The sequence below is a fragment of the Corvus moneduloides genome, chromosome 1 (assembly GCF_009650955.1).
Source record: "Corvus moneduloides isolate bCorMon1 chromosome 1, bCorMon1.pri, whole genome shotgun sequence".
NCBI classification, from domain to species: domain Eukaryota; kingdom Metazoa; phylum Chordata; class Aves; order Passeriformes; family Corvidae; genus Corvus; species Corvus moneduloides.
This window is the reverse complement of record NC_045476.1, coordinates 57,208,682-57,497,039: the sequence shown is the minus strand read 5'-3', so window position 1 is coordinate 57,497,039 and position 288,358 is coordinate 57,208,682. Positions and strand designations below refer to the sequence as shown.

Below are 288,358 nucleotides of genomic sequence, written 5' to 3'. Positions count from 1 at the left end.
CAATACATCATTCAGCAGGCAATAATCTAGAGAACCATTGTGCCACTGCCCTAATTTATAAAGGTCAAGACCTGGTGCTATTTGTCCACAGAACAAGTGTTTGCCAAGCAAATTGGTACAGATTGAGTGAGCTGAACTTTAGATGGCACCATTAATTTTGGTATGCATTACTCATCAAACTAATAAAGTAAAATTGCTTTCCCTTTGAGCCTTGAATACCATGGCCATTATTCTTATGCTGAACTTTAAAGAGTCTTTATTCTTCATAGAAATATAAAAGTTATTTTAAAAAATAACTTTTTATCATGCTGCTGCTGAAGGATAGGTCCAAATAAATTTGGATGCCTTTCTAGGTTGGAAATGAAGAAGATTATGGCCCAATGTAGGGAAGAAATACTAATAGCTCATTTTGTACATCATGAAAGACACAACTTGATGGTTACTTAGTGAAACTACTTGACCTTATAAAAATAATCAGGTAGTAAATGTGTCATCACTGCCTCAGTTTCAGGATGTGAAGCCATTATTGTTAATACTGCTTGAAACAGTACAACTTCACTTGGAGTACAATGTCTGGGCCAAAATATCTCTGTCTACACAGACCTTTAATACATGTCCCTTTAAAAGGATCTTTGAAATGCTTTAGCAGCTGATGTAATTCTATGTCTTATAGACACTCCAACTGCTTCTAACCAATACCAGAGACTCAAGCCCAGAAATTGCATTTCTTTAGGGCTATTAAGAATTTTATCTAGGTAAAGTGAAGAAACTTTTGAGTAAAATCCCTAGTCCCCATGTCTTTATCACACAGTCCTTTTTTACACTTGAGACCAAGAGGCAAGAAATGCCTAGTTCATGCATAGCCCTGGTGTGTGTTGTCTGCACAGACATCACACTGACAGCAAATTATTCGATATAGTGTACAGTATTTCTTTAAGGACCCTTAAGTAAAGAATTCCTAAGAACAGTGTTCCAGCTAAAATGTAGAAAAAGTGCTAGAGCACAATGAATTTTCTACAAGGATGTTATTTCATTCACAAATAGTTTTGTTGGCCCAGATTTCCAAGTTTCAAATCTCAATGAAGCAAAATGAAGCTTTGATGCTGAGTTTATGACAGAGTTTTCCTCAAGAAGGTATCACAGCACTCACAAGCCCTTCCTTGTGTCCCACATATCCAGACATCCTTACAGCAACACAACATGGTGTCAACTGCCTTGGACTACAGATGAAAATACTGCTTAAAATTATTTTGAGATCAGGTTTGTTTGAATTTGGCTCTGGGATTCAGTTAATGCCCAGGCAGCTGGGCCTCGGTGCGTAACTGAGAGGGCAAAATGAGGAAAACAAAGTGTGTGATAGCTCATTATTTTTTGTTTGCTTTGATCTTTTGAAATATGAAGTTACCAGCCTGAAGGTTACATGATCCATTAGTTTCTGAGAGATGTTTTGCCATCCCAAAAGAAAATATGTTGGCAAAATAGTGATGGAAATGTACATTATTAATTTTCTGTGCTCTGTGGGTAAGTGGGAGATTCAATTTACCAACTCTTCGCTCTAAGAGGATATGATTTATTTAAAATTCAGATCTGATTTCTAAAATCAAACCAAAAAAACCACCTTTTTTTTTTCAGAATGGGGCTGTGAATCTCAGAACATATTTTATTCAGTTCTACCTAATATGGCTTTTGTTACATGTAATACTGTAACAGAAACAGATTACCCAGAGAGGTGGTAGATGTCCCATCCCTGGAAACATTCAAGGTCAAGCTAGATGGGACCCTAAAGTACCTGATTTACTGAAGATGTAGGTCTCTGCTCAAAGTAGAGGGGTAGGACTGAATGACCTTTAAGGGTCCCTTCCAACCCAAGCTGTTCTATTACTCTAATTATAAAAAGATACATCTTTAGTGATTGTGCAAGGTTTGTAGAGTTTCTTGAGTGTCATCTTGCATTTCAACTCTTCAGTGCACTGAGATTCTCCTGAGTGTACTTACAGCCTGTGGGAGCCAGAGCAACATTTTGCTGAAACTTGTTGGTTTCAATGCCTTTGTAAATTGTTGCTTTAGGATGTATGAATGGACAGGAGTAGACTGTCCCAAGCCTGGAAGCCCTCTGCCTATGTTAGTGCACAAATTTCACACCCTGAAGTGATAAGCTTGGAGATCTGCTTTGTCCCAGGGGTTGCTGGTTTGATTACAAAGTTGTGCTCTCCTGAAAGATACATCAATTTCTAGCTCCAATATATGAGATTATCTCAAATGAACATATATGTAAATACACATATTTATAAAACTATACAAATATGCACATGTGAAAGGGGATGTGAAAAATTGTAAGAGTAGAATAAATTGTAAGATTAAAATACTATTTGTTGAATCACAAATATGATCTAAGAAAACCTTACTATTTTAAAAAGGAGCAGCTGCAGTGTTTTTTCATTAACAGATGCACCCCATACTGGTAGGAGTTTTTCCATCAGGATAATGTGTCAAGAGCAGGGAAGAAACACATTATCTGTACTACCAGTTCTTCCTTAATTCTGTTTGCTATGATTTAATCAAATAAGGAAAGAAAAGCAACTTAAAGCACTGTATGCATGTGGGTAGTTTGTTCCCCAAAAGAAATTTTAGGCATACTTTTCTAGGTTGTGGTTTGTGTATCACATCTTTGAATTCAAATTTAACAGAGGATAAACTGGATTGGACCATGAGGATCATGAGGATCGGATCAACACATTAGTGCTGCTACATAAGTATATAGGGATTTTTGACCTTGGATACCACTAAATGCTGCTCTTTAGATTAAGCCCCCCAGAGTAGATTCTTTGGTTAAAATGCTTCTAGAGGTATTCAGGGGCTGTGAAGTTGCAGGTTTTGGGAGAAAAGTCCTACCATTCAGTTATGTCCAGTCTATATTCATGTTGGTGCAACACGTGTAGACCTGTACAGCAAAGCAGTTGGATGTGAGGAACTGATTGTGCAGTGCGTAGTATTTACGGTTTCATTTCGGGTAGCTGTAGCCTGGTCCCTCAGACTGAATGTCCAGTAGAGGATGGAGCATACTGGATACCCTCCTGGAAAGCATCTTCCAGCTTATTTTCTCAGAAAGAAATCCAATTCATGCAACACAAAAGAGAATTCAGGAAATGGACATTACTGTTGGGGAAGATGAAACAGGAAAACCTTGTAAATATGATTGCCTGACAAAAGATTTTGGGAATATGAAAACTACAGGCAACATCGAAATGAAAGCCACTTTTGAAATACCAGGTCTTAGTTACTGAACAACTAGAAAACAATGGTATGGCCACTGAAGATAATCCCCTCTTGATGGAACAATACCCTCTGCTTGCAGGCAGGTCCAAGGGTCAGAGCAGACCCTACTAGCTCAGCAGAAGGGGTCCAAAGAGTAGTTTTTAGAAGTTAAGATGTAACACTCTATGGTAATATAAGAACTCTTATAGGCTGTATGTAAATGCTATAGGATTTGTATCTTGTATTAGATTGGTTAGTGACAATTAGAATATTCAGTACAGAAGATGATTTATTGTATTGTAACCAGGACTTCAGGCACTCTATTCCTTACTTCCACTTCATTCCTTTCCTTCCTTACTTCCACTCTTGCTCTTACACTCTCTCTCTCTCTCTCACCCACTTACTCTCTTGCTCTCTTGGGCCTGCTCAGAGCTGAGTCTGGCAGCTCTGAGCAGTGCCCTTATACCCACGTCTTTTACAATAAACCGACTGTGTCCCAAGACCTGCCTATAGAGATCTCACCGTCTCCGTCCCGACTGGACCCCGACCCACCAGTAACCTACACATTACTAGGAGATCTGCTTCTGCAGTGCTGTCCTCATTTAAGTAATAATTGTTGGTATATCTGTACTCCTGCTTAGCTCTGTCTTCACGTTGCAAATGGATCTATGTGATAATGGTTGTTTTAATTTTTTTTAATTTTTATTTTCTGTATTCAAAATGCATCAAAGGAGCTGGGCAGGAAGTGGTTCCTGATTCTACAAAGTACTTTGTGACTACACTTTTCCTGTTTCACCACCCAGGATGAGATTGGCAGTTTTTAAGTGTCTTCATGAGAAACTAGGTTAAGGGAGAGAGACTCTCTGAAAACTGTTAACAGCATATTTTCTTCTGAGAAATGTTGGTCTCCTGAGAAGACTTTTACTTCCAATGAGTGAATTTGGCAATTTCAACAAAAAATGCTGTATCAGCTTAACTTTTCATTGCAGGCTAATTATGATGATAAATGAACTTTGTGAACTAAACAGTTTTTTGTTGCAATTCTGAGTTTTACTTTACGATTAAGAACCAAAGCAGTACAAAGCAGCTGGCTTTAGGAGAACCTCATCTCAGTAAATACAGATGTAAAGATGCCAGCTAGTTGCCTCCAGTACTCTTCCTAGCATCATCTGGTGCTATAGAAAGACTTGCGGAGATAAAAATGGAGTCACATGAAATACTAATGTAATTTCAACTTGCTTGCAATAAAACTTGTTACTGAAATCTAGTATGTAATGAAATAATGTTAGTACTGACCTAACTTGTCAGCCATATATTGAATATTTCACATGTAATAATGATTAATTATTCAATAGTCTATAATGATATATAACCATATAGTATTACTGTCACTGATGAGCATGAAGACTCTCATTAAGAAATGGATGTCTCCAACCAGTATTAAATTTATTTGTAAGTTTTCTCCTAAAGAATATATAATGAAATAGAACCAGAAGAGATCATCTGTGCTCTCTGGGTGATCTTTCAGAGATGCCATTTTTACCTGTCTTTGTATTGATCTTTCTCAGTATGTGCAGACTGTTTTATGTTTCGTATATGGAAAGACTGGTGATTCTTTAGCTTGTTATATGTGAGAATCAATAAATGCAGAGCAGAACATATTCAACCAGGAAGGTAATTATATACTGTTAGATGTTGTTGGTTATTTTTTTTTTGCTGTTTTGTTGGTGCTTTTTTCCTCACTAAATTAATGGTGTTAAAGATACCCGCCATTGGAGACAATTTGTTTAGTAGTTTGGTTACTAAGGGGCTTCTCTGTAAATAGAAGTGTTAAGTCACAGGATGAACTGCTCCCTTATAGAGGAAAAGCATTGAAGATTTTATGTTTGGAATTTTATTATTTCTTATTCTTGGTTTTGCTCTTGTCTGTGATTACCATAGAATTTACCAGAGAACCCCTACCGTTAAGGATTACTTCAAAGGAGATGGGAATGCTCCACATATAATGCCCAGAGATGCCCCCTTCCTGGAAATGTTCAAGGCCAGGTTGAATGGGGCTCTGGACAGCCTGGTCTAATGGAAGGGGTCCCTGCCCATTGCAGGGGACTTGGATCTAGGTGACTTTAAGGTCCCTTCCAATCCAAACCCTTCTATGGTTCTGTAACATGTTTGAACTCTCTGTTAAAACTAGGAGTTCATGTTTTTTGGATTGATTATGCTTAAGGTTAAGCAAAACATTTTCTCTATTCCTCTGACATGTTAATGAGTACTTTATTTCAGCAAGGTACTTGTACTGTACAAGTGGTGAAGCGATGATACTCATAAGATTTTCTGTTACAACAACAAATACTTCTTTTAAATATACGTGATATTTAAATAGCGCTGCCTAGAACCTTAATCAAAAAGCAATTTTGCCTTGGCTTTCAAGTGCTTTGCCATGCCCTATTTGAGTATATGAGCTTCTGTATCTGTGCATCTCCTGAGGTCTCCAGTAGGGCACAATGGATTGGTGGTCCCTACTTTTCCTAATGTGCAGATGCCAATCAAAATTGATACATGTCTAGATTAAGAGACATGTATGTACATGCTATCAAACAGGATTATTCTGAGTTGATACCTTTTGATTCAAGAGTTGTTGTCTGCTTTTCAGGACGGATGTCCTGGTGGTGATCTGAAAGAATGTTCTAAAACATAGCCCCCTTGAGTTAGAATATGGCAACTTCTCCTTTTTCAGGAAATATAACAATGGTTGTGGATTTATGGAGGAGGAATTTCAATCCAAAAGTCCCAAGACAGCCACAGACTGCCAAGATGTTGTGTGTGTGCATGTTTGTGTTTTTCTCACAAGTTTCTTCTCTGTGTTGCACTGCAGAAAATGTATTGGTATGCAGTGGAACTGAAAGCATCTGCTTACACATTGTATTTTAAGACAGTTTTGTTGCATGGTCTTGGAATGAACTGATAAGACAAATATTAGAAGTCGCAACATCTTAGATAATTTTGATCAAGAATCCAGGTAAACTAAACAGAAAAGATACAGTTCTGTGAGAGCATCCCATGATTTCTTTTGCTAATGAGACTTGTGTACTCAGACAAATCCAGTGATATGTCTGGGGCCTCCAGATTTTTCTTTGGCAAAGCCCTTTGTAGCAGCACAACCTGAAATCCATCTCAACACAGCAAGGAAAGTTTACAAGGTTGTTATTAAGCACGTTATTGACTCTGAATATCTTTGACACATGTCAAGATAACCAGAGTAACCTTTGGTTACTTGCTTGTTGTCATTGCTGGGCAAGCCTTGTTTAAGAGAAAATATTTTGTATTTTTCTTTGATTTCAGTTGGGTCATGAATGTATCTCCCATCCTTGCTGCCTTCATTAGCACCCGTGCTGTGAAGTGATTACTGTAGGTGAGGAGATTAAAATCTTGCTTGTTAGGTTTCAAATGCACCCTCACACTTCTGAAATATTTTTAATTAAAGCCTCTGAAAACTGTATTTACTCTTTAAATTCAACACTTAGCAGCTGTAGTGAGAAGCAGGCCTCTTCACAGAGCAGCTGAACTACCTGAGAGAAGACAGAGCTTTGAAGAGATTACATATGCCCTAAGAGGTCAATGGCTAATTTGCTTCTGATAGAGCTTTCTAAAGCAGTACAAGCCACTTAGCTGCATTCATTTTAACAGCTCTAATGTGACTAAATCTCCTGTACTGCTGTGGGGATAATCAAACAATGGTTGCAACATCCTATTTCCTTGTTATGGCAGATTTAGTGGAGAAGACATTCACTTCAGACATAAAGTGTGCTGCGGATCAGTTCTTGTATCAAGATGATTAGTTCCTGAAAGTTGTAAAAGAATGGCTCAAAGATGCACTGGCAGATCATGTTAGATTCTTCTTGAAGTGTCTGTATTTAAGCTACCAGCACATGAATGATACTACTTACGCCCTTTACTGAATAGATAAAATTGCTGTCATCTGCAATGGACGCAGAAAAATGTTATCTCTTTTCTAAGTTGAGATAAACTGTATTAGTACAGAATATAGTTTACAGGAATTCTATGTGCTTGTATCAAGGCTGTAAATTAGCTGTTAATTGGCACTATATTGAAATCCTTGCTATAGACAAATCCCGGAGTTCATCTAAAAGAGACAGTCACCTCCACACTCTGCTTCAGTATTACCTTGCCTGGGAAGCAGTTCTCGCATTCCAGAGACGGTGCACTGACAGTGAGGAGAGGCAGGTAAGGGGGGTAGTGGGAACAGTGTCAGACATCAGTCCCCCTCTACCACCCCCACTCCTTTGTGTTTGGGGCAAAGACTTTTAGAGGCATGACAACCTGATTTCTGGTGCTTCAGAAAGTGGAGTGTTTTTCAGTGTATTGTGGAGAAACATGTCTGTTGCCTCTTTGTGCAAATGGCATGAGCCACATAACCTGATAGGTAAATCAGTTCCAGCATGGCATGTGTTGGACTGTTGCCTGGCAGTTCTATGATAGCATGGAAACTACGTGTAAAATTGGAATAAAGAGACAGCTGGTGCAGTTTTTCATGTCTGAGGGAAATCTTTATTGTTGACCAGCATGTATTGCATCTGTCATTTTATTTTTTGACTCAAAATGATAAAAAAAATGCTGCAGCGTGTCTGTAGCTACTCTGCTGTTTTATTTATAACAAACCAAAGAACTTTGTGACATTTCATGTATTAAATACACAAATTAATCTGTTTGCAAAAACTAATTTCCACTTTTTCCTTGATATAGTGGTCTATGTTTTACTCTCTTCATAATACAAACCAAATTCCCTTATAAATCTGCATATTTTTTAAAAATTGCTATAGTTTTATGAAAAAAAAAAAGTTTCCACCAGCTTCCTTAAAATATGCAACTCACAAATTTAAAAAAACCCAAAACAGTCCTCTGAATGGTTATCTGACCTCATTTATATAGAAAAAGGAAGAATTTCCTAATGTAAAATGTACATCATCGGAATTGGCTGTCAGTGACAGAAGTGAACTATAATATATATTTTATATTTGCAGCACTTGGAGCAGTTTTTTGACAGTTGCTACCTCACAGCCATTCAGTTTCATACACTTTCTGGCATACCATTAAAAATCTATCATTTTTAGCAATCTGTCGTCAAAGAAATCAATGGATAAGCTTTGCTGATCCTGCATTTCTCCTGCAGAGCAAGACCATGTAACAGAACAACAACCCAAAGAAAAACCTGTATTTGCAGCATAATTATTAATTCCAAACAGACTATTAGAGCAAAACTGCCAGTTAGACATGAAGCTGGTAGATTGTGCAGTCCAAATTCTGAAATGTTCTTGTTTTGAAGTGCCAGGACTGCATCATATAGGAATTTTTAAAAATCTGTTTAAATAAGATGTTTGTTCTTGCTTCTCTCATTTGAACCAAAGGTATTCTAAGTACTAGCTATGGTCTGTGATTTGTCGGGATGAAGATTCTTTGGAACACAACATTTAAAATCTATGGTTTGGGATGTTATTCTGCAGATTTCTTTTGTTCAGTGGGAGAATAAATTACTGACTTTGTAATAATTTATTACATTTTCTGACATGTAGCCCCTGAAAACATTTTCTGCCCTAAATCTATCCAGTATGAAGGCAAGAATAGTTCAATATGAAAATTCATGTGTGTAAGACGTTAAAGATACAAAAGGAGTAAATGGGGTAATACACTATAAATTAGCAGCAAGTATTCATCTATCAAAAATTTATAGAAAGGAACTGCTTTATACAAAAGGTAATGCTAGGAATACAATCAGCCTCCTTGAAAAAAGGTCTCAGGGCTTTCCCAGAGGAAACATGATGGCTAGTGACTGTGTTTTCCTTAGTGTACTCAATCTGTTATAGCTGACTAATAGTAAATCCTATGTGCTAGAAATCAGAAACCTGTTAGTATCTTTTAACAACCTTTATTCTGGGCTCTTCACGTGTTCTGCTATGAGAAATAGTGTCTCTTAATACTGAAACAAAAACCAAGGAGCAAGGATAAGGCAACAAGTTATAGGTAATACAATAAAGACCATTATTTTTATGAAGGGATGAAGGGCATCTCCTATGAAACTCTGACGCTGCAGAGCTTCCAGGAATTAAAATGGGAAATCTGCTGGGCTTAGTTTCATTTGTGGCAGAGCAGTGGGATATAAAGTATTTAGAGACCTAATGCATCTTGTGCTGGCCTTTAGACAGGCTTATTATATGATGGTAAGTAATAACTCAGCTGATCTTTTCCCTCAGAGACCTCAGGATAAAAAAATGCCTCATTTTGCTTTCCAAAGCAATCCTTATGGAAGGCCAAATATTAGTCAGATTCAACAAAAATCCCACTCATAGCTCCCTACTGTGAGGACCACTTAGAAACCCTTTAGAAGAGGGTTGGCCATTCCTCTTTGGTCAGGCACCAAATTGAAAAAAATTAGACAATTCATGCCCAAGACTCTGGGAACAGGCAAGCTGAGATTTTCGAATATCAGAAAAATGCAAAGAGACCTTTCTGCAGAAAAGTGGTGAAGGGATCCTAAATCTACAGGTTAACTAAAAGAATTGGTAGGATCATTTATTGTGATTCTTTCTGTGTCTCTGTGCTGGTGTTCTCAGTGTGCTCCTGTTGAGGGTCAGTACAGCCAGCTCACACTTCTACAGCAGGGGTGCACGTATGACCTGTATTGACTGTACCCAACTCTGAGACACGTTGTGCTTGGGGCTTCTATTTTAGCTGTATGTGTAAGACCTAAACATACCTTTGGACAAGGCACCAAGGGTCTTATTGCAGATTTGGTTGCCCAAATTTGGGAATTATAATTATCCTGAATTGTATCCATGTAATAACATGGTTTGATTGTCACTTTTAATATTTAAAAGTGAATGAAAGCTGCCATAAAAGGTAAGTGAAATGTCTTTAATATTTTTTAGTTTATGGATTTATTTAAAAATAAAACAACCTAAATTGACATTTCTCAATAAGAAAGTAAATGGCAATCACTTAAGAAGAAATACAAAGCAAGAAAAAACACACATATTTAGCACTGTGATCAAAGACAGGATTTAACTGTGCACATTAGCCAGATGTTACACTATCTATATTTCCATTTACTCCTGCATCTGCAATTTTTTTTCCTGAAAAGTATAAGAAATAGAAAGCTACTTATTCCTCAATAATACTTCTCTATCTCTTTAAGACATAATGTACGATAGATGATCTGCTCCAACACACCAAATTGAAATTAATGAAAGAAATAAATAAGAGAGAAATGTAAAGCTAGGTGAAGGAAGAAAATACAGAAAACAAGAGCATGCAATGTACAAATAAAATTTGGGGAGGATGGTAAGAAGAGTAAAGGAGGAAAGGAGAAATGAGAATAGAAAGCAGAAATTTAGACAAATTTGAGACATAAAAATGACTAGACAAGCAAGAAAAATAGTAAGGAAGTAAGAGAAACATAAAAGCAGTATGCCTCAAAGGTGAGATTTTCAAAGAAAAGGTGTGCAATTAACCAGAGTAATAGAAGTTGGACTACTAGCAGTTTGTTCAGTTTGTTAACTTCTCCCTCATCTTTGTCATGGTAGTTGTTTCATCATAAGAGAAAGAGCTTGTTAGAAAATCTCTGGTTAAAATTTTACTGGTTTTGAAACCTGTTAAGTTGTCAAAACTTTTTTTTTTTCTGTTGAAAGGGATAAAATCTGGCCAAATATTGTTTGGAATTAGGGTAGGAAAGAGAAAAAGAGAGTGTACTGCCCGCAGCCAAAAGGTGAAAGCATGACCTGCTAGCATGTCAAGACCCGACCTTCAGACTGAGAATTTAAAATTGTCTGCCACAAACTGAGTGTGTTTATTAACTGCTGAGCTACTGTTTTTTTGTGAGTTTTTTTTTGTCTGGGAATGGCCTTTTTTTCTTTGTTTTGTTTTGTTCCATTTTGCCTTTTGCGCTGAACATTTGAAAAGTTTGGATTCCACACTGAATTCTCAAATCTGAATTGACTTTTTTCTTTTTTGGATGGATGTATTTGGGTTTTCTTGTGTTAGAAAGAATGACTACTCCCATTGTTTCATCAGTTGTACACAGAGCATCATTGGGTTATGTTTTTAAGTGTGTATTATTCACCCCAATTTAACTCTAGAGGTGCTTTGTTTATGTGCTCTGTTTGGAAGCCATGAGGTGCTTCACACATTGGGCTGGTGTGAAGCACCTTTGGCATTGGTAGCTATGTTTGGAAAACTGTGTTTTCTTTCTCCTTTAAAGATAGCCTCCTGTTTTCAAGTACACTGTATTTGAACGTAATTTTGCCTCCTCTTAGATATCTAACCCTCTTTGTTTCTTATTATCACTCTCTTTTTCTCTCTTGTCCAAAGTGTGTGTTTCAGTTGTTTTGATTTTTTTTCCTACAGCTCATTTATTTTTCTGTAGCCAACACCCTTTCTGTAGGGCTCCATTCTGAATTTAGCAAACCCTCTAGATTAATTCACTGCATTCCTCAGGTGCCTGCAGGACAGGAGACTGTGGAAATGAATGCTCCTCATTATCCTTTTTGTGTGTTTGCCAACCACTGTCTTTGGTCACAAACTTTTTGTCTCATCTTTCTTTTTGTTTGAAAAGACAAGTTATGTGTGTTAGTGTAGATGTCTATATAGGTGGATACACACACACGTAAACACACAAATATGTATACGTGTATATTTGTGAGTTATATCTCTTCCTCAATAATTCTCAGTTAATAGCCTGCTCAGTTAATAGTCTGCAGTATTTACTTTTCTGGAGAGTAAATTGAATGCTTTGAACTTGTTTTGCTTTCACTGGAGTTACTAGAAGGGACACATACATATTTGGCTGGCCTTCAAAACAGTACCAAAACCCTTCTAATTACTGTCATTGTGTCACCACCTATGAGGCAGTACCTTGAAGCAGAGTGGGTGTGCCATGCTTTGTTTTAGCTTAAATGCTATTAAGAGGGAAAGCACAGAAAAAAGTGAGCATGTAAAGACTCCCGAGTACAGCACAAATACCTGGGAGTGTATGAAGTTTCCCAGGGTCAGACTCATTGTTCCCCAAGCAGAACCATTTGTTTATAAATGGAATAATAGGTATTTTTTTGGCAGTCTTCCATCTGAGGAACGTGTAAGAAACAAGTGTCAAGCCAAATGCAAGTGTTACTTGCCTCAAATTAGACTTGAATATGCAGTTACAGAAGGTTGTTTTGAAACACCCTTTGTTGCAATAAAGTATCTTTCAGTCTCAATAGCTCAAAGAGCTGACGATCAGGGTTTTGCAGACTCTGACATGGTTTTTCTGTACATTTCAACAGCATTTTACATTCAACAGCTGGAATGATGAGGTGCTACGTTGACATTGTGTTGATGAAGATTTGTTTTTTTGGGGTGAAAACCACAACCGTGTTTTCTTGAATGATAAATAAAATGTTGTGTAAGTGTTTTACTGTGTTTTTCTAGCTCAGCACAGAGCTTCTTCATTTTCAGAGCTTCTGTTGGCTGTGTGTGGGAGGCTGTCAGGTGGAGAAACCCTACCAACCTTTGTCCTTTTGAACTAGGTTGCAGAGATCTTGCATCAAATCCTAGAGCTCTTGAGTCGTGTGGTTGAGTAAGTAGGTGACATTGTTGCATGGTGAAGTAGAGCTACATGAGCAAAGTAATATCCAGCTTCAGGGAAATGGTCAGGAATTGGATGTACAGTTTTAAGGAAGTGTATTTCTTCTTATTGTCATGCAGGAGGAGGAGGAGTCCAGGCTTACCCTGCCCCAATCACTTGTACAGTTCTAATTTCTTTTATTACTTACGTTCTTAGATTGTCTGGCTTATTTTTTTCCTGGTTTTAGTACCCCACAGAAGAAATGGTTTTGTAAGAATTGATCTTATTGAAATTGAGGTAGGGGCAGGAAGAGACAGTTGAGAAAGATAAAAGGTCGATACACACAAAAGAAAAAGGGAAGTGTATCAGAGGTCCTGAACCATTTCAAGTCTTACCTTGCTTAAGTAAGGTCAGTTGCAATGTAGTTTATAAAGACTCTCACTGAAACTTATAATTAGAGGTTACACAAGGGCAGGTAACATTTCAGAAACAGGTAAGACATCTGAACCAACATGCCTGCTCACTGAAAGGGAGCAGCCTTAGGCTCTCCTGAGATCATTGCTGAGCAACTCCCCAGATTTCGATTAAAGGCCTATCCTTCACCTCTCTGCAGGGCTCTCTTTTAAGAAAAGGATATTTTCTCACTCTTCAAACTTCTGATTTTTTAAAGGTTCTCAAGCTTCTCACATTATATAAAATGTTTTAAAAACTGGCAAAAAAATCACTTCCCCAACTTGGGGAAAAAAACCCATTCTGCATTTGACCTCTACTTGTTGTTCTGCTTATTAGTATTCTAGTTCTCACACCATGTTCTCTCAGTGACAGCACTTACCCCCATCTCAGCTGATGAAATTTAGCTGCATGTTTTTCCTTTACTCTTTTTGACAGCTGCTGTAGAGGCTTTACAGTTGGGGACATTGAAATCACCTGCCACCATGTTGCTTTGCTTTATTTTTTCTTAATTTGTTTTAAATTAAATACTAGAATACTTGATGGGTTTGAGATCTGAGAGTGCTGTGTACAAATTTTAATTTATCATCACAATCACATGTTTTTGGGGGTAAAGTAAATGGCCCATCTGCCCAAGCTGATAAGGCACATCACCTGCAGAAAAAAATATCCTGATTTAACTTAAACTGATTGAAACAGATAAAAATGTCCTTTTCACTCACTTTTGATCTTTTTCTTCTTTCAGTCTTTGGATAAGTGAACCCTTTGGACCTGTTGTTTTGCCTGCTCTCACCACCTTTTTTTTTCCATGAGTGTAACTCTGAATTCCTTCAGCATGGACAGGAGAGGGAGAAGGCAGTCTCATTTGGGGATGACATTTTGGGAGCAGGCTGCTCCACTCGTCTTCAAAGGAGAGTTCCTAGAACTATCTCTTCCAGAGGTTTCTATGTCCCTCAGAGCTCAGACTTGCAATGCTACCCAGAACGTGTATCCATGTTTAACTCTGTGACATGGTTTTTTTTTCTGAAAAAAATCCCATGACAATTCTATATTGACCTGATTTGCTTAACTTAAATGAAAAGAAATGTTTCCATTAAACTTAATGAGCTCTGTGTTAAAATTAGGTTTACTCTAGTTACCTTCATTTTTCCTACACAATAATATTTCAATTTTCTGGTCTTCTTCTGCCTTTTCCTTCCTTCATAAAACTGCAAGTATCCAATTATTTTCCTTTGTTTAAGTCAGAATTTAAGTGAGAATTTTGCTAAGTTTGTGACCCAGGAAATAACAGATCTGAATTCATACATCTCCCCTTTCCAGAGGTGTCATCCAGGGCTGTATAATTGCTACCACGGGGGCAGGCTGAAGTAGTGCCTGCCCTTCAGTAACAGTGCAGTATTTCTCTGTGCATACTTAAATTCACTCTTTTTTCTGGGAAATATCTTTATTTTCCCACCATCTGATGGTCCCAATATGAAATGAGTCTTATGTAGTTTGGATGTAGGCCCAGAAATGTGCATCTGAATAATCGAGCTGCTTTTTAATATGAATATTAATTTTATAGGAAAAATATATGGGGAACAATAAGGAGAGGGGATGTGGAAATGTGTTAATGAAAATCAATGCAGAATGTCTGTATTTGCACAGGAGGTAATTTGCTTCTTGCCGTATTTTCTGGATTTATTCTGGTTTGAATTGAGACCTTGTATTTTTTTTAAGCACTATTTGATGGGTTTATTTAAAAAGACAACTGTGGATTTTAGAGAAGTTCTACCTATGGTGTCAAAACATATTGATGTTTGATACATTGCTATGACCTTGTACTAAAATTTTCTTTGATTTCTCTTCCATGATTTTCATATTATATTTCACTTTGACACAGATTCTGCAGCCTGTGAAAGGTGAGATTTTCCTAGTAGATATGTTCACAGAAGTGACAGTCTCTAGATGATCTTCTTATTTCCAGCTCCCAGGGTAAATTGAGTCTTATTCTTCTTTTATGCTTGTTATGATATCCTAGAACATTAACTCATCTTCTTAAATCTACGCTAACTCAAAACTGGGAAAATTTTGCCACAGGTTTACTAAATGTTGTGATTTAACTCCCAAGATAAAATTGCTTTTAAGTGTCAAGGCTGATCCACGTAGCATACTGTTAATATTTGGAACACACTGCCATAAACAATAACAGCTAAATATTTTAAAATACCATAACCAAATAATTGTGGACTCTTTATAAGAAAGAAAACCTTGGATCCTCATTATAAAAATATGTGCTCACACTCTAGTCAGTGTAGGAATAACCATATGCCATAGCTATCCTTGCACTCTGTTCATTCTCTTCTAGGCATTTTTGCTCAAGTAGAGTCAGGAATTTTCTAATTTGGCTGGAATTTCTAGATACATTACGGGGCTACAGCCATGTAGAAATCCCAATACACCAACTGAATGTGCACAGGGAGGTTTTGTGATGTCCTTCTAACGAACTTGTAATTATGCTTTGTGTAATGCATTTGTACTTCTGCTTTGTGTCAGATCTGCTCTGTGTGCAAATGTTTCTATGTGTGTCAGAGAACTCAGACTTGCAGTTCTACACAGAGCACGTGTCCACATTTAACTTTGTGACATACAAAAGAAAAACCATGATAATTCTATACTGGCCAGAGCTGCTTAACTTAGAGGGAAATGGAAACTCAGCTTATAAGATAAAGATACACTGAACACTGAATCCAGTCTTCCAATGGTTGAAGCGTTATCTGAAATGCTGAGGTCTTGTGATATTTTGCCATTCTTCTTCTTTGAAACAGATATCTTGTTCCAGAATGCTGTATATTGCAGTGACTGATTGAACTAAGTTACTGTGAAATGAGTATATAATTATTCACGCCCCTACTAAGAGTCTAAGAGTGGGATGAGTCTTTGACAGCCTGTTTTTTTTTTTTTTAAATTATGTAACAATACCTAATTATTTCTCAAGCAATCTACTTGTAGTCTAAATTTAGGAACTGTTTCTTAAGCCAGCTGTTCTCAGTAAAATTGAGAACTAGAGCTGATTTAGTGTCTTAGTGAACAAGAGTAAAGATTTCCCAAATGTTAATTTTGTAGTGTTTAAAAATCTAAATTTAATTCCCAAAGAGTTCAGCTTGCTCAGAAATAAGAATAGTAAAACATCTGTAGAGCAGAATGGTAAAACTCAAAATCTAAGGTAGAATAATTTATCAAGGAAGGACAATCGGAGTAAAATTTTGGAAATTTTTCTCTGAAAGAAGTGATTAGATTGTGAAGAAACCGCATTTTTAATTATTATTATGGAAATAATGATCAGTTGCTGAAGATGATTATTCTTTAAAGATACTGCAGTCTTTGCCATTTAAATGGTTCAAGGCACTGCTGAAATTAGTTTTTATGCCAACATGGCTTTCTGTAGTTTACTTTTTCTGGCAACAATAGACTATGAACATATGTGTTGTATAGTACATACACAGTTGAGTTAGTTTATTTGTAAAAGACAGCCTCTTTACAACATTTAGTGTGTTAAATGGATACGTAAGCAGTGATTGCTTTATCCTCCAGAGACCCTGTAGCATGCACAGCTATAGTAGAAAATCCTAAACAAGAATTTTTCATGTGTTCTGCTACTCTCAGTTAACTATCAAGTTAGATTTGGGCAAGGGAGGAGCCCCAGCTGCTCAGGAAGTTCTGTACACCAGTTCCAACTCCTTGTGACAGTTTTGTGACTAATAGGGCATGAGACCATGCTCAAGTTCTCAAACCACAGGTGTGCTGCTTGTAGCAGAAACTGGAATGGTGAGACTCCTGCAGAAATACTCTTGTGTAATGAGCTTGCAAATGGCCATACTTCAGCTAAGAGGGTTGTTTTGCTTTTTAAAAAACCCTTTGTACTCTCTGAATAAGGGGCATAGGATTAGTGGGACACACTTCATGCCTTATTCTGAAGAAAGGGGAAATCATCATCTGTGGAAGTCTAGGAAGAGTCTTACCCCTCCACAGATGTACGTAACAAAGAGAGAGGGGCAGAGTACAGAAACCTCTGTCCTGCAAAAAGTGCACTGTTGTGAGGTGCATTTATTTTACCTATGTATTTATTTTTAATTAGACCAGTTCTATAGAATTCTAAACATCTGCATAGACTTTCTTGATGGCTGGTACTTTCAGGCTTGGATTTGCTTACCAAGCAGAGAAATTAAAAGGAAAACAAAAGCATTTGTAGGCCTATTTTCAAAGGACTTGTACTTAAAAATAAGGAACCTGTCTTTAATATTTTAGCAATGTTTATTTGATAAAGAACACATCATTGAGATTTGCTCCTCTTCTAAGGCTCTTTACTAGTCCTATTTCCCTTTCAACCACAAAACCCATACAAAAAAAATCATATTGCATTATTGCATAGTTTTAACCAACTGTTCAGCATCTGGTACTTCACAGTGATTTTCTTTTGCCTATTGAGGATAACACTGCACCAAGGAAAAGCTCTTTCCCTGCAAGCCATATTTAATCCTGCATTGTTAATAAAGAGATGTTGAGATTATTGTGATCTGTACAGCTGAAGTACATGTATTGAGTTCACCACTCTTGTCAATGCTACTTACCACTACAATAGATATTAGAGATGTGGACTGTACAGACAAGGGCATGGAGGATATATATTGGAAAGAATTTGGAATGGTAATTGCAGATAATCTACAGGAAAACAAAGAATCATCAGGAGTGGGTGTGCAAAGCGGTCGTGATCCAATTCTTATGTACTCATGATATATCCTATAATAATAGCATACAATGCTTTAATCCCTTTTTAGGCCATATGGAGTCATGCTGCTTTGTGTTGAGAGCATGGATCTAGTGTTAAACGTGGTTGGCCTGCTCTACCACATTCTTCCAAAGCAGTAGTTAATGATGTGTGTACTCCTAGGTTTGTTTGTGGTTTGTGTTTTTTACTTTGTTTGTTGGTTTGTTTCTAACGTTATGCCGCCACTCTGGTGTTACTGATTGACATTTTGAAATATATTACTGAATAAGATAATTGACTTTAATTTTCTTTTAAACTGATACCACTAAATGAAAGCTGTCTGCTAGATCAATACCGCATTTCAAAAACAAGTTTAAAATTGTCCCGCACAGGTTTTATCTCTGAGTTTTAGATGCCTACACAGGAGGTGTCTGCAGTTGAACTGACCATCTGATATGTCAATAGGCCCATGCTCACACACAGGCTCAAGGCAGGCACTGGTGCACAGCAGGACACAGCTGCGAGCTCCATCTTAGCAGCAGCCTGAGCACCTTCTTTTATCCTGCACGTCCTTCTAAGGAGGAGCGGCAGCAATGCCCTTGTCTGGCAGCACTGCCAGATGCTTGTGGGAAGGCAGAAGGGGTTCCCTGGTGTTGCCTTTGTACTGCAAGGACATTGTGGACTGTGCTGCAGGCAGCCTGTATCTTAACTTTGTGTCCAGGCAGAGTCACTGTAAACAAAATGCTGGGTGCTGACAATTAAATATACAGTATAAATATCAACTTTGGGGTAGCTTGCAAAATTACCCTTCCTGTGTCTTTTCTGCCTAAACATGAAATCTGCCAATGAAATCCAGGAGAACATTAATTGTGCTCCCTGATCACACCACTGAAAGGCCACTGACTTCAGCACACTTCCAGCATCAGCTTTTATTTTGGCAGTTGTGAAGGATCTATTGTTCATTATTATACCTTTACTCTGCTGAGCAGAATCCTTCTGTTGTAGCGCCAAATAGTCTGCAAACTCTGCATCACCAAGTGGCCATGACATAATGAAGATTTGTTTTTTTTTCTTTCCTGCTTCCATTTGTAGAATAAGTAAATTTCTGTCTGTGAAGGGTAAAATACTGAAAAAGCAACCTTCCTTAACTGCTGTCGTTGGGATACTGTGGAATGCACTTCCATAATTCATCTACTTAATTTTGGCTGGAAAAAATGAGGATTTTTCTTTAATTGAATAGTCACTCTTTCTATGATATACTTCCGTAAGTTTATAATGATGTATTGGCAAAAGAGAATAAATACAATTATAGGTTTGGGTTTTTTGTTTTGTTTTGGGTTTTGTTTTGTTGTTTTTTTTTTTGTTTTGGTTGGTTTTCTGTCTTGTTTTTTTGGTTTATTTTCCTTTTTCTTTCTTTTGCTGCTATCTGAAGTTTATAAGCTTGTGAGGTGGGCATTTTCCCTTCCCCCCGACTTTCTGAGACTCTGCAGTGCAAGAATTTAAGCTCCTTCCTCTCCTTTCTTCCTTTAAAAGAATTTGTTACTATGGTGAAGGAAACCATGTAGCATCTAGAGCTTCAGACTAAATATAGCTATTTTCATAATTCATTTTAAGTATTGCACCAATAATTTGCTGGAGTATTTCATATTACAGCACTTACAATCTATTTGCCCCAAATATATGCACATATACATGTGTAACAAACATCCTAGGAGCTCAGGATGGCAAACCAACCCTGGCTTTAAACCAGGATCCACTTCTCCTGAATCCAGAACTAGCCAGGTCTAAAATAGCATCTTTTCACATTCCTGAAATGATCTTCTGGTAAATGTAAGGGAGAGGAAATATGATTCTAGGCTTTCACAATTTATTAATTTTAGTCACTTTTTTCTTTATTTTCATAATGGGTATATATACATAATCAGCATGACTTACCAGATCAGGATTATTATTTAAAACAGAAGCTCAAAGTGGAAAATAGTGGTATTAAATATTTAAAAATACCAGTAAATTTTAAAGCATAATTGGTACTCCATCGGAAGACAGTGCTGAATTGTAAATCATCATGGTCTGACAACAATTTTTTATTGAAGGTGTCACTCATGCAGCTCCAAATAAAACTGGGAATAGACTGTCTTGTTGACTTCAGTTATATTAGAAGTATTAATATATTAGTACTCCTGATTAATTGTGCTGGGATTGCTTTCTGGTATGCATTGATAAACACTTGCAATAGTATACATAGAATATTTGGATGGATAATCCCTTAAGGTAAAACTATATTCACAAATAAACTAGCAAATAAACTTTTCAGTTAATGGCCACTAAAGATCTTACTGCATTAAACAGAGTATCTGAATAATTCACCCTTTTTCCTAGTATGGATAATGAGTGTACTGTGAGCTCAGAAATATTCTTTCCAGCAGAATGGTCAAGAGTAGGCTCAGGAGGGCTCAGCTGATGTATTTGCACTCTTCATCAAGTACACTGAGAGTATCTGAGGGATCTGTGTCTTGGATGGTATATAATATCACTTAGGAAAGGCTGAAGGAATAATTCATGACTGTGTTACTGCTTTTTGTGCAAAGGCTTTCTGAGAAATTATCCTGTCAAAAATCTGCAGTTGCCTGGCAGTGAATCAGACTTTCAGTTTCTGGACAACTCTGGTGCAAAAGACCCAGCAGGGCACAGTTTTGTGTCAGTGCTGGGTGAGATGGGAGCATCCCCACCTCAGAGGGATGCTGAGTGCACTAGGGGTACCTGTGAGATGGTTGTGAGGGAGAGACTGGGATGTCCAAGCTGGGAGCCCTGGCTGGTGGGATGAGGCACAGCCAGGGACTGAGAGCAGGCTGTGCACCTGGACAAACTGGCAGAGAAAATCCAGTTCTGTTTTACCGGATTAGGATTTTTAGGTGGATGTTCTATTAAATAACTTGTCAGCTCCACTTATCAGCCAGAAACTGGGGTGCACACAATTAGTAACTGTATTTGAGAAGCTGTCCTCATGACCTCTTTCTCATCACACACGAGCAAGATGAATAGGACAGAAGCTGAGTTTAGAGAGGGTCATTTAGTCACCCCAACCATCAGACTATCCCTCGTCTGCTTTCCTTCCTCAGGCACAGCACACTTGCCCCTTCAGTGACAAATGAGTCAAAAGTCCCACACAAATCTCAGCTTCCAGGGCTCTCTGGTCTTGGTTCATACCCAGGCAAGAGGAACTTGAATGAAACCACTCCAATTATGCTGTGTGACCTTAAACTTAAATAGATCTAATGGAAAGGTGACACTGGAAAGGACCAGCCTGCTCACCCTCCCCTGTGACTGATGACCTGCTGTCTATTGATCCCTAGATCTTGCTGATTGTTTTTTTCAGGCTGAATCAGTTCAATGCATAATCAAAGAGAAGACAGTTTTTTTTTTTTTTCCCCAGCAAGGTTAATTGCTTAAATAATCGAATATTTATGGTCCCTTAATTTAATGGAAGTGGCAGGGGGGCATATCCCATCAGAGCAGGAAAAAGAGTTCTGTCAGAACTTCTGGCTTGGGTGTGACCAGGGTGCTCCACAGCCTTCCCACGTGTGCTCTGTTGTGGGTGCATTTGGCAAACACCGAGAAAATAAATAGGTATGATAAAGATGATTTTCAGGAATTTCCTCACTAATCAGGAAAACTTTTGGCAAAGCTATGATGAGCAATTGTGGTGCTAAAAGACAAAAATTGCTTCTATTCAGCATGCTCCAATACTCCTTTTTGTGAGCAATCTTGTTTGCAGAATTCCAATTTAGAAGTTTAGGTGGGCTGTCAGTCACTGTTCATTTGATCGGATGGTTTTTTTTGAGAGATATCTGAAATATGAAGCAGATTTTCTACTTTAGCTTGCTCATGGCGACTTCTGATGTATAACTTTTCTAGTTTGTCCGTATTTAAACCTGGGCTATGTCAACGATGGGTGGGCTAATGGAAGCCACTCAGATACCAAAGCCCAGAAACAAGCCCAGGTTTTATTTTTGGGCAGTAGACAGAGTAGTGCTGTTCAGTGACATAACCTAAGGAAGAAAGAACTAAGAATGACCTGCTTTTTGAAGTACAGAATTTTTCGGTTCTTTTTGTCAATATGACTTGATCTACACCTGTGATTCTTGGTAGTGTAAAAAGAAGAAATAGTTTAAGTTTGCTAAAACCTCCCTAATTTTGATGAAGCTTTTAGGAAAAAAACACATTAATCTTCTTGGCCTTAGAGCACATCAAAACTCTAATTCTGCTAATATTTTTATAACAGTCTTGTGAACGTGAGTCTCAGTGAGCTAACAAAAAAATTGTAGCTGTTTTGCAAGATCTGTACTCTTCTTTTTACTCAATATTGTAAATGTAATGTAAATTATTTGTAAATGTTGTACTGCAGTATTCCCATTTCATTCTTGTCCTAGCTCATTGCTTTTAAATGTTTCATGACTGTATTGTACTTACTGATAATACAAATATACCTAAAATCAAAGTTTAAATTAGTTTTTCCCTTTTCTGTAATATGTGAACCTGGCATCAAACCAGGTTCAATGAAACCAGAACCAAACAATGTTCTAACTCGTTATTCTGTGGCATGCAAAAATGACATGATAAGTGTTCTAGTGCAAGTGGTCTTATGCTTTCATTCAGTCAAACCCATCAGAATTAATGACTGAATCAAGAATAACAACAGAAATAGGAATATGCTAGCAAAGCATATCAAAACAGCTTTTTGTGTAAATATGTTTCTCCATATCAGATGTTGGCAGTATTTTTATGTTTGTAGGTGAGTATCTAAGAAAATGTAATTATAGTAGAATGGTAAAAGTTCCAGACTTTAATCCTAATTTAACTGAAGCAAATGCAAATCTTACAAAGGTCTGTAATCCTTTAAGGCCATCAGTTTTGGGTAATTAGAAACTGCTAAATTTGATCTCTCATAAAAAGTGACCTTTATTTCCCAAACTTAGTGATCTCACAGCATATAAAAAAGTTTGCCTTAACCAACTTAATGTGAATTACAAGAATTACCCTGAATTTTTTGCAGAGTTGTGTATAGGTTACATATACAGGTTGGGTGTACTTTGCTGTTTGAGGAGCAAACTGAGCTGAGTCAGTGTTTCATTTCCATTGTGAAGGGGATGTGTTGCTCTATCTCTCCTCCTGCCTTTTCCTTCAGGCTGACCCCTATGTCCAACTCCCTGGTGGCTCTGGATCTCACTTTGTGAAGCCATTTAACTCAGCAGCTCCATAGGAAACCATCCATGTTTTTGCTGGGTTACTTTTCTACCAGGTTACCAAGCTGATTTAATTCACAAAAAGGATCCATGAAACAGCAGAGAAGATATGAAGGAACAAGAGGAAGTGTGCAGGCAGGAGTGGTGAAAGCTTTGGAGGTGGGAAGCTTTCCTCTTAAGGCTGCAGACTGGAATTGCCTGAGCTGGCAAGTGAAATCTCACCCCTTGGCTGGCACTTGCCAGCCAACACTTTGCTCAGCCACTGTTCCTGATCAGGGCAAATCCTTTAGACCTGTAAATTTTGGAGTGGTTTGTACTGAAATGTATCTTGGGTGGCAGGAGGTGATGACTGAAGGGCAGCTCAGGGAAAGGCTTGTGCCATGCAGATCTCAGTGCATCTCACAGATCTCACAGGGCTGGAGCTCCCTTCTGGGCAGTTTGGCTGGCTGGTGACTGTAAAAGCTGCTGTCTACATTCCTGCGAGATGAAACTTCACAGCTGTGTTTGCTGTTGGGCAGTAGTTCCTGCCTAGAGAGCTTGCAGCTCTTGATATCAGCTTTCATACCCACAGAATTTTTAGAGATTTTTTTTTTTTTCTCTTTTTAATATTGACTAAAGGAAAGCTGCGCTCTTTTGAAGCATTTTGTGTAGGGAGAACAAAAAAATAAGAGGCAGATTCTCTCCAGTGCTGTCAGAAATAGAATCATCCTGTAGTTAAAGAACTCCTGTAGCATGTTTGGATCCCAGAACCCAATGATGTTTGCTTTTTATAATGTTTAAGTCATTGCCTGTATTAGGCAGAAGAACTGAATCTTATTTCCCTATATTTCACATAGGAGCCATAAGTGAAAGGAATATTGTTTAATTCAATGTTAGAAGATGTCTGATGATGTGCTTTTTGGCCAAATAATTCTCCAATGGGACTATAAACCTACCTAGGGCCTAGAGATCTAATATAAAGAGATATGCACCTCCACAAAAAAAGATATTTAAGATGCCATTTTATTCCCATTATCACCATTATTGTTCAGATAATTCCCACCCATGTGTAGCACTAACTTCCTTATTTTCACATTATCATGAAATATAGACCTAAGGAGGAACATTCTGAAGCTGTGTTTACTTTTTCTTTGCAAAAGAGACAAGGTATCTCTGGAAAATGGATACTGTTTTCACATACATCTGAGTAAACAGGTTCTTAGTATAATTTAGAGCCCAGAAAATCCCCACACCTTTACAGTTTTGGGTGAAACGCCTTTCTGTTTTCAGGGTAACAAATATTGCTGCACTTTGAGCCAGATAATTTACCTATTATTTTTTATTGGGATGTCTGAAGGGTTACAATAGGATGAACATATGATTAAGGTACAGTCTGAAAGTGACTGTTCTGCAGCTCTGCCCTGTTTTTCCTTTTTTACTAGTTAATCTGTCCACGAGGTTAAGTTGATTTTTAAATTATTATTATTACTATTCTCACGTGGAAATTTTCAACCAGAAACCCCTACCCACTGTCTGGCTTTCATGGTATTTTAATGCAAACCTTCAATTTCATGAAAAACTGCTAAACTTAGAGTATTTCAGACTAAATATCACAAATATCAGATTTTTTTAAAAAAACCCCTCATTCTACACTGAAAAGTTTTACTGAAAAGCAGCTGAGACATCTTTAGTTAATCCCATTCTTTGTGACTTTAATTTCTAACCTATAAGTCAGAGTAATACTGTCTCAAAAGTCTTCCTGTGTGAGATGTGGCTGCTGGAGTTGTGTGGCCTGAGGCCAGAGGCAGGAGATAGAGTTCTTCTTTTCAGACTAGAGAAATTTGGTAAAAATTTAAGTAAGGTATGAAGCTGTCTAGAATTTCTTATGCAGAACAAGTGGCACCAGAGTCTGCAAATGGTCACATGGAAGCCCATAAGATGGTTGAGAAAGACCGGAAGATGGAATGATCATGTATGTGGCCTTTAGGATGCGAAATTTTGGCAGCTTGAGGAGACACTGTTTTTGCAGTGCAGAACCTCTTGGCTGCAGCCCTGAACAAAAATGTAGATGCGGTTCCTCCAAACCCAGATGAGTGTCCTGGAAGGAACTAAAATATTAGAATGAGGTGCTTCACCCCAAGAATCTGAAATGCAGCCTAGCCTTCAGTGAAGAGACAGAGCCCATTGTAATCAGGCTTCAAGACTTGAAGCTCAGGAAAAAGTTTTGTCTTGAGGTATTTCTCTGGTAGTGGGTTTTGTTGGGTGGTGGGGTGCTTTGGTTTGTGCTTGTTTGCTTGTTTAAGGGTTTTTTTTGTTTGTTTTTTCTTTGGGTTGGTTTGGGGTTGTGTTTTTTTTTTTTTTTTTTTTTTTTTTTTTTTTTTTTTTGTTCTGAAACTGTTTTACCTGGCAAAATGATTGGTGCAGGAGAGAGCTAAAGAATTTCAAATATCCAGCTACCCATGAGCCATCCCAGTATGTTGCTTGGAAATTGTCCTCACAGAGCATGTTTTGAGGCGTAACAGACTGTATCAGGTTTTGAAGTGTTTGAAGATCTTGGGATAGATAAGGAGTAAGAACACTTAGGTGTCGTCATTCCTTCATCTCACTGTTTATTTTCACAATCAGAATTAGTCTTGTTAAAAAGCCTCATTTAGCTTCAAAGTACAGCTATGTCTCCTCCTCACTATAAACATCTTGACATTAGGAATGAACAGACTGTAAGAACTTTTCTGCAGAAGCAAAAAAAATTGCCTCAACAAGACTCAATTCGTAACTATGATTTTCCCCATTTGTGACATTTAAGTGCATCCATCTAAAAGACAAAATGTTTTACAGGTTAATCAAAACTGAAGATGTCTTAATAATTGCTTAGAAAAAATTGAAACAGTTTGGAGTAGAGCTGGGATTCTCCCTGTTCCTCTGTCCCTGGTTTCCAGGAATTCCTGGTAAACCCTGTAACAGGAGCAGAAAGATTACTGTGCAGAAGTGGCTTGGAGAGTTTAGAAGTATAATTTTGTTTTTTCTGACATGTGAGGTGTCCTTAATTTATTTAGTGTCCTTAATACATGCTCTTTCTGTGCTGACTTTTGTGTCCTTTTCATACACTTTTAAAGATTAATGGCCTGTACTGGAGACAGAAGTGAATATGTGAGGACAGATATTCTATTAATTATCTGCATTTCTGTTTCTGACTCAGTAGCCTCACCGAAAAGCTTTGCATTTAATGTTTAATTTATATTGTCACATATTTCCTTTGGAAATGACAGCATAGAAAAGAATTTGGTTTTTTATAGAATACCTAATTTTGTAGTTATTTCAGAAATACATCTAATGACTGGAAAGACAAAGACTTGGCCTTTAAATGCTCTGCGGTATCTCCAATTTAGAATTTTTTATCTGTAGAAGGGCAGAGGAATTGGAAAAATGCACAGAGTTGACACATTCAGTTTACATTTTGACAGCAATGTTACTAGCACTGTTCTAGTTTGTTGTGTTCTAGATGTTGCTTGACCTGTGCAACACTGAAACATTAAATTGTCCCTGTAGATGATAACCTGGTTCACCAACATTTATGGGGGCATAAGGAAATCGCATGAGTAATATGTATGAAGTGCAGATATGATATTCAAATCTCAAACAAATATTTGAATTTGAGGACAAAAATGGACAGTGCAAACAAGGCAGCCTGGCCAGCAAGACTGAGAGAAATCTGGGGGTAAATAGTATCTCATCAGTGGTTCTGTCCTGAAAATAGTAAACTCCCTAGACTCAATCTGATGGCATATATTATATATGAGACACCTTTACTAATCTGAGTATTAGCCGAGGAAGTGAAAGGTCAAAGCTTGATCAGATACTAAACAAAACTTTAAAAAATTGTGTTGACAAGATGAAAAACCATCAAACCCAAGCCAAATAAAATTTTTCCCTCTCTCCTTTACTAGTGTTTTCACTCACTGGCTAAGATGCATCCTGCAATGGCTGTTGGAGGACTGTGAGTGTGGCAGAACAATATATATAAAAATACAGCATGGAAGAGAATGAAGTGGGGGAACCCTAAAATCTTCTTCACCTCTGACTCATTAATTAGGTAGCTGAAGAGCATAGCATCATTCTTATGAAATGAACTCAGGGTTCTTGTATCAGTATTACACCACTGCTGTTTTGTACATATTGTATTTTTTAGGAGTCGGCTCATACAATATGGAGCTTTGTTCCAAACCCAGGAAAACAGGGAGGAGTCAAACACTGTAGTTATTATCTGTCCTCATTTCATTTCTGAACAGAGATCTACAACTGTTGCTGCCATGTCAGCTCCTGCCTTCAGATGTTTCTGTATTTATCTCATTGTGGACAACAGAAGTGACACAGTTAAGGGGAAGTAATGACTTTTTTTGCATGTAAAAATCCAGGTGGAAAGAACCGTCGAATCAAATACTGCTTTCACATGAGCCTGTCACATTTATGAGGCAGAGCACATTTAGGTCTGGCAGGTGACCATGTTGTCTTAATGGCACAGCGCTGGCAGAGTTGCCTGGTAGACAAAGGCATTATTCACATTGCCCTGTAACTTTATTATAACAATGCCATCACAGCTCCATGCTCGTGGCCAGAGTTGCTGTACCACTGCTTCCTTCTCTACTTTTGGGTAAGCATTGTGCCTTCCAGGATAAATGTTAGAAAATAACCTCTCCACTGCTATCAGAAAGATCTTTGCAGGCCCTTTGCCCCTGGGCCTCCCTTGCCCACGGACCTGTTGGAGCAGGAGACTTGTGCATTGACTAGTCAGGAGTGTGGCTCGCTACCTGGGAACCAAAGAAAATCTTCATAGCAGCTCTGAAGATGAAGCACAGGTGTGAGTTTTAGAGTCCAAATTACCTTTTGCATAGTGGCCCCTGGCTACTAGCTTGTGTAGGCAAGTTTGTTGTGCACCAGGAGTAGAAATGAAAAAAGAGCCATACAAAACACAAGGAGCAAAGGAGAACTGATGGTGCAACGTGGTGTGGGCTGCTCCAGCTGTGCAGGCAGATGTGTTTCCAGCAGGGTAACTCTGTACTGGGCATGAATCCTCTGAGGAGTTCAGTAGGTCTGTGCTTGTCTGTGAGTCTCTGTCTTTCCTTCTACCTTGAATAAAGCAATGAGAGCGGAAGGTTTTAGACCAAGAACAGCAAAAGCAACTTTTGGACATCACTGTTCCTAAGTCTGTCTTGCCTGATTCTTCCCTTTGCCAATTGAAACAGGATTTCATAAGTTGCCTTTTGAACAGATCTATTTATTTGCAAAAACATTTTTCTATCAGTTTGCCCTTCAGGCAGGACCACACTGAAAAGAGTAGCTGGTTGGGTCAAAAGGGAAAGTTATACTTCTTGATGAAGTTTGTCTTGGAGTCTTTACTGACAGAAAAACACATACAACAGATTGGCTGTGCCAGCTGGGGATAGGCAGTTTTCTTTTTTTCTTCAAGTGGTCTCTTAGAAAATATCAGCACGTGTTTCCAAAATGCTGCATCTCTGAGGGTAATAGATCTTTTATGAGAAGGGCTCTCAGAGTTAATGTCAGTATTACAGGAAAACATTTCAACACTCTTTTTACATAAAAAGTGATTAGATGTTCTTTATTCCTTCAAGTGTATGTGTTTTCCTCCTGTGTTTTACTTCTACCCTTATATACATGACTCTTCTCTGGTTGTACAGACTTGTAAAATAGATCTTTCAAGTGCTCTGAAAGGCCATTCAAAAAGAATGTTGTAGCATGTGCTGTCTTGCTAGTGGTGGAGTCTGAATAGAGTCTATAAATAACTAAATGCTGTGATGTTTCAGTAATGACTATTTTGTTTTATTCACGCGGCATCTGGATTTTGGATAATATTATGCAGCCCTTATTCAGTCGTGTGATGTAGAATTTCGTTCTCACATGGTTAAAGATGTAGCAATAAAAAGGCAACATTTTGGTTTCTATCCTGAGAGAGAAATACTGCATGTAGGATTAAATTGTACAGCTTTGTTGTGGGTTTTGTGCATTAACTTCAGTTTAGTGATTCGGAACAATCTGGGTCTTAGTGAAAAAAATTCCTTTGAAGCAACTGGCAGTAGTTTTTTAGTCCTCTTGAGCTTGTATTTTGGGGACAATTTGAGAGCTATTTACTGAAAGATACAACCAGGTGAATGAGCAACAATGTATTATAATGGGATAACCTTTTGTTTTTGCTTTGTGTACAATTCTCAAAATTCTTGAGTGGATTGACTGCTTTGTAATTCTTTGTACTAGAGTAAACTTGTACAGACTTGCTGGGATGGCTGTGTGCTATTGTTGGTGCACTTGTGCTTGTGTTAAAGCACCGAATCCCAGAAACAAGCTATTTTAACTTTGCATAATAGTGACCAAAGCTTGTAGTAGAGAACCTTCTAAATTGCAGATGAGTTGAGAGCTAATATTAGCAGACCTTCGAAAAGTGTAGCACTGAATTTTGCCCATAAAATTCGGAACAATGTTCAAAATAAGACAACAGGAATGTGTACAGTACATTAAAATATTTATTGTAAGATATTTAGTGCAGATATAAATGTTTAACACCAAGAGTACACTTATGAGGTTTTCCATGTTTCTGTTAAATTTTAGATATAAGTTATTAGATGGTGGCAAATGAAAAGGGAGCAAAACATCGCGTTCTTTGAAGCTATGACTCAATGTTTAAATTATTCCATGGTGCGCAGAAGCACTCCCCTTTCTGGTCCATAGAACTGAACGTTGCCCAAATTAATTATTTCACATGAGAAATGTCCGCACTGGAAAGATGTTTTTCAGGTGGAGTATGTGCAATACATGCATATGAGAGTCACTCTGGAAACCAGGATTTTCTGCTCATCTTTCAATCTCTCAGAAACAGGTAAGTGACAGAGATGCATTCAGTTGTAGTAAGTCTTCAGGGAAAACTAAAAAAAATTAACCACATTTAGTAAGCATCTCATTTCCAAAGTGTCTCTGCAGATTTAATCTGGTACTGAGAATTCATAATTATTAGTTCCTGTAACAAAATTATCTTTATTGTGCTGTATCAGAGCCCTTACAGTATGTTGCAAAGTGTATGTTGATAAGCAGGTGCTTTTTAAAGATTGTGGAAGTCTAAATAAAGTCTATCATTTCAGGTTGTAAAAATCTGTGTGCTCCATGACAGAGTCTGCATTGCTAATTTATGTTGTGTTACTAAACTTTATCCATCAAACATAAACACGTTATCTTTCTCCAAAAAACGTGCATTTTAATGTGAAGTAGATGAAGAAATTCATTCTGAAGAAGGTGCCACTGGGTGCATGTACCTGCACTATGAACTCTTTGAAATAGAGGGACCACCAACCACAGGCTCTTCACGATCACTCTGAGTGCATCTTCTGGGTGACAGGTGTCACCAGTGCTTTCAAACACCTACAGATTTTGGGCATTCATCAGAAGAATGGATGAATGTCCTTTCGTGAAGCCCAGTGATGTGCTGTGCTTTATTGAGTGCAATGGACCCAGTATGGATGTGCATCATTAACATTCATAATGATGAACCAAAATGCGCAGTTGACAAGATTTGCATTTACCTATATTTGGTTTGATGGAGTAAAAAGCATTTAGAAGATATTTTATTGATCTGAAGGAAAATGAAAGACTTCAGTAAAAGCAATGGCAGTATCTGCATTGCCTTGGAGGGGCTGACACCTGCATGGGTATTTCTCTGTTTTTATACGGATTATTTAAATAAAACTCTCTTTCTGTGACTATTCTAGTTTGAAAATCAATGCTGTGCTGAAGCTATAGTCTGGACTGTGAGAAGCTCCCAAATTGCCCTGGTACCCTGATCAGTACCTTTTTAGCAGGCTGTGTTTATAATGTGATCTGTTGTTTTTTTAATCTAAAACTTGGGGTTGCATTGGTTTTCAACCTGCGTTGTTGAACCATATTTTGAAAGAATAATGTTTTGATATATCTAGCTTCAAAACTAATTTATTTTCATCCTCTTAGCTCAAACTGAGTTTTCTATCATGTGGTGGTACAGTGTGTAGCAAATTTATTGCCGGAGGCAGTTTGAGGCTATCCACAACTTTGTCACTGGGAAAGAGACAGCTGGATTTTCCCTGTGTGTTAGCAGGACTGTGCAAGTTTTGACAGTATTGAGTCTTTCTTACTCACTTTTGCTCGTACCTTCAGGCAAGTAGATTCTCCTCATGGATTAGAATGTTTTAATATGAAATCAAAGTCATTATGAAATGTATTTCTTGTAGAAAGTAGTGGATAGGAGAAACATGTGCACAGCACCAATAAGGCTAATGATGCTTGTAATACCTGGTGATTTATGCGAATCTGTAGCTGCCATCCTATCTCCAGTCCATCTCCACTTACTTTTGAAGGCTTGTTCTAGGACTTAACCGCACTTTTTCTTAAAAGCACAGTCAGATTAAAGAGATTGCAAATTTTTTATAATCTCATCTAATTAAGCAGGAGGATAGTTGAGAAAAAAAAAACCCAACACAGTTCTTCACCAGTTTCTTAAAGCATTATTGAACTTTAGGCAAGAGAATATTGCAGAATTAGGTCACATTCCCAGAACAAAGCCAACATTTTGACATAGTCTGATACTTGTCTCTCTCTTGGGAGCAGATGATTAGTTGTGTTGTGGAGACTGATACACCCGAATCTTCTGACTTATTGGCTCAGCTGCACAGAGTGAGCGGTTGTGACAGATGGGTACTGCTAGAGAGCCAAGCTTTTTGCCATATATTTCCATGGGACAGGAAGGTTTGGGTGATGATCTTCTGTAATGATTCTTTTATGCTTTTGAGTGCCTGTTTTGGAATTGTTCTTTAAAACTCAAGTAGATCACTCTTAGAGATGCTTTGGAAGAACAGCTCAAGAAACCTCCCTTTCCTCCCTCTTTCAAACTGGTGGCATAGCAACAATGAGCAGGACTGGAGCAGGCATTAGGTCCTGAAGTTGCTTGAATCTATGGGAGTGGGAGCAGACTGAATAAATGTTCAAATGATGGGATGCCTCGCTTGACCTAATGTACAGAAAACAGCTGAAATACTAGGAGAGCATGTCCATCACCTCACTACTCCAATATGAAATGTGTAACAGAGGTATTCTGTGGGAGGGTAGAGGCAAATGCACGTGTATGATTACCTGGAGTTTGAATGAAACCTCTGCTTCATTGTCAGCTTGCACATGGCAGTACAGAGGCTTCCCAAAGTGGAACAGACATTGCACACACTATGCTGTAAAGATGAAAGAAGGACAGACCTCTGAAAGTACCTCAGCTCATGCTGTGCCTTTTGCATATAGAAGAGCCTTCTGCTAATTCTGGCATATAATTTAGAAAACATTGCCCTACTTTTCTGTAACCTGGAGCTCAGAATGCTTTCAAACTGTCAGGCTTTCCACATGGAATGGGAGGGCAAGCAGCAATAGTACTCAGAGATCCTCTGTGTTTTGGAAACAAACTGGAGACCTTCAGTAGTATTCAGGGAAGTTTGTGTACCCACAGACAAGCTTGAGAAATGGAAATGCTGCCACTGATTCTGTAGAGAAAGAAAAAAGAGAAAAGAATATATTATGTTTGATTCCAGAGGGGGTCCTTTGAAAGAATATGATTTCCAAGTCTTCTTTTATGGACAGACATTTGTTGGATTTAACTTTTTTGCATCTATCTCTATTCGTGTGTTTTTTCTCATTTTTCTTTCCAGACCCATACAATCCAATTTCCAAGGATTAATACCCAGGATGACCAATGCACATTGCCATATGCTACTGTTTGTTTAAACTTTGAAGAAAATTACACTGTTGTCTTTTACAATGTTTTGTCTACATAGACCAGTATTCTTATTTCCAGTTATTTCTCTTCTCCATATGTAGAAGATGGAAGGATATATTGGAAATGCTTTAACAGATTCATCTCTACATAATGTTGACTTACTTGGTCAAAAAGATCAGTTAGCAGTGTCCAAAAGAAAAGAAGCAGCTTTCAGCTTATCAAGTGGGAGACAGAGAAAGAAATTCACTGTTTTAGGCAGAAAGCTGAAGGCAAGTAAGTGGATATAGTGGAAGATCCTGGAGGATCTGTAGGGGATTCTGACATGGTCACTGAGAACTCCCAAGAATGAGGAGGCCAGGAAAAGTGTGTTGGCATTTTTCTCTTGGGCGCTGATATTTATGGAGTTAGTTAAAGGATGGGGAAATTCTCAGCACTTTTATCAAACATAAACATTTTTGCTACCACTGTTGCATGACCACGGGAATCAGTGTGCAGCAGGAACTCAGTCCTTAAGAAACAATGAGCAAAAGCCATTTGAAAGAGTGGGAAGTGATGTCAGGGAATTGCATTGCTCCTGAAATTGCCTACAGCAACTGCAAGGTCCCTTCTTAAAAAGATAAGAAATTATGACAGTGACATTAAAATGAATACTGGGCTCTGCTCAGCTGAAGGATATGTTCTGAGCCCAGAGCTCTATGTGAAGAAACCCCAATTCATCAACTTGCTGAACAACCTGCTGGCCAAAATATACTTGGGTTTTGTGCCTAAAGGTTTTTATTTTGATGTAAAGTGAATGTTTTGGCAAACAAGCGAGTAGAGCAAATGAATAAAAAGGACTGGCAGATTATATTATGATCCCAGTCCTGCAATTTCAGGGACTTGTAGAGACCCTCAGGAGCTTTGTGGATTTTGAGTAGGATTCATTCAAAAAACCCCAATGTCTCCCCCCAAGAAACACATCCTGGTTTTAGGCAGCCAGATGTTTCATCTTGTCAGTAGAGAGAGACAGCCTTCTCTAGCATTGAAAAGAGTGTTGGACTTCGTTCTACAATAGCCTTAAATAGGGACATGGAGAACCTCTTCAAAAAATGATATTGTCTTCCACTGACAATAGAAGGAGATGATGTGAGTAGCACAGACTAGATAACAAACTTTTACACCATAAACATCAGGCAAGAGGAACACAGCCCTTTGATCCATCTGTTCTCTTTTCCCATTTCTCTAGTGGTGCTTCTGACATTGACCAGAAATAAATTCTGCTCTTAAAAGAATTTACTCAAATGTGTTCAGGGAATGTTACATCCTGATCTTTCATAAACTTCATGTTCTCCACAAGATAGCAGTGGTGCTACTTCTTTGAAGTATTCCATGGAAAGAATTTTGTGTTTTGGGTATTTCTTTTAATAGATTTCATTAGAACTGTCTCTGTTTTTTTGCCATATATTGGTAATGGGAAAGACTAAAACGAAAGTAAGAGATTTGAGTAGAATAAAATCAGAAGCCTTTTGTAGTTTTCTAAGAGAAATGCATTTTGGCACAGGAAAATGGGAAAACAAGAAGCTTGGATTTACTCCACTCATCAGTCAAGCTTCAAAGACTTACAAGGAAGAGAAAAATCTGCATGACTGGCTGTCTGACATAGAAGTAAGATATTAAAGGTTGATGTAATAAAAGTGCTTGGTAAAGCAGCTTAGTACAACTGCACGGCAGAAAGCCTACAAATGGTTGAGATGTTTTCTTAAACTTGCATTCATCTTCATATATTGTGCAATATTTATTATATCAGGCACTATGTGTTAATTTTTCTCCCTTGCAATTCAGTGTACGCATTTGGAAACACTTCAAAGTACCCCAAATTATAGTAGTTCTTCAAGACAACAAGGCTAGTTTGCTTAAAAGTTCATGGTTTTTCTTCTGGAGAAGAAAGCCAAAATGTAGCTCTCTTGCTATATTATTGATGCTTAAGATTGACCATCCTAATGGCTAGGATCTAAGGATCACATTTAATATTCTTTCCTAGCTTCTTTGTACTGTATATTTGTAGCTCATGAATACGTGTGGTGGGTTGACCCTGGCTGGCAGCAAGTCCCTTTGACCAGCTGGGATGGCTGTTCTGGCTGCCTCCCCTCCCAGCCTTTTGCTGCGGGGCACAGTAAAAAAAAAAGAGTGGGTCTTGTTGCTGTGTAAGCTCCATCCAGCCATACCTAAAACATTGATGTATTAGCACTGTGACCAATCTAAAACATGGCACCATGCAGTGTGTGTTGAAGAAAATTAACTCCATGTCAAGCAGTCCTAGCAAAATATACAATCTGAGCTAATGCTACAATCCTTTCATCAGCAATTTATTAGCAGTTAGCAGCAACTCTTTTAGCAGTTAGGAAGAGGTACCTTTACTTTACCCAACTTCACAATATCCTATAGAGCTTTATCAGCAAATTTAGGGAAGTTTAGAGTTACTTTGGTATACATCACTGTCACTCTTCAATTGTTCAAAAGAAGTCTATTATAAAGTCAACTTCTCTCATAGCCCCCAAGTCAGGTATTATATTTTAGATCATGTATCCCCAAACTCTAAAATGTATAAGGATAAATAAACATACAGTTTTTATTCAGTAATAACCTTGATTTGTTTGGTTTAACTGGTTTGTAAAGAATAGCTGAACATTCAACATTGATTAAATCTGCTGGTTCGTAAACAAATTTTATACAGACTTTCCTGCTATTTGTTAAGATTCAGAAAAGGGACATTTATATGCAGTACCTGAAGTGACTTTTAAAAAGGTGAGAAATAAAAAGTACATAAGAACCTTGAAAGAGGCTGTAGCTGCTCCATTTATTTTTTTGTTTTTGACAGGAGCTACTAAAACAAATCACCAATGTCCAAGTGGTAATTATGGTTAGACTTCTTTGTTCTCAGTTAAAAGTGATTTGTCATTAAGCAGAATCAAAGGCTGCCATTTAGGTCAAGTACAGACAAAATATACTTGTATAATAAGCTGTACTCCCTCATATTTTAGGTTGTCTTTCATCATGTTGTGAAATCTAGATTTATAAAGGCACACACATAATAGAGAGTTGGAGTATTAGCATCCTTTGTTCTTAAATTTCAATTATACAATATTGTTTCCTTTCGATTCACTAGAAATAATTAAGTCCACCACGCTGGTGGTCACTCCCCGGACACAGCTAGTGCTGCTACTCACTTCAGAAATACATTTTACAACAAGCTTTAGAGTACTATAAAGAAACAAGAATTGTCAGTCAATCATTATAGCAGGAAAATCCTGGCATAGGAGCAGGCAGAGCTGAATTATGTTTACACAGGTGTACACCTTGATAATGCTGTTTGCTTTGGTTGAATGAGCCCAGGGTTTCATTGGTGGAGAAAAAAGAAAAGGTTAACTCAATGGGGCAAATTCACAATGATTAAATTTGTTCTAGATGATTTCCAAGAAAACTGAGGAACACTGTCGAAAAGTGCAATTTACAAGCTTGAAGTCAATTCCTATTTCATATTACTTTAGAAGCCTAATTATTCATAAAATATTTGCATAAACATGCATATGCCCAACTAAAATAGACTCCCATGGCCTTTGTACTATGTTCTTTGAACTCAAAACTTTGACACTCTGTCTCATTGCTAATTGAAAATAATACTTGAAACTTATATTTCAGATTCTCATATTTCAGAAACAGTTTTAAGTTTTTTGGCTCCAGAGGAACCAAGAATTTACATAGGCACTTATTTGGCTTTTGTACGTATTCATGCAACAGTTTAATAGGGCCCTTGCTTTCTATATTTTTGGGCCCTTAAGAAAACTATGGACAGAACTCATTGTTTCCCCAGATATCTCATAAAAGTTGAATCTACTGTGAATTCTCCCAAGAATGAATATTTGGGAAAAACACAAAATGTACATTTTTAAGAGTCATCACGTGAGTAGTAGTACTGAGATGTATAAAATGTGCAGTTCCCAGTTGGGAAAGTGTTATTTCTAGGCAATTTATCCAAAGAGGGAACATATAATGTTGTTTGAAATGTAAAGTTGATAAGGAAACAACCTCAGCCTCAGTACTGTGTTCCGGGCAGAAACCCCACCCTGACTGTGCTGCCTTTCCCCCTCACCAGCCCACACGTGTGACTACCTCAGGAACACATTTTTGGAAACATGCCTGACCATTCCTGAATTGTACAAAACTTTCAAAGGGGTGGTTAGACAGCAAATGAACACAAAGCAAACAAACATTCCTCAAAAGTGTTGCAGCCAGTAAATGTTCCCAAGGCAACCAAGTCAGTGTGCTCCTGCTTACTGGTAATGTGGTAGGTGTTTGCAAAATGTATGAACTTCTCTGTTTTCTCCATCTGATCGACACAGTATGAAAATATCTCAAACCAAGTCTAATTTGAAGTCTTGTGAAAGTGCTATTATAATGATGTGAAAATTGAGGAAAAAAACCCTCTGGTTATGCAGTATATTCTTTGTTATTTTGACATTTTTTTTTGGAACCAGGCTGCAGTAAAATAATCTTTTTCTGAGCTTTAAAGTGACACTGTTTTAATGTGCTTTCATTGTATATGTGATCATAGATGAGTCATTCAATTTTTCCTCATATTTAAGAGTTGAACTTCATAGTGTTTTGTAATATGCCCTTCATTAATCTTGTGGGGTGAACCTGATTTAAATATGGCATATAATGCTATAATGTCACAGTATTATATTATGCCATTATTTTTCAACTAAAATTCTGAGGAAATAAACAAATGGCTAACAAAATTCAGACAGTAATTTGTCTGTTAAAAGAGGTGGTTCTACTCTTCCCTCTTCCAGGTTGCTTATTTCATCCTTCCTCATGCCAGTACAGCAATCTCCTGTGCATCTGCAGTGGCTCTGCAGTGAACCACACATGGGAGCTGAATCTGCAATAGTTACTATTCCAACATGTTTTCTAGAAGTGTTGGTTCATGTCCCTGGTAAAGCTCAGGTTATGTTGGGGTGGTGGCAGCCCATGCCTGGGCATGGAGGGAGGGCAGCACCAGCCCTCACAGTAGGGCAGAATTCACCCCAGACTGAGCTGCTCCCTAGACTGAGGTGCCATAAAAACCCTTGGGATTTGTTTGAGCCTGCTCTAAAGGAGTTTGGAGTAAGGTATTGATGAGTGCTTGAAAAGCTGTAGTGTGCTATAGAACGCTGCTATACTGGAATGTCTTAGCAAGGCTTGGTTTGCTCTCTTTTTGTAGTCATAAAATAAACAGCTCTAGTAAACTTCACGAGAACTGTGTTATGTGCTTGCAGGAGTTTACTCTATGTGAGAGAAGAATCTCTCTATATATTTAGTTTTTTCTTTTACTGCCCCCTTAAGACCTTTCCTCTGCAGGAGATGAAGCCTTGTGTTTCTGTATGGACTTCCCATTCCTACTACTGGATGCATCTGTCCTCCCTTCTATCTTTGACAAATATTAATCTTAGATTGACCATCTGACTGAAGTACAGCCATGATCACTAGGCAGACTGGCCATCATTTTCCCTGACAGCCATATTTCACACCTAAGATAATGGTTGCCAGGTGCCCAGTTCCAGCTCCGTGTGCCTGGGAGCTGCACCAACATGCACAAGCTGAAGTCTGTTAGGATTGGTGCAAATATATTTGAGTACTGAAAAAAATATTCCTTTCAGAATAGTTTCATGTTTAGGATTTTTTGAGGAAATGAGTAATCTTTTTACTAGTTTTTCTTTGGAAAGAAGGTTTTTTTCAAGAATTTAATCTTATACTGTCCTGAAATTTGTTGATGTCATTAACAGTTACATTTTAGATTCAAATAAATTAATTATAAAGTATCAAAAAGATCAAAGCAACCAATCCAAACCCTATACATAATTTAAATATTCTCTGGAGTTGTAGAACCACTTAACTTTAACTAGTCTAGGTTCTTTTCCTAGGATATTTCAAGCTTTTCTGGGAAGCTCAGTCTACTCCTCTGGAGAAGTAAACATTCACTACTTCTATCAATATATCATTATTTACATTACTTGCATATTTACGAGTCTGGTTTTTGATGACTACAGGGTAATGACTGTATTTGTAAATCAGAGCCATGTATAAACTTTTAATATCCACACCTATGCATGGGGACTGGAAAATACCATTCAAGAAAAGAAGTAATAAAATATTCTTAAGAACTTTCAACATCATTAGATACTTCACCAAGATTTTTTTAACCAGTAGCTTTTAAAATATAGTACATACCCAACACCCAAATCAACTTTTTTCTTGTTAATGAATAGTAATTAGCTCAGGATTCTCAGTAGTTTCTGAAAAGCCAAACAACACTTTTTCCCTCTCAGAGTTGTGAGAATGGGATTTTTTACTGCCAGGGGGTTTTCTTCCTGCAGTATATGATGGTGGTATTTTTTCTCCAGGGGTTGACCAGGATGCCATTTTACTGTGCACAGGCTTGCGTTTTCTTACATAACAAATTATAGTGGCTTTTTAAAATTTAAGTCAAATAGTTGCATCCATGGATAGAAATAATATCAAAATTACTCTACAAAGATTATTTTATACGTTTTGTGAAATGGACCGACTTAAATTCGATGTGTCTTTAATGAAAGAATTTAATGATGGATAACAGTTTGTTCAACTTTCAATGCAATTCAGTTCTTTGGGATAGTGGAAATGGCAAAGTCACGAGTCTCTTTAAATATATCTGCAGTTTCCAATCTGTTGCAGGATATAAGATTCTGTGCATGCATTGAGCTTAGACTTTCAGTAATTTAAATGGTAAATGGGATGTTAGCACTACTGCTTCTTATTAATTCTATGTACTTTTATAAACAGCATGAATATCTGCCATCGATCTGCTAATGAATCCATTCTGTGAGGAAATTGTGGTGTTAAATGTATAAAATTCAGGCTTCTGTTGAAGAAATTACACCATTTACTAATGACCTAAAAGGGAGTGAAATAAAGTCTGTACTGTTCTGCTGATTTTCTCTTAGCCTTTCACACACTCTTAGAGCTACAAGATAGGATAGTGGTTCAAAGAGAAAAGCTGTGCCCCAGCAGTGAGAGCTGTCCATTGGAAGGGCTGTCATTTGCAGCAGTGTAAGTAAAGCTGTGAGAGTAACACAGGGTTTGGAAGCACAGCTGTGAAATAAGTATGGCTGGAATTCAGCAAACTTCTTACTAAAGGCTACTACAGCTGCTGGTGGGTTCCCAAAGATAAAACATGAAAAGAAGCACATGCCTAGGATCTAAATATATGAATAGGATAACTTGTTTTGTTATCTGCCTTTTGGAAAAAGCAAAGAGCCTATAAACATTTTAGCCCACTGGTGCAGGGTAGAATAATGACAGCTGTATAGCAGCACTTTTAGTCTTTACACAGATTTAATGTGTTCTGAGCACAGAGTACTTGTCTGATTGCTCCTGTAAATTGCTGTCTCATCTTGCCTGCTGGGGCAAGCACAGGACAGTACAATGTGAGTAATGAACGGTTTGTGCAGGACAGGTTCTGCATCAAGCTCTGATCAGTGCAGTTCTATGTGGCCTCAGCAAAAGCACTTGGGAACTTGCTGTGCCTGTATAGAGCTGAATACTCTCTGCATGGTGAGTGCTGTGAGGACCTATGTGTTTAAAAGTACTTGGGCTGTGCTTATCTGTATCAGGTAGAGACTCCAGTTAATAAATAACAGTCCAAAAGAGGCCATGCTCTCACCAGACCTTAGGTGCAAAGAATAATCACATATATGGTTACACATACACAATTTTTCAAGATTACAGAACATACCATACATTGGCCATAACAGTGTTTGGTGTTCTTGCTTATACAGTAGCAGTCCTAGGAAAAAGTTTTTTTTTTTTCTTTTTAAAAGCAATCATATCTCCTTTCAAACTGAGGAGCAGTGAACTTTGCAAGTTGCATCTGCACTGCTAGTGCAATTTGCCTACTAAATTTATTACCTGGATGGTGTAGGAGAGTCATGCTGTTTGCTACTGCAGAAAATCCAGAAGCAACCCCTACAGAAATATTTCCATGAAGGATCATCTGGAAGTTAGGTTTTAATCTGCATAAAAACCAGGGCTGTGATTGCTTTATGCTGCCACAAAGTGTGCAATTGCTCATAAGGGACTTCTAGAACCATCTGGATGTGATCTTGTGCTATGTGCTCTAGGATTACCCTGCTTGAGCAGGGAGGTTGGACCAGGTGACACACGATGGTTCCTTCCAACCTAACCCCATTCTGTGATTCTGTGTGCCGATCAAAAGTACCTACTGGTTCAGGTACTTGTGTCCCAGGGGACATACTGCAATACTGTTCTTACTATCTCTTTACATGAGACCAGAAAACAGTCTTTTTGCATCTATATGTGTGCACTTTTAAGTGCCCAGCTCTAGAGTGTTTAAAGAGAGGAGGGAATGAATCACTGTGTTTATGGTACAGCCACCTTTGAATGTATCATTCAATAAGATCGTCACTGAATTATGTAGGCATTTTTAGGCTTCAGGTCGTCATCTGTGCTTACTAGAACCTTCTATTTAGCTTCAAAATAAACTTGCTCTTGGTTAGGACTGCCCTTGTAGAATGTGCTTTCTGGCTTGTAGGTGTAGCCTCTGTCCTAAACTGAAGTCAGTAGCCGACTTTTCTGGGATAGGGTTAGAAATCTATTTATTAGGGCATCCCAGGAAATGCTAGGATGTTACTATCCAAGAGTTTCTAATAGGTAGATAAAGACCACCCTCTACACCTGATTCAAGTAACTGATCATAGGGATTGGTGGTGCAGAAAGGTAGGAAGCCGGAACCTGATATCCTGTTTCCAGGCTGCCCTTGTTGAAAGCAGCATTTATTCTCAGGTACCTCACTGCTGATGTTAGGTCACTTAGTTTTTAAGTCACAGTGCCACTTACACATCTTCAAAATATGGCTTCTGTATATTGAAAATCATGCATTGAGAAACAAATTGATTATGAATTACAGACTGCTTTGGAAAACCCATTTTAAAGTAATGCTATGGATAACCACTGTTAACTACAAGTACAAAAGATTGAAGGCTTCCCTCTATCAGTCATAACAGCTACTAGGTTATTGCAGGCATTTAATCATCTGTGCTCTTAACTTGTTTATATGTCAGGGACCTGCCTTTTAGATAACAGAATTAATACTTGAAATGTGGCTGCCAATTAGAATTTGCTTGATTTCACAGTTACTATTTTTTTTTTTCTTTCTAAAGAATAGAGAAGCAAGAATGACTTACAAAAGTCAATGTCTTTGTCCAGGACACAGCAGGAACAGGCAGCATCATGAAATAGGTGAATTGCCAAGAGTAGAAATGTTCTCTCCTACTGGCTAGAGCAGGGGAAGAGTTTTAGGTTTGTCTCACACATATTACTGCTGTCAGAGAGACCAATAATTACTGTACTCTTGCTTTGAGCAATTCCTGTGGGTTTTTTCCATATAAGGGCTGCAGTTTTTCTCAGCACTCACCAGGAGAATAAAGAGACAAAAGGCATGCAAACATAATTGTTAAATACCCTGCTCATTGGGCTTTTGCCCAGAAACCATGTATCAATGGCTGTAATGACTTCTTCCTGCTATGCCTTTAGCGCTTTGTGTATGAGGCTTCTAATCAATGCATTTTTCCTGATGTGAAATCACCTGAGATCAGTATTATGCCGGACTCTGCTCCAGCCATCAATATCATGGCAAACAAAAACTATGTCCAGCAAGGCTGTTTGTGTCTCTTAGAGATGAAGCAGCTGCTACTTCATGACCGAATGGAATTTATGCACTAAATCATTATTTATGTGAGTTAAAGAATGATAGAGAAAAGCACATCTCAAAACAGTGAATGCTGCTTAAAAAAAAATCAGGAAACTAATTATCTTCCAGTTAAACCAGACTCTGACTTCCTATGGGTTCTAGAAAAAGACTACTACTGGTTCAGCCTATATCTTTCTTAGATTGGATAATGGGTTACTATTCTTCTACAAAGGATCTCAAACTCTCTACCACATGTTTAGTAAATTTTTTTAGGTTTGGCAATTTAGGTCGTCCATTATAGTGTTCTTGTTCATTTGTTGGCTTTGGGGGTTTGTCTGTGGAGAGGCAACAGCCTAGATAGGTGAAATTATTTTTTCCCCCCCCTCAGAAGCCTTTTAATTCAGAAAATATGGAATTTATACATTCAATGGCTTCAGGGAAAATACACTCAATATATTTCTTTGCAGAAGGCAGGTCATATTTCCATCTTGTCCTTGATTTCCTTATAAAGTTGACAAAGTTCTAAGTGTTTTCCTCCCGTTGTACTCCTTACATTTAACAATCCTTTCCACTCTCAAAATTCAGGTTCAGTTTTGGCTCAAGTGTAAGAAATTTCTGATCTGTGTAGATCCTTGAGAATTGTTTGGTTGTTTTTTAAGGTTTGGAACTTTTTAAGGAAAGAAAAAAGAAAGCAGAAATTTACCAGTAACTCGCTCTAAAAAGTTTCTGTTCGAAAAAGATTCTTTTTTTTTCTTTTAATTCTGCAGTCACTGAAGATAAGAAATATGTACTAGAAAATAAGCAAACCAGGTTTGGGGATTTTTTACCCATGTTAATCAAGACTGTGGCACTGAACTTCTTGGCACATCCAGAAATATGGCCAAATTTTGGGAGGAGATTTGGGGGATTTTGCCTACAAGAGCCTTGCAGCAGCAGCAGCCGCTGTGGGACCATGTGCAATGGTTTGGAGTCTGCTGGCCAGAGGAGCATTCTTTCCAGAGCAACAGGGGAATGTTACTTGACTCCCTGCAGTTTGAGAAAGACTGGGTATCTCCTAAATTAGCTAGCCACTGCCTATGTGTTTGTTTATATTTTGGGTTGCTTGTACGGCTGCAGAATAGCTTAGATGGCAAAGATGACAAGTCTTGCATATTTATCATATTTATAGTTAATAACTGTACCAAAGCCATCTGCTGCCACAGTGAGCTACAAAGTCAGAAACAAATGAAGGGTTGAATGCCACGCATGTTTTGCAGCCCATGACTGTGTACAGTTCAATAAGGGAAGAACTACTCCTGGTCAATTTATTTGGGTTAATTGCTACTTGTCTGTGTTCAGACTGGACAAAATCAGAAAGCACGAAGAACTATTATAATAATTTTATATTGTGGTAACATTGGAAAACTCATTCACATACTAACTCCTAGTAAGCTAAACACTATACAGGCAAAGAAAGGAAAAGAAAGTACCTGCCTGAAATAGATATGCTACAGAGGGTGGAAATTTGAAGATGATAGGACAGGAGGAAGAGAGTGATATGACTGCAACACTGTTTGTGGCCAGTGTGAGAAAAATTGGTCTCCAGAAACTACAAGAAATCATAAAAGGAAAAGTTCATTTTTAATCCTCTTGCAAAATTTCACCTTATCCTACACATTTTTGAGTGTTTTTCTGAAGCCAGAAAAACTCCAGCCTTACTAAGTTTATAAGGTCAAAGAAAGATATGTTAAAAATTCATGCTGTGTGTGGGTGAACTCAAGTCAGTTTTGACTGTTGTTGATTTCATCTGGTTTAAAAATGAGATTGTAGAGTTCTCAGATATAATTTAAGTCCTTCGAAATTTTGGAAAAGCATGTTTCTAGGAAAATAGACAAATCTTGTAACTCAGCCACAAGAGACGTTTAATTGAAGTTTTGTGCACGTGCTTTAAGTGGCTGCTCAGTCTGCCTGTGCTTTGAGCTAGCTGTTTGTTTGGCACTTATTTTTTTCCTTTGATTTTCAGCAATATAGTTTAATGAAAAAAGTTTAAAACTTATTTATTTTTGCTTCCTCAAATGTTTGCAAGACTTAGCCTAAGTAATTTTAAACTTGTAAGATTGTTAGGATAATAAGTAGTATTTAACCTGTTGGAAGTGCATGGAAAATTCCTACTGAGGTTGAAACTATTTCAGTAATTATGAAAAATGGAAAAATATTTGGTTTTGGATTGCTATCTTAGTAGTTATATTTTAGTTGTTAGTGTGTAACTACTAAAATTACAGTGTGAGTTCCATTATATTTAATTAATAACTATCATCTGACTTGGCAGTTCTGTATTCTGAAAAATATTCTTAGATCCACAAGTTCTCTACAGCTCTAGTTTTCCTGAATCAATTATAGTAAACAAAACTTGCGGTGATATTCTTTTTCTCAAGGTAGCCTTTGTTAGGGCATCAAGATTAAAAGAAACTAAGAGAATAATTCATGCAGATTATTGCCACATAATTATACGATATGCTTCCAATCAGCTCTGTATAGCTTGCTATGAAAATTTCACAGCATTTAATGCAGCAAAAATAATACACTTTAAAATTAAATATTAGTGAACAATAAATCATCTGGTGTTTACTAATTTGAAAAGTTTCTTCAATCTGCTGTTGATTATGATATTCTGTAGAGCTTGTGCACCCATAAATAAGGGAAAATACATATAACTTTATATGCATACCATGAGACTTCCAAAATTGATACTCTGTATAAGCACTTTATTTCCATTATTTTAAAGTGGAAAAAGCCTAGATGGTAAAGAGGAGTTTATGGGTATTCTACCTGACCCTGTAAGAAATGCATGTGCTATCACAGGACAGTAGCACTTCTTTTAAACTGGTCAAGTTTTCCATTTACAAAAAAGGAATTAGAAGCTGTTCTACAGTATTGTTGGAAAATATGCTGTCTTCGGGCCTGTAAGTATATATTTTAGGCACAGCTTCTTCTGTTTATATATAGTATAGGATGTACAAGATATTCTTGTCCTAAGTACAGAATGACAGAATTGTTTATAAAAGATATTGGAAAGTAACCAGAGAATCAAGCAAAATCCTAATCAAATCTTCACTGTCATGAAAATTGCTCATTTTAAAGCACACACAGAAAGAGATGAGATATCTCAATGTGTTTCATATGTTCCTATTATTTCACTTGTCTGTATGCTAAGAAAAACAGACATTTCATGGGCTGGGTGTCCATACTGGAAATCTTATCCTTATCAGTGCTTGATTAAGCTCTTAGTAGTTTACATTATACTGAATGTACTATATCTGACTATTAAACTCTACCTTTTAAACAGATGATTGTGTTTGAATTATATGAGATGTGTCTATATATAGTTGTTCCAATCAAACTGTAGTTTATCCTTCAAACATTTATTTAATTGAGTGGTTAGGGAAGGGTCAGAATCACATTTTTAAAATAGGTATTTTCAGTGTCAATACCATGAATGAATCTTCTGAAAAAATCCCCAAACAAATAAACACCCCTTTCCCAGCCCCCCAAAAAACCCCAACAAAACCAAACCTCTCTCGATTTGTAGCTCCTGCTTGATCATGGAAAGAGGAGCCCTATTTCAAGAGAACCTGGAAGTATGGAAGACCTGCATCGTCAGGAGCTGGACCATTTAAGGTCAGTCTTGGATATAGATGTGGTAGGTGGGTTTGACTTTGGAAGGCAATGGAGATTTTGCAGCTGGCAAGTAGAACTTTTAAAATGTAGTCAAAATGCCAATCTGGAAAGCAAGCCTCAGACATTTCTGCACGTCTTTAAATACTGTCTACTGTTTCTACTGTCTCTTTAATACCCAGTGAGTTCCAGCCATGCCTTCATCTCCTTTGTTGTCTTTTTCTTCTCTGTACTTAAGTCCAAAAATTGTGTCAAAAGTTCAGTTACCACAGTGGGCTGGAGTTCCCTGCTTGTCATGACTATGTGATCTGATCTTAAATGATATCTGTGTAGGCACAGACCCAGGAGAATAACACAGATATGAAAGGCTAGAAGGGTGGATTTGAATGTCAGCAGGCAATTATCCATGTGACCAAGAGCATTTGCAGCATATGATGACATCTGGCCGGGAGCCTAGACAGTGATACCTTCTAGGCATGGGGGGAAGGTTACTTTAGATTATCTATGCTTTGTTTTTGCTCTATGAAAAAGCCCAATAGAGCAGCCAGGCAGACTGTGAAATGGATTTTGGATGGCAGAACTGTAACATTTCCACATTTGGAAATGTTACAATTGTAAAGACGGCTAAGGTGTTGGAAAATGTTCATCGTTATCTTTGTCATGATAGTGTCCTTTTGATTTTCTGAAGGGCTTGAAAGCAACTTTATGTCAAATAAGCCTCTCTTGTGCTCTTTGGTAAAGACTACCTGCCCTGGAGCCCATGGCTAACTCTATCTGAACATTCATGGCTGCCAACTCCTTGAATCTTTGGGGTATTTCGTGAGCATCCACTGACTGTGCAATCACGTTGTGAGAAATCACTGCTAGAAATAGCATTTCTTTAGTACTGTACTGGCTAGTTTAATGAAACTAGATCAACTGTCACAGAGCAGTGTGTTGATTTCATCTGATGTTAGACAGGCCTTGGGAACAATAAAGTCCAAATCCTACTGCCAGGCTGAGGAGGTATCCTGAAAATAGACCTCCCTGGAATTGTTTGTTGTAACCAGTGAGACTTAACATCAGTGTGTGTGGGGATGAAGGAAAGCAATCAAATGTTTACCCAGAAGACAACCTCTAGGCTTAGTCTTTGAAACCGGGGTGGCTGATTGGTGTGTGCAGGTGTAGCACTTAGTCCCGGTGTGTGTCTCGGGCTGCTGGGTGTAGCTGCAATACACATAAAAGCATTTAAAACATGAGAGCAATGCAGACAGATGAGTGCACTGGGTTTACAAATGTTAAATCACACCACAAACTACTGTCCTTTGTGCACTGCTTGACCCTGTGGGACATTCCAAAGGAAAAGTAAATGGATATGCCTGAGCTGACCTAGTCCACATACTTCCTGCAAGTTAATTATGCTGGGAAAAGAGCAACATACATTGAACATCTTTATTCAAGCCTATATGGTACAGGATAATATAAATTTTTTTTATAATGGAAACAAAATGAATAAGTGCTTGAATGTAAAGATAATCAGAGAAATTATTAGCAGCAGAAATTATTTTTAGTCTAATTTATTTTCCTACTGCCTGCAAGTTAATTATGCTGGGAAAAGAGCAACATATATTGAACATCTTTATTCAAGCCTATATGATACAAGATAATATAAATTTTTTTATAATGGAAACAAAATGAATAAGTGCTTGAATGTAAAGATAATCAGAGAAATTATTAGCAGCAGAAATTATTTTTAGTCTAATTTATTTTTAGCATCAAAGCGAAAGCATGGTCTATAAACCTTTCTAATAATATCACAATGTATGTTTTAGAAATAATAGCAGGTTTCCTACTAACCCTTGCACAATTCTGTATTGTTGTAGTGTGTAAAATTCCCAGTGAACAAAATAAATATACAGTTTTCTGTAGTTGGAAGACCTATAAACATTTTTCTTTTTTTAGTTTACAAGAGGAGGAAGAGATAGGAAACAGATTTGTGGTGCTTTGGTTCAGTCTAATCATTCATTATGGTGAAAAATAAAGATTAAAAAAATCTCAAAGGTATTGACTTGAAATGCCTTCCCTTTTTAACTGGCAATGAAACTATTTGTTCCCTGCAGCTTTACCAAAAGCAAAGATTTAATTCATATGCAGTCACTACTTTGACATATCCCATTCATTCAGGTATTCATACAGTCCTACAATGAGCTGGACACCCTTGTGCTCTCTGTCATGCACCCAGCAGGCAGGATTTCTCCAGCTGTGCATCTGATAGAGACATTTACATTTATTTACACTCTAAATCGTTCTGCGGGACAGGCAGAGCTGTGTGCCCGGTAGTTGCTTGCTCAGGAAGGAACAAACTGCTTTCAGGAGAAGGGCTGTGCAACATGTTGCTTTGCAGCTATAGGGAGGACATCTGAATGTGCTTCCAGGGAGTGAGCAGAGGGATTTTTTATTTAACTTGGAAGCTTCTTAAATACAAAACAACATTATAGAGGTTATTCTGCAGATCTTCCATAAGGAATTTTCAGGACTCTCTTGGTCAATGACTAAATAAAAAAACCATGAACTTTTTGTTATTTAATTTGGCACAGTACACTGTGCCAATAAGCTTCTGCGTGTTATTCTGAACCTAAGTTTCATTTAAGGCCACTAAAATGTCTATATTTCTTAGAAATAGCTTTCCAAGAATTCTGTCAAAACCGAGATTAGATGGTAGTAATTTGTGAGTGAAAATTATTAAAATAAGTTAAAAGTAGCCATTAAGGTCACAGTTAAAAGAAATGAAACATCCGAAAGCATAAGCAAGAGCAGTTTAAATATAAAGCTATTTTTCGAGGGCCTAGTGAACCTTACTGACATAAGGCAGAAAGCATCAAAGCATTGGTATAATCATCAATGCTCACAGTCTGTTTTATGAGCCATCAAACCAGACTCATTCAGGGCTACCAAAGCATGAAGTTTCTGGTAAAGATAATCTGCAAGGTTGTCTTGGCTGGAGTAGGTGTGGTCTTTGTAAACTCTTAGTTTCCAAACCACGTGCAGTGAAGAAAGAGATGCCAATTTAAGCTGTTGCCTCCCCTGGGCTGAATGCTGCTTCTGGCTTAAATAGTTCTTTCTAGGGCCAGGCAATGTTTCCTTCCAAGGGGTGGGATGGGTAGCAGAGGGTTAACTGAATTCTCCTTAAACCTTCCCAGGAAGATTTGTCAGAACTTGTCTGTCCAGACAACAAAGGCTTGTGGGAGAAAGGAGTTAAATAATAATTTGCTCTGTAAGCAAACTTAAATTTACCTGCTTTAAAAAAAAAAGACAGGTTTTGACATTGTGGTTTCAATCTCTGCAATATAGTTTAGGTGTAGCTAATTTCTCTTTACAAGCTTTGCTTGTAAAGCTGATTTATGATAACATACCTTATGTATTTTGATGCTAGAACAAGCACCCCTAAAAACCTGGTATTTTTTCACAGCAGCTTGATATGAGTCTGTACCAAACTCTTGTCACTATTCTATGGTCTCTGGGCTCTAATTCTCTAGAGTCCTTTAGAGTTGCCAGGCTACGTTCCTAGTGCTGTGATCCAGCTGCTAGGTGGTTAACATAACATGATACAAACACAGATGTTTCCCTTTCTTTTGAGAAGAATAGCACTCTTAATTGCAGCTGGAGAACCAGAAATATTGTTCGTTATCGGCAACTCTGAGAGAGGCAGAGAGATTAAAAGAGCTAGAGCTTGTTGCTAAATAATTCTGGCTGAATAATAAATAAATAAATTAGAAGTGTTTAATCCAGCAATACAATTAATTTTATGCAGATATGTTTTTAAACATATTTTATATTCGAATTATTTTTTTCAAACATTGGCATACTAAAAATAAGAGGCTTTATATCTGAGATTGGAACATTGGTCCAAAAATAAGATCTCACAAACAGTGCCAAATCTACTTTGATGCATTGAGACTGGAAATCTCACTGTACACTCTTTTGTTTGTCTTCAGTCAGCCACGGAAGCATGTCTTCTCAGGCTTTATTTTCCTCCATTCTGAGGCAGGTGTGCCCGTCGTCTGAATTACACTGAATCGTGTTATCCTGCTAAGAACCTCAGTGAATTCTCAATGCAGTTTACAGTCAAACATAAGGTTTTCATAACATGCTTTTTTTCTATTGACTTTTTGACCTGGTAGCTGAGAACATAACCTGCATAGAACGAGTTTGTATTTGCATTGTGATTTCAGAGAAAACAGTGCAGATGCAGCCACAGTTGTTGAGGCATGTCTTCTTGCTTCTCTGTGTGGTACAAGACTGTATTTGTTTTTATTATTATTTAAAACATTTTTCTATAACACAGTTTTCTTTTTAACCTTTACTTAAATGTTAAAGAAGCAGTATTTTTACTTCAGTTTGCCTAATGCTGTGAGTCATCCCATGACGAGCTGCTTTAGCTGTGCTGTGAGAGATGCTTACTGTGGTCTGTCCCAGGAAGAGCTGCGCACTGCAGTTTACCTCAGCATGTCTTTATGGTCACTTTATGGTCATGTTTTAAAGTAAGGTTGGGTGTGTGCACTGCTCTCTCAACGTAGCTCTTACAGGACTCTTGTGATGTCAAACTCATGGTAACCTGCTGAACGAAGTCTGGTCTCTTCGTTCTGCTGTGGCATAAAATAAGAGGCACAGTGAACACTTATTTAAAGGATGAGAAAGCTACCCTTTAGCAAACAGCTGTTTAAAATTTTTTTCAGGTTGGTTAGCCATCGATAATAGCTGAGCAACATGATCTAATTTCCAGGTTGGGTCCAACTTTAAATTTGGCTTTGGCTGTGCTTTGAGTGTGGGCCTTCTGCAGAGCTTCCTTCCAGACTAAACTATTCCAGGAGTTTATAAACAATCAAGCTTATTCAATTTTTTGATCAAGTGTAAAAAAATATAAATATTTGGAAGCCCATTTCTTCCTTTGCTGAACTGTTCTTCTGCATTTTTAATAGTCTGTTTGTCCTAGGGCTTTCCTTTCCCATAGTTCTTAGTTAATAAAATATCTGCTAGCTAACCAGAGACACTGCAGATCTGCAGTGCTTCCCATCAGCAAAAGCTGCTGGAAGCCACATTGCTTTCACTCCACCGGGATTTGTTCCCTGTGAGGTCTAGTGCTGTGCGAATAGACACCCTGTTGTAGAACTGCCCTCCTTCTCAGGACTCCTGTTTTCTCTCTCTCAGATCTCTTTACAGAGGCTCCTCTACTAGCTCACCGTAAGCCACTTGAGGTAACAATATACATGTAAGCTTAAACTGTTTAAATATTAGGTAGTGGGTAACCTTTGTTCTCTGAAGCCGAAGCCACGTCCTGGGCCTCACAGGGGCTATTCCTGCAGCAGCTCTGCAGAGCAATGACAGTGCACAGCTGGGGTGGGCAGCTCTTCTCCCAGTGGTCTCCCACCTTCTGCCCCGCTGCAGAGCTTTCAGCTGCAGCTGTTGCAGCTCATTTCCTTGCATGTCTGCCCTTGAGAAGCAGCAGCAGGATCATGCTCAGATCTCTGCTGCTGCTGTTCACACATGAGCTTAAACTACCCACAGAGGTCAATTTGTGTGAAAACTATGAAACAGACTGGCTGAACTGTGGGCAGATAATTTTGCCTTTAGCAGCCTCAAGATGAGAGATGAGACAGCAGTGGATGCAGCAATATCTTCAACCACTGCAGCTATGTGCTTCAGTGGACATGTCCCAGACTCTTGGGATGAAACCAGAGGAAAAAAAAAAGCCTGCACTACTGTAAATTTTTAGGAATTCTGATTTCTGGTCTAAATACAAAATATTAATTTGTAGCTTCTTATCTATAAGACAACACTCCAGAAAACAGATTGCATTGTGTTATAACTATAGCCATTGCTTTCTGCACTATAGACTTGATTAATCCTATCTATAGTAAGAAATAAAACATGGTGTTTGCATCTGTGCATTTCCACAAGTAGATGTAAATCACAAGGTTTTCTGCAAATACTTATATTAACATACTACGAAATGTGAATGAGACCATATCAGGTTTAAGTTGTCTTTTCCTCAAATTATTCTTCCTTCCAGAAGCATCTGGTACTGGATTCAGAAGAGATGTCATTACTGGATTTTCCTTGATAAGGAAGGATTCTACACCCAAGTATTTCAAGACTGTAGCTCTTGAGTCTGGATGTGGATCAGCTTCCTGCTGGAACAAGACTGTCATTGCTCTTTTTGTGCCCTGCTTTCCACAAAGAAAATTCAGACATGGGCAAAACACATTTTTGTCATACCCTAGATATTCCCCACTCTATAATACAAAGTCAGGGAATAAGAGTTGCAGGACATGCCTTTGAGATAAACAAGACATTTGTATCCATCTTCTTGTTCTTCCTTTCTTCACAAGATTTTGCAGTGCAAAACTTGGCGTAAGTTTTACATCAATTGTCCTAGTAGTCAGGGCTTCCAGGTTGGAACATGCTAGCATCTACATGTTATCTCTTGATAGTTGAAAAATACAAGCATTGCAAGCTCTGATTTTTCAGGAAATCTTGTCTTAACAAAGAGATTTGATTCTTCAGACTGAACACAGAAATTCTACACAACATGGCCTGCCAGGGTTTTACTTTGAGTACTCAGCAGATGAGACAGATTCAGGCTAGATATTCGCTGAAGCACAAAAGCAAAACTCAGAGTCACCCATAGGTGTAAACCAAAGGAAATGGCACTTTTCCATGAACAAGACAAATGAGAGAGCAGATCTCCTTATTGCTTCTGCAGTGACTTTAAATCCAAAAGAGCTACAAGACAAAGGTTTATACTCATTCTGGAAAATGTTCCAGAGCAGGGCAACAAATAGTGAGGCTCAGGAGTCCCAGAACAGGCAGCAATATATGAGTCCTGTTTGCAGCATCACTGAGCAGTTGCTCTTGTTGAACTGAGAAAATAGGGCTTCTAGCTCATCTCTTTAAATGGACTTGGCCAGTTGCTTTTGAAATCCTAGTTTTGAGAGGAGCTCTGTAGGTGTTCGTATTTACAATGGACAGAACAAAATCTTCACACTGTTACACAGCATGTTTAATTGATCTAGAAGTTGATTTTAGCCCAGAACCAACTTTTCCATCTCTGATTCACTGCAAAATTGACTGCCAGATTCTTATTCAGAAGACCATAAGTCTGGCAGAATTAAGGTCATACTTCAGCAGTCAGGAAATCATAGATCCTCTGCATACAGAGTGACAACCTTTCTGCTGGGAACCCTGCAGTACTTATGTGCACTTACACCCTTTCTAGAAGCTCATGGACAAAGCAAGAGCTACCTTGTTAAAAATTGTTTTTTTATCATTAGTATTCAGAGTCCAACAAATGAATAATTAGAAGACAATAAATTATTTTAGAATTTGCAGAAGTGGGAACTCTAACAGTCCCTGTGTGACAGAAACATTCCAGAAGAGATGTTTAAATGAACTTTGTTTTGCTTTCCACCATGCAGCTCACCTTCCTCTCTGGTTTACTAACTCTGGCTTCAGAAAATGCATGTTCAGAGGAAGTGGTGCAAAAGTTTAACGCTGCCTCTATTATTATAGTACTGTACATATACAAAAGAACTTTATTAGATGCAGCCACAGTTTTCCATTGGATTGATTCTGTTGAATTGCTGTATTCTGCAATTGTGAAAGTGAACTTGTGTGTTAATGTCTATGTGGTTTTGAACCAGATTTAAGATGCTCAATGGACAGTTCTTGTATGATCACGTTTCCCTCTTCAAAACAGGAAACCTGGAGGCACTTCCAGTATCTTTGTAGACTGCACACTGTATATTACTGAAAAACAAAAGAAGAGGCATATTGTACCACTGCTTTGGAACCACCTCTCCCCTTTCTTGTAGACTTCCTTTTTCAAAGTAACATTACTGAAATGATTTAATTTCAGAGGGCAGATAAATCATGAAGTTTAATCAAATATAGATGATGTAAAACTTTGTCAAGGTTATGGACCAGGCCTTCACAGTGCTTCCTTTGTATTTCACTTGAATTGGTGATTGTCTTCCTGTTCCAATACCATTCTCTTTCCTTCTATTCAGGGGTTTTCTATTACCCTCCAGACTATTGTATGACTGCGCAACTAACACAAAGTCCTTTGTATGGTAGAAATCAGGCACAAAATAAACACACCTTAATCCTGCACTCTCAAAACCTTCCTTCTTTCTGCACGTAAATACAGTTCCTATTAAAAAGAAAGTCAGAAATCTATGACCCCGATGTTGCAGTGCTAGCCAGCTGGCAAACTCTTAAAAAAGTTGGGAGATTTCTTCCATGAAGTCCACTGCCTCTGTGACACAGCTGTACTGCAAACAATTGCTCTGTAATGTGACTGTTCCAGCTTCCTATACTGACAGTCACAGTACTGACTTTAGCCTCTGTAGGAAAGGAAATGATATACAGACATGTGAAATGGGGAGTATGGTCCTCTTAATGACACTAAGCTTTGGAATTTTATTCTTTGCGTTTGTTTACTCAGCCCTTTCCTATTCTTGTATCCTGCATAATAAAATCATTTATTCAAGTGCTGTTTTATGCCTTTTGGTTCTGCACAGCTATGTGAGAGGAAAAAGGAGGAAAGAGCTTTTTCCTTTGTGCAGGCTGCAGTCCTTCCAGCTTCTCCTTCCTGGTGTCAGCACTTCCCAAGGAAAGGCAGGGCTCCCAGTGGCCATCAGCAACTGCTGAGCACATGAAGAAGGAGCTGTGATTTTCACTATTCATTCTGATTTGCACCACTTGGGCTAGTGAGGAACAATATGATCCTACCACACAGAACTGATTAAAACAATAGCCTGGCCTCAGACATATGCAGCTTTTTTGGTAATTTATCTTGTCCTTTCTCTTGGAACAGGTATAATTTTTCTCTCTCCCCATTCCCCCAACTCCTCACATAAATTTCCCACAAATTTATGAACAACTTGTCCATGACTGACATAATTCCACATACTAACAGGTCAGCAAGGAATTAGAATTTGTTTTTGTATAACTTGTCTCATGTTTCATGCTCACTAAAATTATTGGAGTACACAGTGTGATTGCCTTAAGGATTCCTGAGGGTGATTTTCTCACTGCTTACACGATTTGGGTTCAGGGATATTTTTTCCACTACAGCTGCCAGAATTGTCTTGTGATCCTGAAATCATTTGGTCAATTGAGCATTTGTCAAGCAGCCTCTGCCTTGCTAAGGGTCTTCTGCTCTTTGCTGTGTAGTATTTGGAGCAAAGGAGAAAGATGGGAAGCAATCATCATATACGTAGCACTAGCAGAAAGTTGTTAATAGATTACTCAACACCTGCTCTCCTACCAGGGACCTCTGAAGGGGAACATGGGTTTTTATTTTATAATAGTTATCAAATGTTGGCTTTGCTAAAGTCTTTTTTCTGTCTTGGGTTTATTGACGATTTCACTCTTGTAAAGAGTATATGGTAGTCAGATGCTTTGGAGGGAGCTCTAAAATGCTGCGACCCAAACGACCAGAAACAAGTGGTACTTCGTGTATTTGGTCTGCATGTGTTTTTAAAGATTTGCATATGTTCTAAAAATATCAATGTTGTTTTGTAAAAGAAAAGCTTTCTCTGTGTGAAATGCCAGGAAGTTTATTTAGAAGACTTTAGCAGAGGCGCTGCTGTAGATTAGAGTGGTGGAAAATTGTGAACTGATGAAATGGGTGGCAGGGAATTCAAGAAAAATGTATTACTCTGAGAGCAAAGAGTAAATAGAAATGTCTTATTTTAAAAAGCAACTGAAAAGAATTACCAAAACAGATTTTTTAACGGGTTTGGAGGGGTTATATCTTATATATATATAATCTTGAGGTATAAAATGTCTCCTGAGGTTTTGATGGCTGAATGCCCGATCAGAGCCATGTTTTGCTTTTGCTTTGATCTCCGATGCAAGAGAAAATATGTCATATATTCCTGCTATCCACCCAGTCCAGTCCAGAACATCATAGAATTTATCTGGAATGTAAAATCACCTCTTAATTAACTTTTGCACTAGCATACACATTCCTTTCACTTCTTCAAGTATGAATTAACACAGCTCAGACTGGGATTTTCAAAGGAGCTTTGGTGAATTAGTTATCCAAATTCCATAAAAACTAATTCTGAATGATATTTAGTTATTGTGCAGTTGTTTGAAATCAGTTTTACAATTTTATTTTAGTTACGGCCCATTCTGACTATTTAAAATTATTTGGAAAATGAGTTTGGGCAGTAAGAGGCTCTAATTATTTTCTAAATCTCCATTTACATGTTTTTCATTAAGATATGGTTAAGTGTATTTCCTTGCTATATTTCTAAAATTAAAAATAATGTCTTATCCAGAACACTACACATGAACAACAAACTGAATCAGCAGAGGAAAAATATACTTTATAGTTTTTCATTGATACAATAATCTGACTAAGAAATAAGATTAAGGATGATAATTAACTCATAGGGGAAAGTCTAGCTCTTCTGTTAATGCCTTTTAACAAATGAACTTGCAGGTCTGTTTGCCACTGACAGACAATGTAGAATTTAGGATACTTCAAGGTTGTATATGTTAGGTTGGAGTTCCATTGGAATAGAATGAAGTGGGAGATGATGGGAGTGGTTTGGTGGAGACATCAGAAGGAATGCATAATTAGAGGATAGGTTGGTGTCTGTCAGAAGGGAGCAGGATGCTTATGAAACAAGGGTATGTCAACCATAAGAGAGCTAGTCTTAAAAAGATTTTTCAGTGCCTATAGGCTGTTTCAAGTCAGGCTTTGTGGGTTTAGAAAAGCAGTAGGAGGTGGTCATGAAAACCATGATTTAAAAGTTCATGAAAAAAAAGTCTGATTGAAAGTTCAGCATTACTCTTGAGTTCTGTGTTTTTCAGTCTTTCCCCCTGCCCCTCTTTTTCTAGTCATATTTAGTTTCCAGAGAGCACTCTTGTCTCTGAATCAGAAGATGAAGTCTTGTTGTTGAGGTTTATTTTTGTTTGGGGTTTTTCTTGTAGCTTTTTTTTGCAATTTTTTTCTATGGAGTCTCACAATAGAAGTAACTAAGAACAAAATATATGTTCCCAAGATTCAACACTGTTTCATATTAAAAATATAGTAGGAAATATTTTTGTAACACTGACATCAGCTCCAGTATTCTCTTAGCAACTGAGTGAACTGAGACACAGAAAACATGGAAATAAATTACATATACCCAGGTACTAAATCCTGAAGTCTGGATTTCACAGCTGGGCTTGGATCATTCTGGGGAAAAGGGTCTGTTTAAATGGAAGACTTGGGAGCTTTGTTTTGACTCAAGACATGTATTCAGACAGAAATTCCAGACCTTTGAAATTTTGCCAGGCACACTTTAAGGGCAGTTTATTGTGTGTACAATTTATTGTTATTGTTATTTATTATTTGCTTAAATCTGATAGTGTGTTCAGTGCTGTGCAAGACAGATATGCTATCTAGCCTGAACGGTTCATAACGTAAACATCTCCAGGGATTTCAGGGCTTTAATTTAAGGAACAAAATTAAACTAATGTTCTCCATGGCAAAATAATTCATTTGAATTCACACATGCAAAGAGATGATGCCAACATTCTAACTCCATTTAGTTACAAATATCAAATTGGAGAAGTGAATGGTTGAATAGTATTTTGCTTTTCATTAAATCCTCCATTCTGCATAACTTTATCCTTTCTTTATTGATTCCACATCACAGCTCCCCTCCTCTCCAAAAAAAAATAAAACTAAAAAGAAAGGAAAAACAGGTGAGAAAGATTATTACACCACATCCCTTGTTAAAATAACATATCTTCCTGATGAAGGGAAAAAATGATGTAGCAGAAACTATGAACCATTTTCATAATTTATTGCAAAAGTGAACAACGAAAGTTGGAAATTGTATTTAATTCATATGTTCAGTGAAATGTTACATATTCTAAAGGCTTCAGATTTCAAACAACATACATCCCTATAATCATATCAGCAACTATATTCAGATAAACTTCATGGTTTTTCCATATCTAGCACAGCGGCAGGGAATAGAACCAGGACTTGCAAAAATTACATATCCCAGTGCTTCTGTGATGGATGTTTTCTTTTGTAATGCATTGCTGCTGGATAAAAAGGAAATGGAATTTTTATCCAAAAGATGGAACCACCAGATCACATCAGAATCACAAAAAAAAATCCTTCATCATCAGATCCCAAAAGTATGCATGAAGAACAAATACCTTTCTTTTTTTTTCTCCCTGGGCTTACTTGCTATCTTTAATGTTTTCTTCTTGAGAATCAGATCGTAAAATACAGAAAAAAAATGCCACACCATGTAAGAAAGTGGTGTAAAAGGATGCTGTGAGCCCCAATATCTATGGTTACAAACACAAAACATTCTTCCATCATGTGAATAGCAAATATACTCCAGGCTTTATTCCAAGTGAATACCTCTTACCACAGAAAAGGCTAAAGCAGATCACACCCTAATGCTTGGGCAGCGAGAGAAGACTTTCCTCTGAGTTTTTCCTGTTTCATAAAGCACTTAAGATCAAAGTAGAATTGTCTAACCTTAAAAAGAAGAAACTGCCCTTGAAATTCCCCTATCCTGAAATATTGTTAGCTGCAGAACTTCGAGCAGAATATTTTGCCACCAGCATGGAATACTGTCAGAGAGATTAGAAAAACTTTGTTTCTTTTTTTCACTAGACAGGATTTAACTTTGCTATTTTCTTGAATCATGGAGATCAGTCTCTTGATGCTTGTTCTTGAAACCAGAAAAACTTTACAGTCCATGATAAGCATTGACTAGTCTGTGCTAAAACAACTGTTACAGTAGTTGATTTGGCCGTGGTCCGTAACTGAAGATCTCTTAAATGGGTGAAGGCAAGCATCGTAAACAGTGTCATTTTCTTTTAATTGTAGGAAAAACAATGAATATAGGGCTGGGAATTAGGGCTCCTGCCTTGTTTCCAGATCTGCAGTGCTTTTTATGGGCAGCCTAGCAGGAAGGTATTTGCATTTGTTGGGACCAGTGGATAACCAGCCTCTGGAAATGCTAGACCTTGATATTTGGTGAAACTCAGTTTCCTCAGCTATATAATTTAGATCATAATGTGTGTGTGCCTCACAGAATGAGTAATTAATTACTGTTTGCATAACATACAGAGAGGCCCTGGTAAAATATACTTTGAATATGCAACCAAACTGTTCATGCGTGCTTTTTCTTGTTCAGGTGTGTTTTTTTCCTGGATTCCAGCTTTCTAACTAAGAAAGATCCAATATAATAGAAAATTATGGTACTTTTCAAAGTGCACAGGCTCTGAGGAAAAACATAAAAAGCAACACTGGTGATATTAGACCCACATGGCAGCTGACTGGAGAAAGTTTCACTAATGGAGCACTTTGAGATTCTCATATTTTCTGCATTGCAAGCTATTCGTTGGAAGCAGAAGCTTTACTGCACATAAACAAATCTGTATCTTTCCATAGCTGAAGGAGGCCAGAAGCTGAAAACAACAACAAGACAAAGGCACATACCGTAAGAAAAGGGAGGAAAAAAAATCACTAAAACACCCTGAGCCCTGTAGCTAATGGAAGGAGTGCTTGAGATGGCAAAGTGCTTAGCTGCAAGCCCAGGGGCACAGTAGCACTGCAGGATAGAGACTCACTATGCTTGAGTTATAACATATGGATCGTAGCTAATATATTGTTGGCAAAGTGCTCAGGGCCAAATTCACTCTCAGTAGTACAATTTGAGCTGAACAGTGCCCTGAGGACAGAGAGGTGGAAGGGGCAATAGGCCAGCACATTTCTGAAATGTTATGAAAACAGGGGAGTGTTGCTCATGTTGGGAACTGCTCTCAAGAGATGATTACACAAATATAAAAAAAATGAGATGCAGAGCTCTCCTGCTCTCCTAGAGCAAGTAATTAGAAACTGCAAATCATAGCTGGCTCTTTTGGGTGTCTTTGTCCTACAGATCGAAATGCCTTTATAATGCAAGTGTTAAAAGAAATTCAGAAGCCTTTTTCTCCTTTCTGCTCATATAAGGCCTGATCTTCGGTGAATATACAGATTAGGACTGGGTTTAGCAGGTTTTGGATTAAAATCCTTGTACCAGAAAGAATTGCACAGAAGAAATCTTGTAATATAGTGTTCTTCAGCAGAGAAGTGGGCTGTAAAAAACTGTGTTTAAGAGCATTTAATTGGTTTCTGGTAAATATCCAAGTGCTTCTCCTGTTGTCATTCACTCTCACACTGAGTTTCTTTCTCTCTTGTATATTGTGCAGACTTGTTAGTTAGGTAGTACTTGCTTTAACTCTGTTTTATATTGTGTTTTAAAACAGAAAAAACCAGTAATCTGGAAAATTCAATAAAATTTAAGGAAACTTGACAATAACAGATATTTAAATTCTGCAGAAAATATTAATTCATTATTTGTTCCTGCTCTCTTATCAGCTCTTGAAACTTAGATAAATATTTTATTTTGCTATTTAATGATCTGCTAAAGTGCCTGAGAAATGATCTGCCTTTTTTCTACTTACCTCCTACTCGTGATGTATGAATGAAAAAATAGCTTTGTTCCTCATCTGTTGCAGAAAACACATTCTTATCATTTACAAGAACCAAAAGAACAAGAAGAAAGAATAAAAAGTCTGAAGAGAGCATATGAAAATGAGTCAAATGTGTCACATTTGTGATCACAGCACACTGAATAATAACTCACACCACCTTTTTTTCTTTTTTTTAGCAGGGAAATATAACATTGAACTACTCCTTGTACAAGATGGAATCTGGCCTCATACACAGAATATTTCCAGTTTTGCCTTTCATTCCTGCATGAGAACAGCCCTTTCTCCAAACTAGAAGGTGTCCTAGAAGGAACAGTAGGGGTGGTCCAGGGTCACTACCTGGTGAGTCTCACCTGCCTTGAGAGGCTCAGGAAAATGAATGTTATTAAGTTTTTCCAATATGTCTTTTAGTGATGACTTGAGGAGAATTAACACAGGATCAAGTTTCTGGAAAAAGATAATTGTCAGCTTTTAACCTAGCAGTATATAAATACAGCAGTACAGCAAGATCTGGTTTAGAGCTAGTCAGTCAAATACAGGAAAGGGTTCATATTTCTAAAACTGTAGGTAAGAAACCCTTATATTGTTGAGAAAAATATTTTGCCATCGCACACTTAGCATCAAGGATGGTTGTTTTTTCAGAGGATGCAATGAACTTCAAGCTGAACTTGGAGCTGCAATGAGGCTCTGTATTCTTGTCTTAGAGAAGGGTTCAGACATGAGAATTTCTGGCCCTAAAATACATGAAAAAATAAAACAGAACCCACCATTCTGTATGTTTGTTTCAGTTATACTGAAGCAACTATAGTTATACTGAAAGATATCATGGCCATCATCAGTTCAGTCCAATTTAGAAAATGGTCTTTTGTGGTAGCTTAAAAAACATTTACGTCTGATTTGCTGCTCTAACTAGATAAAATGGATTTATGTAAAGCTCATTAAGAACTTCTTCAACTGTTGTTAGGGAAATGAAGTTAGAATCAGAAACAGCATGTCCTAGAAATGGAATTTACCCTTTCACCTGCAGTATTCCTCTGGGCTTTTTATATATAGTTTTATTTGTTCTAAATAAAAAGCAGACTCACTGGCAAAATTTCATGACAAAATTCCAAGAAATTCACCTCTTAAAAAGTGATAGAAAAGAAATCTTGTTATATACATTTCTGTATAAAAGGTATTATTTTGTTTCCCATTTCCTGTTAATCTGGAACAGAACAGCAGGAGAGTATTACAATACATGGTAATGTGGAGAGGACATTCATCTGGATTTCTGGCCAACTATAACAGCAAATTCTCAGAGGAGATCCTATTAGAACCATCATGGGAAGGAAAAAGTCTTGTAACCATTTACTTTTTATTTATATATTTTAAATTTGATTCTGGAAAAGTTCAGACAATTTCAGTTTCCCAGGAAACCTCCTATCTATTGAGATGTTTTATCACTTCTTGCTGTTTTGTCATCATTCATGACAGTGTAAAGTGGGTTAAAATGCTATTAGCTTTGTGGTAGCATGAGCAAATCAAAATATGAGTTTTACACAAGGGCACAGCAATGAAAAAACACACTTCAGGGAAAAAAGCGTTGATGTTTATACAGACTTAGTAGAAACAGAATTCAAAGAAAACTAGCAACAGAACTGTTTAAAGTGGAAAACTCAGAGTAAGTCAGAGAAAGGACAGTGATAGGGATCATATAAGCAGTTTTTTTACCCACCTTTGTGGAAGGTCCTAATTTCCAGCCAGCTCTGTAACTTTCTGAGTGGCAACAAAACTACACGCTGGAAGCTTTGGTTTCTACATCCTCTCTGAGGCTATCTGCACCCAGTTGCACACAGTCCTTTCTGTGACTCTCCTATCTGGCCCACCTGGTAGCCTTGAGCAGATAAGAACTGAAGAGGTGCCTGAGCCCTGGTCCACAGAAATTCATCTCACCCTGATGCTCCTTTAGGGGAGAGAGACATTATGAGTGGACAAAGTATAAAGCAAACAAAAACCTCAAAATAAGCAAATCCAATTATAGTCATCACTAAAGTTCACAGCCCTGGCTAGTCATTGAGTCTTTCTTGCAAAAGAAATTGAGAGTTGAGTTGTGACATCTTTCTCTCCTAAAACATAAAAATTATGTTGAGTTAGTTGCCTCAAATTTGGAAACCCTGTATCTTCTACCAAACTAGGAAAAGTGGTATTCAACATGGTTTCTCATCTTTCAGATAACACTTTTATCCTTTCATTGTAAGATACTGGGCTATCTTATTCAGACCATAGCAATTTTTTCTTTTTCACTGTCCTTGTTCTAAGGTAGAAACAGGGAAATTTACTGTGATAGTCTATCAGTGGCAGAAGGTAAGGAATTCTGGGAATCAGACTCTGAAGGTCAAGAAGTCCAGTTCTAGGTGCAGGAAAGTCTCAGTTGAAAAGTTGATGCCAGCTTTTACATTATAGGTTTTGACTGCATCAAAAAGCAGAAAAGAAATTAAGTGCATCACAAAAATAAAATATCCTCTGTTTGAATTCTTACAAAACTTTCAGTTTTAGATTTAGACATGTGAACATGTAATGCATCTGAGTAGCCAGAGCAGAGGAAACATTTAAAGTAAGGCTGAAGGAAAACTACCAAAGTCAGGAAAAAAATGCAGGTTAAGATTGGATTCATACTTCAAATGTAATAGAAGGATGAATAAAAACTGGTGTAAACTAGAGTTGCTCATTTGATGTAAACAGAGGAAAACAGGGGCATGTGTTGAACTGTGTTGTGAATCCATGCTCTTTGCTTCTTACAGGACAAGGCAGCTGTTATCCCTGTTATCTATTATCCTGTTATCTGAACAGGAGACTATGCAGCTACACTCACACAGACGTAACAAGTGACATGGGAGTGCAGAGTGTATTTGCAACACCATCGGGGCAGGATGCTTTCTATTAGGAGATCTCTTAACTTACTATGTGCAGTGTAGAAAATTATTGGAATTAATTGTTGAGGCTTTTTTCCCCTCTTCTGTATTCTACTGCTATTCATTCTAATTTTGCCAAATCAAACTTTGCCTTGCTTTTGGCTTTTTGCAATTCTGATTGAAAGATATTTTCAAGGAGAATTACTAATACCAACAAGTTTGGCTGAAGTCCTAATGTAATGCTTTTGCTGAAGTCAGTCAGCAGGAAAATCCCTTTAACAGATATTAAATGTCAGCCTAGGAGACAAGTAGTCCCTGCTGAAATCAATATCTGCTAGTGTAGCAGTCATTTGTGGTTATTCATTAAAACAGCAGGCTGCTTTTCCCACTGAATTAAAGACAAAATCCTTACTCCAAGCTGATCTCTCCATACTCCCTGAATTTTTGAAACGTTAAGGCAAGTTTATTAAGAATCAAGATTTTTTGATAAAAAGTTACTTTTACAGGCTGGCTGGTTAGAAAAGTTCATAATAGGTGTATGCCTGTGTAACATGATGAATGCATCAATATCTGACAAAAGGCTTAGCATTACCACATATTAATAAGATATGTTTGGATTGAAAACAAGTGGAAAATGACCATAAAATTCAACTCCGTTGACAAAAATAACAATAACTAAAATCCCAGTGATTTAAAAAAAAATTAAATTATGTATTCTCGAGATACTGATTATATGTCCCAGCCAAAACCAGGGCACGCATGTATTATTTAAATGGAATAAGTGTTATTCCAGTGTTCATTACAATAGGCAGTTTTATGTGCAATAATAAGGTATTATTATTATTAACAATGATAAGTGTAAGGTGAAAAGGTAACGGTTCCTGTTTTCCTTAGCTCATATCAACCCAGGAAGCTGAAAGGGTGAGAGGTTAAATAGAAAGTCGGTGATATTTGTGGGTGAATTAACAGGGACACCCGCACCCCATGTTTGCTTATATTTGTCACCAAATGATTCCAGTTCTCCTAATTCAAATGAGAAAAAACTTTATTTAAGGATGTTGATGAGTGCTTGAGTGGAAGTGGCAGCTCTTTCAAAGGAACACATAATTCAACCTTTATCCAAAAAACAACCAATGAGAGGTAGCAGAAACACTATTAGGAAAAAAGAAAGAGTTTTGAAGTTACAGGTTTCTTAATTAGGACCATAAAATCAGAAGGGTCTTTTAATTAATGAGCTGGACTGGACAGCAAGGGTTTGGTTTTCCATTCTAGAGAGGACCTTGGTTTAAGTGCTTCAAATCATGGAGGCCTCATACGAGGCTTGTAGGACACGGTACCACACTCTGACTTTTCATTTCTTTGGAAAGGGAATTAGTATTTCTCAAACACAAGGAATGTAAGCCATGCTGAAGCTGGGTAAATAGCTTATCTTAAGCAAACAGAAAAGCTATTTTTTTTAGAAAGAGACAGGTAGGAAAAAGGAAATACCAGCACATATATACGTATATATACACACATATATATGGCCTGATTTTGGTAAACTCCAATTAACAGACAGAGACTATCCTTGTACCTGGCTTGTGGGTGAGGTTCTGCAGGAGCGATTACAGCTTTGGTTTTCTTTGATCTTTTGTCATTGTAGTCCCTTCATTTGTATAAAAAGTCCCTAAAAATTGTAGTATTATTTTAATGTTTCATGTTGAAGTGTAACAAGTCCTATATCACTATTGTGTACAGACCTTGAATAAATCCCATGACATATGGTGCCTCAATAAAAGTAGCATAATTTTTCTGAAAATCTTTCTAATGCAAGTAGGAGTCATGGATGTTACACAGTATCAAAATTTAAGCCAATTTTATATAAAACCCTGAATATGTATTTGTAGAATAGTTTGATTTGAAAAGGACCTAAAGGTTACCCAGTTCCAAACCCCCTGCCATGTGCAGGGACACCTTCCACTAGACCAGGTTTCTGAAAGCCCCATTCAACCTGGCCTTGAGCATTTCCAAGGATGGGACATCCACAGCTTCTCTGGACAACCTGTTCCACTGTTTTACTACTCCTCCAGTAAAGAATTTCTTCCTCATATCTAATCTGTCCTCTTTCAATTTAAAGCCACTTTCCTACCAATATATGGTTTTACATTGGTCTGACAAAACTTCCTTAATGGTCAATTTACACCTCTTAACCTTCACATCTAAGAAATATTCATCACTACTAATTAAAAGTATGAAGGCTTATGAGAAATACCCACATATTGAAAGACTGAAGTGAACAGGAGATTCCTATATCAGATTACAAATTTGAGACAAAGTCAATTAAGTCATTGTGTTCATGAGAGGAAGCACTTACTGAAGTGATGACTTGGGTTCCTTGAGTTCGATAAAGATGGGAGTAGGAACCTTTGGGTTCAGGCTTCTTTGCTGGCTGAAATTTGAAACAAAACTCTTAAATAGCAAAATTATGAGAAAATAATTTGATCTGTTTCCCTCCCACATATTTTAGGTTAATTTTGAAGTGAGAGTGACTGTGGTATAACTAATGAGAATTTTATGAAATTATTATGACTGAATGCTTTAAATGATACTTAGAAAAGCAATTAGAAGTCATTGAATGAATGCATGTTATTCAATAGGTGACCTGGCTATGCAATTTGTAGTCTGAGATTAGAAAAGAGCGCTAAAGAGTAAGACCTATCTGCCTGTCACACTTGTCTCATTAGCAGTGATCAATATCTCTTTTCCCTGATTGTAAGTATGAGGGAGTAAAAGAACATCCACACAACAGTCAAGGAAATGATGCATAATTATTGGAGATATTTAAAGAGATAGTTTAAACAAATTCTTCCATTCCTGAGTCAGCTCCGCAAAAAAATTCACTAATAATTCAATGAGATTGATTCTGACTATTGAAATATAGGTAAGGATAGACTTATAACTGGTTTACCAATTATTAAACCAGGATTACCAAAAACAGGACTCCTTGCCCCTTAAAATCCTCCCACCAGAGTATGAGAAATCAGGGCCCAGATATCACCTCCCTCTTGAACAGTTAGTTTCACTAAGAAAGTGCTGTATTCTGCTAATAGACAACATGTTTTGTGTCAAAGGCCATTACAGAGGTATTAACATCTAACAATTTTTTGACTAGTGGAAATATTCCCAATACTGTTACAGTAATCTGAGCACATTGTCAGAGTATAGGAACTGTCATTGTACTGTAAGTATGGGTAAAGAGTGATACTTTTATACAGATTGATTCCTAGAAGAGATATTCTCATATTTATTGTTCCTACAGGAAGAAATTCTCATGGTTTGCCCCTATTATTCATCATCTAACTTTTGTTAAGTCTAGCTGTATTTGCAAGAGCATCATCTAATCATGGGCTATTTTCCTCTAAGGTCAAAAGTAATCCAATGACACTGTGTCATGACAAATTTTAAGAGGTTGTCCAGTTTGGAGAGGATTGTAGTTACTGTTCAGAGCACCAAACCCACCTACTGGCCACATGAAATGGGAAAGATTCATAACAAAACAGAAATCAAAAAGTACAAAAGGAATTTTTGTTCTTCTTTCAGCAGTACCTAGACCCAGCTCTATTTTTCTTTCCAAGATAGACCCCACTCAGGAAGAAAAAGTGAAACATTTATTCACTAGTGGGGCCAAATTTACCTAATGATTGCCAAGCCTTCATCAAACAAAGAATTGCCAGCAGCCATTAGAGGTACAATGAAGAAGAATACAATACTCTTATTGCCTAAATATTTTGTTTTTAAAATAACAAAAAACCCTATACCAAATATTGCCCAGTATGTGACAAGAGTGAAATAACAAAAGGAAGGCAAAGCAGTAAGGGCATACAAGCAGAACTGCGCTGGCAAGAATCTGACCTCAGAACTGATGCTGACATGCACACCTGAAAAGCTGGTGGGTGGTGCATATCTCTTGCTCTCTGTGGTATTTCTCCATGTGTCTGCTGAAGTAAGTTGATTGTTCACAATTATGGAAACAGAAAATATAAAACTGTTCATCTTGTTGGTTAGGGCAAATGCAGGGAATGTCACATTGTTTACCTTCTAGACAATCCTATGAGAAAAGCCTAAATCTGGTTATATTACAACAGCTGACCCCACAGTGGGCAACTAATTTAAGTGCAGGCCAGACAAAGTGTGGGGAATATCTTAATTCTGCTGCTTTTCTCAGTAAAACCTGTGTGCATTGCAAAAATCAATGCTACTGCTGCTGTGCTAACTGCTCAACACCACTTGTTTCTTCCTTGACTATATACAGGTTGTATATATTAGGTACTGCAGTGATTAGGGACAGTAAAACAAAAATCTGGCTTTTAAAACAAATGCATTGTATTGTCTGTGTGTGTACATGTGTATATATGTTGATGTGAATGTATGTATATACATATATCTATATATCTATGTGCACATACAGAATTTTTAAAAAAATGTTTTGGAATTTGCATGTAGAACACCCACCTATACAAAAATAAGAACTGGGAGGTGAATATTCAACTAGATAGATTCCCTCACCCCTCCCAGTTGACTCTCTGATTCACTGAGAGAGATTTAGACAGCAAGAATTAGGACCAATATCAATTTTGAATGATTCACATCACTTCTGGATTTTGCCCCAAGTGTATAAAAATAGAAAATTATGATAGGATTAGATTGCTGCACTTCCCCGTTCATTAGCCATTATTTCTCATTGTATTGTTTGTTTCATTTGTTTGTTTTGTTTTGGCTTCCTGACAAGGCTATTGAAGACTGCCTACAGAGAAGCCACTTACTCAAATTGCTCCTTGTGGAAGGAAGGCAGAGTTTTAGAAATGAAGCTTGGAAAACTAAGCATCAGATTCTGCCTTCTTTTCCATATGGAGAACCTTAATTGACTTTGTTGCCAGTTATGTCAACAGCTGGAGATGAATTCAGTACCCCTGTACAAATTTAAGGTTGTGAATAAATAGATGATGATGGCTTTAACTCAGGATTGTGTGATTATTAATGTTATTTGGGCACAAAACTGGCTTATCTTAATACTCAATACAAATCATATGCCTTGTTCTGTTATAAACAGAGGATTTGAGTGAGCAGGGGGGCAGCAGAGGAAATGAAAATGCAGGGATCCAGCAGAGGAAGCAGCTATGGTGGCTGAGAGAGGACCAACATGAGCTTCAGGGGAATGCCAGTAATGCCATCCCCACCTTACTGCCAAAGTGCTCGAACAAGCAGACTCTTGCAAAATGACAGACAAACAATATTACCTTGTTGAAAGACCATTATTTTCTCCTGTTGATGCTCCGTAAAAGCCTGAAACTGATTCCCAAGGAGTTTTCAATGTCTAAACCAGTTCAGAAAGTTTTCCTGAGCTGCTCTCCTGAGTACACAAATAGCATTTTAGGTTACCAAGTGCTTGGTTAAGTGCCTGTCTTTGAGCTGTGATCAAATTAGACCAAGAGGTTACAAAAAGCTTTGCTTTACAGTTAGCAAAGAGGAATTGGCAACTTAAAGGCAAAAAGGTTCACCTGTTATTGAAAGAGCATTATGACGAGCTGCTGTGTTTTTACAGGGCTCTGCGTGTGGTCTATTAATTTTTCTTGTTATGAAATTGAGTAGCAATTAGTGGAAGCATGCTTTCTGTTTCTCAGAACTATCAAATCTGTCTTCAGAAACTTGACATCTCCATTCCCTTTATTCCAGAAGTAGCATTGGATTATCTCTGGACCCAAATTTCTGGCATAGAAATATCACAGGTGGAAAATGTATACTGGAAAAACAGGTAGCTGACTTCTGAAAGTTGAAGCATATTTGGCGTAGAGAAATATTATGAAAAAGAAATTCTTGTCTCCCTGTGCTAAAGGGCACCTTGTGCTAGGTTAATATCCAATATTTTACCAGAAAACACTGTTACATAGTTAAGAATAGAAATCATACTGTACTTTTGACCACAATTTATATATAGTACATCTGCTTTTATTATAGGATATGGATAATTTTTTTCTCACTGACTCTGACAGACTGAGCTCTATGCATTAGCAGATTTATATAAAAATCTTATTTCTGTCATATATACCTTGCTTACATGCGTACTGATTCTTCTAACTGATATCAGACAGGCTACTTACCTCTGTGTGTTCCTCTGCTTGTTATTAGGTGTAGTTTGAATGAATCCTAAAAGAATTTAGGACATCTAGGTAACTGTGTAGTAATAATTACACGAAGGAATTTATTTTCTTAATAAGGTAATTCTAAATTCATCAAAAAGTTACATAAAATTACAGAAAATGTAGGCTTTATTATTTATGGCTCAAGTAAAGATTTTATAAATGTCTCTCTTTTCAGCACCTTCTTTAAATGCCTTTTTCTATCAGTGGTTATGTGCTAAATTGTTATTTTGCCTGAGGCAGTTTTTCATTAGGAAAAGGACAATAAGTTATGTGGTAACTCAAATTTAAGCAGAGAAATGACTGCTCTTACGTGATGGAGTTTTTAGTGCAAGAACATATGCACCAGGTGTCACTGATCAACAGTGGTTTTCACAACCAAAACCATAGGATTTTTTCTAGGTCTTCAGGATAGTGTTTGGATGTTTATTCATTGCTCTATGGAATCAGATGAGTTGTCTCTATAGTTTAGAGTACTGTCTTGAACAGTGAGGAATAGGCAAGCAAACAAGTAATGGTAGAGAATAACAGAAATGGGGATTCTCCTTAACCTCCACTAGAGATTGTTTTGTGCCCTGCAACATGTGAATTGCTATGCCTGTAATAGATCACCCCCAATGGAAGTCAGTGGCTCTGTGCCATTTCGTTTCAGATGAGAGTCTGCTATTTGGCAGAAGAAATACAATCTCTGTTTTCAGTCCATTTTATTCTTCTTGAGATGTGCTTGTTGCTTTAAACCTTCATCAATTTCTTAGAATCTTATTAAGTGATCCTAAAATCTATCATGGCAATGAATATTAGAGGTTAATTATGTACAAAATGCAATTATTTTAGTAGCCAGACGTAAATGTAATATGCTTTGATACCACTGAAACCTTCCAGGTTGTTGTATTCTATCAAAATGTAACCAGAACTTTCTGACCTACCTTCTGTCTGTATCATACTACATTTTAACTGCTGCTATCATAGCTCATCTTAATTGAGAGTATAAATATGGTCTCTGTTTGTGATTAAATTAGCTGGCTGAGGTAATCTGTGTATATTCAACATTGATGGAAATTAGAGTACTCCTACTCCAGAAAGGTGGCTTTTTTTATTCTTAGCACATAGGGGTGTTCTTTTCTGCTCATTGCTACACTCAAATTCTTGTTTACAGGCACAGTAGAAACATGTCCTTCATATATAGTTAAGAATTTATTGTTATCATGACTGAAAATTTAGCAGCCTAATTCAAGAAATTCTATGTGTAGTCCTAATAGAAAAAGAAAGTAATACTTTTAGGTAAACTTGTTACGTGCACAATTCCTTGTTCCTACCCCATTTCATGTGTTAGCCTCATGTCTCTACTGATGCTCTGGTTGATGGTTTCATGCTGATGCTGTTGATGGGGCATTACAGTGAACTGTCATCATCTTGAGTATTTTGCCATGAGGAATATATATTTGCATAGATAGTTTCTTCTCACTTGTTCTAGGATTGATCAGGAGTGATTTTTATACATTTTCTAGCATGCTTTTATGCCTCTCATTTGTCTTCATTGGTCTGCAGTTCTCCACTACACCTAAATTTACTATATATGGTGATCTTCCTTGTGTTAGACACTGTTTTTTGTTACCCCCTAAAATGAGTTCTGTCCAACTCCAGGTCACATGTCTTTAACTGACTAAGTTTTTTATAGTCAAGGGACCTCCAGTGCCAGCATGTGCCCTCACCTTCAGCATCCTTTTCTTGTGTCCCTCTTCACTTCATCCTGTCTTCACCACTCAAGGACTTTTGTTGTAATAGTCCTGTTTTTCTCTGCACTATGTTATCATGTTAGAGTAGTAGATATCCTATTTTCCATAGGACAACTGCTTGTTATTGATTTGTAAATGAAGGGACATAAAGTTCACTCTACAAAGATAAACAAAAGTACAATGAATTAGCCATAGACTTGTGGTCAGTACAAGAAATTGATGTCACATCTAAACTAAGTAAAATAAAACCAGAGGCAGGTCAAGAAAAGTTCAAACAGAGCAAGTCTGACAAGCCTGAGTCCTGAAGCCTTGTAATTCTTCATGAAGCTTATGGTCTGTTAGCAATGGCAATACAGTGTTGCACTGTTACCTGGTTACATAAGCTTTTATTTATTTCTCTTTTTGTAGCATCTTGCTGGTGACAGGAAATGGAGAGCTGAGCATTCATATAATGATATTATAAGGAATTGGGTCATTATTCTGGGCAGAGAATTCTTAGTAATTCAGTTGCTGAGTAACTGCAAAGCCTTCAGTTGAAGCTCATCACTGGCACAGTCTGTCTCTGATTGCTCTGCATATTAGTATTACTTCTTTCAGGTGCACTAATATAGCACGGCACCACTCATTTTTCTAATAGCACATCATCTTCCCCCACTCTGTGAGTCCCAAATGTCCTTGCTGGAATTACTAAGAGTGACAAAATCAAAAAATAATGACTGAAGTGGTTTCAAAATAGTGAGAAAATCTGTGCTTTCTCAAGGATTTCTTAGTGTAGCACAGATTGACACCAGCCTCCTGAGTGCATTCGGACGGTAAACTGCATGAGAGCACTGCAACATCCATATGATGTGCTTCTTCTTCTGATGCACATGGTGTCCTTGGGGGAAAGTGGACCAGTCTTTCTGTTTGCAAATAGTTCAGAAATCAGCTTGATTGTAAGAGGCATTAATATAATTTTATGTTAAATGCATGAAAGTAGGGGAAGGATGAAAACTTTGGGACTATAATTGAGCCACTTTTGACAGAATCTAAAGGTGGTTAATTCTAACCAGAGAATGTTGTGAGAAATGTACTGCCCAGGCAGCTGCAGTCATGTCTGAAGTGGGAACTGACTTCTGCTGTCACTTTACCTCATTTAACAGTGAGTGCATCTATTTCAAACTTACTGAAAGGAATTATTTCCAGCTTACTGTAGGCAAATTCTGTCTACTTTAACCTAGTTGTGTTAGATATTGTTGAGAATATAGTTACATCTTCCCAGAGGTGGCTGCAAAGTGTGTCTGAGCTCTTCTCTTGCTACATTAATGCCATTGCTGGTGTCTGAGCCAATAAGGTAACGTTAGCTTGTATGGGTTATGACTGCAGGAATTGTGAGGTACTGTGGAGGACAGTGGGAAGGAATTTCAATCCTATTTGTTGCTTACAAAGTTTATTGGCTTCAATTTGGACTCTGTAAGAAAGAGGTGTTTCTAAATGAGTAAGGACAAAAGAGTAAACTTAGGATGTTTTTCTGAATGAAGAAAAAACGTATTTGGATCCATAGAAACATGGAATGGTTTGGGTTGGAAGGGACTTTTAAGGATACGGTTCAACACTCCTGCTGTGCACAGGGACATCTCTCAACCAGATCAGCTTTGTTGAACAGAATCTTCCGAGCCTCCGAGAGCAGATGTTTCACAAGGTGTACAGGCACCATTCCCCAGGGTTTCATCCTTCCGGTGAAAATCTTTCCTTGTGTCCAATCTGAATTTCCCACACTGTGGTTTGCAACCACTGTTTCTTGTTACACTGTTTGGCATCACGAAGAACAGTTGGCTTTCAGGTTGTTGGAAGTACTCATCTACTTCCCACCTACATTGCAGTCAGATTGCCACCAGCTACCTCCTCTCCCACCTCCACAAACTCTCAAACACAGGTGATTTTGACAGCTTTTGATCTCTTCAAGTTTTTCTACATCACTTCTGACTTGGAGACTCAAAACTCTAGAAAGTCCTCAGCTCATAGAGCCATGGGTCATGTCAGAATATTGGATACACTACTATGAAATCTAACTCCACTGTTAACTTGATGGACCACAGGCACCAAACTCATCAAATGCGATGACAGTTTGGTGCCTGTGGTGCATCAAGTTCCAGCTGTCTACCTTTCCAGCTTCTGCAACCTAGGTAAGCATTCTTCTACTCATCAAGACCTGAAATAAAACTGATGTTTGTTTTTTTTTCCCCATATGGCTTCATCTCTGCATGAACCAAATTCTTTGAAAGGAAAAGTTCATATACTTTTTTGTCCTAGTGGATAGGTCAGAGCTCTTCAGTTCCAGTAAATCCATCTCTTATATTTACTTTCTACTTTGAATTGCTTTCTGGATGACATGTTTGGCTTGATATTTATGACCTGTAGGACATCTGAAAACAATATTTATTTCCTGTAGTTCTAGACCGGAGAAAAGATATCTTTAAATGTCTCTAGAACTGTTATATAAACTTTTGGGTTGCCATACAGGATTCCAAATTTTACCTGCAATAACTCAGGAAATAGGCCTGTCTCTTTTGGAGTATAGCTGGATGAAGGGTCTGGTTTAATGAGCAGCAGTTGTACAAAATCAAAACAAGATGTTCTCGTAATAAAGTTTTGGATGGGGAATAGTAAGGAATACATTATAATGCTGCTATACCAATAAATCAACAATCTGATCTCAGCAGTGAAATTGTGATTCTTACTCAGTCTCAGAAAAGATATTGAAGGCCTATGGAGAGGTCAGAGAGAGGTGACAAGAAATGATACAGGGAGAAACACTTTAACCCAAAGGCAGTTTAAAATCTGGCTATGTTTACTTTAGAAAAGCTGCAAATAAAGGTGAACTCAATAGTTGAAGAGTGTTGTAGTTCAGATTTTTATCTTTTATCTTTTCTTATTATACAGAGCAAAAGGAACTGTTGCACTGGCAGCGCTGACTCCTTAAATCAATGTATTTAGCAGTTCAAGGAGGAAATGAACAAGACTATTGGAATAAGTAGTAATAACAAAAATATATTACAATGAACAAAAATCTTCATGATAATTTGATCCTGCTCCAGTAACTGAAGATTAGAACAAGGCAAAATTATCCCTAAGCCCATTCCTCAGTGTTTGAGATGATCTCAGGCCAGATCCAGGTCTCCTTGATCCTCTGGTCTGGAAGCTGAAGAAAATTTTTATAGTGACAATGTGCACACAGTTGTAATACCTCAAAAGATCTTCTATTTAGTTAATACCAGAAACTGTCAATATCTAGTGTAATAATTTATCTGCTCATCCCAACCTTCCTTTTGCATATGCTGTATCTGTTAGGAGATAGAGCAACACACTTGAAGAAATTATGCTTGTTTTCTCAGTTTTTTGTATTATAGATTTTAAAAATGATTTCCAAATCTGGATTTTTAAACAGGAATTTTTAAGCTTCATTTTAAAAAATTCAGTTACATTATAATATTTTTTTGGTGATTTGCCTAGAATATGTTCATATCTTTTTCCTAAGTGATTACATTACTAGGATCCAACAATATATATGAGTAATTTAAATTATTATGCCTCTTGCCTCCTTAAATCTGGTAGTTCTGTACTACAGCTTGTTTCTACAGCTTGTTGCTTCTGCTACTAATTAGAAACTGCAAATCAAAGCCTAATTAAGTACTTCAGCTGTGAAAACTGTGCTATACCAAAGAGTAGGTGGATTAATATGTTTAATATTTGACACAGCTTGTGGAATGAAAAATAGAACAGTGAGAGTATGTTCAAGGAATTGTGAAAATAAGGTTCAGATGGTACAAACTGGAAATCTTTGTTATGCTATTTAGGCAATGCTGATCTGGTTTTTTGCTACCTTCTCCACAGCTTCTTTTTTAGACATACTGGCTTTCACAGTTGACTATATAACTTAAGAGCCAGCTAGTGTTTTTTTTTTTTTGCTCCAGCTACCAGCCCTGTTAGTGTGTAACACACTGAAGTTTTACCAGTGTAGTTTCATATTGGTTAAAAGGGATTTGAGTTAGTCCATCCATGAGGTGCACTCAGTGCAGTCTTAATGTCTGTTGATTTAACCTGAGATGAAAATTACCTAAAAAATGCCAATGAAGTGTGAATTAAATTAGAGAAGGCAAAGTTATCACATTTCTGGTCTTGTGGAGTTGAAATCACACTTTTAATTAAACTGAGATAGGTTTGACTAGAGAGGAAGCCCTTAACTTCAGCTGTAGTATGTACCATCATGCAATCTGTCACAAAGAGCTAATGTGTTGAACACAGTGGCTCCAAGATGAATTTGTAGAAATTTCACTATCAGCTTATGAAAACATGACATATAGGCATTAAGATTTTCTTTGAGGCCTGATTACTAAACCGTTTTCAGTCAAATACACAGATATCTTCTCAGGTAATAGGGACCAAGCAGGAAAGAAAATGGTTCCTGATATTGGAACATCTTTCTGAATTTGAAGAAATTGCTGAAGTTGTTTCCATCTTCCAATTTTCCAGCCTACTCTAAAGCACACAATCTGCAAGATTTAGAACAGCTAACAGTAGTTGAATGCTATACAACCTTTGCACAAATATGCAAAATGTTGAATGGTTTTACTTGTTCCATGAATTTTTTGCTAGCGGATCCCATGAAGTAGCTAGTTTCCCAGCTTTGGCACATTGATTTAACATGTTGTCAGCAAATTCAATACAGACTGTTCCAATTACAAATATGACATTCTCCAATTAGCTCTTTATGAAATGCCTTCCACTTGATAAGTAACCCTGCAAAAAGCAAGAAAGAAGTTATTACCACATTGTGAATCAAAGTGAAAAGTAAAAACTTAAAAAAAAATTATCCTTTATGGTATATGGAAAAATTTTAACCATTCCTGCATTGAACTGTGCATTTCTTCTTCCCCTGTGCATCCAAAATAATGTTGAGCTGAGCATTTGGATACTCTTTTAAATGGGACACATAGACTTAAGATCTACAAATTTAGTCTTCCAGTACCTAATGGACAGTTATAGACAAGATAAAATTAGACTCATCTCAGAGGTCCATGAAAGGACAAGGAACACTGCTACAAAACTGTACTTAAAGAAAGAAAAGCCTGCTCACTGTGGATGGTCAAGAAAAGTAATAGGCTGTGGAATCTACAGCCCTGGACACCTTCAAAACTTGTCTGGGCAAAGCTCTGACTGACTATGAAGTTAGATCAAGTTTCTCAGAAATTATATTAGGTTACTTTGAACAGGAGGTTGCACTACACTACTTCCAGAGGTCCTTTATAATTTAAAATTTATTATGATTCTTGGGATTTTCTGCATGTAGAATCCTGCATTCTTTTCTCCACAGTACTGAAACATCAGTTGATGGGATGCAAGGTGACTTCCATTATCCTCCTGTAAAATGGAGGTGGGGGGTGTCAAAACTTTCCTGTGTGGGGCTTTGAAGAAGGAGGCTTATATCTATCCTCTCCCAGCCGTGTACAAAGAAAAGCATGAGTCTTTCTTTAAAGGGATCTTTTGAATAAGTCCTTTTATTCCAGAAAAGAATTCTAGGCTGTGGATCCCAGGCAGATAAGAATGCTCATGTTCCTCTTTCACATTTCCTACACAGAATTTTTTGGCATCATATGTTCAACTTAGACAGAAAATTTCTCTGGGTATCTACAGTGAGCTAATGGCTCTCCTTGGCAATGGATCCAGACTAAAGTTCAGACACGAGATTCTGCATGATGGAGGAAATTATTATTAGCTCTAGATTCAAGCCATTATGCAGTGTAGCACTGGTAGAAAGAGGGTCAAAAGTGCACAGCAGAACATTTCTTTCTATTTTATTTTTCAGATAGTCTGTGTCTTTGTTTTTAATATATTCTTCTGGCATGGTTTAGGGCTAGTTTCATATTTTAGAATTCATGATCCAGAGTCCTACTCACATGCAAACCTTCTGCAAGTGACTTTTGATACAATTAAATTCTACTGTTTACTTTCTTTGGTTACTTTAGATCCAAATCAAAACTGATGGTATTCTCCCTGTATCAGTGAGTGGATTGGCTGTTTGATCTACTAATTAAAAGATAGTGGTTTCTGAAAACACTTTCTTAAGTATGTTAAATTTCAGAATTTGATAAATTATTTCTTTGACTTGAGTCTATTCCAAGCTTAGTTTGTGGCTTAAGCTTTAGTATCACAAGCAAAATATGCCTATTACCTACCTCAGTCATGAATATATTTTATAAGTGTGAAATGAACTTTTTCCCTTTGGTTTGCTGATGTGAGAGGGCAGGATAGGAAATTCTCACAGCTGGCAGACAAAGAATTACTGTAGTTGCAAAGTGGTTGGGAACACGAATGTTGATTATTTCAATGAAAGAATTTAATTAGGCCTCCTAAGGAACAGGATATTACTGACATCATTGATTGCCAAAATGAGCAAAGTAATACAGCACTTACCATTGCAATATCACTCTCTTAATGATGCCATTATTAGAGTTTGGCTGGCATCCTGAAATGTGTACAATAGCTTGGCAATAGTATAATGATTTGGAAATCACAGATGTAAGGCAACGATGTGAAAGCCAAAGGTTTACTGAAAAGAAGTCCAGATGAAGCATTTTTAGTGCCTCTCAATATCAAAGATCTGTAATGGACTGACTCTTTCTCATTACTGCAACATATAGGATAATTAAAAAAGGAAATAAAAAAATCACTGTGTTTTCTTATTCTCACTTTCCCACAGGCAAGATTTCATTCCTTTTTAGTTTTACCTCTTCCTTTATTAGGAAAGTTCTTCTACCCTAAAATATCTCTATAGACAAAATTTAACAGGTTCTCTGAGCAGTTTCTCTTTTAGTTCCTGCACTGATATTCCATTAAGTCAAAGAAAAAACAGACTCCACAGGATGCTGTTATAGGTCTCCTTATGGATATAGAATTTTCAAAGGTGTTGGATTCACTGGCCCAGATCAGTTCCTGTGCTGCTCTAAATTGCAGTGCCCATGTGATATTCCTAGAAAAGCCAGATTAGGGAAGACTCCTTTCTCACTCTAATACACACCATTCTTCTCCAACACACCTGACAGACAGACTAGTAGTGGAGAGACATGGGTGATAGAGCCATAAAATCTGGTACTATTTGTACCTCTGACAGATAATTTTCCGTTTCTCCCTATAGTCCAATTGAATTCCTTCTGTAGCATTTTAAAACTGCAGTAAAATCTGGTTCATATAATGTGAACTAAGTAGTGCTAGCTTTTAATTTCTGTCTGAATTTGGATAGACAAATGTAATCCTAAGCACTTTTTTTTTCAAATTGTATAAAAATACTTATGGGGAGGATACTGAGAACGGAAATAAAAAGGAGATATTTAGATGAGTGGCATACAATGGAAGAATGAGAAGGGGTTATCCAATCTATATTTGGAGCATATAAATTCTCTCCTCATACTTCTTTTCTGTCTCCTCTGCAGCAGAGATGTGGTTTGGTATGCTGGTATTTGAAACAACTGCCTTTACCAGAACCATTTATAGGGCAGATTGAATTTGGGATATTGTTTTAAGAAAAAAATACTTGAATTGGAATTGCATTTGACATTCACGTGCAGCTAATATTAGTTCTAGTAACTAGGAAATGAGAAATGTTTTGAAAAACTTCTTATGGTATAAATATCCTGAAATACTTTGGATTGCATTTTACATTGACTAGATCCCAGTGATTCTCAAAATTTAATTTTCTTCTAATAATAAATTGCGGTGAATTCTGTCCCAGCCCCTCATTGCTGAATGTCCAGTAATAGCAGCTAACAAAGCTCTTTCAGCTCTATGTGCAGCTTCTTTCAATTCCACATCCCTTCACACATTTTCAGATACTGAGATTACCCAGACTTTGATTCCATTCTTTGCTCTGTTTGAGCCTGCAGCCTCTATTTTAGAAATGGAGCAGAGCTGTTCCTTTCATTTATTTGCCTTATGTAGCATTTCCATTTGTGGCCAGTCAACAAGGCCTTTGCTTCCCCTCTACCCCATTCTGAATCTGAAATGAGTCATCTACTATATAATTCAGATTAAGCTCTTCACAGTATTATGGTGTACCTATAGCAAGTTCCTTGCAAAGCAGTGAAATATTCAAAGCTTACTTTCTGACTATTTATAAACAATTTGCAAACAATTATCCATCTGTTGGCACTGTACAGTCACAGCAAAATTTGTCTGATAATAAGTAATTTCCTAAACTTCATGTAAATAAACTATTTTTGCTGTCAAAACCAGCTACAATGCTCATGCTGAGATGGATATACATAAAAATGACAGAATTTGGGCCACGGTCTCTTTAACCTCTGAACATGCCTAAAATAATGACTAGAAATCTTCATGACTGTAGTTCTTTTTCCATTGGAAGAAGTGGATAGGAATTGTACATTTTCTTAGATCTGAGAGCAGCTGATATGTTATGTGCCAGGGGAAAAGCAGATGCCTGTAAGAGTGTCAGTAGCCAGATTGTTTGCTGCACTGCATTGACGCTGGCTGTTCTGGTGTTTGTATCCCCTCAGGTGGGGTTTATGTAGATTTCCCTTTGTCTGGCAGCTGATTGAGAGGTTTGATCAATAGCACTGCTCTCACCTATCAAATAAGTGTAATCCTGGAAACTATTTTGATAAGGAGCAGGCTCTGAACACCTCAAAGTCTTTTTTAGCTGTTGGGTGACACTGTTTTGCCACAAACAAGTCCAGTCATCTTTAGGGAGGACAAACACTGAGGGTTTTACAAAGACATAATTGAGTTACTATTTGAATTATAGTAGCAATACCTGAAAATACAAAAAGGAAGTGAAAACGTGTCTTGAGCCTAATAATGTAAATAAAGTCTCTAGTAATGCCTTGGATATTTTTCCCCCTTGAGAAAAACATATGGCCTTGAATAATGATATACCTATTGTTTTAATTTTCTAACCAGCAAAGTACCTTGAGTGATCAGTACAATTAATAGTTAAATGCTTCCCTGTAACAAAACCTCTTGCCACAACAGGGTGGACTTTTTGTGACTGCAATTATTGCTGCTTATACCCTGAACTGTAACTATATTTTTGGTGTTGTTATCTGGGAAAGCCATGATAGTATCCACCTACTTCACAACGGTGTAAAAGCTGTGTAGCTGTGCTACTAAGAATAATTTTCAGTCCTCTAATCTTTAATGATTATATCAAATACCTTTGTTGCCTCCGCAGGGCAAATTTTCCTAATTATTTATGGCACTAAACAGGCCAAAAGGCCAAAAGCTTGGCCCTGCCATTGTGAGCATATCTTCCTGCCATGCACAAGTACTGATCAGGTCTTCAGGTGATTGATTTTGAACTCTTGTTGTCTGGGTTCTGAGGTCCTAATCTGCTTCTAGATGGTTCTCCACTGAAGAGAATGTGCAGTAACTCTTATTTTATTGGTGTGAATGATTGTAAGGTAAAGTGAATTTTTTTCCAAATGAATAAAGATACTTATGTTCTAGCTGTAACAAGATGGTTTTTTTGGAGGATGAGTGATTTTTCTTCAGATATGACAAAGCTTAAAGTAAATAAATCTTTATCACACTTTCTTTTGTCAGAATAATATCTTAATGACTGAATGGGGAAAAGGAAATATGATATGACTATTATTTGATGTATCAAAGAGCTGCTGGTTTAAAGCGATGTCTGGGGAAATCTTGTTATATGGCAAGTTTATGACTAGATTTTTATTCAGTTGGATTTTGAAACCAGAATGAATGAGCAGTATTACAATCACTTGAAGGAAGGTACAAGTCCATATCATTCATGGCTCTGTCTTCTGAGGCGATATAACATGGTGATGTCACAAATGCCTCACCTGGAGGCCGGAAATCCACTAACTGACAATTGATCAGAAGTTCTAAAATATAAATAACAGATCAGAACCTTTTTTTCTGTAAGGAAAATGATATATTTAACTTTTATTATTATGGAATAAATTCTGACCACTACTGCTGTTTGCATTATTTAATGGTGTAAACATGCCTAAATAAGCAATCATATATGCCCCTCATTAGTCTTTTGCTAATGGTAAATTATATTCAGTAATACCAACAACTTGATTTTTCTTTTGCTTTAATTTACATAATAGGTCTAGAATTACCTTTTAAGAATGTCTTTAAAATTTTATATTCTCTAGTAAAGTATCTGAGAAAGATTTCAGATGTGTCGGCTTGAACATAGGTTTACATTTGAATTTTTTGAATATTTATACTTTGCTTGTCTCAATAGAATACACATTTTATAAGTTAGCCTAATAACTATGAGGATAATTTGTATATTCCTTGCCATGAAAATTAATAAACTAATTTACAAAACTAGGAGAAGATTGAAAATATTCTGTCAAGATCTAATAAATATCTTTATTTACATCAGCAGTGTGCAGCTTTTCCTTCCTAAGGTCCAATTATGTTATTTCAAAAAGGTCAAGGGGCCAGAAATCAATATTCAAACTGTTTTTCCAGGTTCAATTAGATTAAGTAAGTTTTGATGAATTTTCTCCCCCAGGCTGCCTTAATACCTGTCGCTGTGAAAAGCAGTGCCTTTGCAGGACCACTGTCCCCAGGGGAAGCTGTTGAGGTCCTGCAGACAGAAAGCAAACTCCCAGATGTTCAAGGAAGTAGTCAGTAGAACACCCTGAGAAACTGTCCTCAGGGATAAGGGAGCACACCAGAGCTTGTAGATCTTTAAGGGTGCTTTCCACAGAACAAAAAAGCTCTTGATCCCCTGGAATAAGAAATCAGGAATGGAGGTCAAGAGATGGACATGGTTCAGTCAAGACATGCTGGACCAACTAAAGGGCAAGAAAGAAACGCACAGGCAGCAGAATCAGGGACAGGTATCCTGTGAAGAGTATGGGGCCACTGCCTGGCTATGTAGAAGGGGTCAGGAAGGCCAAGGCACAGATGGAGCTGAACTTGGCAAGGGCTACAAAGAATAATAACAAGGTCTTCAACAGGTATGTCAGCCCAGAAGACCAACCCTATCCTGGGCCGTATCAAAAGCAGCATGGCCAGCAGGTCGAAGGAGGTGATTCTTCCCCTCTACTTAGCTTTGATGAGACTTCACTGGAGTAATGTTTCAGCTCTGGGGTCTGCAGCACAGGAAAGGCATGGACCTGTTGGAACTGGTCCAGCAGAGTCACAGTACTTACCAGAGGGCTGGGACATGTCTCCTATGAAGAAAGGCTGAGAGAATTGGGGTTGTTCAGCCTAGGGAACAGAAGGTTCTGGGGTGACCTTACTGCAGCCTTTCAGTACTTAAATGGGTCCTATGAGAAAGATTCGAACAAACTTTTTAGTACAGCCTGCTGTGATAGGACAATGGGTGATGGTTTAAAGCTAATAAGGGCAGGTGAAGACAGATATAAGGCAGACTTTTTTTATGCTGAGGCATAAAAAATTATGAGGAGACACTGGAACAGGTTGTCCAAAAGGGTGGTAGATGCTTCATGCCTGGAAACCTTCAAGGTCTGATTGGACTGGGCTCTGAGCAACCTGATAAGATGACCCTTCTCACTGATGGGGAGTGAGGATAGGTGACCTTAATAGGTCCCTTCCAACTCCAAGTATTATATTCTATAATTCTATGTTGAGGTTTTTTTCCCAGTACCTGAATTATTACTCAGAAGTTGGTGTAACTGGAAATGAATAAATTAAGCAAAAAATCCTCTAGTTAAGACTCTTTTGCCAATGACAGGTGTTCAGACTAAGTACATATACCAGCTGTTATACAGTCTGAAAGATTTACCTAAATCTGATTCAATATTCAAATGCCATTTGTGGCTTCTTGCTAATGATAATTGTGCACCAGAAATGAAAATCAGCAGATGGAATATTTTTCCGATGCACAAATAATGATTTGGGGAGGAGGGATTTCAGTCTGAGCCACAGTAATGCTATGTTGATTTTATGCTTTTTGTAAAGGAAATATGAAGCAAATAAACAACATAAAGCAACTTAAAAATTAGAAACTGACACAGCTGTAATTTGTAACCTAAGGAAATTATCTTTTCTTGAAACCATCTGGTCAGAATTAAACCAGACAACTACCAAAAATGTGATAGGTCAATAGCAAGCAAAACAGGCATGCCCATGGAGAAATGTAAGTGGCATGGAGTACAGTCACTCTACACTGTGGATAAGCTTGTCTTTATTGGTAAGCATGTATTATCTTTTCTCCTATGAGAAAATTTATACCAGATCAAATCAGTGGTGATATGTGTGTGTTTACATGCATTCTCACCTGCCATCCTAATCTATATTTTCCAATAAACTAATTTTTGTTTCCCAAGTTTTAGATCATGAAATTGGAAGATAAACAAATCTTCCTGAAAAATATTGTTTTGTCCTCATGCATGATGATCTGGGACAAAGACAGTTCTTTGAAGAGGAGAAATGATAAAAAGTATTTAACTTATTTAAGTCATTCTACCAAAGAGCAGTTAATGAGTTAATGTTATGAATATCCATCTTGACAAACAAAATTGTAAACTTTTTTAATGAATACAGTTTCTGTCTCCCTGGAAAATGATGCTGTAGGGATACTATTTTTGACTTTTCTTTCTATCTTTTCCCTGTTTCTTTGGACTACAACAGCGTTTTATGAATATAAAAGACCCAGAGTTTATGCTTTACTGAGCAGAAGCCAGCAACCTCTTCCTGTCTATACCTCTGCTTCTACTTTTGATGTGTTTTTCCATGCTGTGGAAACTATTGCAGAATTCTTATGCCAGTTCAGTAGAATCGGATTACCAAGAATAAGTTTTTCATTTAATATCCATCATAATCCATTAAGAATTGAATAGTGAATGTTATCTGTCTTTGTGTACCCATTGGATATGTAGGCATGGAATTCAGAGTACAAACAGTTATGTCTGTATGCAAAGTACATATAAGGAACTTTTCCATGTTTCACTTCAGGGGAATGGGAGTCAAGCTCCAATTTAATCACACAGAACCTTGCTTAAAGATAAATGGTCACCAGAGGTAGCTGGGTGCAAGAGACCACTGAGGTTATAGTACTTAACACAGCAAGATCTCTGAAAAGAATCATCAGAAATACAAAAGAAACTTACTTGTGTGCAATTGCAAATATAATTACATATCAGAAGATGAATAGCAGCTGAGAACAGGAACATGGTTCATAAAGTCCTTTTCATAAAAAATGGAAAAGACTACAAATCTGGCTCTCAGGCAGCTCCACTGTCAGTAAGAGGAATGTTTATCCTGAGGTCTCAGACAATGTACTGAATAAAAAATAGTGTGGAAATCTTTAGTTAGCCTGCATAGTGAAGCATTCTTCCTAATAGTTTGCATGCTGGTGCTTCATTTGTAAGAATAGACTGTGGCTTTTTTTTTTCCCCTCCATGTTAAGTTACTACTCTCATCTTACCCAGTACTTCTGAACGATGAATTTTATACTCCCTTGAAATCAAGTCCTGAAAGTTGTCAGCAGGAACATGAGAGCTTGTATAATGCTGGAGTTATTTGGAGATTCAGAGCCAAGGTCTCTGGGGTAACTGTGCATGACATTTCAGATCTGAGTTGACACTTCAGATCTGAGATCTGTCTGCATCCATAAGATCTCAGTGCATCTGAGATCTGTCAGAATTCTTATTTCAGTGGCTCTGTTGAAATTTAATCTCAAAAATCCCTCATCAAAAATTAGGATTATGTGTGATTCCTGATTAAAGTTGGTAGCAACGGGGGATCAGATTGTTAAAAACAATTACAAGGTGTTATCATAACTCTTGATCAACCATGAGAAAGGTTTAGTAATCTAAGATAATTCAAAATACTTAGAGACAAAAAGGAGATCTATATTTGAAAATAAATTATGATAATTTAAGGAATTATTTTACTGATTCATTCTTGAGGAATAAGTGACATTTTATGTAAGATTGTATATAGTTTTGTCTACCTGCTTTCCTTGGATGTTCACAGTCAGTTTTTGACATGTATCACTTAAAAACCTCATGGGAGTTGTAGGATATGTGAACTTAAATGTGAAATACAGTGTTACTTGGCTGAACATTTTATTTGTTAGAAATGAGGGTTGAAATACACTTTTTATAAAGTTTATTCAGAAGTTACATGTAAAATGCCTCTTTGCTAGGATATGATCCAGCATCTCCCATAGAGGATGTACTTTGGGAAATAAAGTTTGCCCTGGAAGATTGTGCATTTAGAGGGAGCTGGGCTTGCCTGCACTGGAAGTCCCTGCCCTGTCTCTTCCATTGCGAATGAGAACAGTTTTCAGGTGCATTCAGTCATGTTCAACATGGAGAAAAAAGATATTCACACAGACTCTGAATCCAGAGTCCATATTGCCCCTGTGCAGGTCTAAATTTCAGGACTTTGTGATATGTTGCATCAGAAAGGGTGGAGAGTGGAGGAGCACACAATTTATCTCTGAAAGGTTTTAGCACTAGAAATCTATACGATGTGAAATTCCTTGTCTGTGCTTTTCTCTTGGAGCCAAATGTGCAGAAGGGTTTTGCATGAAGGATGGGAACAATATTTGTTTCAAGGCATTTCAGCTACTGGACGAATGTGGAATTTAAAAGACCAGAATTAAGTACACAGGCTGATGTTTCCCAAGTAGGGCTTGGTTGTTTCCTGAGGTTGACAGAGCAATGGTGGGTGGTTCCTGGATTTCACAACTCATGTTAACTTCTCTGAGGCTGCTCTGCTCCCGTTCACTGTCCTTTTTGGGCTTCCATGGCAAAGTATAAAATGAAACTGGGATAAAAGCTATAACTCCTTCTTATTAGTTTTATAAGCTAGAAAGATGAAAGCAAAATGGTTCCTGTTCAGAATGATGAACTGAACACCTTTAATCTATGAACCCAAATCTTTTCAGGCTTTTTACCTTCTCACTGCTCATACTTCCATTTGTTCTGTTTATTTAATGTCATTTTAATTTATTTACTACTTTAACCTCTCGACTTCAGGGACTGAATTTTTCTACAGTTTGGAAAGATTCCAGAAAATAATGACAATGAGAACGATCATGTGCTACTGCAATGCAAGAAATGATTGTTCAGGCTAGGAGCAGATTACTGGCTTACTCCTGGTCATGACCCCTCATATTAAGCTTCCATGTTTTGTATCATATTTTAGTCAATAAATAGCATTTTTCTGTTCAAGCCCATTGGAAATTATACACAATTCTGCAAGTATTGATCAAGAGCTCTCTTCTGCTAAATCCTTTGCTTGTAGCAAAGTTAAATATTTCCAGATTATCCATTAGTATTGTGAAGAGATTTTTAGCCCTGAAAAGGATACTCAGCCTTTCTGCTTTATATTGGTTTCACAAGTATTTTTTCCTCCTTTACAAGTTCTTCCACAAGTGTTTTTTTTCTTTTTTTTCCAAACAAACATGCAGAACATAAGGACTATGCTGTGTTTGCAGTGACTGTTTTTAATGTTTTATTACTTTAGCATGTTGTGAATGTATATATTAATTGGAATGTAGTAATTCAGAATTAAAGAGGAAAATTCCTCAAAACTAAAATCCATCAGTGCCTCATCACAAAGTGGCTGACATAGTAGGACAAAAAGAGGCTAACGCTGTGCTCTTTTGTGAGAAGACAGATTATGAGGAAGACATTCATTTCAAGTTTATTTACCCAAATATTAACGGCATTATATGAAAAATATCTGCACATAAAAAATTGAGTTATTTCCTCATTATTGCTTGCTTTGTGCTTTCTCATCGAATATTCTCTTACAACCTTGTAGCAGAAGATACAATGAATCCTTTCGGCTTTCTGTCTCCAGTACTTGTTCACTGACCTCACAATGCAATTGTGTATACTTAATTTTTATACTAATGTATTGAATGAAGTCTTGGTATTGCCAGATGTGAAATGAAATAAGTTCCAGGAAACCTTGTTTCCAGTGGTGAGGTGACAATCGAAAAAGAAAATAAAAATGGATTGTGCAATTGCAAGTATAGTGTGCTCATGGAACAGTGCATAGCCAGCTGTAATGTGATAAGATTAATTTCTGTATATGAAGGGAAGGGTTCTACACAAAAGCATTAATGGACATGTACTCAATATTTAAAGTAAGATGAAGATTGTTCCATGCAATGATGCTTATGTAATCTATCAGGAGCAAGAAGAAAGGTTTAAATGCATCTGTTTGCCCTCTTATGTTTCAGTATGTTGCCAAATTATGCCTGATTCCATTATGTACATTTTCTTCCTTTAAACATGGTTATGTGTTTAGAGTGAAAGGCTGGAAAAGAAAGTAAAACAGAATTCACACATGCTTCATTGATAAATCTCTAGAGGTCTTCTTGGTGCTTCAGAAAGAAATTGTATTGTTGAGTACAGGAAAGTGCTGAAAACAATAAGTGCCTTAAGTTGAAATTTTACATGACTTTGGTGGATTTCCTCTTCCGTTAGTATTTTGTAATTAATGGAATGTGTATTTTAATGGCTTGAGTTCCTGTTGTTGCTGCTTTGAGCCATGTTTTGTTTAAAGTTCAGGTTTCATCTAAACACAAACATAAATATCTAACTTTTCAGAGCTTTAAATTTTAAGGTTCTAAATATCAACATGGGTATTAGAATAATTTTTTTTCAAAAAAAAGCCCCATGGAGAAGACAAAGGGAAATGAGTACAGATTGCATTGGGATGGATTTCATCCTGATACAAGATATTTTCATAAGACATTTTTAACACTAAGAACAGTCATATCCTGGAACAACCTCCCCCAGAGGGGGAGTAGAGTTCCCTCACTGGGTATTTTCAATGTGTATTTGGACAGATAATCTGATTTAAGCTCCATTTCTCATGAAAGGTTGGACCAAATTATCTTTTGAGGTTCCTTCTATCCTGGGACATAACCTAATCTTCTTCTAGATGGAAGTGGCATGAGAAACTGGTCATTACTGGCGACAGGGCCTGGGAGAATTCTGTGGCTGATGGTCTCCCAGGATGGTAAATAAAGACTGGATTTGTCTCTCTCTTGTTTTATGACTGAGGAAGTAGCTAATGTGTAAGGACAAATCCAGCAATGCTGTCTTCTTTTTTTCTGTTAGTCCTTCTCCATACATTCAGAAATCTGGTTTTCGTTAGCAGTATCCAGGGTAATATTTTATGAATATCAGTTATCTTAACTTCCTTCGATTCTTTTATAAGGGAAGAATATCCCCATTTTCCCCCAAATATCAAGATATTTTCCTCTGAAATATAAAGAAACCAAAACATGATGAGGTAAGATGATAAGATACCTGGTAGCTTTAGCACTTAGCATCCCACTCAGATGAATTATCTGGCCTTCAAAAAACTCCTGTAAAATCAACAGGAAACCAAAACCACTAGATTTTTCCCACTAAACTGTAAAGACATTTGCAATGTAGCTAATATGTGACCCTTTCAAAATGTTTGTCTAAAGCCAGACAGAAACAGAGCTCAAATCTCCAGGTTTATAAACCTGAGCCTTAATTCTGAGAGCAGAACCAGAAATATTTGTAATCCTCTCCATCTCTACTGACTGGCTCTCAAAATAAGAGTATAAATTCTTGTATGTGAGAACAGAGTTTAACTTAAGTGATTGGATCCTGTGTTTTTCACATAATTACAGTTTAAAACATGTTGCACTGATTTTTCTTGTGGTGTTTTTATTTGTGGCAGATTGTTGTATCTGTTTATATGATTTATTGTGTTCTATGAAATTTTTGAGCTGATTTTTCATCATCTATATGTAAATAAATTGCACTGCCAAAGTTGGGAATTGACGTCCCAAGGTTTACCTAGAACTCATGACCAGATGTATCCTCAGGTGAGTTGATTAAATTATGGAGATTAAAGATGCCACACTCTCCAGGCAGGATAGGAAGTTCACATTTTAGAATGTACAATGCCTCATATCCTTCATAAAGTCTTGTGGATATTTATCAGCCAAGGAGGGCATCAGTAAGCAAAAAGAGGCTGCCTCTTGTCCATAGATAATGATACATTTTACTATGGGAATGACCAAAAAAGGATTTGAATCTTGAGATATTTCCTCCATTTTTCTTAATGTTTCATACTGTGGCATGAGAAAGTGCCTCCTTTGTACCCTGTAGGCCAACGTGGCCTGACAGAGGTGGTTTTGTGTCAATGGTGAGTGATTGCAATGCTTACCGGGTCATTAATGGTAACATTTTTATTAGAGTGGTGAGTTACAGAGAGTGAGCTGCAGACTGGGGTGTTTCACTGGGAGGTACTAACTTAGATGAAGAGCATTTACCTAAGTACAAAGCTTTGAGGAAAAGTGAATAACATAAACAGGCACTCTTTAAAGCAAACATTCTACTCCATATTATGGCAGTGATTTCAGATGATGGTCTAATTTAGGTGCTCTTCAGAATTTGCTGTGTTTTATAGGAGCTATGAGCAAGGGAGATCTGAATGAAATTCTATGATGGCCTCGATGATAAGGGATGAACCCTTATAAATGGCTTAGTTTCCCTGAAATTTCTGTCATATATTGGGAAAATATATGTGATGCTAGAGAGCACACAGATGAAAACTGATGGAAGAGAGAGGGTGAGCCTGCATGAGTGGAAGGATGCACTTTGCATTATAACTGGTTCTGCCATTTCACCACCACCAAGAGACAAAAGACAAGAAAAAATGCTGTGGTGCTAAGCCTAAGTGTTATACCTTGATTCTTTGCTGCCAAGAGAAATTGAGCCTACATGCACAGTTATACATTAAGCTCTCTTTCTGATTCATGGTTTTTACACCTCTGTGCATGCATACACTGACTCTATCTATACTGGACAGCAATAGCTGCTGCACTTTTCAGGACAGACTAATACAGAGCTTGCATGATCTGACTTTAAATACAGTTAATTCAGTGTTCCTTTAAAAAGCAATGACAACAAGTAGAACTCCAGACCTGTCTTTGGATTTCAGTGAGCTCTATGCACCTCGAAAAAAATCTTCCATCTAGTTGCACAGGTCAAATTTACTTGGTTAAATTTTTGACTCCAAGGTCTTACCCTGAGAATCTTTGTTGCTCATTCCCTGCCCCTTCTGCATCCTAGAACTACTAGACATGGTGAGGGTGTGGATAGCTGTGGCACAGACGAAAGATGCCCAGCACAGACTGGTTAGAATATATGCATCAAAATATTTCCTTCTGTGAATGTGTAACTAGCTTTTAGCATGGAGCATGGTACTGAGCAGAATTTATGTACAGTCTAATTCATCTCTCATACCCTCATTAAGCTTCATTCTTCTATGCCTGTGTGAATGCTCCTGGTTCCCCTCTGTTTCCTTCAGGTGTAGATTCTCTGTTTTACATTTGTTGAGTATCTATGGCTGAGAAGCATATGGAATTTGATGTGGAGTAGGAAAGAATCATTCTGTATGTGCTTTAATGTTTATGAAAAATATATTTGTTTTTGGAGGGACAATATTCTGAAGGCATCAGGTGCCAGATTGACTTGCTGTTACTGCATATTCTTGCACTGTCCCAATACTGCTGCCTATTCTTGTGATCAGCTCTGGAACACTCTTATGAGCACAAATAAATAAGAATAAATCTGCTCGGTTTGTAAACTGGAGAAGAACAAATGGTACTCTCGTACTATTTCAGCCGAATAGCTCCCCTTATACTCTGCCATGCTTCTCTTGTTTTGATGCAATTATTTCACATTGAGGAGTCGGCTTTAGGGAAGAAACCATTCTCTTTCCACTGTACTTCTCCATGCACACAAAACTTTATCACAAAACTTTATGACTGCAAGGTCAGAGGAGCTGTCAGGGAACTGGTTTTTGATTTGGTATTAGTCTCACATTCCACTTTCATATAGACTTCAGCCCTCATTAGGCTCTTTCTTTTTTCCCCAATTGAAGTTGTTTTTATCTCATTTTGCCAACAAATCAATCAATAAAAACCCATCCCTATGAATACAGAATATCCATGGGAGAAAATATTGATCTCTCCTTAGTTCTCCTTAGCTCTTTCTTATTATCCAGTTCTCTAACAGATGCTAAACAGAAACTAATTGGATTAAAAAGACATTTCTCATATTCTGTTTTTCAGTGCTGAAGAATAGAAACTTGTACAGGTATTGAGAGTCCTTATACATTCTGGTCAAGGAGTGCAGTTGCCTGGCAATGATTACTTGCCTTGTAGAAATATTAGTATTTACTGCTGTGTTAATTGCTGTTACTAGTACAGTCCGGAAGACAGGTAGCAGCTACCACAAAGTCACTTGTTAGACAGACTATTATAGAGAGTGAAAGGCAGCCAAATAATTTTAATAGGATTTGTAGCTGTTCCAGAAAATAAAAGATCTCAGAAACAAAAATAGACCACTTAGAATCCTGCTTGTTTTCCATGTTAACACTGCTGTCTGTTGTGCACAAATATCTATTCTAGCATGAGATCATGGTCAGGGTTCCTAACAGTAGCTGCATGACGATGAAGGAATACAGGACAAAATAAAAAGGACTTGAGGTTCACTTGTTAACGTGGAAAGTGGACTACTCCTCTTATGTAAAAAAAGTCCCAAATCGAATCTCAAAAAAGCTAGGCCCATCTCCTTGTCTTATTTACTGCATGGGGACCACACCTTACTTGGGTGTACTGCATGCGTGGGTTGTTACCTGTAGCTGTTATGGTTAAACATCTCCCTCCATTCCAATAGATATACTTTTCCCTTTCTCCTTCTCATAGCTGGATACTAAATAATTCCACCGTGGCAAAGTCCCAATAAGCACTACTGTCTCTGATATTTCAAACTTTGTGGAAGTAGGATAAGATATCTGTCCTCCATGGAGGAAAGGTGTTGGATCACGCACCATCTCAACCCATTTCAGCTGAAATTCTTCCTTCAACTTCCTCTCCAGCAACTGCCTTAAATCAAATACAAACTGCCCTGTTTTCTCCCTCAGAAAACCAGCGATCAGATGAGCATGTTGGGCATAGTCTAATATTACAAGTTGTAATGATATTTGCAATAACACAGTATGCTTGACTTGAGGTTGGAGTTTTTCAGCAATAAACATTACTTTGTGCAACGAACACAAAATCCTTGGCCTGAATTTTATGTGGTAACTGCGATTTATTCACCAGCAGTCATACTGTAGGTAGTGCCTATTGCCGTTAGAAACTGTAAATACTGGGTTAGAACACTTAAAGAAAATACAAAAGCAATAAGGAATATCCAGGGGGTTATTAACCTGGCTACCCATGCAAGTGTGTGTCTAAAGTAGAAACATAAAAAAGTATTTAGTTGTCTGTCTTGAAAGCAAAACACAAGAGGGCAGGTAGTTATCAGCCTAGTGTTTCAGGAAACCTGATTTTCAAACTATTTACAGACACAGCAAAACATGAAATTTATGGACTCCAGAGAAATACAGATCTAGCCCAACCTTTTTTGTTCTCAGTTCCCAAATGTATGCTAAAAGTAGAAATAAACACCTACAATACAATTTCTTGGTGTTAATATCTTTGCAAATGCGGCAATCTTGCTGCATTGTGGCAAGATGTGTCATTTTAGAGCAGTTAACAAAAAAAGAGCACAAAATGTTTATAGGAAATATCTGTTGGTTTCAATTAATTTGTCTGCAAGTGTGCCATTCAAAGGCTGCATGCTTTTCTCATTATACTCTCTCCCTACTTTAGATTCTCTACTCTCTGTGACATAGATTTTATCTTGGTACTTTCCAAAGCAGTATGTATCCACATATCACCACTTCTAGTAATAATTCAGTGATCGCCTACTGAGACTTTTCTTATTTCTGTGATTCATACTGTAGAGTTGTAACATAATTAGTAGTTGGGTTTGAATCATTCTGAACATTGGCTCTGTTATCATAAGGGATTTAAGTTCTTGCATATCTGTGCAGTAAATTGCTTTGTTTTTTATGGAGAAACAGGAAAGGCAAACATTTCTTTGCTCAGGTGTAAAACTAGAGTACGTTCCAAAGTTCCAATAAGTGGAAATACCATTTTTGAAATGTTACATAGCTTAAGAACTTTTCTTCATAAGAGGGGAAAGCTCACAAAATGTCAGTGTTTCCTTATCCAGGAAAAAAAGGTCACAATATATACCAGATACGTAAAAATACTTTTAAGAATAAAAAATAAAAACATTTTAGGGATAACACAGAAAATAACTAAAATAACTGAAAAAAACAGTTTAAGTGAAAATGGCAAGACAAAGTGCTCACAAAAATACATCAATAACGGCAGTACTGAACTTCAGCTTCTTTATCTAATTTTCATTTGTCACTCACAGCAGACTTTGGAGACAAAGTTAGGTATCTCTAGAAATGGGCACGTATCACAGAATTCAGAAAGAGTTGACATCCTCGAGACAAAGAGATTATTTTTTTCCCTTTAAAACTGAGAAGGAAAATTTAAAGTAGAAAACTTAAATCATGTATTTTGTAAATGAGACCACTACTGGCAAATATCCTAGTCTGTATTCTTGATTCCTTGTACATTCTCAGTCCTCTATTTGCATCCTTTGCCCAACATTCAGAAAAGAGTTGAATCATCAAAACTTGTCATAGAATGTGTTGAGTTGAAAGGGACCAATCAGGATCATTCAGTCCAACTCCTGGCCTGTCACAGGACACCCCAAGAGTAACACCCTGTGCCAGAGAGTGTTGTCCAAAAGCTTCATAAACTCAGACAGGTTTGGTGCTGTGACTGCTTCCCTGGGGAGCCTGTGCCAGTGCCCAACCACCCTCTGGGTGAAAAACTTTTTCCTGATAGCCAACCTAAACCTCTCCTGATTCAGCTTCATGCCATTTCCTTGAATCCTGTCACTGATCATGAGAGTGAAGAGATCAGTGTCTGCCCCTCTGCTTCCCCTCATGAGGAAGCAATGAGGTCTTCCCTGTCTCTTCCTCTCCAGGCTGAACTGACCAAGTGACCTCAGCCACTCCTCATACAGCTTCTCCTCCAGACCCTTCACCATCTTCATTGCCTTCCTTTGGACACTCTCTAATAGGTTTGATGTCTTTCTTATGTTGTGGCACCCAAAAATGCCCCCAGCACTCAAGGTGAGGCTGCCCCAGTGCAGAGCAGAGCGGGACAATCCCCTCCTTTGCCCGGCTGGTGATGCTGTGCCTGATGCCCCCCAGGATGTGGTTGGCCCTCCTGGCTGCCAGGGCACTGCTGAGTCATGTTCAAATTTCCTTCAACCAGGACCCCCAGGTTCCTTTCTGTGGCACTTCTCTCCAGCATCTCATTCCCCAATCTGTCTGTACATCCAGGGTTGCCCCATCCCAGGTGCAGAATCTAGCATTTTCCCTTGTAAAACTTCGTACAGTTGGTGATTGCCCATCTTTCTAATTTGTTGAAACCTCTCTGCAGGACCTTCCTGCCTTCCAGGAATTCAACAGCTCCTCCCAATTAAGTATTGTCAGCAAACTATGTGAAATCAGGAACAGAAAAATGTTGTACAAGTTATCTTTGATTTTAAAAATACAAATTATTACAGGAACAACAAATGCCAATATATAAATTAATTCCTCTAGCAGTGATTTCAACCAAGTAAAGGAAATATAGTCAGAAATGTACTTGGTGAATTTGCACAACTGCACACATGAAAGACATAAGTGGCAATAAACATTAGTAAATTGCTTTGTAATATGATTTTTTAAAATCTCAAACTGAAGTTTCTGCAATTACTAATTGAAGGAAATTAACTAGGCATGACCATTAGAAACAAACAAAACCCGTTTTTAAACTGATCTTAAAAGTGAAATAATGATTTTTCTTGTTAAGCTTTGCTGGCTTGTCTCTTGTCAACCTTTCTTTCCTAGAGGCTATTCTCATATTTCATATTGATCTCCAGAAAAGCTGCATATGCTTCGGCAACAAAATCTGATGAGACCCAGAGTTCAGAATATAAAATCAGATTACAAAGAAAGATTGCTCTGTGGTGATTTTGCAGCATACTTCCTACTAGCAAATTGAATAAAACCATGGGGTTATCTTATACACACTGAGCAGGAATGATTTGCAATATGTGATAGTCCTGTTGATTTGAAAATATATTTTGTTCAGTATGCTTCCTTGATTTTGAAGTGGGAAGACTCAGAAAAACTAAAGACAGGCCCAGAGAAAGGAGCTGTGCTAGGTGTCACCACAACCAAATCGTCTTTCAGATGCCTGACACAATAGATTGAAATACCCTTTCTTAGAGTGAATCCTATGTAATTTTCCTGAGTTTGTGTATTACAATTGTGTAAGTGAGGGTAGGTACTAAGACTGCTGAGGGATTGTTAATACCCTGGTTGTGAGAGCCCATTCTTATAAATCTGTAAGTGTTCAGATAGCTCAGAAACCGTAGCAATCACGTTATGTGGAGAGAGGAAAGTTAGGTAGACACTTAAAAAGGAAGCTGCTGCTGAAAGCAAGGGAGGACTCAAAAGAAACAAGAAGAAAACTGTAAAGAAAAATGTCAGAAAGAAGCCTTAAGGGAAAGCTGGTAAACAAGACAGTGTGAGAAGTGACCTACTTTGTATCTGAGATTTGCATGGAAGAGCTTTCACAGTTGTGTTAGCTTTCTTCATGATATTTAGGCAGAGAGAAGATTCATGACTATATGGAATCACCTAGGGAGCTAGAGATACTTGCACAAACCACAAAGATAGTATTTTTCTTACTACTGTGTATAGAGGAAGGCTCCATGCCTGGTTTGCACTGCATACATACGTTTGGACAGGTTTGGTTATGTGAGTCGATTGCCTTCTTTAAGAGGAGAAGAGAAAAGAAAATCAAACAATAAAGAATATTCTATAAGCTACTTAAACACTTGTCTGATTAGAGTACAAGGTAAGAGAAAAGGTAGAAGATTTGTCTTTTGCTTTATTAGAACATGGATATTTCTTTTGTCAGGGAATTAAATTAAGAATGTTCTAAATCGTACCTTTAGCCTGACAAAATGAAATTGAGGGAGCAGGTTTCTGAAACCCCGCTTATAATTGTATCCAAGAGGATGGTCTTGACCTTAGGGCACTCAAAAATGTAAAGTTCATGTTTGCCAGAAATGTATAAGATTTTTGAAAAGTATCCTGAAAAAATGAAAGGACAAAATAGTACATAGGAGAATATTGTACAAAAAACTATATCGAATCTCTGACAGTACCTTTTTAAATACTTCAGAGATATGAGATGCTTATGCTGTTTCAGAAAGAAAAACGTTACTTCAGGAATTGTAAGAATATGTTCCCTATCTGCTCAGGGATGAGTCAATGAAGTCAGCTGTTTCAGCAACAGCCAGAAGGCTGACTTCTCAGAAAGAGGGGGAAAATCAGATTTCTCACTGCAGTTTAGTGCCAGAATTTTAGCAATAAGCTCCCTTTAGCACATCAAAACCAGCAACATTGGTACTGTTCTGTGGGAATTTCCCTGGCCTTATATGTACATAAAATATATGAAATATAGTCTTATTTTTAAATGTGTTGGTAAGCAGTGGAACAAATATATGCTTTGTGTTACCAAGATGAAAAACAATAAGGTCCAGTCTGCCTGACATAAAACCAGGTTAATGAGACTTTCAAGTACTTCTAAATCTAAAGGCTGATAGATTATTTTATTATTTAAAAACATGTATTTGGTGAAGTACTTGCCTGTTAGAAATACATTGTCAAATAGTATATGTGTCTTCCCCCATCCATCATGCTTTATTTTTCCACAGAAACATTTTCTTTGTACAATTGCAAATCATGCAAGGGAGAAAGGAGAAAAATAATCAGTGCTGTCTTCTGAAATGAGACTAATTTCTACCTTTTTAGAGAGAGAGAAAAAATATCATTCTTATTTTTCAAAAAACAGCTAAACTTATCCAGAACAAATATTTTGGTGGCTCATGTATGTGGGCAAGTTGAAAGTCCCGCTGGTTTAAAAAAAATAACACCGAGGAGTATTTTATTTCAGTCTCATGTTTAGGAACTTCTCTCCATTCCTCCCTCCCCAGCCATGCTTTGTAATGTGGCTTGCCTGTTTTCCAAGATATTCACTTCAGCTTAGATTCATCAGTTGAAAATAATGGCGTTTTTTCTCCATACATACATTTTGCTCAACAGAATGATCCTGGCAGTAAGATCAAAGAGATCTTTCACAATGCATCTCTCTTGCTTAGCATGTAACAAGCTCACAGCAACTTCTGAAGGTTAACTATTAGGTCTCCCTAACACAAGTACAAACATGGAGAAAAAGGGGCCTGACAGTGAGATTTTTTTTTTTAATTATTTTTCTCTCTTCTTAATTTCCACTGTGAAAAGGAGCTGCTTACAAAGTTGAAAAAAATTTTTATTTCACCAGAAAGAGGGGATGGTTAAAAATAAGTTTGTATTGAAATCTTTCTTTCATCTCTGCTTTGCCCCCTTTTACTTTGCTGGAGCAACACAAAATAGTTTCTGTTTTGTTAAATCCAGCCCTGAAGTAATTTGAGTTCTCATGTTTCTTATCTGATCAGATAATGCTTGAAGTATTGTTCACTCCATTAAACTTTTGAGTTACCTTTTTTTTTTTTGCCAGTCCTTTATTTTATTTAAATCAAAACAGCATCACTAGTTTTGTTTAAGAGCTGAAGATGTAATTTCCATTGCACTCTGTGAGGTACCCCTGCTATCAGCTATATAAAATCTTATTACTGATCTCATTAAACTAATATAATTAGGAAGGCCTGTGTTATATGTAATCTGAGTGTTGAAGCTATGGAAAAGGACTCTATTAAAATAAATTTTTTGAGCTTATGAAGTTGTCAGAAGCTCAAGTAGTATCCTAGTATGTAATTAGCTATTGAATTCCATGAATTCTGACTTTTTATTGTACTGTATCTTGGAAAGCCTTCGCACCTGTATGAAGTGAATGCCAAGTGTTGTCATCATGAGGCTGTTTTTAACAGTGCATTTTTTTGTATTATTTTGCACTGTAGTATAGCCTAGTACACCAAAAATCTATGTAACTTTTCAGACTTTTGTTCTTCTAAACGACCAGAATTCACAAAGGATAAAATACAGAAACACCTGTGTTTAGCAGCATTTGGTTCTGATAATGATAGTTATTTGCTGACAAGATAATATTCATTATCACTTCCTACTTGAAAATAACAGGACAAGTCTGAACTGCATATAAGAGCTCATACAGTAGTTATAAATGTTCAAGGAAGCCCAGAATTCTCTTGATCCACAATGTTTGCGTTGCTCCCAAAATGATACCTACCAGATCTTTAGTTTGTCTGAACTGGCTCTGTACTGTTGAATTTGTAATTACTTTTGTTGGTGGAATTCTGATCCAGGGTATGCAAGCAGTTAAAAAACCCCTATTTCAAATAGGTTTAAAGTTCCATTGTATGTAATGGCGCAAATTATATGCAAAATTATGATCAAGATCTAAAGACTTCAATCTGTATTGATACCTACTCAAAAGCTCTAGGATGAGCATCCTTAGTGAATGGAAAGAAATCACAAAGGATGAGTGGCTGAGCAGGTGGTATTCAAAGGACTGCTGAAGTCTGACTTCCTGAATTAAAGCAGTCAGCCCTCTGATATCAACCTGGGAGGAGTCCTCTGGCCCTCTGCTGAGCATGGGTACTGATTTTCTGCTGGATTAACTGGGGACTGCAAGACTGGCTCAAGAATCCTAATAATAATTTGGGAGCTTTCTGGTGATGCTTAAGTTACTCTGCCACTCTGTTCTCTATTTATTTATTATGGTTAAGAAATTCTTCTCTGTCATTAGCTCTTTTTTTTTTGTTGTTAGTCTTGGGCAAAAGATCTAACCTAATTACTGTTTGCACATGCTGATTCAGAGACTTTGATAAAATAAATTGCTATGATGGAATTGGCCTAAAGCTCTTCTTACTAGTATGCCAAATGATTTTAGAGAAACAGAAGGTACAGCTACCTAAGCTATTTTTGTGATAACCCACTTATCCTATTACAGCTCTAACTCCCCACACACTCTATTGCAATTTGAAGCAGGGCTTCAATGAAAATCAAAGCATGACCCCTGACTTCAGTTAATCTACATTGGCTTAGATCTGCTAAATAGCAGGTTCAGTATTGACAACTTTTGGACATTTAATGCAAGAAATTCTATGGTTCTGTTACATATACATATATATATTGATACAATTGATGTAAAGAATTCTGTAACTTATTCATGAACATCCATTATTTCCATCCATTCTTTCTCCTTCTGAAATACCTAAGGAAACAAAAGGCAGCTGATGTTGCAGAATCCTCATGGTACTGTCCAGTTAAGACCTCTGGACTTCAAAGCTTTCACAGTAAAGCAAACAAAATGGATATGTTTCCTTTAAATCCAACAGAGGCAGGAATACTTTGTTTAAAAAGCATTTAATCTTGGCAAAAGAGATTAGAAAAGGGAAGCAGATGCAACTGAAATGTCTGTATTGATTCATCAGGCATATCCTAATAACAGGGAACAAAGTGTGCAGCCCAGCATGCCAGTGTTCAGAATTTTGTATTCTTCTAACAGTGACATCTTTGGGAGGCTTGTATTTTAAACTCCCTGAGAGGATGTACTAAACTTACCTCAAAAATATGGGTAACACTGTAGTAGAATAACAAGCAGCTATGCATTCCAACTGTGTTCTGATAACTCCACAGCTTTTCTTCTGACACATTTGATCTATGTGATTGTTTTCAGCAACAATCTATAGAGTCATGCTACATCATTACTTTATTCTTCCTTTTTCCTGTGTGGTGGATGTAGTCTGAAGTGTACTGGCATTCCTAGCAAGGAACCTCAGTCATGAGAAGGAAGGCAGGGGCAAAGGGAGGAAGGATAACTCCTTTTCAAGCTCTGTCTCCCCCAGCAATATGGATGCAAATAGATCTAAGGCTTTGCAGACTTAGCCTTGAGCATGAGCACAACTGCTAAAGGCAGTACAAATAAGCTACTGTGAGTCTTTCAGAGTGAGAGTAACAAACAAGTAATATTTGCATGGAATAATAATATTTTCTCTCTTTTTTTATCTTTTGTAACAGTACATACCTGCCTACAAATGGTAAACATTTTTACCTAATTTTTTTTTGTATTATAGTGAATTGCAAGTTTAAAAATTCATGGAAACCATAGCAGAAGATGACTTCTGATAGGGAAGTTTTGTCACCAATGTAAGAACTGAAGAAAAATAATCAACTATCTTATAGTAAGCAGAACTGGAGTAAAAACCTAAAGGCTCAGAGACAGAGAGGAAAGAACTAGCTAGATACATTTTTTTGAGTGTGATCCAAATATTTCTATGATATTAATTTGAGTCAATGCAATGAAAGAAAAATTTTCTATCTTGCCCATAAATGCTAATTGTCATAGGCCAAGACACCATCACTGCTTTAGCACTGGATTCAATTTAAAGATACTAGGTCATAATAAAGTGTAGCTATAGGGGTTTTCTGTGTTTTAGAGTGAAAAATAAGAAAGTTATTTAATTTTGATGTAGTTGCAATGCGTAGGGATTTTGATCTCCCCTAAGAAACTTTGGCCTCTCCAAAAGCGTCTATCAAATGCTTCAAACTGTGATGTCATTATTTGAATTTGAATTTACTTCAAATGTCTTCCCTTCAGTGATAGAGTAGGTTGACAGAGGGTGTGAATAGACAGATGTTGGTTGAGTGTGAAATGAGTTCAAATATTGGCCAGAGGGTGTGCTGCTCATCTCCTGTTTTATGGATAAACAGTCTCACTGGGTGAGTAATTTAGTTACGCTGTGATCTTTGAGTGATAAGGTTTTTTACCTTACTCATTCATTTCCACACCTTTAATCCTGCATCACACAACTCCACAGATCACAGATTAGTACCTTAAATCACTGCTGTGTAATACACTTCTTCATTTCCCTACACCCAAACTAGCTTCATAAACATACTTTGGGGCAAACAAGGAGTGTCTGGATATATGAGGGAGGCAGGAATGAAGCACTTGTGAAAGGTGGCACAATAAAGCTCTTTGAAGTACTGCTTTCTGGAATAAGATTAAGATTCCTGACTGTTTGAAATAATTTGGCAGATTCACTATCTTTCCTAAAGATACTTTCATGGGACCTTAAATAGTGGAAATTTAATTTATTGAAGTACATTTTTTTTTCTAACAGTTAATGGTAGACTAGGAGCAGGCACACTTAGAAGTAGCCCTTATGTACCATTATATTTCCTTGTCCATGAAAAACTAATTTAGTTTTACTAAAATCAGTGGCAGGACTTGAACCCAACACTGAAAGGTCTTTCAGTATTCCATGACAGTTATTCCAATGCCTTTGTTTCACAGAAGAGTTGTTAGTAATGACTTGAAGTGAATAACAAAATATAGAAGAACCATTACTACTACATACAAGGTTGAACATTGCAACAAGAAGACTTAGACAAAACACTGCTCAGTTCCAGACCATGTTCTTTTTGATCTCTCTGTTAGTAGAAGATAAGTATATGTTAGAGTGTTAGGTTTGTATTTTTCTATTTCCTTGAATATGTTTTAGGATTCTTTAATATGTTTTGTGAATGTGCCTGAGAAAATGATATAGAGGATATTATAGCAATCAGTTTTGTTCTCTTAAGTTGCACTGCCTTTGAAGTTTTTCAGTCTTTTAAATATTTGCATCTTGTTAACTGCAAAGCAAGTTAGACCAGCAGAGAGATTCTGCTGAGAAAATGAAGTATTTTGTTTGTTTTAATTTCTGTGTAAAACAGTGCTGCAGCCTAATTTTGGTATATGGCTTTATGAAAGAAAGACAAAGCAAAACTTTATCAGCCAGTTCTTCCAGAATTCCTGGGTTTTTAAATAGTGTGTCACCCACCTTGTGAGGACAATCCACAATAGTCTTTCACACAGGTTTTTGGCATAGAATATGACTGATTATTTATGATAACTTACAGTAACAGTTGTTAAAGTTGTGGGAAGAAGTACATAAAGACTTCCTGTCATAGGCTCTTGGTGAAAAGAATTCAACTGCAAAAGACTATTAAAAGCAAAACCCTGATTTTTTTTTTCCAAATTCAGTGTTTATATTATGATTCATTTCTAATTGGTATTAGTCTAAACTTCAAGTCTAGCTTTTATTTTTCAGTATCTATCAGAAAATGTCAGCATTCAATAATCTGTAATTTACAGAAGAACACTATAGCCTGCATTAAGTGCCGTCTTTTGAGAATGAGGATGGCATAAACTCTGATCTCCACTGGGTAAATCTGTAAATCTAGGCACACTGGTAAACAGCTGGCATTGTCTATGTTAGGAACAGCTTGTCTTGTCTTATTGTGACAGAAACTTTGTGTCCACAGTGGATACTCTAAGTTGCTTGCATGATATTATATATAAAGTTTATAAAGAGTTTAAGGAACACTGCTGATTCAAATACATATAGCTGAGTCAGGAATTTATTTCTGTCTGTAGGGTTTTTTTGGGGATGTTTCCCATCCATGTAATATAGACATCTATAGCTCAAACACCTTACTGAACCACAAGTACTAATTTCACCTATTCCTTACAGTTCCCTAATAAAACTAAAGTCCATCAAATTTTACACACCTAAATGTTAGAAATTTGATAGAAGTTAATCACATAGGATTCCACTATTGTTGTAGGAGAAACCTGCAGAGGGGGTCTATCCACCTAAAGATGGTCTACATGGTCATTTGGAGTCAGTTGTAGAAGCATCTAAAGAGAATTCAATGTTGCTCTGAAGTAGGCTGGGCTCCTTGATTGACTCTTTTTTGTCTAAATAGGCGATCTAGTCAGAGCGTGCTGTTCCTCCATTTTCTTCCCCCTCTTGGGTGTGCTTTCTGTGGAAACGGAGCACAATACAGACACAGGCCTTATCCTGATAAAGGGCTGGGGCACAGACAGGAGATGCAGCCACTCATGTGTGTTAGGTATTGCCAGTCTCCCTTGTCTGTAATACTGTGGTTTAGACTAGATGCCTGATATTTAAATCTTTGAAGCTTTGTAAGAAGAATATCTTTCCAAATAGCAATCTCTTGGCATCTATTCTTTTGGGCTGTGGTTGGAATCTGGAGTTAGGTTGTATGTTTTTCTCTCTTTGCCTTCCTGTTTGAAGACCTGAGGCCAGCATTCAGATCTCAATATAAACAAAGCTGATTCAGAGCTTGTTAAAGTCAACTCCACCTTTGGGCTCCTGAAACTGGGTAGCTTCGTCTCTGATTCAGCTATCTGATACCTTCTATAATCAGTTCATCGACTTGCTTATGGTCCTTGTTTCTTTAGATTATGCAATGTAAATGTTATGGTGTTTATCTCTTTCATACTTAACTTTTATATATTTAGGTGTCTGGTGGGTTGATTAAGACTGCTCCAAAAAAACACTCACTTCTCAATTGGACATTTACCCCCTTCAGAAACAGCAGTTATGAAAGTCCTCCCAAGCCATGGCTTATAAATTGGAATTGTAGAAATAATAGATCATACCTTTTCCTGACCTGGTTTTTCTGTTTATTCTATCTGTCAGTCCCTTTCTTTCATGTCTCAGATATGAGTATAATTATTTCAGTTTAAAATTCCATCAGTTCCATCAGTTTTAAAATTCCATTCATGAAAGGATATACCTTTTCTTTTATCCCTTGTATTCTGAAGAATAACCATTCTACCATTTTCTTCTCCAATCAATGAGATCTCTTTTTAGCTTTCTCCCTCCACAGTTGACAACATTTTTTTTCGGTTTACCGCTTCCTGTTTATTTCTTCCTAGTTTACACCATAATTGGCACCCTTTTCATGCTTCATTACATTAATTTTCCTTCCTATTTCCATGCTAATTTCCTGAAATGTTCTGACTCTTGGTGTCCAGGCATCCTACTTTGAAGATGTGTAGGCCTATAGGTTTGCTTGTTTTAGTTGCCAAAAAATCATAGAATATCTTCAGTTTGGAAGGACCCATAAAGACCAACAAGTCATAAAGGTGTGCGTCTAGATGGCAAAAGCAAAGCTTTGATACTGAAAGAATAAATCAGAAATTAATATGAACCCTTAAATATGACTATCACAACAATATGGGTTATATATATATATCCAAGCTAAAAGTAAGTTTGTGCGGAAAGTAGATACTTCATATGGTTTAAGATATGTTAATTTAATGAATTTGTGCCTTGCAAGAAAGAAGTATGACTTGTACTATGTTTTGTTTGCTTCTTATGTGGTAAATGGTGAGAAATTTTTTTCTTCCCTTTGTATATCCTCATAATTCAGCTTCAGTGGTGGAATGCATTTGGGCAATGAGAGTTTCCCTTGCACAATCAGGTGAAATTAGAAATAAACCCCAAAAGTTTGAATGACTCTACAGATTGGCTGCTGTGTACTTTTATATATATGTATCTATAAAAATTCTGTGTGGAAAATTGTATGAATACAACAACTTTTTGCAGGTAACAGGAAACTATCCACGCTTGTTGCTGGAGCTGGTCTAAACTTGCCTATTAAGGACAACTCAGAAATTGTGGTTATGTCTGGCACCTTGTGAGTTCAGAGTAAATTCCCTAAACTAGCTTTACCTTCTTACTGTGTTATGTATATCTATGTGAAAGCACAGGAAGTTGATCCATTTTCAGAAAATGAGAATGGTTACTTTGAAACAATCAGCTTCCAAAATCAGTAGCTGTTTCATTGGTTTTATTTAGACACCCATAAAAGGAAAGAAGGATAAAAAAGAATCCTCACACAAATATGGTCTGAGTTTATCCCTCTCTCTCAAAAAGAAATTTAAAAATCAGTTTCAGAACAGCTTTTAAAGGAGAATTTTCCTTGTTTCTCTTTCACTAGACTGTAGGATTAAGTATTTGTTTACATTAAAAAGTGAATTAAAAAGTAACATAAAATGCTGCAAAGTCCTGCTCAGTAGAATTTGCATTATTCAACACAGTAGGTGAGAGCAGCACACAACACCTAGAGATATATTAAGACATTTTTATTTATCAGTTATGTAGGGAGTCTTCTCAAATGTGGGTGTGAATGAGACCAGGGTTATAGCAAAAGAAAAATAATTCTGAACAGGTGAATTATTATTCTGGGTACACATAAAATCTTATTCAGAATCCCAAACCATCTTCTGATATGCTGAATTCCTATAGGAAGAATTCAAAGTATGTATGAGTGGTGCAAGTGTAAGGGTCTGTGTTAATATATAAATACCATCTGTCTCTATCTCCCTCTCTCTCTCTCTCCTTAACCATCCATCCATCCACATGAACACTTGCATGCACGTATTTCCAAATATGTTCATGGCCAAGCGTTGAAATTCAGTGTGCATTTCTGTGAAATCAGACATCATGTGAGTTTATATAGTACAAGGAATTTCTGTATATGGAAGAGCCAAGGCCTGTGTTCTAGAGGGACATTTCCATTGTGATGAACAGTTGTTAACGTATCCTGGGGTCACAAAGCACTTACTTTTTTCACTCCAGAGATCAGCCTGGCTTCTAGGTAGAAAGCTGATCTATACTGCACTTTATCTACTCCATATTGCCTCCAACAGCTCTCCAACATACAACCTGTGGAACAGAGGATTTGATGGAATGGGGAGTCATGCTGAGCTAGTGGCCAGCTGTCTGAGCAGCGTTCTGCTGAATGTAGCTGACATTCTCAATGATAAGATCCTAGGAGCATAAGATTCTCATTAAAAGTGAAAATCAGCAGCAGGTAAGAAATGGTTAAACAGGGAGACTCAAATTTCAACTGCAGTTATTTTGAGAATCCAGTAAATGAAAAAGACTAAACATACAAGGAATTTTGGAAGGATGATGACAAATTTTATTCTTACTATGGTCACATTATACATTAGATTGTGCGTTATGTGATTATATTATGAAACATTATACACTAAAATGTCTGTCAAGAAGACTTCTTTCTCAATGCAGGGTCTCCAGTCTGAAAGTATTTGTGGAAAATACAAATATATTAGAATGTTACATCATTGTTTTTAATACTCAGGTATAATAAATACTCTGTTAATATTCTATACATTTATATTTATAGGATCTAGAAATTGCATCAAGTCTCCATAACTTTATTCCCCATACAAGTCTCATCTGGTTTTTTTATTGAAAGTACATATTTTGTTACCATCATAATAGTACCAAGATAAACCACTTCAAATCCCTTTTAATTTGCATATTCTCTTACAAGTGAAACATATATATTTGTTTTTCTATAACCTGAGCTCAAAATTTTTTCTGGAGTTCAAATTGATCCAATCAAAATATTGATTTGTACCTTTCCTCTACCTGTGCCATTTCGAGGGATAATGTCCCTTATATATGCATAGAAAGTTTGTGGCAAATACAGCAAGTTGTTCCACAGAAAAACTATACTAAGAAAATAGTGGGCATAGTCTCTTGTCTTGCAATGAAATTTAATACCTAAAAGTATAAATTGCATGATCTGTATGACTAGCTGGTTCCATTCTGATTAACATCTAATTGCAGTTCAGATTCCTAATAACACGGACTCTTTTCACCGTGTACCAGTAGGAACAATAAGACACACTTCTCCTGATGGTGTACCTAGTTAGAATTTGACTCTGTGAGAAAGAATAAACAGTGGAGTTAATTTTCTGAATATTGCTGATGATCTTGAGCTATGCTCCAGTGGTTTACTATGCTCAGATCTCTACAAGTGATCAAAGCTTCCCATTCTGTTACTCTGCAGAGAAAGAAAAACATTTTTTTGTAAACTTCTCTTTCCTTTCCCCATATAGTTCTACATTCCTATCTATGTAAACATGGATTTGAAATTTTTCACAGAGTAGAAACATAATCTCTGAATCCTAAACCACAGCTTTGTGAATGTCTGGGATTCACCCATAGAGTTGTTGCTTCTTTTGCAGTACTCTGATGAATGAAATCTGTTGATTCTGCACACTGGACACATGCAGGAGTCATGGGTGAAACTGAACCGTGCCATAAATCAAATCCCTCCTGATGGGAGAGAATTTTCTAAAAGTCCTTGCAAGGAGTTTCAAAGATAAACCAAGACTTTTCCTGGAGTTTCAATGCTGTCGAATAGTTGTTTATTAAGTCTTATCAGAGGAACAGAGCCACTAGCATGACCCAGGTGCAGCATAGAGCACAGAAAGCAGGAGTGAAGACTCTAATTATCAAGTTTTACACAGCCTTTTAAAGATAATTTAACCAATAGTTACTAAAAACATATATTATTTTCACTTTCCTACCAATTAGTCAGTAACACAGGCAGGAACTGCGGAATTCTCTATCCAATCATTCTAAACTACTTTTACTGCAGAACATGGAGTAGTAGAAGAAGGAGAAGAAGGTTTAGAGAACAACAACAATCCTCCATTTTGATATCTTTTACTCTTATCTATTTACTACAAAGAGAAGCCCAAAACCTCTAAATTTTTCACCCTGTGACAATCTTACATAGTAGTCTATCACCTAATTCTCACCACTGTATTTTCTAGTTCTTGTCTGACCGTTGGTAATTTTTTTCCAAGGTTGGAGGTAAAAACGGTGTTGTTCAGGGGGGTAAGAACCCTTAAAAACAGACAGATAAATCCTCTCGGCACTCTGGGTTCCTACACATGGGGAATTATAAGAGGCCAGGCACTCTCTGAGAAGATTCTGGTACACACACACTCATATTAGAGCATTTTAAAGTTAAAAAGGGTTTGAGAAACTCTGAAAGAGTGAGTGCACAGTCTGAATCAAACAATACTGCCTTAGTTTTTTGCTAGATATTCCACATAAATGTAGTGAATAACTGTACTATTATTCCTTAGGAGAAAATTAGACCCTGAGTTATCTGGTTGGCTAGTTAAGCTTTAGTTCTCAATCAGGAGCCACCTAGGCAGTATTGAACATATCTTATTTAGACAGAAAATTTCAGAAAACCATTAGATTGTTAAAGCTATGAAGCCCACAGATAAAACCAACCCTTATGAGTACGTTTGAATTAATGTAATGAAGTTCATTTTTCTTAATTTCAGCTTTCCGGCATGCATGAAATTGATACAATTTATAGAGTGGAGGTTAGAGGAAACAGTCTTTATAATTTCTCTCAAATGTTAGGTTGGGTGCTTGAAATTCAGCACAGCATGATTGCAGTGTGTGAGCTTATAAACAGCTGTTCCCAGCTATCTGTATTTCTTTTCAAGAATCAAAGCAAAAGTATCCTTCAAATCACCAATTTCGCTTAAGGAGATTAAACCTATAGAAAGGAAAGTAATTGTGTGGATGGTTTCCTTCAATTCCTGCGGTGGGAAACTGTAAAATAAACATACCTTTCTAAAATGTTTGAATGAGGGAGCAGGGGTCTCATACACCACCTTACATTCTCAGTGTTAAAATGAACTTCTGCCAGAATGTAGAAATCATAATATTACATCAGAACTGTTTGAAAAAAAGTACAATAACTTTTCAAAAACTGCAAATTCTGAAAAACTAGAATTTTTCATTTCACTGCAAAAACATGGAATATCAAAAATCCTGTCTTCATAGAAAATTTGCGGAACTATGAGAGGAGAAAAAAAGTGTAACTCCTTTTTTTAAAAAAAGAAAGAAAAACAAATAGAAGTTTAGGACGGAATTTTTTAAAAAAGGGAGCTTTGACATGAATAATGTCTATAACAAAATACACAAATTTGAAGTCTAAATTGTGATAGTGGTGAAATCTTTGTGGAATTTCTACATCCTTAATAAACAGTATTAATGTCAAATTATCATCTTTGTTCAATCACTATGTTTTCCATTCAAAGAATATAAAATTCACCTATTATATTCTGTTCTTCCTTATCCATCTAATTTGTTTTACAGTTATTATATTACGCCTTGAAAGAAGTCAAGAAACAAAAAATGGAGTTCTCTCTTTTTGTTGGAGAGAGAAGTTATAACTCTGAATGCATGAAAGAATGCAGGAGAACCTGGCTCACCTTTGAAAAGAAATAGTTTAAATGTTAGTGTTAATATATTAACTCATGGTATAAACTGCTGCATGAAATGGAGTGCTCACTGAAGTATACTGATAAAAATCTCAAGCATCATTTACTCCAACAAGGGACCCGGTCCTGCCAGCATTTCCTTATATTTTCTTATAGCATAGCTGCGCTAAGGTTTCTTTCTGCTTCAGAAATGTTACTTTATATTCCTGTGACTGGAAACAAAATTTCTTTCAGCTGACTTGCTTCATGTGACTATAGCTATATCTGGGGTATTTTTAACCTAATTATAACACAAACTGTCGCTTTGTTCCTCAAGTAAAACTCCTCTGCATTTATTTCTCATGCCAGTGGGAAACCCATACTTTTCCAGTGGATTATCATAAATGCACTCTAAACTGCTCTAATGCTTAATCCAAAGAGTACCTGGATATTTTCCGTCATTATAAACAGCACAGATGCCCGTATTTAGAGCAATGCAGTTCCCATATTTAAAGCATTTTTGGCATTTTCTACTGCAAGAAGCTCTTTTATTCAATTAAAGCATAGATGTGCTTTTAAAATGTGCTTTGCTGCTTTTCTATTTCAGAAAATAAAATAAATATGATTAACTTTGGTTTGTTAACAGGCTGTTGGCCAATTTTCTTTTAAAATACTGATTTGTTGAGAAATTATGCTGTTTTGCTTTGATGCAAGAAAATTAATTTCACTTTGCTTAGTTTTCAGAATTTTCATTATAAAGATCACAAAATATGTTCTATTCTCTGAAAAATCAAGCTACAGCCACGTTAGAGTGGGAGTCCTGAATTACCCTAAGTACGAGTGCTTTTGCGCACAGTTGCCAATATTTGTGATTGTTATTAATTTTATGCATATAATATCCCTTCATTTTCCTTGTGATGTAATCCCATTATAACAATGGAAAATCCTCACTGAAGTTAGTAGCTCTGACTTCATAAGAGTGTTTGAATAGTGGGCTATAAACCAACCTTCCAAAACCAAGTGTACATAAAATATTGGATAGCTGCCCAGACAAATACCGTTCACCCACAAAATAAATAAGGCCGAGCCCTGAAATAAATTACGGTCATGAAAATAAAACATCTTTATTTTAATACAGACCTAGTTTTCTTTATTACCCAGTTTACTAATGTTTAAATGCCTGATATTTCAAAAGAAATGTTTTGTATTCAAATTTGGGGTTATGTCTTATTTAATTGATATATAATATATATTATAATTAATATTACAGAATTACATTTTCATAATAAAGAGAATTTAATGTTTTGTTATTCCCATGGTAAATGCTGTTGCTTGTATAAAATGTACTCACGTGTCTCAGAGCCATATGAAAGTAGGTAGTGTTTTACCTAAGCAAGTTTACAAATTTTCTTTCAATTTTGTGAGTTGAAAAAAAAAAAAAAAAGTAGTAGTTATGCTAGAATTTTAGATATTTTAGTCTGTCTGAGTGGGGTGCATAATGTACTTTCAGAAAACACATGCTTTCAAAGCTTGTTTTTCTGAATTTGGGAATAAGAAGAAGCTCCTCTCATTGTGTCTTCAATTTCTGTAGGAAATAAGTAGTTGATAGGCCAGACCTTCAGTTAACCTAGCTCTGTTAAGATCTGCATTACTATAGTAATTAACCCAGCTGAGGATCCAGCCATCCAGAGAGGATGGAAGGAAATACAGCTGGACCTAACCTTTTTAGCAAAGAAAATACTAACAGTATGTTCAAGTAGGGCATAGTGTCATCAGAGAGTAAGTGGTTTTGTTTCACTGCAGAATATTCTATATGGTTTAATCTAATTTATTTATACCAAACCATTTTCTTCAAGCCTTTGCAATTACCATTTAGCAAGAGATTATACTATTATTATTTATAGATTTTCCCATAAATTTTACTCTATCTTCTTTCTTTTTTCCCCTTTTTTTCTGCTTAGACCATCTTGTCTTTTGCTGTGCCCTGACCCTTTAAACATCATCCACAAGAAGCGGACTGGTCATGTTCCGTGTGGTCTGACTGAAGTCACTGAACTGAATGGAAAAGATACAGTTATTTTAATAGAGCATTGCCTCAGCCAGTCAGGAGACTAAGAATGTGCAACTCATAGAGTCATAGAATGGCTTGGGTTGGAAGGGACCTTAAAGATCCTCTAGTTCCCATTCCTCTGCCATTGCAAGGACACCTTAACTAGACCAGGTTGCTCAAACCCCCATCCAATCTGGCCTTGAACACTTCCAGGAACAGGACATCCACAGCTTTTCTGGGCAACCTCTTTCTGTACCTCATCATGTTCTCAGGAAATAATTTCATACTAATATCTAAATCTCTCCTAATGCACCAAGATCCCTGCTCTTTTAATTTAAAACCTTTTCCCCTTGTCCTATTACAATATTCCTGTGTAAAACATCATTATTCTTTTTCTCCCTTGTAAGTGCCCTTTAAGTACTGAAAGGCCTCAACAAGGTCTCCTGGGAGCCTTCCCTTCTGAGGTTGATGAACTCCAATTCTCTCAGCATGTTCCCATAGCAGAGGTGCTCCTTCCCTCTCACCATCTCTGTGGCACTCCTCTAGACTCACTCCAACAGATCCACATCTTTTTTATGTTGGGGAGCCCACACGTGGATGTAGCACTCCAGGTGAGGTCTCATGAGGGCAGAGTAGAAGGGCAGAATCATCTCCATCAACCTTCTGGCCACGCTGCTTTCGATGCAGTCCAAGACGAGGTTGGTCTTCTGGGCTGTGAGCACATGCTGTTGGCTCATGTTCGCCTATTTGCCCATCAGAACCTGATCTCCCCAAGGCTGTTCTCATTCATCTATTCTCCCAGTCTGTACTCATGTCTGGGATTGCCCTGACCCAGGGGCAGGACTTTATACTTGGCCTTATTGAACCTCATGAGAGGTTATGTTTCCCTTTTTCCTGGAAAGTCACTGGGAACCTCACCTGAAAAGTCACTGCCATGGCTTTTCAGATATGATGGAGAGTGACTTGGAAACAATCAACCAGTTCCTTTAGGAACCTGGGATGCCCGTCATCAGGCCCCGTAGACTTGTGCCCACTCAGTTTCATCAGGTGGTCTTGAACCTGTTCTTTCTTACAATGGGATGTATTTCGCTCCACTCTGACACTGAGTTTTGGAGATGAGATACCAAATGTGCAAGTGTGCTTGAATATTTCTGGGGCTTTGGAAAACAGCAGAAGTCCAAGAGTAATTGGACCAGCTGAATGTTCAACCTCATCATTTAGATTTAGGTCCACCAGCATTGTGCTTTTACAAAACTGCTTCACAAAGAAATAACATTGCGTTGACAGACCTTCAAGAAACTAGCTGGGCTGTTCTTCAAGGTGTGTTAATGAATAGTAAGAGAATAATTGACAGCTGAATTTATTGAATTAATTCATAATCTACAGACATAAATGTCTGTGATAAAGCACTTCAAGGATACTAGGCCTCATGTAAAACCTGGAGAGACATTTTTATATTATATATCCTTTTTTTCTTCTCTGCTCTGATATGGATTTGAGGAACCTGTAGGAGAAGCATTTGGTTTAGGACTGATGTAGTTAGAACTGATCTTTGGGCTCTCTTTGTGAGCAATGAAGTGGTAGAGGACTTCTTGCTTGCTTCAGATTACTACTCACTTGATAAAATTTATGTGTGTTTTGTTTGCCAGTTTTCCTACCTTCAATTTCAAATCACGCTAACGAATCACAGTTTTACTTCAAGATCATAAACCCCACAAATCAAGGCTTTTGCTGTTATATATTTTTGAGTTAAACTAACCACAAATATATGTACTTGGTTTTGACATCTAGAGTACTGAAGAGACCATTTCTGCTCCCAGGATCTCTTAGTTCTGTTGCTGCCATGTCGTTCCTAGAAGTATCATAATAGGTATGTGCCTTTCTTCTTCTAGAAAAAATCATGTCTGGAGCACTTGTTAATCATTCTGATTGAGGGCATCCCAGATAACTGTACACTCACTTGATTTGTATGCCTCTTATAGACAGGCATACTCCATGACTGTGGAGACAGGCAGGCCAACCTCTTCCTCTGGCCAAAGAAAGGTTTTTCAGGAGAGCTAAAGTATTCACTCTAGCCACAACTATGCTTAAAGAGACATTTTGCTTTGCAGAACTCACATCCCTTGAGTTAGACACTCAGGTGCACAGGAGACTAGAGAGTGAGAAGGCTGAAAAGCTAGCCTGTAAAAAAGGCTGTGGAAGGGTAGCCCTCATTTCTTCCAGCAGCTTGGAAAGAACTTGGTTACTTGGAACATGATGAAAAACTCAAACTGTGCAGCCTGACTTGAGCTCTCTCAGTATTTCCTCTCTGATAATGACTGAAAGAGCAGCATGAACTAGAGTTGAGTGGTAACAGCACTGACTAAAGAGAAGGGAGAGCCTTGACAGTATTTTTTGCTTCAGGTATCCCATTTTGGCTGTGGCTAGAATAAAAGTTTTCACGTACAATAGAAGTGATTTTAGTACTAACTGTCTAAATTCTTTGGTCAAAGGAAGGACACTTATAAACAGGTATATTGGGTGAGATGTCTTGGATTTGTATGCTGAATAGTGGCAGCACATGCCATTGTATTTGGCAGACACCTCTCAGTGCTGTCTGGGTCTTGTTGACTGTGTGTACCTGGTACAGAAGAAATTAGAGAGTCTTTGGTGCTAAGGGAGGCCAAAAGAAAAAAAAAAGTTGGCAAAAGTACAGGTGGGGGAAAATAGAATGGAGAAATGCAAAACATGCAAAAGATTTTGGTTTTGTGGAAGTATACTTTGTTCTCTTGAATGAACATACAGTTGTACACGGGTGTATGTATATTCAGTTTTCCTCAATTGTTTTAAAGACAGTGGACTGCAGACCTGGAATCTGAGTCCAGTAATCTGCCCAGCATTCAATAAGCTGCCCAGATCTTTCAGTCAGTAATGAAGTTTCACTCAAGGGTTACACTTGTCTGAAAGTAAAGAGCAAAAGAATTCTGATACAAAACCCCACCTGTACTCATTAGAATTGTGATCTCTGAATTCCACTCAGAATCTCAGGATTTGATGTTCCTTTGTCTCTTCATTGAACAATTATTTTCATTTGGGCTCCTCTTTGATTACTTTTTTTTTAATAGAAACACAACCAAATAAGAGCAGCTGTGTAAATAATATCACTTCTGATTTTATTTGACTTCTGCTAAGTATTCTTCTTCACTGCATAACTTTCTCCCTTTACCAGAAAACACTAAAACCAAAAAACTTCAAAGTATTTTTTGTCATATGATTAAGGTCCAATCTGCCTCTTGACATTTTTCTGACAAAATCAAAACTTAAAGTTATTTTTTCTTCAGAATGTTAAGTAACTGTTCTTGAACCTATTCCAGATCTGAAGGGCTATTCTTAGGAATGTGTTCAATATTTACTTGCATAAGATCTTAACCTTGGCTCTTTTTAAAACTACTTTTTCATAGCTTCATTCCAAAGAAAATAAGTCACTGTCATATACACAAAGGCTTGTTATATAAACCATTTTGGCCAGGTGAGCCAAATGATCTTTTGGAGAGAATAGGGAGTCTGAAATATTTGTTTGATGTTTGTTTTCATACTGAAAAGGAAGGTCACAGAAAGCAGGGACAAGGTCAATTTCTGTTGTTTGGTATAAATTTTCAAACTGGGTTTTCATCACAAGGCAGAACTGGAAAAGGAATAAATGACCTGAATTCAGAGGAAAACATATGTTTGCACTGCCCAGGTACATCAGGTGGCCTTGTGGCTGTATACCTAACTGATGTCTTGAGATCAGAAACAATTTAAAGACAAACATTTATTATTCAGTATTAGAAACATATTTTTTCTGAAAGAAAGAGCGCTGTCAAGTCCAGTATAAATCAATAATCTTTTTCTTTCAGTGTTTCTCAGCATTCTGTCTGAGTGTACTAATACATATGAGTGAAGAAATGGGTCTTCTGTTCAGTATAAACATCCTACAAGATATAAATTTTTGCATACACATAGTGAGGGACTATGTCCCAAAGAGAGACAGACAAAGCAAAAGTCTTCTATAAAGAACTGTGAAGTAAAGGAATTCTATGTCACTCTGAAAATAACAGCTAAATATAATATGTTTTACTAAGTGCTTTACTTTTTCAATTGTGAGACCATGACAGAAGTGGACTTGTTGTCCACTAGAATCCCAGTACAGTAAAATGATATCCGAACAAAATTTCCTAGGTTATGTAAAAACCCACACAGTGCAAATTGTTTTAGTCTCTAGAAACCCTCATCTAACTTATGACAGTATGTACTATATAATCTCCATTATGCATGAGCTGCATAAATGAGATATAGATTGTTTGTAAGAGCAAAAAAAGCTGCTCTGGCTCCAGGCAGAGACAGGTTAAGTTTAGGCAGCCTTATTAATTTAGACATAGTCCTTGACAGAACGGGCTACGTTTTTCCAGGACCAGAAATCCAAAAGTATTTTATGTGGTATTGTGCAGCATAAAGCTGAATCTTAGCAAGTCCTATTAGGTTTAAGTTAGCAATTTGAGCATTTCTGAATCATACTCCCAGGGCTAGAAATGCTGTGGAGGGTATTGGAACACCCCTGTGTCCTTCCATCTGAAGACTATTTGGATTTGGCATGGATTTATCTGTGTGCCACAATTATCGCTACATTACCTTTTAATGTTCTGAGTGTCAGGACATTAGTTTGGATATCTGCAACTAGGCACAGATATTTGGGGCTGCACCTGAGCTAAGAATCCTATTTCGGACCAAAAAAAAGTTGGAAGGATGTGCTGATGTTTTCTTTATAATGATTTTCTGAAATGTAGATGTGGGAAGTGAATTACGAGATTATGAGACGGGGAGTCTGGATTTTTTTCTTGCTGCTCAACATAGAATAAAACAAACTATAAGGCACAAATCTGTGGTATATCCCTTATATACAATAGGTACTTACTGACATTGGCTTTAATGGTTTACATGATCCAGAAATATAGGAAGTTTTTGGGTCCTGCTGTGCTGAAATATAATCTTGATCCTAAACATCTGTTAATATAAATTGATAAGAAAATTTGCAAAAAGACTTTTGATAGAATCCGTCATCATAAGCCTACAAGATTGAAGCCTACATGATTCAGCAATAAGCATTTCTTATCAGTCCTTAGTGGGTGAACTCTAACCTTCACTAAGGTCTTGTGATTTTTGCCTGATGCAGAACCACCTGCTTATGCCTCTAACTCTTACTAACTCTTGCTCTTCCTCTAACATCCTGCTATTCACAGCTAAGTGATGGGCTGAAGGGTGGATTTTTTAACAGCAAAACATTACATGAATAAAATCCAGATCAAAGCAATCTTCATCACTGTTTATTCACTTCTGTGTAGTGGCTTGGTATGGGGTGTATCTCTTGCCTTACCCAAAACCTGAGATTCCCTGGTGGAAAAAGTGGTTGGGATTTTGTTTTCTAAGTTGTTTTGTGGAAAAGAAAGTAAAAATCTGTTTAATGACATTTTAAAAAAATGAAAAAAACAAGTACATCTACTAATTTACTGTCAGAAGTATTGAAGCCACATTAGAGTTAAAATGTTTTAACTAAGAAGGGTAAAGTAAGCAAGACTTTGAATAATTACAAAAAATTGATTTTAAGTGTATGTACTGTAAGATCACCAGTGCATTAACACTCAGTAATGACTGCTGTACCCTGGGGACCGGTGCAAAATTTTTTTCCAGTTGTTTATCTTACATCTGGTTAGTTTACCAGAGGCTAGTAAACATCTAAGCATGATTATGGTTTCCACAAATGAACTCTTCTAATAATCAGTACTAGGATGGGTCTGTAGAGAAGTAAAGAATAATCATATTCTTACTCAGCTTTTCTCTGGCTGTCTCTGCAGTCAATTTCTAACCAATACCATAGGTAGCTCAGTGGATCAATAATGGTATAGGACTATGGAAATGAACATGCTGGGATCATACCATTGGCAGCCCAATTCTTGTAAAGATCAGTAACTATTTTTATGTAGACTTCACAAAAGTGTGCATAAGGACTCAGAAAAGTCAACCTCCATCTGCCAGATGAAAATGCTTAGCAGAGTCCTATACTTCATAAGTTAGGTGTCCTCCCACCTCCTAGAATCCATATCAAGACCCTCAGAATATGAATGGTAGTGACCACCAGGCTGAGCAGGAAAACAGCAATTATGAATACTTCAAAGAAAAAAATCACAGCATAGGTAATCAACTACCAACAACTTACAGACCAGAAAGGTCAATAACATTTTCTTCTGGCCTGTGGCATTGCCTAAAATCAGAAGAAAAACCTTCCAAACAATGCTAGAACTGATAACATAAAGAGTAGTCTTTTAATGAAAGCTTTCAGGTGTGCAGATAATCCCTATGTGCATATGCAGCATCAAATTTTCACAAGTTTTATAAGTTTAACTAATATCTAGCAGGTACACCCAATAGGAGACTGGTTGCCCTGGTAGTCCACCCTTGGGCCTGCCCCTTGGAGTCCCTCCAAGGGTTCTTAGCCCTGTATATTTTTATGTCTTCCAGGTGCTGGTGCAAAACAGGATGTCCTTGTTAGAAGTTCTTTTCCTTGAAAATAAGACTAAACAGAGTAGGTGAGAAAGGGAACTACTGTTCTAAAGCAAGAAAGTGATAGAAAATATGCAACTATATATTAAAAATCTAGAAAGCTACAAATATGTAAAAAAGCTAAAAATCTTTAGACATCAGTGTTGCCTATAGGATAAAGAACTGAGGAGCAAAAAAGTTAGTAGAGCTAAGCTTTTGCATAAAGTAACTGCACATCTGCTTTGAGGTAATTTCAGGCAGAAATGTATTGATTTTTGTCCAGTAGTAAATTGCCTTGAATTGCTTTGCAGGAAAGAATAGGCCAATTTAAAATTTGCATGAGTCTTTCCGTCTGGACATAAATTCCCTATTTTCTCAAGCCATTTTCAGTATTCTCAGATGGTAAGAGCATCTCTCCTGCAAACATATGTTAAGACATTTTGGGTTCTTTCATCACTAATCCATAAAAATATCCTCACATTCCATCTGGAAAATAATTCACATTCCTTTTTCTATTTAAAGCTAAATTAGAAATCATTAGAGGAAGAGAATTAGGGTGGCTGTTGCTGCAAAAAACCCAAAAACCAAATCAATGATGGTGTAATTATTCATAAGTATAGTTCATTATTCAGCCAGCTGCATACACAAGACATCACTGCCATTAAAAGCTGTGAAAAAATCCTTGATTTTTCTCAACACTTCTAGCTCAAACTATTTTTGATAAATCAGTGAAATTTGCATCTCTTATGTCTTACATTTTGATCTTAAAAGGAAACTTCAATTTTATTGGCACCGTAAAGTCATAGCTACGTACTGCATTAAAAATGGGTCTGTTTGGCTTTTTGGTAGAAAAACAAATGTATTAATCGTTATACGAAAAAGTACTGTTTGTTTATAATTGCACCTGTTCTTGCATAATAGGAAATACAGTTTGAGCCATGATTTCCTGGAATTGTTTTCTGACTGGTACAGTTGTTCGCTAAATGTGATACCCTTGCGCTGCCTTTCAAGAGATGTTTTATTTCTTCTACTATATATATTTTTTTTTTAATGCCTGGCACGTTGCTCTTTACATTAGTATCCTAGCTATGTTTCCTGAGCCGCTTCTGAGGATGCCTTTCAGGCCTGGACAGTAGCATTCAGTGTCTTCAAATTAGCATTCCTTGATGAAGTTGACATAACAGTCAAATGCATGTGATTGTGGGCCAAGTTGGAGGTAAAGAAAACAGTGTTCTGCAAATGGTAGGGGCTGCTTGAGAAGATTTTTTTTGGTTCTTTGCCCTCCTTAGACTATTTCACTTACTTTAGTCTTAAGGTTTGCAAATCAGCCTTTGTTCCAGTGCGGATACTGTAACACATGTATCAGACAAGGAGGCCCAGGGAAAAGAAATATATATGGACAGATTCTTGATAGATGTTTCAGAGATGTTTATTTCTCCAACCGCATGGCCGGGGCTCTGCTGAGGAGCTGAGGCAATCACGGGACCCGAGGGTCCTTCTGCCCGCACAGGGGAACACAAAACAACCAATGGGGAACGAGGCTGACCAGGGGCAGGGAAACCCCGTGTCTCCCGCCCAGGGCCCCTCTCCCAGGACCCCATGGCGGGGGGAGGGACCCCAACAAGCCTTGTCATTTCCACCATTTGCTAGAATTGTACCTCTGATGTATTGCCCTTGTTTCCCTCAGCCAGAGAGCTTCAGTTTTAAAAGCTCTCAGGAAATAGTAAAAATTTACGATTGATCTTTCACCAATCAAATTAAAGAAATTGCAATTTACTTTTAACCCATTTCTAAGCTCAGATCCTTTAATGCATTTACCTCCAAATGGGGAAATTGCTCGTGTCCAGGCAGACCCCAGCAAATAGCATTAAAAAGAACAGAGATTTAAATAACAAAGTGGTTTCTTCTGCATAAGTGGTAGGAATAAAACCCCACTTTCAACTACTTTAACAAATCAAATAAACTTTTAATGGCTCTAAAAGATAGCTTAAATGCATCCAATGAGGAAAAAGCCTGGAAAGTGAAATTTCTGACCTATAGAAAACTCTTAAAACTTGGATTTCTTTTTTAGTTTTCACTCCAAATGAAAGCAGAAGTTCATATTTGTAAAATTTCTGGTTGCAAGCAAATTATGTTCTGTAATTGTTGGTTATTTCAGCCTGAAAGTCTGGATCAATGGAGAAAATAATTTAGCTGGAAAATTGAGTATTTTTAGTTGTGATAAAAAACTAAAAAGAAAATCTTTTTTCTTTATGTATTTTTTCTTTATGCATTTAACATTTTTCTTCCCTCTCCATAGAATCCTACAGATTCTGTAGAAGTCTATGAGTTCATGTTGTTAACAAGAACTTATGAACAAATTTAATAAAACCAAACAAAAATGTGAGAAAGAGGAGCAATGAATACAGTGAATGTTAAAAAGACAAAATATATTTTTAAGTGTTATTGCTTGAAGGGACCAAGGCTGACATTTAGCAGTCAGATGAAATAGTATTGCAGAGGCCTGAGGCTCAGACCTCACTAAGCTGATTAAATTATTGTGCGACTGAATGGAAAAATTTTGTCATATCTGGCAATATTAGGGGAAGGATGGCTATGAGGAAATAGCTTTGGTTGCTGTTCCAAAGGAAATCACTTTCAAGCACAAGGTCTAAGAATTTTTAAGAACAGATGGAACAGTTAAGAAGGGAGAGGGAAGCTCAGGAGACAAGTTATCTGTGCTGCAGATATTATGAAATGGTCTACAAGAGAAAAGTGACCTGTTAGCATGGCTCTGCAAAGAAGAGGTATTGATCAGATAATAGCTGGGCAAACATTTTTGAAAGCTCAGAACAGAAGCAAACTGTACAATGCCATAGGCATACCCTTGAATATTACAGGGCCTTTGATGAGTAGGGTAAAATTCTGGCTCAAGTGTTCATCACAGTGTCTGGGGAGGCCACAGGCATGGGTTTTATATATATGCAGGGCTTCATTCTGTGGCAGTTTATGGAAAGTTTTGATGTCCTTCACTTGCACAACTAATATCATACCTACCCTTCCTTTAAAATACACATTAAGTCAAATTTTAATAAAGAAGACATAGAAGCATTGGTGAACAGATAGATCATGCCCTGTTGCAGAGCCAGCTTTAGGCTAAGGCCACGTAAATGTGTCTGGCGTACTAACTCAGCGATTTAAGCAAATTTTCCCCCTGGTAGAAATGATCTCCCTGTCATATGGAACAATCTTCTGTCTGCTTCTCAGTCACTTTCACATGCTTTGAAGACAACAGATTGCTTTTCCATATCCATATATCCTAGAGTTTATTCCTTGTCATTGAGTAGCTGAGGAGATCAGAAACTGGTTAACTCACTATGTAGAGTGTTATTAGTGCAGTATGACCTCAAATGAAGATGAATTATTTTTAGGAAAAAGATTTCAGTTTTGAAATTAGATATGATGAAACTATTTTTTTTTTCTCTCAACATAAATCAGTGCATTTATGTACACCACATATCTTTCCCAGATCCTCAATGACAGTAAGTTAGGTTTGGGAATTTAAAATTAACATTAGCTACTTTTCAGAGCTTTCATTTTATTTAAGCATATTCAGATTTAGGGAACAACAATATGTTTTAAGTTGACATTTCTTATCACTAACATCTATGGACAGGCAAATCCGCATCAGACTGGGAAGTGTTTTGTGGAAGAAAATGACTTCATGTGACACAGCCTATCTTCTTGACAGTCTGTGTTGATGAAAAGGTTTTCCATTAAATGGATTAAAAAATATATATTGTAAAAGCTTTAAGATAAAAAATTGCATACTACTATTACTTCCCAAGTAGTTTACTTGGGAAATTGTGTAATTAATAGATTTTTGGAAAAAAAAAGTCATATTTTAAAATGTGTTCAGATTACTCTGAAGTTAGATTTGAACATATACTAGCATGAAGTCCTGCTGGAAACGTCGCTAAAATGATAGCACTCTGGGAGAAACTTTGTTGTGTTAAGGTTGCAAAAAAGTCATAATTTGCTAACCAAAACCAAGGTGGCTTTACTAATGACAGAGTCATTGGACTGCATCCCAGTAGAGTTGAACTCTCTTCTTGGCTTGCACACTGGCCTGCTGAGTGAGTTAAGGGAAGGTCCTTGACTTCAGTCAATACGACCATTAGTGATTCTATCTCCTTTGAAACAGATTTTGGGCTCTACAGATGAAAAGTGTTATTGTCATTTATCCTTATTTAATATCATGTTAATATTATTCAACTCAGGTGTTTTCTTCTGAGTGAAAGCTTTGCTTTAGGAAGATTCAGTTGAATTCTTCTTCATGAGCTTTTCTGAAATTTTGTTCCTCTCACTGTAGCATAGTCTAATATTTAGGTTTTTGCACATTTATAGGTTTAGGGAGAAACAATAAATACTACATAATTAATTTGTGCTACATTAACTGTCTCTAAGAATGTGTCTGGTATAGGTAATGTTAAACACTGCAGGAATTCATTTAGCTTGTAAAGATATGCATGCTGTTAAACTGACCAAAGTGCTTGCTTAATGAACTTGAACATAGTGCCACCTTTCTTTCCTATGGTTCTATAGAAAGCAAGATCCCTTCTGTGTGGTTTTTGTCTGTGCCTACTGGTGCTCTCCCAGGCAGCATCCAGTTCTGGAGAGAAATGACATTCCAGACATGGTTGTTAATAATCAGTTTGGAAGTTGCTACCATATGCTGGCAAAGACAGACTTGTGCAATTTGGGTGTGGCAAGGTGGTAATGTTTCCTGTTGGGACCAGGGATTAGTTTTCTTTATCATATTTTGCTATTTCTGTCGTAGTTTTATCATAAATCAAACTGCTGAGGGGAAAACATTGAAATAATAATGATTGTAGTAGTAATAGCAGCAAGGGCATGGGTATGTGTGTTTTATACTATCTGTTAAGGGTTTTCCAAGCATAAAATCTAGTATCACTTCAAGCAGAGCCTGTTATATTATCATATTTATATATATTACTCAGATGAAGCCAGAGTTTCTTTCTCTGAAGGCCACACATTGACATTTTCCAAAAGCTAGTCTCAGAAAAGATATATTACATGTCTTAGAAAAGATATATTACACCTCTCAGAAAACAGCAACTCTGATGTTGATGTACCAGGCAGTGATGGCCACAGCTGCTCAAGGACAATGTCATTGTTAGGACATCCCAGATGCATCACAGACGGGCAGTGTGTGCAGCACCTTCTGACCATGACCCACAACATTTGTCTCAGCAAATTGTCTGGCTAATGTACCTCCTTTTATTGCTGGTATTTGGACTGCTCAACTGAACCCAATCAACACCTAACCCAGCTGCTTATGTGTCATAAGTGCATCATGTAACTGCATGGAAATGCTCATGCCATAATTCCGAAAACTCATATCGAAGGTTGTTCAACTAACACAATCTGTATCTGACTCAGGTCAACAATATCATGCTTATGATCCTGAGAGATTCATGTGGATTTTTTTGCTCCTTGGCAAGAGTTTAGAACACTAAATTGCTGTTATAGGCAAAGATAATTATTCTCTTCCTACCAGGAATAATGTTCTTAACAGCAGAACATGTTAAATGAAAAAGTAAAACTGTAGAATCATAGAATTGTTTGGGTTGCAAGGAATCTAAAAGACCTTGACAGTGAGGTGCAGATATATTGCCTAAATTGTAGGTATATTGCCTAAATTATGAGTGTTTAAACTCTGCCTAGTTTTGCTTGTCCTTCACCATGCCACTGGGGCAGTACAATCAACGGGGCAGATGTTGTCTGAAAAGATGTGAATGAGAGTGTTATCTGAACCTCATACACAAGGAGAAATTCAAGAAGTTTCTAATCTGCTGCTAGGGAAACCATAATACCATCTAGAGAACATCTCTCTAAAGAATGTACTTTTAGATAAGGAGTATATCTTAAGGGTATGTTGCCTTTAAATGTCGGGGAATTTTGCAGCATGAACCTTAGCCATTTGTGTGTGATCTCTTGAGAACTATCTCCTGCTCTTCTGGTGAGCAGTGGGTCAGCAGTATCATCACGAAAGGCTGGAACTATGGTGGATTCTCAGTAAATTCAATGTGCCAGAACACATTAAACTGTACACTGAGCTCTGTTCTTCAGCCTCAGTCAATGGCTGTCACTTTGTGGAGGAAGCTGACAATGTTAGGAAGACACCTGTCCTGGGATTTGGCCCTTTTGTAATGATGAAAATATGTTGAAATCTCTAAAAAATTATCCAAATCCTCAAATTATACCTGGACAACATTTTGGCTGGGGAAAGGTTAAACTGTTAGAGAAACAGAAATTCAAACACATTTTGGCTCCATCCACTTTCCAGACTGAACCTGGCATCTCTCATCACAACAAAAGAACAAACTATCTTGTTAAAATGTATGTCTACTTTGGATGTAACCAGAGGGAAGATGATTATTAGAAGGATGGCTCAGCTCAGGAGAAATCTTCATGGATTTGTTTTTTTCTAATGTAAGCACAAGCTGTACCTCAGAAATGTTTGTTTGACTTTGTGAAAACAACAAAGAATTTGCTATTACCTTGGGCAGGGGATTTCATCCTGGATTACATAACGCTTAGGAGTGCCCAAATGAATAATACCCCAAATAACTATTGCAGCAATTTTTGCATCTTTGAAGTAGAATGACTTAGCTCCATGTTGGATGCAGGCTATTAAACTGGTGAGAAATTGCTGATGGTAGAAATACATCTACCAACTGATTTGATTTCTACAAATTGCATCATATTTTTCTGAATGAGACACAAAAAACCCATAAGAACTTTTACACCAGTATTTCACATAAAAGTTTTCTTTGTAAACTGAAAAATGTTTTTTCCAGTAGGAGGGTTTTATTTCCTTGTGGTTTTTTGTTTTTTTTTTTTTTTTTTACTTTTGGTCATACTGTGCATTTCTCCTTTCCCTAGTAAGTCTTTAATGTGATACTGTAGCTAGCAAAGTACAGAGCTGTGGTTTCACACATGCTGAAATTTCAAATTATCTTGTTAGAAATGTGTCTTTAAAGATAATATCAAATAATTCTAGGACTGACAAGAAATTATATCTAAAGAGAAATTCAAATAAAAATACCTCACTTTTACATGTCCTGAATTTGTGTAAAACATTTTATATTCCAAAATAGATGGGGTCAGATCTCCGGATAGTGCCCTTTATATACCAGTGCTGTTGGATTCTCATTAAGAACCATAATTTCAGGCTCAGGGAGATCAGAAAGATTTGAACAACACCCAGGAAAAAAAAACCTAGAGTAGTCATAATGCTGCTGTTAAACATTGTATCACAATATGCCTTCAATTCTTGCACAACCTGCATTTCTGTGGTTTCTCTGACAGTTTAATTTTTGATTTATGGGTTTTAAAATCTCACTTGTAATTTCAAAAGAAATGACAAAATTTGTTGGATGATCAGTTTTGTCATGTTGATTTTATTCTCATAATCAATAAGAAAAAAAAATGAAAGACAGCATTGTAGGTATAAAATATATTGATGCTTTTTTTAACAGCAAAGTCTTCAGCTGTGCCTGATAACATGAATGATATCATAAGGCAGTATCTGTTGCAGAATCTGAAGTTTCAGCAACACATCACGTGCAAAGAGTGCTTATATTAGCATTCAAGGCAACATCTAAGTTCTTGTTGTCTAGTCATTATCAAACAGTTAATTTTTCTAACATCTAAAAATTATTTATAACATCCTAGGAAAGGATAATTTTAGAGAAGTTTGAGACTTTATTAATTTGAATTGTATGGGGTGTGTTTTTCTTTGTTTGGGGTTTTTGCATGTGCAGATTGCATGCAAGAGTGGAGATAATTCTGGAGGAAGCAAATAGGCAATCGAAATTGTCATCGCTGACAGACAATATGGAAAAAAGTGGATTTTTAGAATCACATCCCTGAAATAGTTGAAGAGGACTAGCTCTTGAAAGAACATGTGTGTTTCAAGCTCAAGATAAATAAGGGAGGAAAGCCAATGAAGAATTGATTTGCATTAACCTAAATTAGAAGACTTTGGAGATAAATTTTAAAGGATTCTATGAAAGAAACCTGAAAGACCTAAAATAGAAGAGAAGGATGTTATCATACTGTAATATTATTTTAGTACCTGCATAAGAATTGTAGCACTTATACGTTAAAAGCAAAATTGCATTCATCTTTACACTCCAATAGATTTGATAAAGAAAACAAATTCCAAACTAATATCAAGTATCCTAAAAAAATATTAATAACCTCCTTGTTAGTCATTAGTTGGCCGAGAATGAGATTACTGAAGAAAATTCATTATTTTTTTGCAGGTAGGCTCTGAAAAACAATCTTTCTTCTCCGTATGCGCAACTAGCTTTTTCATTGCAACGTGGTTTCCTTCTGCAAAGCAAAGCAGAATGGAAAAAAGTACTATTCCTCTGTGTAGGGGGTCTCCTTAGATCATTTATGAATGTCAAAGCTTTTATTGCAAACAAATTCACAGAATTTTCCATACAACATTACTTGAATAAGATCTCTTTTTCAATCACTTAAATTCAAACTTGCTCTCTGGCTTTTCTATATTCAGTGTAAGTGGCACTGCAAAAATTACCAGGAATTTCCAACATCCTTCTTACTTTGGCTGTGACAACAACTAATATGTACAGACAATTCAGAACTCTCAAGAACCATGGAAATTTAAACTTACACTGTTGACTAAAATTATTTGAGAGCTATTAGTATTTAGGAGTTGGCCAGACATCAATCGTTTGCTCTTCTTGTGCAGCTCCATCACTCCTGTGACTCAAAAATATCAGATAAAATAATGTGCTGAGGAAGAAGGTGGAGGGAATTCATATTTTTCAAAAGCCAGACAGAAGAGGAAGATTTGTTAGAGCATGCAAAAGCATGCACATTCCTGTCTGCTTGGCATGAGCAAAGGGTAGGAGAAGCCTGATGGTACAATGTAGTGTCATAGAGCTGCCAGTCAGAGCTGTGGATAGATGAAAAAGTGGAAGGGGATGTGAGGTAAGGCAAACCATCTGGGATAGGAGGACGTCAGTATGAGTGTTGCTATGAGCTTTGCTACCAGATGCTGGCTGGGAAATCTGATGTCTAACATGCGAGTTATGCCTGAGAGGATTCAGGGTGAAGTGCGCTTCTGATAATGCCTGAATGGTGTCCTGGCCAATGCTCTAATCAGATGTCTGTAAGAGAAGACAGGGTGAGGACTTTTGACATTTTCACATTTTATAGGTGATTACAGCTTATTTCAAAAGGTGAAAAAGAACACAGTAACTGAACATGTTTGTGTAGTCTTTGCACCATTGACTGGAGCAGATGGCAGAAGTGCTGTGCTACAGAGATAGCAGGAAAAAAGAAAGAACTGGTAGCTCCTGTGAAACAGCAGACATGTTATGTTCTTTGCATCTGGTCCTATGCCCATCACATTGCATTGTGAATATTTTTGCCAAAATCAATTCCACTTTGAATTTTCATTTAAATGTGGTGGTTTCAGTAATTGCCTGAAAAGCTGTCTCACAATAAAAATACATTTTCTGGTCAAGTCCAGAGAAAAATTTGCCTGAGAGCAACTCAGCAGCAATGAGGAAAAGAGTGGATGTTAGGAGCTGGTATTGAACTCCTGGCCTGAATAAAGCAGTTTGGAATAAGAAGCTTCACTTAAGTTAATGCAATCACTTACCCTTAGGCTGGGATTTTCCTAGATTTTGTCAGAAAATTTAAGCAGTCTCAAATTTGGCCTAGTGCAGGATGGAAAGAGTTCTTTAATAATTTCCTACTTTTCTGTAATTTTTATAATCAAGCTACATTTCTGATGAAAATGGATGTGACAAAGGGACATGAGAAGCCTCCCCCTATTTAAAAGATGGGACTCAATCTCCTAACTCCTCTAGCTCCAGTAGAAAGAAGTACCTTGCAGTGATATGCATCCAAAAATAATTTAATTCATAAATTATATGAGCTGTTTTCACCCTCAGTAAGTAGCAGATAGTTCTAGTTCTAGAATCTTCTGAACTGTTTATCTTATTTCATCAGGTTCCAGGCATCTATGTAGATTTACATAATTGTCAGATAAACTTCCATATTTTTATGTGCTTACTCAAACCTCACATTGAACTTTACTCCTTTTCTTTTGTAACTCTACATTGACATCTATACTGAAAAATAAAAAGAAGTTTTGAAAATTCACTTTCTCTTTTCCCACTGTTCAAAATGACAGTATGGTTGTGATGTGACTCACAAGTTACCTGCTGAAAAATTATTTACATTCTCATCTGTGCATTACACTGTTGGGGAAAAACAGGTGATAATACTAAGTGGATCTGACACCAAATGCTCATGTTGCAGATAACAATTTTCAGCAGTTAGACTTCTATGTTCCCATCTTTTCTTCTGCCCCTCACTTACTAATGCCAACAACTATAACATTCTTAGAATACCCTGGGAGGAGTGGCTCCATTTTGAGCAGTTAAGATTGTAAAAAAATGTGCCTGAAGAAAAAATGTTTATAAAAAGCCTTGGAAGACTTTATGAAAGTATTAGGGATCAGTGCTGTTTGTTATCATGCACAAATGGTAATATTTACATCACTTAACCTATGAGCAACCTTTTAATGTAAGGTTGAATACTGCTTTAATATATGCAGTATTCACAAGGTATACGTGAGACAAGAAAGAAATTCTGAATGAAAAAAACTCCAACCCTTGACCTCAGATCTCATTTAACGTTTTCTCAAAGACATTGAATCTTGAATTTAGATATCTGATTTGGAAATAAGGGTTATATAGCTTACAAAAGAAGAAAGCAAACTGCAGTATTAAATTTCTCACCCTACCACTTCGTGTACTGTAATGCAATATAAAACACCACTCTCCATTCCCTCTCTACACTTTTTTTATGGGACATCGAGAGCAAAATGCATCTTGACCAGTTCATGAGGTTGGGTGTTCAATAAATGTTGAAATAAAGTTTTTCCATGTTGTTTCTGAAGGAGTGCAAAGGAATTTTAAACTTTCTTTCTACATCAAAGGTAAAATGGCATTCTGTATTCCAACCAGAAACGGTGACTTATTTTATTACCTGTTCCATTTCATGTGGTTACCATAGAGTATTAATAATTGACTGCATGGACATATTTATACTCATGACAGCATCTCCTATATGCTCTTTACAAAGTGTTGTTTCAGTCTCATTTTGGGCAGTATTTATGCTTCAGGACTTTGTGACCAAGCAAGTCTTCCCTATTGAGACTTAAGACCCTATTCAAAGAAACAGAGGGAATCTTCTGAGTTAATTCTGAAAAATGCGAGTTGGTCTTCTCCATACAGTGAACACTCAGGCTACCCTTATGTAGTCCTAGGCAAATTATATTCAAGTGAATTCTAGGAGGCTGTTGTTTTTCCATTACACTAATTGTAGAATTGATTATTTTTATATTTGTTCTGGAAAAGCTGTTTTATTAGCCCAGACCAGTCCTCTAAAGTAAGAATCAAAATCTTAATCTCATTGGTTCTATATTTCATAGGAAACTTTTTTGGGGGTAAGTTTCAGAGGGTAAAGGTTTTTTGTCTTGTCTCCTTAAATCTTCCACAGGCCTCTTCTTATATAGTTCTTACATAATTGTGATTCTCTTTCACAATCTTTCACTTATAAAACAGTGTTTTAGGATATATGCACTCTCTGCTGACAACTTTACCAGTCTGTCACAATTATACAAAATACATTTTTAGTACCAGGCACGCAAACGCACTTCTGGTTTGGTGGAATTAACCATGCACTTGGAATTAAACCAAACACTTCAGTTCTTTAAGACCTAACATGTTCAGTTCGATTCCAGTAAGACAATGAGAGATCTGAATCATATCTGGCTCTACTGCATGATGACATTAATCTGCTCAAATGGTTAGGTACCATTATTAAAAGATAGGGTTAATGATAATAACATCAGAACTCAGTAATGCTTTTCATGTCCTTGTATCTGATGAGCAGAACAGGTTTGCACTGAATGACTTCACGACAGATTCATCATGTAGCAAAGCTTAAGTTCTGTGAGTGACAGAGAACAGCCTTTTGAAATGTACTAATTTACATATCTTTCCAGTAACATTACTATAGTAAAGAACACAAATACATGGATGATGTCCTTCATGACTTAACATCTGAAATCATTATTTCTCTGCAATATAAACCAAGCTGTTTGCTTTTTTTGGTTTTGATTATAATTTGTCAAATGTGTCAGAACTTAAAATTGCACAAACTCACACCACTTTTACTATGAGATTACTGTGCACAAATGTACTTTCGAGAAGAATTTTCCTTTGATTTGTTTCAAGATTTTTTCTCTGGTTCCTTTTCCTCTTTGGTCTATCAAAAGTATGATGTCCAAACTCTGAGCCAAAAAAAGTTTGCAAAAAATTCATAAAATATCTATTATGGTTCTTTTAGTTCTGTCAGTGGAGGGCACAAGTAGGATAAACTTGAAAGAAAAGTGAATTTTCACTGTTTAGACAGAGTTTAAAATTCACTTAACTTATTGATTATTTCAAAATAAGAAAAGGAAAAATTAAAGATAAAATACAGAAACATTTAGATTTTTACATCATTGACCAGATAAAATAATAAAATTTATCGTTTATGAATTATGCACAAAAAATGCCTCCAGCATATCACAGAATAACATGAAGCCTTTGAAAAACAGCTTTACAACAAAAGTTTATCACTTGTCTGGATTTAATATAAGGATTGTATCTTTGTTATTAGCTAATGCATAATTTTTGTACATGTTAATGACAAATATTTGCCAAAAAAATAATAATTGTATGTGCCCCAAACCTGTTCATTAAAGTTAATGTGAATTCCCTGCTGAATCAGTAAAAATAATGGAAGGGACTGGAATCTGGTAGGAACTTCAGTATCATCTGTTGCCCTATGTCTTTCATTGAAGTGCATTAAAAAAAAAAAAGTAGTAAAAATTTATGAACCTTAGCAGTTTATCATGACATCTAGAAATTACTAATTGAAACCAAGGAAGGCATAGCATGCAACATTTTTTTCTTCTAGGAGGAAATTACTAAGCATTTATTCTCCTTCCAGAGTCTGAAAGAAGACCAGATCTCAGAAATGGCTTTCCATGCTGCTATGAATCTCAGACAAAACAAATTATTCAAGTATCAATATGGAAATTTGGGGATTTGGTTTTCATTCTTTGAATTTTCTAAAATTCAAAAGAAATGTGCCCTATACACAGGCTTATAGAATTACTTCAAGTCTTAACATGTTTGAATGTGTTATGAAATAAATTCTATTTTATATTATCTCAATTATCTTAAAAGTTCATTTACCAAATTTAAAATATAGGGAGAAAATTGCAGGTATCTTTTTCCTTATCTTCATCCAATAAGGGAAAAAAAAAAACTTGCTTCCATTTTAAGAGACCACATTATTAAGAAATTCAAATTATTTAACCTTAGAACACACCTTACAATCTACAGAGAAAAGGAGAAATGAAAGAGCAGAATTTTAGAATTGAGGTGATGTTTTCCATCACTAGCATGTGATTTATTTATAGTCAATTTACATTGTGTGTTGATCTAAGAACCTGATTATTTACACAATTTGGTTGAGTGGTAATTATAGTGCTTCAAAGAGGTGTTGGGTAGTGCTATGAGAAGAAAATCCATGGAGAGTTGCTACATGAGAAGAATCTGGTTTCAGAATGTGGTTTCAGTGATTTGAGCTTCAAATTTTGGAGACTGTTATAATATTCAGGAAAGTGTTGTAAAATGTTTACAGTCTTTCTTGCATTTCCACTTCTGATGGTGTCAGAGATTGAGCTATGTGGCAAAGATGGAAAAAAAAAGCCCTCACATTTTAACTCCTCTTGTCAATCCAGTCTTAACTCTAATAATGTTCTTCCTCCCCTACATTTTATGTGTAGCAAGATGATGATGCAGAACTCTTGCGCTGCATTGGTTGCAGTCTGAAATGTGCCTTTCTAATTATAATGATCTTTCCTGAATTTAGGTTGGTTTTGCCTCTGCACAAGTTAAAAAAAAGTGTGTTACAAGATCTAAAAGTTTTACCTAACCAGCAAAGGCAAACTCTCAGCACACATTCAACAATCACATTCAGTAATGTTGTCCAGCAGTACCATACTTGCAAAGGATGATTGGCCATTGGTTCAACTGGGTATGGCAGTTTTAAATACATTTCACAGAGGAGACCTAGACACAAACTCCTCACTTTGATGATTTTAAAAAAGTAGACTAAGCAAAATTTGAAATTTATTCTAAACTCAGAACTTCATGAATTTATGAGATAATTCTGTAATTTTTTTATCACTTCTGTACATCTTCATCACATTTGGAGTTTTTCTGATATTGAAGAACTGAAGTTGTTTTAAAAAAATATGTCTATTATATAATGCTATATAGATATATTATGTAACATAGATCTATCAAGAACTGAGGTTACAGTATTATAACAGCATCTTTGCATCTTCTCAGTGTCTCTTTTAACTTTATTTTAGGTCTATCAGCAGTGAATAGGAAAAGCTGTTCTGTGGATGTGTGCTTAGATTTATAGCCAAAAGATGAACTGACTACAAGCCTCTGACACCTTTCTCAGATGAGCTGTAATGAAAATTCTTTCAAAAACAATGATTAGCAGGAACACCCAAGATTTGCTGCTCAGTTCATTTCTTCACTTTGAAATCATGAGTTAAGAGATTTCTCCCTCTCAATACCAGAGGATGAACTATATGTAATGTCAATGTCCTTTTAATGGCTGGCCCAGTTTACAACCTGTGAGGCAGAAACAGAGACTTGGTAATTTTCAAGTGCAGGGGGAAATTGATGTGGGGAGAGAGGTGAGTTGTCCTACTTAAACAGTGCTAGACTTGAACTATGTAAGATATTGGTATCTCACCTTTCTCCAAATCCCACAGTAGAATTAAAAGCAAATTCACTCAAATTGTTCATCATGCTGGAATAATCAATTCTCTGAGACGTTAGAAGTAAAGGACTTCACTTTTGCATTTTATATTGTTAGTGTGAATATATATGTATATATAAACAAACACATATCAGTAAAGGTTCCTTGCTACCTTTGCCTTTGGATCTTAGGTACCACAGGAACATTATAGAAATTCAGTAAAAAAAATCATGCTGACTCATTTCCTGAAGGAATGAAGTCATTAAATCTCCTCATCTTAGACTGTGATGTTGGTCCTCTTCATTAACTTTTGACCTAAGATTTGAAGTGAGACTTGCTCCTCTGACATCATAATGATAAGAAACAAGAGTAAAAATTTGAGGAGTACGTGCATTTCATAAAAAATAATGATTCTTTAAAAGAAGGAAAATAATAAGCCTTTCTGTCTTGATGCATGGTGGAAGGAGTATAGAGAGACAAAGGCTGGAAAGGGAAGGGAAGGACTTGATTGCTCTCTGAAATGGTTTTAAAGCTTGTACAAATCAAAACCAATGTATAGCAGACTCATATTGGACATTACAACCAAGTGCTTTAGGATTATATTTCCATAAAGCCCATAGGAGGATTTTCTTTATTTAGAGGTCCATACCAAGCTTGAGAATAAATGCCTACTCTGTCTTACCTGCACAGCCTGAATTTACTTTGGAGCTTAGTTACTAAGCCACTTCATGGTATTTGGAACATCACAGCAGTCAAGCGAAGTGCCAGGAGTCTGGGAAAAAGGAAACTTTGTACCCATCTTTCAAAAGGGTAGAATGGAGGACCCTAGGAGCTGCTGACCTGTCAGCCTCAGCTCTGTGCCTAGGAAGAACATGCCAGGAACAGATCCTCTTAGAACCTCTGCTGGGGCACATGGAGGACAAAGAGCTGATTTGAGACAGCCAGCATGACTTCACCATGGGAATGTTGAACGAGGCACTTTGTGAAGAGGTTTGATCATTCTTTGTCTAACTTATATTGCCAGGAAAAGCAAGTAGCTTTTTTAATTTGCAAGCAAGTGACAATCTTTTTCCCTTAAATGCAGAACTACAGAGCTGAAACAAACTTCTGTACTGTAAATTGACTTCGACACAAAGGCAGATGACTGATTCACACTTATCAGAGCTTTCCACTTATCTTTTTGAGCTTATGAGCTGTCATTGATATTCAAGCTTAATTTGATTTGTTTTTTTTAGTATACAGTCTTCTAATGGAAGACTCCATGATACACAACTGTGTGGGAGTCATTTTTTCTTTGGATGACAGCAGATGTAGGTTGAACTTTGCCTATATGTTATTTACTTGCCATTTTCCTGTAAAAATATGCTGTTTTCTGCTGCTTCTACAGTTACCAAAAAGTACACATTTGGATTAAATTTTCCCATATATGGCATTTGCTACATGAAGAATTTACCTTGAAATGCTTCATTTTATATGGTTCTTCTTTGACATGAAGAAGAGCAAAGGGGATGAGGGAACACATTTTGGTTCTCCCTATTAAAAACAAGAAAAACCATGAAGTCTGATAATGACTTAATATCTTACTCAAGGTTTGCTGGAGTCAGGAGCTTTAGTTTTTGCTGTCCTTGGCTGAGGTATGGTCAGTAACAATTTATTTGCAGACATATCCTGTCGTCTGAATCTGGAGGCTACATCCAGTGTGCAGATCACAGTATATATCTAAAAATAAGTACATAAAATAACACACGTAGGTGAAACTGAGCAAGAACTTCCATTCAAATAATATTTCTGAGTGCTGTGAATGGTCTATTGCAAGATACCACATCAAACACCTTTTGCCTGAGCTATCTATTTCCCACCTCATATCCAGGTACTGAGGTGAAAGATTCAGTTAACCTTAATCCTACTGTTCCTTCCTTTCCGAGCGCTTGAACATTCTTAAATATTTTTTCTTTTTTTGGGTGCCACTGTGAGTTGCACATAATTCACTCTAGAACCAGTACCAATTTATAAGATGCCCTGAAGGCAAGATAACTCCTGATGCTGAGCAACTGTAGACATCATGATATGTTTGATTGTAAGAAAATTTACTACAATTTTTTATAGTTGTAAGAAAGTTGACTACACAAAGGTGTACAAAATTACATACATAAAATCACAGCATATATGCACACATGAGCACAGAGATATACACTAGCAGCTGTAAATTATTTTGATGCACTGAATAAATATAAAACAACTGCTGACAAAGAGAAAATAAAACCCAGGTAACTCAGCCACAAACATTATTGAAATATTTTTCCTCTAGGTTTGGTAAGAAAAATATCAATAATTTTTAAAAGGCCATTAACTTTAACTTGCTTTCTCCTTCAGGCAAGGATTTTATCCTTTTTATTTTTTTCATTATTATTATTTAAAACTGGCAATGTTTCTGGACAAAATGTAGATGTAAAAACTATTACAAATATCATTTCCTCGAAGAGGTTAATATAAAACTCTACCAAAAGTTATTCATCTTGAATAATATTTTACACATACGAAGAGTGCCAGAGATAAGAAATCAATTTTTTTTTAGCTATTAAAGTATAATATATTTTGTTGTAAGTTGCAAAGAAGATGTGCACATGGACAACTGTGAGCAGTCTTGTTTTGCTTTACCTAGACTTGAAACCGGCATGAACAAAGTCAAGTTTTGATCTGCTGGCAGTGTTACTGTGGAGCTGCTCCTGAGCTAATACAGAAAAAAAAAAGCAGTATATGTTAGTTTTTGTTTGGTGATAGGTTAATATGGTTATATACAGGGAGCTGACATATGACAGAATGAACACTTGTACCCTGAACTGATCCATAGTGTCCTGGAGTTCCACTATTATTTCTGCTATGGGGTGTTTAAATGTTGCAAGTTATGATGTTTAATATCCATAGTATGTAAAAATATATGCCATATATTTTTTATAGTTTTTGCCATTTCTTAAATGTTAGATAATCTTGGCTAGAAGAAAATGAACCGGTGAGGTGTAGCAGGTGAGGAGGAAGAGAATACATGCTGTTTAACCTTAGGCCTCTAGTTTGCTTGTCTGACAGAGGAATTTAAAATATGTGGAGAATCCAAGGCGCATTACAGGGCACTAAGTGAAAAGGTTCGTAGTATAAGTATTCTCCATAAGATTTTCTCCCTATTCTTTGAGCCAATGTGAAGCTTTTGTGCAGTGATTGGTGGTGGATTCTTCATAGCGCTCTCAGGTCATTTGCAACAAGCTCAGATTTTGTCAGAATTTCTCAGCCCACGTAGAAATTTGGTGCTTTGGAAGTGTGTTTCAGGAAATAAGTAGACACAATACTCATATTAATGTGTTCTCAAAGGATTTTGTTGCCTTCCCTCTGAGTCCAGGGAATGAGATTACTCTGTTCATTCACACAAAGTAATGCAGTAACACATAAAGGTCATTTGGGAGCTCTACAGCTGCCATTCAACATGTGGGAGGCTATCAGAATATATCCCTGGATTTACTATAAATAGTGGATACAGAACAGGACACTCTTACCACACTACCATCTGAAAAATTTTCTCTTCATTAGGGTTTTTTTTTTTCTTTTTGATTCATTTTATTTACATTTTACAAGAGATAGCAGATTTGATGCAGCACCAGAGAAGCAGTAGCAATTTTCATGCTTGGTTTATTGAACTTGGTCAATTTTCTATAGTCACGTGTTTGTATTTCAAATGCCATTGAGTGCCTACACTTACATTCTGACACACTATTTTTAGTAGCACATTGACTCTATAATTCATTTATTCACCTCATGCACGTATGGAAACAAATTCACAGTGTAATCAGACTTTGAAAGCTTATTCCAACAGTACCTCAATACTTTGAGCTAATCATATTTTAAATGGCTTTTTTTGAACTGTATTGTGTATTTCATTGTGATATAGTTTTGATATGACCTTTCCTTTTTCTAACACATCAGTTTTCTTTCTGTGGTGTGTTAGATACCACCATACCAGAGGTCTATAAAAGCTTATGGAGGAATATTCTTATGGAAGAATATTATTTTATAGGCATGTTTATATTTGCTATACAGTTGTCCAGAGCTCTACTGAGACTTTTCCTTGGAAACTTAAAGAGAAATAGCCTAAAACCTCACTAAAAATTTGTACATCAAGAAAAGACTAATTAAACTACTTGCTCACACTTAACTAATGTGTTTGCAACTTTTTCTTTGCTTGTTTTTATTTTTTGTAAATTATCTCTGTTTGTAAGTCAGAAAGAGGGAAATTCACTTCACAAAATAGAGGTAAAAATATCTGAGTTTTTTATTTAGTCAACAGAGGGAAACAGGCATTGCAGGGTACAATTTTTATCGCAGAGATAATGTCTAAGAGAGGATAGATGAGAAAATAGGTCTAGGAAACATTTTCTTTTACTTACACTGGAAAATAAATTTTTCTTTGAGTTCATTGTAGTTTTGATTATTTTCTTACAACAATTTCAACTTAAAATATAAGTTGAAATCTGTTTCAGGACAAAAAATTTAAAAATATTTATATAAAAACCATTTAGTTAACAATTCAATTAATCTGAGAAGGTTTCATAAACCTTTTTGGTTGGCCTCTGTCTTCAGTTTTTTTATTTGGATAATCAATTTGTGCTCTGCTAATGTGCTCTTGTTGGTTCTGTGAAATTCAGCTCAGAAAGTGAAGGCCAGAGCAGAATAGTTATAAAGATCATTACACTGGGATGCCATATGTTGTCATATGACACTGAGCTGCTGCGCATCTGTACAATTCTTTTCCCTTCAAATTCTATCTGAATCTGTTCTGGGCAGTGCATAATATTATAGTCTGAAATCTGGCATATTTTTCAGAAAACACAGGCAAATATGCTGCCATTCACCTTCTATTCAAGCCAAGAACAACAGCCAGATTTTCACATCTCATTCAACATTTGCCTTTAGTAGCATGATTGCTGTTACTGGAAATAGCTACACTATGTACTTCAGCAGACCATGATAATCCTATCTTGTTTTGTGTGAGGAGAATTATTGGACACACTTATAAACATTAGATATGGTTTACAGAAACTTCATGTTTTTGTAATATCAATGGGATTTATCTTTCACTGGTGTAAATTGTCGCTTTGTTGACCTTCTATCCTATCATTAACTTCTATAAGGTCATATATAATTTTCTACTGAGTATTTTTCTAGGCTGTTTTTCTTCTTTGTTTGCTATTTTTTGCACTAAGTACAGACCACTGTATAAATAGCACTACTGATTAGATAGTATTCCAGTAACAATTTTTATCCAAGATTAAAACCTAAGTGTTCTGAGCAGTAACATAAATTTCTATTTATAGAAAACAGATGACAACCTATAAAAGTGAAGGGTAAACCTTTTTACCCTGCAAAATAAATGAAAAGTTGTACTTGCTATGCTAAGTCCTTACTTTTCATGGCATGTGAGGAATGTCCTCATGATTTGTCAAATACATATGGGGTGATTTGGAAAAAGGCCACCTGCTCTGTGGTAGAATACAAATTGAGACTGCTGTTGTACTCAACAATACACAAGACTAAAAGAATTTGATCCCCCTGAGATCTCCTTGGAAATATGATTGTAGGAAAATTGGATTGCTTTGCTGATATTCATCATTGAAGAGAAAATGTGGTGAAAGGATGATCAAAAGTGAGATCAAGAAAAGATAACTACAGAAAGGAAAAATGGAAAATAAGGAAAATGATTTTATTTAACTAGGTTCTCTTTCTTTGTGTTGTATCTTGTGAAAATGTTCACAGTACTTCTTTATGGAGTGGTTCAGATCCACCGTGTGTAACCATGCGTTGTGGGTATAGAGAGGCCATACCTTGAGAAGGTGCCACTGAGTCTCCCACTGCCACTCTGTTACACTCAATTATTCCTTGAAGCCTGTGGTACAATGCCTGCTTTCTTCTGTAACTCATGGGATGTGGTTATGCTATTTCTCTCGCTTCCCTTCTTTCCATCTTTCTGTGAAGTGTATCAGAGGACTGTGGCCATATTCTCCCTCCAAAGAGTGCAGAACTGTAACTTCCCTCGCATTTTAAGATGGCTGGTGCTCTAAAAAGGGCTAAAAAGACTAATGAACTAAAAAGATCTGTCACTGGTGTGTATTGGGATGGTGTCTGAAGTCCATTGTTCTTCCTATACCACCCCATCTCTTCAGAAATCAGTTGGGAGGCACTTAGACCCTTCGTCTGTATCTCATGCTCAGAGTAAGGCAGCTTTAACTTTTAAATTTACCTCTGTGTATGGTAGTGGCTGTGTGGTAGTCTCCAGCCACAAGCTCAAGGTAGTGGAGATGATTCAGTCAGAGTCAGATCCTTCTCTCATCTCCCCCCATACCTTTTTCTTGGGTGAGTCATCTTTGTCCTCACTGTCTGAGTGAAGTCATTTTTGTCATGAATGAATGGCTAGGCTGCTTAAAGTATTACTATTGGAGGTATTGGCCAAAAGCAGGTTTTAATATGAATTTATGAAAGTGAAACTTTTAACAGAGTTTGATGGCTAGGTTCGCTCTACATATTTATTATGTAGATGAAGCATATATAGGAAAGTCAGATTAGAACCAGTTTAGAATAGTTACACAGAGACTGGGGATGCAAAAAGGTAGAGATAAAAAGGATACAGATAAAAAGATTTGGGTTCAAAAAGGTTTAGCAGAACTTAATAATTGACTAATTTATTATTCTTATAATGATTCAATAGTATTTACTACAATTATGACACTGACTTAATTATAATTTTATAATAAGAGCATTTATATCGCAATCAATTCATATGCATGCACCTATGGAAAAGAGATATATTTATCTATACCTGTATCCATGTACATCAAAATTTCCCTCATGTTCGTGAAAACACATCAAATCCCTTAACTTTTCTCAACAGGCATGGGTTACACCTTGAATGCTATGTGTACAGGGGCCTATAAACCTTGGCTTCATCATTAGCCAGTCTGTCAAGTATAAAAAGCTTGATAGTTCATGAGTTCCAAGAGGCTTCCTACTTAGATAGAGGCACTGGTGGCTGCTGTGGTCCAGGAAAGCTCCAATGGGCCTACCTTAGGATCACCCTTTAAAAGGTTGCAAGATGATTGGCTTTACACATGTGCAAAATTTTTATCCTGGAAATATCCCATCTTGTTAGCCCCTTTCCAAAACATTTGGAAATCATTTCAAAAACCTCAGCAATAACAGTACTGTTCCACTTGGGCTACAATGCAGTTGGGAATGTTCCAAGGTTGTCAGGGGTAACTGATTATCCTTTTGCCACCTTGGCCAGGCAGCTGATGTTCCTGTTACAGTCATTGTTGTTCCCACCTGAGTCATACAAGAGGGCCTGGTATGGTCAGGGATGCCTGGCCACCCAGCTGCTAGAGTAAAGGGACCCTTTAGAGCTCAGCTGGTTCAGTCAAAGCTTGTCAGGAGTTCCTGATGTCATGGAGCAGACCCAAGAAGGAGGCTGCAAAACCACATTCTTGAAAAAAAGAGACATCTTAGAAGTGGGATATTTTTATATATCACAATGTCATGCCTTCTGCATTGGTGGGGAGCTGGCATGAGTGTGGGCAGGTGTGACCCTGGTGGCATAATACCCAGGGACTATGCCAGAGAAGTGTGCCTTAGAAATGCCATCTGGGAATTGTTTGGAAAATTGTAGTTGTGAATCATAAGCATGCCAAAGGCTGTTCCAAAAATTTAATCACATGAGTAACGACCTTTTGGCATCTTGAGCACATGCCCAGGTTGTGTTCAGTTTACTTGTACAGACCTAGCTTCTGCTTGACAAATGTTAGTCTTGTCGTTTTTTCTGAGGTTAGATTTCAACTATGTTAGTCAAGTTTTACCTGGGAGAAAGCTGCTACTCTTTTCCTGATTTCTTGACATAATGCTTTTAAAAACAGCATAGGAAAATGCTACATGAAGTAAGTGGATTGCTCAAGGGGTTTGCTGTAGGAAGTTACACTGGATTCTTTACTGATGTCCTTAACATAAGGGGATAGCAATGGGACGTAGAGGTACAGAATTATTTGGTTTTTAGTATTTCAGATGCTAAGGAAAACCAAGTATGGATGATAATAGAAGATTGGAAAAACAATGGTGGTCATTATCTGCTCTGCAATTTTCTTACAGAAAAATAGATACTGTCCATCTACTGCATTCTTAGAGAGTCGTGGTATGGCAGCAAGACTTCAGCTTAAGAAGGATGAAAAGAAGATTCTTTCATTGCAGATAGATTCACATCCACACAATCTGTCACAGTGAAAACAAGATAACTGCCAAGAAACTTTTTTATTTAGTGATGGTTTTCTGTAGTATTTTCCTTGAAAATATAAAATTATGATTTCTGCCTCTTCCATAGTTGTTTTTGATTTTCGGGATTGTTACCATCTCTGTTTCTTCATGAAGCTTGTGGAAATGAATAACCATGAAGTATTTCACTCCATTCTGAAAGTCTTCCAGTTGGTCAGCTTCAAGTCTTCAATGGGTTTTGCTTAAACATTTTTTGCATGTTCTTCTGTTAGATCTTAGAGAAAATTAATTAAAGCAATTCCAAAACATTTTACATTTTCATTTTAGAAATTAGGTTCCTGCTCCTTCAAGATTGGGGGAGTAAGACATGAATGAAAACATTCAAAAAGGGAGATCAAAGCATAGCAAAGGGTGAGTATGTGGAGTGCCTAGAAGGCACTGTCTCAGAAAAAAAGGTATGTTGCTGTGACCACAAACAGCTGAATCGTCTGAAAGTATGCTAAGCTCTGTGAGCTATTTGGTTTCCTATTAAGTGAATTTATGACAGGTCAAAACACAACAAATTGTTTCCGATTGACCCTCAGTCACAGCACTGTAGCTATTCTTGTGACAATGTTGGTGTGGCTAAAAGAGTATCTCACTATTTCAGATAATGTGTGTCAATAAGTTATATTTTAGAAAGTGTAAGTTAGGTGCACCTTCACTCTGATCAGCTTCTGGCTTTAAGAGATTCTGATTTCACTCATTTGCTGACTGTTGGGAAGGTCATTAAAAAATGTGGGCTGTGTGGAAGCAGTGAATTTTTAATATAACCTTGTTAATATCAAACCTGAGAGAGAAGATTGTTACTGAGTCCAAAATGCTTCCAGCCACAAAATGCGGGAAGGAGAGGCAGGCCTTGGCAGTAGGTAGCTACCACCTGTCTCTATAAACAGGCTGCTGGCAAGGTCACCTTGGTAATGAAAAGGACTGTTCAGCCATCCTTGTGAGAGTCAGGTAGTATTGTCATGTATTAACAGGTTACATTATAGCAAGTAGAGAGCTATTCAGAATTTGCAGTGGGTCTGAATTTTGGCTATAAAAATAACCAGACAAATAGTGGCAATTGGTTCATTTTGTAGTTAAGAAGCATGTCAAATTTATGGAAAATTTGTTATTAGTCTATTACTTTTTTATTTTATTTGGTGCGCTTAAATTTGGCAGCCTGTTTCTCTGAAGGGACTAGTTTTATTTTGGTTTGGCTTTAGGCAATCAGAAATTTGATACTATGTCATACTGAATTCAAAATATTCAAAAGTTTATCAGTGGCTTAGTTGAGTCTGTAAATAATTATGATAGACGATGGATAGCAGATTTTCAGTTCTTTATCCATTCAAGTAATTGAATGTTTTTCTAGTATATGCCAAATGAATTGCACGTTACTGGCTTGACACAAACTTTACATTGAGTTCTCTTGCAATATCTAGTTCAGACTAGAGACTGTGAACTCATGGCCAGAGCATCAGCAGGAGGACAAAGGTCTTCAGTGAAGCCTGGTGAAAGTGACAAGCTCAGCCTCAGGCTCCGGAAATGAGAAACGGAGTGTGTGGGTGATGGTGCTGCCACTCCACAAATGTATGTGAGCTCTCAGATATTCTTGGTCTGTGTCTGTAACAGCATTAGATTTTTTTAATAGGAAAAATTGGAGATAGGGACTGTATGTTGCTAGGATTTGACCTACTGAAGGAAATGTCTTTTGACATTACTTATGGAAAAATATAATGGCTACAAATAGGAGTTACAGAGAGAACACCATTATGGAGGAATATAAAATATAAAGAACTCTCCTAGTGAGTGGGAAGTTATGGTTTTTATGGGAAGTTTGTCATCTCCATCCTCTATCAGCGATCTGGAAATTAAACTGATATTTTACAGTTATGGTCTCACTTCTTCTCTGGCTTTACCCAGTATTTTCTCCTTAACCAAAATGACATGAGTACTCCTGTAAAAATCCACAGGATTTCCAAAACACTCTCACAAAGAGAATGTTCTGTCAGCTTGCGCACACAGCTGGTGCCCTCATTCACTCGTTATGTGCCTTTTATTTTTAAAACCAGTAATAAGCTATCAGAATTAGTGTAAAGTATCATACCATCAGAGACTTTTGTCTAGTAGTAGGGGTGATGAACTATAATCCTTTAAATTGCATTACCTGATACCAAGCATTTTCATTACAGCTGGCTACAGCTTTACAGGGAGGGTACCATGATGTGCTGTCACTGCTGTCATGCTGTTGACTGAAACCCGAATGTTGTGATATACTCAGGTTCTGGGATGCTTAAGGATATAAGTGCTGTATTTCAGATTTACCCTGTTTTCCTCAACCCTGTGTGAGGCCCAGACCTGCTGCATGCCACAGTACATATTCTGAACCAAGAGTTTGCTGAACCATTATTCCTTAGCATAAACAGCATACAGCTGTACACAGTCCTACATCTGTTCTGTCCCATCAAAGCAAAGGCATTCCTGTGTACCATAGTCTCTGTCATGTTTCATGACAGAACGATTTCAAAAATATTTAGAGATCATTTTCTTTTTCTGCTAGTGATATATGTATGCCAGCAAAAGATCAGAGAGAGGATGGAGAACTATTCTTTAGATAGTGGTGAAAAGACTTTTCAACAATTCTTAAAATTTTTTTCAAAAGCCTCTTAGTAATTTCCTTATTCTGACACTGTGACTGACCTCACAAAGGACTATAAAAGATGGTCTGACAGACCTACACATATTATGCTGTTGTACTTATAAATGATACCATGTAAAAGAGCACATAATTCCTGAACACTGGTGTCCGGCACTATTTCTGTGCTTCTGATAAAGCATTCCCTGCACAATGGTGTGTCCATTTGGGTGGAGGGGGTAATTCCAATGTGTCAGTAGCATGAAACAATGTGCAGACTCTGTGAAACTCAGAATATGTGTTGTATGCCGTGGGATGTGGCATGTAGACATATGGGGATGTTTAAGGTATTAAACCCTACTGGATTACTGAGAGAGAAAGAGCTCACACATGGTCTTTTCTCTTCTGTACTGACTACTGGGAACTGTCTTTAGCACATGCAGGCTCAGCTGTGCCTGGGCTTTGTCCAGAGGGAAAGCTTGTTGAGACAGGCCAGTGCAACGCAGGAAAGCAGGCTGCTAAGAGAGCTTTTGATGTGAGAGGGCCCTGATAATCCAACTTGCTCCCTGACCTTTAGTTTTATGTAGTGTCTTGGATGCATTACGAGCAACCAGTTTTCTTCTATCGTGAAAATGTAATGATATGTCTATGTAAAGCCTCATATATTTTAGCTGCATACATGATATTATATCTGCTCAGCTGGTATGATCCAGCATCATAACATGCTATGCAAAAATGTTTCAGGTAACCCTTTCCCTGTATGTCACAAAACTATGCACTGAATGTATTGCTTATTTTTATAGTATTTGGGTATCTTTGACCACCACTGCACTGGGGCACTGGGCCACATAAGCATGTCAAAATGCCCAAGGAAAAGGAAAAAGTATCTTTTCCCCACTTTTGTGCTTTCCTCACATAAGTTGCACCAGTGTTTCAAGATCTGGTTTCTTCGTCTGTGGATCTCTCCTCAGATGCTGTGTCCATGCCACCCTGCCAGGGGCTGTTTATACTTAGCAAAGAGACCATAAGTCCCACAGTTATAACTACGGTGTCTCTGACTGATACATTAAACATTGACCTTTTTGATGTGTGACTAGGCCAAAGAGTCTTAACTGCAAAAAGTGCATTGTGACATTTTAAAAAGTAAATGTCAAACGTGGAACTAATGGAACATACACAGTACAGAAGATCTAAGGCCTTATATTAATTTATCAAGAATAAGGAATAAACGGCACTTCAGTGGTACCTATGGGGTACCTAGGCTACTTGACGTCCTACAAAGTAGAAGAACTGGAAAATTAATCCAGTACTAGTAGACTAGTTATAAATCTAGTATTATGCAATGATAATACTAAAAATTTTATATTAGAAGAAAAGTGTAAAGCTAAAGTTCTTGTACTGTATTCTTGTCACAGAAAATTTTGTGTGTACAAAGGGTCTAACATTTTCTAGTTGTATTAAAACACAGTGGTTTATGAGAACGAGAAAACAGCCATGCCCCATTGTGGTATAGTTTATAAATACCATTGTTTAGTTTAAGCTAGGGCACTGTGGTTATCCCTTAAGGAACATATGGTGTATTAAGCAAAACCAATTACAAAATTCTCAGCTAGATTTGCAGATTCTCTTTCTTTGCTCTTGTCTGAGGTTAGAATTGCAATGTTGCTATTTTTCCAAAGTGGAAGCATATGGTTTTGAAAGCCTCTTATTCTTTTATTTATTATATATTCTCTTTCATTTTCATGCAGGGAAAATTTGCTCTTTTAAAACTCTGGAACTGAAAAGTACTCAACTCTTTCTCACCTGAGAAACAGCCTTGCTAACTAAATGGAGACCCTGCTGTATGATTCATGAGCGTCTGCCTCACTGAATGAAGAAAGTAATTTTTGATACAGGCATTGTGTTCTTCAAAAAAAGAGTCTTTCCTGTGGTTTGGAAGCTTTTTGTACAACTAAGATGATCAGCAGTAAAGTGGGTGACTAATAAGCATTAACATGGTAGCTAACATTTTCTCTATAACTTCCATTCTTTTTCCCCCATTTCCCTCCTTTTTTTAGCCCCAGCCAGCATGAGGAGTGCCTCCCTGAATCTTGTGTAGCTTCTGTATCCATACAGCTATTGAACCCAAAGGCCTTTTAGATGCTTGACAGTATGTTCTTGGATGGAAACCTATGCAGGAAAGGTTAAGAGTTAGATCTTAGGTTTATGGGTAAAGAAATTACCTGGACACTGTGAAAACACATTGAGATATATCAACTTACTTAAAATTAATGTTAAGTGAACCTGAGTCATTGTTCACATGTAGATGCCTCAGGCAACAAAAAAATCAATTTAAAGAAGCATGGGAAGCCCTTGTCTGTTCTGTTCACATTCAACATGGAAGTGATCTGACTCTTTACCCATTATAAAACTCCATTTAAGACACACTCCCTAAAAGATGTTTTCTCTTCACAAGTGAGTCTAGGTAGAATACTGACAGATTTTATTACATTAATTTTCTTTTAATAGGACTCTATGTTATGGTGTTTTGCAAATCAACATATTCAATCTGAAGGAAATCAAGTTCCTTGGGCAGTATCAAAAGTTTTATCAATGGACTTTTGCTAAGACTGTAAGCATAAATCTTTCCTATGAGGAAACTAAAGTAATAGGATTAGAATTTGGACTACATAATCCTATATGGGTTTTTTCTTTAAAAGCCTGTTTGTGTTAACTAGTTCTAATTGAATGACTTTAGGGTGCTCAAAAGCCTCCATGAGGCCAACGTGTTAAGTGGGATGCATTTCCCAAGTAACAAATTTAATGATCTGCTTTGAAAGAGAGGCTAAGAGATAATCAATAGCCCCCTAAGGATGTGTTCAAGCTTAATGGATTTCACCAAGCAGATTATCCTAGTATTTATAGTTCCTCTTCACTAGATGGTTAAAAAAAGTATGTTTTTTAATGGAAGAAGACAAAGAACTCAAGTAATCTTATTTATGAATTACTCATTATAGCAGTTTCAGTCCTCTCAAATGAATATCTCTTTTAACATTTTTATCGTGAATTCCATCATGTGGTTTTAAATAATTGAGAGTAACTTAATCTTATTGGGAATGGAGTGGTATGCCCTGACATATGGTGAGGCTCATGTCATCAGAAAAAAAGTCTTGTCAGTTTTTTCTCTTGATAATAATGGTAGGCACTGCTTAATGATTCCATGTATCTTTTTTCACTATGCACTCTCTCAAAAATCAAGTGAGATCTTCTAGGGGGTTTCATTACTTTTTTCTTTGGAAGGCACTTTCCTGACAGACACTGAACTCTGAAGAGTGTCTGGGCACCTTTGCATCTACAAAATTCCTCAGATACACTCAGCAGTTCTAATATTATACCCATCATTGGTTTATTTTCTTTCCAAATAAAATTTTTGTCTTGACTGCCGTCCATCCACTGAAGTAAACAGTATCTTTGAATGTGCTGCCTGAAAATTGGTTCCTATGAATGTACCAGTAAGAAGGCACTGAGCATCCTATTTATTTGGTATGATACACTTTATTGCTGAAAATTAAGTGCAGAATATGTGGTAATATTCTAGAGAGAGGACAAGGAAGCATCATAATTCAGAATCAGTAATTTGTGTCCCAGTGATTGCACTGCAACTCTACCCCTGTGAAAATCCACAGGTAAAATACCCATCAAGATATTGCTCCAAAGGCATATTCCAACCCCCACAACCCTCATATCATGCCACATTATCTTCAGGAACAATGTGCTTTTTCTATAACAAGCTCAGTGATAATTAATTTTCATTCACTGGGTTGCCCCATCAATGTCAAAATGCCAGATGGGACTGATGGCTTGCAAGTCATAGAGAAAGCCTGTAGGATGGTTTCACTAGGACTGAGAAATATGTCAGCAGACATGACTGGACTCACTATTTTCTTGTCCTACGTTTCTCCCATACTCTCTTTTCCCTTTATATAGCCTTGGGCCTGAGAACCAACAGTACTGCATCTGATGCTGGGAAAGAAAAAGAGAAAAAACCTAACACATATTGCTAAAAAAAAAAGTATTTGTCATAAGCTCACTACTGCAATAGGACAGGTTTAATTTTCTAGTAAATATTTTCAACTTTGCCATGTTAGAATAACTGCGCAGAAAGAGTAAGAGAAGTAAACCATTGATGACATGTAAGTTCATAAACATCTGGTCTAGCTAAACAATTTGGCCAAAGCACTCATCACGAATACTTTGTATTGCTCCAGATAAGGGTTTTAAGGTTTGCTAGGAATTACACAGATGAGGTTTGATGCCATATGGCTTACCTTCTGTGTCAGTGATGAGGGGAAAGATTTATTTTACAGCTGAATGCTATAATCCCTTTTTTCCCTTAAAATGTGTAAAATCAAGACACACCCTGACAACTGTTATGACCCACCACTGAGAAGGTGTAACTGAGGTTTCTGTCAATAGATCCCTTGGGACAGATTAGAGTAAAATGACTCTGAATGACCTTTGTGTATGTGTGTATATACATATATATGTGGCAAGTTTGTTTTAGAGCAATTTGGTTGCAATGGAAAGGAGGCGTGTAGCCATTTTGGTTATTCTATATCACGAAAACATATAAGGAAAAAAAGGAAGACAAAGCAAGGATAACAGTAGAGGAAAGATACTACCAGCCATGAATCCAGAGACAAACTTGATTGTTGCAATGTAGATGTCGACGGTTTCAGTCTTGATCCATCAGACGTGGGGAGAGAGCTTGAAACAGTAAGTTCAATGGGTCAGTGTTTAGTGGAAGGCCCCAGAAATTAGTCTCGGGGTGTTTCAGGAGTCTTTGATAGTTTATGACCATCAAAGACATGACAGCTGTTTCTCATGCCTGTGTAGTTGTGCCAATTGTGCCTTATCAGAAAGGAGGAACACTTTCAGGATTATGTGTGAATGTTTTGATATCTCCCTTGGTGGGGAAAGAGGGGTAGTTTAACACCTCGGCCTTATCAGAAAGGAGATCTTTGGTAGGTTAAAAAGCATTGTCCCACCTCACAGGATCTGCTTCTTATCAGAGGCCTTTTCACTTATCTGGCTCACAACCCAGATGGCTGCTAAACAGCTGTTGGTTTGTTGTGGCCATCCTCTGGTGGGTGCTCACCCCCCTCTGCCCCTCGGCTCTTCTGCAGGTCAGAGATGTGGAAACCCCACACCCAAAATCTCTCTTCGTCCCCTTCAGCTGGGGAGTGCAAACCTGGCCTCAGCAAAACACCTGCTGCTTTTGCAAATGGCTGATTGTTTGAGTCATTAACCATTAACTTTTCAGTCTCTCACAGCTTGGGCTGTGCCCATTGGCCTAGTCTTCTAAGTGAAATTTATGGGTTCCTACAGAGAAAAGACAGCTGAGATCATTCTTAAGTCAAAAGACAAAGTAGTGATGGAGGAAAGTCTACACCCTGCCAGAATTGCAGTCAAAAGGAGTGAATACATTGTTCTGTGCATGCAGATGAAGTCTGCAAGAGCAAGATTTCCCCATGCCGTGTGCTATCTGCCAAGTCCAGGGACAAGGAGGTTCTGGAAGAAGATAGGTGGGGTTGTTTTGACTTCTCAGTATAACTCTTCTGAAGTAAATCTTGTTCCTTACATAAAAGATTCTAATTTGATCACGAATCCTACTTGTATTAAAGTTATCTAAATGAAAAAGGAGAAGAGATTTTGTAAGTGAACTGACTGTATGCATTTAATATAATATAAAGATACCACCAAGGGTCCATGTTGTTTGAACAAAAGAGAACCATCTTACTTTTTAACTGAAGGGGATTGGTTTATATGGAAACAAGATGTTGCTGGAAATGTTGGTACTTGAAAAAAACGGAAAGAAAAAATTTGCTGTGTTTAGGCAATATGTTGACACAGAAACAAAGCACACTCTCCTGCAAAATGATATTTTATTAATAATAATTTTAACTAATATAGTTAAGTTTGAGTTGATTATTCCTGAAACTCAGGACTGCAGTGTTTATGGTCTTTAATTTCAATGAAAATCTCTTTCATTCGAACAGTGAATGAAATAAAAACACAGATCTGGACTAAAATGGTGAACTTCTTACTGATGGTGATATTGAATTTTATATGACCATAGAGAAATTATCACAGATTTTGCTCCCGTTCCTTTTTTTCTATAAGACTCCCTACTGAGTCTTATAGGGACATTGACAGTTCATGAGATGTTCTCATTCTGCTATTGCTTTGTGCATCATAGCTGTGTGAAAGGTAATTAAGAACCAATAGGGACCGCTGCAGCTCTTTCTTGTGCAATAGCTACAGACGCATGCAGAGGGACTGCTACCTGACTGAAGTGCGTGTGGTGGGGAAGGGCACGTGGGCATGGTTTGCATCCCCTTATGTGCTGCAACATATTGAAAATGAAGAAAAAGTTGGAAGTCAAGTATTCTTAGAGATGGTTTTACAGCCTTACAACCCTACTTGTATCATAACTGACTGAATATGTGTATACTTGCCTTAGTAGAGCAGTATCTCATGCCCAGTTATGGGGATACTGTTGTTGTTTTATAGCTTATGATGTGTCACATAAATGGGTTTATCAGGATTATGCACCAAATTCTGATATTAAATAACAACAATAACAACATTATTAACATTAACAGTAATAGCATTGCTGGAATTGCAATGAGTTAGTGGACTTCTAGAATGTCAAATTTTCATTTTTGTCAGTGGGATGAGGAGCTGTATCAGCTATTCTACATTTCCAGATGACATTTGTGAAATCTGGTCCTTTTAGACCATCTCTAAACTGACAGCATGATACTTTATACTGAGTGACCTTGAAAGTGACCTCCCTTATAAACACTAATTCAGTCACTGCTTGGCAATGGCTGTGGGCCCGGGTTTAAAATGAAAACACTAAAACTACTGTATTTTTCACAGTAAAGGAAAATATGACCAGTTTTGACAGTCTAAGAAGAATGATGCAGGCTTGATACGTCTTTATAAATCCTGAAAAAAATGGGGTTGACTATTTGAAGACACCCAAGATGGCTCTCTTATTAGGGAATGGGGAATTAAGGCTTAGTAGATTGTGTACCAGGCAAATGAGCTCAGCACTTCACTAGTTGTTGATTTAGTGGCTCCAATTTGTACTATTTCAGGATCTTCTTGCCATATTCTTTCATTCTAAGGATGGTCCTCAGTGGCTTTTAGAAATGTTATTCTGTTCTGTACAAAGCCTGTGAACAATTTCAAGAAACTATTTCAAGAGACTATTTTGGAGCTCACCATGAATTCAAAGCAAAATCTAGGCTGGAGTAAATACTTTAGTCCAAACTTGCTCAAATCTGGACTATGATGAAATTATGGAAGATGCCACAGTTGCATAGACATGACAACATCTTGAAATTTCACCAACTGAAATCAGTCTACCTGATACATCAGCTTCAGTACTGGGCACTAGGTTGTTCTGATATTTTGGAGTTTAGACACATTGGAGACAAAGTGAACCCAAAACCTGGGAAATGTGATTTTAAAATTGCAACATGATGAAATAGATTTTAGGCTACTTATAATGTTTGAAATTACTGTTACATTTAAGAAACATGACGCTTTTTTTCCTAAATATATTATATTTATTTTAATAAACAGTCATTAGGAAGTGCATCTTGTTAAAAATTGTTCACTCAAATTATCTTGCAAATGTCGTCCTGAATCATTTTATTTGATGGAGATCATAATCTATGTTTCTTACCTGCAGAATTACCATGTATCTTTTGAAGTAGTCTCCTTATTTTATATTCTAGGAATACGTCATGCAGTTTGCTGTAGATAAGAGTCATTATACAAAGATTTATGTGAGTGTAATCCCTTCAAAAATTAGATAAGCTCCATCCCATCTCTTTTACTTGACAGATGCTGGTTTTCAGCAAGACTAAGACCCACTATTTTTCCTGTCTGATTTCTGATGTACGGTGCTGATGAAGTCCCAGAATCCTGAAGCTGCAAATGACTCAGTAAATCAGGTATTCAGGTAATATTAAAGTCTCTTGAGACATTCTCCCATTCATAGTGTTACCTTTTCAGATGATTTTTGAGCAGGGAACACATATTGCCAACAATATGTGCAATCTAATGAGAGGTTTTTAAGTGTAGAGGTCCTGGTTCTGCAATTTCTATACAGGTGGATGACCATGAAGAGTGCCAGTGACACATCTAAGGCTGTCTAGCTGTGTGGACTTGTTGCAGGAATGCGGCCGCATGATGAAGTAAAATCACTCCTAGAACTCCCATTGAGGTTCACGTCAGACTTAGGGCAATGAGCCATATGTCCTCAAGTGCAAAACTTTGAAGTTAGGTCAAAACAGTTTCAGTTTATTCCTTGTCACTGACTTTTAGATTTTCTTCATTAAGAAAGGACTACGGTGCAGTGTTACCATGGTACTTGCAACCAGTAGTTTTAAAAAATTGTGTTTATTCTTCTACTGCTACTTTTTCATGTAAGTTCGAAATTTTGATTTCTGTTCTCTGCCAAGAGCTTTATCCCTTGGGAAATACTAGTCAAATGTAAATGATCTACCAGATTTATTATCTTTCTTAACAGAAGTGCAGTGTGTACTTATGAATAGTGTATCAGAGAGCTGGGACAATGCCTTTATTTAATTATTAGAGTGAATAAAATCTGACTGACATTTTTGATTGATTTTCTACTCCTCTGCACATATAAAAGCAGAGTGAAAAATAAGGCCTTGATATTCAGCAGTATCTATGATATTTAGCATTAATACTTGCAAGAATTACTTTGATGTCAGCCTAATATGCTTTCCAGACACACATATAGACCATCATAGATTTTATCAAAAAGCAATTGCCAGCATAATGGTAAGTACTTCTTCTCCATTGTCAGACGCTTTGAAGACTGTGTATCACTTTTAACAACATATCAGCAATTTTAAAAAATCCAAACAACTGATTCCATTTATTGGTTCTCATTCCACAAAGCTCTCTGAGCATCCACTATGAAGTATATATGCAATCTAAAGAGTTGCTGATAGCATATGGATCTTCTCTAGAGAGCAATCTCTTGTTGAATGTCACAGTTTCTCATCATGGAGACGTTAGAGCCTCTTACCTAAAAATTTTACTGCTTATTGCTGCTCAATTCAGGCATTTGCTCCTCTCTATTATTGTCCCGTGGCATAAAAATTTTTCAAAATATGTCATTATTGGCACACCTGAGGGACTGGATGCCATCCAGATGGACCTGAACGAGCTTGAGAAGAGGGCCCATGGAAACCTCATGAGGTTCAACAACCCCCAGTACCAATACAGGCTGGCAAATGAAGGGTTGAGAGCAGCCCTTCTGAGAAGGACCTGGGGGTCTTGCTGATCAGAGCCAGGACATGACCCAGCCATGTGCACTCACGGCTCAAAGGCCAAACATGCCCTGGGCTGCATCCAGAGCATCGTGGCCAGCAGGGCGAGGGAGGGGATTCTGCCCCTCTGCTCTGCTCTGGTGAGGCCCCACCTGCAGTGCTGCATCCAGCTCTGGGGTTCCAGCACAGGAGGAACATGGACCTGTTACAATGGGTCTAGGAGAGGGCTACAAAAATTATCAGAGGAATGGAACATGTCTCTTATGAGGAAAGGCTGAAAGAGTAGGAGTTGTTCAGCCTGTAGAAGACTCTGGGGTGATCTTATTGCATCCTTTCAGTACTTTTTTGGGTCCTATAAGAAAGATGGGGACAAACAGGCCCCTTTTTAGCAGGGTCTGTTGCAATAGGGGGTAAGGGCTTTAAACTAAAGAGAGCAGATTTAAACACTGAACAGGTTGCCCAGAGAGGTGGTGGATGCCCCATCCCTGGAAACATTCAAGGTCAGGTCAGATGGGGCTCTGAGCAACCTGATGGAGTTGAAGATGTCCCTGCTCACTCCTGGGAGTTTGACCTCTATGACCTTTCAAGCTCTGTTCCAACACAAATTATTCTATAATTCTATGATAATCTTTATGCCAAATAATTATAATATCATAAAGACGTAGTTTATATGTCCTCACTGTGCAACTTAGATTAGGTGCAGGATTGGAACTTCTGTCCCTTGAAGGAATCTTTTCACATTTTTTTGAAATGTGCTTAGGGTTAGTTTTACTTTCACATGTTTAATTATTCAAACAAGTGTTTGGTTCATTTATTTTTACTATGCATCATCTTCGCATCTGAGAAAGAAAGAAATAAACTAAAAAAAAAGCCTGCATAAACTTTATGCAGTTCTGTGGTTGTACTGTCAGACTGCAAAATATGTGCGTTTGACTATGCTATATAGCAAGATATCAGTACTTTTCCACTTTCCCATCCAAAAGGAACAATTACACATATATAGAAAAAGGTGAAAATCGCAGTGGAGCAGTTGTCTGGCCATGTGCAGAGAGACATGTGTGATTGCTTGTTGTAACCCTGGGCTGCATCCTTCTGCTCAGATGACTTACAGAGAAAGCTGATGTTCTACAGGTCCTTGTTTGTGATCATGTCACCCTCCAATGGTCAGGTCTCCAGTGCAGCTTAAATACTGCATTGAATTAAGTGCTAAAACAACTCATTTGTTACCAATTCTCCAGTATCATTTCCCTGTGCATATGCATGAACCATCTAATGTTCACGGCTGCTGTCTGCAACTTGTCAAGTTTCACTAGGAGTGCCGAAGAGCAATGGAAGAAGATATGGAATAGTCTCTGAAGAAGAATATTGCTAACAGTATTTGCAGATCCTTGAAGTATCTGCCTAAAGTGATGGCATATCAGAGTGTGTGACTGAAGATAACACATGCAGGGCAAAGGCCAAAGTGCTAGGCTGTAACAAGGAACTGTGCCCTACTAGCTGAAGTATCCCACAGCACTAGCATTGCATCCCATCTTCTACCTCTCTCTCTGGAGTATGGCATGCCAGACAGCTGCCTGACCAGCTGGGGGTGGTACGTGTGATGACAGACAGGGAGACAGAGAGGGCTGGTTTGTCAATGGGGAAATAGGAGACAGGATTCTGTGCCATAAACCTCATAATCTGTCTGTGAGGTTTGAGGGTGGGTGGGCTTCTACCTCAGAGTCCCAAAGCAGTTTGCTCCCCCCATCCAGTTGTCCTCATGTCATGTTGGTTTATGATAGTGTCTGGTGAACAGTACAAGCATACAGTTGGCACTCCTGCAATACAAGTACATGAATGACCACCTTTTTCAGGTTTCCCATACCCTCTGCGTGTGTATCCTTGGGAAACCTCCACAGAGAAACCTCTCTCAAACTGGTGTAGATACTATATGTTGATTTTTCATCAATATACAGCTATAATCTTGGTCCTGACTGAGATTTGTAGGACAGATTTTACATCAAAAATCTTTTTATTCCATAGAGAAGTCCATATTACTTGAAATGCTGAGATCAGTGACCTTCTAGATTCAGGACATTTTCTGAAAATAGTAGCTTGATCCTTAATGACTTTTAACAAGGGCAACCCAGCTGCGAGTGTTTGTCTACCCAGAAGGAAGAGCCACTGAACCCAGCATTGTCAAGATCAGGCCTTAGATAATTGACCTAAAGGTTTGTGTTGCATTTTGATATTGTTATACTTTTCCTGCTGACTTCCTTGACCTCATTACTCTTTTTTTTTTTATTTTCTTTTTTTGTAAAATCACCAACTGTACAGTTTGGCTTATTTAGTTATAAAGCATAAAGGGGACTAATGATAGAATGGTCAAGTGTTTTGTTCTGTAAAAAAAAAGAACTCACATCTGGAAAGTAGGTAAATGCTCCTCAGGGCGTCTGCAATTATACAGCTGGGAAGCACTGCTGGCCCACGCTCCAACTGCCACAGATGTATGATCGACTAATGAAAAAAGCAAATGCTCCCTCCTCCACTGGTGCCCTCTGGAACAAGAAAAGGATGTTTGAGATAGCATTAAAATGACTACTGTACCTTTAAAGCTTTTCTTATGCTGAAAGCTGATGAGTGTTTGCAATTTCAAAGTATTTTTTGGGTGCCTAACCAGTGAAACTCTTTTAATTCTACATTTAGAAGGCAAAGCCCGCCCAAGCAATTTAATTCTTTCTACAGTATTCCTGAAACTGTTGCAACCTATATGACAGGGGGTGGGTATCAGGAAAAAGTGTTGGGAATTCTGATGTCACAGCTAAGCCTGTTTTGTAGTCTTTGCTTGCAGTTTATTGCAGAGACAAGTCTCCAAAGTCTAAGACGTAAAGACTTTTTTATTTCTTTTTAATTAATTGAGCTTTTGTCGTTATTTGCACAGGAGAAATTCTAAACACATTTTGAGAATGCTGTGGCCTTGTGTACCTTTATATCTCAATGGATGACACTGGGCACTGGTGCCACTTGGTGATACTGGGCACATGAGATAAATGTGATGAGCGAATTGTGTCTAAATGGGCAATCTTCACATGACTCCTGGAGTGACCACTATTACTTCTGTGATGGTTTTTTCTGGGATAGAATTAATTTTCTTCACAGTAGCTGGTATGGGGCTATGCCTTGGATTCCTGGGGATGCCTGAATACTCACATGTCCATGGAAAGTGATGAATGAATTCCTTTTTTTGCTTTGTTTGTGCACATGATTTTTGTTTCATATGTTAAACTGTCTTTACCTCAACGAAAGAGTTTTCTCACTTTTACCCTTCTGATTGTCTCCCCCATCCCACTGGGGAGCAGTGAACAAGCCCGCTGGGGCTTAGTGGCTGACAAGGGTTAAACCACAATAACTGCTTTGTGGTATGTTTTCGGGACATCAAAGAGGGCCAACTACTAAGAAGCATTGCAGCAAAGACTCCAGTCTCAGAAACCACTGAATGCAGAAATGGTCAGCAGCGCTTCAGTGGGTTGCCTTTGTTGCACTATGACATAACACTCAGGAAATCTTGACAAGAAAATTATTGCCAGATATGTTTATTCTTCAAACTAAGCTGGGAATTTTCAGCACTAAAACGGCTTAATTTCCACTCTGCCAATCATCTGCAGTGTGATTCAGCTGTGTGGTAAGACCTGTCTTTAAACTTGCTCACTTAAACCTCAGCTGCTGCAGCAAAGTAGCTGCAAGTTACAGAATGCAAGAGTCAGAACATGCTTGAGAAGCAGTCGGTACTTGGGGAGACAGGAGAAGCACAAAATGGGGTTATATCAGCTGTGCTGTAAGAATGAGCAAAGTATATAGAAAAAGAAAAATACCCAGGCAGTTCAGTGCACATCACAGGCAGTGGCAAAACGGTGTTTTCTAGAAATAAATGTAAGAGGACAGAGACAAAGAGGTAAGGGTTTTTTGTTTTCCAAGATGAATACCTCTGATAAGCTTGGTTATTCCTCATACTAATGCCATTAGATACTTTGATAAGGGTCATTGTCTCCTGAGAATCTTTTTGAGATGAAAACCAGACTTGCATTTCACAAGATGCTCTTATAGAACAAATTTGGTACTGTGGCTCAATGTTTTGTTTTATTCCTTTTCTAATAATGTATTTGGTTTGCTTTTGTGTCCATTTTTGATCATTTGGCTGCCTAAGCTGAGGTTGAAACAGCTGTGTTACTGTGGTGATCTGAATACACCACTATTAGCCTTCTGTGTTGCTAATTTCCTTATATGGAGGAGTTAAAATTCAATATTCTAAATTCTGTTTAGCCCAAAACCTTCTAATTTATACTAGTAAGCAAGGCAAGCCCATATATTTGATTTCAGAGGCTAAAATGAAATGTCCGTAGCTTCTCATAAGGTTTAGCAGCAGGGGCTAAGTCAGGACTTAATGTGAATGTACAGCAACAGCAAAACTACAGACCTTTAGAAAGGGATGAGTTCCAGAGTTCTGAGGTGAGTTATAAGAGGAGGGAATAATTCTCTCTCCAAAATTTTTTATGTATCATTTGTTAATCTTGCAAAGTACTTTCTGAAGGTTTTTGAAGATGTTTTGCAGCAGATCACAGTATCTTTATGTTATGAGGAATTATTTTAAAAAAAGAATTATCTAGTTAAAATTTTAATCAATGCATGTAGGTTTCAAATAACAAGTAGTCTAAGATGAAGGTTTCAAGCACTACTTACTTCTTAAACTGCAGTGGAATTATCCTGTTAATGTTGATAAGTAGCATAGTTTGAATCAGTAGAACTCCATACTGTTGCTAGATTTTATAGTATCAAAAGTTTCATTATTATATTTTTATTCTGTAAAACCAGGATGATTCCTAGCTCTCCACAACCTGGGGACAGGCAGCAGAATTTTTGAAGGTAAATAAAATACAGGTACTTAGTCTCATCAACTGAACATATGACTTTATAAAAACTTTTATTGTTAACCCTAAGTGCTACTACAAAGCTCTTCAAATTCCTAAGAAGATACCTGGTGTGTTCTGGGTGCCTTTATTCTGGATTGATAGAGAGAGTACTTTCTCACACTAGGTGCATGTACTTAATTTTTTTATTCCTTCTTCTATTTTCCTTTTCTTTGGCATTAGAGAAATATGATCCTACTGTAGATACTACAGTTTATGGTTGCCTATTACCCAGAAGATACCCTGCAGTCATATCCAATAAGACAAGTTCCCTGGCATTGGATAGATGTTTGAAAGGATAAGTCTCGCACACCATTGATTCCTTTATGGAAAAGAGGCTGTTCTGGATTGAAGACAAGGATGGATGTCCAGGTCTTAGGGTTCTGATTTAACGGAAGGAGATCTCAAAAGACTGTATTTAACACTCTGCTCTTGTACTATTTTTAAAATTTTTATTAATAGTCAACTGTGCAAGGAAACAGGTGGAGTAAGTGCATATCCTGATGGTTTTCTTGTTTTTTTGGGTAGCCTGACTTATTTATTTCATCCTTTTTGCTATGGTTTAAGCTTAACTAATTGTATGATAGTATTGGTCCCCAAAACATATCGGAGCTTTTAAGGCTCTTCATGGCTTGCACTTGGTCCTTCACAGCATCTGGGGGAAGGTTGATGGCTCTTCTATCTACCTTCACAGATGCAGAGAAGGAGTGAAATAATACAAAGACATATTTTTATGAAAAGAAAAATCTGTGTGAGGATTTGAGTTGTGAAATTAAAGATAACTTTTAATATCTAACAAAATACTTTTCTAGCACTACAAATTGCAAATGTAATGTAATATCATTCTCTGTTTGCTAAATGGAAAGTGTGATACCAGCTTATTGAAGTAACCTCAATATTGCAATTCTTCACTTAGCCTTTAAATAGAACAAAGTGAGTCAGACTCAAACAATTATGCTTGGAACAAAGAGATTTGATTACTCAACCAGAGGCCTCTAGCTTTTAAGTCAATACCGTAATTTTGAATCTGCACTTGCAGTGATCTTTATAAATACTGCTTCATAGTTTAGTCTTCTAAAACTCTTGTCAGGAAACAATTATAAAAGGCCAGCTTCAGGCTTGTTGTAATTAAATGAAGTAAGTGAATCTACACCAATGATGCATTTGGCTCAAGATTACATTGCCATCTAAATGAAAATATTAAGTGTGCAACTGGTTTTAATTATATAACAAGAATAAAATTATGTGTGGACATTTCTAGAAACTATTAAGGGCTTATGACTGCATTAGAAATCCAGAAAGCATCCACTGACAGAGGGTAAACATTCCAGTTGGCACAACTTTCCCCTCAATCATTCCCTACACTGTACAGATTTCCACTCTGGGCATTATGATGGGCAGGGGAGATGCAAGTTTCTATTTTGCAATTGAACTAAGGCTCTCCTCTTCTGCCACCAGTTTCCTTTATGTTCCTACACATATCCAAGAGTTATCACCGTTTTCAGTACTGCAACACTGCAGACTTTGAAATCTGGAACAAGATCAGATTTCAGAACTAGATGACTGCTTCCGAAGGAGAGGGAATGTGATCACTGTCATATCACACATTAGCTACAGATATAATGAGCTTAGAACTTGACCAGGAAATTGGAAGAATAAGGAAACCCTTGACCTCTACATTTCTGATGTTCATAGAAGAAATGCTTATTTTGCTAGGAGAAGGAGAGAAGGCATAGTTAGATGGTATGTTCATAATTTACCTACTAGAGGACACGCATGCAGTGGTTATGATAATTTTTGTAATAAGAACATATGAAATCTACTTGAAAATCCACAGGCTTGTTTGTTTACCTGTCACAACGTAGAATCTCCTGATTTTCACAAATCACATCTTACTAGGCTGGGTGGGTGTGCCAGGGTGACTGCACAAAGCCTTCAGCCAGGATGGTGTCAGCCCATCTGCAGAGCTTGTTGCTGACTCCCTCAGCAGGGTGACTAGTTTTCATCCTGCTTTGAGGTGTCTTTTACCTCAGGCTATTCAGGGTAGCTGAAAGACAAATGATGTGCTTCCAAGAGCAAAAAACCCACAGGTATGCTTAACCACAGCTCCTAAGTTCCTCTGTGAAGCTGTGCCAAAAGGCAAATACAACTGTATGAACTAGAGACCAAGGACACGGAAAGTAGGCTATAGTCAGCAAAGTAACCAGCAGACTGAGTAGATTACAGGAGCTATCCATGGCTGACCAGGAACAAGGAGCAATCGAGTTTTATTAGCTTTCTTAGGGTTTCTGAACTCTAGGAGAATATTTGATGTGGGATATGTTTTTATTCTGTGCATGCTTTTAATTTGAAAACTTACTGTTTCCTCAGGATAATGTAATTATATCTAGTGAGGAATAAAAATTGAAAGCACATGTTGTGTGGGAAAGATTAATCACATGAAAGATTAACAAAGGCCATTACAAATGAGAAAGATAGCTTGACAGGAATTTCTTGGACTAAACAGTTAAATTTTTCTCATGACTCTAGGATATTCACTGTTTTTGGAAATATGATATACAAGATATTGTAACTTCTCTTCAGAGAATGCTTGAAAATATTTTGATTATACCTTACCAGCTAGCCTTATATATATATTTTAACAGGCCATCAGTTTAAAAATTGATCTAAGTCTTAGCATAACCATATCTGATTAATTCAATTCTATGAATAGGTCAAAACCCAAAAAATAAATTAAAATTTTTCTTTGGTAATATAGAAAAATTCCAAGGAAGTACAAGTGGCTATATAGCTATAAATAGGCTTTGAAGTTTTGCTAGCCATGTCAGAAATCAGCATGAGATAACATAGCAACAGGGAAGTTTTGGAGGATGGCTTGTTAGATGAAGTAAGAAGGAAGGAAACATAGAGTTACAGTGGCATATACATGCAAACTTTGTAGAACAGTTATGACAAATGCAGTTATTGTCCTGATCTTGATTGTTCATTTATATACTTAATTTGATTAGGCTTTTTATAAGAAATTTTAATGTGATAGTATTTTTCTTAATGTCTCCAGTTCTTAAAACACAGAAAATTTGTGCCAAACAATGTAGTGAAAAGACAATATAACTGCCCACAAGTTGTATTTTGCCTATGTAAATACATGACTGGATATTGAAGTCCAAATTCTCTTTATTGATCTTATTATTCTAAGCATCAGTAAATAACAAAGATACAAATTTTCCAATAGATGTTAGTATCAATGGCCTTGTCTTCTTTTCTTCTAATTTGCTATATTGCTGTAAAACTCACTTGATGAGACTAGAAACTGGCAGTCTATTTTTATAGATTATTATTTTTTTTCTGCAGAGTGTCAGAGAACCATCTAATATCTATGAAAGATAAGGAAATACTGCTACCCACATTTACATTTGCAGAACTGATACAACATTATTCTTGTAATGCCACCTATCTCAAAAAAAAAGAAAAAAGGCCTGGAACCATCCTGAGCTGCCACTTGCTCCCAAGATGCTGCACATGCTTCCAGTTACCTATGATTTTTGTCATGAGCAGGTGTTCCTCTGAAACAGCTGAACCTCTCTCATCAGATGCCAAAGGCTCATCCTCAAGAGGTCTGAAAGATGGCATGAAATTACAGAGAAGCCTTTCTGATTCAGGTTTTGCCACTAATTCCTTTAAAGAAGCAGATAAAAAAACCTTTTGCATCAGTGTGAACAGCATTTTAGCCTCAAAAAGAAACCCCTTGAAATTGTGTGAACTATAATTGGAAGCCTTTGAAGGACTTCTGATGGAGACTTTGGAAGACTTCAGCACTGTTTTCCCTAGCTCCTGGATTCAATGAGACTCAAGCAAGACTGCTATCAACCTGTTTAGACACTGGCAGTTTGTGCAGCATGTGTAGGAACAGTTGCAGCTACCTGGGGAATTTCAGTCCAAGCAAAGAAGCACACGGGTATTTTAATTGCTTGGACTCATGAGTTGGAGCAATTTACACTGAAAAACTTGGCCAAGTTACCACTTTCTGCCTTGCCATCAGCTCACTGAGTTTCTTCTGAACTCCCATAATTTGCAGTCAGACATGCTAAGGTAAACCCTAACTCATGTTGCATATGGCCTGCAAACACATGGTTTGTTTCAAGAACCTGAATCCTATAATTGTGCAGTAAAGCAGTCAAGTGTATGTTCATCTCCTTGAAGTTAGTGGGAGCTGAGAACAGAATTATGATAAAATATATACCTGAGGGCTTTGCTGAAGCAGAATTCAAGGGGGTTCCTTTTGCATAGTCTTTTTCTGTGAGGCCAAACTCTGCTGTACTGCATTTCAGTAACTCTGTTTTATTGATAAATCTGTGTAATTATTCTCAGCTGTAAATTTTCATAGTTCCAGGATGTGTTGGTTTAAAAAGCAAAAATCAGTAGTTAGCATTGGATTCATAATGAGTAGACTATAGAAGGGGCAAAATGAAGTAAACTATAATTACTTCAATAAGGAGAAAGCAATCCTTGCATCGATATTGTCAGGCCTACTTAATTTGCGCATGAAAAGTGTCTAGAAATTTTATATAGCAGTTTCAGCCTCTTAAAGTTAGGATTTATTAACTTTTTTATTTATTCATAAAATAATTATCTTCATGTTATTTTAAAATATAGCTATGGAGTTGTTTTGTTTTGTCTTGATTTTTACACCCATCAATAGCATAGCAGACAGAAAACAGTTTGGAGACAACACTAACATTTCTAGATGACTAATGTTTTTAAATATCAGATACTGAAATATAAAATACTAGAATATGTTTCTAAAGACTAGAATGACAAAATATAGGTCTCACAATAATGTTAAAGTAATAATTAAGATAGATTCAACACTAATGATTTAACTTGTGGTAGGTACTGACTTGCTGCAGTAGCCTGCTACAGATACACTTGTCTGTCCTCTTTAAGATTCTACGTTCTGTGCATGACCAATGACATCTAGAGCATCTGTACACATACAAACATAGTTAATTGATTAATAATGTGGTTGATCATTTAGTTTCCTTAGTTTCACTAAATTTCAGTCTTAAAAAAGTTTCTCAATTTACAACAACGTTTTTCCAATTTGCTAAGTAAAATAATTTAGATGAAATTCCTTATCTCCTTCATTTGGTGAAATCTGTCAGAAAAAAAATTACATATTTCAATCAATTTTTACTATATGCACACATATATATATATGTAATAGAAAGACAGGTTTAAGTCTTCCATATAGTCTGTAAAGACTGCCTGGTAGAAAATTTAAGCCAGGACAAAAAGGATATTTCTCTAAGAGGCATGCTGAAAAGAGTGCTCATTTAGTACTTGATACAGAGCTCCTCCAAGATCCGTCCAATTAATTAACCTGGGTATGTTTTTTGGCTGCCATCTATGATGATTGTTCCACTTCAGCCTGAACTTAATGGAGTTGTAATGAATCCTTGTTTATAGTTCTTATAATTAACATTCAATTACACACTTTTGCTCATAAGTATTTGGTTAAAAATAGTTTCCTTGGCAATCATGACTTCAGTGGAGACCCATCTTTGGCAGCTTAAACTTAAGACGTTTAACATTTTGGACCATTACTTCCACAGGTGTATTCCATAAAGATGACCTGAGGTCCACTGTGCCAGTTTATGAAATTACTCCTTCTAAGTGGAAGGGAGTGTTTTGAAGACATGGCTACCATATCCTAGTTGACTTGTTCTCAAAGACAATTATCTTCTGTAAACTAAATGAACACTGTTTTCATCTTGTCAATTAATGAACTACAGAGAAAACAATATCTTATTATTATTGGTGATAAAAGAATAGAATCCAGCTGTTAGTGTCTGGCTAGATTTACTTTGAACTGGCAGCAAGAGAAAGTAATGACACTGTAAAGTAAGGCTACTAAAAGTTTTAACTTAATTCAAATATAAATTATCTTAAATTAATGCAGTTTCTTACAAAATGTTGATCTTTATAAGCCCAGTTTTCATCAAGAGATTTGCATTCTTTGGTGATTTTCAGATAGGAGCTTATTGCACTTCTAATTATGGGATTTAACCCACATAAAAAGATGCAACTGTGCCAGAGCTTCACACTCTACTCACATAATCACTGCAGATATTGACATTTTGGAAGTGTAACTGAAGATGAGTGTTTGAGCTTCTGTATTCTGTTTATGCAATGCAAATTTCAAACCACAGTACTGAGTCTGGAATTCCAGGCCACTGAAAGGAAGTCTGAGGATCTGAAAAGAAGTCGTGAGTTAGCAGTGACCATCTGAATTGAGCAGGTTTGCTGTTTCAGCAGTTAGAATGTGGTATCCACCAGGTTAGTCTCAGTCATCCTATCAATTTTTGAAGACACTAAACATTTTATTTGCCAACTCCTCATCAGAGTATGTGTGTACTCTAAAAATCTCCACAACAGGTGCTGTCATGCTGTGACAACCAGAAAGTGAATTTTCCCTGTTTAATATGCTTTCTTACTCTTAAAGCTTGATGAGCAACTTCCTGGCTTTGAATTGTGATGCCATCTCTGGTGCAAGCTGGAGATTGCATTTAGCAAACGGCCACCTAACTGTGAATTCAGGAGAAACCCTGTGTGTAGCCATTGCTGAGAGTTTACATATCTACCAACACTTGTTTAATGCCACGTCTGTCTCCACATGCTCACCTGACCTTGTTTTCACATTCTTAAATTTTATCATTGTAGTGGGTTCAGTTTGTAACTGGGCAGAAACATCAATTTAGTGTAGTGGTTTGGTCCAAAATACTCATTACTGTTTACCTTCTGTGAGATAAGAATTAGGAGAAAAGCAAAGCAGGCACCAAACTTGAAAGAATATAAAGAAGTTTATTAATAGACCTAAAAGAAGGAAAAAAAAATAAAATCATACCACACCTTCAGAACACTTCTCCTCCCCCCACCTTTCTCCCTTCTCCCACTGACAATGCAAAAAGACAACCCTTGATGTTCAGTCTGTTTACCACTTCCATAACAACCTTGTTCAGTTCACTTAGGGAAAGGAGTCTCTCTTGCTCATACTATGGAGACATTATCACAACGAGCCAGCCGCCCGGGTGGGTTCTCTGCTAGCATCATGTGGGAATCCCTTCCCATGACTTGCAGCTTTTCCCACAACTGCTTTTGAGGGTCCAATCTTGAGCTACTGGGATACCATTTTAAGGTTGAGCCATTCAGAAACAAAAGTTCTCTTCACCCATCGGAGCATTTCCATCTCTGAGAATAGAGGCCCTCCTCCTTTCCTGGGAGAAAAAAGTATCTTCATCTCTAAGACTATCTCTTGGGAGTATCTCTAGGAACAGAGGTGTTCTCCTTCCAATTGGAGCAAGAGTCCTCATCCTTCCATCTCCCCCTGTTCAAACTTCTATTCAAATTATGGCTGCTTCAGCATTTGCTTATTCCAGCACAGGTGCTTTTGCTCACATGCACAAGTTGAACGCTCCACCCGCTATGCTTTCATGAAATTACAGCAGGTACTCTGATATATCCATCACCACCATAGCTTTACAACAGAATTTCAGCTTTAAGCATCTCCTCTTTCTCCTCCCTCAGGTTTTCAGCTCTTCACAGCACTAAAAGGGTCTTGCAGCTGGAATTTCGCTTATCACTGCTGGTCACATGATCTTTGCTGGGCAGCGGTGCAGCTTCAGCTGAATCTTCGGCCGCACTGGAGGGGGGGCCGTGCTGTCTGCACGTAGCAGGGCTGTGGGGGGCCGCAGGTGGAACAGGGCTGCACGGCTCCAGGATGGCCGTGGCCCGGCCTGGCCTGAGCAGGACCTGGCCCGGGCCCTGAGGGCCCCGTACGGGCCCTGCAGCCACCTGTCCCAGCTGGAAACGAGACAGAGCTCCCCCAGGCTTTGTCCATTCTTAAATGTTCACCACAGAGGCGGTCAAAATTTTAAGTGGCTTAAAAAATTGTCCGTATTCAAACTGGGCAGCTGATAGGTTCTGTCAGGTCATAGAACATCACTTCCAGGACTATGCTTGCTAACCCATGACAATCATCTTTGTGTAAATCTCCATTTACATCCTTGCACATTGAAAATTTGATCCCACTTTATCACTTAGAAATTGGAGAGAAAACTCAGGGCAGGAAGCCCACAGCACAATTTTAGGTCTTTCCCATCTCATAACATAAAAGAAAAAGCTTATGGCAATTTTCTAATGTTTCGCCTCAGTAGGAAAAGAATTGGAATAGTCATTCAGCAAAAAGAGTCAATACTGGTGTACCAAAGGAAATGCCAACATCCCCCTTGTCACTAAAACAAGAATTAAAATTTAGCAGATGGAAGAAATTACAGCTAAATAATTTAGCGCTCCGTTGTCTTCATGTGAAGGATAGCAATACCAAGGATTTATGGAAGGTTCTGCATAAAGTGCTTGTAAGGAACATTGCTGCAGCCAATGCATCCATAGGAAACAAGTAAAGTGTGATTGGGTGAGAAAGAAAGATAATTACTTGCAAAAGGCAGAAGTCACAACCTTTTTTCTTAAACAGTTGAAAGATATATAACTCTTCTCAGCAAGATAGAATTTTCAACAGATATATATAAATAATGGTTCTAGTCTACCCATTACTTTTCTCCATTCTGCATAGTAAGAGAAATTAGAATCTTGTAAAACAAGTAATGTGGGGTAAATGGCTTTCTGAATTCTATGAGTTTTTTCATTAGTTAAAGGAAAGGTATTCTACTCATTACACACAATACAGAAAATAATCTGTGTTCCTGGCGATTGCTGTATTTTATCTGAACTTTTATGTTTACTAAATAAATATAAGAGAAGCCTTTTTTTTTTTTTCTGCATTAGTTATAAGGCGGAAAGTGTTACAATAGCACTGCTAGTCTGTTTCTCAGGTGACAATTCTTCAAGTTGGTTAGCAGAGAAAACAGTAATTTCTCAATACCAAAAATTAGCAAAGCTGAAAGTAGTTTGGTAAATGTTACATTTAAAAGTTTCCATTAAAATTACATATGATTAGTATCTTTGGAAAATGCTGTCTTCAACATAGAAAGTGAGTTATCTGAAATCATGTAAATGAAATATTTTGTCCTGTAGTGAACAGTACAAAAACTTAATATAAATTATGGAAAATTATCATTAGGAAAAAACAAATGCATCAAGAATCTAAAAGCACTCTAGTACTGGACAAGAGGGGAAATTAGGTGTGTAATTTGATGTTACTAAGGGTTTAAGCTTGTAAAATTATTATTTTAAAAACAACAGGGCGAAGACATGATGACAAGACAAATATGGAAATTATGATTGCCATGGTCATAAGTTCTTGACCATAAAAACTGGCCAAGATGATTTTATGCAATTATAAAGTAAATATATTGATCAGTTAGACAATTAAATAAGACATTAAGGATTTACATTATTGCACATGTTCCAAAGAGTTTACTAATTCAGAGTGCAACAAAGATACTTATATGGATTGATTAAAAATATATGAAGATATTGAGTTCTTTGTAACCATAGTGCCTAAAAAACTTGCTTTGCAGATAGAAGCTACAGTATTTTATAAACTAAAATGCTGAAAGCAGAAAACGATAACGTAAAATGTGTTGTGTTATTGATATTTCACCAGAACACCAGAATTAATTTTTTTTTTTTTTTTTTTTGGAGGGGGAAGGGCATCTTTCACGCTTTTCCTTTTCTCCATAATACTTTTATGATGTCTCAGTGTAGCTGTCTACTGTAAACAGTGTTTCTTAATAAACCATAATCTTACCTCACAAAACAAGCAGCCATAAACAGATCCTTACTGATGTCTGAGAGCTTACACAATGCCACTTCACACAGAGATACTGTGTACCAAAAGCACTATGATGGCATTAGCACTGTAGCATGTGCTTTGCTAATAAAACTATTAACTCTGCCTCCCATTGTGCAAAATGAATTTAAGTGTAGGGCAGTCCTAGTAAATCTATAGAGATCCTCATTCTGGAAGCAACTCATTTGCAGCTATTTCATTTTCTCCTGCGATGTGAGGAGATGCCCAGAACTTAAGGATGGCAAATAATATGTTTAAATGTGCTGAAAGTAGCAGAAGAGATAGGAGGGGAGAGAATGCCTGGAACAGTGAAGCAGGTTAAGACAATACATTTGCTTATGTAATTGCCACCAGCCTTATGACCATGTGGCAGCTACCAGATTTATAATTCTTAGAAGGCAATTCCCTTTTGCGTTTCACTTGCCTAACTATAAGATTAAATTAATGACATGTACATTAAGCATTTTGTTTCATTTACTAATACTTCATAAATAAATTTATCTTGTTAGATGATACGTTTTTGATATTTGTTTTAAACTTTTCCTAGTTTCAAAGAAATTTAAAGAAAAAAAAATAATGCCAACTGCTTTGCACATTTGTTTTTTTCTCCCTAACAGAAAATAGAAGTGAGAGTGTTCATAGAACATAATTGTGATAACAGTAAAAGGCAAGTCAGGGTCTGGTCTTCAAAATACAACTTAATGCAATCAGTAAGAAATGGTGTCCTAAAAGCATTCATGTTCCCTGTGCCTAGGATACATGCAAAAATAGAGCCAAAAAAAGACAGGAACGTAGGAGATATCTACAGATGATGTCTTAAGCAATAATGTCGTACCAACTGTTTAGCCGATAAATGTTTGGTAGCAGCCATGAAATGTGTGGTTTTGAAGTGACTAAGCAGGATGCCAAGGATTCTCTTTGTATTGAATGTTAATGGTGGAAATTTGTTTAGTTTGTTGTCTGACAAGGTTATTCTTTTGCAGATATTTTGGAACATTCCTTCCATGAAGGAAGAACTCCTTTGGTTTGATAATTTAAAACAAAATCTTGCTGAAGGCAACAAGAGATTGGAAAATCTACCACACTTCTTTTTCCTCAGACAAGAGGGGATGAAGTATCTAGTTTTGTTATTTATTCAGATGACCTCTGGCCATTTCCTTTTCCTCTAAAACTTATTGAAAATGTTTCACTATATATTCTTCTTTCTCATTATACTACATAGTGAATAAAAATGATGGATTTTAAAAACAAAGTGGATAAAATGGGGAGCCACATAGGCCAATGAATAACATATCACATGCCTTTTCTGTTGAAGTATTTGGGGGAGTTGGGTTTTGTTGGTTTTTTGTTTTTGTTTTTTTTTTATACGATTGACCTATATCTGAATGGTATTGACTGATTAATCTAATATCTGTATCCATAGATACTTTTGTATTTCTGATTTACCTGACAAATGATTGAACAGAACTCATAAATGTCACAGAGATCTACTAGACTGCATTTTTAATATTCTTCAAGATCTTTTTTTCTGCCCTTAATCAAGTACAGGGAAATAACGTCGGCCTATTCCTCATATGTACTCTACCAAGTATGCACACAATATTGTTTCAACTGTTTGGATTATGTACAACATGTGGGCGAAAACATGATGAACACCAAAATGAATATGGAATGAGTTCAAGTGGTTGAACCAATAAACAAGGCTACTGCAGCATGCAATCAAGTTTATTATGTACATGAACAATAAACCTGGCAAATGGAGTGCTGAGTAAGTAAAGTATTGGGAACCATTTGGTATTGCTTTGTATTTTCTGTTTATGTGTGAAACATATTTCATTACTTGAAATCCTTTCTAGAGTGACCTGCTGTGCTGTCCAACTGGATAAGTGATTTATGTTAATATACCAGAGTAATGACATTTCAAGAGGAAGAAGGAACTCTGTGGCAGTGCTACTTTACTCCCTCCTGGAGCCTCACAAAATGTCATTTGTGTCATGCTGAGTGCTGTTTATTTTAGGGTAAGAGACATTTACAGGTTTGATTCCTAAGGTGCTCTGAGACAGCCCAATAAAAAGGCACAAACAAAAAATAAATATAAGGATTGCATGATTTTAATGCAGCATCGCTGATTTCCAGCAGCAGCAGAACCAACCTGTTTGTATTTCATAAAAGCAAAGGAGGCTGTCTCAGACTACAACACGTTTTTCTATAGTTTAACATGTGGTTTCACCATTAGTTAAAGCAGAATTAATACTGTAACCCTTACTTAGAGGGCCGTCTTGGGTACATGATGTGGCTGCTCTCCATGCATTGGTTCAAGCAATTATGTGTAGTAGGGTTGAACAATAACTCTTCATCAGGAAAAAAGGGTTTCGTTTTCAGTGGGTTCAATGAGCGTATTCAACTTCTTAGGTGGCTGTAGAATCATAGAATGGTTTGGGTTGGAAGGGACCTTAAAGACCACTGTGTTCCAAGGCACCCACCGCAGGCAGGAACACCTTCCGCTAGACCACGTTGTTCAAAGCCCCATCCAACTTGGCCTTGAACACTTCCAGGGGTGAGGTCAGTGTCTGTTCCAGTACTTCACCACCCTCACAGTAAAGAATTTCTTCCTAATATCTAATCTAAATCTACCCTCTTTTAGTTTAAAGCCATATCCTTTATCTTGACACTGCATGCTCCTGTAAAACATCCTGCTCAAGCTCTCTTGTGTGTTCCCTTCAAGTACTGGAAGGCTGTTATAAAGTCTCACTAGAGCCTTCTCATCTCCAGAATATGTTTTTCTGCCCAATAGTTCATACCCTTAGTTACAACTTCCTAACCACTATTGTATCTTTTAGGGGGAAAAGGGTGTTTTGTTTGTTTGCTTTGGTCTGGATTTGTTTTGGTATTCTTTTTATTGATACATTTTCACATTTTCAGTAAGAATTTTTTTTTTTCATGTGTTGCATGGTGGGCTCCCTAGTGATTTCAGCTGGGAAAGGATTAAACTGGAAGAGGCAATAGAGTTGGTTTACATCCAGGAAATAATGCAGTCACAACACTATATATACAGTCAATAAGCCCCTGCATCTCATGAGGTATATATTTTTCTCTCCTTTACAAGTCATACAGAATGCATCAGAAGACTTCCTCTGTTTTTGCTATTTTATATAGAACTGAGTAAAGAATGAAAACACTGTGGAAGAGTTAATGGTCTTTCAGGAACGTTTCATAGAAATAATTTAATAGAGAATGAAACTTATCATCCTGCATCTGTTCACACCTTATTTTAGGTGTAGAAATGTCTATCTCTATTTCTAATATCTCACTGATATTTACTTTTTTTTACTTGTATGAATTCACCTGAAATCTACCTGATCCCTTTATTTCAAAGTGAAATTTGTTTGCTGCATATCTGTCTTTCTGGGACAAATCAGAAAAGCTGTGTTACCAATGTGTTCTCTTTGTGTCTCTATTAATTACTAATTCTTGATTATGAAGGGTTGCTTAGAATGATGTGGAGGTGAAAGCATTAATTCAAAGTATCATAATAAATATAACAATTTGCAGCAGTGCTTGAAGTAAGTGTGATATGCACTGTGTTGAACTGAAAAGAGCTTGAAGGCAAGCATAATAGTTGCAGCAGGCTGAAAGTGAACAGCTAGAAGGGATTACTTAAAATGCTTCAGTGCAAATACTTCATACTTTGGAAGATCCCTGCATGACCCTGACTCTGTGTCTCCCACCTTCCATCCATTCTCATCTCTGTGGTCAGCTTGAAGCATGGTTTCACTGACCCATGCTGTTGTATTCCTAATTTGAAAAAATATGCTTACATTAAAGAGCCTTATTGTTTCACTCTTTATACTAAAAGGAGTAACACCTCCACCTCATTTTTTTTTTCCTCAGTATTCACTGGCTTTTGCCCTTTGACAGCACTACCATTGTGAGTAGTGTGGGTGGAGTGACAGAACTGCTTCTCCAATTTACAAACCTGAGTTGTATTTCACCGCAAGCCTGTAATGAATTTCCACATCCATGCTGTCTTTTAACAGATATGTCTTGTGATTTATTCATGAAAGTTTAATCATGTGTATCCATGTTCTGTTGCAAAATATGTACTGCAGAGTTTTAATAGGATTTGAAAATACTTTGCTGTTCTTACTAGAAGAATACTGCCAGTGCCAGAGTGATGACCATCACCCAGCATTTTGCACTGTATTTGTCAGAGATCATAGGAAGAATTCAGGGAGAAAAGCATTCATCGTTATTTTAATTTTATTGGAGAATAATAGATTTCTCTAAAAAATAGGTAAAAGATGGGTGTCGCCTCTTTACACAGTATTTATTCCTATTTATCAAGGACTCATGGTTAGTACATGTAAGTGGTATTGTGAGAAAAATGTCTATAAGAACATGTTTTGTTTCTTTTAAAGCATTCTTTGTTTTGATTACTTCAGATGGAAATTGTTCTTAAGATGGGAAGGAAAACATGACTTTATGCCACTTTCTACATGTGGTCACAAGAATCTTTGAAATAGTTACAATATTTGAATTACTAGAGTTTAGTCATACTATATGTGTGTAATTGTGGGCATAAACCAAGCATGCATTTTTCCCTGTATGTTATTACATGTCCACTTACTCTCAAAATTAGACTGCTCTGTGATTTCTCAGACACAAAATCCAATCTCTCCGAAGACAGGCGGATAATGTAAATGCTGGGATACCAAAGTGCTGTGATTTGGAAGATATGTCAATGGTTACCAGCAGTTGTGGAAAGGGACTTCCAACTGCAGTGGCCTTCATCACCTCCAAAAAATTGGAAAAAATTTGTACAAATGAGCATAAATGCCTCTGATAACTGTATTCAGTGAGCATGAAAATCTGTCCTTGTAAAATCCATCAAAGGATTACTGATAAACCTGAGCACCAGACCATCTTCATAACAAGTGACAGAAGATAAGCTCCTCCATCAATAAGTTTCATGCAAGTAAATTAGGATTTTGTTGTCAGTCATACTGTGTAGTAACCTGCCTTTTCTACTAATCTTGCTGTATCTTAATGTTTACACCTCTCTCTTGGCATTCATAGTGTCCAGAGATGCACCTTTGAAATTCTGCCTGTTTGTGCTATTTCTACTAATCAGGAGATTGATTTTCATCTCCTTCATAATTCTCAATTTCAGAAATAGCTATTCAGGTAAGTATGTTGATATTTTCTTCATTGCTTCCACAATAGGGGTCAGAGCACATAAATAAACCTGAGCGGGGGTTGCATGTGTAAGTTACATATTCTGCACAATATATACTGTGCAAATACATGTTTATAACCTACCAGCATTGAATTATGCATTTTGCCTAATTTAAAAGGCTGAAGTCTCCTGCACAACCCACTGAAAAATTCTTCTCTATTTAATATACTTCTTGGGAGCAAAGACCATTGAGAAAACAAATATAGGAAATCTGCCCACAGATTTTTCTCATTTAAATTTTTTGTAATTTATATTAACTGTTCCAAGACTTTTCTTTTTTTCTTGAAAAAATAATATATTGGCAGCTAAAACCACATTCATTGCCTGTGAATGTTTCTAAGATCAGCAAACAAAATATTGCTGCAGCTAATTCCCATCTTTTATTTCTATTGGCTGAGAGTGAATATGGGCCCAAATGCATTGCTGACATTTTGAGAATCGAAAGATGTCCCATAATATAGCTGCAGTGCTTAAATGAAAGGAAGAACATTGTGCCTGTGACATTTTCCAATGGCTAGCAGTTGCCTAAGAAGATAATTTTTTCTTTTCTGTGACAGTTCTCAGCCTCTAATCTACAGGCATTGATTTTTGCTGTGGTCAGTTTTTGAATTGCAAAGCATGAGTCAGAAAGTAAGATGGATATGTAGATTTTACAGAAATGTTTGAATTCAACAGTCAGCAGAGACAGGAGGGTTTGCAATGTGAGAGCTTGTTGCCTGCATCTTAGGGTAATCTGGCTTCCATCCCATGCTTAAGCAGTGGTATTGATTGGTGATCAATGGTATTGCCTGGCTATGCAATTACCCTAATGGAACAGTTGTGCTTGTGCTCAGAACAGTTGTGCCTACTAAAAAGAAGAACAAATACACAGGCTTAATGATGGAGCTCATATACCCCTAACCAATCTTCTCATGCCCCACAATATTTTGTGTATTAAGCATTTCCTAACTGGTAGCACATAACCCAATCCCCTCAGTGGCGATGTTAGCAATGTGACTACAGTAAAAAGATGCAGCTGAGCACAGTTGTCTCAACCAGTAAGGCCCTGACTGTGTTGGAGCAGGTGGTCTGATATGGGAGCAGTCTGTTGCTTATGAATGGAAGGACTTTTAGATCCCTCTGCCAAAGAGATACCTAGAGGCACTGCACTGAAGAGCTCTTCTAAATTTACAGATATTTTCTCCTTACCCTTCTAATTCTGAACTTACGGAAGAGATTGTGTCTATGTGCTTCTGATTGGGATATCTCCAGGAGAACAGTATATTTGAGAATAGATTGCATTTTTCATGTATCTCTGTAAACATGGCATAGACTTCTACTATTTATATGAAAAAGGGTACAATCCTGTTGGAAATAATGACTGTGCTTTCAGTATTATTCAGTCATAGCCATAAACAGGAATTTTTAAATGGTGGCCTAAAATTCTATTTAAGAATCTGCTTTTTTGCTTCATTTTTAGTAAATCTTGCCAAAATGAATAAAAAAAATTCCATGACTCTTCACACAACTATTTCTCTCATCAATTTTCCAATTAATAAAATGTCACATCACTTTTTTCTCTTGATTCTCTAAACACTCTCAAGTTCTTCAAAGTCTGCAATGACTTTTATCAATGTTTGTGGTCTTTCTTTCCTAAAATAATTAATCTTAAACCCACTAATATAAAGTCTTCCATTATCTGTGATTTTAATATCCTTTATTTATAAATAAGATGAGGAAGTTAGTATAATTGCATGGAGAATGCAGCCTCAGATTCTGGTGCACTGCAAAAACTTAATGCAAGTAAGTGAGTTTAAATTTTACTTTTCCTCAACGAAGCTAGTATGACCTTTTCTTGCTCCTTTAACTATTTGTCATGTAAAGATTTGTGCTGTCGGTTCTCTTGGGGAATATGATGCCGTTATTTGGATCCAACTAGCTTACATGTCTGGACCTGACATCAAAGATTTTGGCTGAAATTTGCTGTTCATTTAGCTGAACAAATGCTAAGTCACAGCATTAAAAGTAACAGAAGAGGACACCAAGATTGTAACTGCCTTGGGTGTGGAGTGAAGCACATGAGAAAACACGGATAAGTGGAATTGCTGTAGGAAAAATGAGAAGTGGAAAGGTTTGGTTAATTTAGAAGTGTCTCTGTTACAGACTGGAAATACATTGTGCTGGGAAAAAAGTTCTTCTGGAATCTAAGCAGGGTTGTGGGCCTTAATATGTATATAAGCCATATGAATGAGTTTTCAATGTTGTATTTTATTAAATTAAAAGCAATTTGACATTTCTTGCATCACATTTATTAAAACATTAGGCAGATCATCCATAATATAGAATAGCTACATAAAAACAAAAGGAAATGTCTTGAAAATTTTAAACTAGTCTGGTTTAGTCTGGAAAAAAGTAATTTTCAGTGTGAAATGTATGATGAAACCTCAATAAATTAATGAAATATTTAGTATTATGAAGATAAGATTTTCTTTAAAGCAGTGTTGGTTCATTTTTCTCTAGTCCTTCCCTCTGACTTTACTTGATACACCCAGAATATGCTGCTAATGTGGCTTCAAAACCACTTTTTTTTTAGTGCCAAAATGTTCCTTCAGGAAGAGAAAATATTATAAGGACAACATATGAAGAAAACATAGAAATGAATCTTGGAATATACAGCTTTGACTCTCCTTGCTTTGCAGCACCTTCCCACAAAGTGAGTGAGTTTAAATATTGCTTCTTCTCAGTGAAGAGTATGTCTCTTTCTTACTACCTTTAAAATGTAATGCATCATCATAAATTGCAGCTTCATAACACATAGTTTTCTCTTCCCCACCTCTGGTCTTAAATTAGAGACTGATAATCCAAGAAAGGGTATGAAAATAATTTTCATAGCTCTGTTATTTAGATCAAAAAATGTATAAATTAATTACACCTGCTGAGGACATTAATATTGAAATAACCAACTTGAGGAGCTGGATCACTCTTGACTTTATTTGATTTTTTTATAGTCAACTTAGAAATGAAATCACCAGAGTTAAATCTCTTAAAGGTGTCATCCATGATTTCTAAAAAGATGATACACTCAGCTTAAAAGGACATACATGGGACTTTATCCAAGTATATATTTTCATTTTACAGCTGAAAACCATGAGTTTATTTGTTCTGTTCATTCAAATGGTACTTTATTTCAGGTTGCAATAGTATGATTTCTCTGCATGTACTGTTAGCTACACATTCACATCACTTTGCATTGTGTTAACTAGAGATTTTATCTAAAGAATTAGTAACATATATCCTGTGATTATGGAACTGAAATATGGAAATAAGTGTCAAAGTGATAAAACTGCTAAGGTGGAGAAGTTCACCTGATATGGAACAGATGTGCCTTTAAATTATACAAATCACATACAGGAGTGGGTAAAATTGAACTGTCATTTAATTAACAGGTCCTTCAAACCCATGTAAATAAATAAATGTCCTATCTTATCCATCTCTGTTACTCCCTCAGGAGCTTCCACATCAGATACAGTCCTTGTCAGAAGAGTGCATGGGAATGGCGATTATGTCATATAAGACTTGTCTTCTGTCATAACTTGAGATGTTGCATTCTTTTGAGTTTGGAATACAAGGGTGAAAAATGTCAGGAGATGATCCTTTAGTGCCCAGATGTTGTTATAGTTTCTATATTTCTGCTTAGAATTAGAACAAAGCACAAAAAGATAGTGATGTATGTAAGAAACAATCTGTGAGCATAAGGAAACTTGAAAGAGATAGAACGAGAAGCAAAAGATAAAATAATAAATAAAAAAATAAATGAAAATATTTTTTCTGTGAGAAGGAAAGAGTAATGACAAAGGAACCTTACATTCATCTGATCCTATTTCTTTTGATATAAATTTAAGAGATTTGTGGCAGAGATAAAAGTACCATTTCTAGGAGAGAGTTTAGGTAGGAGAATATGTATCCACTGAAACTTCAGATTCAGTGTAAAAGGGAGTAGTCAAGTCCTTTAGCTGAGAGGGTACCATAAGGACAAAGAGAGAAAAATTTGTTAGAGAAATCACCCCGATGTCACCATTTCTGTAGGAAAACTTTCAAAAGCAGACAGGAAGGAAACAGGAATCGTGATTAGAGGTCGGCCATTGACAGGACAGATAACATCTTAGGAGGGAGTCAAAAGTGGACAGAAGCATCAAGAATGTCTCATCAGTCACCATGGCAAAGGAGAGATCAGGAATCTGATGGCAAGTCATGTGCCCTGAAGCACTGAGTGGAAGGATTGTGTGCAAGGGAGGGGATGCTCAACAACACCTGAGAGAGGAGCAGGGAGGAGGACAAGTACTATTTGCTGAAGATCACATAAATTAGGGTCCTTGTTACTAAAAGCAAACTGCTCACATCAGTATGTCCAGACCCATGTTTCTTCAGGCTTGTGCTGAGATCACAAGCTGCCCCACATTCTTGGTTCTGAGACCTCATGACCCAGCAATGCCTTTCGTTTTCTAAGCCAGTGAACACTGTTGGCATTGACAAAATAACAGCTTTGTTCTTCTGGGAGGCAAATGTCAGCTATGTCTGGTTTTGAGGTAAACTACTAGGAAGGCTTACATAATTCAAGTCTTAAATCAGAGAATACATTAATTTTTTAGAATATGCTAGGGATGTAAGCAAATTACCTGTAGTCTGCCTGCTACAGTTTTAACAAGGTGAAGAAAGGATAGTAATATTCTTCTAGCAGGATGCTTAGATTTTTGCTCTCCTATTGAGACTTGTAGTTACCCCTAATAAATGGTAACCAGAAAACAGACCTCATTAGTGAAATTTGGATCTTTTCCACTCCCAGTCCATGTCTTTACTATTTATTTTGAGTACTGTACCAGATTGAGCCCTTTAGGAGGAATTTTACATCCCACTTCTTTTACTGGAAGCAATATTACAAGGAGTTCTTTTATAATAAATGAATCTTAAAGGCGTAGGTACAGAGTTTTGTTAGACTGGAGTTTTTATAGCAGCAGATAAAATTATGCCCACAGTTCTACTACAAACCTCATTTTGGAAGAACTTGTAAATCTCCTACAATAATATTGTCATTTGAGGGTGAACAACAAGGCTGGGGTATCAGAGAGTACTTTTATTCATTAAACTTTTGTATTTAATCTACCTAAAAGGCCCTTTTGCTCCAAAGGTGCCTGCTTAATTAGATAATTACACAGTAAACTTTAATGGTTTCTCTAATTTCATCGAAGATTAATGTGCTGGGAGTTGGAGCTATTCTTTGAATACTGGAGATAATTTCTGCAATCTAGTACAGTGACAAATGGGCAGGCCATAAGGGAGAGATTTGCAATCCTGCTGCATGTATGCTGTGTCTCAAGTGAGTATATTTGTTCCTTTTTTTGCTGAAAAGGTGTTTGTTAAGACAAACTGTAAGTCCAATACCTTTTGTAACAGACTTTGGCCTTTTTGGGATGCAGCACAGCTAAACACAGAGAACTTTTGGGATAGGAGCAAGGATAGCTCATCCTATTCTCTGGATGCAAACAGCAGTTTGTGTTGTACTGTCCTAAGGTGTGTGCTCCCCCTGTGCTCCAGAGAGTACAGAGTACATGGAGTTGTATGCAAGTGTGACCTCCTTTCCCTACTGCTCTAAGACAACATTGTTTGACTAGACTGGTGAATTATATAGTAGTCACTGATGCACTGAGCATGAATAATTCAAGATAGATTGAATTTTAAACTACTGAGAGCACTCTTGGAAGACAGATGAGCAGAGGTGGGGTGCAAGTCAAAGCCTTGGCACCAAGGTACCAAACCTAATGCAAAGGGGATACCAAGCATTTAATTGCTTTTGCCGAGTGTGATGTATGTCTTTAGCATATGGGCAAGAGCAATCAGGAGAAAGCAGACACAGGCAGTATGGAAAAAGGCACATATGGTATACAGAGCAATCCATGCCTCAGCTCAGGGAGGCAAAATACCTCCTGTCTCATGACAGATGTTCAGTGTGTCCCCTCAGTGATGCTTCTCCCAACAGATTTCAGAAAGTGTCCAGTGTTTCAAGGCTAAAGAGGGAGGTAGATGATCTCTTCTTGGCACTGTTCATTTGCCCTTGCCAGATAAAACATTTTCTGTGTTTCTGTCTAAGTGGGGGTCAAAAAATCATTTTTTTCTGCTAAAAAATCAAAAGTTTTGATAGTAGTTACTTCTGACTCTCAATGAAAGGGATGCAACACAATTTTTTTAATTAGTGATATTGTTACCTTCTCATATTCCTGTTTACTTAAATAGTATCAGTTTACTGCACTTTACTTATCTTAAAAAGCATGATGAAGTATGTCAATATATCAAAACCAGAAAGCATCACTAATAGTCCATTAGTGTTTAATAGTTCATTAGTGTTTAAGAGTGCACAGTATGCTAGAGACTAGTAGCATTTGTCCACTTCATCATATTCATTAGCAACCACCAAAATTAAATAAATGAAATAATAAAATCCAGATGTCCCCTAAAGAACACAATAGATTCAAAAGCTAACTCTGTGCATTCACTTTCAGAAAATTTGGAGGGTAGGAGACTTTTAAGCACTGAGATACTTAGTATCTCTCATTTTACTGGAAGTATTGACTTTGGATTTTACTTGCCTCATCTTTCCTCTTTTCTCCGAAAAGACGCAAACAGTCAAACAATCCCCCAACACTAATACAGGAGGCCACAGAGATTGATTGATTGATTTTTTTTTTTTTTTTTTTTTTTTTTTTTTTTTTTTTGGTTTTTGGAACCAGTTAGAATTCTAAAATATTTCAGTAATTTAAAGTCAGCCTGGACATTTTTCCTTCTAGTAATCTTGAACTTCAGAGCTATCTACCTTAGAAGCAAGGATTCTATTTGCTGTTACATGCTTTATGGCCAGGTCTCTAAAGGACCTAATAGCCACACTTACAAGAGGACAAATACATTAATGTCAAATCAATAACGGCAATTTTCTGTGTAGCTTCTTCAAATAAAATATTTTCTCATGGTTGCAAAAAGGAGGCCCATATTTTTACAAAATATCTAATATGCCTTGATTTAAATAACGAAACCTTAAATCAGTTAATATATTCCCACATGTATGTATTTTTAGCACACAATTATAAAATTCCCTTTACTATTAGATACTAATTGGGTTTTTTTAATGTATTGCAACACTTGGCAATCCTGACCTTTCAAATCCTTAGGTTTTAAAGAGGCAGTAGACATAAGGACTGTATTATTTAAACACTGTAGCCTTTGAGGCATCCATACTACAATGGCGTTATATTCTTTGAGATCAAAAGGCCAGCAGTTCTGGAGTAAGCACGTCCCTCGTGGATTAATTATAATGAAATTACTCATTTGGAACACTATGCCAGAGCTTTGCACTATCCAAGATGCAGTAAAAATTTCATGTGAATGTTCTTTACACTGGAAGAAATGCTGCAGTGGCAAAAGATGTTTTATTTATAGCAACCCTGTCTATAGAGGAGAGGGAAGAGCTACTGCACATTTTGAGAGCCAATATTTTTACTGTAGCATGTACTTTTCCTTCAGCTACATTACAGCTTTGATGCTTAAAATAGATGAACATCATAGGAAGAATAAAAATGCACTTAGCTATTATCTTCATTGCCCTCAACTTTGAAATCTGGAAATCCCCCTTTTAAAAGTTGTTAGAGACATTTTTACTTTGAAAAAAATACCTGAAAAGAAAAATGTCTGGGCTTTCTGAAACATATTTCAGAGAATAATGGCATTCTTGAAGATTCATAAATCATTTCCAATCTGGTGAAGTTGTTGGGAATTGCATCAGACCCAAGTGTGCTTATAAAGAGGACTGGTAGGTCTGTAGCTCACATGGAGGCTCCTCATCTTTTTGGCTTGGATCTGTGCTGCTAATATCCAATCCAGCAGAAGTCCAGCTTAGCCTGATTTCTAAGAAGTTGTTTATACAACTCAGCAAAAGTTCAGAACAAAAAACAGAATTTGTTCAAACGAATATACTACTGTATGGATTGAACTGTTTTGAATAGCTAAGGGGACCATAGAACTTGAACTGAATAGACCAAAATTAGCATGCTGGAAATAAGATTTAAAGAATTATCAGAACAAACTACTCCATTTTCCCATCTTTTAAATTCTTTTCTGCCATGACTTGATTTTTGGTTTGAAAAGGTTAATTCCTCTGCAGTCCCTTGGACCATACATCTCCCTGGACTCTTATCCCACTCAGCTGAGGATGACTACCATCAAGCTGGAATTAGGAACCCGGTGATAAACTTTCTAGTCAAAGAAGAAAAGATTTGAAGAACAGCTGATATATGAGAGCTATGCCATGCTTGATATGATGATGTCCTTATTCTCACACTGTTTGTTGATTTTTTTAATGAGGGGAGGATGCATGGTTTCCCTCTTTAACCACAGGGTCTAGGTTAACTAATCAGCACAGCATCTTGCAACAGAGAGCAGTGCAGAGCGAGGGTCAAAGCAATCCTGACATTAGTGCAGATGAACATGACTGTGCTGTTCTGTTCCTCTAGCAGTGAGTTCACCCTAGAGGCCAGAAGCCACACCAGGTCATTGATACCAGAGAGTACCTTCATAATGTTTGAATCTTCTTTTTTTCTATTTAGCAAATTTTCTTATATTTTTTGTCTTATTTTCCTCAAAGGAAATAAAATGACTTTACAACAACCATGCTAGCTTGTCCCAAACTCTCTAGAAATGGTAGGAACTGTTTAAAATCTCACATGGGACTTCTTCCTTAGAAGAACCCTACACAGCTAAACATTAAGGTTAACTAAAAGAAAAAAGAAAAAAAAAAAAAGTTAAATAGGAAGTTGATTTTTAAAAGATCTCTGTAGACAGAGCCTCTGTTAATATAAATGAATTTTCTCTCTGGATTCTTTGGATGTATTTATTCTATCCAGGCTAACACACACAAGATAGATCAGATTTCTGGTCCAGGAATCCTGTAGGGACAGTGAACCATTTTGTTAACATAAACCATTACATTAAAGTGGGTGAAACACTTTTGATTCCCAAACATCTATAGTTTTTATCCCTATCAATGGATTCCATTTAAGAAAATTGGCTTTTCTGAGAGCTAGGAGCAAGAGATGATTGGAGTGAGACTTTACTAAAGACTATGTCTACTAAAACTGGTATTTCTACTGATGAACTTGAAGGGTATCATAAAACAGATTTTTAGATTTGGAAAGATTGAGGTGATGAACATGAGGTAGCAACACAATATTCTAAAGGTGACCCTGCTGCTTGGATGGTTGTGCCAGAATCTCTGACAATGTCTATCACATTTACAAGAATTTAGAGGCTGATGGAGAGAGAGAGGTTGTAAAGTGAGATTTAGATTTCTTAGACTGTTCATTTGAAAAATCAGCATGGACCGTGATTATAGAAATTTGGAGGTTCCAGATGAATGGTGGGTGGGCCATTAGTCTGAATAATTTTTTTAAGTTGGAAATGAAAAATAAATTTCACTTTGACAAGGTTTGAATCTCTGTTTATATTGAATGATAATGGAATACTTCAGGTAAATTAAAAAAACAGTCCTAGAATTATGGATGACCTTCCAGAACTACAAGCATAGGTATACAGTGAGTATGACACAGAAAATATAATTCATATTACAAACATTTCAGAAGAGTTGAGTTTCTATAATTTCAGTGTAAAAACAAGAGAGGTCTATATTCCTTCCAACCTCAGTTATGTCTATCCCATTGTTCTTAGTGATACTTTTACCAATTTCTATCACTTTAAATCATTTCTCTCCCACCAGCCACTTGTCACTTAACCATATGCAGTGCAGTACTTTCCTTCAGTTTCCTTATACTTGTGAGCATGAACTTTACTATATAAGGTATGTTTTATGCACCATCAACTTCAGCAGTTTTGACAGAAATCCTAGCAGATTAACTATGAGTTATGCAGGAATAAAAAATTCCATATAATCATGTAGGATTACTTGAGATGAGCAAACAGATTTGACTTGTTTTAAAGTCCAAATGAACATATTTAGCTGTGACTGTACATTCATGAAACTTTCATCATCTTCCTCCTGGAAGTTCCAATTATTCTTTAGTTTTATTCAAGATTTCTGTGTGGCTTCTAAGACTATGTTAATGCTTCAGTGAACCATCTACTATCATTTTACTTCCAAAGAAGGCAGAAAAATAATTCCAGACTCTGGATTTTCTGATAGTCTAGCAACCTCCTGCTGCATAAATATATTGCCAAATCATTATTAAAGTCTCTTTGGAAAATTGATCTATTGGAAACAGTATTCTGTTACAGAAGTTCATTCTGGTATATCATAATGCCTGTGGTAAAGCCATCAGTGGGTTCTACCAGCAGAAGTCCCCTGCTGGCTTGTTAAATTACAAATTGCCATCTGTTTTCTAGGTAATAAAACTAAAAAACCAACCCAGAACTGTTCTCCATACTGTTCTCTATAACATGCTTAGGAATCAATTTAAATCATTCTAAAGGAACAGTATAATTGTTAAAATTACTGAGGTACAACTAAACTTAGAACAAGATTTATTTGTACACAGTACTCCTGAGAACAAACACATTATCCACTTTCTTTTAAGTGGTGCTAAGCTTGTTTTAAAGCCAAAAGATATCTTATTTTTCCCAGTGCTACCCGCTGTTCCTCCCCATGAAACAGGACATGTCATCCTAGGAGTTGTTATTCAGGAGAGATGGATTAAAAAGTCTATTTCTATGGAATTTTGATAAATGGATTCGGAGAGTCATGCAAAGAGGATTTTAAACCATTGTTTCATGGAGGGCAGTGTAGAAACGCCTCAGAAAGTACTTGTGTTGGCATATTCATGGTGGAGGGCTGCAGCATGAGAAAGAGGGACTTGTTGATGTCCAGACGTAGTAGACTCTTTACCACAGAAGTTTGACTAAGCCTCGCCTGCTGTGCTTCAATCTTAAAAGGAGCTTAAAGTTCTTTAGTCTGATCCATTGTATGGAATGTCTGAGAATTTAACCCTACCCCAGACGAAAGCAGCACAGCACTTGTAAGAATAATTTTTATCTTAAAATTAATTTGTCAATGAAACATAAGCACAAAATGTTCCCATTCCAATTGGCTGTCCCAAAACTGATTAAATATGTCTCAGTATTGTTGGTAAATTTGATATTGTGATACTTTGGAGGAAGAGGATAAAGGAGAAAACAGGCCTGGGAAAGCTAGTGGGAGCTCTGGATTGAGGGTAGGTTCAGGGTTTCAAGGAAGAGAGCTTTTACTCTTTCCCTCAATTATTAGAATAATTTCTTTTCAGGATTCAGTATTCCTCTCTACTTCCCTTAAATCTTCTTTTTCACATAGCAATATTCCTTCTCACCCCTTCCAATTAATGTGCAAGAACAACCCTCCAATTCTCTTTCATTTGCTTCCTAATTTGCTGTAAAGAGAGATAAATTCCATCTATCATTTTACTAGAGAGAGGGGACAAGATAAAAAACAGAAGAAAGAACACTCTGACATATTGCCTTGCTAACAGGTTAAGCAGAAATATGGTTAGGTGGCAGATTATAGGAGAATTAAAGTCAGCTTTTGTACATATAAGCAAAAGCTGCCATGCCCTCCTGTCTTCTCTGTGCTGCTGGATTGATATTTGGGCATAAAAATGATCAGAGTTTAGGAAGTGACTGATGAGTGAGACTCATAATTTGATGGGTGTTGCTTTTGTTTGAGTGAAAAAAAATGGTACCTCAGGACAGCTTGATTCAGCTGCTGATGCTTTTGACTCATGAGCTCTGGGGTGAAGGTGCACGAACAGTAATAGCTGGCTTGGGGTGGGTGCAAATATTTGTTTTACTGCTAATGTCATTTTTGTACAGTAAGTGAAATAAATACCGTGACAAATAACATTTTTAAAAATTATTCTAGAAAAATAATATTTTTCTAGAATAATTGCATGCTTACTACTGGCTATATTGTACAGACAATGCTATCAAGGTATCCCCTTCATAAGCAGAACTATGGCAATAATACAGAGTGTAAGTAGAACAAGAATTTTTGCAAAGGATCTGAGTGTAAGGGAATAATCAGTTTTATGCCGCTAAGCAGCTCCTCTAGCATACTGACATCCCAGCCCCTCTAACCGGTATATTTAGCTGTCATATTCATACATGGAGTTTTTTTATCTCCAGTCAGGGCTTTGCAGAGGGAGTTGAACTGCAGTAGAGCCATACTGACACCAGGAGGTTATCAGCATTACTGGTCGAAGATGGGTGAATGCAGAAGTGTTAAAACGTCTCAGAAAGGCTTTTTTAAAGTTCAGTCAGTAAAAAAAAAAGGACAAAAAGGCCCCCTGGAATGTCCACTTTCACTGCGGATTTTTTTTTCTGATGTTTTATTTTCAGGATAGGTATACTCTTGTTCTTGGGGATTTCAGGCTTTTCAGCTAACCCTGCACAACATATAATCGTGAGAATGAGGACTTTCCTTTGATAGTCACAATAAAGTCCAAAGGTATTGATAGGAAAATCTCTGCAGGAATAAATATGAGGATCCGTTCAAACAAAGGAAAGGTGCATGTCTGAAATTCCAAATAATAAAATATTGCAGAGAGGTGATTCTCCTCACTTCCAGTGCTTTTTTTTCTCCCATTTGTTAAGGTGTGTTGCAACTGTCTAACTTCTAGCACATCTGTTGAGCCATTGTTTCATCTCTCCCTCTTGCAAAAGCAGGAGAGATCAGTTGAAACAATTATGAAATTTGAGTTCTGCACCACTACAATCCCTGTTTTGGAAAAGAAGATGGCAGAGCACATGCCTCTGGGGTGCACACTATCCGAAGTCAGCCCTGTAGAAAATACATGGCATTTGTAGAGGCAACTAGATAACTCTTCAGACCCCTCAAAGACTGAAGCAGCAACCGGCAATCAAGAAAACAAGAATAGAAAATTAAGTGTAGACATTTATGAGATGGATAGAAACCCTTTGGAATTTAGGGAAAAGTTTATACTTCGTCTTAAATTTAGACTTGAACACAACCAAAATATAAGGAAATCATCCTGGATTTCTTTGTTTAGAACCGTAAATGTGAAGCTATGATATCTTCTTTAACATCAAGTCCATCTAACTGTGTCATGATCAGTGATAATCTAGGCAGTGATTCTTAGTGCTTAAGCAGCAGGAAAGATGAAAATACAAATTTCAGGTCATGAAGTTGTATCTCAGCTACCCAGACTTCACAAGATAAATCAAAAAATATATCTTAGTATTACAGATGTTCTTTGTGGGTAGAGGCTACGAGACTTAGTGATATGGTCAAATATTGGTGTGATGCACCGAATCTGAGTTTCAGCTGATTAATGTGTGATACAGGGCTTAGAGTTTTTTTTTCTCAATAATGACTTGGTTGTGTCTTTGAATACTGTTTTGTAAAAACACAATACCTTTTCAGATGTTTCTCACTGCAAAGCATTGTTAGGCAGTATGACCCCATTCTTTTGGGTGGGTAAGTTGAAATGGCTCTGTCACCTGAAGTTAAATTAGGGAATGCAAGTGAATGTCAAATAGCCTTGTTGGTTTTTGTAGGGAATAAATAGGAACTATTAGTACTTGTCAAAGACATGAGGGATAGAGAAGGGGCAGACAATACATGAACTCTGATTTCAGTGAAATGTGGTACGTTTTTGGAGGGGTTACCTGTGTTGAAGTTCAAACTCTGTGCAATTATGTGGCCCTAATTCTAGCACAGCATTATTTTGGAGCATTTGTGCTTCATTAGCAATTCAACCTAGGGATTTAATTCCAAGTGTTAGCCTGAACCTTTCCACTGCAGTGCCACTAGGTGGGGAGGTCGGCTAACAGTTTGGAAAAATCTGTGCGTTTCCCTATGTGGGGATGTTACAGGATTCATGTCCAGGGGCCGGTGAGGGGGGAACAGATCCCACTGACATGGGGCTGGTTGTCCCTAAAGTTTAAGCCCACTCTGAGTGGGAACCCAGTGTGAGTCTGCTGCTTGAGTGGGCTTAAGCTGTGCAAAGTTACTTGAGCTTCAAGTTAATTCTGCCTTTTTTCCCAATGAGTTGTGAGACTTTAAACTCCTTGCATGAATTTAACCATGATTTAGATTGTAGTAGAAAAATGAAAAGGAGACTTTAAGTAAGATTACTTTTCTCTTCTGGTGAAATCTGACATATTTAAAATTGCTACTGTATGATTCCTCTCCATGTTTTCTCTCATTAAAAAAATTACAAATAAACAAGTAGAAGAGTGGGATAATTCCACACGCAAAACTAAATGCTAGCTGCGTTATCTAAACTGCCTGAACTTTTTAATTTTTAGAGACAACCAAACCTTTGATTATTCTCCTCATCCTCAATCCCTCCATCCATCCTTACTTTTTTATTCATCAAAAAGACATTTAGACAACATATTTCAAGTTTCCCAAGTACTTAATGAAAGAAATATTTATTTTCATTTTAAATCATAACTATAATGAGTATCCAAACTACACTTAGAACAAAATTTGAAAAAACATAACACTGCTAAATAGGAAAAAAATGTGAAAAATCATGTTTGGTGTTCAAGGGAGCTAGAATGTCATAAATGTTGGATAATAGGAGAAATATTTATATGACTGGGTGAACAGTGGCACAAAACATAAAATGAAGATTTTTTTTTTCTGCCTAAAAGATTAATCTTCTAAAACATGAGAACCTTGCAAGGAAAGCAACAATATAGCAAAGTACCTGTATTTTGAGAATACATTGTTTTTAAGTATTTCCTTCTAAGTTATAGTTTGTTGTACTTATTTGTCAAACTCACAGGACAAAATCCTAATTGTAAACTTTAATTCCTCTCCTGTCTTACTTAATTCATGCCATTATATATACGTGTAGTACCTTTTCCCATCTCAAGTGAAAAAGCTACAACTTGTTTATGATACTAAACTGCAGTTCTCTGCCAGAAAAGAGCAGAGTGGCATCTAATGTACAAAGTGTTGTGAGAACTGGAGGAAGAGGTGTGTGAATTTTTGTTTGTTTTTTTGTTTACTTGCTCAACCTGTGTTTTATAGATCTTAAAAGTGAATCAAAAAGAAAAAAAATTGTTGGACTTTTGAGTTTTTAATTGGCCAAAAATTCATCATCCACAAACAGGGATTTATATATTAAAATACAGTAATTTTCAAATTCATTAAATAATATACTCTCTGACTAGATATAAAACTGACTGAAAAGAACCAACAAATATCAGAGAAAGAAGCAAGATGAAATTCAAAGCATGTAAACTATTGGGAGAGAAAGGGAAAGCATGAGCTGGGAAAAGCACTGTGTCCTATGGTCTGGCTGACAAGGCGGTGATTGGTCAAAAGTTGGACTTTTTGCTGTTGGAGGTCTTTTCCAACCTAAATGATTCTGTGATTCTGTGATCTCTAGTAAGAAGAAAATGAACAATGGTCAAGCTCATATTGCATAAATACATGGTGTTGAATTTTTTTAAAAAAAATTATCTTTTTAATTTTTGAAGTTGTTTTCTATGAAAAACACAGAGGCAGAAATACATTTCACTGCTGCTGGTAGCTTAAAGAAGAAATGCAGCAAAGCATTTCTGGTCCTGCTGCTGTGGGAGACAGGAATGCTGTTAAACTTTGTTATATGGAAAGCTGTCTAGCCCTGGCTGAAATTCAACCAAAGTGATTTTTATATTTGAGATAAGCTGTGGATAAAAATCAGGCAAAATACCACAGCCTTTCCATGTGTCAGGCATCTCCTCTCAAAACCAGCCTTCCCATCTAACGCTGCTTCCCAAATTTATCTCGGCATAACTAAGTGACACAGTCTTAAATTTGAGTGACTCTTGTGTGTTATGGTGTAAGGACACTCATTTATCTAAGACATGACCAGTTATTTGCATTGGAGTCTGTACATTTTATAAGTGTAAAGACATTTTTCTTGAGTGCTGAATTTCATCGTGTATAACTCTCAGGAAAATTTCAAATTGTAGATGGCAGGTTGGAAATGGAATTCTTGACTTGCATTTCTGTGCTGAAAACAAATGAGCAAACAAAATACTCCTCACAGTTCCGAACCCATGTTGATAAATTATTCTTAAAACTGGAAAATTTAGTGAGTGCTACTGTAAGTTTTCAGGTTTTGGAAGGGAGGGGTAAAATGGTTACATCCATTGTATTTCTTAAGTCTATTTTTTTTGTCTTACATGACTTAAACACTGTATTATATAGATTTCTTAAGTCCAAATGAAAGAAACATCCTTTTGCCTGTCTCCCTTTGAATCAACTGAGCTATATATGCAGGATTTAGATCTCCAGCATTTCTATAGTATCATACTGGAGATCGTATCCTTGCTCCCATGAACCTTTGCAGCCACTGGGTGGAGAACTTGTCTAACAAAATATCTCATTATGACAGAGTGAAAATCAATCCAACTGTACTTTGCTGGCTGGGCAAATTTGTCTAATACAGGTCATATATTAGGCTCTTCTTTTTCAGTGGTCAACGTGGTTCAATTTCCAGCTAGGACATAATTTGCACAATAACCTGAAGTTGAAATTAATACTCAGAAACAAGCTCTACTGGGCTTAAGAAAAATCCATTAAGCTGTCTGCATTAGAGGAAGAAGCTGACCAATGGAGTTGAAGCACATTTGTTATACTGTAAGAAGAAAGTTTCAGACAAATATCACAGGAACCAAGATGACACTCCAATAAGGTAACTTTAGGTTTAATCTCAACTGCAAATAAGAATATTATTATGGTGATTTATTTGTAGTACTATCTTGTCTAACGGAATCAAATGAGATCAGAGCCCCACTGTGCTAAACACTCTGCTCTTGCCTCCAGAAAAAAAAAATGTACCTTCCCAGGGAAGTTTGTTTCTTAAGTAGATAAAAGTAAGAATTATTTGGAAGGCCAAAGAACAAAGCAGAGTGACAGAGTGGTCCAAAATAATAGAACTGGTAAGTGACAAAGCTGAGGACAGGATCCAGGTCTCTGAGCTTTGGTCTTGTCTTCTTTATAGAATCATATAATGGTTTGGATTGGAAGTGACCCTAAACGTCATCTAGTTCCCACCCACCTGCTGTGAGCAGGGTCAAGTTTCACTGGACCAGGTTGCTCAAAGCCCCATCCTTCCTGGCCTGGAATGGTTCCAGGGATGGGGCATTCACAACTTCTCTGAACAACCTGTTCCAGTGCCTCACCACCCTCTTAGTGAAGAATTTCATATTATTATCAAATCTAAGCTACTCTCTTTCAGTTTGAAGCCATTCTCCCTTGTCCTGTCTGGCCTTGTATTCTTGTTGCTCACAGGCTCCATGACACTGTGACTTCACCCTGCCATTTTGTTAAATGAAATCTCAAAATACAGCATGTGGTATTTTCATATCTGATACAATACAGAGATTTCATAAAACAGGGAGAGCTTTGGGGTACTAGTAGACCCTGTTAAGAACCAGATAACCTGAAAATGATTACTTTTTAATATGGGTGATATGAAGCTCTCTGGATGTTAGTTAAAATTATCTCCTTTATATTTCTATCACAAAAATCTTTGTCACAAAAAATACCATATGGTTGAATAGACTAATTTTTTAATACAGGATATTATATATTTATATACTTTGATTCAGAAAGATGGAAATTATTCCGGGATAGATTGCACCAGCTTTACTCCTGTTTAACAGTAACTTCTGTTGCAAATCATCTCCATGGTAAACAAAGGCAAAGTACCATAGAAAGAATTATGGACCTGGTAATAGTAAAAGCAAAAAACATTGAATGGAGTTTGAACAGTAGCAAATTTCATTATTTAATATAGAAAACTTTAAATGGGTTCATGTGGGTGCCTAAGCAATATGTCTTGACCCCCTTGTATATGTGTATGCTCCAAAAGCAGCATTACCCAATTAACCATTTACTTGCTACCTGTCTTGCTGGACAAAGTTCCTCTTCCTAATGATTATTCAAACAACGAATTTGTGTAAGCAGCAAATAGACTGAATATTCAAACTATTTTGTGTCTGAATAAACCAACAAAAAAATCCTAATTGGTTCAGATCAAATAAAAGCGTCTCTGTTTTTCCTCATTCAAACCAGAAACTAAATTATTTCATGTTTTGCTAACCAGGATATTTGTATTAGGATAACCAAAGAGAAAAACATAGTTACAGATATGATGTATTGCTGGTGGAAATAATGTTGCCCTTTTACCTAATAGTCCAAGGAGATTAAAATAATTTTCCCAGAAGCTTGAAACCCAAATTCTTCTTTTTTCTGAGAGAAGTATCCTGTGTGTCGTGCTGTATTCACCCATTTAATATGGCATTCTCTCATATGAAAGGTGTTAAAGTTCCCTAATAAGTACTTAAATATTCTTTGATCCTAGTATAAAATATATGTATTTAAAATCCAGTGGCCAGAATACTGACCTGAGCCTCAGGAAAGCTGTTCTCCATTCACCGGCCTGTGAATTAGTATAATTTAGGAAAACTCCTGATAGGGCATTTAGAGCTCTGTCTTCCACCAAATGGATTTAAATTTGGAGTTTCCCCAAGAAACTGGGGTTTGCTGAAAACTGCCAGTAGATGAGGGCCGTCTTGGAGAAGCAAGGCAGAAATAAATCTCTTCCCACTGTCATCCTGAAATATTCCCTAAGAGTTCAGTTTATGCAACTATACAGAGGTTCTGTCTGCTAAAAAGGCAGAAAGAGTGGTCATAAACTTTCATTACAGAAAAAAAGAGAATAGGTCTGGATTCAGCCATAGCTGTGTGGCTGAGACTCATGAGTTTAAGCATTCTACCTCATCCTTTTAACCCCACTAACAGAGCAAAAGTTGATTTTCCCATGTTTTCCTTGCTGATCTTAAGTTAGCATATCCTGCCCTTCATGCTCAAGGACCTTTATTTTAAGTTTCCTGACTTAAACTAACAAGGAGTAAGAGGAGGGAGGATGCAGGGAGACCTTTCACTTATGGTCCCCTGAAATAAATTTTGGAGGAATGTACCTTTTTCTGTGGAAAACTATGAGGAAAACATCAAGCTTAGTGTTCAAAGCAGGGCAGTAAGAAGGCTGCCCATATTTGCAAGTACTCACACCTGACTTAGGTGCTGAACCAAAGTTAATGACAAGGGGCCTGTGGCCCCTTAGAAATCTATATATTGTTGTTAGCTCCACAGTGGAGTGAGATTTTTTTCAGATTGCGTATTGGACTGTGCAGAAGAAAGAAATGTAATCGACTCCTGGCTTTCTGTGCATGTTCAAACACATTCCCCCTTTCCCTCCCTGACGTATATTGTCACAGTGTAAACATTCTGCTAAATATTTCCTCCACCTGCTTCAAACAATTAAGGAATCATCTCTTAACAGGAAAAATAAATGTACCAAATGTCACAATGCCTCAGGGGGATCGAAAATGATAAAACAAATGTTGTAACATTCTATTTTGATCCAAAGGTAAACAAAAGAAACGATGTGTGTACGTGTGTATACACATAGATTTACTCTATTGGTCATGTAATCCATCACTGAGGCTGTTGGTTAAGGGATAAATTACAGTTCCAACATATTTTCCAAACATTTAAACCTTTCTCATAAAATTATTTTGAACTGAAAAGTATCTCCTGCTCATTCTCAAGCCAGGTCTCGGAAGTGAATTTTCTTGCAAGGTTTCATAAAAAAATATGTTCAGTGGTTTTATTTTCACATAATAACTTTGAAATACATTAGTTGACATTTTCCAGATGCACTTTTGTGCTCAGGAACTCAAAAGAAGCCCTTATTCAGAAGATGGAATAGGTGGCAAAAAAAAGAGGAGAAATTTTTACCTTTAACCCTTCTCATTGTTATATGATAAAAATAGTTTTGTTCTAATGGAAACACTCCAATTTTTTTGAAGCATAAATCTGCTAGTTCTTATTGTCTCCTTTTGATAGGGCTAAATTCTGCAAGAAAGTGTAGATCAGCTCTTTCTAGTAAAGAATATGTTTTTTCCCCCAGGAAATTAGGTCTAGACTAACTAGGCTTTTCACTGGTGCAGGGCATAGGAAGTAGTTCAAAGAGGAAAGAAATGCCTCACTGTTTTCCCTTCAGAGCTTCCAGGAAGTGATCTTTTGAATTAGAGATGAAACAGGAGATTCACGGAGAACTCAAGCTCTGGATCGTGTGTGCGGCTGTCTAAGGAATTCAGATTGCTATTTAGAGATTTAGAAATCTCCTGGAGGCCAAAAAAAACGAGGGCTAGTTCTCAGCATTCCTCAGAACCTTGTGCACAAAGGATATTTGTTACTATTCTTTGTCATAATCAACCTGCTCATTTACTAGACACATATAATTCTTTGTGATATTACACTCTTAGCTGTTTAGAGGGGAACCTGTGTATGTTCTTACTGCTTCCTTGGTGCCTGCTTTTGTGTCCAGGCTTCACACTATCAGCTAACCCTGGAATAGAAAGAAATAATCTGTAACAATCTCTGTGTGGACGTCTCAAGATAATCTCAGCATGAAATAACTGACAAATCATTTGACTTGGAGGCTTCAGATGATTTCTAGATCCATTGTGATTTTGTCAGGCAGCTTAGGATACACTTGAAATAGCTTTGCAAGGGTTAATGCAAGCACTTGAAGCATCTTTTGGAGTATTGACCTGCACCAACCTCCATAATGCTGTGGCTACACTACTGCTCATGGTCCTAATGTGATAGAAAAAGCTAGCTCAGGGAATTCTACGCTCCAGTGCAGTCTGCGCCCTAGACATGTACTGCCCGCTTCTAAAATAAGTGTAAGAGGAATAGCAGGGATTTTGTGAGGATAAATATATGGATGATTGCAAGATCTACAGTTATGCTGAGCCATAAGCCTTCCTAGACAGAATAGAAGGAGATGCAGTCCTGCAGAGTGGGAGTGTCCAATATCGTTGATGCAGTGGCCTTCCTTTTTGGTGCTGCCCCTGGATAATAGCATTAAGCTGCTGACATTTGAATCAATAACTAGTTATCCCTTTCCAGAAAGGAGATAATTCGATAATGGAAATGACAATGAAAGCAAAGGTGGACTCATCCGGCAAAACTGAAGCATTCTTTTCAGTGGCCTTAGCAGAGTTCGCAAACCTCTTTCCTCAGTCTTCAGAGTTTCTGCTCCTGTTCTCAAAAGACAGTTAGCCTTTTCCTGGGTGCTCTGCTTAAACACTGACAGGACTTTTTAGATGTCAGACTTGATTATCTTATCTGCTCAAAGTATTTTATCAATCTGTCTTATTTTCATGAAGAAGGTAAATAAATTAAAACTTGATAATAGGTAGGCTTCTCTACCAAAGAACTTGTCCCCAGTGCCACATGCTGGACTCTGACACTTAACTATTTTGAATCTGTATGCTTAAGAATGAGATCAAAAAAGGGAAAAATAACCACTGGATTTAAAAGTGTCTAGTCAAAAGTTCATGCACCCCCAGCATTGTCTAGTAATCTCACATTGAAATCAATGAAAGTCTCCCTCTGGCTTCATGTAACTTGTACAGCATCCATATGAATCACATAGTCACTCCTGTGTTTACAGTTTGAGTTAAACATAGGGCCAGGAAGGGACTGTTGACACTGGAAAAAAAAGTGCAAATATTGGTGCAACTGAAGACCTATATCTATTAAAGCCAATTAGAAAGGGGAGCAGAACAATGTTGTGAAAGATTTCATTGATACCATTTACAATGGTATCATGTTGCAGCAACAGTTAAAGTAATTTTTCTGGGATTGTTGGCACAGCATCAGATTTTTAATACAGAGTGCTAAAGAGGATGGAAAAACTTAAGTGTCTTGATATTTTAGGATGCATTACTACATGCACTTCAGGCCCTTCCTCACAGGTTTGGCTCATTTTTCTGAAGCTTTAAATAGAGAAAAAATGACTTTCCTATGTTGCCCTGATATTCTATTTTATTCTGTTCTTTCTTTCTGGCATGTATGATATAGTGTAATGACATCACATCCATTAAATCTGCCTCTTGATACTTGTTTAAGGTTAACTGAGGCACAGGGATTCTATTGCATGTGTTTGATGCTATTTAAACTGCAGAGCTCTAATTCATAACGCCTTTAAAACAATGAAAGAATAACCAGTAAATGGGTCACTCAAGTTGATACAGGGCTTCTGCACTAACAATACTCTATATTTTATATATGATCAAAACACTTTTCATTTCCTGAACTCTTCGTATTGCCAGGGAATACAATCCATACTTAGTTTTCTTTTTTATAAGGGCTGATGATTTGATAATAAGTAAATTAAATTTAATATTAATAAATACCCTTGTTAACTACCTGAGAAGTGACACCTACAGTACTTCTCATCATGAATTTTCTCTTAAGCAGGTGATGAACTGGAATAAACATTCCTTATATATATGTATATATATATATACATATATGTACACACACAGAATCATAATCAAGAAATAAAACAATATGAGAAGACTGATTAAGTGTAACACTGTCATAAAATTAACTGCTTTTTTTCCATATCTCTATTTATGGACTAGCCAAACTTGAAAATTGCAACATTGTCCCTGTAACAGGTCCACAAAGAACAAACCAGCTCTTGAATAACATATTTTTAAATATGTTATTACACTTACTAAATCTAATTTGAAAATGTCAGATGGAGGTCATATAATTTATGAGCTTCAGACAGGTAAATGTACTGTGTAAACACTGAGATTGAGATGGTTCCTTTCCAAGCTGTTGTCTTGGAATCTTTTGTACTCGCGTACACATTACTCCCCCAGCCCCAAGCTGGATATGCTCCAGATAAGATTCCTTTTCCTCTTGCGTGCGAGGAAAAAAGGGATAATAACTTTTGACATCTGGAGATGCTGTGTAGTGTTGCCTTTTTGTTTTGTTTCACTTTGGGGGTAGCAGCAGGGTGAGAAAATGAGGTATTTATTTGTGAAATTTTGTTTGTTTAAATTTTTCTTCTTTTTTCCCCCAGAAACTGGCAAGAAAGTAGATTTCTACCAAAATTTTACATGATAACTCTTCATTTCAACTGACTTTTCAGTAAAATTGCAGAATCATTCATTTAAAATTCTTGTCTTACTGAAAAGTAGTCCTAAAAATAATTATTTAATAAAGATCCTTTAATGTCCAGCCTTTTTCTCTTCATGCTTTAACCCTGATTTTATTTTTCTTTTTTTTCTCTCCATTTATTGGCTAAATAAAAATAATAGCCTGCACAATGGGAGTGGAATTAAAATTAAAGATATTATCTATTTTAAAAGAATTTAAAATCCTCCAAAATCATAGGAAAAACATAATTTAATGAAAAATATACAAGTTATTGTTGTGGGTTTTTGTTCCCAGACAGCTTTTTTCTTCAGAAATGGGCATGAATCATGGTAAGGTTTTTAATAGTAGTAATCAGAAGGCTTTGCAACTGAAACCAGTCAAATTATGGCTTCTAAATGTAGACTTTTTTTTGTTAAATGTTCAGTATAGCCATTCGGGGAAACATAATGTTGTTTGCTGCTAACTAGCACAGATTGAAAGTATTTTTCAGTCTCGATGTTGAGTTGTCTAAGAACCTCTGTTTATATTGCATCCTATTTATGCAAGAAAATGAACTTCATTTTGAAGCTAGTATCTTTGAAATAGAGGATAATTTGCACTGCATGGATTCTGTCTGCAATATCAGCTAAGTTTGCAGAGAAAACTAGGGGTAAAAACAGCAATGTTCAAACAATTTCACACAACTATTTCTTTATTATATACTGGTAGAATTCTATGGATTAGTGGTGTGACAATTTACTCAAATGTTATACCAGTGTAAGTCCAAATAACTCTTAGTGGAATTATACCTATTAAATCTCTAAATCAAGTGACCAACATGTTTTTTCAGAAATGCCATTTGTGACTGCTTGCTGCTTTTTAATTTCTGCTAAAAATTATAAAACAAGAATCACATTCAAGAAGCTGGTCCTAAAATGCTCTTACAAAAACCTCTCCCTGGTGAACTTCCAGAGAGATTGAACTCCTCTCAGTCTTAGTGAATGAGATTTGCTTTGTGATTTTTGAAACAAACCCTAGTTTGAAGACAAGCTTAGGAAGACATTAACCGATCTAATGTGACATTGTATGTGTTTGAACAATGCTTTTCTCAAGGAGCACAAAATCTACCAGCCTGGGAATGACTATGTACTATATAAAGGCAGACTTCCATGCTTCAGAGTACAATGTGCAGGTATAAACATCAGGTTCACATCTGCCCATCTATAATGACAATGTCATGGAAGTTTGCTGAATGATTTAAAGGTAGAATTTCCGAATGGAAGAGTGGAATCTAAGAAAAGTTCTTGCACTTCAGGGGTGCATGGCTATATAATGAATTATTTTCCTTATTTTACAGAAAGGTTTTACTGTTTTTGCAGAAGATTCTTGCCCATAACACTACAGTATTGCACAATGGAGACTGCTCTTTCTTTCATTTTTCACAGATTTGCAATGGATTTAAGTACAGCAGTATATTAAATAGAGATGGGTTACAAGCTTAGGCAATACCCAGAAAGTTTAACTATTATTAGCATTCTCCTTGGCACAGCTTTCAAATAGACCATCTAAAACTTTCCCAGTATTAGATGGCAACTTGACAATTGTCAAGAATGGTTTGGAAGATAGTTGGACTGAAGACGGGCCTAGGAAATAGTTTGTACAACACATGTGGGAGAGAAAAGAGTTAAGCTGTATTATCTTATTAACGAGTAGGTTCTGTACCTTAAGTAATTTGTTGAGCTTATGAATGAATGAAGTTTTAAACCTATCCTCTAAATCTTTGAAAAATATCCTATCTGTGGGCCATTCTTTCTTTTGCTTGAGATTGCTCCATACATGAGGTTTTCTCTTTTTTCATAGTTCTAAATCTACAGTCATTTACTTCTGAAATTAAGTCTTTGAATAACCATATTTTAGTCAATGCATATTTGCCTGAACAGCATTAAACAGGATTCAATGAATAGACTGTGAAGTCCTTGGGACACAGTTTTTTTCTTATTTTTATGCTTTCACTTTATTGGGTTGATTTTCTAACAATTTCAGCTCATCCCCGAGAATACAGGTGCTCTCTAAGCCTGAAAATACATTCCTCACTATTCACCCTTGCTCTTGAGTATTTCCGATGCAACCAGATTGAAATGTGCTTCTGATATTCTGAGTGTCCTGGCTTCCTAACATTTTTTAAAAGGGTCATTCACTTTACTGAGAGTTTGCAACTGAATGAAAAATTCACTGTATTTGATTTTTGCATTCTCACACACTAAAAGGAGAATGAAGTACAAAATTATCTTCTTAGAACTTAAAAATTACCATGTCAAGGTTGAATTACAGACATGATGAAGAGATGCATCTTATCCAAATGCAACATATATGTGCTAGTTAATATTAGTATGCCAACAAGAAGCCAGGAAGATTTCCAGAAATCCTCAGCATCTAAATCTTGATGATTTTCAAGACAGGGTTATCTCCTGTCTAGTGATATAATGACAAAACATTTTTAAGAGTCGATAGCTCCCCCCGCAATGGGGGCGGGTGGATGAGCACATTTGGAAATCTAGTTCACTACTGTACTGGAAGAAAAATGGGAGATCAGACATTTTCAAATGCAGGTGTATTTGTTAGAACCCTGGAATAACACAAACCTGTTTCATTTGTGTATATTTCAAACATCTGTGTTGCAGAAAGATTGTGGTGCTCTCGAAAGGCCAAGTATTACATCCAAAACTACAGGTGAAAAACCATGATTGCATTAGCTATCATCAGTGGTCTCATTTGTCACCAATTATTACTTAACTTCATAAATCTTTGAGGATTTTGCAAGTAAAGCTCATGCAGCTTTGAAACTGGTTTTTTGTTGGGGTTTTTTGTTGGTTGTTTTTTTTTAATCTGATTATTCACAGCTTGCTAATTTGTAATTGGACTTTTACAACTCAAAAACCTCCAGATTTTGGAAAAACTAATTTATCTTTTCTTGGTTTAATTGTGGTATTCACACTCAAAACTGTGGAGTGAGATTGCTTCTAGTGGGTTGTATGCAGTGTTCTGGAACTAATAAAATATATTATTGATTGCTTAATGAAAAGCACTGTGTTCATACAAATTTACTGTGGCTGAGGGTGGATACAACAGCTACTTCTTATTCTGTTTGGAGGATCACCTGCCATTTTACTTGGGTGTATTTCTGCATATCAAGTGTGCTTTCAAATTAAGTTATGGTTGCCTACAGGGCACTATGTTGGGTGGCTCCATTAAGGTGCCCTTATACTTTTCCTTCCATGCAGTGCTACCCGTTGCTTTTAATTTAGGTTAAGATCATCAAAATTAATTATGATAGAGTGTATTAAAAGTTGAAATAGCAAATCAAGGAGTTTTATTAAGTGCCCTTTAGATTCCCTTATGTGTTTAGTGGTTTTAGCTTTTTATTTGCTCATCACAGTCTGATTCATCATGATTACTATGAAAAAGATCAGTAAAGCAGAACAAAAATGTCTGACTATGGTGGTAGTAACTACAGGTTTCATTTCCTAGCTGGTTTGATATCCCTACCAGCCAAAATAAATGTATAACTGTTCTAGTAGTGCTGGTGACTACTTGTAGTTGCCCTTTCCCTGTTGAGATGTTTGGTCTGTGCACTTGGCAGCAAAGCACTGGCTGTATTTCAGGCATAAGAAAACGCTACTGGTCCCCCTCCATCATCCTAATGGCAAAAATTCCAGTGTCAGTGGTGAACACCAACAACTATCAGTGCACTGTGATGAATCTTGTGGTGGAGAATGATCTCCCCCATTATCTGCGAGACATGACACACCGTGCCTGCTGCACTGAGTGCTCAGGGCAGGATCTATTGTGATTTTTTGATGCACAGTTGCTGGGGACAGGCAAACACCTATCCAGTGGATCCGTGGGGTGGTCTTGTTTCTGTACAGTGTTGGTTGCTGTCCCCAGGTGTAGACCTTGTGAGGTTCCCCTAGGCACAAGCTCCTGCTGGAATCCTAACCTACTTGGTACCCAGCTGAATCATTAATTCTACCATTCTAGTTCACACCTTATACATCTTTAGCTTCCTATGAAAGCAGAGGAAATTTCGTCACACAAATGCTTGAGGTTGCTCAGTCCTCTGCATCTGCTGCATCTCTATCTGTGTCTTACTACCTGACAGCACAAGCTGGAAGGACTCAGGGTGGGATGCATCTGCAATTGGAGAATAAGGTCTGGCATTCATTAGTGGTATTGTGTGTACAAAGCTCCATGCATAAGAGATTGTAATACCCATGGTGAATTCCAGACCTAGTGACATAATTAACAATATGATCTCAGGCAGATAAACCATCTACGAAACTCAGCCTGGAAAAGATCCTTCATGTGGTTCAGCAAACTGTCATGTATTCATTTTTCTTATGTTGTAAAGCCATAGATTTTTAAGTGAAAAGACGTTGTAGCCATCTATAATCACCTTCAGCCTTAACATATCTATCTCCATTACATTAGCCCAGGTAATACATTCAATACATGTACTATACCCACTGATATGTAGATGAACATACTCTTACTGACCATAGTCTGCTTTCAGAGGATTAATAGTTTAATGACCAACAGAATAGCCCAATACCTGTACTTCAACCGTTCCACTGAAATAAAGCACATAACAATCTCTGCTAAACATGACAGTACTCAAACACATGTCCTGAATGGACTCAGGTCAAATCAGCTCCTCATTTCTAGACGTACCTACTGTCAATGTACCAGGTTATCTACGAATTGTACTCCTCAGGGGAAATCACCACTGCATATAAGATCCCATATGCACTAGCTTCAAAACCATTAATTCCCTCTCAACTCATAGCACAACTTGCATCTTTGTATCTCTGGGTCACATATCAAGGCCAACATACTACAAATCAAAGAATGTCATCCATTAATTTATTAAATCAACCATAATTCTTTTGAGGTAAAAGAGGATGACAAAAAGAGTTTCACATGAATGATACAATTCTGGGTATTTGTAATATCCTTTTTTCCAAAATTTAATTCTCAGTGTTTCAAATCCTCCCTTTTCTCTAGTTAAATTTTATTTGGATTCACTTTTGATCATGTTATACCTTTTCCTGTCAGATGAAACTCTTACTGATTATCAGAAATATTATTTTACATATAATGAGCAAGTTATCTCCAGGGCATTTGTCAAATTAACCAAATAAGCTATGTTTTGTCTGTCTTTCACACAGTGAGGTATATTTTGAAGACTGCATCATTACATCTTTCCAGAACTCCTTCCAATTCCTTGAGATCCTTTTAGAACTACAGATGTTAATTCTGGACACTGAATTCCAGTAATGGTGCCATTAATGGTGCCATTAATGCTGCCTTACCACCTTTATCATGTTCCTGTGCTTGCAAATCAATTAAGGATCATGTTAGCTCACTGAAGGAAATCAGGTTCAACTGCTCATCCACCGTTATAGTCATTTGTTGTCAATCTGGAGACGGAATCATTGCTCTCTACAGTAGCTTTTCTCATCATACAAATAGTCCTTGTTTCTAGATAGAAGTCCTTGCACTTGGCTGCAATAAAACCTATCTTTAGATCTGAACTGACCTCTGCAAGCGATCTGAGTCACTCTGTACAACTGACCTGTTCTCTCTATTATTTACCATTCCACCAATAGGTCACATCCAGTTCTCTGATTAATTGAAAGTAAAAGGAAATAGATTTTTTTTTTTGGTATAAATTAGTTTAATGCATGAGGCCGTGACCCAAAGCCCATTAGACTCACTAAAAGAATTTCTATTGAATTTGGATAGCTTTAGGTTCTGAGTCAGTTGTAATTTTGCTGTTTTAGAAATTGTTCTGATTCCAGGATAGAGTAGAATATATTACAGGCCTTCCTGACAGCTATAGAATTGATTTTTCTTAGCTTGGTATTTTTAAATTTTTTGGGGGTTTTGTTTTTGTTTGGTTGGTGGTTTTTTTTTTTTTTAATTACTTTATTTTATTTTATTTTATTTTATTTTGCCAGCAAATAACAGCTGAACAATCCAGGCAGGATGGGACCAAAAGCTGGTTTCAGAGACCACACTAGACTTAAAAATTATTTTCAGTAGCTTAAGAAGCTAATAGTCTATGCATCAGTTTCTAGAATTATCCATATGCATGGTCTTAATATGTTCCATATTTTCTTAAAATGTAAATCTGTTTGTTCAATTATTTTTCCTCAGCTAGTGTTGCCTGATTTGATTATCTTGAGTCAAAATTCAGGCAGGTTGTCAATTTTGTGGGAAACTACAAAATTTCAGATTTTCATTCAAATATGGGACGTGCTTTTTAAAACACTGAATAATATTCTTTCATATTTTATAATCTTAAAATATTGAATACTGCAAGTTGTCCTTGTTTCAAGCATTTCTAGAAATATAATCAATAATCCATAATAGATGGAAAATCTTTTGATAAAGAAAAGAATAAAAATTTTCGTTCAACTTGTTTCCTGAACCTCAGTTTGTGATAGGAAGCGGAAGGCATTTTATTTGAATCTGTCTTGCCTATATGAGTTGCAAACTAATATTTTTTAATGACTGTTTCTTAGTGTTTTTATAGGTAACATCTAGTGTAGTAAGTTCCTGATGTCAGTTTAGATTAAAGCACCAAGAAAATAACTAATAATAATTCTTCAATCAAAAGTAAGCTGTTACAGAAACATGAAGGGGTTACTTTCAGGTGAACATTCTCCAGCATTGGCTTGAAGCCATCTTCAGCAGTCAACTACAGAAAGATTTATTGGTCAGATGACTTTCATATGTACAACACAAATTAAAATCCCAGTCATGGGAATTTGTTTAACAGTAAAACCCCAGTCCATGTAAACATCTATATTGTTGTGGAGGAAACCTTGTATCTATGTGAACTTAAGAACTGTAGCAACCTGCCCCAGGCCACAAGATATCCCCCCGTTTTTTTCCTAAAATCATAAGTAGGGTGTTCAAAAAGCCTTTAGTATGTTCTTTTACTGATATTAAACACAGTACCTACAATTTTCTCCCTCCCTGGGGCTAGAGACAGAAATTTTCTTGCTAGTTGTTGCCTATGTGCTTTGGCACATTTAGGCTGTATCCTTCAATATCAAAGTAGTTGAGTAAGCTAATTATACTGATCCTAAAAGATTCAGTGCCTGTAGGCTTTCTTCAGTGCATTGTGTATTTATATCAGAAATGAAGCTTGTCTTGTCTGCTTGCTGTGCTGTGCATGGGTTCTTAATCTCCTGCTAAGATCCCAGCTATTGATTTGGGTTGGCTCTCTCTGTAGGTGCCTGGCATGGTGCCTTATTCTCACAAAGCAGTAAATACCTACTCCTGAAAATTGGGACTTTTGCTGGTACTTTTAGATGGCCACCAGAAGGACAGCTTTACTGGTTGACTGAGAGTGCTGCCTTAATATAGAGACCTAAAATCTGGAAATTGCTGATGACATGGAGTAACTTGAGCAATGGCAGTAGATGTTCTGCTCTTTGCTGAAAACTGGGTGAAAAGCACCCTGACATGCAGTTGATAGCTTGCTGGCAGTGGATTTTACTGAAACTTCCTATGTTCTTTTCCTCGAATTGTTTTAAATTTTTTCCAGAAAGATTTACATATCAAGAGATAACTAAGTTTTGCACAGGGTCTTCTATAATAAATTCAGTACGTACGTATCACTGTGTAAGCTCTTTTTCTATTGCACTGATAACTTGCAGCCAGCAGTTAAACTTTTTTTTACATTCCCCAAGTCAGCTATGGAGATACAAATGGAGAGAGGAGGGGAGAGAGAATGACTTGGGTTTTTTTTTTTTTTTTTCTGTGTTTTTTTGATAATGTTTATATGTAAGAAAGGGGTAGTCACAACTCTAGTGACAACATGGGGTACTGTTCAAAAGCTTCCCTGGGCAGTTTCAACAGGTGAAGTGTCATGGCAGAAATAGCCAGCAAGGCAATAAAACTGAGGAAGGAAAACCAGGCAGATTGTCAGAAATGTGTTCCTGGCTGAGTGACAGAGACCCACTCCAACAAGCATACAAACATGTGCATAACTACTTGTGTGAACAGCGTTGCTGAAATTAAGGGAAGGAAAGATCTAAAAAGGAAGGATATTACCACAAGCATTTTTTTTCAGGCTTTCAGCCTTCAGTGTATGGAATAGTTTGGCTTTTACTGCTCAGCTTTACAAAACACTTCAAAAAGTATTGATGTAGCAGAGGGAGGAATATGAGTAATCGAGCAATATAGACTCTTACAGCTCACATTTGTATGACTCATAATATTCAGGCTATGAAAAGTAGGACAAGCTTTAATGCAAGGAATAATGCAAAAATTTGTGTCAGTTTATTTTTTACATCAATAACTTTAAATGACAAAAGATTTCCCTGTTCTCTTCTATATTTTAAGAAGAAAAAGTAATTCACAGCTCCACCTTCACTGCTCTGCTTAGCGAAGACCAAGAACAAACGTCAGGAAAACCTGGAGTGTTTTGCTGCAGGTTGGGAGTAGCCACTAGGAGGGGCTGACTGCCTTGAAGAGAAGGTAGGGATTGATTTACTAAGAATTCCAATTAAAAACGCTAATAAAATAAGTTCAGTACTAAAAGTAGTGCTAAGCTAAGATAAAGTTGAAGTATTTATATATTATTTACAATGGTTACATAATAACTTGTGGGATAAATGCTCTGTTTTATACTAATGTACTTCGAGGCGGCAAAAATATTCACAGGCCCGATTTCAAAACAAAACTCAGAACACTGCTCTCTCCTATAAGATTTGATTCATGTCAGTTCTTAGAAATAAATGTCTTGTATTTTATGCACCATTGTAGGACACAGATAAAATAGCTGATTGAATAATGAAAAAGAAAAGGTCTCTGTTCTGCCTGTGGTTCAAAGTCAGTGTATATAAAGCCAGGTGGCCTTGTTCATAAGCATGGCTCTTGGACAAAACAGCATCCGTTTTTCCATAACAGCCTTTTTTGCTGCATTATAATCTCTTTGTATATTTAATACCATAAATAAAACACTGGCATAGAAGAGAACTATAAATAAAACACTGGCATCGAGGGGATATGACAAAAGTGATCTCTCAACTTGTTTCTTAATATCAGTGCCATAGTTAAAAGAAAAGTCTGTTCAGTGCCATACTGGAAGGGATGAGGAAACAACTGCTGCATTCCCTCCAGCCCCCAGACTGGCAAGCAAAAATAGTAATGCTGGGAAAGTTACAAATGGGATTGTTCAGAGTTATTCCTTTTGATTGAGGCTTCCTTTTTCTCCACCTTCACATAGAACTTACTGCTCATGAAAGATGCCAGAAAGATGATGCTGACCTCCTATTAAGAGATATTTTGGAAAAGGTTGCATATTCCAACCAGAGATCAAGCACCATGACAAACATATGGGGTATTGGTCTTCTACCCTAATTTACAAGACAGTGAGCGAAAACTTGTGTTTGGTCTATAACTATGATCACTGATATTTTGTCTGACAAAGGACAATTCTGGGAAAATGTGTCTTGGACATAATGTTTCTTCTTGTTTAAAAAAGAAGGAGAAAATTTCATTTAGAAAGGTAAATATTAAATATAAACTTTCTTTAATTTAATGAGAGTCTTGAAATCAAAAATATTGCAGCTGCCAAACCATAGCCCAATACATTTGGTGAAACAAGGTTTAGTTTAGAGATCTGGGAAAGTAAGAAAGGAAAGAAGAGAATCCTCGGTTCTCTAAAGGCAAGTTTCAGTGAGAATGGCAATGATCAGTATGAAAAATGGGCTAAGAATATTCTTATTTGGGTGGAGGATGGTAATGATCAGGGTGAAAAGGGACAACATGAGCTGACCATCTGTATTGGACAAAAAGATATATTTTTTTTCCATATTCAAAAGTACACTGCTGTGAGTAGGAATCTTTTTCACACTGATGTAATTAGTATCAGCACAAGAAACCTGTCTCCTGTTTCTCTATAAGCAAGGGAAAAAACTCAAAAGTAATGACAATGTAAGAGAATGGTTCCAAAGCAGCCCTTTGCTCTGTGAGGAGGCAAATTGAATACTGTTTTTAAACAGGAAAGATCTCTGCTTCTACTGAGTTCATACATAAGGTGGTCCTCTGCCTGTCACAGGTTGCCCTGTGACTTCAGTGCTGCCTTCATGGTAGGGTGAGGAAGGCTGGAAACTACTGATTTTCACAGAGGCAAGTTCTTGATTTGCAGGGAAGAAACAACTCCTGCTGTCAGAAGATTCAGTGTATCAATGTAACAAGGGTCTAGACTTCACAAAATGGCCAGTATCTGCATTCAGAACTTTGTGGGAGCTACTTTGAGGCAGCCTGTTACTTCTGAGGAGAGAAACAACACCCAAAACCCATATGGGAACTGGCAGCTCCTGCTTCATTGTCAGCTCAGCTTTGGGGCTGCCTCTCACAAAAACGTCTTTCTGTGCCCAGACCTTGCCAAACTCGGGGTCAATCTAGGGCAATATTCTTCCACACTGAAAATTTAGATACACGGTCTCACAGTACCTATTAAATTAGGATGTTAGAGGAGCTGATATGTGGGATATAGCTGCCACCACTTTGCTGGACCTTCTAAATGTGAAGGTCATTACTCAGGACCTTCTCACTCATACTAAGGTTCAGGATCCACATAGTGTAGCTGCCTCTTGCAGATACATTTCTTTTGCTGCAAGAGATTCCTAATCCTAGTGAGCTAGAAATGCAACAGGAGGTGGCAGCTATGCAGAACTCCTTGTGAGTGGCAAAGGGTCTTAAAACCCTTCATAATACTAATTAGGTCCTAATTAGTTTACTCAGATGTTCCAAATTCCTTCACCACTGGTGATATTGGGAAGCTCAAAGAAAAAGAATGATGATACAGCATGCTATCCTAGATCAACTATTTCACCTACATACTCCAGCTGTCTGAAAGAGTTCTTTATACAGACCCTCAAACAGAAAATCAAAGACAGAAGTCAAGTGTCCAGGCTAAACATTTTGAGAGGAGAAAAGAAGATTGTTCAGTCCTACATAGTGGGACCATATATTCATGTTAAGTTTATTAAACAAAGAGACACATTATGAGCAAAAGTGATGGCTGTCTTACTAGCAAAATAACTCTTTCATTGTGACATCTGAGAGGATGTGTCATTGGTATAAATTGATGCCTGAGAATATACCTACCACTGGGCCCACTAGCTTCCCACCTACTCTGTCATCTGGTCTGGTGCAGAGATAGAGATTTTAGATACTTAAACATAGGTTTAAAGTGCCATTTTATCTCTCTCGTATGTTAGACCTTGAGTTGTATCTGCCATTATTGTGGGGAAGTATCAAAAGTCCTAGATTGTCTAAAATGCTATTTAGCCTCTGTGGAGTCTCCCCTATTAGAAACCCAGTAAAGTGCTTTCTTGGACCGAGTGGTTATTTGTTGGCAAGTGAATATCAATGATTTCAGCTGTGATGGCTGAATAGTTGCCATCTCTGGTTGCCACCACAGGCAATCTGGTATATCCGAAAATAGCTTGGACACCTCAATTACCCATGGCCAAAGTCACTTGGCTTATAGATCATTAGCAGCTTGTGTTAAGCAGCAAGGCTTTGCAAGAAGCTGCTGGGAGATGGGTGTGCATTGTTCTTCACTGGTATGCAACCTTAGTAGCTGCCTTCAGGACTTCTATCTGTACCTGGATGGTGTCCTGTTAAAAAGATTTTTTCTCAACTCATTGTGACAATTTTCCTTGCACAGAGACCACCTGTTTAATATTGTTTTGAATGAACTGTAATTGGAACTTGACAGAATATTAGAGTATAAAAAGTCTCCATCAAAAAGAGAAAGTTGTTCTTTTGGTCTAAGTTTGCTGGGCTTCTTAATATGGATCCGCTTGCTCTTGACAGCAAAGATCCTTCACACTAACACAAAAACCTGAATAAAATCAGAGATTAGTAGCTGTAACAGAAACATGACAACTCTTCATTCCTCCTTGAGTGAGATTTAGTGTTTAAAATGCAGTTGACCTAATTTTGCTTGGAAAATCTCTTATTCTTTTTATCTATGTTTTCATGAAAAAGTTTTTTTCAAAATAAGTCTTTCCCATCCTGGTATAGGAACTTTTCTTTCATCTTCCCATTCCTTTCTGTGAGGGTGCCATGTAACTTGACAAGCTCATTCTGCTAAACCCTTTCACTTTTATTCCACTATGGAAAATAACATGGCTGGGATAAAATCGGGGAATAAACTGTGCTAAATTCCAGTGCCAAGTCAAAATGCATGGTTTTCATTCAAACATCAAATGCATAGTTTCCACTGTGATAAAACCTTCATTTTGCATCTGTTCATACCTGTATAGACAAAAAATGTTAATTGTAGATATCCACAATTTAAAACATTTTTGAATTATGAACTTTTATTTAAAATAATACTTCAAAAAATGTAATCTTGCTTGTGTGAAAGTTTCATATTACGGTTAATGAGTCCAAGTTCTTTGTGGCCTTACATAAGACTCTACTGATTTCAGTGGAGGCTGAAGTACTGCCCCATAAGTACTAGCAATACGAATCCTAAACACTGTTTAGCTTCTTAACTTTAGAATTTTAAAATCTCTTTGAATAAATTCACCAGGCAAGCACATAAAGCTGATGATTTGATAGACTGGGAGGTGCCAACCTTCTCTGAAAATGATCCCTGGTGTTGCAGCCACTATTATACATGAGAAGAGATCTTTTAAGAAGCTGGGTAAACTTGATGCATCCAAAATCATTAAACACCTGTTCCATTAATGACATGGAATTTGTCCTGTGTACACTTGCAGCAGATTCCATCTGACAGTTCATCTGAGAAAATTGGGCCTAAAAAGGAGGGCAGAGGTCCTCAGCTAATGAGCAAGTGGAGGTTCTGATCTATTAGGTTAGATAGAAACTACCCTGTCTTTGAGTCTTAAAATATGACTGGGGCTTTGGCCTTGTTTTAAAACATTTATGAATCGCTGCCTTAATCCTGCAGGACTATTCAACTGAAATCAGTGGAACTATTCACAGGAGTAAAAGATGTACTATTGGGCCACAGCAGTGCGTTCCCCATGACATCATTAAGTCATTCTCCACCTCTCAGCCTTTCTTCCTCAGCATGCTGGCTCATCATTCAGGGAGGGTGTGTTAGTCTTGCTTAGCCCTCGCTTAATTTGAAAGAAATGTGCTAAGTGAAGATTGATTCTTTATAGCAGGAATTCTTGACTAATAGAAAAGCCACCTTTTTTTTCCTAACAAAAACTTCTTTTCTAGGTAAAGTCATAGCACAACATGCTTCACATGCTTAGGTGAATCTTTTTTGCCAGGGATGTCAATATTATAAAGTTTATGAATTCCATTTCTCTAAAATATAAGTGAAAATGACTGTGAAGATTATTATTATTATGGGAAAGCAGGTACGTTCAGAAAAAAAACCTCAGTAAAGTATATTTTGCAGACTTCAATAACCATGTAAAAAACCCCAAAAAACAGTGAATTAAAACTGCAGAAAAGTTTGAATGTGTGAAATAGCTACTAACAGAATTGGGGCGCTGTGTTGCAGTGATGTCATCCTGGAGCTGCACTGTTCCTCTATTTTGTTCTCTGTGTTTTGACTCATTTCAAAATGTGTGCTGACCCCGAGAAAACCTTGCTAAAATCTCACAGGCACTTATCTCCACTTAATCTCTCAGCAGCACAGCCACCAAAACAGTAGGTATTTATGTTTTGCATTTATGTGACTGCCAGAATTTTGTGCTAACAGTTTTTAGAATGAGACTTGGTGATTTATCATCTGGTACTCAGTGAGGTGGTTGAGGTATGGTATACTTGGGATATCATTACACTTTAAAGTTATCAGTATTTCAGGGGGAGGAATGTAAAGAGGCAAATGGACTGAGGCTGTAAGTGTTATCACTGACAGAGTGGTGGCAGGCCCACAGTAACGAAAGGCTCCAAAAGTACAAGCTGAACTGAAGACACAATGTGGTTAAAAAGGCCTTTACAAACATCTCTTTCCTGAGTCAGGACAGGAGGACTGATGTGGAGGATAGTGTTTGGTAGGTCACATGCAACTCCTTTCCCGTTGCTAAACATGCTTGGACCTCCACTGGTTACACTGTTACACTGAGCCCCTCCGTTAGGGAAGAACATGAGATATTACAGATATTACAGGTAGCAGATATTCCCATATGAAATGATAGTATTATGTTCTGTAATTATTTTAAAGACCAGATGTAAACAAATGCAGCATTTTTTTTCTCCCTTGTGGATTCTCATGGATTTTTGTGTTGTATATATAGCCCTGCACAAAAAGTAACCATTCAGCTGCATTATCTTCCATTACCAGCATTGTTTTTCAAGACACTCTTGTTTGGGTGAGCATTCTTTGCCTTTAATCTAAGACTTAGTTGGTGCAAGAAATATCTGGCTGGAAGAACGATGCCGACAGTTTCCTAACAGGAGTACAGTTTCCATCTCCAGAAAGCATTTTATCTGTACAGTTCATGTTAATATAATAGGTAAACCACAAACAGTATACCATGTTTTGTCAGTGTAATCATCTAATTAGGGTGTTTGCTACATAAAAAATGTTACAGGTCCAAACTGGAAGTTTTAACTGTTGTCCTAGCTCCTAGCTTAACAGAATTATTTACTGCTGGTCTGCTTTTTATGATTAATATATACCATGTTGATTTGGTGTGTTAAAGGTAAGCAACATGGCACTAGCTCCTGGTTCCCTTGGATGGCACATGATAAAGACTAGCCCACCTTACAAATGTGTACTCAGGGAAAATAAAAATAGCCAATGTACTGACAAAATATTTTATTTTCTATTGCACAGCTTGAATTCTTTCCCGTTTAATGTGTGACAAAACAAATCCTATTTTGTGTCTTCTAAGTCCAAGAAGTGCAAATTCTGTTTTCACTTAGTTTATTAAACAGCTCTGGTTTTACAGAGTAAGAGAGTATTATTTCAGATTGTGCTATTTTAGCTGACTCTATAAAAAGAACTATGCATTTTTTATCTTGTCATCTTTACCAAAGTGTAGAATTTTTGTTCAATCCTAGATCATATGGACCCTCTTTTCTGAACCTGCTGACTGACATCAACGGCAGCCTTGCTAAGGCAAAGTAAATGTCATGAAATATTTTGTTCTACCGCAGACACTGGCAAATAATTGGCATCTGTTTTCTGTTGTCTAGCTGCCATTCTGTTTTCTAAAACAGAAACTTCCATTTCTCATCTAATTCCTTGATGAATTCAGTCTCTTACGGGACTGAAAAAATTGCAAGAAAAAAAAAAATGAAATATTTTGTTAGAGGAAACCTAAATAGTTTCATAGTGATTTCCATGTAATTAATTATCCAAACTGGTTGGAATTTCTTAAAATAAACCAAATAAAAACTCGAGAATGTTTATCTTGACAAATGGAAAATTCTTCAGCTGAGTAATATAATTATTTCTGTGTTTGTCTGGATATTTTTGATAGATTCTATTGTAATTCAGTCACTTTTGTCATCAGGTTTACTGTTTTACCAAAATACAGCATAATTTCTGTGTACACAGTAGGAGATTTTTCACTTGTATCCAACTATTGGCTAACAGGATATAAAATACTTATCAAAATACCTATTCAACTCCTTATTACTAAAGCTTTAAAGCAGATAAAATAGCACTCTGACTTCAGGAATTCTTTTGGCTAAGCATATGACATTAACACTCATTAATATGCTTTCAAATATGTTGGCAGAGTGGTAATAAAATTAACACCTTCTGATTTTTATATGGAAACTAAGCCAAAGTGCATTTGATCTTATGACTACTTAGCAGTGTGCATGATACTTAAAATATCAATATAAATGCTGAATAAAAATATTATCTCTTTATTAAGTGAAGACATGGTTGCATCTTATGTACTAAACTGATATTGTTCAGCTGCATAAGAAAAATGTGTGATGAAAGACTAACAGTCAGCAGGATAAGAGAAAAGATCAGCTTTTTTTTTTTACACCTAAGTGTTTCCACTGTTTATCTTAAAACACCAAATAACACACAGAAAGTTAATTTCAGTTTTTATATTTACTGTTTGCCACATAGGTAAAGTCTCAATAGTCATTGAATTTTATGGGCAATATTTACCTAGAATAATGCAAAAATCAGATACATTTTCTGCATTATTTTGAAACAGACCATCATACTTACATTAACAGTGGAATCTCTTCACAGCACACTTTTCAGTAAAATTCAAATTCTTGAATTTGTAAGCTACATTTTTACAAAATAATTGATAAATTTAATCACTGCTATGAAATGAAGATACAGTTTTAGGTGCAACTCTTTGTTTATTTATAAGCAATATAAATTAAATATATAGATATTTTGAAGATAAAAATATGTATATATACATGGATATTTGCTTCCAGTGTCCTGAATCTGGAAGCTTGTTTATATGGCATAAGCTAAAATTTTTTGTGGAATCATTGTCCTTTCATGTATAGTATATGTGAGACATTTCTCTCTCAGTCCTATCCCATGGCTTGTGTGAATTACTGGGGTTTTTTACTGTCTAGTGCCTAGCAGATTTAGAACCCAAATCTCTGCAGATCTTTATCAGATACTTTACCACATAATTGTGGTCTAGGGCAGTGACATGTGCCAAATAAATTTTTGGTGAAATACTCTCCATTATAATTTCAAATCTTCTAATATCAGAACATGGACTACAGTGTTTCAAACTGATTTGATATTTTTAGAAATTTTCATGTGTTTTGCTATTCTGATTGAACATAAGAAGAATAGAGAAGGAAACTAAAACAAATTTGTTCTGAAGGAAGAACAAATGCTTGTGGTTTTTATAGAAATTTTTGAATATATTATGACTCACTGTGTATGACATCTGAAAAAGAGTTGGTCTATATTTTTTTTCAACTTTAAAAACTGATCTACTAAAAAATATTTTATGACCTTTTAACATTCATGGCTGTAGCACCACTGCCACTGTGACAGTGATATCCTACTGTGATTTACAGCAAACAGTTTTTGAACTCTTATCAAAGCATAAACATATTGCTGCCAGTCTCTCTATCGTAGAAACAGGTACAATGAAGCATTGTCCAGGTGTGGGGCCCCCACATAAGAAGGATGTGGATCTAATGAAGATGATGAGAGGACTGAAGCACCACTCCTATGAAGACAGTCTGAGAGAGTTGAAGTTGTTCAGCCTGGTGAAGAGAAAGGTCTGGCACCTTCCAATGCCTAAAGGGGGCCTACAAGAAAGTTGGAGAGGTACTTATTACATGTACTTGTAGGACAAGGGGTAATGGCTTTAAACTGAAGAAGGGCAAGTTTAGATTAGACATAAGGTAGAAATTCTTCACTATGAGGATGGCGAAGCACCAGAACAGGTTGCCCAGAGAAGTGGTGGATGCCCCATCCCTAGAAGTGTTCAAGGACAGGCTACATGGGACTTTGAGCCACCTGGTCTAGTGGAACATGTCCCTGCCGATGGCAGGAAGGTTGGAATTAATGATCTTTAAGGTCCCTTCCAACCAGAGCCATTCTGTGATTCTATGACCATTAAAAAGCTTAGCCTGTAGTAGAATCTTACTCTGTGTGAATGCTCTGGCCAATTGAAGTTTGCACATTCACATTTTCCTATGAAGTGCAAATCATGCAAGGAAACTTTGCTATGCTATGACACTAATTATTAAGCTGCAGTATACATTTAAAGAGGTACAGTGGCATAACATAATTCAGTGAAAAGGCAGAAGGTTCTCATGTTTCTTCTAGTTTAATATAGTAGAACTGGTTGTAATGAATTTTGGGGTGTTGTCGCCTAAATTTTTTTTGTAAACAATTTTAGGAACATTATTTTCATAATACAGAACCTAAATTTCTTGAACTTATTTTGTTGTAATGCTATTAAGATGTACTTTGCAGTTCTAGCATTTTTTCCCCACTGAAGATATTGTAGTCCTACAGTATCTAAGAAATTAATACCCCTAAAAACTCCTTTTTTGAATGAACTCAGTGAAACTTTTATATAGCATGGTCTATACATCATATAGCATGGTTTTAGAAAGTGCTGTTTATTCATCTACCTGCCCTCCTCTGAGGATGGTGACGTCTAAATCCCTTGTAAGGTTTATGGTTTTATTTCTTCCTTAGCAGTAGGTTTATGTGTGGCTCCTATGAAATAGTAAAATCATCAGGATCAAGAACTAGAATTTTCATAAGAAGTGTGCAATTATGAGGAAATATACCATCAACACTGAAATAGTTCAAGACAAAGAATATTTGGCGATTTTGAGAAATCCAGAAAGAAAAGGATTCTGCAATTTCACTCCCCAAAATTGAAGTGATGGGTTTTATTTTTGAGGTTTCTCTGCTTCATTTTAGTTGTTTTGACTCATTATTTTATTATTTTACATGTTACTATTTCCTTCTACCACCTGAAATGACTGATTTCTGCCCCCAGGTAAATTGCTTCCTTTTCTGATGTCTTTTTTTTTGTAGATCAGAGTTCCAATATGGCCATGTTCTTGAAAGGGAAGCACCTAATACACAGCTCATTTATCAAGGCAAAAGTGTTTAACTATGACCCTAAGCACATGCTGCTGCTTGTTAGTTGAACTGAAGCTACACAAACATGATAAAAGGTAACTGACCTTTATTCTGTTCTCTAGGTATCTGTTTGATGATGGTCTCACTTTGTCCAGAAGTTTAACAAGTGTTTACTTTTTAACTAACTCTCTGATTACATGATCCTCTTTTCCCTGACTCTCTTCCTTCATCGTATGATACAGCTTTTTCTCAAGTCTCTGACATTTCAAGTGAGGGTCACTATATTTATACAGTGCCAAGAACTAGGAACAGTCTTATGGGCTGAGTGTGCTTTTCCCCATTGTTCTGCAAATTAGTCAACGTGAAACCAAATAGTGATAATGTGTTGTTATGATTAAGGTTAATAAGCTACTGATTATCGCCATAGACTACAGTTCCAGACACATTATTTAAATGGAATGCTTTTTGAACAAGTTGATAAAAGATCCAAATTTCCCCCTGTTGTGATAAAAGATGTTCTAAGTCTTTAGAGAGATAGGGAAGCATTACACAACAGGAACAGTTTACTCTGTCCAATACATTACTGATTTATCTTACGGTGACAATAGCACACTACAACTCCAGAAAACATTGTCTGCTAACGAAAGGATGCTCCTCTATGTCACTGACACTAAACCTCTTGAAAAAAATACTTGTGTTATAAAACCTATTGTTACCTGCCTGGTGTGTGCAACAAATTTAACAAATTATAGTGTTCAGTTAACGTTGTTTTCTAAGCTTAATCAACATAAAAGGCCACTAGTTTTATGTAATTTGGTCTTCACTAGCATGAACAATCCTCAATAAAACCACTGAAAATAGGACAGAAAATAGGACAGTTTAAAAATTAAAAAAAAATTCCCAAACCCAACCAACAAAGCTAACCAAAATTAACAAAAAGTTTTAACGAACAAACTTTAAAAAACCCTAGCAACCTATATTTATATGTTCATAGCATACCTAAATCTCAGACCTGACATAAATTTTTCTTTTTAAATTATTTTTTTTTTTGGCTCAGTAGTAGTTTTACAACTTGTTGAAGATCACTTTCATGTTTGGAAATATTGACCAGAATACATTTTTCTTCTCTAGCTCTTGAAGAGGATACTTTCCTTTGAATTTCTCTGTCAAATCTAGACTTCTCTTAATGAAAATGGTTTCTGCTACATTTTTCAAAAGTCCCAGGGAAAAAGACAAAAACCAAAAAACAAACACAAAAAAAACCAGCACAAGAACTTGAAAAGCTTTCTCTGACTTTTTAGCCAAGTATTCTGATGGCTACCAACTGGGTCATTACTGACAAGCTTGTATTTTTACGCTTTATCGCACCAATTGACACTCACAGACCCTAAAGAAGAGTAGCTGAACATCGAGCTGAGAAAGGGCACTTGTTCTGCCAAAACAAGCAAGGTGCATGGTGCAAAAGTGCTTTGACAATCAATTATTAAGAATCCGGAGATGACAACTCATATACACGTATGTAAGTCTATAACCTTTGAGCATTTAATCCCCAGGGATCACAGCAGACAGTGGCAGAAAGGATCAAGGTCACTGGTAATGAAGTCAACGTGATGGTGAAGACCAAATACAATCTAGTCTATCCCTAAGAAGGGAAAGCTTGCAGTGACTTTGTTTAACTCTGTAGTACTGTACATGAAAAAGGGCAAGTTAAATTTCCAAGTCCTTTTCTTGCCTTAGTTTAGAGAAGTCCATCCTGCTTCAGTTAATGTTTTTGTTACAAAGCAGAAATGTGAATTACTAAGCTCTCAAGTTCCAACGATTTATTTTTCCAAGCATCTCTTGCTTCCCTTCTTTATCCTTGACTGTCACCTCAAGACATATGAGTCTTATGAAGTCATTCAAAAACCAGGAAAAATTGGAAGTCTGATATTTGACTGTCAAACTGTGGTTTTTAAGCACAGAGGAAAATCCAAGTTGCATACTTGTATCACAGGGTGTTTGTATGAGAGAGAATTAGTACGATAATTAGTTATCCTCTGTGTTTTTAAAGATGGGTTGAAAATTTTCTTTACCTGTAGTGATATTGGAAATAAAATATTTTACTGTTGGTAGCTGAATGCAAAGTTAAAATTCAAGAGCTGGTGCTGCATATATTCAATTGTTCTTGTGCAAAATAGGCACTTCAATAAATGATATCACACTATATGTGTCTCAGCATGTCTCTACTATTTAGGCAATTTATTAAACCTATCTATAGTTACCTATATAGAATAATTAGCCCAATGATCCACTCTGATCACTGAAATGATCACTATCACAGTTAAGATCAAAAAATGTCCTTTCTAAAACATCAGTCCAAAATTCATAGGAGAAAATTAGGGCTGCAAAGTTCACCTACTGACAAGAATTCTGGAAATTATATACCACATGTACACAAACTTTGTTTTCATTCACAGTACTTTCAAAAAATGTAGCTCATTATAATGTCATGAGCTAGATTAGGTGTAAAATCAGGTCTTAAAATATATCAGACAGATACAAGCAGACAATCTATCTTTTTTGTTAAGATAATTCTCTCTTCCATTTCCTCTAAAAAAAAAGTTTGGTACAACAAATCTGAAAACTTGCTTAAAACCTCAAATGAAAGTGGTTTTTTTTATAATTTAGAAAATACAAAGGAAACTACATTGTTTAGAAGGAGCCAAGAACTGTAATATCATTGCAAGAAAATTAAAGAAGACACTTGGTGTGACCTATGCAGTTGCAGTGTTTAACCATGTCAGTCAAGTCATGTGTGTTCTGTGCATGGGCAGTACCTCATGAGACATTAAATACAAAGTTATGAACTCTGAATCAGAATTTACTATAAACTGCTATGGGCTGGGAGAAAAATTTGGAGAAGTATCACTACGTGTTTATTATGTTTTTACATTTTTTTCTAACAGGCAGGCACTATTAGTCACTGACTAATAGTCAGTGGCTGAGATATTGGACTACATGGCTCCCTTTGAGTTCCTGATTAACTACAGCCTTTTAGGCCTTCTCTTGTCACAGGCCACAGACAGTACAAATGGGATTTGGAGTCACTGAAGCACCCCTTTTGTTTGCATTGGCAGATTTTGTAGTTGTGGTGGGAATAGAAGGGCCTCCTGCCTTGACAGCCCTCTTTCTCTAAGGAGTGGAAAGAGAATGGAAAAAGACAAGCCTACTGCTTGGGCATACTGGGGATATAAACTTCTCCTGAAATATTTCAGAGTTGCTCCCTGGAACAAAAGGGGAGCAGGGAAAGGATGTCTCTCGGGAGTCATAATTCATGTTCCACTCTGCTTATTGAATGGGGCAGCTCCTTGAAAGATTCATAGATTTTAAGGTCATTTATGATTGTCTTCTCTGCCTTGTGTGACACAAGCCATAGAATTTCATCCCTTCAGTGTTGCTTTCCAACCCATTAGTATTATATATTACTCCAAGTATATATATACTTAATGATTCTCCAGTAATAAAAGAAATAAAAATTTAATGGCCATAAACACAGCAACTTTTCTAGGGCTAGTAAAGACCAGATAGCGTAGTGTCACTTGTCAAGTTTTAATTTGAGAGGAAAAATATATACCTAAAAATAATTTGAATGCCCCTGGTAGGCTTTCTTTGTGTAAATTGAAGGCAGTGAAGGGAAACAAAGAGGCCTGTCCTATTATCTCTCTGTTTGGGGAAGAGTATCCATTTTCCCATCTGTGCTGGCAGTGCCCTTTGCTGAGTTACTGCCACAGATGTAAGCAAAGGGGCACAGAGAAGGAGTAGAAGTGGCAGTATTATCATTGTAGAAGATGAATGTAGTGGCACTTCTAATTTATTTAGTATTCAGGATTTCGACTTTAATTAGGATTCTTTTGTCACATCATTCATCAAATGCACTTGAAAGAGATGGAAATTAACACCAAAGTTTCTGTTGCCTCAGGCATGCTTTTAGTACTTCTACTCATTTTGGTTTATTGTTGTTCAGATCAGTGAAATAGTTTAGTTGTGATAGTTCACTTAGCTGTAACTGGGCTTCAAAAGAGGTGGAATGCTCTTAACATGCTCTTAAAAAGTGATGATTTGTGAAGCACTGTAGCTCCTAAAACCTCCTTTATGGAAAAAAAGTTCTTTCTCTCAATCTTTCTCTACCTTTCTCTCTCTCCCCTTCCCCTTTTTTTATGACTGACTTCTGAGTTGTTAACGTATATCAGGTTTTACTCTAAGAAGTCATTTTTGATAAATTTGTTATGGCTAGAATGTTAGTAAATCACAGACGTACTTATAAATTGCACATGTTTAGAAGAAATAACGTGCTTGCTGAAATAATTTCAGTTAGGATGAAGTTTAACATAGCTACAAAAATATTGTGTGCATGGGGAAAAGTTTGTATTAATTATTACTCCAGCTCCATGCCTGCCATTGTAAAATTTACACTGTTCTGGCACAACGGGAGCTGTGTTGATATATGGGTGCTCCTAATATTCAAAGCTTCCAGCTCATATAGCATGGGTCCAATCAGACATTTGAATGAAAAGAATGTGAACCTATATTGAAGGTTATAGAGACCACACAACATATCAGCAAAGTTATTTCTGTCAGCACAAAAATCATTAGCCTATGCCCAAAAAATCATACTTCGTTGAAAATCAAAAGGTTTATTAAGCGAGTATTTCCGGGAGCTCTGTGATTAATGAAGCCTGGTTTATGCTGCTTGTGGAGATGAACTGCATAGTCTAAGCAAGTGCCAATTCCAGCAGTAAGTTCTCCTACAGTTTTGGGTTTTTGAAAATTCCCTTCTGCATTCACAGGTGTCCAGTGAGGTGTAATTTTGTATAGACTTTCCATAAGTAGTATCTTTCTCTCTCTCTCCTCCTCTCTCCCTCTCTCCTGGTTGCTGAAGTTCAGAGAAAATCAATAGCAAAGTTCAAAGAACTTTGCCCTTTTTTGCGCCATCTTCTCAATATGTACCTGAAAGTTAAACAGATAAAGAAGCAGAAACTTTTTCAGATATCCATATTTCATAGGAAATGTTGCTCATACACAATCAGTAATACTTTGGGATATTTAAAACTGGCATTCCTATTATCAAACCTTTTAAATAGGTCTGGAATATGTTTCCAGCTTTTCATTTACATTACAGGAGCTAGAAATTATATTTCATTAAGGCAGACATTCTATTAGAAAACATTTGATGTTGCATGTTAGATGTTCTGAAAGGTTTTAACAATCCCAAGCCTAAAGCACAGTAGTGCTTTAAAATCAAAGATAGGTTTCTACTCTACAAAATGTTTAGCAAAGTTTTTAGGGGAGCCATAAAGCGATAAATAAGAAACATTTGAGAAAACTAGAATTACCTATAAGCTCATCCACCCTGGCTGAATCAGGTAAACATTTCAACTAACATTAAGTGGGAGCAAGACCAAACTCCTTACAGGTTTTTGAGCACTACCAAAGAAACCAGACACTTTGTACACCATCATTCAAAGACAAGAAACTAACGAGTTTCAGTACCCTTTCTTTGCCCTCACTGACTTCTGCAGTATATAAACCCTGAAGTATAGCACAGTATTTCTAAGAACTCAAAATACGTATTTTAGTTATAATGCTACTAAAAATGTCTCCATGTTTAAGGAAATTCAGCTAGTTACAGATTGTTTCAAATAAGTGGTGCTCTTAAACACAAGTATTTTGGTGAAATAATAATGGAGATCAGTTTAGTTTTAAGGAAAAACCTCGGCAACAGGAACTGGTGGCTAAAAGATCTCCTTTATAATAGGACATCACAAATGCACATTTTGTGGGTGCCTAAAGCCAGTTCTGAGTATAAATAAACTGTAGCTCTGAGAATATTATCTATGCCTTGTACTTCAGAGCTGTCAGTCAGTATTTTTGATCATTAGCCATCTGTGATTATCTTAATTTTTGCCAGCAGGAGAAGGAAATCTTTTCCACCAGGGAGCTCTGTTATTACAATATAATTTATATGTAAAGAGCTCATTTCATTAGAGGGAAAAAAACACCAACTTTTTACATAGGTTTCATGGGGTTTTTTTAGTTTAAAAGAAACTTTTAGCATTAATTATTTTGCTTTCTTTTTTTTTTATATATATATAAATATCCTTGGCATGGTCCATGTAAAAACAATTAACATCGTATTGGTGGATTAACAATAACTCTGTCTTTCTTTTAGTTTTTGTTTAACATCCATTATGAAAGATTAAGAAACTGAGTCAATCACAGACCTGAAGCATTTAACTAGAGAAATTACTACTTTTTAGTTTCACTCAAAATTATTGTACTTGAGAACCTAACAATGTCTTTACACATGCCAGTTAAAATTCTTAAAGGGTCATTTTAGATTTCCCTCCCAATCGTCTGTTCAAGGAATGATTTTACAGTGACCTTGTTTTTAGAAAGACTTGCTGAAATGAAAATGCTGCATCTGCCTGATCTACTAAAATGAAACACTGCCTGTTGTAGTATAAAGCCCTATTTTTATTGGTGTTGTAAATGCTGACATTATAATCCTAGTAAATGCCTTCATAAGGACACTAATATAAAATAAATCACTTTATAAACTTTACTTGGGTAATTCTAGCTTTTTTACAAACTATCCCAGTTTGTCAATGGTGCTGAGAATCTGCTGTCGCTATTTTGACCTCAGGTATTTATCATCTTAAAATTGGAAAATATTCAGGTGAACATTAAAATAAAATCAGAATCAGTATGACTGTCTGCGCAAGATGCCTATGTTTAATATCCTCAAAAGACGAGGGTTTCATAAGTGTACATGCAATGAACATTGACTACTGAATTTTAATTGCCCTTTTTTTATATAACTAAGTTTTGAGGCTGTGACTACATTACATTCTCGAACTTACATTATGTATTTGACTTCTGAATTTTAATGAATTCCATGATCTAACATATAAGGTCAGATGAATAGTCACTGTCAATTATACACAAACTTTAGCATTAGCAGAGCGTTTCTGGTCTGCTCTATCTGATCATATGGATTTGTGACATAGAGATATGTTGCAGATAACAGCTTTTCCAGCATCTTTAATCAGTAGGATGAAGTGCATTTTAGTAAACAGTGCGAGAATCGGTTATAAAAGCTCTCTAATTAAAAGAAAAATACTCACATTTTGAAGACATATACTTTTTCTCTAGTTACAGTAAGAGGCAACCAGCAAGGAGGAAAAAGATATATGTAAAAAGGAAGAAAATTTTGATGCCACATTTAATTACTGGTACTAACAATAACAGTTGGACTCAGTGTTCAAATCTTGCATTCCCAGCTACCTTGGATTTGCACATCCATATCACCTCACTAGTGCACCAAGCGATTCTTCACATGAAGATCTCTAAGCAATAACACTAATGGAAAACATTTCTTTTCCCCCCTCCTCAACCTCTTTTTTGACATCCAGCAAGGGACCTTTTTTTCAGCATTTTCAGTGCTGTGTAATACAAGATTCTCTCTTCACAAACATGTAGAAAGCTACACTATTAGTAAAACTCACCAAAAATAAATATATGAGGCAAATTACCTGTCTTGAGTACCTGATGATCACGCTCACACTACAAACAATGGAGTGGGATGTAGGGAGATTGGCTGCCTCAGGCTTGCTCTTGTCCAGTGCCATGAGGTGACAGCGCTCCTGTACCTTCAACTCTGAGCCAGTTTTGTTCAGAAGGAACCAAATCCTGTGCAACCCACAGAAAAGTAAAGTGGAACAGCTGGGACATTCACTTCAGGAGAGCAGGGAATATCTAAAATAAAACGCTAGTACAGACACACACCTTCACTGAAATTGGCCAGTGAGTATGTTGATATAAGGATAGGAATATTTAATGTAGCTACGTCACAAATATATTATAGCATAAAAAGTGACAGTTAAAAAGTTTAATTAAAATAACATTATCTAAGCAACTCTGAACATATGACAAGTTTTGGATAAAATACCTATTGAAAAATGCAACAGCTTGTGAATTGTATAGCTAACAGAGTAACAGAAGAATTGAACAGTACAAGGCTTTCTGCGTTTTTTAAACAAAACTGCCTTCATAAAGTGTCCTGGTTCTGTTAAACAACTTGGGGCAAGCTAAAAGTAATTCACTTCTTACATCTTTATTGCCAAATTTGATTTGATTTGACTGAATCTATATTTATCCTCATGTGTCTCCTGGAGCACTTGTGAACTTTCATAATTCCAGTCTATCAGGACAAATCTGCAAGTTAAAAAACTCACTTTTATCAGCAGGTATTCAATGAATGGCAGGTGGCAAATAAAGCACTTAATGGATTGTTTTAATTGCATTTCTCTCCCATCTTCCAGAACTTGAGAAAGTTTTAGAAAGCTGGAGAGGAGCAGGATGGGTTTATTTTCTTCTTTGATTTTGTTCCAACACAGCCTGCTTTCAGAAAAAAAAACTTGCTGATAGAATTTCATTGCCTTTCATGTATGGATGATATTTAAACTGGTACAACAAAGGGTATATTGTAGTGCAGCAAGAGATGTACATCACAACAAGTATGAAAGTAAAGAGTTAAATTTGCTGTACCAACTCAAGTACATAAAGAAGCTTTTAACCTAAGTCAGTTGGCAAGGAGTGAGAACAAAATTCTTTTCACCTGGAAATTAAATAGAAATTAAAGTTAACAGGTTTAGCTATAGCTATGTCTTCTGCCATTGGTTCATTTCATAGAATTAAGTTAATACAGTGCTACAAGAAAATAATTAACTGGAAAGTTCAGTGTTCAACTCAAACCCTTTTTTTCTCTTCACTATTTTCTTACACGTTCCTTGTTTTGTGCGACAAAGAGAGCACAGAAGAGAACACACACCCTGTATTAATGAGTATTTGAGGTTGGGAGAGCCCAGATCAGAACATACATTCCTCGGTGAATGAAGCCGCTGAAGTTTCCTAACATAATCTTTGTCTGTGACTACAGCAATTTTGAAAACCACCTAATTTCAAAATAACCATGCTCGATATCTTTATTTTCAAGGATTTTGACTGAGATTTCTAGATCTGAGAAATTTAGCCTGTGAAATACCAACTGTTTTCATGGGAACATGTGAAGGAACGTTTTGGTGTATATTTGCAGCAAGAAGCTTTATTGTGTAACAATTTCATGCTGATGAAGTATCTCTATAGAACCATAGAGATAGTGTAGTCTGGAGATATGATCAGACTGAGGATCAAGGGTTAGAAGTGCACCGTCCTTGCTTAATCTTCTTTGCCAAGTGAGGTGAGTGATACTTGGTTGTTTTTAATACCATGAAAAGCCTTAGGCAGTGAGATTGTGATGCAGAAAAATTAAAGGAAAATATATCGATAAATTAATCAACTAAAAAAAGTGAATCTGGAACTTGAGTTCGCCCCGTTGTTCAGAATTGACATGGAGACAGTGAGACTGAGGCCTGTTTCATTTTTTGAGTTTTAATTGTCCAATATTGGACAGCATGAATTTCTGCAATGCCCAGTTGGCATTGAGGCATTTGAAAGAGCCTAAAAGGGTATTCACCCTAGTGTGTCATCCAGTACCAAACAACAAAAAGTGTTGATCTGAGAATAATCGTTTTCTAAAATCAGGAGTGAACCAGCATTTCGGGCCAACAGTTCAGGGCAACTTGGAGATTTTCCATGAAGATAAGACAGGGGTTGGCTCTATTCTTCTCTATTTGTTTTCTTCCCTCTACCCTCACCCAGCTTTACAACTCTTCTCCATGCCTCTTACTCTATGGAACTTGAAGGTATACTGTGTCTTCTATGGGGAGAAGTACTCCATTCGAGTTTTCTGAAGTGATGTTAATATTTTATGCATTTGTTTAAGATCTAGCCATTACATATCCTAGCCTTTAGACTTTAAACATAAATTCAAATCCTTAGAAAAATTATTTTGCAACAACTTAACTTGCCCATCCAATGCTCATTTGCTTCATGTGTCTCAGTTAACTGTTAGGTACTTGGGAAAGACCTGGGATTCTACATCCCAGAAAAAAGTCAAAAGAGACAATTTCCTTGAGAAAGCTTGACAGTGTCCTTTTCCTCAGGTTCTGAGAGGTGAATGATATGTGAAGAGATGTGGACTGATGTGTTTTCCTTTCCATTTTCATTTACAGGTATAATCCCCTGAAGATGGAGGAAAGTTTCTCCCGTGGTTCAAGTGCTAACCCAGGACTCGGAAGAGAAGGGTTCAATGTCCTGCTGTGCTGCAGACTTCTGGAGCAAGCAGTGATATTTCATTTCACCATCCCTGACAAAGGCATCAGTTCATCTCTATTATAGGGATTTTATTCAGGTAAAAAATTGCAAATATCAATGTTCTTAAGAAGATTACATTTAAGGTATACTTATATATAAGAATTTATCTAGATGCCTCTATATTTAGTAATTTTAGCTAAAGATGGTAGCCTTTATTCAAGTCTGAGTTTACAGTGTTCACTACATTAGGAATTTTTCTTGACTATGTATGAAAAAACAAAAGAGTTATTACTCTGGAACTTAACAAGATACGTTTATTCCGTGGTAAAGGAGGAAGTTTATTTCCAAGGCCAGTAGCAAGCAAATGTATTATTTAAAAAGGAAAGAAAATACAGCCTGCTGGGCATTCCTTTGCTTAGAGGAGTTCTTTGTATTTACAGTCCTAGAAAAAATATTTCCTTGTAAAACATTCAGTAAATACTTAAAAGCACACAACATTCCTGCTTACTGAAGGGAGGCAACAGAGAGATTACTCAAAGGAGAACTGAAACAAGAAATAATAACATATAATGGGGAAAATTCCTACCACTGTAGTTCAAGAGAAAATGGTCTCCTTCAAAAGATAATTAAGAACTTTGGGGGACCGAAATCACCTTCAAGGGACACTCTGGGACACATTTGGTTTCTGAATTTGTGTGTCTCAATTTTGCATGTAAAGTTGGGTCATTATGATTTAGCCCATTTCCGTCTTACCTCTGTCTTATTTTACTATTGTTTGAAAAATTTATCCAGTGTGATATAACTGCACTAGCTGTGGCTCTCTTTCATCTCCAAAACCCTCATGCTCTCCTCCTCCAAATTTGTTATTAACAGTTCTACTAATGAGTCACTGTGAAATCATTTCACAGACGTGCTCTGAAACGCTCAGTGTACTCAAGAGCAGGAGAATTATATGTATTTTATGACACTGTAGGAAGTTTTTAAAGGATTTGAATTATTTCTTACTTCTGTCTTTTTCTTACCTTAATGAGAAAAAGTAAGAAAAATCCAAACAAAACAACCACACACTTTCCCACATTCCCCCTTTCAATTTCTCCTCAGCAAGACTACAATTATCCAGAGCTGATTTTCCTAAAAGAGTCCTCCCTGACTATGTTGGACAAATGTCATGTCCCCTGGCTCTCTCCATCTTGTAATGAAAATAGACCTATTGCCAGCTACACCTTGCTGATTGCTTCCTACCTGCTGTTAAGGATAATTTGTGCAGTGTAAATGAAGACTTCAGTAGTTGCTGTAGGAAAAAAAAAGCTACAAAAAGGGACTGCTATTCAGCACTCACATAAAATAGCCAATAAAGAAGCAGTTCTGATTAGCTGAAAATATGTAAGGTGTATAAAATATATAAAAGATCTTCAAGTTTTCACAATTTTAGTTATACCAGACATCATACAGAAATGTTTTGCTCTGAAAAATGGATCACATACATTTGCATCTTTTCATTTGTCTGATCCTATATCAAGAATTTTTGTGTATTTGTTTTCTTCCTTGTTCTGTCAAATATTTACTACTAGATTGCTTCCTTTTGTTTGAAAGTAAGCAATAAAAGGAATTTGCGAGTGTTACCCTGCAGAATATTGTGACCATTTGGAATGCAGATGTTCATATTTGCTATTTTCCCCCAAATATACTCTCAGATAACCTCTTACCTCTGAAGGACTGAAAGAGACAGAGGCATTACATGTGCATTACAGAAAATGGTGAGTTGGAGTAGGAGACTTAAATAGTGACAGTTCCAGACAGCAAAGCTGTCTGCTGTGTGTGACCTCAGATCCACCTGGTTTGCTCCATCTCTGCTATGTAATGGGTCATGCTGCCTTCTGCTTGTCCCATGCTATGAGAACAATATGATACCTATGTGGGTGCAGGAGCATTTATCATATCTTTTTGCCCATTGAGTGTGTAGATAAAGGCAAGCATATTATTTCTAACCATTGAATGACTGCTGCTTCATTTTACCTCCATTTTCTTGACACAGCCTGGGATTTAATTGAAAGGTACAGAGTGCAGAGGGGGAAACAGTCACTAAGAAACTAACTGTCACTAAGGAAATACATTGTTCTCCTACTGGAAACCAAATGACAATTCCTAGATTAGACATTCAATGTACTTTCTAGACTAACAATTCAGGTATGTTTGGATAATTACATAACCTTTTACCTGCAAGGACTCATACAGCTTTCATTTCTGTCTTCTGCAAAGAGAGAAGAAAAGAACTACATCAATAATCAGTGTATTTTATATTTCCTATCACTCTATCCCTTTTACATTCTCATGCGTTGGGATTATCTCCACACACATTTCCCTTTTGTCTGTGAAGAGTAATACTTGAGGCATCTGCTAACACTAGTTTAAAATACTTTCTGCTTCCTGACAGCTAGTATTTCATCTTGATCCTCACTAATTATCCTTCCAAATTTGTCTCTTTTCACACTTTTTACCAGCCTAGTCAACAAAATGTTTAGACATTGTAAAATGCTGGTCCTGCTTCCAAGTTATACGGCTCTTTAACATGCCTAGACTCCCTCTCCTCAAATTGCTTTAGCTCTTTTCACCGATAAAAATGTAATAGTCTAATTCATAATGCTTTTTCTGAGGTTCAGTAAAAGACCCCTTTAAAAACTACCACCAACCAAACTGCAAATCTTTTGTTCACAACAGCAACTCACCAAAATGAAAACAAACCCACAAAGCAGTCTGAAGTGCCCAAAACCTTCACACCCACAACTGCAATCTTTCAGGCAGAGAAATTAAGCAAATGTTTCAAGTTTTACTGAGCTCCCAGACGACTTGAAAGGTCCTGAAAGATCTGAAAGGCCCTAATCTCTTTTGGGAATTGATCAACTTTCTTGCTTTTCAAGCTTCAGCCTACCAATTCAACAATGCTGGAAGACTCTCAGCTCCATCCTTCATTCATACCCCAGCAGGCCAAGCAGTGTTTGTAGGTTTTCCAGTTAACTCTTGACTTTTCAACACAGCAGAATTCATCAAGAGTTACAGAAAGATTTTGTTTTATCAAAATAAGTGAACTTTTTACATTTGTTGTTCAGTGTTTGATGAGTTCTGGAAAGGGAACAAAGCACGGTTTAATTTGTTTCATGTCTCTTCCAATGAGCAATGCCCAGGAAGGACATCACTTCTGAAGCAGAACTGTAAGCAGCATTGCTCCTGCCTTGAATAGGGGAGAGGTTTATCTTTGTTTTTGAGGTTCTTCTGAAGTGTCCATAGTCCAGAAGTGCATTTCAGTGCACGGGATGTCATTTCTATGCAGATGTAATCACAGTTCTTGGAAGCTCTGGGACCCAGCAGAGTGGGATTTTGTTTCCATTCCCAGCCATTTTTGCTAATGAGAATATTTTTGTTTACCTGCTGGTGGTAGAATGAAAGATTCAAAACAGTAGTTGTTTTTCTTTTGGATTTACAGCAGTTTTATCCATCTCTCAAAGATTAAGTTAGGGAGACATTTTTAAAAAAGTAGTTATAGTAGTAGTGGTAGTAATAATAATAATAATAATAATAACAACAACAATAATAATAATAATATCAGCAGTAACAAATACTAAGAATAATGAAACTAAGCCAGTGAGTTTTGCATGCATTGAGAGAAAAAGGACAGCAGCTGTCACTGCTGTTAAGAATAATTTATATATTGTCTATTGTCTGATTTCTCCTTCTGGGGTTGTAAGTGTTGACAAGTTAACATCAGGGCAAAGGTACATTGGGCTGTCAAGTTTCTATTTTCTGCTTCTTGCTCTTCCACAAAGTGCTACAGAGAATGATTGATTTGATTTTAAAGAGTTCAGTTACATCACAGTGACACAGTCTTCAATATGAATTAAAAGAGTAAAATTGTTTGTTTAACTTGTTTTTGTGTTGACAGGATCTTTGCACTCCAGGCAATCACTTTGTTTTCCTTACAGCTTTGTTCTTTAGCCACCCCAATGTGGAATGTCACTCAACCTTGTCATATGTTTTTTCTTTATGCTCCTTATTAGTCCCTACCATTCTTTTCAGGAATCTAACAAATGTGGATACCCTTTATCAGTCAGTTGCTCTGCTTTTTTGTTATTTTAAGCTTCTGCTCCCAATGCTGTTAAAGGAGTTTCTTAGTGGACATCAACTTTACTTCATTGATACCAGTTAAGATACCAGTTAAGATACCAGTTAAGCCTTTGAGTGATCACTAGTGTGATCATTTAATTAAATTTCTGTAGACATCCCACATGAAAATTACACATTTGAACCCACAGTTAACAGTCACCCACAATTTAATTTTAACTCAGCTCTAAAGTTTTTGAGGGCTTTAGGAAGTGATAATCCCATTAGGGGTCTTGCTGAGCTTGAGCTCTTTCTGAAAATGAGATCTAAATGTTTTCAGAATAAAATTTAGGTAATCATCCAAAATTTTGAGCATCTTTCACACACAGAACCGTCTCACTGAACCTTTCCAGTCTCATCTCTTGCATATACCTTTTTAATCTCTGTCTTACCACCTCTTCTATACTCATTTTAGGATGGCATTCAAATTCATATGTGCATCAGCTGTTATTTTAATATATACAGAGAGCTGAGATGACATATCAAAAGGAATGCAGAAATAAAAATATATAATCCAGAACTGAAGACATCATAAACCAAAGGTTTTCAGGCAAATTATGTATGATACAGGAAGGCTCAGACATGATGTGATGACCTAAATTAAATTTCTGAAGAAGGTCAGGAAAAATTTGTGTGGAAGCAAAAATTGCAGGCTTACTCAGAAACACAAATATTAAGCAAGTATTGTTGTTGTGGCTTGTTTAGTATTTTTTTCTCTTGAACTTTGTGGCTGCTCATATATAAAAGTTAGAAAATGGATTGTGAAGTCATCACAAAAAAGTGTAAAAATCTATTGTATGCATATATAGGTCCTTACTCATGTAATTATTTAACTGTACTTAAATCTCAATGACGTAAGTTAGTTTTAACAAATACTTAGCATCAAAGTAGTGTAGACTGGTTAGTAGCAGAAATGAAGAGTTAATCGTTGTCTTTTCTCAAAAATAGGACCTTGAAAGGCTAGGCTTTTTCAAAACTATGTAGTTGGAAAGACATTTTCATCCTAGCAAAGTTCTACTGTTTGCAGCTGCATTTTTGCTGATTCTCTGAAGTCAGAGTTAATTGATAGACAATTTGGCCTGTAGACTTTAAATAACATACTGAAAATCTCTGTTTTGGGGAGAGGCGGGTTTAAAGTTAATTATTCCCCCAAATGACTTTTTCCAACTGAGTACTAGAGCTGGCAAAAATATTGCCATTGAATAAGGCTTTATTTCTGTGCGTTTTTTTTTTTTTTTTTTTGGTCTAGAGTCTAAGACGCTGAAAGTTAAAGTCCTTTTCCTGGGATGGGATACATTTCTTGTCCACAATGAAATATAAGCTGCTGATTAGCTCATATTTTTTATTTTGGCTACCTGATCTTCTCCAGTTCACTTTTCAAAGACAGATTAGAAATCTGGGTTAAGTAGGCACAATTCCTAAATAGGAATAGCTAATTATGGGATTCTGCTTTTGATCCCAGACTTTTTAGTCTCTTCAGCATTTCTGATCTGTACTTTTATATTTGAGTGTAAACAGCTTTTTCATTCTTCATGTCTGTGACTTTCTTTTCTCTACTTTAAACCAGACTCCCTCTGAGCTGGAAGGCAGGTTTCATTGAACACCTGAGACCCTGCACTGTGGCCTTTTAGTTAACTAAGAGATCTTCTAATGTTTTTTTTCCCATAGTGTCAGCATTTTTCTCTGACAGCTTGCAATTTAGCTCATTTCTATTTTTTTTTTTTTTTTTACTTTTAAAATAATGATTCAATAATATTATGAACCAGATTAGAACCTATTTTCTTCACATCTTTGCCTCTTATGGTAAATTATTTCCATATTTCTCAGTAACAGCTGCTTCTTGCTTCAAAGCAAGAGTCGATTTCTATGGCAAATACCACAACTTCAAGGAATGTTTTTGCCTTTTTTTTTCTTTCTTTCTTTCCACTAAGCTTAAACTGGAAATCCACATCAGTTTTTAGACATGCTCTGTAAATAAACCTCCATAGGTTTTCTTCTAGTTTGTCTGAGCTTCCCTCTTTTTCCCCTCAACTCTCTGATCAAAAGGACATAAACTCTGCAACATGCTTTCCCTGGGTTTCTAAACCCTAGATTCTTTTGAATTTTGCCATTTATGTACCACTCAAGTTGTATTCATGTTTCATTTGCTTTAAAATTAAGTGGAAATTCACAAATAGATTTTCATGTGGCTGTCTTAAATGAAGGGTGGTGGTTAAGACCATACATTTTTAGATGCTTTAATAGAAGTTAAATATTAATTATCTAGTCTCTAATATAGTCTGGTGATGACATAGCCCTAAATTTAAAACATGCACCTATTGAAATATGTATGGGCCTGCTTCAATATGCTTAGTGTTGAAGCATAAAATGGGAACAATTAATTAAATAATTCACGTCAGATGTTTAGAGATAACAATTATCTGTCATTCTTATCTATTGTAATTTTGTTCAAATTGAATGACAAGGCATAAATGTTAACTCTTGCAGGAGAGGTATAATATTATTTTTTAATTATTTTTTGTTGTCTTTATATATATATTATAGATATAAATTTATATATATATTACATATAGATTCATGTTTGCTATTGATTCATTGCATTGAATTCCAACTTTAGAAAGTGAGGTTTTGTCATAAAACAGCAAGCCGATTGTTTTTACAACTATTCACAAGGGAAAAAAGCCACTCAACAACATTGTTTCCAAAGAAGTCAAAGCTATTGTTTTCAGATTCAATAAGCTCTATTTTCTTTGTCCACCCACTTCTGAAAATAGGCAGAAAGTCTGGTACTTGTCTGCAGCAGTTTGGTTTCAGTATATTAAAAAGTAACAATTCTAAATTGAGAATATGTTCTGAGTTCTATGTTTCGTATTTGAACATCCTCAAATTTGTGTAATTTTGAGCCAATACAGATAATATAAGGCCTGAACTGTGACTTTTAATTTATCAGGAAGCCTGAGTTTTCCAAATCAGATCAGTGTTTGGTAAAAAAAATAAGCATTTTGCTTTTCTTGTTTGCATTCATTTGCATTGCCCCATATTTGCAATTTGTAATTAATTTTGTAGTCTATTTTTTCCTGGAGTACTTCTCAGTTTATTATTATTATTATTATTTAATATAGCCTGTGGAACACTGAACACTGATTAAGTGTTGTATGCTTTCTGTTATCTCTGAAGCATAACCGATGAAGTATTGTGAATTTGGCACTGTGCAATGTAGCATTTTGCTTGCTGTGCAGCACTAACAAACAATACATCAGTAGTCATGCCTGTCTCTCATTTAAATGCAACCTCAGAGTCACACTGTGTGTTACAAATATCTGGGAGCTGTGTGATTAGTTAACATCTTTTGCATAACCTTAAAATTATAGCAAGTTCTCAGGAGATAATTAGCTTTCTGGATACCTTTAGTGATATGAACTCTGCCTTAGCAATGGTGGGTACTGTGTGTTCCACTACTCCAAGGAAGGGTGGCATGAAAATGCCTTTAAAAATAGGTTAGGTGTCTTTTACATTAAAAACTAAAATCAAAAGAAAGAGAGAGGTAAAGAAGTCCTCGTTTTTTTATTTCTTGCTATCAGGATTGCTTTTGCTCCCTATCTTTTGTGTTCTTTCCTCTTTTGGCAGCTCTTCTAGTGTAAATAAAGGGTGTTCAGCAGGCACCAGCCTCCTTTACTGAAATCTGCTCACCTCTGTCCCAGAGTTCATGTCTCATATGCTAGCTGTGAGTAAACAGATAAAATACATCACAACTGGATAATCAGGAGGATGTGATATGATATTTTTCCTTAGCAAAAGCTTGAGGCTTCAGTTCGTTGTACAGATTTATGGAAAGCAATGTTTTCCAAACATTCTCCAAATGTTTTTTGTCTCTTGAAATAATTCCCCAGCCATATCCATGTGCAACATTTTAAAGCTTTTGATCCTGCTTTGAAAAGGCTATTCTAAGCCTTCAGTGTTTACAATATTCTCTTTTAGCACTGGAAGTATCTGTATAATAACCTCAAAATTAAAATGTTTTGGAAGCTTCTAAATATAAGTTATAACTGCAGCTGTCAGGAAACAGGATTTTGACAAAATTGAACTTGTTAAAGGAAAGTATCAATTTTGATTAAATTTGCTTGAAAGGTGTTTTCTAATTTGAAACAAAGCAGTTCAATAGGCTCACAGCTTTCTCTACATTTATTGGAATATAATGTTGCTGTTTGTTTCAAAATTATTTTTCATTTTGAGGTTCACTGGTAACTATGATATAATTTATACCCAAGAACTGAAGTCTTTTTGAAACATTTTGACCTTATTTCTATTGAATTTTAAATACATTCTCCCCCACCAAAAAACAGTTTTGTAAGAAACATTATTTTGATTCTATGTGGTCAAATATTTTTCTGAAAGGCCAATTTTTGAATTCTAGATTTAATAAATTCCCTTAACACTTTTTCTGAAATATAAACAGTTGGTATAGCTACACTGATTGTGCAAAGATGTAAGCCTGCACGTCTTAAATCACATTGATCAAATTGAAAAGCTCCCACCAGTTTTGTGGATTTTTAGGCAGTTATCTTTTCCAGGGATTGTATTGCCCATCTGATCTGGTAGTCAATCTTTAGCTTTACTAGCCACCATTGCTCAAAAGGAGCTTTACTAGGTTTCTGAAGGTCTAGTGTGGAAAAAATGAAGACATATAGGCACAGACAGGTCCAAAAGCATTGAAAATTCAAGATATACCATCAAAGAGGAACTGAAGACATGGCCTGTAAGTGATGGAGGGGGGACACATAATCAATTTCTTACCTGGAGAGACAAAGTAATAACACTCTGGTGAATAGCCTACTTTTCCAAAACAAGCAAACAGAAAGGAATTGTTTCTTAATATCCAGATGCTTGACTGAGGATCCTGCAGGCATTCCAAGGATCACTCTTTTGTAGCAAGAAATACAGCTTTTCAAGGTTTCCCCCTCTCTGCAAATAACTGTAAAGCAAGTGTGTAGCCAAATTAAACTCCCCATGGCAGAATCCCCGGTTGGGCAGCCAGGTTCCTTCCACAGGGTACAGCAGAGTGAGACATCCCAGAAACTGAAATAGAGTGTAAGATGTGTGATGCTGCCTGCAGCTGAGGAATTAATGAATGGACAGGACAAATCACCAAAGTTTACAGAGCTTCATGACTTCTGAGGCTCAAAATCCCCTCATATAGATCATGTAAGGTCTATTTTGAGGTACCTGATATGTGCTCACTCATGCCTATCAAAATGCAACAAGAGGGTGAAGAGCAGCATTGCCCCATGTGCATGCACTTCTCAAGTGAATAGTTAATTAAATTGCGAACAGAGGACCTGCCTGAGACTTCCAAGCTCACCTTACCCAGGTCTTAACCACTATCTTCTTCAGAGCAGGTTCACATGTGACTCATAAAGCTCAAATGTTCTGCAGAAGACAGTTGAAGATTTTCTGAGCATGAGAGAAAGGGAAGAAGATGGGGTTTAGCTCTGTAGCTGAGCATCAGCTTGTAAAATAGAAGATCTGATGTCCACCCTTTTCCCTCAAAACTGTTTCTGTGCTTTGTAGGAGTGAGATAATACCACTAATGAGAACTGCATTCCAGAAGTCTTTCTCTGTCACTGCCATTCCCTTTCTGCATTTCTGTAGCCTACATAAATTATATATTCATTTGATAAAAGAACTAAAACAAAACAACCCTACATAAATCCCATTTTTGATATTTAAGTATGTACTGGGCCTTAACCCGAGGGTATCAGCTATTGAAAATTTCCTGATTCATGTCAAAATCACTGGGCTGATTGCCTCTACTTTTCCAAAATGTAAACATTTACTTTTTCTGTCTTATGTCCTTACATGTAAAATGGGAATAAAAGAACACCTTTTCTTTTTTGTTTTTTTTAAGCTGGAGTTTGTTAACTGTGGTAATTGAAGGTACCTAAAATCATTTTACTCATATTCTCCACAGAGATCAGTAAGCAAGTGCCAAGCGCAAAAATACTTCTCTGCTTTCCAAGCTGGAGCTGACTTGCTAAACTGAAGGACACACTCTCTAGTCCATTACCTTGTCCTCCATAGTCCTCCATATTTTACATTTTTGTCAATAAAAAATAATGTACAGTCAGAGTGTGAAATTTTCTTCTGTATGAAAGGCCAACAAAAGGCCCATGCCTCACCAGCCCTATAGAGGAGAGTGACACCTCAACAGACCAGTCAGTGCTAATGGTTAAAAAATGAGACATTCAGAGCCTATGTGTCAAATATGTAGGGCAAAATTCTTGACCCTGACTGTCAGTCTTGCCTGGCTGAAGAGGGCACACAGGGCAGAAAGCTGCTTTTGGCTGAGGCAGACGAAGATGAATTCTGCTTGAAGAGATGGCAGAATTGATAAAGGTTGTTTACCCAGCCTGAAGGATGTTCCATTAAGATATTGAGAAACTGTGATTTTCTATTTATTATTTTTTTCCCTTCAAGGTATCCTCCTCTGTGCAGCATACTTTCACATTCTCTCTAACAGAATTTGAAACATTCATTGCCTTGACTATAAAATAGATTTCAATGTTTCATCTTGTAAACTACACTCACAAGCCTGGTTTGTGTTCCCACGGAGTGCTCCACAATATATGGTTAGTCAGAAATTATTTTTCTCAAACAATTACCTAATTTTTAAGTAAGATCATCACAAATCAGAATGGTTTTCCAGTTCTCCTCTTCATTCTTTAAAGTCAAATTTGTGATCCTTTTTGGTGAAAGTGAAGCAGAAAAAGTCTTCCTCTGACAGTGTAGCACTTGTGTAGGACAGTTCTGTCTGAAACTGGACAAGTAAAGCTCATTCATGTAATTCATTCTGTCCTAATTCTCAAGGATCAGGTGAAAGAAAGGAATCAGTAAAAGTGGCATGGTACAGGTGTTTTACTTTAATACTCATAGTGTCCTGAAGAATGCTTAGTCAGCTGCCACATTTTATATTTTATTTTCCTTCTTGCTTGGACTGGATTTTTGAATCTCATTGAAATTTCAATGAATTGAAAATTGAGTTAACTCGTGGTTAAGTTTCATGGCTTTGCCTGTGTGAGCTGCAATTTAAGTAGACTTTCTCTGAGATTTTAAAATATTTAGCCCTTCTTCATCTTAAATTTATTCAAATTCTGTGGTACATATTATGCAAAATTTGTATATGAGTGATTCAGTTCTGTTAAGAGGAAAACAAAAGTGAGTAGTAGATTCCCAGATTAGCAATACCACCATGCTTTAGCCTGGATCTTGAGGGAGTTTCTTTGGAATAGTTATGACTGCAACAGGGTGTCCTGTCTTGCAGCAAAAATAGTAGTGTCCCATGTAGGCTAACCTGGTCACCAACTGCTCTTCCTGAATGCCACTTCTGCTGTTGCAATGGAGATGTTGTTTTGGCCACTTGTGGAGAAGATGATTCACTGCAAAATGCCATTTGTGGCTAATGATCACCTGCAGTGCTACAGGGTTTTCACAAAGGTAAAGCAAAGAGAAAAAAGCCACGGCCCAATTAAGATCTCCTCAGTTTTTGATCTTAAATCAGTAGTTCTAGTTTTTGAGTTTTGTTAAATTATCTGACTGCACAAAAAATTCACAATTAGTTCAACTTGCTGAAGGAGTTTTTTAATAGAATGCCATGAGTTTTTTAACTGATCTTCCCCTTGCAAATTTCAGCTGTTCGAGAACCGGGCCCTAAGTTGTCTATTCACAATGATCTTGTTTTTGCAAAATAATGATCTAAATTATTTATTATTCAGTTCTTAGACTGCTGCTTTATTTCTGTTGATCTTTGTTTTTCTGCTTAATTTCTATAAATTACTGTACAGTTTCCCATAAGGTATAATTAAACAGAATTGCTAAAGTTTTAATTATTGTGTATTATAGATGTTGAAAGCAACATTAGCACTTAGCTTTTAAAAATGTGATAGTATATTTATAAGAGAGCATTTATAAACACATTTACATATAGTTAAGATGAAAAAGGTATTTGAATTGTAGTCATTAGCATTTCTTCAAACATATGGCATACCAGCAGAAGCCATGGGCCATGCCTTCATTAACTGAACACTGTTTCATCAGTATCTCAGCTTCCTGCTGTGCCACCCTGTAGCGTACCCTTCTGTCCCTGAGGTTTCAGTGACAAGGGACAATATGTCCCCAAGGTGAAAATCTGGGAAATAGCGTAGATTAGCCCTTAGAGGAGTTCTTATGATTATTTAATCATACTTAGGAAAGAAGTACACTGTACTACAAAAGAAAAACGTTAAAATCCTACCAGCCTACTATTTTCCATGTTGTAGCATATGATGGTCGCTTCAGTGCACCATCAACATAGCTACCATGGAACATGACAGCTTTATACTGCTTTATTATAAGGCCAGCCTTTTTCAAATGTGTTCATATAATGGATAAAGCCTATGTTGGTACTAATAGGTAGCACAGGTCAATTATCATTCATTGTCCATAATGTTTAGGTGATGGATCAAGATTTAACTTCTCTTAACCATGGTACATGCAGCCATTTAATTTTATTTCCTAATAAAAAATTGAAAAGGAATAAAAATACTCATATAAATGTCATGGTCATATTTTATTTGTGCATTTCTTAGGTATATAAAGATAGGTTAATACGACAAGCAGAGACATTTGTCTTAAGTCATTAAACTCTCTCATATACTATCTCTTACATTCTTTGCTAAAAAGGTATATCTTTTGGAAAGCTCTTACTAGAAATTTTAAAAATCATTTTTCATTTGACAAGATGACACTTTTGAAAGTAAGGTTAGATTTTGGAGCTGATTGGTCTTTTTGTTTTTTAAGATGCTTTTTTTCATTACCTTGCAGTCTCTCTTCTCTTTCTTGTTGTGACACAGACTAGTAAAAAGCATTGAAGTGGAAAATAATTGTCAAAAATATTTGCTTAGTTTCTTATGGTTATTGGTCTGCTTTATTGCATTTGTATCTATGTTCTTCAAGAAGAGTTGGAGCTTTATGAAAGTTAGCCCTCTATCTTTGAAATCCAGTCAGTAAAGTCTGTTCTTGGATAAAGCGGGATCAGGTATCAACTGGAGTCAACATATCTAAATTTTAATTATTAAATCAGCTATTGAAAGAATCATATTCTAATATTAAAACATATATTATGCTACAATATATTCTATTATTCTGCCTTTAGAAAGTGTACTCTCCGACATGAATTTAGGAGAGGAATTTAAAATCTCTTACAGTTTAACCTAGTGCAAATAGAGAAAGTGTGGATTTAAAAAGCAAGCTTTGATTTATACCACTACAAGCATCTGATACAATTTATGTATTTTTATGGAATTTCTCACAGTTTTTGTCAAGCCTAGATGTCATTATGACAGGTTTAGAAACATTTTGGTAGGTAGTCAAAGTAAAAGTGTTTAAATTGGCATCATTTCTACCTTTATTGTTCCTATATGGGAGGAATGTGAAAATCTCTCACTACAGTATCCACCATTAATCAATGGTGCAATGGAAAGCTCTCATTAACTTTAACCCTCCGACCCTGACATTATTCTACTCATCACAGCAATCATTAGCAAAATGAAAAACAATCAACTAGCGTATCTACATTCTACTAATATTAATGCTTTCACTCTATTACACATGAATGTCAAATGTGACAAAAATCACTGAACTTTAAATGTATACATAACAGATTCTGATATATATAAATCACCAGTTTTTGTTACTCTCACTCAACAGCAAAATCGAAGTTACAGTGCCAAGGGGGCCCATACCATTTGCAATCTGTAGCATTTCCAATGTATTTTCAAAAATATAGTAAATATTTATGGAGTTTTATAAAGACTCTATGCTTCCTTCTGTTTGTGATGCATCAACAAGACACAGTAGGATATCATAAGCAGATATTTACTTCTGGGAATTCCCTTTTGGACTCTTTTTGGTTGAAAACGACTTCATGACATACAGTACCGCAAATCCCCAGAAATGTACCATGCTATTATTGCCAGCTGAGTTCTTCCAAGTAAAGATGACATCAGCCATCTGTCATGCTATACTAATCCTAGGAAAGAAAGCCAACTGAAGAGAAAATAAATACCTTTTATATCTATTAGCCAAATATTTATATTAAAAAAGGAAATTCTTGAATTCTTACTAGTAAAGCTAATTATTGTAAGCGAATGATCTTTTCTGAGTAAACAACTTAAAATGTACTTAAAATGTCTTTGTCTTTTTGCCTACCTGAAGTAAGTTATGTCACGAGCATATGTTTGAACTGCTGGTCTTTTGCTACATATTGGTAGATAAGAAAATATGATTCCAAGTAGTGATTTTCCTCCAGACCTTCTAGATGAACTCTGCCAGGTACCATGTAGCTGCATCGATGTTCCGTACTGCTCTGCTGAGGTAAATGGAAGTTTCCCAAAACCTAACAGTGCAGGAATTACACTCTCCATCACAAGCAATGCTGCCAATGAATCAGGAGAGTGTCTACATTAACAGCAACATCATAAAAAAATGTTTAAAAAGCTCAAACTGTGTCAGGTATCTGCTTCACCACAGCCCAGGGACATGTCAGTGAGGAAGTCTTTTGGATAAGCTGAAAAACTATTTTACACTGAGATTCATCCTGTGCGTTTATGTCTTATTTCTTTGTGACTCAATAGCATATACTTGAATTTTAAACTAAGGTGGTGTTCAAAAGCTTGTATCAGAATAAAATTAAGGCTAGAAAAATAAATCTCAAGAAATTTTAAAAAGTTAACAGCCAGCTAGGCCATTCCCTGATAAGAGTGTTAGTATGGTGCTGTCATAAAAAGTGTCCAAAAGCATATAGTTGATTATTTAGTGGTATTGTCACTAATGCTTTTTACACTGTAAATGTTCTTTTTGCTCTTTTTGAGTTGTAGAAGAAGCAAGACAGAACTGAGCATTCACACCTAGCACTACAAAAACAAATAAATATCTCCCTTCTCTCTGCACCCTCACATTCGCTTTTTTTCTTATATGCCATTTAACATTGTGAGCGTTCCTTTTGAGTCAATAACATATTTTGAGATGGGAATTCATTCCAAATGGAAAATGAAAACAATAGAAGCTTCAGAATTAAAGGTGTGTTTCTTGGGCTGTAAACCTTTTGAATTCTTCATAGTTTAGAACAATGTGATAGATGGAATGAAATTTTTGTTAGATAATATATAATATGGAACAAATAATTAATATAAAAAGATTTTCCTACAAGTTCTGCTTCCTGAGCTACTCAGCTGGTTGGATTTTCTAATGGTTCCAGTTGGTTTATGCAGAGACTCAGACTATTTTAAACCAGTGAATTTCTTGTCTCTTTGTAGGTTAAGGAATTACTTAATAAAGAGTAACAGCATGACTATGTTTTGTTTCTTTTTTTCTAAAATATTGAAACAGAAAAACAAGAGAAAGAAGGGAATTCCTTTCTTCTGAATATTTCCTCAAGATCTTAAGGTCATAAAAGGAACATCTGATCTTTGGAAACAAGAGGTGATTAGAAAAAAAAAAAAAAGTCAGAAATTGAATACATAGATTACATATATTACTGGACACCCAAAAAGGCAGAAAATTCTTTCATGTCTTGTACAGAAACAAGGGCAAGTTACAATTCTGCATGTTAGTTATAGCAAATGAAATTACATAACTTTGGACTGTTTACTTCAACTAATCAATTTTTTGGAGGATGAACTTCAACCTGGATTAGTACATTCTATGTCCAATGACAACCACATTGAAAAACAAGATACGATTTTTAAAATAACATTTTTGTGGCTTCAGATTATTTTGAGAGTCAAGAAACCAAAATGCTTTTAGTTATCAACTCTCAATAAGAATACATCTGTCTGCTTTATAACCTGGTAAGAACTGAAATAAAGAAAAGTTTATTATCTTGCACTATAAGACTCATCAATAAGCCATTTTTGAACCCAGAAGACCTTTAAGGCTCTTTTCTGCAATGTAATGTTTCTTTATTCAGTGGAGAAAATGGGAAAAAAAGCTGAAATTTATTAAAAATAAATCACAAGAAGTAAGATTAGTCATTCTTTGATTTCCAAATAAAATTTATGCCATATTTTAAGTTATAAGTTTCAGATGAAATTTTATTTCTTTTACATTTTATTTTAAGTATCTCTATTTACTAATGAGAAACAGGTAAGAAAAAGGAGATTTCATCACTCCCTTTCTCCTAGGAGGTTAAATAAAAAACAGGGACCAGAAGCTTGGAATTTAGGCAGAGGTAAAAGAAAGATTTTTTTTTTTCTGAAATAAAATAATAACAAAATAAAGAAAATACTTGATTGTTATTTTTCTCAATTAAATTCACAAATCTTTGCATTATTGTTTTAAACCTTGCTAAAAAAGAGACAAGTCATTTGTTTTAGAGTGATTCTTCTCCATTTTTGGATGCTGTGACCTTTAGATTCTGGTTTCCATTTGAACAGTTGAGTTTTCATATATTTTAGTAAAGTGCAGAAGTCTAATTTGTGAAGAGGGCAGCAACAAGTATTAGAAGCCTACTGGCATAGGAAATTTATACCATCATGAATATGACCGGTTTTAAAATTAAAGAAAAATGCTATTTCCAGTTTCTGTTTTACAGTTCCCTGGAAAGTAACTAAAATTAAGAATAAGGGGGTAAGAAGAATGTATAAGTGAATTTATTTAGAAAGAGAGTGGAAAGAAAGAATTGTTGGGTAGATGCAGGAAGAAGGAAAAGAAGAGATTAAATCAACTGTTAAGTAGAAGGAAAGATATACCATCACCCTAGTGTGATTTTGGTTGTTTACTCATTAGGAGGCCCTCATATACTAAAAAACTCACTAGACAGATAAATAACAATGTGCAAATATACACTGCTACATAAATTTAGGAGGGAAAAAGGCATTACTGAAACCTGAATTTCTTTATTGAATAATTTACTTTGTCATCATAAATGTAATGCTATATTGCCTTCCAGTGTAACTACTGGAGAGATGTGTTGGTAAAGCCAAGTCCCAAGAGGGATGGCTGAAGAATGATCAAAAGCTTGGATTTTTTTTTTTTTTTTTTTTTTTGGTTAGGTTGTTTTTATCGTTTTGTTTTGGTTCCTGGAATTTCTGATTAATGTAACAAGTACTGGTATAGACTGGTATTTTGAACTTCCTTCCTGCTCATTTAATTTAATGGATGAATAAAAGTTTCCACAGAAATTACAATAGCAGGAAAAGTTCATAAGACCATATTCAGCAGACTTTGAAAACATCCATTCCTGTAATTCTGACAGTTGTGAGTCTTCTAATGCAGAAGTCATTTGTATTGAGATTATTACATATCAGTAATAATCAATGACTACCGAATCTCTACTTGATGATGTCCAAGTGCACTCCTGTACACTTACAAACTAAAGCACAAAAAATCCACTGGAGAAAAGGCATCTGGGGGGAAAATAAGGCTTCTTTGTGTTTGGTGAGCTTCCAGGACACGGCTTGATGTGTTCTTAATCTATAAATAAAAAAATTGGAAATTTTGTTTGTTAATTTTCCAAAGTGAAAAAACTTTAATGCTGATTGTAATCTACTTGGGCCAGTTTAAGGAAAATTAATAAAACAGCTCTCAGTTCCTACACTCTAGAGAAAAAGTCTAAGAATGCAAGACTCTACTTGTAACTGTTCTGATTTCAGCAAAATGGGATGGCAGTAATATGGTGATGGCAAATACATCATGATGCAAAGATAATCTTAAAGGATATCCTCAAAGGGTAAGCTTAAAAAAGCTGTAGTGCAAAGTTTTCCCCCATAAATTGTGTGAAAACAATTTTATAAAATTGTATATAAATATTGTGGTATAAATTGGTCATAATTGAGGTCAGACTGAAACACATATTAGGAACCAGTTTTGAAATATTTTTTCTCAGATTGGCAGAAATTAAGATGGCTGGCTCACAGAACTGAGATTTAATATTAAAAGTATTTCCTCACCATAATCTGCATGCTAGTCCCTTTCCTATCATGGGTAATTGACTAACTTCACATAATCTCTTGTATGCCAATGTGAACACATTATTTTATAGTCAAATACCGGTATATGCATATAAAAAACAACAAAAAAATTATCTCAGAGGTTCAGAAAAGACAATAATTTTTACTTCAAATAGAAATGACAGTCCACTACAATTCACCACTATCCAAGTGCAAAGCATCCCACAAGAGATTGATTGTACAAGTGATGTCTGATAAACTGTAAAAGATTATAAAATTTTTTGTGTGAGTGGAGAGTTGCATCATGATTACTTTTCCTATAATGCCAATTAGTGGGGGGTTTTGTGTTGTACTGACTTCCAGAGATCTAATATTTATTTCATCATCTTTGAAACAGATCCAATACCTCAAATGTATGGGCTGTTTAAATAAAAACTGTGAGCCAGGTTATTCTAATTGAAGGGACAGAGAACCTTGGATTTCATTCTCAGTTAAACAGAATACTTTCCTTGATTGTTAGACAAAGTGTTGTGCTAAATATGAGAGGGGTCATTTTTCAAAATCTTTCAACTAAACTTGTATTTACTGGTTTCCCTCCGCTAAAATCATATTAGATGCAATAATATTGCGCAGTTAGCCACAAAATATGTGTTTTAATTTTCCCAATAGAAAGAAAACTTGATGAGGATTGCTTTTGATAAATGCAGCATATTTGCATATTGTAAAATAAAATATGCTTCTTTGCATGGAATCATATAACAGCATATATTAAAAATTGTATTTCTTGGGAACAAAGGAAAAAATTCCCTGAACTTAACTGAATATTTTAATAAATAGAAAGAGGTGTTCTATTTTCTTTCAGCATCTGAGGGAATTACCTTCATGAAGGTCATATTCCTGTAAGGATTTAAAAAAAAAATCTTTTTACTTCTTGCATATATGAACAAAATGATTTAAATATATATACATATATATAAGTCAACTTTAATATAGGGAATTGTATAAGTGAGTTTGCGACTGAGAATTGTAGGACAGAGTAATAACCATTGCAGATAACATTTCAAAAGTGCTTTCATTCTAACCTTGAGTTTTCACTCTTAACATTCTGAACTCTTTAACTTAGGGGGGATGTTTTTAGATGTAATCTCCCTACATCTTTCCTTGCTGTTTTCTTTCTGTTTAGTACTCTGTTTTAATTTTGCTATTATATACATTTAATGTTGCTAGATTTTATTTGGGACAGTTTGAGGGAAAAATCACTGTCTTTAGAGATATAAAGTAATCATGTAGCATTGTTTGTCTAAGCATGGAAAAATGATAGTGGCAGAAATTGAAATGCATTATGTTATTGCAAAGAGAAGTACCTTGGAGTGGTCTGATGAGAACTGATGTTGATTTGACAGAGTTCTCAGCTATTCAAAGCTGCTTTCCCCATCTGAACGGTGTGGTTTTTTACAAGAGTGTTCAGCTTTGTTCATATTTTCTTTGCAATGGAAATTTAATTGCTGCCATTTCAGTTGTGATAACTCTGGGTTAGCACTGAACATTTTGGAAAGAACTTCACTGTGAGAGTAGGTTATAGAGATGTGTGCTATGGGTTATCTGGAGTTATCAGCAGGCAATGCCTTTTGCTGTTAATGATGTGCCTTTCCTGTATGTCTGTGCCAGGATTTGGTGATTCAGTGGAACATATATTTGGAGAAGTGGATTTCTGCTCCAAGAACCAGGTGAACCCTTTCAGAGCTGACTTATCATAAGCAAGATTGCTTCAGAGAGAGCAAACAGTGTGTTTTTATTTGATTCCCAAAATTACTCTATTCCCAAAGAGTATTATAGAGTGAAAATAAGCAGGCCAGGGACATTGCTATAGAGATTGTAATTAAGACCAGCCCTCCTGTATGAGTGTGGAACTCAGTAGGAGTATCTACCATAGAGGGAAAGTAGAACTTTAATATGGGAATGAGCATTTTAGGAAAAGGACGACTCTGATGCTGTTTTATATTGCCCTGGTTTGATAGCGACATACACTAACGAGCTGGTGAGCCTCCTAATGCTTCTCCCTTTCATGGTGCTGGAACCATCAAACCCTATCAACAATCTGAGCCCATCTTCAGTTAAACCTTACAAAACTAGTAAGCACATTTTGAGGATTTATAGTCCACTCTCAGCTAGTTTGATCTCTAGAGAGTGAAAGGAACAGCAATTAAAAATCATATTCCTTTAATTTGCTTATGTAGAAGCAATTTTAAATAAAAGCTGCCAGAACTGAGAACTGATGTATGAAAATTTGAAAGGCATTTCCTTGGAACATTTACTATATCCTGTTTCTGAAGAAAATCAATTCCACATATATGTTGTGAACGTTAACAGATTATCAGCAGAGGAACATCAGTTCAAAGAACAAATGGGATCAATTATTTTCAAAAACAAAAAACTAGGGGTTTCTTCTATATACTTTTCTTTTTAAAGCAGTACCATGCACCATTTGAAATTGTGTTGCAGTTTTAAGTAAAAACTGCAATGGTAGCTCAAATACGTTCTTTATTTCTCTGTTCCGTTTTCATTGGATCTGACCAGATGCTTCAAGTAATTATATGTCTGACACAGACAAGTAATAGTGATAAATGGGTGATCCTATCTCTCTTTGACTCTAAAGGATTGTCAAGACGTTAGTTGATAGATCGAAGCTGAATTTAAAGAAAAAAAATTAAATATCCAGTCCCGTGCAATTTATAAATCAGGACATTTGGTATTAATCTGCCTTCTGCAAAATGAACCAACTTAGGGGAAAATGTTCACATTAAACAGAGAGATACTCTATGGAAGCCACATTTTACAGTTACAGCCAACTTGGGTTCAAGTCTAAATGTTAAAATTCTCTTTATCCAACTAAAAAGGGGGTTTTTAATAAATTCTGGAACATTTTCCTGCAATAATCTCCGCATGTACTTTTTATAAATGTAAACACTAGCTGTTGCTATGCCCTGATTTTATTTTAACCTGAACCGTATTTACTATACCTAAGGATAATTCACATGTAGCAAAGAGCTCTAATATTTGTATTTTAGAATAAATATTATGAATATCTCTCTCAGGGGAAGAAAATGTTTAGATAACCTGCCTTTCACACGGAAAAGCTGGCTGCTGAAGCTTCAAGCCAGCAGTTCTTCCCTGTCTTTCTAACTGAGAGACAGTACTACATATGAAAATTCAGTGCCTCCTGGCCATACTTAAGAAACCCTATTTCTTTGTGAAAGAGGAGAACGTATGGGAGCTGTAAATAAATAATGATCGCCAAAGATCAGAGGAATTTTTACACAAGACCAAAGCAATTTAAGTTCATTCTTTGATACAAACCATTAATAATTCAACACAGTGGTAATTTTGGTATTGCTAGAATTCCTAACAATTGAACTGATCTCCAGGTTGTTAGCAGATCAGTAAGAATTGTGTTATTAGTAGCTGCCTTCTGCTGAAGTCATATGATTCAATGTTTAATTTAAGCATTAGGTATGACTTTCTAAAAGGCCCTGGAAATCTCTGTGAAAACAGCACAATACTCATTTGACAGCAACACACAGTTCTTTAACAAGTATTTCATGCCCACTTGTCAAAAGCAATCACTGAACTACTATTTATCAAGTAATTCAGGAGTTTGATTTAAAAGATGATACCTTAATGAAATAGCATGCTAGACATCAGAGAGGAAAATCAGCAAATCTTCTGCCTCTTATCCTTTCCAATAGGAATACCTAGAATAATTATACACTCACTGAGGAAGGCTTAACCCCATTATAAACATATAAAATTCAGTCCTGTGTCAGTGGCGACTCACCCTTAGAATCCTACTCCAATAAAGGGTATGAAACACGGACACTGACTTCTTCTTTACAGAAAATTATTTTACTTGTACGTCCTGCCAAGTCTCAGGCAGTATGAGCTGGATCTCTAAGAGAATCCTGCTGCTGCTGTCGTGCCTACACCTCACACATTTGCAGGGCAGTATTCCAGGCCCCAGGCCCTAGTTTTGCCCACACAAGCAGAGAGAGTAGAGCTGACTCCTTGCTCATCAAGTAGAAGGGAGCACATGGAGTTTTACAAAACTGGGAGTGTGTGCTTCCTAATGAAGTGCAGAGCCCAGCGAACATCCTTCGTCTTACCTCCTCTCTGCCTCTTGCAGTGCTTTAAATCCTGTCGTCCGTGATGGGGCTTGCCTTACCCATTAGATAAAGTAAATCTCAACACCCTTCCTGGGCAGGCATCTCGCCACTGGTGTGACCTTTTCTTCAGACCAGAGAAGGGGTGCCTCACACATCGTAAGCCAGGAACAGTGACAGGATCAGGCATATGAGATGGGTAAAAATTTGAAGTGACCAAGCTTTCACATAGGAACAAAACAGCAATACTCAGTTCAGAGCGCTATTAGGCAAAATAGTGATCCAGGAAACTTTTCTAATCTATAGTCAGTTCCTGTCAGCAATCCAGTCTTGTTTATTGTAGATAATATTCTTTTACTGGGCTTTTTTCCTCAGCAGATGTAAAAAATAAAACTCCATTGAAGCCAGTGGAGTACTTGATTTATCTTAACTGAATACCCGTCCCAACAGAAGAGAGCACTTCCCTTCCAAAATACTCACCCTTTCTTTTCTTTTATTAACTTACTGCTAATAGTAATCTTCAATTTTTTAATAACTATTTTTTAGCAATTAACTATTTAATTACAATTCTTCATAATAATTTTTTAATAAGTGTGTAGGCAAATGCACTTTTAATAAGAAGTAAAAGAGGAAAGGAAAGGAAAGGAAAGGAAAGGAAAGGAAAGGAAAGGAAAGGAAAGGAAAGGAAAGGAAAGGAAAGGAAAGGAAAGGAAAGGAAAGGAAAGGAAAGGAAAGGAAAGGAAAGGAAAGGAAAGGAAAGGAAAGGAAAGGAAAGGAAAGGAAAGGAAAGGAAAGGAAAGGAAAGGAAAGGAAGATGAGAAGAGAAAAAAAGAAAAAAGAATAAAGAAAGAGAGAAATCCAGCATAAAGTGAGCTGGAACTTCCAGATGTGCATTAGTTTACATTTAGACAGGGTCAGTTAACATATTTCTGTTCTGGCATGTGCATTCATCTTCTGAACAGGATGGGAATTCAACATAATGAGCACCTGATCATCCATTACTAATAAGCCAGATATGCGCTGTTATTTAATTTGCTCTTTCGTAATTTCATACAGTACGTATTGCTTAACACTATACCAGTCAATGTAACGGAGAAAGCTCATCTTCATCCTTTTCACTTTCCTTACTAGTAAATGGATTTAGAAAAAGGAATGTAGTCTATTATTCAGAGATGGTTTTTAAGATGGTTCACAACAGGTTAATGAATGATGTCTAATACTCATATTAGACCAATCATATTAATAACAGAGAAGAGCACATGAGGGTCATAGTGCTAATTGCATAGGAGGTCCAGCCAGAAGGCATTTTCATCTTAGAATTCAAGACGCACCAAGTTTGACTAATCACCCACAGTGTGTTTGCAATTAAAATAACACTGTATTAACCCTGCCAATGTGACGTATCAATATTTTATGTGTGGCTTGACAGTTCTAAGCTGAACATTTGTAGTGCTTGATATTGCACTCACATAGAAAGCCCACAGCTCTTGCTCTGCTCTAGACTGCAGTCAAGGATGCTACACAGGAGAAAATTCAGCGGTATTTTTTTACTGAAATTTCATTTTCTTCTATTATTTTTAAGAATGGCTCTAGTATCATCAAAAAGGGGTATTTTTACCTTAAGTTGCTTTATAGACCACCAAAAAAAAAAAAAATTAAAAAAAAAAAAAATCTGGGGTATTTTAGAAGATGTTAAACACAACCCTACAGAAATCAATGGAAAAACTCCTCTGATTCATTTAGCTCCACCCTGAATTGAAAGAAATGAAGAAGAATATTTCATTTTAGTATGACCCCAGCTGATTGTTGCACAAAGTTCAAAGTAGTCACAAGGCATGCAGCTAACAATAGGTCCATGTATGAGGCAGATCACCTGGTTTGTTCTGGCACAGGGATCAGAGCATGTGGTTTCTGATAATGATGTGAGCTTCTCGTTTACGCATGTATCAACCAACTTCACTTGCAGATTGAACTCCATTTTCCAAATCTGATTGTCAAAGAAGAAGACATTTGTTCTTCCTCCTTAGCCCACATCTCCAAGATCTCCTTGACACTCTGTCCAATTTTCCTGTAGATCTGGTTTCACTGGGCACTGTTTTCTGAAACCCACTCAAGCTGAATCACAACTTAAAAAGAATAAAGAAATCCTGTTCCTCTCCCCCAAATTCTGATGAGTGCTGTGGATACTCCAAGTTCCCAGATCACATGCCCAGAATCATTGCGTAACTTTTTAGGTTTTCTTTAAAAGAAACATTTTTCCGAAAGCCAGGTGGTTTTTGAGGTTTTTTTAAATTCCACTAAACTTGTTACAAAACAAAGCAAAAACTGCGAAACACTTGAAAATGTCTGCTCACAATGAACAAGCACTAGCTTCTTTGTTGTACCTCAGGTGTTTTATGATATGTTTTTGTGCCAATGGATTTTTTTTTTATATTATTCCTGTTGGTTCTCGGAACACTTTCAAATGTTTGTCAATTGATGGTCTCTACATAATAGGTGCAATCCATATCTGGGTCAGACCTTCCAGTTCAGGTACAATAGCTTGGCTCCCTGGAGCTAAGATTTTTTTCATGTAATAGATTTGTAAAGAACTGAAATGATGCCAAGTAGACTTAAATGTTTTTCCTCAACTTTTGCAAACAGTTGTGCTTCTGCTTGGATCTTCTGCAGACATATTTATATAAAGTTATTTCAGGTTTTAAAGACCATATTGAGAGAGGCCTATGAGACACAAATCTAGTAAAAGATTTTCTTTTTAGGCCCTTATATCCTTGTATTTCTTCAGAAATACCTTCCTGAAGATTCCTGTATTTATAATTATGATCAAGTTTTTTAAACTACAGAAAACACAGAATGATGTAAACTTCACAGTGAAACAAACAAAGATAACAAAGAAAATTCTTATAGGTCAGTAGTTACTAGGTCCTACTGAACAATAAAGAAAGGTTCAAATTAAAATCTGTCATAAACCAGTTATTTAATTTTGCACAGATAATGGCTTGAAAACCACTTCAGTTTTTAGTGTCCCAAATCCAAACCCTTTCAAAATGAAACTGGACTATGAATCTTCAGTTTTCAGAGGGCTATGGGTATGTGTTTTTGTTTTTTATTTCAGACATCTAGAGCTAACCAAAGGGTCTCATTCCTTTGACTTCAGGGAAATTTTCTGCAAAGCTATCAATTAAATCTGCATGCCTCCCCAGTAGATTTCAGACACAGTGAAAGGTCAAGCACTGTTCAACAATTGGAAAAAATAGGCTGGTCATGTTGGATACCAAGACCCCAAAGTAGCCTGAGTGAAGTTCTGTAAGGGCAATGAACATCCCTGATCATGTCATCCATTTTTAGAAATCCAAATTGGATCATGACTCAGCACTGGGATCCAATTCCCTGTCAGGTTGGTCTTTGGGTGCTTTAGCAAACTAAAAACTTGAAATTATTGCACTGCCAGAAAGATGTTAAAATATTTTCACATAGGAAATCATAAATCACACATATATGTACGCTTTATGTGTAACTACCTTACATACTCAAACAGGACTGGCAAGTTCAAAAACTCCGGTCCATCTGAGGATAAGCACTTTACAAATCCATTTTCCTACTGAGGAGGAACAGTAAGCTAGGAGTAGTTTTGATCTCGAACCTTCCCTTGTCCATCAGTGCTAAACAGCTAAAGTATGAACATCAGAGGTTTCTCTGCACCCTCACAGAAGTGTGCGTCCTTAAGTTTCTCCCCAGAAAAGCTGTGGCCATACTGTGCTAGAAAGCCACAACATCAACAAAGGATGTATCAATCTATTAAGGAATATAAGCATTTCAAGAAAAAGTTAGGAATCAAAGACCTAATGAAATTCGTATAAATAAAGGTGGTGTTTCTTTGTGAAGACTGGAGGTGGTTCTTTCTATTTTTTGCAGGACAGGGATATTATTTTATAAGATTTGGCCTGGTTTTGTTCACTTGTTTTTAATAAGACTTTTGTTGAACTGCAGAAGCCAAATGTAAATCCAAAGCTTCCTACTGCAGTTCAAAGAGTCATTGGAGAATCTTCAGGACATACAACTGGTATAATTTTTTCTTCTGTTTCTAGGCAGAGATTGTTTTCACTCCCAATCAGACTAGTTTCCTAATACAGATTTACAATATAGATTGCCCATTTTTTACTTTAAAGTATTTTTTTTTTCTAATGAACACTTAACTAAAGTTTTCTATTCCTGACAGGAAAGAGACTGCATCACCAAATGAAGAGTTTAAACCTCCAAAATTCAATGTGAAGATTCAAAGGCTGCTATACTGTAGTGCTCAGCAAGGTCTAAAGCCAGTAAGTGAAGTGAGAAAAGCTTTGTTCTCTTTCTGTGCACATGTGTACCTGCATTTGGCAGCACCCTCAGCCTGTTGCTGGTGGTGAGAGTTTCTTTACAAAGAAACCCTGAGAAAGGCATAGCAGACAGCAAACTGGCAGATGCTGGGTAGAAAGAAGAATAGGATAGGCAGGAGGATTGGATATCTGCATATGCAATCACAATGGTAGTGTACTCAAAACCTTTCAGAAAAGTAAGAAAGACTTCTGGATATCTGTCATTGTCTTAAATGCATTGAAATATATGTGTATATATATATATATAAGGAGATAGTATATTTTCTAAAATATTCTACTCAGGACATGGAATTATTTCAAATCTACTGTTTGTTGTTTTTGTTTGATTTTCTTGTTTTCACTTTGTTTTGCTTTAATTTTGTTAATATTGGAAAAAGAGTCCAGTAGGCAGTGAGTAAGTAAGGAAAGATTTTGGTAACATTTCATCTCTCAACATATACTTATCTACTCAGCCTCTTTAACCACAGTTGTGCACCCAAAGAGAGCATACACCAGCCTTGAGCTAAAGCATTCACCGTGTGGCTGTTGATGAGCTGATCGCTCTCCAAAGGGCCTGATGAATTAGGCATAAGAGCTGCATGATAAGGAGGGTTCATTAGCATGAGCTTGCTCTCTCACCACCCAGAACATGCATCCCTAGACTGCAGGATGACTAAGGGTAGAGGGAGGGAGGCCAGCCAAAACCTTGCCAAGTGGTTGGTGGAGGCACAGAGCAGAGCTGGGCTCCTACTGTGCCCTTTGCAGGGTGGTAGGCCATGGAACACTGCAGACTGTTCAAGCCCTTTGTTGTTAGCTCTGCATGGAACAGAGCAGAATAAATATAGAGAGTCTCACAGAAGTTGTTTATCATTAAAAGTTCACTTGTTTTCCTTCAAAGTATTTTTCAAATGTTATTTAAACTTCTGTGGTCTGGAAACAAATCCATATGTGAGTGTGAGTATTTTGTGGTTTCTTCTGGCCAAGAAATACCACAGTACAAGAGCAGGCTCTGGTCTTGATTCCCCCCTGCAAATATTGGTGCATGCACACTGGATGCTGCTGAAACTCATCTTGTGTAATCTCCAGCAGTGTCCGTTCTGGAAGTGAATCATGAAAACTGCATTCTCAGAGATCCTTATTATACTCGTTTTTCAAGGAGCATCAGACTGAGTTGATTCTGCTCTGCTGCTGTAATCCAATGTCTGCCTTCCTGGAAAGAAAATAGATATCACTGGGGGTCTTGTACATTAGGATAAACCAGAAGCAAGCTTTTTTTTGCTTTCTTCCCACTTCTTTCTGAAAATATAAGTTGCTTATAAGAGCTACTTTATAATTTTGTTAGCAGTGAATACACTCTATTTATACACTGTAATGGTTTTTACATTAAAATTTAATTTCTAGTCATTATTAATAAAAATTTCCCAGGCTGTCCAGTAAGCTATAAGAAAGTAATCTGTACCTGAGCTTCTTCTAAGCTATATGAAATGGAGTTTTAGATTTTAAATTAGGCAGGACAGAAGTACTTGAAACAGCAGTCACTTCAAACTTCTTCAGGGAAGGAAGACTTGTGACCATTTATTTTATTAAGAAAACTTAATAAAATTTGGTTATCTTTTTAGAATCATAGAATTATATATTCATAGAATGTTAAGGCACCTTAAAGATCATCTAGTCCCAATGCCCCCTGCCATGGGCAGGGACGACTTCCACCAGATCAAGTTGCTCAAGGCCTTATCCAGCCTGGCTTTGAACATTGCCAGGGTTGGAGCATCCACAGCCTCTCTGGGCAACCTGTTCCAATGCTTCAGGACCCTCACAATAAAGAATTTATTCCTAATAGCTAAATTATTCCTATAAATTCCTATTAAATATTCCTAAGTACCTAAATTTCCCCTCTTTCAGTTTGTACCCATTACTCCTTGTCCTATCACTACACTTCCTGGCAAAGTGTCCTTTTCTGGCTTCCCCTTCAGATACTGGGAGGTTGCTATGAGGTCTCCATGCACCCTTCTGTTCTCCAGGCTCAACAGTCCCAATTTCCTCAGTCTGTCACTGAACTGTCTGAACTGTGGTTCATTGTTTGAAACACTGTATTCCGCTAATGACCTTAGGCTGAAGTTTCATGAGAAAAGAGGTTGTTCTCTTGCTCTGGTGAGCTTGCAATTTCGAATGAGGTGTGTGGGGGAGCAAAAATATTGTTTGGAGTTAAATAAAATATTATTATTTTATATTTCGTTGGTTTGTTTGTTTGCTTTTTTTTCCCTTTGAAATACACCTTTAAAATTTTTATGGAAAGAAACTGAAATTCAGGACAGTTTGAACTGAAAATTAATATGGTTGTTTTGAAAATAATGAGGAGATACTTTTCAACTTAATTTGCATTACTAAGAGAGAGATATCTTGTAAGATAATAATCTGAGTATTGTCATGCCTTGCAGAATAGGGTAAAAATAAAAAGGAAAAAATTTAACAATTGTGGGGTGGGTTTTTTTGTTTTTCTCCATTGGTTTGGGTTTAATCCCCAAAATTATAAATATTCAAAAATATGACACACAAAAATATAAGTAGACACTTTGGAGAAACTATCAGTGTACCTGAGAATTGAGGATAGACACAGAAGCAGCGTGGAATTTCTCAGTAGGCATCGACGAGTAATTTAGATCATTCTGTCTGCTCTCTCCTTTTTCTAAGTTATTTGGAAAACACATTTTCTTTGAATTTTAGCAAATGCCATATGTCTGTGTAGAGAACATGGATTTCTAAGGACTAAATTCCAAGTATTTACATAGCTGTGTCTGCATTGTCTTAAAATAGCTAGAAAGCTTTGAGTATATCTAATAGATACTATCTTTGCTTAGTATCTAATTAGTATATCTAACATGTACTTAATAACACCTCTGAAGAGCTAACTAGGCTGAAGAGGCATAGGAATTTTGATCTCTCAGTGTAAGCTGCCACTACAATTTGCATCTTCTGCTTCGCCCTATTCAACTTTATAAGTAATTTAATGTTACAGTACTCCCACCTTACTCCACAGACTCCCTCTTTACCTCAGACAAAGTGAAAAATAATCCCACAAAAGAAAGTAAAAACTTTGTGCTTTTCCTCATTCCAGTTCAAGAAAGATACAATAAGATATATGGCCATGAGGTAGTGGGAAGTCAGGAATAGCCTTTTTGGCAGAAGAACAATCTTGAATTCTCTTACATAGGTTACAAAACTGCACTTAGCTATCAGTGGTTGAATTCTGCCTATCTCTTTTTAGCGGCTTTGGAAATCTTCCCAAGATTTTAGTATAATATACTGTCTCAGGTGTTGACTTTGCCTTGAGTTAGACATCTAACTGTCTGTTGTGCCCTTGAAAAGAGTTCCTTTTTATTATAGCATAAACTTAAAACAAACTCAGTAGAAAACTCCAGGATCCAGGGGTGCTTTTTGTCAAGATGACACAGTTTGTATGTACTTTATGAGACTCATGTTTCCAACAGCAATTAGGATGTTCTGAGTTATTTCAGTGTGCGTTTGCATTTGAATATTTTCATTCACAGGTTTATTTTAGGATTGTACACTGCATTGCAAAACATAATTGGCCTTACTCCACCTAATTAAAATTCATTTGATGAATATACAAACTTAGCAACCAACGTTTTTTAAAGTTGTCTTTTGGATTTTGACCCCATGGGAAATACTCATGTAATCTAATGTAGTTGTTCTGAATAACATCCTTGTTAGAAACCTAAGGTAGGCTAAAGTTAGGAGTTTACACTAAACAGAGGGACAGAGGCATTTCCAGAATATTATTCACAGAATTTAGATGAATGAAAACACTTTACATAAAGATTTCTTCACTATTTAGCATAACTATTCACTTTGAATGCTGGCATTTCTAGGTAAATTTGGAAGAAAACATAGAAAAAATCTTGTCTTATTATGTTCAGAGGGGTAGCAGTGTAAATCTACCTTATGTTACCCTGCCTGTGCTTTTATCTGGGGAAGATACTGTATTTAGCAGGTTTTCACACATATATTGCTGTGCCTCTGGAATTCAGTCCCCTGGATAAAATTATGATGGAGCTGAAATGCCTTGCTCATGTAGTGCTCTGGCACTGCCTGTAGCCAAATGCAGGAGTAGTTTTAGGATTAAAATTCTGGCTATACCACTGCTCAGGAAGATCATGTGGCTGTTGGTAACAGTGGAACTGAAGGAACTGTTCTTCCCAGAAGATTTTTGTTTTTCTCCTGTCCTTGGGCAGCAGCAGTGGATTTTATGAACACATGGGACAGTTGTGTGAGTTGTAAATTATACCTTGGTCTCTTCCCCAGCCATATCCAAAGTATGGGAGTTCTGTGAAAGGAGCAGCATGGACTCTATATTGAATTCTGAAGGCAAAGCTGCATTACTTTTTAGATCCTTTTTACTTCAGAGAGTCTGTAAGTCATTGTGCCAACCTGCGATTTTTAAAAAATTTAAGGTACTTTCCTTCAAAGAAACAACATTAGGAGCTACTTGAATGGTTATCAATGCGAATTCCAAAATCACGTAAATCTGTATTCATAATTTTACAGATAAAATGCATAGTGATTTAATTGCCCAGGTGAGATTTTTGCACTCCTCTCCAACAGACATACTTGTAGCATGGTAAAGGTGAGTCTATATGGCAGAACAACATCTTAAGCTCACTTTTAAGTTTAAAATGTTATATTATTCTGAGTAAGAGGAAGTAAATTTTTTTTTAATGTTAAAAGTTTTTAGGGTCCAATAGTTCAAATATTTGTCATAGAGCTGAGATGAAGGAAGGAGGATTTCTTCCTTCTCTTTATTTGCACAGAGATAGGACTGTGAACCAAATATTTGGGAGAGTATATTTTTTAGATAGTTCTCTCTTAATCTCTTCTGTTGGAATAGTCCTACAAATTATTCAAATATTCCTGGATTCAGGGCCTTTAATTCAGGTTTACACTTCCAGAGGACTTCTCAGACTGCCAATGTAGAGTTACTCTAAGTTTTCTTTCTTTCTTTGAGCCGAAAAAAATTACCTAGTTTTTTAAAAATGATACTGTTTTTAGGTCCAGTCATCAAAATGAAAGTTCAGCTATTCATGTAGTCCCAGTCATCTTGGAAAAAGTTCTGCCACACCATCATGAAATTAAAGCAATAGAATTAATATGCTGTCTCATTATAAGTATATAAAATACAGGATTCCTAAACTCTTCCAGAAATAAGTAGAAGTGTCACCACAAATTCCTTTTTATGTGTGAAGATTTTACGTTAGTCTGTAGCTAAAAAATCAGAAAGATAATAGGAAACTGTGATCACAGAAGAGAATTCAAATAGCATATTAAATCTTGGAAAGAATGTTTCTTTTTTATTGTGTCTAATACTAGTCTGAGAGAAAGTGTGGGATACCTTTATTAAACTAAAATAAAGCAGCATTCATCCGTAATTGAGAGCTTAATGCCATGATTTCAAAGTGCCACAAAGACTATCTTGAGTATTATTTTAAGCTGTCTTCTAAAGCATGGTGTTAAATATCAACATTTCTGTCTAACTCCATAGTCTTAACAAGAGCTGCTGCCTGCTACAATGTCTGATAACTACCTGTACTCTCAAAACACCCTCAGCAGGCACTTCTTCCCAAAACAACTCACAACATACTCTTATCACGGCATTTTTTCCTAGTATTTTGTTTTTCTGCCCTTATTAAAACATAAAGTAGGGTAATGTTCTACTTCAATTGTTCAGTACAAAAACCCTTTTGTATGTCTCACTACCATGATGATACAGGAGCCTTGTGAATGGCTGTTGTTGAAGAGATACAGTTGGGAATTTTCTTAAGAAATGTTTTTCTCAGAATACACTTGCTCCTTGGAACTGAAACATTTTTTTCCAAGATGGTATATACCTGTTTTAATAAGGCAAGCATTTCTGATCAGCGAGAAGTAGATGCCCTGACCCACTACTCATCTGGCCCATTTAGGGTATTTAAGTTCATGAGATGAGCCTGGGAACAGATCAACATTTGATGTGCCTTTATTTCATGAAGTATTGTAGAACCGTTTCAACTTGTATTTATAAGTCAGAGTTTAATGGATGACTCCAGGAGGTCTTCTGCATATCTTCATGTAGAGTGGACACAGCATTGCCAGCCTAGAAAGCAGCATGGACTAAGCAGAATCTCAAAGCAGTGTGGTTGTGTCAGCCTGCTGCTGGACCAGCATGGTTTGCCTGTGCTGGCCACTGCACTGATACCAGCAGTGCTGCTCTTTGCTGCCTACACTACTTTGGGGTAGTGCCACTGTACCGTGCACCACGTCAGCTAGGGCAGCTATAGCTGAGGATCTCTCAGCTTCTTCAAAGTCCTCCTGCAGACTATGACTTCCTGTTAATTTTATTTTCCTACTCCTCACTCTTTTTCTTTTCTTTCTTTCTTTCTTTCTTTCTTTCTTTCTTTCTTTCTTTCTTTCTTTCTTTCTTTCTTTCTTTCTTTCTTTCTTTCTTTCTTTCTTTCTTTTTGAATACTTACTGGGGTTTTTTTGTATTGTTTTGGTTGTGGTTGTTGTTAACCTGGTTAAAAAAGTTTCTTGCTCTTAATAGCAAGAAAACTTAAGGAATCTTGTAAAACTTCCCTTGGATGAGAAAACAGTCTCCCAGGCACTTCTGAACATTACAGTATCTGGAAGAGGAGGGAAAAGGTAGGAAATTGCTAAGGAGTCTGCAGTGTATATTTATAACAAGGGTCTGTTAATCACGGCTAGAAGTTTGACTCAAAGCATGGTTTAAGCATGAGAATTGCTGAGTGAAACCCTTAAAGAAGTATATCCTTCTCTATGTTGCAAACACATGGTCTCTGTAAACATTACTGATATTTCATCTTCAGTACACAGTGGTTAGTAAGGACTGAAAAAAACAAGTGATGACAGGTAATAGTTCTTGTATCCATCTGTAGTCCACAGAACTGAAAAACTAACAAGGGGTTAAGACAAAAACATTTAAGATCTAAGATTGAGGCTTATGCCTTGCTTTTAAGGCTATTCCTCCTTTTTCTAGAGTACTGTCCAGCAATATCTTGCTTTGAAGATATACATGATGCTTAAATACAGTTCCAAAGTAAAAAAGTATAAGACACAATGACAGGAATGATACACAAAACGTGCTTCCAGCACCCCAAGAATTAAAGAAATTTTACAAAGTCCAGTTCTTTCCAACTTTTCTGGCAGAGGGACAGTCTCTGTTTCCAGCCTGTAAGTTTTAAAGAGGAGTCAAAACAGATATTTGTCAATTTTGATCAACTTTGACTTGAGTGTTGGTTTAAAAAAAAAAAAGGATTAGATTCTCTGTTAGACAAAGCATATACAAGTTAAGTGACTCTCTTAAGGACATGCAATATATTTGTGACACAGCCAGGAATTGGAATGACCTGATTTTCAGAACTAATCTGTAAGCAATAAATAAGCTCTTGATATCTAAGTTTTAAGCCAAGGCTTCATCTTCTTGTCAGAAGTGACACTATATATTGTTAAATTTTCCCTAACTTGACTGCTGGTTGTCCTCTTTAAGGAGGGCCCCAGCAGTATTACCTCCAATTCACAACTGGTTTAAAACCTAAGAAGAATTGGCAGGATTACTTTTTTCCCCACTTGTCATGTCCTTCTACCGAGTAGTAGAATAATATTCTATTTACAGGGATGCTAGCTTTTAGCTCAGTGCTATGCCATCACCAGTTCCTATTTCTCCTTGCCTTGCTAGAAAGCCAAGGCCCAAGAACACCCATGACTTGCTGGTTAATTGTATTTCTCTTCTGTAAAGCCAAGCCTTCTTAGACCCAGTGAAACTCCTTCACATAGACATTCACCACCTTCAGTTTCCCCCCTCCTTCTCAAAATCATGCTTTTTTCTGAATCTTTAAGTGTGTCTTTCAAAGATTCAAGCTCTTTAAAATGGAACAGGGCAGGGGAAGGGGGCAGGGGGATGGGTACCCACCACTACCAAAACAACTAACTTGTTTTCTCTGGCTTTTAGCTACAAGTTGAGAACTTAGTTTTGTTTATCTCTCACTGGATGCTTTGGCATGAAGCATCCAAAATCTAGATTGCTGGACTTATTCATGACATTTCAAAGAGAGCATCATTTGGGCCATACATTAGCAAGCAGGCAAATAATTAATAATAACACATGTGGAAGCAAATGAATGTTTTGCTTGTTGAAAGAGAATGAGAAAGTCAGACAAAGGCCTGGGCTCTATGTCCTTGCCCTCTGCAGCAGCAGAAGAAATAATGTTATGAATAGCATTTAACTTGAATTTGTAGCAAACTGCTGCTTTTATCATAAACAATTGCCAGATGGTATACATTATCTTCCTTTTTTCTCTTTTCACAAAAGCAGCATTAATTGCAGAGCAGCCCAGGGCTCCACTCAGCTCATCAGTGTGATAACACTTCATGACCCTGATTAGCCGTCAGTCTACTCAATTAAAAAGATCATTTAGACGTTCACCCAATCATTTGCCTATCGAGCCACCTGGGCCTCAACCAGGGGCTCCATTTTTAACATTCTCCTGCCCTCTCTCATCTCGCCTAGCTTTTTTACATATCTCCAAAAGACGTAATTGAATTAAATAAAGCGTCTCAGGGGCAGCTGCAACATCTGCTGTTTGTGGTATGTCAAGCCTTCAGCATTAAAAACAGTTACATATGCTCCAAATTAGCAGGTCGCAGAGATGAAACAGTCGATGATAGTGTTTTTGTGCCAGCGTGAGAAGCAGCTCACAGCTGTGTGCAATTTACAATTAAAGGCTTTATCAGAGCTCAATTGTACTAGTGAATCAAGTGGTGAGAGGTCAGTTAGTGAATTAGACCAATTAGAGCTTGTACAGTTAAATTATCTGTCTTATTACCTACTGATAAACAGCCTTGTCATATCTTTACTCAGATGATGAAGCTGGAAGTGTTTTAGGAGGTGATACTGTACTTTTGTCTGTGTGTGTGTAATGGAACTCAGTAGCTCGGCAAAGTTGATCTGATGCAACAAGCATGCAGTCTTAAACTGGAGAGGGAAAAATCCCCCAAACACCTGCAGTTAGAACTTTGAAGCAAAATTAAGTTAAAACTAGAGTTAAGATTACAAATATTGGCTGTGTTTTAATATGTATTTTTCTGCTTGGCAAAATCTAACTTCATGAAGTTAACAGTGGGAAATGTTATACTTTTGATTTCTAGGGGTTTTTTTTTTTTAATTACTGTCTTTCTCTCTCTCACTCCCACTGTGAAGGAGGGATGGGAGGCAAAGGAGAGAATCTAATAAAGCCAGGCTCTGATTTTTATACTGTAAAATAATGCAGTAATAATGGACAAAGACAGAAACTGTTGCTTCTTAATCTCAGGATTTAAATGGTTCTGGAAAGTATCACCTGTAAGCCTGTACAGAGCTGACTGAAGATGGGTGAACTGAACAAAGGTGAGCCACGAAAACCTTTTGAGAAGTATTATGCATACACGCGTGTCAGTTTATAACTGAGTGTTATTGCCATGTCACCCTAGTAAGTGAGTGAGGCATGAGCTGCATCAGCTACAGCAATGCCAAATTTATAACCACCTGGCCCTAAGAATAAAGAATTTGCTGTCTGGGGCTTCATATATTTGGGGGAGGGGGGGAGGGAGAAGGGGGGGAGTGCAGTGGAGGGATAGGGAGTGGTGGGGATAAAGATAAAAGTGGTATGGCAATTTGAAAATGTTGCATGTCAAATGATGCCTTTCCAAGGCACTGGTAACTAAGGACCAGAAGCATCAGAAACCTTTCTTTGAAAGGGACTATCTGCACTTTCTTCTTGAAAATGAAGTAATGAATTAAAGCTCATACCTTTCTTTTAATCAAACACTGGTAACATGTTGGTACCATTCTCTTTTAGAGAAAATCCTAGAGAACAGATCATATGCTCAAATCTCTTCTCTGACAGAGATAATCAATGATGTGTTAGGCCTTAGGAATGGACTAAAAATATATCTGATTCTATAACCCAATAGTCAGGGTATTGGGCTTAATAAAACCTTGAGCCCACCCCCAAAGTTGTATTCCAGTCTTTCACATCATCTTGTTATTGGTTAAAAGGCACAAAAGTTATGCCTTGTAAATCACTCTTGGTATCACTTGGTTTGGTATCACTCTTCCTTTCATCCTCCACAGTGGCACAGCTTTGGAAGGAAGGACGGGTGGTGAGCAGCTACAAGGTGAACAAGCCGGCTCATAGGCCATCAGAGAGTGGAATAACTGGCACACTCAGGGTTAAATCTCTGTGAACAGAGGATGTTTTACCTTAAGGTCTGTAACCAGACTCTGTTCTAAGTAACTCTTCTAAGTTGTGTGGAACTGCACTGTTGAAGAATGTTCAGATCCAAGTGTAAACTGAGATTAAATGCTAGCCCTTTATTAAGGGGAGACTTGGAGGGCGTGGGGGATGTACTTTTATTCCACCCTAATATTTCCTTGGTGGAAGCATACATCTTTGGAATGGCCTTTTGATCGTGTTCCATGCATCGCTTCTATGTATTCAGGCATATACATTTTGCAAAATTAGGAGAGTAAGTTTCAAACAGATGTCTTGGGATGTCTTATTACATATTGTGATTGAAATAAATTAAGAAAGTTGTAATGCTGGCAATGAGGGGTCTTCAACTGCTTTCTGCCAGTGAATAATGTTGACTAATTTTCTGCAGGTTTTGGACTTGTATTTAAAGAAATTCTAATCAGCATCAAAATGGCCCTCTTTGAAACAGCAGATTTAACATTTTAGTGTTTTTCTTAAGTGCATTCATCTCATTGGCAAGCTTCAAAAGTTTAAAAAAGCAGTTGAAAGAAACTGAAGTTTTTGAACTTGTGGATGAAAAAAAAAAGAAAAAATAAACTTTTTGAGTGCAAATTAATACATTTTTCAACACTCTTACCCTTCTAAGCAGTAGAGGGTATTTAGTTCATTCCTCAAGTGGAGGAGAGAAACATGGTCTAAGTATTCTCAAAACTGCTGAGAATTGAATTTATAGTGAACACTTGGTCAGGACCCTGATCTCTCCTATAATGCACATGCTGCTGGCAGTTATTGAAAATCTCCATCCTCTCTTCCTGTGCAGTCTTCCAGCTTCTGAGTGACATTTGCCCCTGATAAGGCCAAAGTGAAATTCCACCTCCAGATATCAGGATTTTCTGTTTTTAAATACTAAATTGTACCTGTTCAGTAAACACTGAAATGATGAATTACAGATTTCATTTCGGTTTTTTTCTCGCCTTCATTGTATTACAGTTGATAAATTACTTCAGTCCCATTTTTAAAAGACATAACAGTTTTTGTAGCTTTCCAAAAAGTGATCTTGAATTTTAAGTGTCTGTAGCTTTCCAACAGAGGTTAAGTCCCTGTGTAAATAGCTCACTGTTAATCATAAATGTGACATTTCTTACATAATTCAGTCAATCTAAAATAGGGAAAAAGTAGAAAAGTTGTTTACAAGCTAGAGTATTGCAATAACAAGACCATATTATGTTGACAGACTGAATTCTTGAAAATTCTATTCTAAGTACAAAATCAGTTTACGGAGAATATAAGATCTAAAAAGAGACAGTTATCAGTGAATGATAATTACTCTTTATCATCTGTTTGCTGAGAAAGCAGGAGCAGTTAGGGCATTGCATCTCTTATTGCACTTATTAACCTCAACTTTCAAGCCAAGCTCTTCACAACACAAGATATTGAAGCTAATCATGGGCTTGAAAACACTGCTAGATGGGACACTGTCAGGATAATAATCTTTTGACATTTAGTTATCTTTTTCCTTTTCCTCTTTATTACTAGTTTTAGCTCAAATATTTAAAAATATAGCCATTTTGGTCACTGTTATTTTTTTCCCTCCATTTAATTTTTTACTTTCTACTTTTCTTACTTACATAATAGATTAACATGGCTCAGTTCAGCTATCTTCCTTACTGTAGAAAGCTCTGCTTTTCCCAGGCCTTTGAGCCACGGCAAGTGTCTGTGTACCTGAAAGAACCAGTGGGAGTGCCCTTTTCTTCCTGGCTGATCAGTTTAGGCAGCATCTGCTATTGCAGCATGACCTCTTTGCCTGTCCTGTAACATAGCCACAGGACTTAGATTAGTTATAATTTTACAATGAGGGAGGCAAAACACTGGAACAGATTTCCCAGGTGGTAGATGCCTCATGCCTGGAAACCTCTGAGGTCAGGTTGGACAGGACTCTGAGCAGCCTGATGTAGGTGAAGATGTCTGTGATAGTCCCAAATTATTCTGTGACTAAAACTGATCTGAATTGCTCATGAATTGCAGCTGATTTGTCTTGCTGTCTGGGCATGTCCCACCTGTGCAATCAGCCACAGCCCTTCTCAAGAGTGTGTTAAAGAAACCGGTTTGGGACAACTGGACATTTAAGAACTACTACAGAATATAAATGTTTAAATCATGAATATAAATGTTTGAAGAACAGGAGCATATATGGCCTAGTGGCATTTGTCTCATAAGAGCAAATCACCCACCCAAGGAGTTCTGCTTAGATGCTTGCAGTAGTCATCTTAGTTTTGCATATACTGTGAGTGTCTTTCTAAAATCTCTGTTCACCCCTTTCCCAAACAGCACTACCACAGAGAGAATTTGAAAATTATGTAATAAAAATTTCAATAAAATACAAAAAGACATTGAAGTAATATGGTTCTGATACATGTGTTTCTCTGAAATGGTAAACTGTGACTCAAAAATTTGGGTTTCAAGCCCATTTTTACCCGTTACACTTTGGTAAAAGTATATCTTCTTTAAACTTCAATAGTACTGGGTTTATTTTCCTTCTCCACACATACTCCAGACATTCTTTTCTCTGGCATAAAACTCTTTTGGTTTGTATAGTAACTCTGAATTGCCTGAGGTGGTGTGAGGGCAGTCTTTGTCTCCATTCCCTACAGGCACTGACTGGCTATGACCAGCTTTCTTTTTCAGATAGTCATAGTGATTCCTTTTGTTGATTGTCTACTCTACACTATTTTCCTGGCTTGTCTTAGCTGTTAATATAGAAGCAGGTAAATCACCACAATTTACAATTCAGTTCAATTAACATTTTCATTGTTTGATTTAAGACACAGGCCTCAATTTCTGCTGTTTTGCTGTCAAAAGAGCCCTTCACCTGTCCTTGCAAAAGAGAAAGAGTGTTCAGACAGGAGCAAGAGCCACAGTTGTGTAAAAGTCATTATTCCCAGCGGTGTATTTCTTGGTAAGCACTCGGAAATAGTTGGCTATTGCCAGAGGTCTGGCAAAAGTAGCGAGCTTTTTAGTTAATTGTACCAAAAGCAGTATTTTTAAACTGTATCATTGGTACAATAAACCAAGCAGATACCAAATGCTTCTTCTGAATTAGGAGAAGCATTACTTCTTGGTTATTTCTGTTCCTCTACTTATTCCTTTAAAAAATACAGAGCAAATCAGCTGCCTACACTACCTCAGTCCCACCAAAGCAATCCGCATTAGCTGAAATAATTTTGCAAAGGTGTGAAAGCAGGGGAGTTGCTTAAAAATCTCACAGCTTTATTGTGTTTCTGATTTGCAAACCTCTAACTTTCAACCTTTAAACTTCTCTCTTTTTCCTTGCTCATTACATAATATAAGAGGTGCATCAGAAGGTTTATTAGAGTTTATTAGGTTATTAGAGTAAGTTGCAGGCAGTAAGTAAATCAATAAGTTAAGTCCTCTGACTACTGGACCGATAACTCAGGGAATAATTTACCTATACATTTGTAAAGTTCATCAGGATATAGTAAATACAGTGTGTTTTTTCCTGCCAGTCTTTTACTCCAATTTAACACCCTGTTCAGCCATTAAAAATAAAAGAAAAATGCAAAAGGCACAATGAATCAAAAGAGATGTTTGGGCTTATATAATATTTTTTAGATCTAATACTTCTCTTAGAATGCTTCAGTTAATATATTCCTGTAAAAATCATAACTATTCAGCACTCTTTACTGCATTTACTCTCACAATGAAAAGTTTCAAATTGTATAATGATCTTTTTCACCCTAGTTATTTGCTTGAGAAGGAAATCTCTAACTCTCCTTGTTAATTTAGATAAATATGGGGTTTGGGTTTGTTTTTTTCTTTTATAGGCACAGCACCAGACCTTCATATTGCTCATGAAAGTTTAATTCTTGATCCATTATTATTTTTACTCTGTGTTAATAATGTATTAGATGTGCTTATTGCCTATCTGTGGATGTATAGATGGGTACACTTTGGTTAGACCAGTCAGAAGTGTTGCTGAGATCACCCTCACTCCAAAAGGATTCTAATGCTTATTGGTTTCGTGTTTTAAGAAAAATGAGTCAGTGCATGAAGGAATTTTATTCAAGATGTACTTATTAGATATGTTGCCTCAGTGAAGGTTATAGTTTCAGTATTGATCAAACCACTCTCCCCTGGTGTACAGATGATTAATTCCCTATTAACTCCTAAGAGAAGACTAACCTAAAGTGTACATTTTAACAAGTGGTACTGCTTCCTCCAAAGTGCACACAATCCCCCTCTTATTAAAAGTAACTCCCCAAATGCCTTTTGTGTGCATGTTACCTGCTTACCTTGATGTATTATTTCTATTCACATACTTTTTTCTTGATTTTTGCAAATAATTCTGCTTTATTCTTGCTGTAAGTTATGCCAGACATGTGCTTTTTGCATTTTATATATCACTTCTTATAGTAGTATGTTTAGAGCTGGTTTTAAAGGCCAAATGAAATTTTTTAGAATTGTGATTTTGAAAATTTTGCTGATGTTAGAAGTTTCTGCCTTTCTGACAGCTATTAGTAGTCACCAGTGGCAACAACATTTATCACAAGTTCCTTCACTGACCAAGTCTAACCTGTGAACCTGTGTTTGTGGACTCTTAAACCAAAGTATCTTGACTAATGGCTATTCTGAGATTCTCTCAGTTGCATCTGTTGGAGAGTTTTATTATGTATATGAGGCCTAGAGGATAACATGTTCTTTAGTCAAGTGATTTCATCTTTCATGTAACATTTGAAAGACCAGTAGTGGCCTGAGTACCATCACCAGAAAACTGTCATGCAGATCTCTATCAGAAGATGGAAAAAGGCTTAATTCTACATGGTCACTGATTTTGTCTTGCTGAGGGAGTGACAGAGTGGAAAAGCCAGGATTTCAGGCTTTTTGCACATGCTTTATGTATGTATAGGAAAGTTCAGAATGGTTGAGTCTTCATCCTTCTGCAGCATAGGAAAAACAAACCCCGAAGTACCATCCACCATGAAGACTAGTACTTTCAGCTGCAGGCACATTTCCCAATTGCTCACCAGTTTGTCACACATCACCAGCTGCCTGTAAAACTGTTTCTGCAAGACGTGTGTTTAGAAGAAAACTTGATCACATGAATGAAGCTCTAACACAATATCCAACTTGATTAATGCTATGATTAAAATACTGCCAGTCTGTCTAAGATTTAGTTTTTAATTGCTTCTCTAAAAGGTGTCTAAACTTCATATAATATCTGTGATATTTGGCATGATCCAGTCTTCACAAATTATTTTTATCTGTGAACCTTACAGGCACACAGTTTTGTATTTTCTTGCAGAATGTGAATGAAGCTGTGAGTTAGTGTGAGCCTATTACTCATCACTACAACATCTCATGAGATGCCAACACATCAAACATTAGGCTAATTACTAAGTCAAGGCTCTTTCTGTGGACATTTCTGTAAGGGTTCCAGCTAGTCTCCCAAACTAGGATTATTTGAGGGCATCAAAAGATTGGTGCATCCTGCAGCAAGAATTAAATAAGCTCAAACTGAGATAGATTTACAGTGACATTACAGACAAGTAGGGAAGAGAAGCCTTTTCCTTTACACATTTTGTTTTAAATTTTTCAGTATCCCCCTTTTTATAACAAACTGCTTACCATATGTTACTGTTTTAAAATTTTGGAGCTGAGTAGTGTGGGAAGTTTTAGGTAAAACGGAATTTTAGTTCTTGAGTTAGTAAAGATCCTAACTTGTGTGGAGAATAATTGTAGTTGTAAAGTAAAATTAAGAAGGTCCTACCTCTAATGACAAATATTTTGAACCGTGCCAGTTTCCTTTATTCAGAACTTTTAACACAAGAAGTTTAGAACTAGTTTCATAATCCATGACAAATACATTTGGGAATAAAATGATAATGTTAACTGGTTTAGAGCATCATCTGTGTCCTGAATACTGTTTTCTGCTTTTATCCAAATATTTTGTACAAATAAAAAGAATTAATATTTTTAAAAAACATTTCAAATTAGCTTAAGACATTCAGATTATCTTAATTTGACAACACTATTGTGTTTTTTGGTGTTCTGAACATAATCTTTAAAAGCAGGCTTCTAGAGAAAAAATTTGAAATGATGAATCTCAGATAAACTTCAGGAAATATTCCATGATGTTTGTTTAAAACATTTTAAATTGACAGTCATATTTAACATATTGTGAACATAAAAGATGGAAAATTAATATTAAAGGACAATATAAGTTGAAAAAGAGGATACATTAAATTGTTTACAATATATTTTTATATACCTTTCACTATTCATTAATCTGTTCGTCATTTTAATGTTTGAAAAACCCAAAATATCTTTGAAGTCTGCTTATGCATGGCTTAAACTCATCTTTACTATATATAAACATATATATATACACAAATAAAATTTCCATAGTTAGAAAGACTATTCATGGCAGTAATACTTTCCCTGCCTTACCTGTAAAACAGCTCAAAGAATCATGTTCTTTGAACAGAACTCATCTGTAGGTCCATCTTGCTCCCTGTCTAGCACTTGCAACAGAAGAAGGCCTCAAGCCTGGTCACTAGCTGTGGTTTGTTGCCCTAACATCCACAATTACCAGCTGAAGGACAATAGAGGGTACATCCCCACCTGCCCCCTTTAGTATCTACTTTTGGATATGGTTGTCCATTGTTTTGTTTAATCTCTTGAACATGTTTTTTCCTCCAACTCTGTCTTTAGCAGGAAGTTACACAATCACTATCCTTTGCATAAAAAAGAACTTTCTTGTTTTAGTCCAAGTTGATATGAGTTTCAGCAGGTAACCCTCGGTCTAGGTAGTTAGTCTGTCTCTCTGCCAGGACACCAGCACCAAGTCCTTATTAATTTTATTTGCTCTTCTCTTGCTTTTTCTGACTCTGCCATATCCTGTAGATATGAAGAGTGCTGCATGCAGTTGATAATGACAGTATTACATTTCATGTTCATCCTCAGTTATATTCTTCATGATGGCCAGCATTTTATTGTTGGTTTTGCTTAGTGGCATCTGTGGGACTTTGAGCTGATGCTTATAGAGAATTGTCCATGATGGTTCTGAAATCTGTCTTCTGAGTGCTACATCTCTGATAAAAGGTTTTCATGTATCCAGTATGGAGCAGAGGGCTTAAAGAAGTTAAAATATAGAACTCTTTCATAAGGAAAATCTACTGAATGCAAGGCAGATTTAAACAGTATGTTTGAAAGGGTGTTTAGAAAGAAAGTAAAGCTGCACCTTCTGTAAGTAACAGCTCCATCTAAGAAAGGGTACTATTTAGATAATATATCAGAGCATCTATACATATAAGGCTTTTCTCTGAGGAGCCTGCAAAAAATTATTTGACATTTTATCCTATCAAATTTTCAACACACCAATACAGAAGCCTTCTATTTGCCTTTTGTGCAGGATGAATGGCTCTTGCTGTAGCCACATTACATCATAGTACAGCATTTGGTCAATGATCTGTGTTCAGAAACTGCAGGATCAGTTCAATGCAAATATCACAGAACAATTGCTTAACCTATCTTCCCCTTGTTCAGAACTCTTCAGTGTTAAGTACAAAATGAGCCAGGGTTATGATTTCTGCCAAATCAATAAAACCAAAGGATTTGTGACCAAAGTATTAATTGTCTTAACAAGAGCATGTATGCCTCTCAAACTAATGAATCATCAAGTATTATTGGCTTGTTTTCCTTTAAACCTTTTGAATAATGCAGATTTTTAAATAGAAGGGTAAATGTTATGTGTGTTAACAGTTTTACAAATTAGCTGTGATTTTGTACTTTGGACTATGGCACTCATTACTGGACTCCTCCTGCCATTTCCATCTGTCTGTGTCAAGATCAACTGATTCTGCACTTTTGTTGGGTTGTTGTTTGGGGTTTTTTATATCTTTAGTCTGTACAATCTGAGAGGTTAATTCAGAATTACTAATCACATCCACCAAATAGATAAACAGATCTTTCCTAATACTGATTCCAGACACTTGACCGGTGATGAGTTTATTCAGATGTAGTGTAAAACCTATGAGCTGGATTAAACTTTTCTGTACCTGGGATTCCTGAAAGAGAACCTATGTTATGAGGAAGCTGATTCTCAAAAAACTTCATGGCCTTCATTCTCAGAAAACTGTATTCACATTCACAAAAGTTGTGTAAGAGGATTGGCAGCAATCCTTCTGCTTGCTGGTGAGCTGTAGAAGACTTCACTGAGGGATTTTGCACGAGGAAGTATCATCCCTCAATTTATAGGCTAAGTTTAAACAGTAACAGTAATCCCAAGCAAAATTCCAAATTCAATTAACACTATATGTACTCTGAAACACTAATGATGTCTAGTTCATATTTTATCAACTGTTGAAATTCAAAGCTTATAAAGGTCTCATCCTGCCATAAACTGTTCATGCTTAATTTGTTTCATTGTCTACCAGACACATTTGCTCCCAGGTAGATGATATATAATCAAGTAGATCCCTTACCAGATCTCACAGTAAAATGTCATCTCACAGTAAAATGTCATCTAAGAACTCACAGTGGTACAATCCAGAGATGGCAAAGATCGTTCATTATTCGTCTGGCTCTGCAGGACAACAGACAGCGTGAAAAACAATCTAAGCAGGCACTAGCAATGTACATAGAAAAGTTTCTCTAAAAGTGCAGGCTAGCTTCCTATTATTTATTGAAGAATACTGCAGAGAGCAAGCCTGCAAAATTGCAAGGTATTTGCAGAACTAAGAAATTTAAAAAGAACTTTGCTGAAATACTGTTGCTAGAGTAAGGAAAGACATAACCTCCTAATCATAAATTAACCATGAAGGTCGTGGTCAACACACAGATGACAGAATGCGACTGAAGGACCACTTCATTCAACTCAGCCTCAGGCACTGGAGAAAAATTGTACTTAAGTGTAGTGATATGTCAGAAGGCAATAAAGAACCAGAAATACCATCAACTTCAGGATGACAGTCACAGAAAACTGAACTCTAACAGCATTGATCTTATGTGTAAAGGCAAGCAGAAAATGATTGCAGTTGACAGAAACTGTGGATTTGAAAGACAAATCTTAATCTTAAATCACAAATAATGAAGCTAATAGTGTCTGTGAGAATGTACTGTACATACATATCTCATCACTGAGTACATAACACCAGTATGAAAGTTAAAAAATAAACCAAAAATAATCTGACAGCAGAGTTTAATAAAAGATTTGATGTGAGTTATATGCTTTCAAAAAGAAAAATGAAATATTTAAAAGAGAATAGCTTGAACAGTTGAATGGCATCCAGATTATTGTACATCTGAAAGTGCCATTGCTAGTACCACTAAAACAATCTTCTAAAAGGGTTAAAAAGCATCTTTTTTTTCAAAAACATTGCACTGCTTGTGTATTAATCTCAGAACAACCACCAAAGGAGGGAAAAAAGCTATCCCCTACTGTGGCAGTGAGCCTAAGTTTTCACACCCCGATAACCATTATATTTACAGCAGGACAGTATGTTCTGATGTGTCTAAGCAAAGACCTTTTCAATTCCTCCATGTAATAACCAGAGTATTTATCTCCCAGTCAGTTTTTCTTATATTTCCTGCAGTGAGACATATGCAATCTTTGATTTGACAACACAAATAAAATGAGCATTTAGGAAAATTTAGAAGCCAGTAAACACAGATCAGATTTTTTTTTTAATGAGTGCATCAAACTATAACATCATAATTTTCAGAGACTGATGATTAATTGGACTTTAGGGTCTACCTCTTTCCTCTCTACATTTTAATGGATGTAGATAGATAAAAATAATGTTTTAATTCTATGCAGTTCATGCAGTCACAATTTCACCATCAGAATTTTATGCCTCAAAAAAAGTAGAGATTCTGTACATGTGGAGAAAAGTGAAAAGTATGAGCTTTAACTGCTGCATATTTTGTCTTAGTTATATATGCAAAAATATGCCTTTTCAGTGGGTTTTTTGTTTGTGGTCTCTGCAATATTTAAAAACTTTTCTTTAGTAGCTGAATTCTAATTTCCTATCTATTGATATTTTATGTACATATAGTAGCAAAAATATATAAACCAAGATGGCAAAGAGCTGACTTTCACTACTAGAGATTTGACAGAATTGCTAAATGTACTGTTTCACAATTTAACAAAACGGGGTAATTGTGGAGGGGTTTTTTATTTCATTGCTGTAAATAATTGAGTTAAAGAAAAAAATCTCTAAATATTGAATGAAAAGTGATAGTGGAAGAAAAATGCAAAGGAACTTTGGAAAATATATACTTGGCATCAAAAGTGGTGTCTTCTACAAGCCCAGCAGGATAAAAGCTGTGACTCCAACAATACACTTCATCAGGTATTTCTCATAACAAATTAAAATACTGCTTGGTATGAGCTGTGCAGAATGATTGCAGAGCCACTGTCAAGCCTTGTACTGAAAGCTAATCAACACAGTTCAGTCAGCAATCACTGAATGGAAGAAAAACTGGAAGTCCTGCAATTATGCAATTGTCTTATCTATTGAAAGAACTACTGTCCTACACAGAAACTGAAAATTGATAGTGCATTTGCAGTGGACAGACAACTGGTTCCTCACTTTATAAATGGTGCTTATCCATATTTCCATTTTCCCTGGTGTAGGTTTTTATTGCATTCACAGTGTCTTGGTGTGCAAGTCTAATTTCATGGAGAAAAAAAATCTTGGACATATCAATGAATTGTTTCTGAAAAGAGAGGGAAAAGAAAATATAAAATAATTTTCAGTCAACCTGGTGATGCTAAACAAGAAGTCATTGACCTTTGAAGCTTCATTCAAGTTGCCTTAGCTATCAATACTGAAAGAAATGTGAACATTAGAAAATTTATTCCTGTCCTTGTGTTAGCCTTAACAAAATCTGGTCCTTGTCTGGCAGTAAAGGAAACACTCAAATTCTGAGCATCTAAAAATTCTGCAAGCTGAGATATACATTATAGATGCTCTGACAGCTAGAAAGACAACTGAAAATAAAACGAGTTCATTTCTCACAGCCATTTATTTCCAGAATAGACTCTCTAAACTGAGTTCTGTTTAACTCTGCTGTTTAAATATGGTCTGTTTGTGAAAGTCATTAGAGGACTAATAATCACCTTGTATGCTTTAGTTGACCAGTTGACTACAAAACTATTGCCCATACCAAAGTAAATGTTTCGAAACTGTATCAGGATCTAGCAAAGACCCAGGAGAAATCCATGTGCTGATAGGTCTCTCCTGATTTTCAACTCACTTTAAACTTTGTAGGATTTTAATGAAATTAATTTTTCTGAAGTTCTGCCCTATCCACAATCTTTTACAAATCTAGACTTTAGTGGCTGCTCTGACAAGAGTGCAGAAGAGTCCATTGACAATCAGTCCCAGTAGCCTCACTGATTCTGTACCTTAGCTTAGGCTCATTATGAAGTGACCATGCCAAACCCTAGCCAGAAATGGATGAACAAAACTAAATAGCTCACCTGATTCAATATTTAATGCAAAAAGACCCAAATAAACCCTCCTGCCCCCACACCTCCTCAAAATCTCACCATCCAATTCTTACCCTTCCCATCTTAATTGATCTCTTTTGTCACCTTAAATATTTGAGAACTCCTTCCAGAGTGAAAATATTTTTTGTCTGTTGATTCAGAAGGAATTTGATTTTGTCTGCTTTGATTTGAGTGAAAATAGTAGCTCTCTGATTTTTTTCTTCTCCATAGTCAGAACATGAAGATCTAAGGTATTCCAAAGCCATATAAGCATATTTTGAGTTCTTTCAACTTGTTCATGTCAGAACATCTGAAGAAACAAAACTGAATAGAATTTGACCATCTCTTTCAAAACAAGAAATTTTTTGAAGGATTTTGCAAGGAAATTATGTGAATGTCAGACTGAACTGCAAAGAGAATAATTGCTCAAGTAATTTGACTATTTGAGAAAAGAAATAATTTATCAGAAAGTGTGCAAAATGTATAAAATACTGATTTATTGCAAACATTAAAAAAAACCCTCAAAGTGTTATCCATCAAATGCACCTAGAAAATACTTCCCAGCTGCAGCATCATCTCAGTGTTCCCATTACCAAAACTGAAACTGATCTTCTTGCAAAGGTTTTTTTATTCCTTGCCTTAGTTCTTTCTCGATAGGACAGGACTTGGGTTTGCCAACAGAGGGCAATAGTCAAGCTAGGAAAGACTGCATCCATCATTTTTGCAACTTCTAATGAGTCAGAAGGACACATAGAATCCTCATCTGCTTTTATGGATATTGCTGTGTAATTGCAGTGTAATTATGGCACACAACAGCTTCAGAAAATTATCTTTGAAGAAAACAGCTGGTTCTCTTTAACAAACAGAGATGAAATCCTGTCAATTTAAAAAAAAAATCCAAAGGAAAAATACTAAAAATATATGCCAATAATAAACAGGCAACAACAACAACAACAAAAAAAGAAGTATCATAAAAAATTGAAAAGGATAAATCAGAGAAACTGCTATGAAAAATACGACTAAAGTATAAAACATTGGAAAATTACAATGATGTGAATGTTCTTTTATTACATAGTTTTATATTACAAAGCAAACAGGCTCATTGAAAAGATTTCCATTTTCCTTCCACTCATGAGTAGTACATAAGATCCCAATCCTGACAGCCCTTCTGCATGCTTTCCTCTCAACAGAAGAAATCCCCTTGGTTTCAGTGGAATTTCACAGCCTGATAAGGCTACCCCCAGCCCTGTGCTCCAGCTCCAGAGCCCAGAGCTTGCCAAGCCTTGCTCTGCCAAAGAATTACTGATGGCTTCTGTTGGGGGCTGAGGATAAGGGGGCAGTGCACTGGCACCAGGGGCCAGGCTTGGGTGGGTGGTTGAGAAGATATGCCCAGAACTGGGAATTGCCACAGCAGCCCTCAGGAAGAACACAGCAGCTGGGCAAAGGAGTGAGTTGTGGGGAGAGGAGTTGCAAAGAACAGGTTTTAGCAGCCAGCTGGGGAACGAGACAAAACCGCCTCCACCACAGGCCTGGATGTGCACCAGCTGACACTAGCAAAAGAAATGGATATGGATTTGGTGCACTTCTGTAATGTGGAAACCATAAAACAGAGCAAGGGAATGTTGCAAAACACTTTTTAGTAAGTACAGCAAGCTTTTTACAATATTTTTGTAATCTATATTGATATATAAATACAGTTATTATTATGTAATTAAACGTAACTACAAATTAGTCCAAAATAACAGTTAAACAATACATGCCGAAAAATATGTTGTGTGGCAATGCTCCGTAAGCCCTAGTGCTATGGAGCTTTCAGTACTGAGCTTCTTTATTTCTTGATGTTAAAGTGGGTGAACCGAGGGACTGGGATTATCTCCCACGGATTAATTTGCATATGTGTTGTATGGCTCTTCTGTAGGCAGCAGGCAGACAGAGAAGAGGAAAAAATATACATCAATATTAGTAGTAGTATTTGTGTGCCATGAAGAAATTCACAATTAGGGAAGTAGGTCACACTACCAGACTCAAAATAGTTATTGAGAGGGGAGAATTAACTCATGCTTGTAAGCATGTGGCCCAGGTTATGCAGAAGAACCTTATCTGGCATACAGTATGTGAAACATTAAAAAGAATTACATTTTATTTATCAAAATCTTATTTTATCAATTCTTAATTTGCAGACATTTATAAATGCTATGAACACTTGAAATACACAAGTCTCTAACCTATGTCAGTATTCCATTATGGAAGCATCACTAATAAGGTCCCAGTTAAAGATGTACTTTGTACTTACAATAGGGTTATTAAGGTGTAATGATATATTTCCAGTCAATTTAACAGCATAACTAATAATGAATTAAAAGAGTATATGTTATATGAAAAAAATTAGTTCAGGAAGAATTGTTTAATTTTCTCAATGGTGCATATCTTTCTAGCTCCTTACATCCTTATTTGTTTAAATTTGGTAGAAACAGTGATCAGGCTGGTAAAAACCTCCAGTCAGAGACAAGAGTTCACTGTTGCGTATGTGTATTGTTCTCTATATCTGATGCAGTACAAGACTTGCCCAAATATTTGTAAAGGCTGGTCTCTAACAGTTGATCTACTTTGTGGGAAACCTTACTGCTCCATGGAACGGAAGCTTTGAACAAGGGAGTGCTCAAATTGGAATGGAGCGTTGGAAGTATAGACAGCTAGAAGTACAGAAGCACTGAGCAGAGGCTTATTCAGAAAAATGCAAACTTAACAGTAGTCTAATCAGTAAACTGAAAAGTACCTTCTGCATTGTTATCTGTGACACAGGCTGGGGAACAAATAACTTTAAGCAGTACCTCAGAGAAGCCTGTGGTTGATGTTGCTTTTTATCCCCTCTGATCATAAAAGGTTAGGAAAACAGTCATCATTATGGATATTTCTTGCCAAGCGGACAAAAAAGACAAATGGGAAGGATGGCTTTATGAAAAGGCTGTTGGAATGTGTTGCTGCAATTGGAGGAAATACTGGCAAAGAGTATAACTGAACAAAATATTGAACACATATGAACCTGTGTTTTAAAATGCTCAAACCACAGTTCCATTTTATGGAACTAAATAAACTACAAGCCATACCAGCAATCAATTGTGTGTAGACAATCAAACAAGTTTTTTCCATGAATTCTGCTGTTTACTTAAAGGAATTGTTAAATATTAAAATTAAATGTGGATATTAATTTCTAGAAAAAGGCAGCACTGTTTTTGAATAAAAGTGTTTAATTAATAATAGCAGAATTTTACCATGCAGATATTTACATTTTTCTTTACTGTGATTATGAAAAATTAATTTTTTACATGGTAACAACAATTGGCAGATAGTTTTATTATTTTCAGAGAAGGAGACATTGCTCTGGGAGTTAATAATTCAAGGATGGGCATGAAGTCAGATGCTGGGAGGAAGAACAAGGAATTTGTGGGTACACCAAGGACAAAGAGTTTTTTTATCCACAGGGATTGCATAGGCTGTGGTTAAGTGAATTATATCATCATAACGTTGTAGTGCTGACATAGAAAGTAATTGGTTCACATAAACTTCAGTGCAGTTTGTTCCTTGGCTGGATTTCTAGAAAAAGCTCAAAATTGGAAACATTGAGAGTGAAAGCAGCTGGGCAAGCCAGATTATATTCCATAGGCAGCACCTCTAAGTGCAAAGGGACTTCAAAGAAAAGAAGAAAGAATTTTCAGATGACAACTTTTTGCTTTGAAGATTTGGTTGTGCTACTTCTTTAAAGATGAATATGACTAGAAAGGTGTACCTGGCTGGGTAATAATGATTAGTCATACTGATGACACAGCAGTATCTATATTTACATCCAACCACAGGAATAGGAAGTATCCTTAGAAGTTATACGTAAATTGATAGATGCTTAAAATTTCTGAATAGGACTTAAATAAAATAAAAACTAGGTGAGCCCTGTGAATCCCAAATCTATTAATGAATCCAGGGTAGGAACCTCTAAATTTTAAGTGTTTTCATGCAGATACCCAGGTTACTGCATGTCTTTAAAACTGACTTCTGTTTTAGGGACATATTTTCTGTCTCTTGGGTGAGTATGTGGGAAAAGCACCATGTGTTTTTTGGATGTGAGAACTTTCCTAATGACCAATGTGTTTTAATTCCTAGTTTTTATCCTCTTGTTTTGCTACAAACAAGTTTTGACTTGGTTGCTTTTTGTATGGGAGCATAAGATTTTATGGCCATTTTTGTGAAATGCTGTTCATCTCTGTGTTTCCAATTATGAGACTAAATCTAATAGAAATATACCTGTTGGAAGAACACAACTTGCATGGGCAGAGTTTTGGATGGCTTGATACCTCAAGGCCATGTCTTAGATTTCTTTCATCATGTGGGAAGGTGGTGTTGAGTAGATAACAATTCAGTCTCTCAAGTGATGATGACAATGTCAAGATTTTCAGTCTTCTTTTTGGTAGCTTGTTGGTTTTTAAAAGCTTCTTGTTTTATTTCTGCTTATTTGTAGTGAGATGTCAGTTTTTAAAAATATTTTTTTCATTCTTGTTTATTTTGAGGTCAGATAGAAAAAGGACTGTGTGCACAGTAACTGAGAAAAAGAAGCAAAATGTGTACTTTTCTGAAGTTCAGACATATATGAGTAGTTGAAATAAATTTCGTAAAGGTCAGACTATTGAGAGTTTCACACCCGCAAAAGTACTTTAATCTACAGCTTCAAAATAGATATACTTAAGGTAATACGAATATGTAATTATAGAAGTCTTGTATTTCAGTAATACTGGTTTGGGTGAGGTTATTCCATAGATATTAATGACTATATTGCTTACTTTTATCCTCTGAAAAAGTTTACAGAGTTTAATTCCCTCAAGCTTTGTAAGTCACCTTAAGCCTCATTGCAAATTTATATTATATTTAGATGACATTAGAAGAAGAATGCTATCCCATGTTCCTTCCATTTACTTGTCCTGACAAGACTCCTTACTATGAGATGTCTTCCAACAATGTTTTTCTCGGCACTTCTGAGTCTGGATATCCCAACAGCAGAATCTTTCAAGCTAAAAAAAAATTAAATAAATGGTAGAATATGTCATTCTCTTTATACTACTTCTGCTGCTGGAGATTACTTCTTAGCTGCTGTGGGAGACAGAGTTGTTTTCATTTTCTACTAAAACCCTCATCCAGATCTACCTAATTCTCAAAAGTAGGTAAAAAGCAGCTCCACAAATGCAGCTTATATTCTCACAGAAAGTCACAAACTCAACCAATAGTTTATTTTGATTGTCTTTCTTATTTTTGAAGTCAAGATGGAATGACTTCATTTCCCAGCAAAAAGTTTTGTGTTCCTAAGGATTTCAAACCAGGGCTATGGGGTGTCCTGCAAAGAACCCCACAGCTACATGCAAGCATGATCTACAGCCACCTAAAATTATCATTGTCCCAATCCAAAAGCTGCAAGCCATTTAAAAACCTACAAGCTAGTGAATCTGCTATTTTGAAAGATTTGTGTTTAAATTGTCCTTTGTTGTGAAAGGGAACATGTTACATATGTCAGTGTTTCCAGTGTATTTCCTGCCACCAAGACCTCCATCTTCCATCTAGTCATTTGTAAGTACCCAAAGTTGGCCACGAGCCTGTTTCTGAGAGAGTTTCTTCGCCAACATATGGCTGTGCTCAGAATGATTGCTCTGGCCTTCAGTCTGCTCATTTAAACCTAATGAGGTCCACAGAGGTGACTGTATGACTCACACAATGAAGTCATTTTTCCAATTAACATTCTGACAAATGTCTTGTAAGTAGAGCTGCTTCAATAGGTTTCCACAGGTGGAGGAGAGATCAGGTATCACAAAATACTCAGTTACTTTCTTCTGATCTGAGGAATTCCATTCACTCTAGAGTGTGACTCTTCACACAACAGATGGATATTTCATGTCTGTGGAGTGTGACCCGTTCCTAAATCAAACTCTCTATCTGCAAGCCAAAGTGCTCATGCAAGGCACAAAATTAACCTTAGTCTTGAATAGGCACTCATAATGTTCACACTAAAAAGCCTTCATTTTATTAGGAAGTCTTTTATTCATTATTGTGGGATATAATGTTTGGAAATGTAAGCAGCTGACACCTAATGGAAGACTTTTAAGTAACCAATTGAAAAGCCATTCTTCCTGTCTGCCGATGCCCTTTCATTTTAGTATTTGTGAGTGTTTACTCAAACAGCTTTTGTTGCATGAATATGAGAGGAAGAAGGGAATCAGAAATCATCTAAAGAGTACTATTTTTTTTTTATTTTTACTGGCTAAGCATTATTTGTTATTTCCACTTAAAAAAAAAAAAATCTGTTTAGAGAGCAGAAGCAAACCCACATGATTTAGCTAGCAGCTATGCTCTACAAATTGTGAATTGCCAAAGTAAACTGTCAACAAATCTCCTTATGTACTGAAATTTGGTACATATACTGTTCACATATACAATGAAAACAAGGAATAAATTCATAGGAACTCAAATTCTTTACCAGACAAATTGGAACAGAAAAAAGTAATGTAGTGTTTTAGATAGCGTATGCATCAGCTATCACTAATTGGAAGTTTTATATGTAGAAGAATAATATTTTGACCTTCTTTGATAAAAGATTGAAGTTGTAAACAGTTTATTTTTCCAAATTCAACTCAGTTGATATATACAATCAGCACTACTACCAAGTAAAACATATCAAGGGAAGAAAACAAGCAGGGAAACTGTCTCAGAAGCAATTTCCCTACCACAGTGTACTGATATAATTGAGTCAAGATTTGTAAAGTGTGATAGTATCTACTACTGGACCAGCTTCTACAGCTGGGAAAAAAAAAATTACAGGCTTTTAAATACTTATGAACTCCAGCAGATTTGAAGTAGGTGAAGAAAACTCCAAAGATAAAAGCTTTGTTGCTCTCAAAATATAAATATGGCTCAATATGAAGCCCTATAGAAATACTCAAATTAATTCTGAACTAGCCAGAATGAGGCAGTGTTGCCTAGACAGAGAACTGTACTAAGGGGCTACAGTGACCGAAGAAAGGATTTCTGCATGCTCTTGCATACTTACCAAGTCATTTCTAGGTAGCATGGATAAGGGATCCTGTAACCCAGTGAACAGTGAGCCATGGAGGCACTCAGGTGCTCATGTTCTGTGGATTTTTTGGTTATACTGACTGTCTTTGGAAATAGAAGTCTTACCCATTGTGAGATCCTTTTCACCTCTCTTTGGGCATTCTACAGAATAAATATCTACAGGTAGGGCTGTTGTTTCAGGTTCCCATCATGGAAGTGGGATAGAGGAAACAGGAACCCAGTTCATCTCAAACACCTTTGACAACAAATTACTCCAACAGCAGATGACTTACCTATCAAAACAAGGGACAAGAGAAGTCGTCTCTGTTTAATGCAGTGATCTCTAGATTTATAGGTAAAGTGTTGTCATCAGTATGTTTTTCTTGTTTGATTTTGCTTTGGTGGAGCAGGAAACATTTTTCCTTTTACTTATCATTTGCAGTCAAATTATTTCCTATTGGTCTCAGTTAACATAGCTTGTTGTGTGCACTACTTCTTAAGAGTATGATACTGTAATATTCAGAAGTCCATTAGTGAATCCTTCAGAGTGACTTAAAATTAATCTGTTAGCATAATATCTCAATATGTTTTTCTTCTGGTACAAAGAAAAACCAACTTTTCCCTAAAAAAATCCCATGCATTTAAATAGCCAAGTAGTTTGATGGAAAAATCAGGTCGGAAAGGGTGGGATAGAAGAAAGGGAGCAAGATACCAGCCTTCTGTGATTCCCGAGGAGGCAATATATTTGATGATCTCATCACGAAGGTTACTAAATAAATGAAAGTAAATGGCTGGTTGATTCCCTTTAATTCAACATGTGGTGTAGACACTTCCTTCCTATTCCCTCACTACAGTATATTGGATCACATTAGGCTTGACAATAAGGATTGACTTAGTGGTTTTCAGTTCTGTATAGTGATTTTGATTCTTTTTCAAAATGATTTACTGATTGCTCTAATGTGCTTTCTAATTCCTCATTTTGTTGGTGGTGCTTTTGTTAACTCTTTTTTTTAAGCCATTACTAAAGCTTTATTGACATACATTAGATGTTAATTTCCAAATTTACCAATTCGTTATTACTATAATAACAAACTTATCGGTTTTGTTATCAGATCACTGGCCTTTTAGGTCTTTATTTTCCTTTTCATTTTTTCCCTTTTTTTTCGCTCTTTCAGTCTCTCTGTTGGGTAGAGTGGGGAATGAGCATAGTTATCAAGGACCATAACTGGTTACCAAAGTTACTATTGCATTAAGGTAGGTAGGAATTTTAGAGTGTGTTTGATGTGAAACAGGAATGTAGTACGAATGCAAATATTCCCCAGTGTAAAATAAAGCAAATGAAAGGAAATGAACATAAAGTACTGATTCAATGGTTCATGATCAATGCCAGTAAGGATGTTGGAATGGATGGTTTAGTATTTCTGAAGATGGTTACACAATATTAATCCACTATCTTGAGTTATTTAATATGTCCTTGATAGATGCTAAGGCATTGGTGAGGCTTTGCATACATCCTGGAATTAGTGTCATTTAAAGAATTATCAGTTTTTATTGCCTCTCTTACCAGTCAGTACAAGTTAACTTATTAGACTGTAAGAGACAGAGAATGATGGAGACTGCAAATTCTTTTTTTCTCAAATTTCTCATAGTCACCTTTTCATGTGACTTTCATCCTTATTGCTTAACAGCTATGATCTTTCTCTAGTTTATTAATGGTAGAACTTTTGCTTTTAAAAATTGGTTGACCCAAGTAAGTCTTACAAATGTCTTCAAATATTTTCATGTATCCAGTTTAATTAATATGTTACTTACAAGACTTTAACAGAAATCATTAGATATGGGCTCTTTCACCATTACATATTTTAATGGCAAAATCAATCAATTTCTGGTTTATATTATTAATATTGATTTACTTTCATTTTCCAAAAATACCCATCTGATAGCATAGTGCAGTGGTGCTGGTACTTCATCAGGTTTAAAGTCATCTTTTCAAGGCGATTTTGATCTTAGTCAGGACTGTTTCAACCAAAGTGGAGTGATAATCAATAGAGAGAGAAAATATTGCTGTGCTTTTGGGACAGAAGAATTGGAATTTCAATCTATTTTTTAAGTTGCTAAAGGAAGAAACTTCTTCCTAACTTGTTTTTTTCATGTGTTGTAAAACTGTGAGAGTAGCCAGACCCCTTAGGTTACTTGGTTTAATTTAAGCAGACTGTCTCTTTTTTCAATGCACGTTCACTTCTGGAGCACCCACCTTTTTAAGACACCTCTGCTATTCCTGCTTATGTAGTCTATAGACTTCCTGCTTCTGGAGCTGATGAAACTCTCTTTGAAGACAGATGTTATTCGTTTTGTGTAAAGACTCCAAAAAATAAGACTGAAAAATCATATAGGGCGTCAAACCTACACCTGCAACATTCAGTGATGTGTAACAAGCTCATTCTGTTGACATTGGCAAGTGCTGACTTTAGCAACGTGATAGCTAGAGATGTGTGAAATGTTTACAATGAAGCCAAACACCTCTGAAGTTTCAAACTTTTAGAAAAGTCCTTCATATTAAAACTGAGGTAAGTCTTCTCTTGAATTCAAAAGGATTTTCACGTTGAATTAGACTCAAAACTTCATTCTAATTCAAAACTAATTCAGGCATTTGTTTTTCTATTTATAGGCTTTTGTAAAAAATGAGTACTTTCCTCAGAGAAAACTAGTACCGATCAAAAGCAAAGTGAATATTCCCACAAGTTTTCAATGATCCATCACAAAAATTTTCATGGATCTCATAATGTAAGATTATCTATTAACTCTATTATTATGCTAAAATAATAAGCACGTTCATTTAGATTTTTCCATTTATTCTAACTTCAAAACATTCTGGTGCAGTAATCCAGCCAACAGCCCACACAACATTTCTGGCCTCGAGGCTGACTCAATCCAGGCAGATTTATCTTTTGAAAAGCTGGTACCACTATTCTGAGACAGGAAAAAAAGCTTCTGACTGAAAGTGAGGGTTGCCAGACATGACTCAGTCCCCAAACCCAGAATCCTGTGCTATGCAATGTTTAAAATGCCATTTCACATTAATAAGTTATTTTAAAAATAAAAGAAAAAAGAAAAAAAAAAGAAGAAAAAAAAAAGAGAGAGAGAGAGAGAGAAGGAAACTGGCACCGTGCCTACATTCCTCCTGAGCCAATTTTGCACTTGCCCAATTGCAAGCATAAGTGGAACCTGCATTTGGATGCATTTTTGTGAACGGCTATGTTACAAAGCCAGTGAAGCTCAAGAAACAATAAAGTATTGGCTGTTTTACAGTCATATATGGTTATGGTGCACCTGCTGAGGTATGGCCAGTAAACTGAGTGTGATACGGAATGTGTGAATGTGATTTGCTTTGACCTTGGTATGTGAGAGTATCACCAAACATATATTTTCACTCAGACACGTAACTTACCATTGGACCAGAGCGAACATGCACTAGGACGTGTGATTTGTGTATTTGTAATAGAGGGAGGGGGCCTGTACTAGGCATGGGATCTTTGATGTAGTAAATATCCTCAATTACGGAGTCTGGAGGGAAAGGAGAAGGTGAGAAGGCCAGTTTGTGACTGTCTAAGGAGGTAAAAGGAACAAAGACTGTTTCTTCCTTTGTACTCACCTAACAGTAACCTGTGAACCATTTCCATCTTAGCACTATTTTGACCTGTTTAAAGGTCATGCATAAGAGAGCAAAAAGGAGAAAGCTTTCTTTGTCAGCTCTTGTAAAAATGCACAAGGGACAGGGACCGTCTTGCCTGATCTAATCAAACTTCTGAGTTTCCAAGCACATTTCAGAAGGGTAATTAGAGCTGATAACACCAAATAAAAGTCTGTGTCTCTCCTTGCGTCAACGAGTCTTCTGTATTTGACTGACTGAATATTTGAGAAAAAGGTACTTAGCTGGAACTTTTTTCAGAAAAAAGAATTAATTTTCATTTTCTCTCCTTTTCATCTATTGATAGTCATATCTCTTGCAACTTATCAAAAATTTTCAAAATAGGACTGGTTATAAAAACTGAATCATTGAGATTCCAGCACACTGTAAAGATCTTATCAAAAAATTGGTAAAATGTATCACCTCCTTGGACATGAAAGCATGTGATTTCAAGTGTACGAACTAAAAAGCCCAATGTAGAAAAGCCTATGACTCAGCTGTAAGACATTTCATTGCACGAGAGCCTCCACGTGTCATTTAAAATGTATAAGTGTCATCATAAACCTCCCACTCTCCTAAGAATAGAGCTATCACTGGACCCTGTTATCTCACAACCCCAAGGTACATTATGATAATGATACTGCTTAACATCAGTGTACAGAGAGAAAAAACACTGGAGATGCCGCAAGCATCTCAACTATAAAGAAAATCAAATTAAAATATTAATTTACTGATTAATATAACATTAGATGACCCATTTCTCCAGCTTGTTAAACAACAAAGACTTGCAAAACTAAATAAGGGCCTAAGAGATAAGTGTTTTAAGAATTCCCATAGAGATGTTTAGCTCCTTTTTAAACATCATTAAAGATGTGCTTTGCATATAACAGGCAGTTTTATTTTTTTGCTGCACTGACAACTCCTGCTTGTTTTTATTAATATATACTTTCAGAAAAGGTTACAAAGTGAGTGGTTTGGTCACAGAGTTTGAACAATCAGCTCATACTGTAGAATAAAAAAACATAAGTACAAGGCAGACTTGGGAGGAAAGAGAATAAAATCATGCAGGTAAACCACAGGGCAGAGGGTTTAAACTTCGATATGCAAGTATGAGAAAAATATTTAACCATTTGTACCCTCTGTGCCTGGAAAATGCAAAGGAGAAAAGTTTCTTTGCTGATTTTTCCATATAAAATGCCTGCTGCTTGGAAAAATGGGAAATTTCAATGCATGATTTTTGTACAGGAAATGGCAACCTAAATTAAAGTAACTTACTTCAAAACTAAAAATGCCATGGTTAAATTCTACAGCAAGTTTTATCCCTGTTATTGGATGGTAATGTCTCATGACATCAGGATATTGCTCGAATTTTTGTGCTATATTTTATCGAAGAATGTCAGTAGAAATATTTAGCAAGGTTTTTAAAAATTATCTTTCTCAATAAGCCAAACCCTCATAATATTAGAATTGTCATTGCACTCCTATGAGACAATACATGACTTGATAGGGGAAGAAACTCTGAATCTTCTGTTTCCATGGATAAACGCTTTTGTTTTTTCCTTAGTGATCCCGAAGATATCAGCCTGTAAGCATGGATATTCACCTTGTATGTCACATATGATGTGTATTTTAAAATGAGCTCAAAGGGAAGAGAGAGCTAAAAAAACCAAGTACTTCTGTAAAAGGTACTTAATATTCTCCTTACAAAATTTTGCCTTTCTGACCTTGGCCCCATCATGCATGTGATTACATAGGTTGGAAATAAGGCAGTTTGGGCTTCCTAAAATAAAGGGGGGGTGTGTGCATGAGTCTGTTCCCTGAATGTGCAGTGTTCCAAGTTCTTATCTCTCTCCTTTTTGTTCTTATCCCCAGTCACTGCCTCCAGGGTACCAGCTTTCCTTATCCCTGCTCCCATGGCAACAAGTCTCTGTTCCAGCAGTAGTGGCTCTGTCTCTTCATCTCCTCCCTCTGCAGCTACGTTCTGCAACTTAGAAGTAGCTTGATTTTCTCTCACTACTTTCTTTCCTTTATTTATCAGGCCATGTGGGCTTGTTCCAAAACCTCTATTGTTAATATACTGATTCTGTATGTGACACTACTTTAACCAAAGTGAATCCAGGCCTGTTTTCCTTCTTGTCCCAACCTACTCTGAACTGTTCTCTTCTATGCTTGGCTGTCTGAAAGAGGCAAGAATTATCATTATTTTAAGCATTGTCCTCCCACTTTTCCACGGCAGGATCAGCACAAATTGAATTGAAACAGCAAGCATTTTAAAATGTAAATTAGATTAAGAAAGGTTAGAGTTGTATGTGCTTTAAAAACAATCCAACTGCCGCCACTATTTTTGTAGGTAGTTTGTGCACAGAAAAGAAGATGTGAATTTTTAAAACAATCTGCTAGCATCAAATGAGAAAAAGATTTTAGAGTAGCCATTCCCTTTCATTTTTGGTTGACTCTTTAATATGCTACAAAGCATTTTATAATACAAAATATTGATATTGGACCATGATTCAATCAAACAATCCAGTAGCAGCTAACAGTTCCAGAATAAATATACAGCCTTTTGAAATGCTGAAAGTACATGGGCCTAATTAAAAAAAAAAAAAAAAAAAAGAGGCAGAGAGGATAACAGTTTAGCAGTAGGAAAGGGGTAAAGATCCAGTGTGGGAGTTATAAATCTCAGGGATGTTGTAACATAATCAGTTTATAGATAACAGTAAATTTTTCATTTGCTGATGTGTGATTATTTGGAATAAAACAATGTTGCTGCTAAAGAATATATCAGTGTGCATTACAATGACTAGCAACTTCTACAGTTTTCTCTTACAAAGTGATTTTTGTTTACTGTAGTTCACTTGATTCCTTTTTAAGAGCTAACGGGTTTGGAGCCTGAAATCTTCCTTAATCTTAATGGGAAACGCAGGATATTTAACAATTGTCAGACTGCATTCCCATGTTATGATGGTATTGAAGAGCTTCCTTCTCCTAAAATATAAGTTATTGTATTTTTTTTTAGGGGGAAGAGCTGTTTTTGCATCTGTGTGAGTTGGGGTGCAGCTGTCTGGAAAGCAGGTCTGTGGAGAAGGACACCAGGATTCTGGTGCACAGCAAGTTGAAGGAGCCAACAGCGTGCACAGCCAAAGGTAAACAAAGTCCATACTGAGCTGCATCAGCAAGCACATGGCCAGCAGGTCACAGGAAGAGTTTATTCCCACTAAGCCACTTGCATGTCCTCTTACACCTGTAGTGCCACAGTGTCCAGCTCCCCACTATAAGAGAGGTACTGACAAATTGGAGCAAAGCCAGAGAAGGCTGGGATAGACAGGAGTTGGAGCGCACAACACCCTGAAGGAATGTACTTATTTAACCCTTCAAAAAGAAGACTAAAAGGTGATTTATTTTCTGTCTCTAAGTACATATTGGGTGGTTATGGAGAAACATAGGTAAGGTAGTCTCTTCTCCAAGATTCACAACGAAATGACAAATGATGGTGATAAAAAGTTACATCATGAGACCTTGCAAGGGGACTTAAGGAAAAAAATTCCTCACAATGAGAATGGTTAAGTGCTGAACAGGCTGTCAAGAAAGACCGGACTTTCAGCAAGGCTTTCAAAATTTTACTGGACTATGCCCTATTTAATCTGGTCTAGCT

General features: G+C 36.7%; 2 long non-coding RNA genes across 10 annotated transcripts; both read left to right on the top strand.

Moving 5' to 3' along the window:
• The first annotated feature begins 46,412 nt into the window (after positions 1-46,412).
• LOC116444982 lies at positions 46,413-152,288 on the top strand. Its single transcript, XR_004240613.1, has 3 exons — positions 46,413-46,497; positions 61,218-61,380; positions 152,176-152,288. It is a non-coding gene; the product is annotated as an uncharacterized LOC116444982 (long non-coding RNA).
• A 4,758-nt stretch (positions 152,289-157,046) lies between these two features.
• Positions 157,047-288,093, top strand: LOC116444959. 9 transcript variants are annotated; one of them, XR_004240596.1, is made up of 17 exons: positions 157,047-157,296; positions 158,484-158,534; positions 161,930-162,667; positions 169,930-170,154; positions 170,243-170,404; positions 176,195-176,314; positions 190,119-190,337; positions 205,073-205,207; positions 213,751-213,959; positions 215,190-215,332; positions 225,389-225,567; positions 251,984-252,083; positions 278,492-278,668; positions 281,220-281,373; positions 286,271-286,391; positions 287,723-287,849; positions 287,954-288,093. It is a non-coding gene; the product is annotated as an uncharacterized LOC116444959 (long non-coding RNA). The 9 variants fall into 9 exon arrangements; XR_004240601.1 differs by adding an exon at positions 245,276-245,334 and having other exon boundaries at positions 158,484-162,667; XR_004240604.1 differs by having other exon boundaries at positions 158,484-162,533.
• The last annotated feature ends 265 nt before the right edge of the window (positions 288,094-288,358 follow it).